Source organism: Hypanus sabinus, chromosome 4 (genome assembly GCF_030144855.1).
Source record: "Hypanus sabinus isolate sHypSab1 chromosome 4, sHypSab1.hap1, whole genome shotgun sequence".
Lineage (NCBI taxonomy): Eukaryota > Metazoa > Chordata > Chondrichthyes > Myliobatiformes > Dasyatidae > Hypanus > Hypanus sabinus.
In genome coordinates, this window is record NC_082709.1 from 63662803 (window position 1) to 63951160 (window position 288358).

At 41.7% G+C, this 288358-nt stretch overlaps 1 protein-coding gene and 1 long non-coding RNA gene across 2 annotated transcripts; one reads left to right on the top strand and one right to left on the bottom strand.

Moving 5' to 3' along the window:
• Positions 1-31410: 31410 nt before the first annotated feature.
• Positions 31411-147552, bottom strand: creb1b (cAMP responsive element binding protein 1b). Its single transcript, XM_059967320.1, has 8 exons — positions 147364-147552; positions 93569-93679; positions 85869-86012; positions 61560-61660; positions 50966-51105; positions 46522-46704; positions 37870-38026; positions 31411-32841 (listed from the first exon to the last, which is right to left on the bottom strand). The coding sequence occupies exons 2-8, from the start codon at positions 93671-93673 to the stop codon at positions 32697-32699; spliced, it is 975 nt and encodes a 324-aa protein (XP_059823303.1). The 5' UTR covers positions 93674-93679; positions 147364-147552; the 3' UTR covers positions 31411-32696.
• Positions 147553-236464: 88912 nt separating this feature from the next.
• On the top strand, positions 236465-239787 carry LOC132392842 (uncharacterized). Its single transcript, XR_009511674.1, has 3 exons — positions 236465-236537; positions 236640-236805; positions 239035-239787. It is a non-coding gene; the product is annotated as an uncharacterized LOC132392842 (long non-coding RNA).
• Positions 239788-288358: the final 48571 nt, after the last annotated feature.

Below are 288358 nucleotides of genomic sequence, written 5' to 3' on the forward strand. Positions count from 1 at the left end.
TAAGACTTTACAGACAAAGGCAGTGTCTTCCAATAGCTATCACATTTAGAGTTATAAAGTAATCGTATTTAAACTGGCCCTTTCCAGCTGTCTTACTGTCTTTCCTATTACACAACAATCCACAGTCATCCAAATGCTGCCTCATCATTTTGTACAAATACAATACAATGGCCCAAATCCTATATTCAATGCTCTGTTTTCTTTTAAAGAGCCTTGCAAAGTTTTATACCCAAGTTACTTTTCAAAGATACTCCTGACTCTGCTTTCTTCAATGCTACCAGAAATGCATTCCAGGTCATAACTGTTTTCTTCCTCCTTCCCCTCTTTTTCACTGGGGTTAAATTAGGTCTCTCCACAACTGTGTACTCCAACATTGTCTCCTGGTAAATTCATTGGCAGCACATTGTCACTTCATTCCTCTGACTAGCCAGTCATGGCCTATGAGATTGATGCCCAGGCACTGTGAATGCAGAAGAGAATGGCACTGGTGTTTAGGCCCATACTCACTTTGAAGCATTACATTTTCATCATGCTCTTGGAACTGAAAGCAAATTATTGACTTTGCCTGGAAATTGGTTAAACAAAAGTCAGAGAGCAGGGAAAATGACTAAGGACTCAAATTGGCAGGATTCAGCTAATAGGGTACCAGTGAGGACCTGCAGTAGAACGGCAGCTATTCACCATTTATAGAGTCCTAGAGAGACACATGACAGAATATGCCCTTCAACCCATCAAGTCTGCTCTGTCCATTATCCATATATGCAATTCCTACATTGGTCCCACTTATTATGCTACCTACCTTCTCATCATCTTGCCCCAGATTCTACCATTCTCCTACACACTTGGGAGCAATTCAGAGTGTCTATTTAATCTGCCAATCTGCATGTCCCTGGAAAAGTATTTAGGTTTACAAAACCATGAGGGGCATAGATAAAGGGAATAGCCAAAATTTTTTCCTCAAGGTAGGAATGTCCAAGACTAGAGATCGTAGGTTTAAGGTGAGAGGGAAAGATTCAAAAAGGATTTGAGAAGCAACATTTTCATCACCAGGGTGGTGATTATATTGAACAAATTTCCCGAGTAAATAGCAGAAACGTGTACATTTATGATATTTAAAAGGCATTTGAACAGTTTCATGGATTGGAAAGTTTTAGTGGGATATGGGCCAAGTGGGACTAGCTCAGTTAGGCAACTTGTTCAGCATGGGCAAGTAGAGCTGACTGGCCCATTTCTGTGCTACATTGCTCCATGGCTACGTGGGAGGAAATCAGAGCATGCAGATGACACCCAATCAGCCACTGGGAGAATGTGCAAACTTCACATAGAGAGTACCCATGGTCAGGATTAATCCCAGGTCTCTGGAACTAAGGCAGCAACTATACCAGGTCATGCCCAAAACATCGACTGTTTATTCCTCTCCATAGATGCTGCCTGAACTGCTGAGTTCTTCAAGCATTTTGAGAGTGTTACACATGTACAGTTTGCTAATGGCACAAAATTAGGAAGAATTTTAATGAGTTTAAACAAAAAGCGTTATACTGCAAAAACATTTCATAAGATTGAGTGAACAGGAAAAAAAACAGAGCAAATGGATTTCAATGTAGGCAAAAGAACAATTATTCACTTAGACAGAAAAGACAAAAAAGGTAGCAAAGTCCAAAAGTTAAAAACCATGGAGATCCTGAGGACCCATTCACAAACTTTGCTGCAGTATCTTAGCAGCTAGTTTTCAAATTATCCAGAGTTAATGGACCACAGGTCTTTATATTAAAATGGAATAGGTAGGCTCAATTTTAGTGCAGGTCTACAAAGCTATGGTTTAACTACAAACCAAGCACTATGAGCAGTTCTGTAGAACATACTGCAAGGAAGATCTATTAATATTAGCGCAATTGCAGCTTGATGTCCTGAAACATTCTGAAAAAAAAAACAGGTTCAATTATGAAGAGAAACTAATGAAACAAGGGTTGCATTACATGGAATTTGAAAGGCTGAAAAAAATTGTTTTATTTTCTTTTTAAGATAATGAATACAACTGATCAGGTAGACAGAAATGATCTCTACTGGATGAGGAGTGCAAGATTAGAGGAAAAAGTCTATAAATTATAGACAGGCCTTTCAAGGGTGAAGTTAAGGAACATTTCTAAACATAGAGAATGATAGAAATCTGGAATGCTGTTTCACAAGCAGCAGCTCAATTGTTAATTAAAAATCAAAGCCTTGCGAGGATTTTGTCAACAGCAGGATGAAGTGATAGGAGAAAAGTGAAAATATAGAACTAGGTTAGAAACCAACCATAATTTTGTCAATTCCTGATCCTTTATTCTTGGAGCAGATTTTAACCTATTAGTTTGAAACGGGTTTGATTTCAAGCACAGCTCTTAAGCATGCATCCCATATTTTAGTGTATGCTTATTTATAACATATTGACACAGTCTGCTAACAGAAAGACTCCAAAGATAAAACTCACATCTTCATGATATTAAAACATTTAAATGTTCTTCACAGCTGAAGTACATCTTGAAGTGCAGCCATAGGTGCAAAGAAGAAAATGCAGGAGCCGTTGATTGCTCATCACAAACAGCAATTCATTAATCAGCTAGCTGGGTAACCTGCATAAGAGATGTTGATGAGCGGTTAGGTATTGGCCAGAACACATCGGAGAGATCTCCAACTCTGCCCTGCTGCAAGACCTTTTGTGCAGGAAAACAGTACTGGACTTTGGCTTCTATTTTGAAAGAGTACAACTTTCATAGCTCAGCACTCAATACTGAAATCGGGAGTGAACCTGAAATTTCTTAAGTATGGTTAGAACTTACAGCTGCTTCTGATGTTTGAATATCAGTACTGAGTCACTGATCCTGACCTTCAGCTCTTAGCTATGTGCTATTAACTAATCTTGATTATGAAACTGTTTAGGGTTGGAATCTGGGTCTCAAATAGGGCAGAAATCAAAGAGAAAATCCAAGATTACTAACAGACTCTTATTGGATAATGGTTATTCTCTTTTTAGGGTATCAAATAAACTTGATGTTCTGGTCCTTTAAACTACGCTAACCATTCAAGACTGTTTATCGTCATTTCCAGTACACAAGTGTAAAGGAGGATGAAATAATTGTTACTCCAGATCCAGAGCAGCACAAAAAAAAACAAGATTCACTGCAATAACTTGCCAAAGTTTACTTGAAAACCCTTCAAAACTTCCCAAGCGCCACCACTGAGGAGGACGAGGGCGATATGCAGATGGAAATACCCTGAAATTCCTATTCACTGCCATCCTCTTGTAGAAGTATACGGCTGTTCCTATAATTTCCACTACGTCAAAACACAGGAACTCTCTATCAAACAGCACCCTGGAAGCACTTTCATTATGAAGCTTCGCCCATTATCACCTTCTCAAGGCAAATTTAATGCTGACCTTAACAGGTGCTGCAAGAATCATTTTAACAGCAATCAATGAAAATCAAGGCTCCCCCAGAATCCTGGCTAATAATAATTTCCACCAACAATAAAAAGGATCAGCCATGATTGAATGGTGGAGCAGACTTGATGGACCAGATGGTCTAATTCTGCTCGTATGTCTTATGGTCTACATCCAACATGCTATGTTTTTCCTCCCATTACCATTTGTGAGTGACTGCATTGCAAAAGTACTTCACTTTTTGCTAAGTCTTATGGAAAAGTTTTGCATTGTGAAGTATGTTATAAACAAATCATTTTTGATTTTTCAATTCAGTGTGGTTATTGCTGCCATGAACAAATGCAACAGCGCCATCATCTGTGACAAAATGGCACTGCACAATAAATAGTCCTCTGCTAAAAGCAAAACTGGAAAACTGGAAAACTGAAGATTTGGAACATGCCGGAAAACAGCGGGTCAGGCAGCATCTATGGAAAGAGAAACAGGGTCAATGTTTCCAATTAATGACCTATCGTCGGGTTACTCCAGTAGTACTGCTCATCATTCCTATGTGAACACTGACAGTAACAATTCTCATTTGAAAATCACTTCGAATATTAAAACAATTGGATTAAAGGGGCAGTGACAAGAGACAAAACTGTCTCAAGGCACAGAAAATAATGATTCCTTTTCATTGCATTATTTATCAGTATCTAGAGCACTGCTCTGCATAATATATTAAAATTAATATATCCCCATGGACCTGTGATACTTGAACTCGATTGTCTCAATGCATTCCTGCTTGGAAAATCTAATGGTGAAGTGCCATCTGTACTACCTGCCACAGGTATTCACTTCAGCTGTCCTGATGAGAGCTTACATTTTACCAAGTGGTTCTGAAGATTGTACTCGATGATCTTTTCTATGATCAATAGCCTTGAAAGGCTGTAACCCTGAAGTCCTCTTCATCAAAGCTGGTTTCATCAACCAGGCCAGCTTCATGAGTGTCAAACCAAAATAGTATTAGAATGAATCTTGTCCCACCAGGGATGCAAATGCCCCTGACAATTGTTACACAACCATTAAAGACATCTACAAATCCACTCCACCACCCCCCCTTTTTGAAAATCAGTCCTTCTGGCTCTTCTGCTCCTCCTTTTGTACAAACAGGAATGTAAGTGCTGGTCTGAGGAAACAGATGGATTTCTTCGCAACTGTTTTGAATGAGTAGACTGGCCCAGATTCAAGGACTCAGCGGCCAACTTTCATGAGTATGCCATCAAAGAGTATATCATCAAGTGCGTAGAAGACAGTATAGCAAAGAGATAAATCAGATTGTTCTCCAACTGGAAATCAGGGAATAACCGAGAGATTCACAAGAGAACTGAGAGGGCACCACAGTGGTATAGGAGTTAGCATAAAGCTTTTACAGCACAGAGTTTAGAGTTCAATTCCAGTGTCATCCTGGAAGGAGCTTGCACATTCTTCCCCATAAGCTCTTCCAGGTGCCTTGGTTTCCTGCCTCATTTCAAAAATTCAAGAGATTCTGCAGATGCTTGAAATCCAGAGCAACACATACAAAATGCTGGAAGAACTCAGCAGGTCAGGAAGCATCTATAGAAACGAATCAGCAGTCGATGTTTCAGGCCGGGACACTTATCAGGACTTACTGGTCATTGTATATTCTCCTGTGATTAGGTTAGGGTTAAATAGGCAGGTTGCTGGGCGACGCAGCTTGTCCCACACAAGGGTCTGTTCCACACTGTATCTCTGAATACATAAATAAATAAATAAAATCAATTCCCTCATGAAGTCCAGGTCTGTAGCTTTCAAACTGGGTGACACTGACGTATGTAGGTACTACATTCCTAAAGCTATTAGAGATCCAAGAAACAACCCCAGTCCGAGATAGAGTCCTAGTCCAATCAGCAAGGCTTAACTGCTAAGATGGGCTACAGAACGATGTAGGGTTGGCAACAATGCATCTCTGCCTGATGAACTCAGACCATTCTATGCACATTTTGAATAGTGAAATGATGCCACCAGCTCTTACTCCAATGCATCAGGGCCCAGAGCCACTGTTGCTGGTGTCAGATCAGTCTTTCTGAGAGTGAACCTGCAGCAAGCATCTGGCTGTTCTGCAGTCACGTCCACATCTGATCCTGCGTGGATCAGCTGGCAGGATTTTTAACCTCTTCCAACTCCAGTGAGGTTCCTACCTGCTCTAAGAAGACTATTATTATCCCAACGTCGAAGTAAAGTAAGGAAACCTGCCTTGATGATTTGCCAGGTGGTTCTGGCAATCACAAAGTGCTTTGAAAGGCTGGTCATAGCATTTGTCAGCTTCAGCTCCCAGCAACTTGACCCACTACAATTCACTTACTGCCAAAACAGATCCGTGGTGAAAGCTATTTTCCTGGCCCAGCCATCATCTCTAGACAACTGATTAACAATGGCACCTACATTTATTGACCCATAATTCTGCTTTCAGTACCGTGACTCCGAACAGATTCAGCTCCAGACTCCTAGATCTAGCACTCAGCACTCCCCTTTGCAACTGGTTTCCTGATTAACAGACCACAATCAGCAAGGACTGACAGCAACACCTCTGCCAAGATTATCCTCAACATTACTGTCCTGCAAAGCTGCATGTTCAGTTCACAAACAGGAGGAAATCTGCAGATGCTGGAAATCTGAACACACACAAAATGCTGGTGGAACGCAGCAGGTCAGGCAGCATCCTGGGGAAAAGGTACAGTCAACGTTTTGGGCAGAAACCCTTCGGTGGAACTGGAAAAAGAAAGCCAAGGAGCAGATTTGAAAGGTGGGGGAAGGAAAAGAGATGCGCCGGGTGATAGGTGGAACTTGGAGGGGAAGGGATGAAGCAAAGAGCTCAGAAGTTGATGGGTGAAAGAGACAGAAGGCCATGGAAGAAAGAAGAAAGGGAGGGGGGGAGGCGCACCATGGGGAGGTGAAGGCTGGGCAAGGAGATAACATCAGAGGGGGACAAAGGGGTGGGAAATGGTGAAGGGGTGGGGGGGTGGAGGCATCAGGTTTGAGAAATCGATGTTCATGCCAACAGGTTGGAATCTAACCAAATGGAATATGAGGTGTTGTTCCTCCAACCTAAGTGCGTCCTTATCCCAAAAATGGAGGAGGCCATGGATGAACATATTGGAATGGGATTGGGAAGTGATATTAAAATGGGTGGCAACTGGGAGATCCTGCTTGTTCTGGCAGATGAAGCTTAGATGCTTGGCGAAGCAGTCTCCTAATTTATGTCAGGTCTCACCAATATAGAAGAGGCCACATCAGAAGCACTGAACACTACATGACCCCAGCAGACTCACAGGTGAAGTGTTGCCTCACCTGAAAGGATTGTTTGGGGCCCTGAATGGTAGTGAGGGAGGAGGTGTAGGGGCAAATGAAGCACTTGTTCTGCTTGCAAGGATAAGTGCCAGGAGGGAGATGGGTGGGGAGGGATGAATGGACAAGGGAGTTGTGTAGGGAGTGATCCCTGCAGAAAGCAGAAAGGGGTGGGGTGGGGAGGAAAGATGTGTTTGGTGATGGGATCCAGTTGGAGACGGCAGAAGTTCTGGGGAATTATGTGCTGGATGCGGAGCCTGGTAGGGTGGTAGGTGAGGACAAGAGGAACCCTATCCCTGGTAGCATGGCAGGAGATTGGGGTAAGAACAAACGTGCGTGAAATGGAAGAGATGCGGTTGAGGGCAGCATTGATGGTTGACGAAGGGAAGCCCCTTTCTTTGAAAAAAGGAGGACATCTCCTTCGTTCTAGAGTAACAAGCCTCACCCTGAGAGCAGATGTCCCGGAGACGGAGAAATTGAGAGAAGGGGATGGCATTTTTACAAATAACAGGGTGGGATGAGAGATAGTCCAGGTAGCTGTGAGAGTCTGTTGGAACTGCATCTTCAGTTCCTTACTCTACTCCCTATACACTCATGACTGCGTGGCCAGATTCTTCTTAACTCTGTCTACATTTGCAGATGACACCATGTACTGAGCCGTATCTTAAATAACAATAAGATGGAGTACAGGAAGGAGATAGTGAGCTTAGCGGCTAATAGCAAGGCGTCAAAGATAATAATCTTTCAGTCAATGTCAGAATAAAAGAGCTGGTCACTGACCTCAGGAAGTGGGGTGGAACTCATGCCCCTGTCTGTATCAAAGGTGCTGAGATGGAGAGAGTTAAGAATTTTAAGTGTAAACATAACCAATGGCTTATCCTGCTCCAACCACGTACAGGCTATGGCAAAGAAAGAGCGTCAGTGCATCTACTTTCTAAGGCTAAGGAATGACTTTGAAAATTTACATGTTCCTATTGACCCTGAACAGATACACCATAGAAAGAGAATTGTGTACTTTGTAGAACTTTACAAAACCAGCTTCCCCTCTATGGCACAAACACGTTAAAAACATGCAGGAGTTGGAAATCCAAGCAACACACACAAAATCATGGAGGAACTCAGCAGGCCAGGCAGCAACTAGGGAAAAGAGTAAACAGTCGACGCTTTGGGCTGAGACCCTTCATCAGGACTCAGTTGACTATTTTTAGTGCAGTTGAATGTATGCAATTAAACACATCATATTTAATAAAAGTTAATTTCTTGTTTCTCCAAATTCCTATGTGATACAAGTAGTCTGAAATTATATTAGCATTCAGCTTCAAGCAGTCTATCATAAACAAAAATAAATTCTGAGGAAGGACCAGTATTGAAAAAAATTGTTGTCTAGTGAGGCATCATAAAAACTCAAGTTGAACATGGCAGATGACACCAAAGAAAATGAGAAACTATACACTTAGGTAAGAAGAATTAGAGGCAATGAAAATAAGATTGTACAGTACATTTTAAAGAGGTTTTAGGAACAGAGAGACCTGGGGTATTTGTAAACAAATAGCTGAAGGTATTAAGGCAAACTGAAAGTTTTTGAAAAAGTAAATTACATTTTTAGCTTAATATTGCAGGGAAGTTATGATAAATTTAATCACTGGTTAAGCCTCTATTTTGAGAATCATATTAATGTCAGAATACTGCTCTGAAGAATGCATGTCAAAAACTAAAAGAGAGAACTAAGGCAATTTACCACATTTTCAATGTCAATTAAATGCTAACTTTACCAGTATGGTCATACCACTTAAAACAGCAATCTCAGAAGAGATTTGGGGGTATTCTCCAAAGACCTGGAATGGCTTGAGTTATGTTAATTTTATTTGTGGATAGACTTTGTTATCATAAGGTCTTGCAGAGAAAGCAAGCTGTTCTTTACTGTTTCACTAATTTGTGCAAAGCATTACCATTTTCAAATCCCAACATCCCTCTTTACGTCTGCAGCTTGTTACCACCCAGACTGGACCCCCTACAGTTCACCTACTGACACAAATGGTCGACAGATGTCGCAATAGCCACCGCTCTACATACTGTCCCTATACATCTAGGGAAGAAGGATGCTTATTTGAGAATGCTGTTCTTGGACTGCAGTTCAGGATTCAACACCTTAGTTCCATCTAGGCTCAACAAGAAACCTTGACTCTGTCTTGTGCAGCTGGATCCTGGACTTCCTGTCAGATCACCAACAGGTTGTAAGAGTGGGCTTCATCACCTCTAACCCTCTGACTCTCAATACAGGAGCCCCTCAGGGCTGCGTACTGAGTCCTCTCCTTTCCTCCCTGTATACCCATGACTGTATCGCCACCCACAGCTCCAATCTGCTAATTAAATTTGTTGATGATACTACATTGATTGGCCTTATCACAAATAATAATGAGGTGTACTACAGGGAAGAAGTAATCTCTCTTACACAGTGGTGTCAAGAAAACAACATCTCTCTCAATGTTGCAAAAACGAAGCAGCTGGTTGTGGATTACAGGAGGAATGGAGACGGGCTAAGCCCTATTGACATCAATGATCTGGGGTTGAAACAGTGAACAGCTTTAAATTTCTCAGCATCCACATCACCGAGGATCTCATGTGGTCTGTACTTATGACTGTGTGGTGAAAAAGGCACAACAGTGCCTCTTTCACCTCAGATGGTTGATGAAGTTTGGTATGGGCCCCCAAATCCTAAGAACTTTCTACAGCGGCACAATTGAGAATATCCTGACTGGCTGTGTCACTGCCTGGTATGGGAACTGTACCTCCCTTAAATGCTGGACTCTGCAGAGAGTGGTGTGGACAGCCCAGAGCATCTGTGGTTGTGAACTTCCTATAATTCAGGACACTTCCAAGGACAGATGTGTAAAAAGGGCCCGTAGGATCACTGGGGACCCAAGTCAACCCCACCAGAATCTATTCCAGCTGCTACCATCCAGGAAGTGGTACCACAGTATAAAAGCCAGGACTAACAGGCTCCAACACAACTTCTTCCACCAGGCCATCATACTGATTAACTCATGTTGACTTGAGTGTACTCTATATTACATTGACTGTTCTATTTATTACAAATTATTATAAATTACTATGATTGCACATTTCGATGGAGATGTAATGTAACAATTTTTACTCCTCATGTATGTGAAAGATGTAAGAAATAACATCAATTCAATTCGATATCTATTAGTCTACTATAGGCCAGGCATTTGATGGTTTTGCTCCAGTCTCCTAGCGAATAATTATTTATTCTTCCGGTTTAGTTATTGTATGCAATTATTTGAAGACACTGGAGAACGTTGGGGCTGCTCTCCCTAAAGAGATTCAAAATGGAGCTGAGAAGGTAAATAAGAAGAAAATGTTTCCAGTGTCACAAGGGTTGGCAACCAGATTACACAGATTTCAGGTAATAGGCAGAAAGACACAAGGAAGTTCTTTTACTCACTATGCTTTCCTGTGATCCAAAATCCATTCCTAAAACGCTGCCATTAATGGTAATGATGAAACAGTAATTATTGCAAATACAGAGAAATGGAAGTGAATGGCAAAGATGAGCAACTCCATCCAGAGTTTTTTCTGTATTTTATTACAGAGCTCAGTGAGTCTTTTGAGCCCCATCCTTAGTCCAGGCAGCTGAGAAAATGCACTAAGATATTAGCTGAAATGATAAGAGTAAGAACCTGGACCTATTGCATTTTGCCTATTGCCACAATAGGTCAATGGATGACACAATCTCAATGACTCTCCACACGGCTTTAGACCACCTGGACAACACAAGCACCTACATTAGGATGCTGTTCATTGACTATAGCTCAGCATTTAATACCATCAATCCCACAATCCTAATTGATAAGTTACAGAACCTGAGCCTCTGTACCTTGTTATATACCCCTTGGGTTCATTTATTCTGTGGACTGTCATTTTAAAACATCAGGAGAATGAGACTGACTTTTGGACACTGTTTGGGGGGGGGGGGAGAAAGAAAAGAAGAGAGAGAGAGAAGGGAGAGAGAGTAGTAGTTATTTGATGGACAATGAATGTTCACATTTTTCCTGTGGCTTGTTTTGAAAATACAGGGACACACAGACACATATGTTCTGAGTCAAGATGGATTCAGTCAATGGAAGATACCAGTGAGTTGGTCGCTGGTTTAAACTTTCAGTAGCCCAAAAGGGGTGAGTTGAAATCGAGTATTGATAATTGACTCTCACAAGAAAAAGTTTGTAGAGAGGAGGAAGGTTTGAAACGGAAGAAACCTAGTGATGAAGAGATCACTGTTTGCACTCTCTCTCCCCAAGTAGTCCGTAAGGGGTGAGTCTGTTTCCATTCGGATATGAAAGCGTGATTGTCCACAGGAGTGGGTTCTCTGGTGAGGGGAAAACCCTTCTAAATACCAAGTGTGTGTTTACCCTTTTGTCTGGGTGTGGTAGTTCATTGAAGAAAGGCACCCCTGTGGAAAATCACTGTTGGAGTTATTTCATATGTCGTGGAACTGGATAAGTGACTATCACGTTGTGTGTGATTGGGGTAACCTTGTGGAATCTGCTGGTATGTTGACCCATGCCAGGGTGGTGGTTCCCCTGAAGATGGTCCCCCTTGTGATAAGCTACTGTTGATGATAATCCATACGTGGGTTCTGTTTGAATATCCTGTGGCCACCACTTTGGGATGTCCCATAGCTCAGTTTGGGTGTGGGACCACTTGTGTTGAAAGATAATTCATTGAAGATCACTGTTGGTGATACTTCGTGTGTGGGGTGGAACAACTTCAGAGATAAAGCCTACTGCTATTGTTATTTTGTATTGCTGCCGTGGAATCTGTGGAATATCGATGTAATTGCCTTCTCACAACATTCACTTTTGGATTACAAACATCTCGCATTAAGTAACCTGTGCATCTGAACTGAATTTTCTTATATACCATTTTAAAACTGTATCACTTACCACCTAAGCTCGAAGAAGTTTGGGGATTTGTATATTTACACCTATATATGCATAACACCGTTAACTCTTGATTTACCTGGTTTAAGTTACTGTATGACTTAGTTTCTAATAAAATAGTGTATTGTTAACAGCAAAACCAGACTCCAGGTCTGTTCTATTGTTGTTGATACTTTTACAGGGTTGTATGTACGTAACATAAATTGGGGGCTCATCCAGGATATGAACAAATTGTTTGGAGCCATTTAAAAATTGTTGGAGGCTCAATTGATTGATTAATGGTTGATCTGATTGGGGAAAATCCCTTTTAATTTGCTTGAGTAGGGAATCAGCAGCAGTGGAGGTTGAAGTTGATAGGTTTCTGGCAGAACCAACCCTTGAAGCATTGGAGGATGCTAAGAGGGTTGTGCTGTGGGAAATTGCTCAAAAGTTAAAGCTTAAGGTGAACACTAAAATGAGGAAGGCTCAAATGGAGACGTTAATAGCACAGCATTTTATAACCAAAGGAAAGTTTAATGAGGATGTGTTGGAAATGTTTGCTGAAGGTAAACCTACTGAGGTTGAGCTTCAGCTCCAGTTAGAAAAATTCAAAATGGACACTGAGGATAGGCAAAGACAACATGAGTTGCAACTAAAACAGCTTGAGGCTGATGAAGCAGAATGGCAGAGGAAGTATGAGGCTTACGAGGCAGAAAGACAGAGGCAATTGAGAGGAAGATATGGCAGCTGTGAGGTCTAGTGTTTGGTTAACAGCAACACCAGACTCCAGGTGCATTCTATTGTTGCTGATACTTTTACAGGGTTGTGTGTACGTAACAACCTCCCTCTGCAATTGGATCGTCAACTTCCTAACTGGAAGACCACAATCTGTGCAGATTGGTGATATCTCCTCATTACTGACGATCAACACTGATGCACCTCAGGGGTGTGTGCTTAGCCCACTGCTCTACTCTTTATATATCCATGACAGTGGGGCTAGGCATTGCTCAAATGCCATTTATAAATTTGCTGATGATACAACCATTGTTGGTAGAATCTCAGATGGAGATGAGACAGCATGCAGGAGGAACATATGCCAACTAGTAGAGTGGTGTTGCAGTGACAACTTTGCACTTAATGTCAGTAAGATGAAAGAGCTGATTGTAGACTTCAGGAAGGGTAAGACGAAGGAACACATACCAATCCTCGTAGAGGGACCAGAAGTGGAGAGAGTGAGTAGTTTCAAGTTCCTGGGTGTCAAGATTTCTGAGGACCTAACCTGGTCCCAACCTATCAATGCAGCTACAAAGAAGGCAAGACAGCATCTATACTTAATTAGTTTAAAGACATTTGGTATGTCAACAAAACATTCAAAATTTTCTGTTGATGTACCATGGAGAGCATTCTGACGGGCTGCATCACTGTCTGGTATGGGTTGGGGGGGGGGGGGCTACTGCACAGGACTGAACAAAAACTAGAAAGGGTCATAAATTTAGTGGCTCTATCTTCGGTACTAGCCTATAAAGAACCTAGGCCATCTTTGGGGAACAGTGGCTCAGAAAGGTAGCATCCATTATTAAAGACCTCCAACACCCAGGGCATGCCCTTTTCTCACTGTTACCATCAAGCAGGAAGTACAGAAGCCTGAAGGCACACACTCAGCAATTCAGGAACAGCTTCTTCCCCTCTGCCATCTGATTCCTAAATGGACATTGATCCTGTGAACACAACCTCACTTTTTAAATATATATTATTTCTGTTTTTGCACAATTTTTAATCTATTCATTATATGTATACTGTAATTTATTTATATTTTAATTTTTTTCTTTTTCTATATTTTGTCTTGCATTGAACTTCTGCTGTTAACAAATTTCACGACACATGCCAGTGATAATAAACCTGATTCTTATTCATTCCAATAACTTACTTGACAATGCTTGCTCCCACCCTCCTCCTGCAAGGTCTTGATGCCATTCTTTTAATTTCTTCCGCTGTTGCATTAGTTCTGATAATTGAACATTCCACAACAGCACTTTTGAAATTCCTCCCTTATTCTTACCGATGGCTTCCATTCTACTACAATGGATGGAGCTCTTAATCACATCTCTAATTTCCAAACTTCTGAGCTCACTCCCTTCTCCTCCTACCTAAAAATGGATGTGGTTCTCCTTATTCTCACTTTCCACACTACCAGACTCCATAATTACTGATACCTTCAGAAGAGCTTCACAGCCAAACACAACTTCTCCTCCCCTTTTTGAATTGCAAAGGGACCATTTCCTCTGATTTTCCATCTCCACCAATCACCCTGTTTTTGGAGCTTGTTCCCATGCAAAAACTGATGCACTGTCTTGACTTTTACCTCATACCCTCCAACTGACCAGGCATCCAGAATGTCATTGCAAGTAAAGCAGTAGTTCATTTGCACTTTTTCCAAATACAATATACTCCACTGCGTTATATGCCATCATTGTAGGTTGCACTCCATTGGGAACACATTTTGGGTAACTGCATATTAAAATGAGGAACAGTACCATGAGGACATAACCAGTGGGAAGTCATTTAAGTTAGCACAGGCCAACAGTTGAACTAATGGTTCTGCAGTACGCCACCCAAGAGCATAACTGTTAATTATCTGTATAGCTTTATCTCAGTTTAATCCTTTTCTTCATTTAATATGAGGGAATTGTGAATGGAACTTCTATTTGTTGATAAGAATGCATTTTTCTGTGACTGGTCTCACAAGCAGTTTGCCTATGCAACTGGGAATGACTCTGTACTTCTGGAAAACTAAATCTGACATGGTTGTAGAAAGTGATATCCAAGACTAACAAATGAGTATTTGTTTTGGCCTCAGCAGTCTCTTCAAAAGTGTGCAAGGTTTATGACAGTAACAAACTTTACAAGTATACTATGTTAATAAAAATAATCTGAATTATAACAGCAGCGAAAGCATTCAGAAACCACAATGGACTTACTGTTAGCCAAGCACTAGAGGCTGTCCCCTGTTAATGAGTGAGTTCTATTTCACAGATGCTTGTAAGTCAATTTTGTCCATTAGTTAAAAAATACATTAAAACCACTCAAAATGGTAACCCCCACAGTAATGCAACAAAAGAATTCAAAAGCACACAAGACTGATTAAAAAATACTACAAGTGGAGAGAGGAAACTAATTTTGCCATTTGTTGGAACATATTGTATGTAAGCATACATGTTGGACTTTCAAATTTAATTATGAGAGCTCATTCATATCTAGGGTATTCATAAACCAGGGGTGGCCTGTACCATGAAGAGTAATCAACGCTGTACCATAGCCAACTCCCTCGAACAGCAATACGAATAATAATGACCATTTCCCTGTATTGCATCTTGAATGAAAAGTCTTTCCATTCCAGCCTCACAGCTTCCTTTATGGCAGATAGAACTCTAAATGGAGAGGTAAAAGTTAATGGTTTTCTCATGGGGTTGAGGGAAAAATGAACATGCAATAAATTATAGTAATCTAAGAATGATGAGGAACATGAGATTCAAGCACTTTCAGATTCCTGAAAGTTGCAGGACTTGTCCACCCACCATAGTCATGGATCTTTCCATTCTCAAGTTCAATGCTAAGGTCATAATCTGGTCAAGATTCCAAACTATGCAGAGCTCTCCCTCCAGCAGAAGGGGTTGATCAAAAGCTCTTACGTGGTCTCAGATATTGTGGACTTCAGAAAGGGTAAGGTGAGGGAACGGACACCAGTCCTCACAGAGGGTTCAGAAATGGAGAGAGTGAACAATTTCATGTTTCTGAGTGTCAATACCTCTGAGGACCTAACCTGGACCCAACATATTGATGCAGCTATAAAGAAGACAAAATAGTAACTATATTTCATGAGGAGCTTGAGGAGATTTGATATGTCACCAAAAATACTCACAAATTTCAACAGATGTATGGTGGAAAGCATTCTAACTGGCTGCATTAGTGTCTGGTATTGGGTAGGGAGGGGTATGCTGGGTGGGGCTACTGTCCAGGATTGATGTAAGCCGCAGAGCTGTAAAATTAGCCAGCTCCATCATGGACACTAGCCTACATAGTATTCATCTTCAAAGAGCAGTGCCTCAGAAAGGCGGTGTCCATCATTAAGGACCTCCATCACAGGACCTGCCCTCTTCTCATTGCTACCATGAAGGAAGGAGGTACAGAAGCCTGAATTATATATTACTGTAATTCAGTTTTCTTTACTATTATCATGTATTGCACGGTACTGCTGCCGCAAAGTTAACAAATTTCATGACATACGCTGGTGTTACTAAACCTGATTCTGATAGTTTTAGGGCAGAGCCCATGTGATCACATGGAAACGTACAAACTTCATAGAGATAAGAATGGAGGTCAAGAGTGAATCTAGATCAAGTTCTGCAAGCTGTTGCCTCTATGCTGCCCTTTCAGTTATATATGACAAATCTCTGTTGACTGAACCATAAAAAAAATTAGAGACAATATTAGAATGATACAGCCTGCTAATTGTATTATAGTTACCACCTTGTAGGTGGTGGGGGAATTTATCTGCCACCTGCCCTTGAAAACACTGGAGCCCCTCCAACATGACACATTGCAGATCATCATGTGGAACTGCTTTCCAAAATGATGAAGTTCTGCTGTTTTCATTTTTGATGCAAAGCTCGTCGTGAAACTCCTCTTCAACTCTACAATGACTTCCTACTCTAATATTCTTATAAACAGGGTTCTTGAAATCCTAGCCTAGCCTTGTATATTTCCCTTAACCCACCATCAACAGATAGTTGCACATTTGGTTATGTAGGCCCTAAACTCCTCAGTTCCTGAGTCCCTCTTGGCAAAATCATAACTTTTCTTTGAAGGTTCTTCTTTGAAGGTCTATGAAGGTTCTCAGTCATCCAGGTCATTGTTTATCAAGCAGTAGTAAGTCAGGACAACTGGCATGTTGTCTAGATGTTTTGTCACTCATCCAAGAGGCTCTGATACACAGTGGTTAGTCTTCCAGTTTATAAACTCCGTGAGTTGTTTAAAGGTATTGTAGCGGTGTGCTACACACAGCACTAAAATAACAATACGGAGTCGGTAAACTACAGTTAAAGAAAGATTTTATTTGAACTTCACAGCCTTGCTTTAAAGCCTCCCTGATCCCGTCCTCCACGTGCGCAGATGCTGTAGGGGCAAGTACTCACAATCCCGTGCAGGCTTTTCCCTTTGTTGGTGAAGCAGACCTAGCGCCCTTTTGGGACTGGCCTTTATGCCGGCGTGCTGGCTATTTGTGAGCCGGTTCGAGTGCGCTAGGAAGTGGGTCACCACAGTATAGCAATAGAGGCTTCTTCTGGACAACACAGCAAGTCCAGTGCCTTGATTTACCGCTGTTTGATGTAACTCTTCTTTATGTACACTAAATCTTTTCATGCGAAGTTGTGAAATTGTGTTTGGTTAAGCACTTATGAAATCATCGAAGCGTTTTATTTTAAAGGTGCTTAAAGTGAGTAGGATGTTGAGAAGCTTTCAGATCTGGCACTTTAGCTAAAATTAGAAACGGAAGACAAAACATTTTTTTAAAACAGGAAACAACTTACATTGCCAGTTTCCTCTTCTGAGAGATTTCAGTACTGCTTTCACATTAAAAGTCAATTGACAGCAGCATTTACTTATAAATAAGAGTAATTTATTGAAAAAAATAGTACCAAGTGACACTTAAGTAAATCCATTCTAAAGTCAAGAATTTTTACTGTTACTGTTCACAAGTACTTTCACTGTTCTCAGATATGAGGGGCCATGGTAGTGTAACAGTTTGTGCAACACTGTTACAGCTCGACATTCGAGTTCAAAGTTCAACTTGGACACCATCTGTAAGAAGTTTATACATCCTTCCTGTGAGCATGTAGCTTTCCTTTGGGTGGTCTCTGTTCCACTCACATTCCGAAAGTGTTAATTGGTTAGTAGGTTAACTGATCATTGTAAATATTACAATGATATATACAAGATTAAACTAAGGTTGAATAGTTGGGTTTCTAGGTGGTGTGTTTCATTGGTCTGGAAGGGCCTGCTCCACACTATATCACTAAATAAAATACAGTAAGTATTTGGGAATTAATCTTGTTACAGGCTCTGCTTCCCCTCATCCTGTGGTGGACAGGCTTTGGTATTGTACAGCCAACTGTAAAAATACCATGGAAGTTTTAAAGCAGTGTAGGTACCTCAATAGTAGCAGGTGTAAAACTTAAAATAAGCAAGAATTCCCAGAAAACTAAATTCTTGCCATGTGGCGACCCACTTTCTGCGCAGGCGAACCGGCTCACAAGTAGCCCGCGTGCGTGAAGAGACTTTGGTAATGCACCTCTGATGTCATTCCGCCAGGGGAGGGCGGGAATGAAGGATTAGAAGCCAGCGCCGCTAAGTTTGAATAAACTAGTCTCAAAACGACTTACCAACTGCATGTCATTGTCTCTAGCTCTGTATGTAGTACATCGCTACAACCAAAACCAAGCTCCTTGTAGTTTATTGTTGCCAAAATAAAGTTCAGCTGTTTGGTTACTGAAAAGTTGTTTTTTGAAAGAATTCATGTCTTTAAAATGTCAATCTCTTCACAATATCCTTTGAAAACCTTTTGAGAATTCTTAGGATAATACTCATTTGCTGTTTCGAGAGTAAACTGAACTAAAACATGATTAAACTAAATTTCTGCACTTTCATATTGAGATGCTACCATAGCTGCCTCTGAGCAGCTTATTGATCTTAAGTGAAATAAATTTCATGCAGTCATGTCTCAAATTGTCACCTATTGAGCATCACCATTCATGATTTGGCCTTGAAATAACTTTTCTTTAGGAACAGTTGTATTTGCCTGCAGTGATTTTGAAATGTTACGAACCCCGTAACTGGGTCACTTACCAGCAAAGATGGAGACGTCCATTGAAGTCTGATGATACTATTTTTAACAGTATTTATTAGTAAAAATACACAAAAATAATATCAATGCAAATATACAGATAATCTACATCGTCAATACTAAATCTAAAAGTGCGGGTATAATAATAATCAATAAGAAATAAGCTCTATCGTTGTCTAGGGGATAATGTATTGTCTGATGGAAATATAAAGTTCACTCAGTTCATGCAGGCTGTAGCCATTGGGGACCGCTGGGTTGCAATGGTTGGAGAGAGAGAGAGATTTGGGAGAAAAACTTGCCGATTCCTTTTATGATTTCAATCCGTCAGGAGTCTCGTTGTCGTGGCTGTTCACTTGTGGCCTCTCCGTTAGCTACACCGTTCTTCCGTGATGAGCCTGCCACCCCGGCAAGGGAGGACGTACACTAGCTCTCACCGGCGTTCGCTTTAAAATGCTATCATGGGATTTCTAGCATTTCTCCTGGTGCGTCTAAAGGGGTTGTTCCCCAGACCCTCTTTTATCCTTAATCACGGGGTCTCAGATGTCAGTCAGGTTGGGATGATGCAATCCCTCAACCAGACCACCCTGGTTGTCCCGAGGGGTTACAATGAATAGTACAGTACTCAATACACAATTCTGTCTCCAAGAGACAATAGCCATTATCCGTGGTTCCGTTTCGCTGATGTCAGGCCACATTCCAAACCTTGTGTATTCTGGACGTCTCTCTCTCATTTCCTGGGTCTCAGACCCGAATTAATAGCGATCTTGCGATTCTCAAAAAGGAAGGGGCGACTTTGTACCCTTTGGCCCCTCAAGAGTTGCTTCACGTTCATAACAGAAAGAATATTACTGGTCACAGAAGAGGCAATTATTCAAAGCTTTCATATTGAATTCTAGTCCCACCTGGTAGGTGGAAGGTGAAGGACTCTTTCATCTTGTCTTTCTTAGTCTTCCAATTTTGGACTCTCAAACACTCCTGGATTTAATTGCAATATCATTGGCTGACTAGTAATTGGCCGCTAAGTCTCTAAGCCACAGATTCCTTCTTTGCTACATTCGTACCTTCCTTTAAAACACTCCAGATTTTAACACTTTTAATCAAGCATCTCTGACAGCTTCTCTGTGAAGTGTCTTTGGATGTTAAAGATGGTATATCAATGTAAGTTGTGGTCAATAATAAACAGTGAATTTTCAAAATGATAAATATTACTATTTAGACTGTTTTCCATTAGAGTTGTCCACCTAACATGCTTCATAACTTTTTATCTATCTTCTCTCTCTCATATCAACCATGAATCTTGGTTACAGCTCCCCAGCCTTTCTCCCTTGTGTAAGTAAGCCCAGAAAAGCTCCCTGGAAGTAATTATTTCTTCATAATTTTACCATCGAAATTTATTCCACTTTACCCTGCATGTTTCCTTGTCGATCCATTAGTTCGCCCTCCTTCAACTTAAAGTGGCTCCCTGTTTCTCCATTATTAATCCAACTGTTATCCAATGCTTATTATTTCCCATATATTATCTTAATTGACCCACTTCTTACCCAGCACTGGACCAAAGTGTCCTTTGTACAATGTTGAAAGCAACTTGATCAAAGAATCCTTCTAAATATATTTCACAAACTCCTCCTCCCTATCACTACAATCAACATTGGTGAAATTTAAATTCCAAACATTACCAATAAACTCAAAGGAACACCGGAGAACCTGAAAACTTCCAATGTAAGGGACTATAATCCCTTCTGGAGTAATAAGGGACAGTGATGATAAACAAGGCAAAGATAGCTGAGTAAAATGCAGTGTTGGAAAGCACACAAAGACTTCCTTGAAGTCAGTAACCAAGTAATCAGACTAGAGGGGAACACACACAAAATTCTGGAGAAACTTAGCAGGCCAGGTAGCATCTATGGAAAAGAGTAAACAGTCGATGTTTCAGGCAGAGACTCTTCAGCAGTCCTGATGAAACATTTTGGCCCAAACGTCAACTGTTTACTCTTTTCCGTAGATGTCCCCTGACCTGCTGAGTTCAACCAGCATTTTGAGTGTGTTGCTTGGATCTCCAGTATCTGCGGATTATCTCGTGTTCAAACTAGAGGGGAGATGAGTTTTTAAAAAATATATACTGTTACAAAACCCCGTAACTGGGTCACTTACCAGCAAAGATAGAGAGGTCCGTTGAAGTCTGATGGTACTATTTTTAAAAGTATTTATTGATAAAGGAGCACAAAATTAAGATTAATGCAAACATACAGATAATATACGTTGTCAATACTAAATCTAAAAGCACGGGTATAATAATAATCAATAAGAAATTGCTCTATCGTTGTCTAGGGGTTAATGTATTGTCCGATGGAAATATAAAAGTCACTGTTAGTTTGTTCAAGCTGCAGCTTTTGGGTTTAAGTGAGAGATGGGTTAAACTTGCCCAGGTCTTTTATGATGCCAATCCTTCGAGTCGTGGGGAGTTGGTTTCCCCGTTGTTAGCTAAAAGCCATTTTCTGTGGTACAAGCCACCAGTTCCAGGCAAACGGAACCGAACGCACGTGGCCTCCTTCCAATGGCTTCCGCTATTATGGGATCGCTAGCGTTTCTTCTGGTGCGCCTGAGGGGTTGTTCCCACAGACCCTCTTTTATCCTGACTCACAGGGTCGCAGATGTCAATCAGGTTGGGGGTGATGCAATCCCTCCCTCAACCAGCCCACTTTGCCTGAGGGCTTCCACGTAGCACAGTATTTCAATCCACAAGTTCGTCTTCAAGAGACAATGGCCGTGTCCCATAGCTTTATATCGCCGGGGGAATGAGACATTCCACAAATCTCTCTCTCATTTCCTGGGTCTGACCCAACCCAATAGTGATCTTGCGATTCTCACAAAGGAGGGGGCTGCAGGTGTAACAATACAATCTGAAATTATGAAAATCTACAGTGCAAGAGAGTTTAATAGTACTTGCAATAAAAATAATCCGTCTGGACTACAGGCAAAAAGCTGAGAAGTGAAACCAACGGGAGAGGTTTCAGTGGTGACACAGGTATGGGTGATATAGCCACCCTCTGTGCTGTGTAATAAGATGACAATCTTCCTCCAAGGAAAAGCTAATAGTTGTTCACCAAACTCATTATTGTTTATTCTGATTTTACTCATTCCCCACCGCCACTACTGATCTTCTGTCTCTCAAGTCCCTGATTAAGCAAACTACTTCTAAATACCCAATGTTGCAGTAAAGTGAGATAATATTGCTAGAGCCATTCAGTATTCCCAAACCTTTGTTTTATTTTAATTTCCTGTCCATGCAGACTTCTACTCTTGCGTAAGATTAACTGTTACCTTTCTGATAGGTAACAGTTTACTTTTTAGCTGCAGTGTTCCTTTTGTTTAATTTTAGAAACATAAAAAACCTGCAGTACAATACAGACCCTTCAGCCCACGAAGTTGTGCTGAACATGTCCCCACCTTAGAAATTACTAGGCTTACATATAGCCTTCTATTTTTCCTGAGCTCCATGTACCTATCCAAAAGTCTCTTAAAAGACCCTATCATATCCACCTCCACCACCATTGCCGGCAGCCCATTCCACACACTCACCACTCTCTGAGTAAAAACCTTACCCCTGACATCTCTTCTGTACCTACTCCCCAGCACCTTAAACCTGTGTCCTCTTGTGGCAAACACTTCAGCCTTGGGAAAAAGCCTCTGACTATCCACACGATCAATGCCTCTCATCATCTTGTACACCTCTATCAGGTCACCTCTCATTCTCTGTCACTCCAAAGAGAAAAGGCCAAGTTCACTCAACCTGTTTTCATAAGGCATGGTCCCCAATCCAGGCAACATCCTTGTAAATCTCCTCTGCACGCTTTCTATGGTTTCCACATCCTTCCTGTAGTGAGGCAACCAGAACTGAGCACAGTACCCAAGTGGGGTCTGACCAGGGTCCTATATAGCTGCAACACTACCTCTTGGCTCCTAAATTCAATTCCACGATTGAAGGCCAGTACACCATACACCTCCTTAACCATAGAGTCAACTTGCGCAGCTGCTTTGAGTATCCTATGGACTCGGACCCCAAGATCCTTTGGATCCTCCACCCTGCCAAGACTCTATTTATTTATTAAATTTTAGAAAATTACAAGAATAAAAGAATGATGAAATAGTGAGAAAAATAATATTAACCCTCCCCCTCCCCCTTAACCCTTATCTAAAGAAAGAAAGAAGAGAAAGATTGCCTGGATATCGGAGGATCCCCACATGCTCCATGGAGTTCAAAATAATTTTAATATTTATTTTTACTTTCCCCAATTACTTTATAATTTTATCTTCAAAGGACCTATGTATTTAATCTTATCTTTTGTAGGCATGGGAGCCAAATTTTCAAAAATATATCATTGTTAATTTCTTAGATTGTATGTAATTTTTTCAAGTGGAATACAACTATGTATTTCATTATTCCAACGATCCATAGTTAAATATAAATCAGATTTCCAAATAACTGTGATAACTTTTTTGGCTACTGCCAATGCAATTTTTATAAATTTTTTCTGATACTTATTCAATTTAAGTTTCAGTATTGTCCCTTCAATGTCTCCTAATAAAAATAATACTGGACTATGTGGGAGTTGTACTCCAGTAATTTGTTCCAATAAAAGTCTTAGATTTATCCAAAATGGTTGGATTTTAAAACAAGACCAAGTAGAATGTAAAAAAGTACCAATTTCTTGATTACATCGAAAACATTGGTCAGACATATTTGAATTTAATCTATTTATTTTCTGTGGTGTTATATATAATTGATGTAAAAAATTATATTGTATTAATCTAAGTCAAACATTTATTGTATTTCTCATACTATCAGAACATAATCTTGACCAGGTTTTTCCATCAATTTTAACATTCAAATCAGATTCCCATTTTTGTCTTGATTTATGAATTCCTGATTTAATTGTCTGCTTTTGAATCAAATTATACATACAAGATGTAAATTTTAAAATTTTTCCATTTTGAATTAATATTTCTATTTCACTAGGTTTTGGCATCAACATTGTTTGTCCCAGCTTTTCTCGTAAATAAGCCGTTAATTGAAAATAACATAAGAGTGTTATTTGATATTTTATATTAATTTTTTAATTGATCAAATGACATCAATATACCTCCTTCAAAACAATCACCTATATATTTAATCCCTTTTTGGAACCAATTATGTAAAAGTTTATTATCCATTGTAAAATGAATAAGTCTATTTTGAATTAAAGTTCTTTTTGCTAGTAAAGATTTCTTTATCTCATCGTCCACATTTACCTTATTCCATAAATCAATCAAGTGTCTTAATATAGGAGATTCTTTTTTTTTCCCGTATTCATTTGGATTCCCATTTATATATAAAATCTTCTGGTATGTTTTCTCCTATCTTATCTAATTCTATTCTAATCCACGCCGGTTTTTCTTCATCAAAAAAAGATGCAATAAATCTAAGTTGATTTGCTTTATAATAATTCTTAAAATTTGGAAGTTGTAACCCTCCTAAATCAAATTTACATGTCAATTTTTTCAATGATATTCTTGACATCTTTCCTCTCCAAAGAAATTTCCTTACATATTTATTCAGTTCTTGAAAAAACATCTGAGGTAATTGTATTGGTAAAGTTTGGAATAAATATTGCAATCTAGGAAATATATTCATTTTTACAGCATTAACTACCTATTAATGTTATTGGTAACATCATCCATTTATCAAGATCCTCTTTTTTTTAATAATGGCAAATAATTTTGTTTATATAAATTTTTTACATCATTATCAACTCTAATACCTAAATATTTTATCCCATTTTTTGACCATCAAAATTGAGTTACTAATCGACATTGATTATAATTTCCTTTGGTAAGGGGTAAAATTTCACTTTTATCCCAATTTAATTTTTGCCCTGATACTTTCCCATAGTCTCTCAATCTAAAAGATAATCTTTGCAAAGATTGCAATGGGTTTGTTAAATAAATCAAAACATCATCAGCAAATAAATTAATCTTATATTCTTCTTGATTAACTCTAAAGCCCCCAATGTCTGAATCTGTTCTAATTAATGGTTCTATTGCCAATACAAATAAAGCAGGTGATAATGGGCAGCCTTGTCTAGTTGACCTCGTTAAGCAAAATGGTGTTGAAATCTGACCATTTGTAACTATATTAGCTTGAGGATTAGTATTTAAGGTTTTAATCCATTGTATAAAAGATTTTCCTAACTCATATTTTTCTAATACCTTAAATAAAAAATCCCATTCCGAACTATCAAATGCTTTTTCTGCATCCAAAGCAACTGCCACACTCATTCCCTCTCTTTTTTGTGCCAAATGAATTATACTAAGTAACCGGGTTATATTATCCACGATTGTCTGTTTTTAATAAAACCTGTTTGATCCATATGTAGTAATTTTGGTAAATATTTAGATATTCTATTAGCTAAAATTTTTGCTATTATTTTATAATCTGTATTCGACAAAGAAATAGGCCTATATGATGTTGGTTTTAAAGGATCTCTATCTTTTTTTGGCAATACTGTTATGATCGCTGTTAATTAAGATTGGGGAAGTTTATGCATTCTTTCCACTTGGTATATTAATTCCATAAAAGGAGGAATTAATAAATCTTTAAATTTTTTATAAAATTCAGGAGAAAAACCATCTTCTCCTGGGGATTTATTACTCTGAAGTGATCCTAAAGCTTCTTCAACCTCTTTTAATGTACATAGCATATCTACTCCTTTCTGTTCTTCCAAATTTAATTTTGAAAGGGTTATTTGTGATAAAAATTTATCTATCTCAGCAATCTTATTTTGTGATTCTGATTGATATAGTTCAGTATAAATTTTTTTTAAAGTTTCATTAATTTCTAAAGGTTTATAAGTTACCTTATTTACACTAGTTCTAATTGCATTTATTGTTTTAGAAGCCTGTTCTGTTTTCAACTGCCAAGCAAGAATGTTATGTGATCTTTCGCCTAATTTGTAATATTTCTGTTTAGTTCTCATAATTACTTTTTCTGTACGATATGTCTGGAGTGTATTATATTGTAGTTTTTTATTAACAAGTTGTCTTCGTTTTTCTTCTGTCATATATCTTTGAGATTCTTTTTCTAACTTTATATCTTTTTCCAATTGATCTATTTCTGCCATGTATTCCTTCTTAATTTTAGATGTATAACATAATCTGACCCCTTAAATATGCTTTCATCGCTTCCCATAATACAATGTTATCCTCAACTGAATGTAAATTTGTATCCAAAAACAATGTTTTTTCATAAAATCACAAAAATCTTCACTTTTTAATAAAATTGAATTAAATCTCCATCTATAAATCGATTCCTCCTTATCCATCATTATCATTGTCATTATCAAGGGGGAATGATCTGACAGTATTCTTGCTTTATATTCCACACTTTTCACTCTATCTTGATTATTTTTTGAAAAATCAATCCTTGAGTAAGTTTTATGTCTATTTGAATAAAATGAACAATCTCTTTCTCTTGGATTAATTCTTCTCCATATATCAATCAGGTTTAAGTCTTACATTAATGATAAAGTTAGTTTTATTACTTTTGATTTTGTAGTAACTTTAGTTGACCTATCCAAAACTGGATCTAATCTCCACCTATTAATATTTTATCATGTGCATCAGCCAAGTTCAAAAAAACTTCTTGTATGAATTTTGCATCATTTTCATTTGGTGCATAAATGTTCATAAAAGTCCATAATTCTGAAAAAATTTGACAATGTATAATCACATATCTCCCCACAGAATCAATTATTACATTTTGTATTTTAATTGGTAAAGATTTATTAACCAAAATTGCAGCTCCTCTCGATCTTGAATTAAATGAAGCTGCAATGACATTTCCAACCCAATCCCTCTTTAATTTCTTATGTTCCGGTTCTGTTAAATGTGTTTCTTGTAAAAAAGCTATATCTCCTTTCATTTTCTTAATATATGTTAAAACTCTTTTTCTTTTCACAGTTCCATTAATTCCATTAACATTAAAACTTAAAAAATTAAGTAAATTAATCATTCATTATACCTTGGGAACTCTTTAAAATTCTCCATGTTGCTATGAGTTTCTCCCGAACCATCCAGGCAAAAAGGAAGAAAAATAGAAGAAAGATAACTAATATATAAGAAAAAAAAACACCCCCCCCCCCCACTAATGTCGCGAATAAAAAAAACACAACATTACCCCCGTCCATTTTACCGGTCATGGCAATCGCCATGATTGTACACGTGAAACTCGCAAAATTTGTAGTTTTATTACTTTTGTTAATATCTGTTCATGCATACTAGTTTCTTCGCGCATGCGTTGTTCTTGCCGTTTCTTTTTAGAGACCGCCGACATTGCTGCAACTTCCTGTCCCGCATCATCAGAAGTGCCATGCACTTCTCCAGGAGGAGATCCAACTTGAGTCTGAGGCTTCGCTGATACTGTTAGGCCTTTTTCCCCGCCGATTTGTGCAGTCTTCAAAGTAGTAGCTTTCTTCTGTTTCGGTTTAGGAGCCATATCAAAAGATAATCCTGAGTTACTTAAAAATAGTTTCTAGTAGATATTTGTTAACTCTTCTTCATTTAAACCCTATTTCATTACTCTTTACGAGGGAGCTGGATTCCCAACGTCTCAATCCTACGTCATCACGCGACATCCCCCCCCCCCGCCAAGACTCTTACCATTAATACTATATTCTGCCATCAAAATTCACCTACCAAAACGAACACTTCACACTTACCTGGGTTGAACTCTACCTGCCACTTCTCAGACCAGTTTTGCATCCTATCAATGTCCCGCTGTAACCTCTGACACTATACCCCACAACACCCCCAACCTTTGTGTCATCAGCAAATTTACTAACCCATCCTTCCACTTCCTCATCCAGGTCATTTTTAAAAATCACGAAGAGTAAGGGTACCAGAACAGATCCCTGAGGCACTGCACTGGTGACCAACCTTTCCGCCAGAATAGTGGTTTCTCTGGGATTCAAGTGCAACCCATCCTTTTTGTACAGGTCACACCTACCCCAAAAGCAGTCCCAATGATCCAGAAATCTGTATCCCTGCCCCCTACTCTAATCCCTCAGCCACACATTTATCCTCCACCTCATCCTATTCTCACTGTCGTGTGGCACAGGCAGTAAACCCGAGATTACTACCTTTGTGTCCTGCTTCTCAACTTCCTTCCTAACTCCCTGTAGTCTTTTTTTAGTACCTCTTCCCTTTTCCTACCTATGTCATCGGTACCAATATGGACCACGACCTCTGGCTGTTCTCCTCCCACTGCAGGATATCTTGGATGCGATTTGAAACCTCCCGGACCCTGGCACCTGGGAGGCAAACTACCGAGTTGCTTTCTTGCGTCCACAGAATCGCCTGTCTAACCTCCTAACTATAAAGTCCCTTATCAATACTGTCTTCCTCTTCCTTTCCCTACCCTTCTGAGCCACAGGGCCGGACTCTGTGCCAGAAGCATGACCACTGTTGCTTCCCCCAGTTAGGCTGTCCCCCTCCAACAGTACTCAAACAGGAGTACTTATTGTCAAGGGGTACAGCCACAGGGGTACTCTCTGGTACCTGACTCTTCCCCTTCCCAACTGTGACCCACCTGTCTGTCTCCCGTGGCCCCGGTGTGACTACCTGCTTGGAATTCCTTTTATCACCTCGCTCTCCCTGACCATACGAAGGTCATTGAGCTGCATCTCCAGTTCCGATTCAGTCCCTTTGGAGCTGCAGCTCGATACACCTGGTGCAGATTTGGCCATCTGGGAGGCTGGGAGTCTCCAGGACCTCCCACATCTGACACTGAGCACAGAAAACCGGCCTCACACACATACCTTTCCTCAATTAACACAGGTAAGCCTACCTTGCCTCATCCCGTTTCCACCTAAGCGTGTTGAGCCAATGCCCTAGCATTCTGCTACCTCTCACTCCACTGCCCGCTGGATATGGCGGTCTTCTTTTCAAACTTTTGGGCTCACTGACTACCACTTCAACAACTCTATTTTAAGATTCTGATTTTTGGTTACAGATTCTTACGGGGTAAACTCAATTCCACCTCCAACTTCTCCAGCCCGAGAAACCAAAAGTGGTCATAGCTTTTCTCCACGGATAGCCTCTTATACATCCCCAGTTTGAATGGTTCCTTTTTGATGACCTTACCAGGATCGTAAGCCCTGATATTCCATTCCTATATCATTTTCTCTCTTATAAGATTCACCTTACAATGTTTTTCTGTTTATGCTTTTGTACATCTATCTACAATCTACTAACTGATGGCATTATCCCACTTAGTCTCTGAATTCTATTCGTAAGTTAATACTGTATTGTTAAAAAATAAACCATCACATTTAAATGCAATGCTGACACCACCATTTAGTGAGATTAAATTGCCTAACTACAAAATGACTGTATTTTAAAAGTAGTTGATTCACACTTAAGTGACTTGGCCTGAGATGACAGTCTCTTATTCCATTTTAAATAAGTGGCTGATACAAGATGAAGATTAATTTTTGTGCTTGGCTTTGTTGGAGTGATGTTTACTCAGTTTACAGTAAACAGTTTACACTGTTGTAAACTTTGACTCTTGGTATGTGTATGGGAGAAAGGGAGGAAAAGGGGGCAGCGGCAGGTTGTTATGATGCAGAAAATAGGTTCAATGAAGCCACTGAGTCATGGATTTCTAAAATGCAGATCTGCAGCAATGAATTTTAAAGAATGTTCAACACTTTCCCCCAGCTAGTGTTAAAGAAGGCAAAGGTAATTGCTCACATTTGGACTGGCTTCTGAGAAGAGATTAAGGAGTTCTTTGTGTGAGGTACTGAGCTTAATATGCACTATTCCAAACCTGTTAAGATCACCCCCAACCATGTCTTCTTGACATTACTCTGTCTCTTTCTCACTTCTCCATCACTGAATTGCTCCAAAATGTATCAGCTGTATTTCAGCAACTAATATTTTCAGAATGCTGTGAATTCAGGAGATCCCAGGGAAAATGATAGAATGAAAAATAGTACATAGCAGTGCCACTTTCAAAAGATAAATTAAATCAATACATTTGTTACCCTCTTAAAGAGGTGCAAACAATCCTATACCGTTACCATTAACTAAATCAGATGTATTCCCAATATCCTGTCAATACACACCCATCAAGATTAGTGCCCAAACTTAAATGTTTTGCAGAAGTCAGTCACAGCTTCATGGTTCCATCTTTATTCTTGAATCCTAAGGTCATGTGCTCACATCCCACTACATAACACACACACTAAACTGACACTGCATTGCCATACTGTTATAATACTTTGTTGCCAGATATAATTTCTTTCAACTAATGTATTAAACAGAGGTTCAATCAGGATAGCAAACAAAAAACCCCATGGCATTATTTGAAAAGGGATTTCTCACTAAGGAACTCATCCCTTTATCTATAGTACTAATATAATTTACCTGGTCATTATCATATTTCAGTAGGTTGGCTGCAAGATTTTTCCTGTAAAACAATGATTATACTTCAGCACAGTACTTCATTGACTGCATAAAGCACTTAGGTCATTGCCCCAAGGAGATGATATTATATAATGCATGCTTAATCTTTTATTTTTTTCCTTTTGCAATTTTCTCATAGAACAGTTTAAATATTCTACACTAAAGTAGTTTGAACATTTTCAAGTCATGTAGTGGCCAACAATAAACCTAACTATACCAAGACTGACTGCTTCGTGTTAAGTTTATGGTAGACTTTGTCCTTAGTCAAAGCTACTCCTCTTTACATAGCAGAATTGCATAATTAGAACATGCTAACGTCATGTCCAGTAGCAAGACATTGATGAACTGTTATGACAAAAACGCATGCCTGCTCAGAACACTTAAGTTTGTATGGACTGTTGCACGAGTCTTTTCATTCAATACCTTGCATTACATGGTTTATCCAATTTGTACATCACCTTCAGGAGGAAACCGGAGGTCCATGAGCCAGTCCTCATCAGAGGGTCAAAAGTGGAGAGGGATAGTAACTTTAAATTCCCAGGTGTTATGATTTTAGAGGACCCGTCCTGGACCCAGCATGGAAGTGTAATTGCGAAGAAGGCATGGCAGCATCTTGACATCCTCAGGAATCTACAGAGATTTGGCATAACATCTAAAATGTTGACAAAGTTCTATAGATGTGTAGTAGAGAGTATATTGACTGGCTGCACAACAGTCTAGTATGGAAATACCAATGCCTTTGAATGGAAAATCCTCCAAAAGATCGTTGATTTGGCCCAGTACATCATGGGTAAAGCCCTCCCAACTGCTGAGCACATTCACATGAAACACTGTCATCAGAAAGCAGCAGCCATCATCAGAAATTCCACCCCCCCCCCCCAACCTCATACTCTCTTCTCACTGCTGCCATTAGGTAAAAGGTACTAGAGCCTCACGGCTCACACCACCACATTCAAGAACAGTTACAACCCCTCAACCATCAGGTTCTTGAATAGACAAGGATAACTACAATCACTTTCCCCTCCTTGAAATGTTCCTACAACCAATGATCTCACCTTACGGACTCTTTATCTTATGTTCTCTTTATTTATTGCTATTTATTTATAGTTGCGTTTGCACAGTTTGTTGTCTTCCGCACTCTGGTTGATCTTTCATTGATCCTGTTACAGTTACTATTCTATAGATTTGCTATGTCCACAGGAAAATGAATCTCAGGGTCGTATATGGTGACATATAAGTACAGTATTTTGATAATAAAATTCTACTTTGAACCTTTAAAAAGAAATATTTGAAGAAGCACATCACTCTTTTAAAACTTGCACTGGACTAATTTATTTGACGGAGTGGGGAAAAGATGCTGAATCTTAGATTAACAGAACAGCATTGCTCTCCATACAGAGTGCATCCACAGATTTGCATAAGTCCTTGGTCTTATTTTAGTTTCCTTTTCCCTTGCAGAGTTCACACTGCTTATAGAAATATATATACAGTATAAAAATGTAAAGTGTTACTAATACAGTGCAAAGGCATTCAACAAGGTGACCAGTTTTACATAATTATTCTTTCCCACCCTGCTCAAAATAAACAGCTCGTTCCACCCACATCACCATGGGTATTGCTTTACAGTATTAATTGGTTTTATGGTTCGATCCATCACATACTTCTTCACTGAATGATAAATACAAAACTAGCATTCCTTCTAGCCTCACCTTCCTTTGGCCATTAAGTTCAGTCAGTTCAATTTCATTGACAGAAAAGTCTGGCTTGATCACACCACCATTTAAAGAGAAAGAGAAAGGAAGAGAAAGATCTATAATAGATACATAATGCAAACCAACAACTCTTAAAATTCATACTAAGTTTTAAAAATAAAAGAAGACTAATTGAAACGGCCGGTAAGCAAAGCAGTTAAGGCGCTTGACATTCACTACTCTCTGGTTAAAAAGGAGTTTCAGCCTCAGCGTGGGCTTACCAAATTGCTTGGTGTGGTTTTATACTGTTGCTGGGCTGCAATCAAGTATTCTACAAGTGGCACAGTTGAGTAAGGGACAATATAGTCATCTGTTCTGCCTCAAAAGTGTGCACCTTGAATAACATTGGCCTGTAGGTGCTTCAAAGACAAGGCCATGGCTGAAGATGCAAGATAATACTTTGCCTGAAGGTATGATTGCAAAACACTGTGCTCTAATCAACGAGGAGAAGGAAAATATGAAGTGGTATGTTCGGGTAAATTATCACACTAAACTAAAATTTTGCTTGTGATTTTTCCTGGTCACACTAGACAATAATTTTTTGTACCAATAAGTTAGTCTTTATATAAAATCGTTCATGTGGAAAAAAAAACCAATTGTCCAAACCAGGCTCCAGGTTGTTTTGAGTTCCAAACAAGATAGATGAGACCAGGTTGATCCTGCGATCCAATACGCGATTCCTGGTGCATGGGCATGCAGCTGCCTGAACTGCATCCGTGCAGTTTTGCTTTTTTTTCTCCTGTGCAGGAGAGAAATTAGAAAAGGTAGCAGAGTCGCCCAGCTCATGCCGATCGTCTTTTGGGGCAAGTCTGTTTCTCAGTTACAAGAATGACAGGGGCGTGCTAGTCAGATTTATGGCAGTACAAGTCCTTGAGTGCCTTGAGTTCTTCAATAAGCGTCTTGTTCTGATTTTCCAGCACAGCAACCCGGTTTTCCAAACATTTCACATACTCTTTTTTCTTACGACGACACTCCCTTGCTGCTTCCCTGAAATGGAATGAAGATGTCATCAGTCCTCACAAGCAACTTTCTCAAACTCTTTCTTTATCCCACCTTAAGCAAAGATGCATGCTGTCGCAACTGCTGCATCCAATACTCTCTCCCAACACCTCTATCCAGAAGTTCTGTATCCTCTTTCAACTCTGGTTTCTTGCACATTTCAACCAACCATTACTGCCGGGCCTTCAGCTCTAATTTCACTCTTTAATTATCTACCTCATCATTTCCTCTCAACTCTTCCGCAAAATCTATAATTTTCACCCAAATTGCTCATAACCTTGTGTGGCTAATATGGAATATTGTTAAAATACCTTTCCTGTGAAATGTCTTGGGAAATCTTGAACCACATGGCTGCTTAATTAGAACATGTTCTCGTTGGCATCAAACTCCTCTAACGGCCAGCTATATTTTTATCCATAGATGAATGAAACACCCTTTTAATCCAAGAAATGAAGATTTACCACTTGGCAAATTGAAAGCTATACAGAGAATTGGTGGTGGGGGAGGAGGAAGCTACTTCTGCATCATTCTTTTTCTTCTCAATGTTTAAAGAAAGCAGCAAATCCTGATGAATAAACTTAACATCAATGGCAAATTGTTGGCATCATGTACATGATCAGCATTACTGAAAAAACATTCTGAGTGGCAGAATAAAATCATTTAGAAAGGCAGTTTCAGCAAGGATGACTAGCATGGCTTTGATAAGGGATAAAACGAATCATTAAGTGCAATGTATTTGATGTTACTGCACATGGATTACAAAAGGAACTTCTCAATTATCCAAAAGCTAAAATGATCAGAAAAGTAAATGTGAATGAAATCCAAGAGTAGCAAGACAGATACAATACTGACTTAATGCCAGAAAGTCATGTGGTCAACAGTAGTTGCATTGATTAAAAGAAAGTATACAATACTACGCAAACATGAGGAAATCTGCAGATGCCGGAAATTCAAGCAACACACACAAAATGCTGGTGGAACACAGCAGGCCAGGCAGCATCTATAGGAAGTACAGTCAATGAAGGGTTTCCACCAGCATTTTGTGTGTATGCAATACTAGATTTTTTATTTTACTTTCCAGATCACTGATAATCTGGACATAGAAAAATTGCATTTATATTTGAAGATGGAGTGGCACACCAAACAAGGATGATGTTTTTCTTCTTCATCTACCTGGATTCAATCATGACCTAAGGGGCTGTCTGTCTGGGATCTGCATGTTCTCCCTGTGATAGCACAGACTTTCTCCAGTTGTCCTGGTTTCCTCCCATATTTCAGGGACTTGTTAATTGGCCAGTGTTAATTGCTCTCACTGCATAGCTGAGGGAAGAATCTACAGGGAGTGGTGGGAATCTGGACAGAATAAAAGCAAGATTACTGCAGGATTTGTACAAATGGGTACGTGGCAATGGTTGCAGATTCAGTGACTGAAGGATCCATTTCTATGCTGTTCTGAATATGATATAAAATTGATGGTGTTGTGGCTTTGAAGAAGAAAATTAGTCTGCATGCAGCTATCTACTGACTGGTTAGAGACTTTAAACAAAAAACACTTAATGGAATTCAACCCAGAAGTATAATAATGTATTTGGAGAGAACAAAAGGATGAAATGGAATATAACAAAGAGGATACTGGGTGAAAAAGGAGAAAGAGATCTTGGACTGCATGTTTACAGATTTATGTGGGCAGAAAGATAGGTGAATACGGTCATTACAGAGACATGTAGTCATTTTTTTTGCTTTCTTTCTGGCTGAAGAATGGAATGTAAAAGTGGAAACGATGAAAGAACTTCAGACAACATTAAACAGACTATATCTAAAGGATTGTGTGTGTGTTTGTTTGTTTGTCTGTTTATTTATTTATTGAGATACAATGTGGATAGGCATTGCTATCAGGCAACACCTTGATTTAACCCACAGGACAATTTATGGACAATTTACAATGACCAATTAACCCACCAACCAGTACATCTTAGCAAACATAACACTGTTACAGCGTCAGCATCCTGGGTTCAATTCCCACCACTGTCAGTAAGGAGTCTGTATGTTCTCCAAGTGGGTTTCCTCTGGATGCTCCGGTTTCCTCCCACATCCCAAAGAAGTATAGATTAGTAGGTTAATGAATCCCATGGGTGTAACTGGGCACCGTGGGCTCATGGGGTTAGAAGGGCCCATTACTGTGCTGTATCTCTAAATGAATCAGAGGTGATCTACAAGAGTATTAACTGGCTGGAGCATTTGAGTTAGAAGAACTTGTCCAGGCAAGGCTGTTTTATTTACAATGGGGAAATTTAATTGGGGTATATACAATTATTTGTGGTCAAGATAGATTAAACAGCAAGGACCCTTCCATATTGAAATATTTCCTTAAAATATAATAAGATGTTCAACCAATTAAGTCAATAGCAGCTCAGAGAGCATATCCCATTACCTATAAATTGATCCCCTAATCTATATTCTCTCCACATTCCTATCAAATACACTAGCCACCTACACTTGGGGCAATTTACACTGGTCAATTATCAATCAGCACATCTTTCAAATGTAGAAAGAAATCAGACCACATGGGGGAAAGCCCAAATGGTTGCAAAGGCTTCTGGTCAAGATGGTGACCAGATGCAACATCTGTTGAGGGAGAGGCTCAAATTTCATTATTTTTTAGAGACGGTTTTCGGAACACTGCAGGGAGTGAGGGATCAGGTTCAGGTTTATTCTCATCTGATTGTACATATATACTGTACAAACAAATGAAACTACGTCCCTCTGGACCATGTTACACCCAACGAAACATGTATCTCACACTGCACATAAACAAAATTATTCCTCGACTTCTTAACCAGAAGACTACAATCTGTGCAGATTGGTGATAACATCTCCTCCTCGCTGATGATCAACACTGGTGCAGCGTAGGGGTGTGTGCTTAGCCCACTGCTCTACTCTTTATATACCCATGACTGTGTGGCTAGGCATAACTCAAATGCCATCTATGAATTTGCTGATGATACAACCATTGTTGGTAGAATCTCAGGTGGTGACAGGAGAGGGTGTACAGGAGCTAACTAGTAGAGTGGTGTTGCAGCAACAACCTGGCACTCAACTTCAGTAAAACAAAAGAGCCCATTGTGGACTTCAGGAATGGCAAGACGAAGGAACATACACCAATCCTCATAGAGGGATCAGAAGTGGAGAGAGGGAGCAGTTTCAAGTTCCTGGGTGTCAAGATCTCTGAGGATCTAACTTTGTCCCAACACATTGATCCAGTTATAAAGAAGGCAAGACAACGACTATACTTCATTAGGAGTTTGAAGAGATTTGGTATGTCAACAAATATACTCAAATAGACTCACTGTCTGGTATGGAGAAGCTACTGCACAGGACTGAAAGAAGCTCCATCTTGGGTACTAACCTACAGAGTACCCACGACATCTTCAGGGAGTGGTGCCTCAGAAATGTAGCTTCCATTATTAAGGACTGCAGCACCCAGGGCATGCCGTTTTCTCACTGTTACCATAAGGTAAGAGGTACAGAAGTCTGAAGGCACACACGCAGTGATTCAGGAACAGTTTCTTCCCCTCTGCCATCTGATTCCTAAATGGACATTGAATCTTTGGACACTACCTCACTTTTTTAAAATATGCAGTATTTCTGATTTTGCACTTTTTTATCTATTCAATATACATATAGTGTAATTGATTTACTTATTTTTCATTCTATTTTTTTTCTCTGTTAGATTATGTATTGCATTGAACTACTGCTGCTAAGTTAACAAATTTCACATCACATGCTGGTGGTAATAAACCTGATTCTGAAAAACTTCTATAGATGTACCATGAGAAGCTGCAGAGGGTTGTAAATTTAGTCAGCTCCATCTTGGGTACTAGCCTACAGAGTACCCAGTACATCTTCAAGGAGCCGTGTCTCAGAAAGGCAGCTTCCATTTTTAAGGACCTCCAGCACCTAGGGCATACATACCCTTTCCTCACTGTTACCATCAGGTAGGAGGCACAGAAGCCTGAAGGCACACACTCAGCAATTCAGGAACAGCTTCTTCCCCTCTGCCATCTGATTCCTAACCCTTGGACACTACCTCACTTTTTAAATATATACTATTTGTTTTTGCACGATTTTGCGTATACTGCAATTTTTTTTCTTTTTCTATATTGTGTATTGTATTGAACTGCTGCTGCTAAGCTAACAAATTTCACGTCACCTGCTGGTGATAATAAACCTGATTCTGATACAAAATGCATGCGAAGTATGTAGCACAGGTAAGCAGTACAGTAAACATCTCATTGTCCTAGTGATGAGGCTTTGGTGGTGGTAAGGTATTCATTTGTCTCACAGCCTGAGGGAAGAAGCTTTACCCAGTCTGGCAATCCCAGTCCTGATGCTTCTGTATCTCCTTCTTGATGGCAGTGGGTGGAAGAGATTGCAGGTTGGGTGGTAGGTATCCTCAACAATGCTTTGGGCACTTTGTCTGCAACAGTCCAGGTAAATGTCACAAAAGGGGGGGGAGGTGGGAGGAGACTTTGGTGTTCCTCTTGTTGGTTTTTACTATATTCTGGAGGGTCTAGCAGTTCAACATCCTGCAGATTGTGGACATGCTATGTTGGCGCCAGAATGTGTTGTGACACTTGTGAACTGCCCTCAGTTTCTGTTGTTGTTCATGCAACTGAGCATTTCACTGCACACGTAGTAAATACATAAATATCAATCTCCGAAAATACAAGCTCAATGGACACACCAGGAGATCAGGACTGAACTTGGGTACTGGAATGGGGATGTCAGAGGTATGTGTTTTTTCACAGTGGTGGGTGAGTGGAACATGTTGCCAGTGGTTGTGAAAGAGGCAGATATATTAGGGTAATTTAAGAGACACTTAGATAGACACATTGATAAAAAGAAAAATGGAGGACTATATGGGAGGGAAGCAATAGACTGATCTTGGAGTAGGTTAAAAGATCAGCACAACATCATGGGTCAAAGGATCTATACTGTTCTATGTTCTAAAACTACCTGTTTTTCATGAGGCGGATTTCTCGTTTGCGAGTGGTTTCCTCAGCATTCTGTGGCTGACTCTGAAGTATGGGGGATGATGCCATTACCATTCCTGGACCAGTAGTGGAGTTTGGAGTGGTACGGATTTGATAGGTCTGGACATCTCCAGTGGCACCTGAGAGAAAATATGGAAAAAAGGCAAGAAATAAAATATCAATTTTGCCATTTGAACATATTAAGGAATTATCTTCGTCTATATAAATGTTCTGCAGAAATTAACTTATAACAAAATGTACTTGCTTAATTAAATGTTTTAAATTTGTTTTAATTTCCTCAACTTTGCTTAACCAGAAAATTGTAATTCTGCAAATAATTAAGCCCGATAGCCTTTTCATGCCACTTACTAATTGTAAGCAGATTTCTTTAGATTTTAAAATTAAACACTGCAAAGCTACAAATACGTGCCAAGTGATGAAAGGCGAAATTTTCCTTGGAATACTGAGCACTTCATCTTTATTAATTTTACTTGACAATGAAGTCTGTAATGGACTTGTTCATGTGGCATAAGTCGCATGTAGTACGAAAGACAAGAACAGTAATCTTGGTCCTGAGACTAAATATTAATCCCGTTAATTAACAGCACTTTCATGTTAACGCATCATTAATTAATTTTGCAATGTAAGATAGATTTTCTTGTACTTTTAACCAGCTTTAGCATGAACAGTTGTTATACAAGCCAGCAACAAAATACTGCTATCACTAACCCATCTAGAGACAATGTTCCCATTGATATTTTACACAAAGTTAATTTCTTCCCCATGATACACCTCCTGGGGAAGCCCTCCCCACTATTACTGCCCTCTCATAAAACACCCTGAAAACACTTATCAGAGATTTCACAAATAGCAGAACTTTGTCCGTATGCTAATCCATTTATATTTTCAAATGATCTTATTTATGAATATGGAGAATTACACTTTTTAAACTTCAGCTGAATCCATTATGTAATTAGAAGCATGGACTGCATTAATCTTATCTTTCACCTGTGAAGATTCAAGATTGCTTGTCATTTTCAGTACACAAGTGTAAAGGAGAACGAAATAATTGTAACTCCAGATCTGATGCAGCACAAAAAACACAGCAAGATAAAGAACATATTAATAAAAAAATACATAATAAATATAAATACAGTTGCAAGAAAAAAATTTGTGAACCTTTTGTAATTACCTGGTTTTCTGAATTAATTACTCATAAAATGTAGTCTTGTAGCGGTGTGCTACATGCAGCGCTAAAATTACGACACGGAGTCGGTAACTGCAGTCGAAGGAAAAACTTTATTCGAAATCTTCAGCCTCACTTTTAAGCCTCCCTCAACCTGCCCCCCCCCCCCCCCCGTGGCGCAGAGGCTCCAAAGCTCTGTGCTCGCAAACCCCCGTAGGCTATCTAATTGTGAGCCAGTTTGGATGTGCCAGGAAATGGGTCGCCACATAACCCCCCCCCCCCCCCAGAACCGGCGATACACCCCCCAATGTCCACAGTCTGGGCCAGAACCTGCTTGGGAGGTCGGCCTCTGCGCCGAGGTGCCGGAAACTCGGCCGGTTGCGCCAGGTCCACATGGGCCAGTTTGAGTCGGTCCACCGTGAAAACCTCCTCTTTCCCCCCAACGTCCAGCACGAACGTGGACCCGTTGTTCCGGAGCACCATAAACGGCCCCTCGTATGGCCGCTGCAGCGGTGGCCGATGCCCGCCCCTTCGTACAAACACAAACTTACAGTTCTGCAGGTCTTTGGGTACGCAGGTTGGGTTCCACCCGTGCTGTGAAGTGGGTATAGGGGCCAGGTTACCGAGATTCTCGCGTAGTCTGCCCAGGACTGCTGCGGGATCTTCCTCTTGCCCCCGTGGGGCTGGTAGGAACTCCCCGGGGACGACCAGGGGCGCGCCAATAACAAACTCGGCCGACGAGGCGTGCAGGTCGTCCTTGGGCGCTGTGCGGATGCCGAGTGGGACCCAGGGAAGCTTGTCCGCCCAGTTGGCTCCTCGCAGGCGGGCCATGAGGGCCGACTTCAGGTGACGGTGGAAACGCTCCACTAGCCCGTTCGACTGTGGGTGGTAGGCAGTTGTGTGGTGCAGCTGAGTCCCCAATAGGCTGGCCATAGCTGACCACAGGCTGGAGGTGAACTGGGCACCTCTGTCGGAGGTAATGTGGGCCGGTACACCAAAGCGAGATATCCAGGTGGTGATCAGGGCTCGGGCGCAAGATTCGGAGGTGGTGTCGGTGAGCGGGACCGCCTCTGGCCATCTTGTGAACCGGTCCACGATAGTCAGGAGGTGCGCAGGGGGCCCACGATATCCACATGAATGTGGTCGAAACGCCGGTGGGCGGGATGGAACTGCTGCGGTGGGGCTTTGGTGTGCCGTTGCACCTTGGCCGCCTGGCAGTGCATGCACGTTTTGGCCCATTCACTGACCTGTTTGCGGAGTCCGTGCCAAACAAACCTGCTGGAAACCATCCGGACAGTTGTCCGGATGGAGGGATGCGCCAAAGTTACGAATGGAGTTGAAAACACGGCGCCGCCAGGCTGTCGGGACAACGGGACGGGACGGGGCTGGCCGGTGGCGACGTCACAGAGTAGGGTCCTCTCACCCGGGTCCACGGGGAGGTCCTGGAGCTGCAAACCGGAGACTGCGGTTCTGTAACTCGGAATCTCCTCATCTGCCTGCTGTGCCTCTGCCAGTGCCTCAAAGTCTACCCCTTGGGAAAGGGCATGAACGGTAGGGCGAGAGAGCGCATCAGCCACAACATTGTCCTTACCCGAGACGTGCCGGACATCCATCGTGTATTCAGAGATGTAGGACAGGTGGCGTTGCTGGCGGGATGACCAGGGGTCGGACGCTTTCATAAACGCAAAGGTAAGCGGTTTGTGGTCCGTGAACGCGGTGAAGGGCCGACCTTCTAGGAAGTACCTGAAATGCCGGATTGCCAGGTAGAGCGCCAACAGTTCCCGGTCGAAAGCACTGTATTTGAGCTTGGGTGGCCGCAAGTGTTTGCTGAATAACGCCAGGGGTTGCCAGCGACCTGCGATGAGTTGCTCCAGCACCCCACCGACTGCCGTGTTAGATGCGTCCACTGTGAGGGCGGTAGGGGCGTCCATTCTGGGATGTACTAGCATTGCGGCGTTCGCCAAAGCTACCTTTGTTTGAACGAAAGCGGCGGCGGACTCCTCGTCCCAGGTAATGTCCTTGCTCGGACCCGACATCAGGGCGAACAGGGGGCGCATGATCCGGGCAGCTGAAGGGAGGAAGCGGTGGTAGAAATTGACCATACCTACTAATTCCTGAAGGCCTTTGATCGTGGTGGGTCGGGGGAAGTGGCGGACCGCATCTACCTTAGCGGGCAGAGGGGTTGCTCCGTCTTTAGTAATCCTGTGGCCCAGGAAGTCAATGGTATCGAGTCCGAACTGGCATTTGGTGGGGTTGATTGTAAGACCGTACTCACTCAGTCGGGCGCAGAGTTGACGGAGGTGGGACAGATGCTCCTGATGACTGCTGCTGGCTATGAGGATGTCGTCCAAATAGATGAACGCAAAGTCCAGGTCCCGTCCCACCGCGTCCATTAACCGCTGGAACGTCTGTGCGGCATTCTTCAGGCCGAACGGCATGCGGAGGAACTCGAAAAGGCCAAACGGGGTGATGAGAGCCGTTTTGGGGACGTCGTCAGGATGCATCGGGATTTGATGGTACCCTCGGACGAGGTCTACCTTGGAGAAGATCCGTGCGCCGTGCAGGTTTGCTGCAAAGTCCTGAATGTGCGGCACAGGGTAGCGGTCCGGTGTGGTAGCCTCGTTCAGCCTGCGGTAGTCGCCGCACGGTCTCCAGCCTCCCATCGCTTTGGGCACCATGTGCAGGGGGGAGGCCCATGGGCCCATGTCGGACCACTGGATGATCCCCAATTCCTCCATCCTCTGGAACTCCTCCTTCGCCAGTCGGAGCTTGTCCGGGGGAAGCCGCCGAGCGCGGGCGTGGAGGGGTGGTCCCTGGGTCGAGATGTGGTGCTGTACGCCGTGTCGGGGCATGGCCGCTGTGAACTGTGGTGCCAGAACCGATGGGAAATCCGCCAGGACCCTGGTGAAGTCGTTGTCGGACAGCGTGATGGAGCCGAGGTGAGGAGCTGGCAACTGGGCTGCACCCAGGGAGAACGTCTGAAAGGTCTCGGCGTGTACCAGTCTCTTCCTGGGCAGATCGACCAGTAGGCTGTGAGCCCGCAAAAAATCCGCACCCAGAAGCGATTGGGCTACGGCGGCCAGTGTAAAGTCCCACGTGAACTGGCTGGAGCCGAACTGTAGCTGCACCTGACAGGTGCCATAGGTCCTTACTGTGCTGCTGTTCACGGCCCTCGGGGGGGACCCGGTGCCCTGCTGTGGGTGTCATAACTCGTTGGAGGTAAAACGCTGATCTCGGCACCAGTATCGACCAAAAACCGGCGTCCCGACCTTCTATCCCACACATACAGGAGGCTATCCCGATGGCCAGCCGCCGTAGCCATCAGCGGCGGCTGGCCCTGGCGTTTCCCGGGAACTTGCAGGGCAGGCGACAACAGCGGGCTTCTGCGCCCCACCGCTGGTGGTAGAAGCACCAGTGTTCATTGGGCCGGGGGTTGGCGGGCTCTGCGGCCGGGCCTGGACTGGTTTGCTGCTGGGAGCGTGGCTGGGAGATCCGTGCGATGGACGCCTCGCTCACCTTTTTGGCGTTCCACAGCAAGTCCGCCCAGGCTGCCACCTTCCGGGGGTCACTGAAATCCGCGTTGGACAGCAGCAGGCGTATGTCCTCGGGCAGCTGCTCCAGGAATGCCTGCTCAAACATGAGGGAGGGCTTGTATCCTCCGGCCAGAGACAACATCTCATTCATTAAAGCCGATGGAGGTCTGTCTCCCAAGCCATCCAGGTGCAGTAAACGGGCAGCCCGCTCGCGCCGTGAGAGTCCGAAAGTCCTGAGGAGCAGGGCTTTGAATTCCATGTACTTGCCGTCTACCGGGGACAACTGTACGAACTCCGCGACCAGGGCCGCTGTGTCCTGGTCGAGGGAGCTCACCACGTAGTAGTAGCGGGTGTCTTCTGAGGTGATCTGGCGAACGTGGAATTGGGCTTCAGCTTGCTGGAACCATAGGTTCGGTCGCCGTGTCCAGAAACCCGGCAGTTTCAACGAAACCGCATGAACAGAGGCGGCATCGGTCATTTCTGGTCCAAAAATCGTTTGGACCGTCGGGGTCACCAATTGTAGCGGTGTGCTACATGCAGCGCTAAAATTACGACACGGAGTCGGTAACTGCAGTCGAAGGAAAAACTTTATTCGAAATCTTCAGCCTCACTTTTAAGCCTCCCTCAACCTGCCCCCCATGGCGCAGAGGTTCCAAAGCTCTGTGCTCGCAAACCCCCGTAGGCTATCTAATTGTGAGCCGGTTCGGATGTGCCGGGAAATGGGTTGCCACAGTCTGATCTTCATCTGTCAAATACAAACACAATCTGCCTAAGCTAATAACAGACAAGCAATTGTACTTCTTTTTGTCAATAATGAGTATGCCACTTAATCATAGTCTAGGTTCAAAAAAATATGAGAACCCCTGAGGGTAATGGCTTCCACTGAAGCTATTTATCAGGTGCTCCAATCAATGAGATAAGGTTGTAGAAGTGCCCTGCCCTATTAAAAAAAAACACACAGGCACAAAGTCAGGTTGCTGACAGAGCCTGTTCTTCTCAAAAAAGAATTGTTAATGTGCACCATGCCTTAATCAAAACAACTTTCAGAGGACCTCAGAAGAAGAACTGTAGAGATTCATGAAGCTGAAAAATGCTACAAAAGCATTTGACTTTGACAAGACTTGAGTGTTCATCAGTCCACAGTAAGAGAAATTGTCTACAAATAGTGGAAATTCAGTAGTTGCTACTTTACCTAGGAGTGTGCAACCTGTAAAGATCACACCAAGAGGACAATATGCAATGCTGAAGAAGGTCAAAAAGAACCAAGGGTAACAGCAAAAGATCTCAGAAATCTCTCTACAACTTGCTCAAGTCTCTGTTCATGTGTTCACCTTAGGAAAAACACTGAACAAGAATGGTGTTCGTGGAAGGACACCACAAAGGAAACCACTGCTCTAAAAAAAACCCATTGCTGCATGACTCAGGTTTGCAAAAGACTGCCTGGATGTTCCACAACACTTCTGGGACAACGTTCTATGGACTTAAGAGACAGAAGTTGAACTTTTTGGCAGAAATGCAAACCGCTATGTTTGGAGGAGAAAGTGCACTGCACATCAACACCAAAACCTTATCCCAACTGTGAGCATGGAGGAAGGAGCATCATCGTCTGGGGCTGCTTTGCTGCCTCAGGATTTGAGCAGCTTGCAGTCATTGAGGGAACAATTAATTCAAAATTGTACTAAGACATTTTACAGGAGAATGTTAAGGTAGCAGTCCATCACCTGAAGCTTCATAGTAGTTGGATGTTGCAACAAGACAATGATCTGAAACACAAGAGTAAATCAATAACATAGTAGTTTAAAAAGAAGAAAAGTTTGTGGTTTGGAATGGCCAAGACAGAGTCCAGACCTTAACCCAATTGAGATGCTGTGGGATCCTCAAGAGTGCTACTCAGGTGAGGTATCCTAGAAATATTGATGAACTGAAAGTTTTGCATGGAGGAATAGTCTAAAATTCCTCCTCACCATTGTTCAAGTCTGATCAGCAGCTAAAAGAAATGTTTGATAGAGTTTACTGCTGCTAAACAAGTTTCTACCAGTTATTAAATACAAGGGTTCACATACTGTTTTGAACCTCGACTGTGATTGTTTAAATGATGTATTCAGTATTGACGAGAAGCAGTACAATTTTTGTGCATTATTAGTTTAGGCAGATTGGGGTTGTCTACTATTGCAACTTAGATGAAGATCAGACCACATTTTATGAGTAATCAATGCAGAAAAACAGGTAATTGCAAAGGGTTCAAACTTTTTCTTGCAACTGTACATAAGATAGCTTATACACATAGATTGATTACATGTCCAAAAAGTGACACTAGGCACAGGAGTACCTGTACATAAGGTGAATGACAGGAAATAATGATTGGGGTGTGGTGATTGAGGGTATGGAGTGGTGGGTTAGTTGGTGGAGGTGTTGATCAGCCTTACTCCTTGGGGAAAATAACTGTTTTTGAGTCTGGTGGTCCTGGTGAGGATGCTATGTAACTTCCTCCCTGATGAAAGTGGGACAAACAGTCCATGGGTGGGCGTGATCCTTCATGATACTAAACATTTTGTAGGATTGTGGATCTACCCAGGAGGATGATCCTGAGGCCCTGCTCCCAGACTGTGCTGATGGTCTTTCAGTAGCTCAGGCTTAAAGAGCCCTTTTATAAAGTTTCTCAAGGTCTCTGATCAGCTGACACATTCAAAAACAGATTTGAGTACATTTATATCATTTAAAAAACCTAAATCCACTTAAACAATCATTACTTTTAATATTCAAAAACAAAAGGGAAAAAAACTTCCCATTTCCACTAACGTTGGAAACCCCATTCTTCAGGCAAGAGCTTGATATGCAAGTATCTGGCCAAGAGTCCAGCATGCCAGTCCATTGGTTACACAGGAGATGAGATGCTCCCAGAAATTAGGTCTGTACGATGCTGTCAGCCTACAAGCTCTCCCTGGACCTGTTGGTTAAAGTGGAGCATGTTCTGGGCCAATGTCTGAAAATCTCTTAAACCTAGAAGGCAAGTTTTAAACTCATGCATGGAGTAGGGAAGGAAATGAATAAATAACTTAAGGAAAACTTGCATTTTCTGCTCCTGAGAATACCCTGTCCCTGTTCTAAATACTGAGCACTCTAAACTTGGTAGCTTAACAGCAGTCTTTCAAGATACTTGTGACAGAACATAGAAAAGCACAGTACAGACCCATCTGCCTGTGATGCTGTGTAGACATGATATTTGTCATTCTGACCAAACATTTGGTACAAGGAAGCTTTAATGATTTGTTTTGATCTAGAAGGTACTACAGCGACTAAAAGGGGGAGGGGAGAAAAGCTAAGGCAATAGAGAAAGGGGAACAAATTGAATCAATTGGACAATGCTTTTGAACAACTGGGATGAGCAATCCAATGCACTGTTTCTCTATGAACTGCTGATGTAAAATTTAACATCATCTCCCATTTTTGGCAAACTATATTCACAATTCAGCAAATCATTTTACTTCCTTACAATATAGGAGGCCAAATGATCCAGACCACACCACCAAAAACAAAACAAAATCTACTACAGGTAGAGGGAAACAGTCACAAAAGAAAATCAAAAACAGAGAAATTTCAAATAACCCTGTTGCAACAGTTTTATCGATCGGCTCTGCTAGAGGAGCACAAAACAGAAAAATATCTTTCATAATTCTTGCTCTCAGATAGTTAATGTGCACTGGCATCATTAAACATCACATAGCATTTCACACCCTCATTCCTACTGATCAGTTCTGATTAGCTCAGATGACAAGCTACATCAGCAATGGCAACAGCAAGAGTGACTTGACAATTGAGCTTCAGTGAATCGGCTTGTTTTACATTGTGTTAATGTTTAGTGAAAGCTGCCACCAAGATAGTGAACCACATTATTTTTGAGAAGTCCCAGACTCACCTTGTACAACAACCTGGCTGCTCGGCACGAAAATCTGCTGCCCATCAGGACTCTGGGTATACTGTACAATGGTTGCTCCACCCTGGCTTGTTGCTGTGTTACCCATTGTGAGCGTCTGGAGTCCTTGAACCCCATCTGTGCCGTTGTTGGGTAGCTGAATCGCACCTCCCTGTGTGATGGCAACTGCCAATAGCAAAGAATGAAAAGAAAAATGGAAACTTGCAATTCAAGAGCCACACGTTCAGAAGGTTCATCAAATTCTCTTCAGTTGTGACTGAGATAGCTATAAGCAGTTATTCTTTAGTGATAGGCTGAGACATAAGGAGACATTTCATTTCTGCTCTTTCCAAATAACAGCAGAGCAGTAATTTGGGAAAGGACTTGCCATTACAAATGTAAAAATTAAATATTTGAAAATTTGCTATGAAAAATCTAATCAATATTTGCATGTCCCAAGACACTCTAAATGAGAATTATCAAACTAACATAATATAGTTCATATTACAGTCGAACTATTACCGTACCAATCTGCTGCGCATTGTTTTGGTTGCACGAGATCTGTTCATGTGTTGGCACGCTCTTGTAAGCGCAATCAGGCAATTCCTGCTTATTGTGATACAGACAGACAGACATACTTTATTGATCCGAGGGAAATTGGGTTTTGTTACAGCCGCACCAACCAAGAATGGTTCAAAGAAACCAAGTGGCTCAAAGAAACAGATGTGCATTAAGAAAAACAATGAAAGACAGAAGTTCAGAACTAAAGTGTTGGTTAACGTGGTTTAATCTTCATGTAAGTGAAGGTGTTGAACTATCTGGAGATATGGTGAAGAAACAAGAAAAAATGTTTCATGAAGAACTAGGACTAGATTATAAGTGTGACTAAAGTGAAGGCTGGCTTCATTGGTTCAAGCAGCATTATGGCTTACAGTTTCATGCACTGTGTGGTGTGTAGTGAAAAACGTTCAGCAGACAAGGAAGCAGCAGCAAAGTTTGTTGACGAGTTCGCCAGTTAGTCTTTGATGAAATATTAAGCACCAAGCAGGTGTACAACGTTGTGCCAGTTTCAGCACCAGCTCCTGATGCTTCACTCATTTTTCAAGATGAAGATGTTGATGATCCTGACAACCCCACACTTGCAGACATGTAACTTTGTCTGAAGGTATATTAAACATCTCACTTTAAAAGCGGAAGTGCTCAACTTTTCTGTACAAGTTAAATTCCTGTACATTTACCTGTACCCTTTATTTTACCTGTGCCTGTGCAGTACATTATTTTATTGAAATTTCACTTGCTACTCATTTAATATTTCTGTTTCACTATCATCTAACGTACTGATATACATGATATTTTAAAGCTATGAGGCGGTTAGCTATTGCTTAATGTGATCCTTCTGTAATTCGGCATTTTCACTAATTGAGCACCCCTCAGGCCCCAATGGTGCCCAATTAGTGAAGGTCAACCTGTATTATAATGCAGGTGTCTAATGAAAGAGGTAGATTTTAAGGAGATATGAGAGGGACTCAAGGCTGTGGAAAATTCAGTGAAGGAATTCCACACCTAAGGCAACATGAGACACAACTGTAGTTGATGGAACTAATGAAAAATGGGGACGTAGAAGAGGCCAAAATTGGAATATAATTTTGTATTGTTCATGCAAGCTAATGCCCCCTTGATAATTATGACTGTTGGGTCACAGAAATTTGAATTCATAAATCATACCAAAAACCTCCGGTACAAATTAAAAATTAACTTACGAGATCTGTGGGGGGGGGGGGGGGGGAAGAAATAAACATTTCTTTTCCACTTGCATTTCTTGATGCATGTTATTACAGTAAGTGTGAGAGCTCATGTACATAAATTAAAAGTGCTGTTCCTGAAAACTTACTTTTGAATTCTTGCTGAAATTAAAGACCCAGTAAGTTTGGGGACTTTGGTTTCTAGAATGGAAGGTTGCATTTATTTCTTTAAAGGGTTGCATTCTGTAATAAAGATATTAAAAGAAAGCTGGCAAAAGACTTCCTCTTTTTCTCAACCTTGTCTCAATACTGGTGCTTTAACATGATAAATGTGACTGCTATGCTTCCAGAAGGCACTAATATTAATGTTCACTGCTTAATCTGAATATCCTTCACCAACGGAATGAATGTAAAAGCAGTGTGACAAAACAGAAGTAACTGGGTTTTACTTAAAGGTTGGCATTAGTATCCATCAAGCATGAGTCCAAACCTTTCAGAATAATTAAGGCCTGTGGCTTTTTGATCATTCAAGGTAGGGGAGTAGTTGAGAAGAGAAATTTAAGAAGAAATATGATAACCTTTAAAATTATTATTGGCTTTAATAATGTAAACATGAAGAAACTACTTCCACTATCAGAATTGGTATGGGAGAAATGAGAATTGTATAGTTTTAGTCTCCATGTCCAAGGAAGGATATACTTGCACTGTAGTTTCACCAGGTTGATTTCTGGTATGAAAGAGTTTGACACATGAAGAATGTGCCTATACTCATTATAATGTAGAAGAATGAGAACTAGGGAGCATAGCTTCAGAATAAGCTTCAACCATTTTAGACAAAGTTTTGGAAATTTGATTTTTTTCTACTCTGAGAATTGTGGAGGCAGAGTCAATGAATATATTCTACAGAAGACTGACATACATTTGAACTACAAAGAAGTAGCATAGAAAAGAGAGTAGAGATGTTGTGCTGAAGCTCTGATTGGTTGATCCTGACAATGCATAACAGGCTTACGAGATTGATTAGACTACCCCTGCTCCTGGTTCTAATGATACATCCTTAAAATAATGAGAAGAACCAGATGGTAAAAGAGAAAAGATTGTTTCATTCTGAATAAAAATGCTACAAAAAGATATAGACATAGAGATTCAGTGATATTTTTTGTTAGGCCAGCTTAAAATAATTGCATAGCTGTGGGAAGAAGTACGTCTTTCATTGTGAACAGATAGCTCTTTTGAACAGCTGGCACCTGAAAGATAGACCCAATGATCTCCTTTATGCTGCAGAATTGAGACAGAAGTACTCAAGAAAACCTAAAACTGAACGTGAGTGTATTATCACATGGTTATCCATCATTAATAATATAAAAATGGCCACCATTTTTTGACCAGTCATTTATCTTGTGAATATCCTTTTGCATAGGGTTAGTGGTTGCTTCAATTTTGGAGGAGAGTCTATGGCTGAAAACATCACCATACTCGTGTTTTTATGGCTGAATAATGAAAAGACAAAATACCCAAAGTACTTTCCCATTACTGTGAAGTGGATATCTGATACATAAACTGAAGTGCATTTATTTAAGGTAAGAGCTAGGAATTTATGGGAGATCAGAGGAAGAACTTATTCACCCAGGAATGGTTGGAATCAAATACACTTCTGAGAGGTACTGCAGGAAATTTTGTTTTTGGACAAGCACTTGAATTGCCATGGCACAAAAGGCTTTGAACCAAGTGATAGTAAATAAAGTAGAGCCAGGAATAGGGCACTATGATAGTGATGCTTTATAAAGCATCAGCAATCTGGATTCAATGCATAGAGTGGTCAGCATGAAGATAATAGGTCAACAGGCCCTGGGAATAAGCCTCTTGACTATCCACACAATCAACGCCTCTCATCATCTTATATACTTACTAGAACTCCCACTTACTAGAAGATATTCCGCCTGTAACTTGCTGTTACACCCACAGTATTTATGTGGTTGGTCTGGCTGAGTTTCAGATCAAAGGTAAATCCTTTGGGTAATGCCTTCGAACATCAGTTGATTACTTTCTCTTGCTGGAAACGATCAATAGCCTATACTTATGTGAATACTGCTTATTTTTGTACATCAGCCCATGCCAAATGTTTTCTGGATTTTGCTACATGCAGGTATAAATTGATTCATTTACTGAAGAGTTATAAATGAAAATGAACATTGTGCAATTATATCCAAACACTCAAAGTACTATACAAGAATTGCTTTGCTGAAGCTGCCAGAGATGGCTGACCCAAGGTACTGTCCTGAAGAACTCCTGCAGTGATGCTCTGAGGCTTGGATGATTGACAACCACAACTAATTTCCTTAGTCATGACTACCATAATTAGAGTATTTTCCCCTTAATGCCCACTGAATTAAGTTTTACTAGGGCTCCTTGATGCCACACTTAATCAGATGCTGGCTTCATGTCAAAGGCATTCACTCACACCTCTCCTCTAAAGTTATGCTCTTGAGTCTAATATGCTGGAATGAGGTCCAGATTTGTCCTGCTTTTTGTAAACAGGACATACCAGGACAACTTCAGACATTTGAAGTGTAGTCATTTTTGCAATGCACGTTGATGATGTACAATTTCCATTCATATAACTGGAGAGTTCCCAGTGCTGTAAATTGAGTTAGAGTGAAGTGATAGAATTTTTTCTATGGCCTGGATATTGTATGTGTACATACTGTATTGTCCACTGCTGGTTTGATAGATGGGTGCTGGCATCGTCATTGTAGTAACAGTCGGAGCAGACTCTTCTTCTGATTTTTCCTCTTCGATTCTTGGCACAGCAGGGGTATCAGATGAAAGTTCATTCAGGATTTTCCTTGAAAAGGAATGCAACAAGGCAATTTAGTTGGAGAGTTGTAATAAAACCTCTTAAGTTGAACAAGGAAATCAAAGTGATTGAACATTCCGTTATATTTAACTTCCTTCAGAAAACATTCCACAACACAAAGCTAAAGCATGCCATTGGTTAAAACTACCTTGCCAAATCTTCAAGATGGATTGCATAATATTTCATTTTATTCATTACCTCATATTTAGAAATCTTGTTTTTGAGGTCAGGTCTCTCCATGGACTCTGACCTCCTCCCCATCTTTTGTGATTTCCAGCTCTACAAATTTGCATGTCTCCAATTCTGGCCTAAAGGTCTCCTTAGCTTTGACACTGCTAAGCATGCCTTCAGCTATCTAGCTTGAAGTTCAGATTTAAGTCTCTGAATCTCTCTTCACCTACTTCAAGAGAATTCATTATAAAAACAAAGCTTTTGGTCATCTGTCCCAATACCTCCATACATTGCTCAATTTGCTTGTAAAAAAATAGAAGTGCTGTATAGGAACAATTTATTTACTCAAGGCATTATAAATAATTAGAAAGTAAAATTGAGAAAACAATCCAAGAGTCAGCCAGGGTTTCCCAGAGAGGTAATTGGGAAATTATAATGGTCAAATGGATTTTTGCACATCTCTTAGTATTTAGTGTAAAAGAACAGAAAAAAAATTATGAGCAGCTCCACAATCTAAATTTCTCCTGAAAGATACCGAGTACAAAATATTTAAAAAAAACATTGATTATTCAGAATACCACATTCAGAACAGTGTAACCAAATTTCTCATTAGATAGAGAAGGTTCATGAAATTAAAACCATTAACAATATTAATTATAACTTATTGCATGTAACCTGTGATTTGTATTCCCATATATCTAATATTTTTCATGTACCTAATGTTCACTACTTATTTATTTTTTTGCTGCTGTGAAATCTCCATGCGAGGAAGAACTGGCACTTTTGCCTAAATCATGATTGACTATTAATTTGGTGGAATATTTTAGGTAGCCCTGAAAATATTCAAATCTGTTACACAGAGCATCAAAAGAAAAAATACCGTAATCTATGTTAAATCTAGCATTTAAAATTATATGTATTACTGCAGCCTGGGGAAATGATCTGCGTTTTCCATCAGTAAGCAATCAGCAGGCCACTTGTCATGCTCTTCTCCAACATTTATGCCATTATGCAAGTATAAAAATTAACTAGGGACAGAACTTACTTTTCCAGTTATCTTGGTTAGTAATTTAAAGCTTAATTATCAATTCCTTTGAACCCATTCAAACAAATATTAAGTTAGAGAACATTTAGGTGACCAAAGGTATTATTTATAATTTCAGTTCTTTCAAACATCCATGTTGTGAATTGCTCTGTCCCAACCTTCCAAAATGTTGGCATTCCCATACTTCTAGCTTTCTATCCAATTTCCTTCATTCAACATTAGGAATGTGCTATTTGATTCACCTTAGCCCTGGCATTTGAATTTTTCTCCCCTAAATCTTCCTCTTCAATTTTCTCAGTGATAAATTTGCAAATCTTAGTTCTTTAACCAAGCTTTCAGGCTATCGTCCAAATATCTTATCAGTTTGCCGTCAAAATATTATGCTAATGCTTCCATAAATGCATGGAACCATTTACCATATTAAATACGGAAGTCTGAATCCAATTAAAAATTAACAGTCTGTGCAATCAATTTTCCAATGGTGATAGATAAATGCTTGTTTCAAGGATGCCCATTCCAGTGATGTCACTTCCAATCATCTGCTCTAAAACCAAAAAATAATTATGACAGAACAAGCTAAAAGCCATTCTGGAATAAGCCAACTCTGGCTAAATCTGAAAATAAATCTGGTGTCAGTCTTATGTTTGCTGCAACTCTTAATGGATCTGCATTAGTATTCATAATTATCTCTTAAATGGCAAATCAAAGAATTATGAATGGGGTGAAGCACATTTGGCTCTTGAAAATTACTCCACTATTCAATTAAGATCGCATCTTTTCTTTCAACTTAGCTCCACCTTCTCACTGCAACCATATCCCCTAAATGTCCCTATAATTGAACAAAACTGCTTTTGACTTAAACATGCTCAATTGAAACTGATCTATATTGGTGATATAGATAGCGAGGAAGGTCAGTTAAGACTGTAGAACAAGATTGATTAGCTTAAAATTTAAAAGAATAATGGCAAATGGAATTTAATCCAGAAGAATGTAAGCTTTGTCTTTCCAAAAGGCAACACAAGGATAAAGACATACACAGGAATAATAGGACTTTAGAGTCTTGTTGAATGGAAGGAACTTGGATACAAGTTCATTGATTCTCCAGTGCTTGCCTTCATTGGCTGTGGCACAGAATATGAAAGGGAAGTTTGGTTGGGACACAGTTGGAGCATTCCGTGGTTCAACACTAGGAAGGATATGATTGTGTCGGAGGGTACAGAGAAGATGTTGCCTGGATTGGAACATTATTGCTGTACTGAAGAGTCCTGCTCGGCAAGGTTTGCTTTCCCTGGAGTGGTTTGAGCTTAAAGGGGTATACATTTAATTTGAGTTAGGAAGTTTAGAAAGGATCCAAGAAGGGATTTTTCCATTCAGAGGATAGTTGGAGTCCAGACATGAGTTGACAAAAGTAGAGCTGGAAATACTCTCACAACATTTAAGTAGGATTTAAGCAATTACTTGAAACTCTAAGACACAGAAGTTCATGGCAGGTGGGCTGGAGGGCCTGTTTCAGTATCCTATGACTCTAACTCTGAATGTAAGAGAAAAATCTTCTCCACTCAATCCCACCTCAGAGGGCAAGTCTTTTCATCAACAGCAGTAGCCCTGTTAACATTACAAGACCATAAGATATAAGATATAGGATCACAATTGGGCCATTTGGCTTATCAAATCTGCTCCACCATTTCATTATTGCTAATTCTGTTTTCCTCTTAGTCCCAATCTTCTGCCTTCTCCCTGTATCCACTCATGCCCTGACCAATCAGGAATCTAACAATCTCTGCCTTAAATATACATAAAGACGTGGCCTGTGGCAAAGAATTCCGGAGTCACCACTCTCTGGCTGAAGGAATTCCTCATCTCCGTTCTAAAAGGACACCACTCTGTTCTGAGGCTGTCCTCTCTGGTCTCAGACTCTCCCACCTTAGGAAACATCCTCTCCACATCCACTGTATCAAGGCCTTTCACCATTCAACAAGTTTTAATGAGGGCACCCCTAATTTTTATGAATTCTAGTGAATACAGGCCCAGAACCTCTTCATATGACAAGCCATTCAATCCGGGAATCTTTTTCATGAACTTCCTTTGAACCCTCTCCAGTTTCAGCACATCCTTTCTAAGATAAGGGGCCCAAAACTGCTTACAATACTCCAAGTACTTTATAAAGTTTTAACATTACATCCTTGCTTTTATATTCTAGTCCTTTTGAAATGAATGCTAACATTACATTTACCTTCCTCCCTACAGACTCAAGCTGGAAACTAACCTTTAGGGAATCCTGCACAAGAACTCCTAAGTCCTTTTGCACCCAAGTTTTTTTGTATTTTCTCCTCATTAGAAAATAGCCAACTCTTTCATTTCTTCTACTAAAGTGCATGACCATACACTTCTTCCATTCCTTTGCCTAATGCAGAAGCATCATTTCTCAGGTATGGATTCAACAGTGGCCGAATGGGAGATGCCAGAGAGTAGTGGTGGATAACTGTTTGTCAGGTTGGAGGTCAGTGACCAGTGGTGTGCCTCAGGGATCTGTACTAGGTCCAATGTTGTTTGTCATATACATTAATGATCTGGATGATGGGGTGGTAAATTGGATTAGTAAGTATGCAGGTGATACTAAGGTAGGTGGCATTGTGGATAATGAAGTAGGTTTTCAAAGTTTGCAGAGAGATTTAGGCCAGTCAGAAGAGTGGGCTGAACGATGGCAGATGGAGTTTAATGCTGATAAGTGTAAGCTGCTACATTTTGGTAGAAATAATCCAAATAGGACATAAATGGTAAATGGTAAGGCAGTGAAGAATGCAGTAGAACAGAGTGATCTAGGAATAATGGTGCATAGTTCCCTGAAAGTGGAATCTCGTGTGGATAGTGTGATGCAGAAAGCTTTTGGTATGCTGGCCTTTATAAATCAGAGCATTGAGTATAGGAGTTGGGATGTAATGTTAAAATTGCACGAGGCATTGGTAAGGCCAAATTTGGAGTACTGTGTACAGTTCTGGTCACCAAATTATGGGAAAGATGTCAACAAAATAGAGTACAGAGAAGATTTACTAGTATGTTACCTGGGTTTCAGCACCTAAGTTACAGGGAAAGGTTGAACAAGTTAGGCCTTTATTCTTTGGAGCACAGAAGGTTGAGGGGGGACTTGATAGAGGTATGTAAAATTACGAGGGGGATAGATAGAGCTGATGTGGATACGCTTTTTCCATTGAGAGTAGGGGAGGTTCAAACAAGAGGACATGAGTTGAGAGTTAGGGGGCAAAAGTTTAGGGGTAACACGAGGGGGAATTTCGTTACTCAGAGAGTGGTAACTGTGTGGATTGAACTTCCAGTAGAAAGGGTAGAGGCAGGTTTGGTATTGTCATTTATAGTAAAATTGGATAGGTTTATGGACAGGAAAGGAATGGAGGGTTATGGGCTGAGTGCGGGTCAGTGGGACTAGGTGAGAGTAAGCATTCGGCATGGGCTAGAAGGGCCGAGAGGGCCTGTTTCCGTGCTGTAATTGTTATATGGTTATAGGTAAGGTTGAAAGAGTACATAGTGCATCAAATTTTGTCTCATCAAGATCATATTTAATAGTCATAAGACCTCCTTATTCTGTTACTCCAATCTTCTTTGTAATAAATGAGTTGCTTTCTGATTGCTTGTTGTATCTCCATGTTAAATTTATGATAATAACAAATATTCCCATATCTGATTATGATGGCTGGTTCTTTGTTTGCGAAGGAGAAGAGTCCTATGAGCGATGGTATGATTGTTGGTGACTGTAGAGGCCAATTCTGGATCTGCAGACTCCAAACCAGTAGGGACATGGGAATAGCTGGGATGTAGGTGCTTGGGTAGTAGGATCTTTCTTGTGTCCCCTCTTCTTTTCAGCAGTTACTCTTCTGGATGCCTCAAAATTCTTGGCTGCTCCATGAATCAGCGTTCTCCAGCAGTTTCTGTTACAAGCTGCCTGCTGCCACTCACTGACCCAATATTTTCCTGAGAGAGCTGCTGCTTGATCTTTGTACCTCTTGCGTGGGGCACCACAATCTCTCTTGCCCTCAGAGAGTTCTTGATAGAGTACTGCTTTCGGTAGCATGGAGTTGTCCATGCAAGACATGTGGACTGACCAGCGGAGCTGCCTGAGCAGCAAAGTAGCTTCAGTGCTTGAAAGTTGAGCCTCCTCCAGGACCTCGTTGTTGGAGACACAATCCTGCCAGCTGACACCCACAAAGGAGTGGAGACAGCACTAATGAAATAGTGATCAATCAGATTTGCTTGAGGTACAAGATCCAGGCTTCAGTCTGTATAGCAGTGTTGTGATGATGGCAGCCCTGTACACCTGGATTTTTGTGGACAGATACAGCTGGTGTTTCTTCCACATGTTTCTGGAGGCACCCAAAGGCAATGCTAGCTCTGGCAAGTCAACTGTCAACATCCCTTGCTACTGTAGTATCGTTGGAGAAGACGCTACCCAGGTAGGTGAACTGCTCAATCATGGTGAGATGGCAGATGTCAGTGGTGATCCGAGGTGGGTTGCAAATGCCACAAGAGGGCTTCTGATGGAAATCATAGTTTTCTCCAGACTGACCATTAACCTGAAAGCCCTCACAGCCTTGGTGAACTGAGTGACTGCAGCCTGTAGCGCTTCCTTTGTGTGCGTGAGAAGAGCACAGATGTCAACATGCAGTAGCTTGAGAATGAGCTGTTGCATGATTTTCAGAGGTTGAAGATACCTCTGTCAGTGCAGAACTGAATGTAGATGCTCTCTGAGGTGGTTTCTTTCGTTTCCCGTAGCATCATGCTGAAAAAAATGGCAAACAGCGTTGGTGCCAGGAAACAGCCTCGTTTCATGCCTGTACTGATGGGGAATGGGTCGGATAGGTTGCAGCTGTGTTTAACCTGGCTGCTTTGGCCTTCATGGAGCTGCTGCAGGCTCATGAGGAATTTTGGGAGATAGCCGAACTTGGACAGAATCTAACAGAGACCATCATGGTTGGCTGTATCAAAAGCCTTGGTCAGGTTAATGAATGCCACATATGGTCCCATGTTCTGTTCACAACACTTCTCCTGTATCTGGCGCAGGATGAAGATCATGTTGAATGTGCCCCAGTTCGCTCTGAATCTGCACTGACTCTTTGTGAAGTTGCCTTTGGCAATGGTAGGGATGATTCTGTCCAAGAGAAGTCTGGCGAGGACTGATGAATTCTGGTTTAATGAAAACAATGTTGAAATCTGGAACCTGCTCCAGGAGAAATGCTCCTCCCATCAAGTGGTGCTGTCTAGACCCAATGACCAAGCGGCCAAAGCAGAATACAGAACTGCATGCAGCACCCACCAAGCCAAACTGAAATAGTTTGGTGGACTGCCCTAGCAGAATGAACACAGTACTACACAGATGTCAGCAACACTCGAGCCTTCTACGAAGTGCTGCATATAGTGCATGGCCCGACTTATCAGTGTCAAGCCCCTCTAAGCTCATCTAACGGCTTCAGCCTGCAGACAGACAAGGAAGCTATCAGGAGGTGATGGACAGAGCACTATAAGAGCCTTTTTGGGGATAAACATCATGTACAAGAAAAATCCATTGAAATGGTCACCCAGCATGAGGTCAGGCTTAAGCTCTGATGATCTGCCAACTCTGGACGAGGTCAAAACCACTATTTCCAAGCTGAAACACCATAAAGCCCCAGGGATTGATGGGATCCTAGTAGAACTGTACAAAATGGGCGGAGACATTGAGCAAGCTCACAAATCTGTTCACAGAGAAAGGTTCAGTACCAAATGACCAACGTGACACTGTAACTGTCTCCCTGTACAAGAACAAAGGGAAGAAATCAGATTGCTCAAACTACAGAGGTGTTACCCTGCTGTCCACCACTGGGAAAATCCTTGCCAGGATTCCTGTATCTGACCCTACATGAAAAAACTTATTTTCTATTTTTCCATAGTGGTAATTTCACATTCCTCCATATTATATTTTATCTCTCACATTTTTGTCCATTTGTCCATTTGTCTAACCTATTTCTAGTCTGTTACAGTCTCTCCAAATCCTCCACATAGTTCACTTTCCCATATAATTTTCCTGTGTAAACACAGTGTTTAACACAGGTTAAACATAGAAACACTGAAAACCTACAGCACAATACAGGCCCTTCGGCCCACAAAGTTGTGCCGAAAATGACCCTACCTTAGAAATTACTAGACTTACCTATAGCCCTCTATTTTACTAAGCTCCATGTACCTATCCAAAAACCTCTTAAAAGACACTATCGTATCTGCCTCCACCACCATTGCCGACAGCCCATTCCATGCACTCACCACTCTCTTAAGTAAAAACCTTACCCCTGACATCTCCTCTGTACCTACTCCCCAGCACCTTAAACCTGTGTCCTCTTGTAGCAACGATTTCAGCCCTGGGAAAAAGCCTCTGATAATCCACATGATCAATGACTCTCATCATCTTGTACACCTCTATATTTCTACACTATTCTTGGTTGGTGCAACTGTAACGAAACCCAATTTTCCTCGGGATCAATAAAGTATGTCTGTCTGCCTGTCTATCAGATCACCCCTCATCTTCCTTCGCTCCAAGGAGAAAAGGCCAAGCTCACTCAACCTATTCTCATAAGCCTTGCTCCCCAATCCAGGCAACATCCTTGTAAATCTCCTCTGCACCCTTTCTATGGTTTCCACATCCTTCCTGTGGTGAGGCAACCAGAACTGAGCACAGTACTCCAAGTGGGGTCTGACCAGGGTCCTATATTGCTACAAAATTACCTCTCGGCTCCTAAATTCAGTTCCATGATTGATGAAGGCCAATACATCATATGGCTTCTTAACCACAGAGTCAACTCATGCAGGTGCTTTGAGCGTCCTATGGACTTGGACCTCAAGATCCCTCTGATTTCTCCATGCTGCCAAGACTCTTACCATTAATACTATATTCTGCCATCATATTTCACCTACCAAAATGAACCACTTCACACTTATCTGGGTTGAACTCCATCTGTCACTTCTCAGCCCAGTTTTGCATCCTATCAATGTCCCACTGTAACCTCTGACAGCCCTCCACACTTCTTCTTGACTAGATTTATTACAGCCTTTGTGCACCATGGTTCCTGTACCCTACCATAACTCCCTGTCTCATTGGAAAGTACCTACACAGAACTCTACACAAATATCCCCTGAACATTGGCCACATTTCTTCCGTACTTTTCCCTAAGAACATGTTTCCAATTTAAGCTTTCAATTTCCTGCCTGATAGCCTCATAATTCCCCTTACTCCAATTAAACGCTTTTCTAACTTGTCTGTTCCTTTCTCTCTCCAATGCTATTGTAAAGGAGATAGAATTATGATCACTATCTCCAAAATGCTCTCCCACTGAGAGATCTGACACCTGACCAAGTTCATTTCCTCATACCAAATCAAGTACAGCCTCTCCTCTTGTAGGCTTATCTGCATACTGTGTCAAGAAACCTTCCTGAACACACCTAACAAACTCTACACCATCTGAACCCCTCGCTCTAGGGAGATGCTAATCAATATTTGGGAAATTAACATCTCCCATCACGACAACTATTATTATCACTCCTTTCCAGGATCTGTTTCCCTATTTGCTCCTCGATATCCTTGTTACTATTAGACTGCCTATAAAAAAACACCCACTAAAGTTATCAACCCCTTCCTGTTCCTAACCTCCACCCACAGAGATTCCATAGACAATCATTCTATGGCATCCACCTTTTCTACAGTTGTGACACTATCTCTGATCAACAGTGCCACGCCCCCACCTCTTTTGCCTCCCTCCTTGTCCTTTCTGAAGCATCTAAAACCTGGCACTTGAAGTAACCAATCCTGTCCCTGAGCTATCCAGGTCTCTGTAATGGCCACCACATCATATCTCCAAGTACTGATCCAAGCTCTAAGCTCATCCCTTGTGTCCACAACACTCCTTGCATTAAAATAGACACATCTTAAGTTCTTCAACCCACTAGTCTATGCCAACCTGGTTTTTTTGCCGAGTCCCATCTACCCCCACCTGTTCCATAGACCTCCATTCCCCTCTCATCCATTTACCTATTCAAACTTCTCTTCACTGTTGCAATTGAACCTGCACCCGCCACTCCCACTGGCAGCTCATTCCACACTTGCATCACCCTCTGAGTGAAAATATCATTCATTACTCATTTTGGATAGTTCAGTCTCATCAGGCACTAATCTATGCAGATCCTATCTACAGTCTGCCATCCTAAAAATGACCCAACTGTTCCGACCATTGTTTTTATGCTTTAAATCATCTTCAGTCCATGTAACCAAAATGTATAAACTGAACATGGCCGCTTTATGAAATGCTCCTTGAAAGTTCATACATTGCTTATCAATTTATTCACCCTTGTTTATTCTGCTAGTTACAATCTCAAAGAAAATCTCTAGCAATTTGCTCAAACACAATCTCCCTTTCATAAATCATATCATCTAAGCACATTGACATTCTAAGTTCTCCATTAACAGATTATGAATAATACATTCCATGAACTACCAAATGCCATGTAAAAACCTCAAAGCAATTTTGAGGCAGAATATAAAAGGCGTGAGCAGAGTCTCCAATGATTAACTTCCACACAGACTGTTACATATAACTGGGAAAGTTCCTGACTTTTACTAATGGCCAATATGACTCACATAGATAAATAATTTATACAGTTGGCTACTATGTAACATGTTGCAATAGATTCTATGGCACTAGCAGTTATACCTATCCGTCACTCTTCCAATTTAAGTGAAACAAATAGTTTACATATTGGAAAACGTACAGCCAGTATAAAAGGTGACAAGAAAGCACAGTATCATTACCAAATGTCCACATTCAGATGTTATGAGATAGAAAATCATGATTTACAGATGGTATACATCTTCCAGACAACTCACTAGATTAATTATTCAGCAATATCCCCTGCTCTGGTTGAGATCAGGCTTGGAATGCACTTCCAACAGCATCTGCCAGGTTCAGTAATTTTAGACACTAGCATAAGCCAACAGGAAGCCTACTTTTCCTTTAGCCTGTTTAGATGCATTTTCAAAATAGGAGGAAAAAAGTGGATAGTGTTTATCTAATAGCAATTAAATCCTATGCTTAAAATAAAAAAAAAAATCACCATAGAGGGCATCATCATCATGGGGCCATGGCTCAAACTTAAATCAAATCAGCCACAAAGTACAACTGTGTAGTTCTGTTACCTATATGAAGGCCGTCTAGACAGAATTTCTCTACGTTTTTGTGAGTCCGTCATGCTATCCACAGATTCCTGGGAGTCCTCACTTTCTGGTATAGTGGAAATCTGAAATAAAAAGAATCAATTGTTTTTCCAAACCTTGTTTACTTTCAGTTTACAATTTAGCTACAAGACAAATAGTCTAGTAATAAAAGATCAACACAAACTATAAACTTCTGACCACACATACAAGTTTTTAAAACTCAGTCTGACCAATGACGTTCGTCCAACATGTCTGTGTGTATGCTGAAGGAGGTGGTTGTTCCAGCATTTTTATAAAATACAATTTACTAACTGCAGCTTTAATTGCATAAGAGTGCCAAAACTTTGAATTCTAAAATGGGAATGCCTTGCCTTAAAATCTGATTGATTAAAAACATTGAAAAACATATAGAAATGTGTTCAAATCCCTCCATGGTCCTTTCGCTACAACATCCACCTTCAATACACTTCCTATATTTTTTGCAAGTTCAGCCTCTTTCCTACTAATCTCCAATTTCCTTTCATCCTGACCCCCACCTCCTTCTGTCAAATTGGCAGCCAAGAATCTCATCATCAAGCAGAAGGCTAAATTAACACACCAAGAATAATTATTTTCTAAGGAGAACAATGTAAGAAAACAAAGGAGCTAGGTCCAGCTCTGGTTTAAGTACACCACATTCTTCACTTTAATGATTGAGACAGATTGAAACAAAAAAAAGTTATTGTTTTCAGAAGTGAAGGCCAATCTACACTAAAAGTGAATTTTTCTGGTGGCAAATGATGAAGGTCGAAATGGAGGATAATGCACAAAATTAGGGGCATCAGGGGTCCGATGAAAAGCAATCCAAATGTGTGTCTCTATTTACAAAAACTACCTAACATGTTGAGAATATCTACATCATTTAAACATTATTTCTGATTTCCTGCAGCTGCAGCATTATATACGTGATTTTGAGCTCATGGTATTGGAGTTTAGGCAATGAAAAGAAACACAATAAGTAGGTCACTTTTGGAAGGTCAGGAGAAACTGATTGGGTGCTACAAGGATTAATGCTTGCACCTCAGTACTTGCATTGTGCTAATGAATTAGGTTAGGCAATGTTTTCGATAACAGGGCAACTGGAGGAGGCAGAAGAAAAATGGTGAGATAAGAGTGTGCCAATTAGAAGGGGGCCAGTTCTAATGCAATATTTTCCGGAACCAAGATGAAAGATGTTCCAGCTGGAACAAACAGTATTCCACCAGTATACAATAGCTTTCCGTCTTCAAACTGTCCATTGCTCAACCTTGTCACATTCAACAATTTCCCACAGCATTCCTCTATTCATACCTGTAACTCCTTTCTCATGACACATTTATAAAATTCTGAAGTGTTAATGATAAAATGATTGTTTTTAAGAATCAGAATCAGGATCACAGAATCAGGTTTAATATCTCAGGCAATGTTAGAAAATTTGTTGCTTGCGGCAGCAGTACTTTGCAGTATATAATGTTTAACTTAAATAAGCAGTGCAAAAAGAGGGAAAATGGTGAGATGGTGGTTATGGATTCATTGTCCATTCAAAAATCTGACAGTGGGGGTAGGGGTGGGAGTGGGAGAAAAAAAGCTGTTCCTGAAATGTTGAGCATGTGCCTTCAGGCTCCTGTACTTCCTCCTTGATTTTAGTAAAGAGAAGAGGACATGTCCTGGGTGATAGGGATCCTTAATGATGGATGCCACCTTTTTGAAGCATTGCCTTTTGAAGGTATCCTCGACGCTGGGGAAGCCGGTGCCCATGTCGCAGCTGGCTTAGTTTACAACTTTCTGTAACTCTTTCCAATTCTGTGCAGTGGCCCCTCCATACCAGATAGTGTTGCAACCAGTTAGAATGCTCTCCACGGTACATCTATAGCAATTTGTGAGTGTCTTTGGTGACACATAAACTCTCCTCAAATTCCTAATGAAATATAGCCACTGCCGTGCCTTCTTTGTATTGCATCAATACATTGGGCCCAGGATAGATCTTCAGAGATGTTGACACCCAGCACTTGAAACTGTTCACCCTTTCCACTGATGATCCATCAATGAGAACTGGTGTGTGTTCCCTCAAATTCCTCTTCCTGAAGACCATAATCAGTTCCTTAGTCTGACGCTGAGTGCAAGGTTATTGTGATACCACACAACGAGCTGATCTATTATACTCTTGTATGCCTCTTCTTAACCATCTGAAATACTGTCAACAACAGTTGCGTCATCTGCAGATTTATAAATGGTGTTTGACCTGTGCCTAGCCACACAGTCATGTTCCAGTATTGACTGTCAGCAATGAGATGTTATTTCCAATCTGCATGGACTAGAACACCAAGGGAAGTGTAGAGCCCAGGTTTTAGAGTTTTAGATTAAAAATGATGGCACGATCAAGTTGAACACCAAGCTATATTCAATAAACAGCAGCCAGACATAGCAATTGCCATTGCCCAGGTGATCCAAGGCTGAGTGAATTGCCAGTGAGATTGCATCTGTTGTAGACAGGTTGTGTGATAGGCAAACTGCAGCAGGACAGATCCTTGTTAAGGCAGGATTTGATTCTAGCCATGACGAACTTCTCAAAGTACTTCATCACAGTAGCTACCACTGGGCAACTGTTGTTGAGGCAGCTCACTCTGCTCTTCTTGGGCACTGATATGATTGTCGCACTTTTGAAGCAGGTGGGAACCTCGGCAGCAGTGAGAGACTGAAGATGTCCTTGAACATTCCAGCCAGTTGATTGGCCCATATTTTCAGAGCCCTACCAGGTACACCATCAGGATCTAATGTTTTAAGAAAGCTCATCCTCTTGAAAGATATTCTGATATCGGCCTTAGAAACAAAGATCACATGGTAACTGGATGCTGCAGAGATTTACACAGGTATAGTTTATTCTCCATTTCAAAGCATACATAAGGGGATTGAGCTAATCTTGGAGTGAAACATAGCAACCATTCATGATGTTAGGTTTCGCCTTGTAGAACGTAATGACCTGCAAACCCTGCTGGAGTTGACATGCATCCGATTCTGTCTAATTTTAATCTGAATTGTTTCTTTGATGTTAAAACAATCTTCCAAAGGTCTTACCTGGCCTTGTTGTATAGCCTTGGAACACTGGTCTTGAATGCCATAGATCTAGTCCTCAGCAGATTATGTATCTGTTGGCTTATCCATGGTTTCTAGTTTGGGAACGGTCGGTAGATTCTCAAAAGCACACCCTCATCCACATAGGTCTGGATGAAGTTGGTGACAACTGTGGCTTATCCATTCAGACTCAAAGATGAATCCCTGAATATTGTTCAGTCCACCAATTCAAAGCAGTCCTGCAAACACTCCTCCAACACCCCCGCCCCACCTTTCTCCCACCGACCATACCTCCTTGGTTCTCACCACTGGTGCTGGGGTCTTTAGTCTCTCCAATACATTGGGAGTACAAGTATAGGTGATTAGACTTTCCAAAGTGTGGGCATAAGTGTTCTTGATAGTGGTTTAACAGTGGTCAATTTTGTTGGCTCCCCTGATTCCACAGATGATGTGCTGAGGGTAGTTGTTCAGAAGCTTCTTCAAGCTGGCCTGGTTGAAATCCCCACAATGATAGGGAAGGCATCTGGGTGCGCTGTTTTGTGCCTGCTGATTATGATGCTCAGCTCCTCCAGTGGCACTGGCCTGAGGAATGTACACCGCCACCTGGATGATGGCAGAAAAGTCATCCAGCAAATACAATGTATGACATTTGAGCACTCAGGTGAGCAGGACTGAGACAGAACTGCCACATCTGTGCACCACAATGTTCATCATAAAGCATATCCCACCTCCTCGACCTTTAAAAGATTGAACCGTCCTGTCTAAGCAGAAAATTCTGAAGACATTGGCCTACAGCACTGCATCCAAAATGGTAAGGGAGAGCCACGTTTCCATGAAGCTAATTACATAGCAGTCTCTGATATCCCTCTGGTACAGCAATCTTGCTTTGAGGTCTTCAATTTTATTTTCCAGGATAGTCAGGAGCGGGGTCTAAGGCCTTGGTATTTCAATCGTACCTCTTAGCTGGCTCAGCTTCTGCACTTTTGTTTTCTTAAAGGGGAAATGCATTCGCAACCTGAGTCTGCAATTCATTGAATTAAAAATCTATAAATTTTTAAAATGTCTTAAAGCAATGCTGCTTACTGTAACTGGATTTCAGCAGCAGTAGTCCTAAATGGAAATATCTGTTGATTCCCATCGGAGCCGCACACAAAGCATCACGACTTATCGGCGTTATGTTAGGAGAAAGCATTTATATTTCAAGTGTGAATTGCAATAGTATTTCATCATATATATTCTTCACTTGCATAACGGGAAGCCAATAGAATACTAGTGATGCACTCAAATAGAGTATGCTGGAAGGCAATTCATATGGTGTATAGGCTATGTACCACTTTAGTCAAATTGGTCGTTTCTGTACTGTTGAGTGTTATAAATATTACACCCAAAGCTGTGTTGGTTCTTCAATGCTGGCGCTGTTGTAAATAGTTTAACTAAACAGATGGTATTATTCAAACTATAAATTACTGACAAAGTGATACAGCATAGTTATTTTCAATTCTGTGAAATAGGGTTGCATATGAATACAGAACATGTTGTTAGGTATATATACAATATGCCTTGAGGTGAAGGCCAGAGATATAAATTCCCACCATGTAGCGATGTGCTACACACAGCGCTGAAATAACAACAGGCAGTCGGTAAGTCATTTCGAGACTAGTTTATCCAAACTTTGCGGCGCTGGCATTTAATCCCCAGCACCCGCCCTCTCCGGGCGGAAATGATGTCAGGAGTGCATTACCAAAGTCTCCCCCCGCGCGCTGGCTATTTGCGAGCCGGTTCGCCAGCGCAGAAAGTGGGTCGCCACATAACTCCCCCCCCACCCAAGAACCGGCGATACACCCCCCAATGTCTACAGTCTGGATCAGCCTCTGTTTGGGAGGTCTGCCTCTGCTCTGCGGTGCCTGAACCTCAGCCGGCTATGCCGTCCACATGGGCTGGTTTGAGTCGGTCCACCGTGAAAGCCTCCTCTTCCCCCCTCCAATGTCCAGAATGTACGTGGACCCGTTGCTGTTGATCACCTTGAACGGCCCCTCGTACAGTGGCTGTAGCGGTGCCCGGTGTCCGCCCCTTCGTACAAACACAAACTAACAGTTCTGCAGGTCTTTGGGTACATAGGTTGGGGTCCGTCCGTGCTGTGAAGATGGTACGGGGGCCAGGTTGCCGAGCCTTTTGCGTAGTCTGTCCAGGACTGCTGCGGGTTCCTCCTCTTGCCGCCTTGGGGCTGGTATGAACTCTCCTGGGACAGCCAGGGGTGTGCCGTACACCAACTTGGCTGACGAGGCGTGCAGATCTTCTTTGGGCACTGTGCGAATTCCATGCAGGACACAGGAAAGACGCAGGGAAGCTCGTCCACCCAGTTAGGTCCTGTCAGGCAGGCCATGAGAGCAGATTTCAAGTGACGGTAGAAGTGCTCCACTAGTCCGTTCGACTGTGGGTGTAGGCAGTAGTGTGGTGTAGCTGCATTCCCAACAGGCTGGAGGTGAACTGGGCGCCTCTTTTGGAGGTAATGTGGGCCGGTACCCCGAAGCGTGCTACCCAGGTTGCAATCAGTGCTCAGGTGCAGGAATCGGCAGATGTGTCAGCGAGCGGGACTGCCTCTGGCCACCTCGTGAACCGGTCTACCATAGTTAGGAGGTACCGCGCTCCTCGGGATACTGGTAGGGAGCCCAAGATATCCACATGAATGTGGTCAAACCTCCGGTGGGTGGGTTTGAACTGCTGAGACGGGGCTTTACTGTGCCGCTGCACCTTGGCTGTTTGGCACTGTGCGCATGTTCTGGCCCATTCACTGACCTGCTTGCGAAGTCCGTACCACGCGAATTTGCTGGAGACCAGCCAGACAGTTGTCCTGATAGATGGGTGCACCAAACCGTGTACGAAAACTCGCCGCCTCCAGGCTGCCGGGACGATGCGGCGAGGTTGGCCGGTAGACACGTCGCACAGAAGGGTCCTCTCACCTGGGCCTACGAGAAAGTCCTGCAGCTGCAAACCCGAGACTGCAGTCCTGTAGCTGGGCATCTTGTCATTTGCCTGCTGCGCCTCTGCCACGACGTTGTCCTTTCCCGAGACATGCTGGATGTCCGTCAAGCACTTGGAGATGTAGGACTGACGTTGCTGCTGGCGAGCCGACCAGGGATCGGACACCTTCGTGAATGCGAAGGTCAATGGTTTGTGGTCTGTGAACGTGGTGAACGGCCTGCCTTCTAAGAAGTACCTGAAATGCCGGATTGCCAGATACAGTGCCAACAGCTCCTGGTCGAAAGCACTGTACTTGAGTTCGGGTGGTCGTAGGTGCTTGCTGAAGAACACCAAGGGTTGCCAGCGCCCCACTATGAGCTGCTTCAGCACCCCACCAACTGCTGTGTCAGTTGTGTCCACTGTGAGTGCGGTTGGAACGTCCGTTCTGGGTGCATCAGCATCGCGGCATCTGCCAAGGCTTCCTTGGTTTTAATGAAAGCGGCCATGGCCTCCTCGTCCCAAGTAATGTCCTTGCCTTTACTTGACATCAGGGTGTACAAAGGGCACATGATACGGGCTGCTAAGGGGAGGAAATGGTGGTAGAAGTTCACCATACCAACGAACTCCTGTAGGCCTTTGACCGTGTTGAGCCGGGCAAAGTGGCGGATTGTGTCTACCTTGGCGGGCAGAGGTGTTGCCCCGTCTTTGGTAATCCTGTGGCCCAGGAAGTCGATGGTATTGAGACCTAACTGGCATTTGGCCGGGTTGATCGTGAGGCCGAAATCACTCAGGCGGGAGTAGAGCTGGTGGAGGTGGGACAGTTGCTCCTGGCAACTACTGCTGGCTATAAGGATGTCGTCCAAATAGATGAAAGCAGAGTCCAGGTCGCCATCCATTAGCCGCTGGAACGTCTGTGCAGCATTCTTTAGGCCGCACGGCATTCGGAGGAACTCAAACAGGCCGAACGGGGTGATAAGTGCTGTTTTGGGGATGTTTTCAGGGTGCAACGGGATTTGATGGTATCCCCGGATGACGTATACTTTGGAAAATATTCTTGCCCCGTGCAGGTTTGCTGCAAAGTCCTGTATGTGCAGCACGGGGTAGCGGTCTGGAGTTGTAGCCTCGTTCAGTCTGCGGTAGTCGCCGCATGGTCTCCAACCCCCAGCTGCTTTGGGCACAATGTGCAGGGGGGAGGCCCATGGGCTGTCGGACCTCCGTACGATCCCCAATTCCTCCATCCTCTTGAACTCCTCCTTCGCCAGGCGGAGCTTTTCCAGGGGGAGCCTTCGTGTGCGGGCGTGGAGGGGTGGTCCCTTGGTCAGGATGTGGTGCTGAACCCTGTGTCTGGGCATGGCTGCCATGAACTGCGGTGCCAGAATCGATGGAAAGCCTGCCAGGATTCTAGTGAATTTGTTGTCTGACAGCGTGATGGAGTCCAGGTGTGGGGCCAGTAACTTGGCTTCACCCAGGGAGAACGTCTGGAAAGTCTCGGCATGTACCAGTCTTTTCCCTTGTAAGTCGACCAGCAGGCTGTGAGCTTGCAAGAAGTCTGCCCCCAGGAGTGGTTGGGCCACGGCAGCCAGTGTGAAGTCCCACGTGAACTGGCTGGCGCCGAACTGCAGCTGCACTGTGCGGGTGCTGTAGGTCCGTATCGTGCTGCCATTTGCAGCCCTCAGGGTGGGTCCTGGCTTCCTGTTGCAGGTGTCGTACCCCGTCGGGGGTAAGACACTGATTTCCGCACCGGTGTCAACCAAGAAGCGGCATCCTGACTGTTTGTCCCAGACGTACAAGAGACTGTCTTGGTGGCCAGCCGCCATAGTCATTAGTGGCAGCTGGCCCTGGCCCTTGCAGGGCGGGTGACAACGGCGGGCTTATGTGTCCCACCACTGGTGGTAGAAACACCACTGTTCACTGGCCTCCTCACTCCTGCCTCTGTGTTGTGTTCACCCCCCTGCCGGGCCTAGTCTGGTCCGCTGTTGGGCATGTGGCCTGGTAATCTGACAAACGGACGCCACGCTCTCCCTCTTGGCTTTCCACAGCACGTCTGCCCAGGCTGCCACCTTCCGGGGGTCGCTGAAATCTGCTTCGGCCAGCAGCAGATGTATGCCTCCAGGCAGTTGCTCTAGGAACACTTGCTCAAACATGAGGCAGGGCTTGTGTCCTTCAGCCAGGGCCAGCATCTCATTCATCAATGCTGACGGCAGTCTGTCTCCCAAACTGTCCAGGTGAAACAGGCGGGCACCCCGTATTGGAGTATAAAAGTTGCATTGTTTGCTGTGTAACCAAAACTATGTAGTCAGCTTTGAACTTGCTATTTGCTATGCATGTATCCAATTTAGTAGGAGAATGAAATCTTAAGAATGTAGAAGACAATGGTGTGTTAATGAGAGGTAGCTAAGAGATGTAGATTAGAACAGGGATAAGTCAATGGGTAGAAACAATAGTGTCTGATGTACTTGTGATACGCAACTGTAGACCGATTGGATATGCTAATGCAACTAAATCAGGAGATTGCTATAAAAAATGCTATGTACAAGGATCGGTGGGCAATCAGCGACTAGTTCATTGACTGTCTCAGCTGTGATTTGCAAATTAAAGTTTAACCCTTCTTGAAGAATCTTCTGCATCTCCTGGTCATTTGTGGGGCACGAGAAACCACGACAAAATTGGCGACCGTGACAGGACTGGAAAGAGACCCGCGGAAAGGAAACGGCAGATTGGGGACTCTTCCCAGTCCTCTAGGGACCCCACAAGACTAACAGAACTAAGGGTGCACCCAAACAAAAGGTAAGCACTTTTTGCAACAATTTGGACTATGAATTCTGTTGGTTTTGGGGAGGTCTTGGAGTCTCAGAAGTGTGGAACCACTGCCGAAGGGTCTCTCCGGTCCAAAGAATCTGGCAGAATTGGGGGTTAACAGGAGGCTCAGAGGATTGATCAAGAACACTGCAGTGAGGGTAAGTACAAGTAAGCTAATAAAAAGTTAAGTGAAGAAAAATTCCATGTGGTGTTGGTAAGTCCCTGTGGATACCGCTTCATATAAAATGAAGGTCTGAACGGGCAGGGAAAGGAAAAATAGGGAAAATCCCCGTGGATACCGCTTCGTATGAAACGAAGGTCTGAACGGGCAGGGAAAGGAAAATAGGAAGAAAATCCTCGTGGATACGGCCTTAAGAGATAAGGGTCTGAATAGACGAGGTGCAAAGAGAAAGTTCTGTACGGGCAGAACAGAATAGGAAACAAGGACAGTCCAATATATAGTTTAAAGCGCTGGTAGATAGACGATAGACTAGGCTTAGAATTAGAGTAAATAATATTATCCAGTAAACGAACTGTGAATCTCTGAAATACCTTAGAAAGAGAGAACAACATGACAGGTAAAGGAACAGCAGTAGAGATTCTGAGCAAAAAATCCCGGTAAATAAATATGAGATCACAAAAACTTCAGAAAAATGGGAAAAGAGAACCAAAAACCTGGCCACAAAATGGCCAAGAGAAGGAACGTTTGATGTAAGCTTGTGCGAAGAAATTGAGGCACTAATTAAAAACTACAAACCAAAAGATAAATCTAAGAGGGCAAAAAAAGAGAATGAGAAATGGAAGTGCTAAGACTCTTCAGAACGGAGGGAGAAAGGCTGAGGAGGACAGGTAGAATATTGATTACAAGCGAGGAAGACACTAAGGTGCTGGAGAAACAGCCTGTTAGAGAGAGAGGAAAGTACAGTGAGAAGCTGGCTTCAGCTCCGTACCCGGATGTGAAAGAAACAGAAAAGCCCCCTCCCTATAATGAGGAAGGAACCCCTAAGCAGTGCCCCCTGCTGACGGGAACAGTAAACATGCAGGGAGAAGTACAAGTTTGGGATAATGAGGAGGAAAAAAGACAATACGAGAAGGAAAAAGCGATATGGAAGGAGATACAGGCAAAGAGAGAAATTAAAGAAGAGATTAAACAGATGAAATACTTGAGAGAGGAAAAGGAGTATGAGGAGTATCGGTTATACCACAGAAATAAATAGACTGGAAAAGAAAGTGGCTCATCAGGGCAGGAAGAGATGAGGTATTCAAGAGGAAGTGGAAAAAGATAGGAGATGAGAGTCTTGGAGAAACACAAGAGAGAAGGGAATCAAGCACGAGTAAGGATCATGAGGAGTCCCTGCCACAGGTGGACAGACACAGACAGGAAGAAAGAGAAGGTGACTCATTGGAGGAACAAGAGTTAAGTGGAGAGAGAGAGGATGTGAGAATTTGTGGGGAAGAGGTAGGAGGCAGAAGCCTAGAAGAGCAGAAGGAGGTGGTAGGGAAGCGACTTGCGGAAGTAGAGAGAGAGCTAGATAAGTTACTGAGAGGGGATTGCCAGAGGAGATGCGAAAAATACTCCAGGGGCAAACTAAGTATTGAATCAGGACAGAAAGGAAGGACTCCACAGAGAGAGCGAGGGAAGAAGAGGACCCTGGAGAAATTTGTGTGGGAGGCAGTAAAGACATACCCTGAGACAGATGGGGAGTCAGGCGAAGAGGAGAGCCAGGGCAGATGGGAAGAAGGAGGAAGAATGATGCCGTTGTTAGTTAAAGGATCAGGACAAGTGCAGTATATCCCTTGGGGATCCCAGGACCTAGAAGGGCTGAAAAACACTGTCCAATCTACATGAAGGAGCAGGGAAATGGATTAGAGCCTTTGAAGAAGAAAAGGTGGGACGATTATTGGCTATGGGAGATTTGAAGGCACTATTGATAAGGTTGATGGGAACCTCCAAATTTAACGAACTAATGGAAATGGCTGGCATAGTAAACTCGAACGACCCAAGAATTGATGGAGACGGGTTTGACAGAGTGAGGTGGAGGATATGGCAGGCCCTCAGGAAGCTTTATCCACCCAAAGTGGACCCCAAAGCCTTAAAGGGGGATCCACTGGGAGACACTGAAAACCCAGCAGCCTATGTAGAAAACCAGTTGAAAAGCTGGAGACTGGAGACTGAGCAAGAGGTGGAAAATAGCTTATTTAACACCACACTGTTCCGACATAGTATTTTGGATGCAATGCCTCCTCAAGTAAAATCCAAACTGGAGGAAGTGGTTGGGCTGACATCAATGACCCCACAAGAATTTAGAGACCACATAGTCCATGCGGTTGAGAAATACCAGAAAGACAAACAAAGGTTGGCTGAGCAGCAGGAAGAGGTGCAAAGAAAGTTAATACAAATGCAGCTCAAAGAACTCAAAAAGAAAGAAAAAGAGAAAAGCAAAAAGATGCTGCCAGCAACCACCGGTCCGAATACAGCCATTGAACTGGATGAAGCACCATTATATGGAGGAACCGATCATACTGTAAGACAAGGGCTGGAAAACCCCATGCCAATAATTAACATCTTTGGAGGAGCATTCCCACAAATGCCCTATCAGGAACAGACTAAATTCAAACAGCCCAGACAGGACTGGAAGTCCCAAGGAGGGGGACAGAGGAGCTAATGGCAGAGTTGACCAGTGAGGAAACAGGGGAAAAGAGAGGTAGAGAGACTGTGCTGGGGATGTAATCAGCCTGGTCACATGAGAAGAGATTGTCTGTTTACACCATGGCCTGTCACACACCAGCAGGAACCAATAAGAAGGGAACTAAAGTTTAGCCAAGGACCAGCCCCCACAGGCCCAAGCGGACCTGTGAATCCCTATGCAAGGTATTAGGGGTGCCCCGAGAACTCGAGTGGGAAGGGACATTACCCAATGATAACAAGGGTGGCAGACGAGGAACCCATTGTTCAGGTTATGTTAGAAGGGTAACTGACACCAATGATGATAGATACTGGAGCCACATACACTTGTGTACAGCCACAGTATGCCCTTCACCTTCCCATGTCGGGAAAGTTTATTAAGACGGTACGGTTCTAGGAGAAAACACAGTTGACACAGTGCACGGCTCCAGTGCAGTCCAGAATGGGAAATAAAGGAATTGTTTTGCCGGTGCTAGTATTTAAAGGAACTCCGGTTAATTTATTAGGCAGAGATGCCTTATTGAAACTGGAATTAAAATTAGAATGCACCAGAAATGGGCTGAGTGTGGAAAGAGCAGGGGCTCAATTAATAGTGCGAGAAGACAAGAAGGCTAATGTCTTTTGGATAGGAGACATCACAGATCAGGTTCAGGAAACCTGGGAAAAATGGGAAAAGGGCGTGCAGGCTATATTACCCAGGGCTGTAATGCCCAAATCTGAGCTACATTGTACAGTGATTTTTGACGAGACTCAGAACAAGGGAGTTAGAGGAGAGATGGCACCTGGAGGCATGTACCCAACAGCACCTGGAAGGGGAGGCTGTGATAATTGGAAAGCAAGGGGCAGCTTTACAAGTTAAGTGGAACACCTTTTTAGAAAAATGGTACAGGATACCGGAGGCTGCGCCCCACATTACGTTGTTGGTAAACAAGGGATATCAGTCTAAAGACTTAGGACCCTTAGTTAAGAGTGCTGAAACCATAACAGTGTGGAGGAAAATCACGCCAGAGGTGTGGATATCAGAAGACAACAATTGCATTAAAATAATGGTAAGTGTAGATATGGTAGGGACAGTGAGAGAGGTCAAAATAACTCCCCAACCACACATGCCATTGCTGGGAAAGGAAAGAAGCCAGCAGAAAGACAGAAGGTTAGATGAGTTGCCATCTATTCTGTGGTCACAGCATGACACAGATGTAGGGAAAATAAAAATAGCTAGTCCAGTGGAAATAAGGCTGAAAAGGGGAGCAATTCCACCCAGGAGACCACAATACCCTCTAAGACGAGAAGCAGAAGAGGGAATAGCATCGACAGTACAGGGGTTGCTTGAAATAGGAGTGCTTAAAAGAACAAACAGTCCATGCAATACCCCATTGCTGCCGGTCTTAAAAGCAGATAAATCTAAGTGGAGATTGGTGCATGATTTGTGAGCAGTAAATGATGTGGTAGAGGACTGGCCAGCGGTAGTCCCCAACCCACACACACTTTTGACTAATGTTCCACCAGATGCAAGTTACTTTTCATTGATTGATTTGTGTTCAGCTTTCTTCAGCATTCCTCTGGCCGACCAGTGTCAGTATCTGTTTGCATTTACTTACAGAGGTGCTCAGTATACCTATACCAGAATGCCGTAAGGGTTTAAACATTCACCACATGTTTTTAATCAGGTGTTGAAGGCAGACCTAGAGGGCATACCATTGGAAAGTACATTGTTACAGTATGTGGATGACCTGTTGATTTGCTCCCACAGTAAGGAACAGTGTGAGCAGGACACTATAACTCTGTTAGAGAAGCTGGCGCACGGAGGACATAAAGTATCCAAAAAGAAACTGCAATTTTGCACGCAGCAAGTGGAATACTTAGGCAGGGTAATATCCAAGGGAGTGAAGGCGATAGCACCAGATAAGATTGAGGCAATAACTAAGGCCCCAAAACCCCAGACTGTAGGGCAGATGATGACGTTTTTGGGAATGGCAGGGTACAGCTCAGATTGGATAGGAGAATATGCTGAGGTTGTGACATCTTTGAGAAAGATAATGAAAGAAGCAGGACATACAAATTTGAAGAACGGCTTACAGGGGAATGAAGAGGCGGAGATAGCTTTCAATACTAATAAGCAAGAATTGCAGTCAGCACCAGCATTAGCTTTGCCTGACTACGAGAAGGTTTTTCATTTGTATGTATCCAACCATCAGGAGGGTTATGTCACAGCGGTTCTAACACAAGAGACAGGCACAGGAGAAGCAAAGCAGCCGATAGCATACTACAGTACGAGACTAGATGAAGTGGCTCAGGGGTATCCACCCTGTTATCAGGGATTGGTGGCGCTGTACTATGCATATGAAAAGGCATCATCTGTAACCCTGGGCTATCCTGTGACTCTGTTCACACACCACAAAGTAGTAGAATTGCTGCAAAGAGGGAAATTTGTGCTGACGCCAGCCAGGATAGCAGCATATCAGATGCTATTGACATTTCCAGACATAACTATACAGAGATGCACTACCAGTAATATAGCCGATTTTGTCCCTTTGGGCTATGAAGGAGAACCCTATGATTGTGTCGGGAAGACGATGTTATTTGCCAAATTGAGAGCAGATTTACGGTCAGAACCACTAGAGGATGCAGATAAAAAGGTTCTGTTCGTAGATGGCTCTTGGAACAGGGATTATGATGGGATCATCATCAGGGATCATGCAGGGTTCTCAATAGTGCAGCAGGATCAGTCGAGCTATAAGATTATTAGGATGGAGTCCTGTCCCCAACCGTGTTCCGCCCAACTAGCAGAAATCAAAGCCGACAGCTGCGTGTGAAATGATGGAAGGTGAGAAAGTAGACATCTATACTGATTCAGCATATGCTCATGGAGTATGCCATTTGTTCGGGGCAGTGTGGAAGCAGAGAGGTTTTTAAAAAAAAAAGTAGTGGAGATCCCATACAACATTGTCAGCGAATTCTAGACTTAATAAAAGCCATGATGAAACCTAAAGCATTGGCTATAGTAAAATGCCAGGCACATAAAAAGGGAAATGATGTAACAACAAAGGGAAATCAAGCTGCGGACGAGGCAGCCAGAAAAGCGTCTGGATGTACATCAGCTGTCATTGCCCCCCAGGTAAGCCTAGCTCCAGAAACTGTGGCAGAGGACCTAATTGAATTACAAGGCAAGGCAACTTTGGCAGAACAGACAATGTGGAGACAAAGGGGGGCCAAGCAGAACCCGGAAGGCTTGTGGAGCATGGAAGACGGTTTGTTGGTAGCACCCACCCCTCTACTGACGATTCTGATTTCAGAAGCGCATTGTGCAAAGGGGGAGGTGATAAAGAAAATAAAGAAGGATGGTTTTTGGTCACCTTATTTACAGGCTTCAGTGGACTTTGTCTTGTCACAGTGCAAGGTATGCGCACAGAATAATGTTCAGAAGGGAATTACAACCCCAATAGGTCACATCCTGTAACTGTCAGTATTGTATTGTTGAGCTGTGCACTTGTGCTGTGCTGTTTTCTTCCTTGTCTCAAGTCTCTTGTAGTGCGTGCTGCAACCAAACAATTTCCAATGCTCATGGCAATTACTGAAGCAAGCTTAGTGGAGAAAGAAACACCGAAAATGTAGCATTACAGCCTACAACACCTGCAGGATGAACAAGAGCAAAACGACAGTATGGGAGTAGATTGTAAGGGCTCCTGAGTTTTTTTCTCTGTCTCAGGTACAAAGGGACAGGTTTTTGGCTCAGCGGCCCAGGGTAACAAGGAGAGAATACTTTGAGGTCTTGGCGCAGAAAATTATATTTAACCCGAGATTTGGGAATAAGTGCTTGAGTTTATTGGGGCTTTTGTGCGCGGACTCTTAGTCTCCTTTCTCTGTGTGAGACCCTAAAAAGGGGGGATATACTGGAGTATAAAAGTTGCATTGTTTGCTGTGTAACCAAAACTATGTAGTCAGCTTTGAATTTGCTATTTGCTATGCATGTATCCAATTTAGTAGGAGAATAAAATCTTAAGAATGTAGAAGACAATGGTGAGTTAATGAGAGGTAGCTAAGAGATGTAGATTAGAACAGGATTACGTCAATGGGTAGAAACAATAGTGGCGGATGTACTTGTGATACGCAACTGTAGACCGATTGGATATGCTAATGTAACTAAACCAGGAGATTGCTATAAAAAATGCTATGTACAAGGATCGGTGGGCAATCAGCAACTAGTTCAATGACTGTCTCAGCTTTGACTTGCAAATTAAAGTTTAACCCTCCTTGAAGAATCTTCTGCATCTCCTGGTCATTTGTGGGACACGAGAAACCACGACACCTGCTCACGCTGTGAGAGGCCAAAGGTCCCAATGAGCAGCGCTTTGAATGTTTCATATTTGCCTTCTTCCGGGGGCGACTGTATGAAATCCGCAACCTGGGCGGCCGTCTCCTGGTCAAGGGCGCTCACCATGTGATAGTAATGTGTGGAATCAGAAGATATCTGCCGAATCTGGAACTGGGCTTCTGCTTGGCTAAACCACACGCGTGGTCGCAGCGTCCAGAAAGTCGGCAGTTTTAGCCTGTTACGAATGTGCCACAACTCTGAGGGGCCGAAGGGTACAAAGTAGCCCCCTCCTTTTTGAGAATTGCAAGATCGCTATTAATTCGGGTCTGGGACCCAGGAAATGAGAGAGAATCCACAAGGTTTTGGAATGTGTCCTGGCCTCAGCGAAAACAAAATCCCTGATAACGGCTGTTGTCTCTTGGAGACGGAATTGTGTATTGAGTACTGTACTATTCATTGAAGCCCCTCAGGGGATGAACAGAGTGGGCTGGTTGAGGGATTACATCATCCCAACCTGATTGAGATTCGAGACCCCATGAGTAAGGATAAATGAGGGTCTGGGGAACAACCCCTTTAGACGCACCAGGAGAAACACTGGAAAGCCAGTGACAGTGTTTTATAGCGAACGCCGGTGAGGGCCCTCCCTTGCCAGGGTAGTGGGCTCATCACGGAAGAACGGCTTAGCTAAAGGAGAGGCCACAAGTGAACGGCCACACCAACGGGACTTCTGACGGATCGAAATCATAAAAAGGAAAGCCGGCAAGTTTCTAAAAATCTCTCTATCCAACAAAAGGTTGCAGCCTGAATGAACTGAGTGACTTTTATATTTCCATCGGACAATACATTATCCCCTAGACAACGCTAGAGCTTATTTCTTATTGATTATTATTATACCCGCACTTTTAGATTTAGTATTGATGACATATATTATCTGTATGGTTGCATTGATATTATTTTTGTGTATTTTCACCAATAAATACTGTTAAAAATAGTACCATCAGACTTCAACAGACCTCTCCATTTTTGCTGGTAAGTGACCCAGTTACAGGGTTCATAACAAGCCAAACTGCGTGAACAGATGAAGAGTCGGTCATCTTTGGTCCAAATCCCGTTTGGACCATCAGGGTCACCAATGTAGCGATGTGCTGCACACAGCGCTGAAATAACGACATGCAGTTGTTAAGTTGTTTCGAGACTAGTTCATTCAAACTTCGCGGCACTGGCATTTAATCCCTAGCGCCCGACCTCTCTGGGTGGAAATGACGTCAGGGGTGCATTACCAAAGTCTCCCCCTGCGCGCTGACTATTTGTGAGCCGGTTCACCTGTGCAGAAAGTGGGTCGCCACAACCAAGCCTTTTTATAAGTACCATGCTATTTAAAATGTGTTTCATCAACCACCCCCTTTCTGATAGCACTTTCCCTTGCAATTACAGGTGATCCCACCTCTTCCCTTCCCACTGTCCATGGACCCACTTAAAATTTCCAGGTGAGGCACTAATTCAGTTGTGCTTCTTCCAATCTTGTGTACTACATTCAGTGTTCTCAATGTGGTCTCTGCACTGGAGAAACCAAACTGAGACTGGGTGATTATTTTATGGAACATCTGCATTCAGTCAATGGGGTGGACCTGTGCTGCCTGCGACTTTAATTTCCCATTTAACTCTGACCTATTGGTCTGTAGCCTCCTGTATTGTGATAGTTGAGGGCTAACATGAGCCTGAGGAGAAACACCTCTTTCTGCCTGGGCACGTTTCGGCCTTCTGGGCTCAATATTGAATTATACAACTTCAGATAACTTGATTTGTTGTAAACAAAGAGATGGTTGCTATTCATGGCCAATGTTTCAGGTTGAGATCCTGCATCAGGATTGGTTCAGGGGTTCAACCTGAAACATGGCCATCTCTTTGTTGCAATAGATGTTGCTTGACCCGCTCAGTTCCATCAGCAGGCTTTTTTGGTTCTAGATTACAGCATCTGCAGTTTCTTGTGTCTTTTTCATTTTACCTCTTCATTGAACCCAACCAAGATGGCGGCACGAAGCAGTTTGCACAATCCTAATCTGATGAAAAGCAGATGTGGGAGCACAGAGGAACATCTGGAAATCTTCAGGAAGGCCTTCTTCGTTGCTGCTGTTGTGAGATCCAGGTCTCTGCTGAGAAGAACAGGCCCCCAGTCCTCGGGGTCCCATTGCCAGTGGCCGTTGGCGGGGTCGTCATAGTGCGCTCGGCAGAGGATGGTACTCAGAGAGGCTGTGCCAGAGGGGATGGTCTGAGGCTCGGAGGTTCGACAGACTCGGAGTCTGCTGTGGTCAGGGCGCTTTCACTGTGTGCTGCGTCTGCAAGGCTGGGTCCGGCGGCGCCTTGGAAGTCCATGGGGGGCATTCCCTTCTGCCGCATGCATAGGATAATGAGTCTTTCAGGACCCTGAGGACTTGTGGAAACTTGTGTGTGTTTTCTTTCGAACTTACAGTCTTTTAACATCTTTGGACTATTTTTACTGTGCCCATGGTGTGTTTTTTTTATCAATTATGGTATTGTCTGCACTGTTGTAACTATATGTTAACTGTAACTATATGTAACTATGTGGCTTTGTGTATGTCTTGTAGCTTTAGTTTTTGGCTTGTTGGGTGGTAGAGTTGGTCTCCTGACTTGGTGTGTCTGGGTAGTCTTGTTTTGTCTGGTGGATTTGGAGCTCCTTTCTGGGGAACGCACTAAGATGGTAGCGCGATATTAATATGCAGCAGCCTCTCCAGACTCTGGATTTGGGGATTACCAAACATTATGTGGATTTTCTGGTGTTATCTGTTTTGTCGTGTGCTTTTGTGGTATCATTCTGGAGGAACATTGTCTCATTTTTTAACTGCATTGCATTTGTGGTTTCTAAATGACAATAAACTGAAACTGAACTGAAGTTTTTCTTCCCTTGATAGAAGTTCTGCAAGTCCCTCTGTCACCGCTCCTCTTGTGTGGTTTCTACAGCTGATTTAGCTTCTTGTTAGCACATTTACAAGTCCTTCCCAGCACTAGGCTTTGTTGTCATCACCTCTCAAGACCTCCAGTATCATGCAATCAATTTACCATTTCTCTACAACAGGTTTTGTTCCATATCCTATGCTCCAACACCTCTGCCATGCTTTAGTACCTTCTGTCCCTGTCTTTATCTGAGTTCCAAACCTGGCTTTCTCAAATATGTATGGTCCACATTTTTTCTTTGATCTCCACTGGATTATGGAAGATGAGAAACTTGCTCGCCTCTGAGCAGGGGTATCCTCAGCAACCCCTGAATAAGGCTCTTGATGGAAAACACTGATTATTCCTGTACCTTCTAGGATGATACTTAACTTGCAGAGTTCTTCCAACAGTTATGTTTTGCTCCAGTTTACAGCAACTACACTTGCACGCACCTTCAACTTGATTCCTCAGTTTATCTGTAATCAAACTATAATGTTATAGATCTGCTTATTTTCCTCCTTGTTTCTTCTCTGCTGGGCTTGTCCGCCTGTTTTGCATTTTGCAACTTCTGCAACAACAATATTTCGCTCAACATCAGCAAACTAAAGAGCTAATTATTGGCCTCATAGGGAAGAAATAAGATGTACAGGTGTCCCCCGCTTTACAAATGTTCGCTTTAGACCACTTTGCTTTTACAAAAGACCTATTACATTAGTAACCTGTTTTCGCATTACAAAGAGGATTTTCGCTTTTAAGAAATTTTTCCCCATATAAATTAATGGTTCTTTGCTTTACGCCATTTCGGCTTAAGAAAAGTTTCATAGGAACCCTCTACCTTTGTAAAGGGTTGGGTGGGGGGGGGGGAGAGACACACATCTGTACCTGAGCTGGTCCTCATCATGGGATTGGAGGTAGGGAGGATCAGCAACTTTAAATCACTTCCGAGGATCTGTCATAGGACCAGCACGTAAGTGTCTTTACAAAGGAGGTAATGTAGCACCTCTACTCTCTCAGAAGTCTGTGCAGATTCAGCTAGTCATCTAAAATGTTGACAAATGTCCATGGACCTACAGTGGAGAGTATCACAAGCCTGATACAGGAAGATTAATGGAATAGAAATGTCTATAGAAAGTAGTGGATACAGCCCAGTTCATCACAGGAAAAGCGTGAGCACATCTATAAAGAGTGCTGCAACAAAAATCAGCATCCATCACTAAGTACCCTCACCATCCAGAGCATGCTGTCTTCTCACTGCTGTCATAGGGAAGGAGGTACAGGAGCCTCACACCACCAAATTTTAAAACAGTTCAACCATCAGGCTCCAGAACAAGTGTGGATAACTTCACTCATCTCAGCAATGAAAGAATTTCAAACCTATGGATTCAGTTTCCTGGTGCTACAGTTCATGTCCCCAAATTAATTATTTTTTATTTGTCTTTATTTGTTCTTGCGTAGTTCGTCTTCTTTTATACATTGGTTGTTTGTTCATCTGTTTTATTTACTTTATTTATCGATTTCATGACCTTATGAAGGACTTGGCAGACTTAACTCTTAAGCAAGCAGGTATGGCTTCAAGTGGACAAAAGCTCATCACCATGGCTGGAAGTGAAGTTGGGGGAGGAGCTACAAGCCAAGCTGAATCACAGAGGGATGAAATCCCATCTACCCAGTATTTTGTTAGCAAATGTGCAGTCAAATGGAAAACAAAATTGAGGATCTGAGGGCAAGATTGCTGTATCAGCAGGAAATAAGATTGTTGTGTTTTATGTTTTAACGAGGTGTGGCTTACTCCCAGCACGCCAGATAGAGTGAACAGACCCAAAGTCTTCTCGATTCATTGAATGGACCAAGCTGCTGATTCAGAAATAGCAAAAGGTGGAGTTGTGTGTTTCATAATAAACTTTTTGGTGGTGCTCCAATGTGCTGGCTTTGTCAAGCTCTTATTCCCCCGAATTTGAACACCTAATGGTCAAATGCCATCCATTCTATTTACCTAGCAGGGGATTCTTCTCCATAATCCTGACCGCAGTTTACATACTATCAGTGGCTGATGATAATCAAATGCTTGAAATACCACATGATGCTATATCCAAACAAGAAACAGTCCACCCTGACATATTTCAAATCATAGTTGGGGACTGCAACCAGGAATGCTTGGAAAAAACCCTGCCCAATTACCATCAGCATACAATCTGTAGTACCAGGAGCTTCAACTTAGTATTACACTAAGATAAGGAATGCCTGCAGTTCCATGCCCAGACTGTATTTTGGTAAATCTGATCACTTGGCTGTCCTTCTCCAACCTGCAGAGTCTAAAGAAGGTAACTCCAAAAACCTGGACAACACAGTGGTGTTCGTGGGAGGCAGAGGAGTGGCCATGGGATTGCTTCAAGTCGATGCACTGGGCTGTGTTCAAAGAGTCATCCATGAATCTGAATACATGCACCAAGGTTGTCACTGACTTTATGAAACCGGTTGTAGATGAATGTGTCTCCACAAAATCTTTCAGTCTTGTCCAACCAGAAGCCGTGGATGAACCATCACATCCACAATCTGCTGAGGGCCAGATCTGAGGTTTACAAGTCTGGTAACCAAAAAAGTTATAAGAGGTCCAGGTATGATCTCCAAAAAGCCATCTCACAGGCAAAGTAGCAATTCCGAACTAAAGTCAAATCAAAGAAGGATGCTCAATAGCTGCGGCAGGGCTTAAGTATTATCACTATTTATAAAATTAAATCAAGCAACATAGATGACAACAGGGCTTCACTTTCAGATCAGCTCAATGGTTTCTATGCTCCCTTTGACCATCAAAATATGGAGGAACCATCACAAACTCCCACAGCCACCAATGATCCAGTGATTTTCATCTTTGAGGCTGATGTGCAAGCAGCCTTCAGGAGGGTGAACCCATCAAAAGCAACCAGCCCAGATGGGACACTTGGTGAAGTACTAAAGACCTGTACTGATCAACTAGCTGGAGTGTTCACTGAGATCTTTAACCTTCACTTCAGTAGTCTGAGGTACCCGTGTTCTTCAACTAGGCTTTAATTATACCAGTGCCCAAGAAGAGTGTGGTGACCTGCCTGAGTGACCATCATCCAGCAGCACTAGCATCCATAGTGATGAAGTGTTTTGAGAGGTTGGTGATGGAACATATCAATTGTCCTGAGAAGTAGCTTGAATCCCCTCCAATTTGCCTATTGGAACAACAGGTCCATAGCAGATGCCATCTCATTGGCTCTTCATTCAACCACAGAACATGTAGACAGCAAACATGCATACATCAGGATGCTCTATATTGACTACAGCTCAGCATTCAATACAATCATCCCCTCAAAACTAGTCAACAAGCTTCAAGACCTTGGCCTCAATGTCTACTTGTGCAACTGGATCCTCAATTTCTTCACTTGCAGACTCCAGTCAACTTGGATTAGCAAAATCTCCACGAACTCCATCAGCACAAATGCACCACAAGGTTGTGTGATTCGTCTCCTGCTTTATTCACTTTACATCTGGTCCCACACCACCAGGTTCAGGAACATATATTATCCTACTACCATCAGGCTTCTGAACCAATTGTATGTTCTACAGACTCACTTTCAAGAACTCATTGAAACCCTTGATCTTGATTTTTTTTTGCATAATTTGTCTTCTTTTGCATATTGGCTGTTGGTCTTTGTTTATGCATAGCTTTTCGTAAAATTGTATAGGGTTTCTTTTTCCTGTAAGTGCAAGAAAATTAATCTGAAGGTAGTATACAGTAACATATATGTTCTTTGACAATAAATCTACTTCATGATATTCAGAATCTGCATTTTGATTTTGCTTTACTGATACCAGTTTGCAGTATTTAGGGATCTTCTCCTTCAAGCAAAGGAGAAAAGTTTACAAGATTATAACTTGTCTGGACAGAGTAAATAATAGGAAGCTGTCTGAATTAATGAATATCTCAAGGACCAAGGAGTAGAGATTTAAAATATGGACATATGAGGAGGGTGGCAGGTAGAGAAGCTTCTGTTAAAAAAAAGTTTTTACCCGAACATTTTTTTCCCATTTGGATGTGGTAAAAAAAAGTGCTTTCAGCAAGTAAATGAAAATCACTTGTGAAAAAATAACTTTATAGGGGTGTGGGAAAAATGAAACAGATACAAGTGTCCTTTAACAAACTGGCACAGACTCAATGGGCCAAGTGGCAACTTCCTCTCCTCCTCTCCCATAGTAATTTCATTAAAGAGAAAACTGTGACAAGACATTCCTGAAGATAAGAAAAAGTTGCCAATTGAGACACTTAATGAGAAATGGAATCCAATTACAACAAATTCAAATACATGCTCAGCAAATAAAATCATAGAAGTGAAGTTTTACGTTAACTCAAGTATCATTTAAACTGCCCTAGCCTCTTGGAACTTACCTCAAAAGTGCCTACAATAACATGACCTCCTGCTCATTTCAGTACCACCAAAAAAATCAGGAAAACAAAGGAAGTATGATAATAAATCACTGCTGATCTGTGTTGTAATTACAACAAAGATTTCTCTGAAATAAGTGGAAATCAACTGTTGAAAATGTATAAAGCACTACCGGAAACCTCACTAAAGTAAGCAAAAATAAGCTTAATAAAGAGGGACTAGGAACTTAATCAATCTGTAAGCACATACTTGCCATTATTGAAGTAAACTCGACCCTTTCTCCTCGGAGTGGTGGAGGATGAGAAGGGATCTGATAGAGGTGTATAAGATGATGAGAGGTATTGATTGTGTGGATAGTCAGAGGCTTTTTCCCAGAGCTGAAATGGCTAACATGAGAGGGCACAGTTTTAAGGTGTTTGGAAGTAGGTACAGAGCTCTCGTCAGGGGTAAGTTTTTAATGTAGAGTGGCGAGTGCTGGCAAAGGTGGTGGAGTCAGATACGATAGGGTCTTTTAAGAGACTCCTGGATAGGTACATGGGAGCTTAGTAAAACAGAGGACTGTAGGTAACCGTAGGTAATTTCTAAAGTACATGTTAGGCAGAGCATTGTGGGCTGAAGGGCCTGAATTGTGCTATAGGTTTTCTATGCTCTTTCTATGTTCTATATTAAACCAATTTCCCTGACCTGCTCCTGATCTAAAAATTATCCCAGGAAAATAATTCCTGTTATATGTATTTTATGTTATATATGCCACACGTTTTATATGTAATATATATAACAAACCCTCGAACATAAACTACTTGGTGTATACATTGGTTTACACCATACATCTATGCTTACACCATAGAGAATATTGCTACTGAAAGTTTTCACAAATGAAATGAGGCATTTTATGCATAATGAAACCCATAACATTTTATTGAACTCCAAAACCTAAACACAAAAACACGTGAAAAATCCTTGCGTAACACCAACACGTCAAATCAGCCTCTTAAAGTGAAACCCCAATTTGTTGTCAGTGGTTGTGAATTATGTACATTTCTCTCAATTACATTACCCTACATTATTTTCACAGTACTTACATGAACAGTCTGAACATGAGGTGATTGTATAACTGATGACTGAGCTGCTTGGATGACTCCTTGGACTTGAACAGTCTGGCCATTAGGCAATTGCACTAAAGTTACTGTTGGACTGGTTGTTGATTGGATCCCAGGCATAGTTACCTGAAAAGATGAGGGGAAAAACTTGATTACTGTGATCTGTTCAATCAATTTAAATATTCTGCACACCTATGTAAAGAAACAGGCTCAGTACAATGAAGTGCAAAAGCAGCTAGGGGACACCTTCTTCAAAAAAGATACACTCATCAACCTCAGAGCAATTCTGCTTTTCAACTTACAATCTCTTCAGCTCACCCCATCAATGCCTTAAATTGCTCATCTGTGCAAAAATGCCTTCATGTACTCTAGCTTTGTAAATTACACAACCACACACTTCTCTTACACATCTTAAATGCTATGCTTTTCCTCTCTTGACTTATTTATTTTGAAATCTTGGTGCCAACAAGGGTAACTTCTATTGCTCATCCCTAATTGCCCTTGAGAAGTTAGCCTTAACTACCTTTTTGAATTGCTGCTATCCCTTTTGTGAAAAAACTCCATTCAGTGCTGTTGAAGAAGAGATTGCAGACTTAGATCCAGTGACAATGAGGAAGCAGTGATATACTGTATTTCTGAGAATGGAAAGATAGTACTGTTCCCTCAAGCCTATTGCCCTTGTTCTTTTTGGGAGGTGCTATCACACCAATTTGAATGAGCAACTACAGTGCCTTTAGTAGAGGACAAACACTGCAGCTTAGTGGATAGAATTATTATTTATTAGGTTGGTTAATGAGGTGCCAAACAAGTTGGCTGTTTTCACTCTCTTCAAAGTTTTTGGCGCCACACCCATCCAAGCAAGTGGAGAATATTTCAATCACACTCCTGATATGTGTCCTGTTGGTGGTAAAATGACAGTGGAGCATCAAGAGGCAAGTCAAATAATGGTAGGATACCAAGCCTGTCATCAGTTTTTTGGGTGTTACTGTGTCTAGCGCAGTTGAGTTTCTAAATAATAGTGAACCACAGAATAACAACGGCGAGGAATTCAGCATCTGAATATTAAGAGTGGGTAGTCAGATTTTGTTTAGTTGAAGATGGTGATGAAGATTTCAGGCTTTGCATCTTGTTATATGCATGCGGATATGGGTTGTATTATTTTCCAATGAGTTGGTAATGGAATTGAACATTGCAACAATAGAAAACATTGCGACCTCCCACCTCGTGATGAAACAACTGATCATAGCTTGGAGGGCACCATCTTATGGAACTCTTGTAGTAATATCCTGGAACTGATCGATTTCAAACAACCTTTGGTTGAACTACAAACTGATCCATTAAAATGCTTTTCCCTTGACTTTAGCTTTACCAGGGTGTTTTGATGCTACATTAAGTTAAATGTTGCCTCAATCTCAAGTAAAGTTATTCTTACCTCATTCTCTGGAGTTCAATTCTTAAATCTGATTTGAAACAGCTGAAGCTATGGAGCTGGTCCTTCTGACTAAAGCTCTCACCAATGCCAACTTAGGTTACCAGTGAGAAAGCACCTTCTGACAATGACTTCTACCACTTTGCTGATATGGTGTAGACACATTGTTTAACAATTACCGTAAATTCCGGTGTATAAACCGAGAACCTGGCCCTAAATTTTCGTCCTAAAATTAGGGAGTCGGCTTAAACACAGGGTGCCAACTTTGGAAAAACGAATACATGGAAGACAAGTCGTATTTATTGGCTGTTTTTGAGTCAATTTCGTTCCACTGTTGTTGCATGAATTCTTTGAATGATTTGTTTAAACTCACATCTAGTGGCTGGAGCACGGAGATCAAACCACTCGGGATGACTGCAATGTCCGTATTTTCAGCTTTCAATGCTGCTTTTGTCTCACCTGACAAGCGCGCTTTGAAGACATCCCAGAGAAGTAGCGACTTTTCTTTCCAGAAACCTTCGGGACGTCAACACCACACCTCTTTAACCCACTTCAAGCAACCGGCTTTGTCCATCTAGTAGCATTCTTGAACGTAAACAACACCCTGCGGGAATTTTCTGAGCAATCTTTGCTTTTTTTTCTCAACACAAGATCACGTCTATTCATAAATCGGGTGTACCAACTTCGCGTAGCTTTGAAATTTTCGCTGATCTTACGGTGTTTTTCAACGCTTGAACTCGAATCATTTCTCTGTTAACAGTGTATCTGGACGATCGCTGGTGATTCATCCACTCTAAAACTTCTTCCAGTTCTGGCCACTGACATGTTTTCCTGCGGTTTGCACATATCATCTTTGGCATTTCCCTCAGCGTGTCCTCTGCCTTTCTCCACTCTCTCACTTGTTTCTCGTTTACACTAAACTTCTTAGCAGCTTCAGGATTATTCGTTCCTTTAGCAAAATCAACAACCTTCAGCTTGAAGCCAGCATCATATCGCATTTGTTTTAGTCTTTTTTACATGGTGGTCGCAAACTCAATACTGAGAAGACGTACTGATCCTGCCACCCCGTGTTATGTTTTAACGAGATTACAATGGGCTCTAAATGGTTTTGCAGGGGTTACAATTCTGAGGATTCTTTACCATTGGAGATCTAATCCAAAATTTCCCTCCCTGATTTATTTATTAAGAATTCACTTATAATGCTCTACAATGTGTAGGCCTGTTTTTTTTTTATAAACAGGTACTGGTTCACAAAATTTCCTGGTTCCGGATCCAACAAAGCTGCATGTGAGATCTTGTGATCCTTTCTGGTTAAATCAAAAACCTCTACAAAAGGGGTCAGCTTATGCAAAGACAACATGAAAATGTCACTTTTTTAACCTTGAAAATGGGGGGTCAGTTTATACTCCGCAATATGGGTAGCCAGATTAAGTTTGATTTGTCCTGCATTTTGAGTTTGCATTTTTTTTAATACTTTCACAATTAGCATATTCATGATTTCATAAGACACTGAAGAGCATCCTTCATGTGAATATAGGACTTTGTTTCCACGAGACCAATCAGTGGTTACTTCCACCAAGGCTATCATTGGGAGATGCAGCCTGCAACAGGTAGATAAGCAAGGTTAAGTAGGGATATTCCTTGTACTGATCAACTCATTACCAGCCACAAATCTGGTCTGGCATCATGTACTTCAAGACTTGGCTAGCTTGGTCTGAGGTGGTGCTGCAGAGCCACTCTTGTGATTGTCTTCTTTCAGGGCTTTTGCCAAGTATTGCTCAACATAGAGGAGCTCTGATTCGTCTGCTGAGGGAGGATAGCCATTGATCCAGGTTTCTGGATTCTTGTCTGGTATTCATTCTACATCACGTATTCTAACTTACTTTCACCCACAATTGGAGGATGTTTCTTCATCAGTTTGGATCGTAAGCTCTGGAATCTTTTTTGAAAATCAGCTTCATTTTCCTTCTTTGTCTCCTTAAAATTTTAATTTTTCTAAATTAATCTTCTGTTCACACCCCTAATTTCTGTGTCTGACAGTAAAGAGAATGGCTGTGTGTGTGAGTGCAGGGGGGAGAGTAGGAGGAGGAGTGCAGAATTAACAAGTATTATGGCCACAGATGAATCCATGGAACAGTCAACATGGATTTGTGCGTGAAAGGTCATGTTTGACAAATCTTACTGAATTTTTTTGAAGAGATTACTACGAAAGTTGATGAGGACAAAGCAGTGGATGTTGTCTATATGGACTTCAGTAAGGCCTTTGACAAGGTTCTGCATGGAAGGTTAGTTAGGAAGGTTCAATCGTTAGGTATAAATATTGAAGTAGTAAAATGGATTCAACAGTGGCTGGATGGGAGACGTCAGAGAGTAGTGGTGGATAACTGTTTGTCAGGTTGGAGGCCAGTGACTAGTGGTGTGCCTCAGGGATCTGTACTGGGTCCAATGTTGTTTGTCATATACATTAATGATCTGGATGATGGGGTGGTAAATTGGATTAGTAAGTATGCAGATGATACTAAGGTAGGTGGCATTGTGGATAATGAAGTAGGTTTTCAAAGCTTGCAGAGATTTAGGCCAGTTAGAAGAATGGGCTGAACGATGGCAGGTGGAGTTTAATGCTGATAAGTGTGAGGTGCTACATTTTGGTAGGAATAATCCAAAAAGGACATACATGGTAAATGGTAGAGCACTGAAGAATGCAGCAGAACAAAGTGATCTAGGAATAATGGGGCATAGTTTCCTGAAGGTGGAATCGCATGTGGATAGGGTGGCGAAGAAAGCTTTTGGTATGTTGGCTTTTATAAATCAGAGCATTGAGTATAGGAGTTGGGATGTAATGTTAAAATTGTACAAGGCATTGGTAAGGCCAAATCTGGAGTATTGTGAACAGTTCTGGTCACCAAATTATAGGAAAGATGTCAACAAAATAGAGAGAGTACAGAGAAGATTTACTAGAATGTTACCTGGGTTTCAGCATCTAAGTTACAGGGAAAGGTTGAACAAGTTACCGGTAGGTCTTTATTCTTTGGAGCGCAGAAGTTTGAGGGGGGACTTGATAGAGGTATTTAAAATTATGAGGAGGACAGATAGAGTTGACATGGATAGGCTTTTTCCATTGAGAGTAGGGGAGATTCAAACAAGAGGACATGAGTGGAGAGTTAGGGGGCAAAAGTTTAAGGGTAACACGAGAGGGAATTTCTTTACTCAGAGAGAGGTAGCTGTGTGGAAGGAATGAGCTTCCAGTAGAAGTGGTAGAGGCAGGTTTGCTATTGTCATTTAAACTAAAATTGGATAGGTATATGGACAGTAAAGGAATGGAGGGTTATGGGCTGAGTGTGGGTCAGTGGGACGAGGTGAGAGTAAGCGTTCGGCATGGACTAGAGGGGCCGAGATGGCCTGTTTCCGTGCTGTAATTGTTATATGGTTAAATGGTGAACAGATTGGTGTCTTTGAAGTGATACTTAGATAGAGATGCTGATACTACAAATGAGCAGGCAACCATGGAATAGGATAACCAAGCACTCCATTGAAGGAATGGCATTGGTGGAGGACAACATGGTTAAATTGATTCAAAAGTGGAAAAGGAAGGGAGTGAGTATTTTATAGTTGTTTTGATGCAAATTAAAGGGGTAACTCATCTAAACTGAGACTGCAGGAAAGATGGGCTCACACTTCAGCTAGCAGACTCAAGGTTTTGGGAACGGGAGTTTTAGGTGAGGTGTTTTTAACAGCAATTCCAGCAACTCTAAATTTTTGAAAACAGACATTCACACACAGTTGAAACTTGGTGCTTAACATGGGAGGATGTGGGATAACAATTCAGAGATCAGCAGTAGCTCTGTCAATGTAACTTGCTTTGTTTTGCAGTGCTAGCTCAACTATTTTGAAATGATTTGTGATACTGATTTGGTTAAACCCTTGGGGAAAAGTAACCTCAAAATGTTAAGTGAGTAACAACAATATCAGCACAAGCTTATTACTGCAAAATTTTATATGATAGATAAGTGTGAATTCATCATAAACTGCAAAGTCATCAGAAAATCACTACAAAAGACAGGAACGAAAGCACTATTCTTGGCAATAGAGGCAGAATATGTTATTGAGCCATTGAGGAAGACAAGGAGGGACAATGCATATCACCTTCCTAAATAAACCATCTTGAACTTTCTTGGTTTGCTAACTATCCTGTGAAAAAAAACTTCTTATGCTCCAGAACCAAATGATTTTTTCTTCTAAATACTAATAAGAAACTATGTAAGAACAAATGATGGAATTGAAATTTCTATAAGTTCAACATGCTCTGTTGCTGCTGTTATGATCCCAGCCCCCTCCTTTGTGAGAATCGCAAGAGCACCCATTTGGGGGGGGGGGGGGTCAGTAGACCCAGGAAGTGGGGGAGAGGGAGAGAGAGAGAGAGAGAAATATGCCGAAGAGCACGTTCCACCCGGGATGCAAAATAAGGCGACAGTGACTATTGTCTCATGGAGACCACGTGAAAAGCCCTCGGGCAAGGTGGGCTGGTTGAGAGAGAGATTGCATCATCCCAACCTGATTGACACCTGCGACCCCGTGAGGAAGTATAAAGGAGGGTCTCAGGGGGACAGCCCCTTCAGACGCACCAAGAAGACACGAGAGTGTTCCCGCAGCAGCGGGAAGCTATTCTGAAGGAAGCCATGTGCATTAGATTCCGGGATTGGAAATTGTGGCTGGAATCACGGAAAACCGCTTTTAACTAACATCGGGGAGAGGGAACCAACGCTCCCCCGATTTCACGGAAGCTTCATAAAGACTCGACAAGTTTTTTTCTCTTCTCCCCAATCTCTCTCTTGGTTGCCCCACGTGAAACCCAGCGATTCCCAAAAGGCTGAAGCCTGCAGACTTCTGAGTGACTTTTATATTTCCAACGGACAATCTATTAACCCCTAGACAACAGTAGAGCTCACTTCTTAATGATGATTATTACTATACCCGCGCTTTAGATTGAGTATTGACGACGTGCATTATCTGAATGTTTGTATTAACCTTACTTTTGTGCCCCTTTATAAATAAAAACATTTGAAAATAGTGACATCAGACTTCAACGGACCTCTCTATCTTTGCTGGTAATTTATCCAGTTACGGGATTCGTAACACTACCACTATTTTAAAAAATGAGACTTTGTTGTTATACAAACGATAGACATGTTTGTTTGTGTCATAAAGATTAGTGGAGTTGTAGATACCAAGGATGTCTGTCTAAGGATATGGAGAGCCATCGATTAGCTGGAAAATCGGATGCATCTATGATGACTGGAACTTAATCCAGACAAATGCAAGGCAAGCATTCTGGATTGTTTAATACTGGCCAGAAAGTAAATCGAAGGGACCTTAGGAGCATTGATGTACAGCAGGATCCTTGAGTGAAAATTCATAGTTTTCTGAAAATAGTGACACAGGTGAATAGGTTAATAAAGACATTTAGTTTGCTTGCCTTCATGGACAGGGGTATTGATGATTAGAGTTAGGACATCATGTTGCAGTTTTACAAGACATTGGTTAGGCCACTTACAATGTTATATGCAGTTCTGGTCACCATAGTATAGAAAGGATGTGGTAGCACTAGAAATTTGTCAAGAATGGAGGGCTTTAGTTACACGGAGAGACTAGATAGGCTGGGATTATTTTCACTGGAACACAGGAGGCTAAGAGGCTAACCTCAGCTGCTTATAAAATTATGTGGCATAGATACCAGAGTTGGTCAATATTTTTATGGTGAGAGGGGAAATACTTAAAGGAAATTTGAAATTTTTTCCACAATTCACAAGTTGTCTAACACTTGCTTGTTCCTCTGGAATCATGGTTTCACTGACAGCTGCACACAATAATCAATTTGTATCCAGTATGTTCCCACAATTCTCTCTTGGATGTTAATGCAATAAACAGATCTTTAGGTAATAGATTACTTCGATGGGGAAAGTTACAGCTATGCAGCCTTTGCAACAAATTAATTATACCTAACAAATTACTTTAAAATTCATGCAAGAACCATGGCATCCAATTTGCACTGGTAATGCCCCTCCCAAAAACACAATGTAAGATTAACTGTTTTAATGATGCAGGTTGGGAAAAAGTATTGTCAATACGTTTGGGTGGGGGGGGGGGGGTAAAGACTCGTTTTTCTTTTAAATAAATAGATTTTGCATTGAAGATCTGAATACTTAATCAGACACTGATCACACAATACTATTTGTAAATAACACTGAAAACATACCTGCGCTATAGTGGCAAGCTGTGCTTGTGTCTGCACTGCTAGCTGGTGAGTTTCCGCTTCTGAAATTGCAGTGTCACCATGCTGAGTTTCTGTACTGGAATCCATAGTTACCTGCAATACCAGAAAATGTGGAATTAAATCAGGTTGAAAGTTGGCAGCATACAATGCAGAGTCAAGCAGGAACTGACTGCAATTACTTATTTGACAAGTTGTTTCAAAACTTGATCACTTTCCAATGTGTACACATTGATTTTTTTTACAACACGAAAGGTTATGTGGAATCTAAGCAGTGTGTAAAAGCAGAAATTGCTTCCACTGGCAAAGATTGCAGGCAATTAAGGTCCAGAAGTGAGAATATAATTCTTTTTACAACATGAGGGGAGAAAATCCAGAATAGAATAGCCAGGATGATAGAATCTTAGCTTTCAGAAGGAATATATAAATATGTTTGGGGTTGGGAAGAAAGAATCGCAGAACTCTGAGCAAGGAATTGGGAAGTGAGAATTAATAGCAATAAATTACGACCATCATTTGATTGCAATGAATGCATGAAATCAGTAAAATTGCTAGTCTTTACATTTAATCATGCCTATTAAAAAAGGACTGAAATTTTGGAAAACAAATATCCCCAAAGGCAATATAAAACACAATATGCTGTCTAAGATATTAAAGAACAGATTTCCACATTAGATCTGTAGCTACCAGACAGAACACACTTTCCACGCCCACTTTGTCACCTCATTAACTGTGCTAATTTTATTCATGGCAAGGGGAAGTTACTGGAAGTTTGAGAAATCAATGTTCATGCCATCAGGTTGGAGGCTACCTAGATGGAATACAAGCTGTTGTTCCTCCAAATTGAGTGTGGCCTTATCACGACAGTAGAGGAGGCCATGGATAGACATATTGGAATGGGAACCACTGAGAGATTTTTCTGGTGGACAGAGTGTAGATGCTCGACAAAATGGTCTCCCAATTTACACTGGATCTCATCGATGTAAGGAGACCACACCGGAAGCACCAGGCACAGTATATGTTTTTAGCAGATGCACAGGTAAAGTGTTGCCTCACCTGGAAGGACTGTTGAACATCCTTCTGGTTGACGGAGTATAGGTGCTCAGTGAAGCAATCTCCCAATCTATGTCAGGACTCATCAATATACAGGAAGGCACACTGGGAACACCAGACAAAGTATACGATGCCAGCAGACTCACAGGTGAAGTGTTGCCTCACCCAGAGGGACTGTTTGAGGCCCAACTGTACTCTTTTCCATAAATGCTGCCTGGCCTGCTGAGTTCCTCCAGCATTTTTTGTGTGTTGCTTGGTAATTTTTCAATGAGAATTCAAGCTGAGCCGAATTATTGCCTAGCAACACACACAAAATGCTGGAGGAACTCAGCAGGCCAGGTAGCATCAATGGAAAAGTGTATAGTTGACATTTCTGGCCCAGACCCTTCATCAGGACTGGAGAAAAAAAGATGAGGAACCAGAGTAAGGTGATGGAGGTAGGGTGAAATATTACCACACAGCTTTCTGAATATTCCCATGTTGATTCCAAATCTCAAAGCAAGTAATTTATAAATCTTACATCATATTACATCAATCCAAGCAAGCGTAATGAAAATGACTTAAATATATAGTTGCAAAAAAAAGATTGTGAATCCTTTGCAAATGTCCGGTTTTCTGCATTAATTACTCATCATATGTGGTCTGATCTTCACCTAAGTCACAATAATAAACAAACACAATCTGCCTAAACTAATAACACACAAGCAATTGTACTTCTCATCAATACTGAGTACACCATTTAAACAATCACAGTCTAGGTTCAGAAAAGTATGTGAATCTCTGGGGTAATGCCTTCTACAAAAGCTATTTGAAGTCATATGTTCCAATGAATGAAATAAGATTGAAGGAGTGGGTTGTAGAGGTGTCCAGCCCAAAAAAAAACACTGACAGAACCTGCTCTTCTCAAGAAAGATCTGTTTATATGCACCGTGCCTCAATCAAAACAACTTGCAGACAACCTCAGAAGAATTGTAGAGATGTATTAAAGCTGAAAATGCTACAAAAGCACTTCTAAAGACCTAAATGTTCATCAATCCAAAGTAAGAGAAATTGTCTCCAAAGGGAGGAATTTCAGTAGTTGCTAGTCTCCCTAGAAGTGGGCATCTTGCAAAGATCACACAAAGAACACAATGTGCAAATGCTGAAGGAGGTGAAAAAGAACCCATGGGTAACAGCAGAAAATCTCAGAAATCTCTAGAATTTGCTTAATTTTCTGTTCACGTGTCCTCTATAAAAAAACACTGAACAAAATTGGTGTTCATGGAAGGACACTGCAGAGGAAATCACTGCTCTCCAAAAAAAAACACATTGCTGCATGTCTCAAGTTTGCAAAAGGCTGCCTGGATGCTCCACAACACTTCTGGGACAATGCTCAGTGGACATATGGGACAAAAGTTGAACATTATGGCAGAAATGTTATGTTTGGAAGAAAAGGAACACTGCACACCAACACCAAAACTTCATCCCAACTGTGAAGCATGGTGGAAGGAGCATCATGGTTTGGGGTTGCTTTAGTGCCTCTGGGCCTGGACAGCTTGCAATCATTGAGGAAACAATAAATTCAAAATTGCATCAAGACATTTTCAGGAGAATGTCAGGGTAACAGTCTGTCATGTGAAGCTTAATAGAGGTTGGATGATGCAACAAGACAATATCTGAAACACAAGTCAGCAACAGAATGGTTTATAAAGAAGAAAATATATTTTTAGAAATGGCCAAGTCAGAGTCCAGACCTTAACCCAATTTAGATGCTGCGGTATAACCTAAAAGGGGCTGTTCATGCAAGGTATGGAGGAATGGTCTAAAATTCCTCCTTGTAGTTGGCCAAGTCTGATCAACAGCTACAAGAAATGTTTGGTAGAGGTTATTGCTGCTGAAGGAAGTTCTACCAGTTATTAAATACAGGGGTTCAGATACTTTTACCAGCCTGTACTGTGAACGATTAAACAATGATTTCAATAAAGTCATGAAAATTATCATTTGCTTGTGTTAGTTTAGGCAGATTATGTTTGCCTATTATTGTAATTTAGATGAAGTTCAGACACAATTTATGAATAATTAATGCCAAAAAACAGCTAATCACAAAGGGTTCACAAACTTTTTCTTGCAACAGTACCTTAAATAAAACATTCAGATCTCTAACTCCCATAGGTTAGCGAGGTGACTTAAAATCATCACCTGACCCAATTCTGTACTGATCAAACACTAACAAATGATCAAAAGGGATAATTCAATTAATAATGATTGCTAATCAGTTGTGATTATTCTGAAGCCTACCAAAGATCAGCTGATACTGCACAAAACAGGATTCTAACCATGATCTTTCTACTCTGTCACAGTTAGAGGATATTTATTTGAGACTCAGGGGCTCTTCCTCAATCTGACAAACCAAATGCTTTCAAAAATCAAAAAACAAAAATCTACAGATGGCAAAATCAGTGGGATTACCAAAGTTCTAACCACATTTTGTTTTATGATACCCTGTCCTCCAGCTCGAACAACCCTTTCACATACTCCACTGTTAGCGAGCAACTTTATTTTTGTTTCATAACTAACATTATGGCAGCTACTTTAGAGTGCTGCGCATTCAGAGATTCAAAATTATATTCAGCTAATTAAATCATTAATCTACAAGAAAAATACCATTGGAAATGGTGACAATGTAAGCACCCCGTTGAGTTGAATAAGCACACTGGATCTAGTAAAATGTTTACTTTCCTCTAGCTCTAATCTTTACACAATTCCTGACCTACATGTTTTTGAGGCTGTCTCTTAGCTGCACTCTAAAATCTTCTAGTAAGTCAACAAAAGCTGACTTGCCAATAAAGACCACTTACTTACCCATTTTAGTGTCTTAAACATCTTACAACCAAAGTTATCCCAGTCCATTTATTTTTAAAAATATCATTTTTAAAACCATGCTTCACAAAGAAATTTATTTATTCTTGCAAGGTGTGAATGGAGCCAAGCAAAAGGAAAATAGGAACAAACAGACAGACATACTTTATTGATCCTGAGGAAAATTGGGTCTCGTTACAGTCGCACCAACCTAGAATAGTGTAGAAATATAGCAATATAGAACCATAAATAATTAAATAATAATAGGTACATTTTGCCAAGTGGAAATAAGTCTAGGACAAGCCTATTGGAATCTTGTAGGAGAGTTTCAAATTTATCATGTGTTTTGTGCCTGCACTGTTCAGCATAGCAAACATAAAGGTCACTTTATGACTAACAACTCCACCATTAAAAAACAAATGGGGTCTGATTGTTCTAGTTTTAAACAATAAATATTGTAAAAGTATTACCAGACACCTATGGGTAGAGTCATGCAGTTTTATTTCTACTAATATAACTGTGCCTGTAAAAAAATGTCAGCCATGCAGAATTACTATTTTCATTATTATTTTTAAATTCTGTGTCTGGCTTTTAAAATACAAGCTATTGATTAATCCTACTTGTCAGAGTACTGACCCTAGTCAGTATTATGGGAGAAGTGAAAAGGGCCAGAAATGGAAAACAGAGCAGAGATCAGGGTGAACTATCAAATAAATAAGATACTTTTTAATAAATATTCAAGGTGAAACAAATGTTACCACCAATTTGATAGAGTTCAAATACATTTTTTGAAATTAATCAAAGATGAGAGGTACTGATCGTGTGGATAGTCAGAGGCTTTTTCCCAGGGCTGAAATGGCTAACACTAGAGGGCATAGTTTTAAGGTGCTTGGAAGCAGGTACAGAGGACATGTCAGGGGTAAGTTTTTTTTAAACACAGAGAGTGGTGAGTGCATGGAATGGGCTGTTGGTGATGGAGGCAGATACGATAGGGTCTTTTAAGAGACTCCCGGATAGGAGTCAAAAAATCTACACGGAACCACAAAGTGACTTTATCACAGCTCGGGGCATACTGGAGTTCGGAATTCAACTCCAGTCCCTTTCTGTAACATGTATGCCCTCTCCATGGAATGCTTGGGTTTTCCATTTCACCATACAGTCCCAAGATAGACAGGATAGGTTAATTACTCATGGTAAATTTTCCTGTGACTAGGTTATGATTCATTGGGGTTGTGGGGCTCCTGGGGTGGCATTGTTTGAAGGGCCAGGAGGGCCTACTCTACGCTGTATCATTAAATTATAAACCACAAAAAAGTAAAAAGTAGAATGTTTCAAGCCCAGAAGACACAAAATAAGATTTTGGCAAGCACCCATTTAATGAAAAAAGATTAAATATATCCATGACAATAGTTATAAAATTCTGAAAAGATTTTGCAAACCATTGGAGAAGTGCCACATATTTTGATACAACCTCAATTACCACTGCATTATAAAGACCTCTTTGTTTCCAGGTTTAACTGGGTCATTTAATTCACATAATATGCTCAGTAAATTTATTCTTTTATAAGTCAAGGGCTGTAACATTTTTATATACCACAAAGACAAGTTTATAAATATTTCGGGCCAAAATGTCGATAGCGCTTCTCCCTATAGATGCTGCCTGGTCTGCTGTGTTCCACCAGCATTTTGAGTGTGTTGTTGTTTGAATTTCCAGCAGCTGCAGATTTCCTCGTGTTTGCGCTTTATAAGTATTACATGGATGTCATTTTGTGCTGCAAGTATAACTACATTCCTGATACTGTCCTGTGTACAGTGTTTAAATGGTCAACCCATGGTAATTAAATAGGCCAATCTCAAGAATATTTATTTCATCTTTAAACAAAATCACTTTCTCCCAGAACAGTGGCAAATCATTAAAAAAAACTTTGTTCTGAAATTCCTGGGGGCACGGATCATTTAAAATTATAAGAATGGAGCTTAACATACATAATTGCATATGCAACCCCAAGATGAACAACCACTTTCATGTTTGAAGGAAACTTGCTTTTCTTTTTTTTTGTAATTTATTTTTTTTACTGAAGTTCATCAAACAAACACTTCCATAAGATGTATTTCAGACATTGTACATATACATCATATATCACATAATCTCCACAAAGTATTAATCTGGGGTATACACTTATAGAAAACAGTGGAAAGAAAAAACAAGCAAAAGAAAAGAACTATGTACAAGTAGGGAGTGATCTCTTTTTTTTACAACAGATTCATTGATTTGTGAGAATAAAATCAGGCCTATGAGGCATTATGTAGTTAAACCGTTTTTCCCAGTATGAATCAAATTGTTCCAGCTTATGATTAACAGATGCTGTTACCTTCTCTATTTTGTAAATGTCCATTGTAATTTCCATGAAATTAAAATTGAAATTGAAATCAAAATGCAAATCATTATCATTTTTGGGACTGCCCTGTTATCAAAAACTTGGAGGGGGATACACAATGCCCTACAAGACACCTTTAAATGTGAAATACCCTTGGAGAGTAAGACCATATATTTTGGATATATACCTCAAGAATGGTTGAAAATAGATAAATATTTAATGAATATACTGTTGGTGGCTGGTAAAAAGACTCTTACTAGGAAATGGTTATCACAGGAGAGTCCAACATGGAAACTTGCTTTTCTATAGTGCAATCTCAGAGCACCCAAAGATATTTTAAAGTAATAGCAGTTTTTCCAGCATTCCTATGTTATGAATTCTGTCTTATGACATTAAATAATGACAGCACCGTAGTGCAGCTGCCCTCCACACCATGACTTGGATTCAATCCTGAGTGAAATTTGTACAATTAGGTGGGCTTCCTCCAAGTGCTCTGGTTTTCTTCCAGATTCCAAAAATGTCTGGGGTGTTAGATTAATTGGCTATTGTTAACTGACCCTGGTATGTAGGCAGGAGTAAAAATCTGGAGGAATTGATGGAAATGTTTAAAAAATAAAATGGGTTAATGTAAGATTAACATACTAGAGTGCTGGTTGGTTAGTTCAAAGTTAATCTATTATCTAAGTACATATACATCACCAAGTACAACCCTGAGATTCGCTTTCTTGTGGGCTTACTTAATAAACTCATTAACAGAAACGATAGAAGACCGCATCAACTTGGGCATTCAAGCAGTGTGCAAAAATACAACAAAATATGCAAATACAAAAATAGATGAATAAGCAACAAATATCGAGAACATGAGATGAGTCCTTGAAAGAGAGTTCATAGGTTGCGGGAACATTTCAATAATGGGGCAAGTGAAGTTACCCCCTTTGATTCAGGAGTCTAATGGTTAAGGGGTAATAACTGCTCCTGAACCTAGTGCTGTGAGTTCTGAGGCTCCTGTATCTTCTTCCTGATGGCAGCAAAGAAAAGAGCATGTCTTGAGTGCAAGGAAGGAAGGTGGGGGGGGGGGGGGGGGGGCGGCCCTAAGGATGGATGCTGTTTTCCTGCAACAATGCTTCATCTCGATGTGCTCCTTGGTGGGGCGAACTTTACACATTGTGGACTGGACTGTATCCACTACTTTTTGTAGAATTTTCCATTGAAAGGCATTGGTGATTCCATACCAGTCTGTGATGCAGCCAGTCAATACACTCTCCAATATACATCTACAGAAGTTAGTTAAAGTTTTAGATATCACACCGAATCTTCACAAACTCTTAAGGAAGTAGAGGCACTGGCATTATTTCTTTATAATTGGACTTATGTGCTAGGCCCAGGAAAGGTCTTCGGAAATAATAACACAAAGAAATTTAAAGTTGCTGACTCTGTCCACTTCTGATACTTTGATGTGGACTGGCTCATGGCACTCTGGTTTCCTCCGCCTGAAGCCAATAATCAGCTCCAAGGTCTTGCTGACATTGAGCTGTTGTTATGGCACCACTCAACCAGATTTTCAGTCTCCCTCCTGCATGCTGATTTGTCACCAGCTTTGATTCAGTCAACAACTGTGGTGTCATTAGCAAACTTAAATCTGGCATTGGAGCTGTCCTTACTGTCGTACAGTCATAAATGTAAAGTGAGTAGAGCAGAGGGCTAAGCACACAGCTCTGTGGTGCACCTGTGCTGATGGAGATTGCAGAGGAGATGTTGTTGCCAATCCAAACTGAACTGGGATCTGCAAGTGAGGAAATCAAGGATCTGATTGCATAAGGAGGTACTGAGGCCAAGGTCTTGAAGTTTACTGATTACTTCCAAGGAGATGATGGTATTGAGTGTCAAACTGTAATCAATAAAGAGCATTCTGGTGTATGTATCTTGGCTGTCCAGATGTTCCAGGGATGAGTGAAGAGCTAATGAGATGGCATTTATTGTGGATCTGTTGCTCCCGTAGGCAAATTGAAGCAGATCCAAATTACTTCTCAGGTAGGAGTTGATATGTTTTATTACCAACCTCTCAAAACACATCACAGTGGATGTAAGTGCTATGGACAATAGTCACTGAGGCAGGTTAGCAGATTTTCCTAGGGCATCAGTATAATTGAGGCCTACTTGAAACAAGTGGGTACCTCAGACTGGTGAAATGAGAGGTTAAGGATCTCAGTGAATACTCCACCAGTTAATCAGCACAGGTCTTTAGGCCAGGTTGCCTGGGCTGGATGCTTTTCATGGATTTACTCTCCTGAAGGCTGCTCACACATTGGCGTCTGAGACAAAAATTACAGGATCATCAGGGGCTGTGGAGTTCATGATGGTTCCTCCATGTTTTGACTGACTTCATACTAGCACAGACTTTGTCAGCTATAGGGCCTGATTCCGTGCCGGATTTCCTGATAACTCTATGCAGCAATCAATTAGTACAATAAAGTTTCTTAACAAAACAACAAAAATATAAAATTATAGAGTTGAAACTGACAGAGTTGAAATAAATCAACCACAAATGGATGTACTAGATGAATCCATTCGAGCATTCCTATTAACATGGAATAGCCAGACTAAGTAATTTCCTTGTACTAATTTTACTGAATCCCTGCAAGTTTGAATAATTCACAAACTCAACAGATTATATAGATTGAACACAATGTAAAGATTAAATCCTGAGCCAGGTGTTACGTACCAACAGTAATAGATATGAAAATTGAGCCGTGTTTTTATAAATAATGAAATTTATTAACCTCTACTCAAAAACATAGAAAAGTAAACAAACGACTAACTTAAATGGAAGTTAACAGCGTTATGCATCTACAGTTATAAAATAGTCGAACTTAGAGACAATTCTTAACAGATCTTACTCAAGCACAGTCTTAAAGTGGTAGTTTAAGAAGTCCATATGACTTATAAAGTAAATGAGAGGAGAGACTTCCTGAACCAGCAATGAATCGATTCTTGAAGACGAAACTGTTCATGCAGATCCAAGCCAAGAAATGCCTTTTCCAAAGGGATCATGAACAACAAGATTTCTCAAAGTAACTGACCACTCGCCGGATGTGGTCATCACACAACACCCAAGACCATGCAGGGATTAACCAAAAGTGTGTGCCATAATTCACATCAATCACATTCGAGACACACAGAACGCCACTCATTTCTACCCAATTCTTTGGGTTTGCACAAAGCTGGTAATTCTTCACTTTCTCCTACAACTCCCCAACAAAACAACTACTCAACAAATTATGGTCTCCCCTTTTATACCAGCTGGAACATGCCATCATGTGACATCACATCACCCTACGATCACAAGACAATTACATCATACCAATATCACGAGAAACTCAAGGGACAGGTAACACAGGGAAAATGGGGAACAAAGCTTGTGCAGAGTTCACTATGGGCCAAAAATGATTTAAGTGGTGTCTTCTGGCAGATTTACTGGTCACTTGTGGAACACAAAATCAATTTTACAAATGTAGTGCCTGAAATTAAGAGGAAATGTTCAGAACACTCCACTAGTAGCAACTTATGGAGACACATTTCAGGAACAAGATGATTCATCAAACCTTCATCAGATCATATTAATAACTTTTAATGCATCCACCATATATGTTTACTGATAATGGTTCGATAATGCAGCAAAAACCCTTGCATCTTAAACATCCCGAAATGCTAAGAAAGTAAAAAGATCGTAAACTGAACTATTCGAAAAATAAATCAGGACAGAAATCCAAAGGTTTGGCAAGAAGTAGATTTTAACGAAACGGGACAGGTAACTGGAAATACTGAACATTTATCAAATAACTGATAATTGCAACATGTAGGGTAAATATCGCAGAAAAAGCCTGTACTTAATGGTCAGTGAGTATATTAATTGCACAGATGCTGTGAGACAAAGTAGCATACTATGTAGGCAACCCGTGTGTAAGCCAGTTCCTCAATCTTATGTAAAAATACTTCGATGTTTTAAATAAAGTGAAATTCCCAACAATGAAACACCCCCAAAGGCAAGTAATGAGACCACTAAAACAAAAAAAATTAGCGACAGAAACAAATCTTTGATGACCAATGACCAACGGTTTGGTCAAACCTCAAAAAAGCACCTTGAACTGACAGAAATTAGCAGAGTGTAAACAGAAAATAAACTTTTCCGTGCATAACATGTTAATAGATATGCAGAAAATCCTGCTCTCAAAAGGTTATTAATTTTTTTTAAAATAGCATTGTGGCAGTCAGCAAACCCGAAGAACTCCATTGTGAGCCCTTGCTTATACAAATTGCTGCTTTTAAGTCATCATTTCATAGATTGTCACACCAGACAGTCAGCCATTCTTGTTTGGCGCGTAGTGTCAGGATTGGTCTTCTTTCAGGTTAACCAGGTCACGGTATGACCATTCCTGACTCGACCCTTGTTTTTTACCAAGCTGAGTGGCTAGCTCGACACTCAACCTGGCACAGATGGAAAGTGTGCCCGGGGGGTGGGGGGGGAAGAGCAGTCTGGGTTTGAACTTGGGAGCCTTCGCTTCTGAAGTTCAGGGCTGATGTCACTGAGCCACCAGCCGGCATGCTTTTAAGTGATAAGGATAGATACTTCATTGATCCCAGAGGAAATTCAGTGTCACAATAGAATTACAAGTACACAGATGTAGAAATGTAGAGAAGAAGAATAAAAGTTACCTTATAAATAAGATGCACAAGATTTAAGTCAAAGATGACAAGATTTCCAAATTCACATGGATAAAGCTGTAGTGCAAGAATTACCACAATATTACAGCAATAGGTGTACATTCACACCATCCTGATAAAAAGTGATGGTAGTATTGCACAGGGTGTCCACGATAGTAGGGTGTGGTAAGCAGAGCTAAACAAAGTTTAAATAGAGCTCTGCTAAGCAGAGGTTAATAACAATCTAACAAGAGGGGGGGGTCAGCGCTTCCCTAGCTATAGGTCGACTCATTATAGAGACTATTGGCCGAGGGTAAGAATGATCTCTTAATAGTGCTCTTCTGTTCAGCCAAGGGAACATTGTCCAGAATATGGAAGTACATGGCAGAGATCTTAATGAAGCAGCTTTGGGAAGTATAAAGATACAGTCGCCCTCTTTATCTGAAGGGGATTGGTTCTGGGACCACCCCCGCGGATACCAAAATTTGCGGATGCTCAAGTCCCTTATTTAACATGTATCAGGGCGGTGGTCTTTAGGACCCAGCAGAACCCTGGACTTCATTTAACGTCTCTGCGGTGGACATTAGGACCTGGTGGCGAAGCTCTGAATCCGCAGTGTTTCTGTTCACAAAAATAATCACGATCGCAATTGAAAATAAGGTGGAAGTAATAAAGCGATCGGAAAGAGGTGGAACACCATCAGTCATTGGAAAAGCGTTAGACTACAGTCAGTCAACGAACGGAACAATTTTAATGAAGCATGTGAAAGGCCCTGCCCCGATGAAAGCTACAATTATTACTAAGCAACGCAGTGGTTTAATTATTGAAATATGAATGTTTCTTAAGTGTTTTACATGCATAGAAAGGTAAAATATGTACTATACTAAGAAAAACGTTTGACCGACGCTAAATAATACCGAATGTACCTGTTCCGACCTCAAATCTGACTTAAAGACGGACTCAGGAACGGAACTCATTCATAACCCGGGGACTACCTGTACTTTTAAGTCATTTCTAGACTAGTTATAATACCTAATGCAATGTAAATGCTATGTAAATAGTTGTTATACTGTATTGTTTAGGGAATAATGACAAGAAAAAATAGTCTGTACATGCCCAAGCAACGAGTACTGGAGAGAGAACTTCCAGGTTTTCCTGATCCGCGGTTAGTTGAATCCACGCATACAGAATCTGCAGATAAGGAGGGCCGACTGTACTTCTTAATATAGTACTTGGGAACTCCCTTCAGTTATTTGTAAAAATCTTACAACTAAAAAGTATCAATTGTTCAATTATTTCTCATTTGAATAATTCAAACTTGCTTGGCCTAAAGCCTCTTCTACCAGTGACATTTAAGTGGACATCTAATTTAATTATGAATTTACAATTCCTTTAATGTACAAGTCGTCATAACTTGTAATATTGTACAAAGTCATTTTATTAATTTAAAGAATGCAGATTTTGCAGGCTGAGCTTGCGTTTAATTGGCCATCCCTAACTGTCCTTAAGAAATGATAGTGAGCTGCCTTGTTGAACCACTGCAGCGGGGCTGGGGTATACTCACAATGCTGTTAGAAAAGGAATTCCAAGACTTTGAGCATGTAATTGTGAAGGAACAGCAATACTTTTTCCAAGTCAGAATGGTGTGTCTTAGAGAACAACTCCCAGGTGTTCCCATGCTTTTAAATAGAACATAGAACAGCACAGCAAAGTTACACACACTTTCGGCCATGATAACTAAGCTGATCATGCCAAGTTAAACTAAATCCATCTGTTCACACTTGAGTTACATCACTCCATCACATCTCTTCATGTGTTTGTCTTAATGCCTCCTTACAAGTTGCTCGTGTATCTGTTTTCAGCACCTCCTCTGGCAGTGTTCCATGCACCTACCGCAATCTTTGTCGAAAAAAAACTTGCCTCACAGTTCTTTAAAACCCACCACAAAACAATACTTCCTAGAATGTGACATTTTCACCCTGGGAAAAAGATTGGCACTACCGTAATCTAGGCCTCTTAATTTTATACACCATCAGGTTGCCCCTCAATCTCCAATGCTCCAGAGTAAACAAGCCAAATTGTCTAACTGTGGCGACCCACTTCCCAGCGCACTCGAACCGGCTCACAAAGCGGCACGTGCCGGCATTGAGGCCGATCCCAAAGAGGGTGCCAAGCCTGCTTCACCAGCAAGGGGAAAAGCCCATGCGTGGGACGGGACTGTTAATACGCATTCTACAGCATTCCCGCCCGGGGAGGGCAGGATCAGGAAGGCTTTAAAGCGCGGCCACGAAGTTTGAATAAATCTCTTTATTCAACTCCGACTCCATGTTATTATTGCAGCGCTGCGTGTAGCACACCGCTACAATTGGTGACCCTGACGGCCCAAACGATATTTGGACCGGAGATGAACGACACCGCATCTGTTCATGCAGTTTCGTTAAAACTGCCAAGCTTCTGGACACTGTGACCTCACCAATGGTTCCAGCAAGCAGAAGCCCAATTCCACATTCGGCAGATAATCTTGGATGCCACACATTACTACTACGTGGTGAGCTCCCTCGACCAGGAGACAGCCGCCCAGGTTGAGGAGTTCATACAATCGCCCCCAGCAGAGGGCAAATACACAGAATTCAAAGCCTTGCTCATAAGGACTTTTGGACTCTCACAGCGCAAGCGAGCTGCCCGCTTACTGCACCTGGATGCTTTGGGGGACAGGCCACTGTTGGCTTTGATGAACGAGTTGCTGTCCCTGGCCAGAGGTCACAAGCTCTGCCTCATGTTTGAGCAGGCATTCCTGGAGCAACTGCCCGAGCACATACGCCTGCTGCTAAGCGATGCGGATTTCAGTGACCCCCGGAAGGTGGCAGCCCAGGCGGATGTGCTGTGGAAAGCCAAGAAGGAGAGTGGGGCATCCGTCGCACAGATCACCAGGCCACGCTCCCAGCAGCAAACCAGACCAGGCCCGGCCGCAGAGCCCACTAACCCCAGAGGCAGGGGTGAGAAGACCAACGAACAATGGTGCTTCTACCACCAGTGGTGGGGCGCAGGAGCCCGCCGCTGTAGCCCCCCTGCAAGTTCCCGGGAAACGCCAGGGCCAGCCGCCGCTGGTGGCTACGGCAGCTGGCCATTGGGATAGCCTTCTGTATGTCTGGGACGAGCAGTCGGGACGCCGCTTCTTGGTCAACACCAGAGCCAAGATCAGCGTCTTACCTCCGACGAGTTACGACACCCACAACAGAGAACCGAGTCCCACCCTGAGGGCCGCGAACGGCAGCACAGTAAGGACCTATGCTACCCGTACGGTGCGGCTACAGTTCGGCTCCAGCCAGTTCACGGGGGACTTTACACTGGCTGCCGTAGCCCAACTGCTCCTGGGAGCGGATTTTTCGCGAGCTCACAGCCTACTGATCGACCTGCCCAGGAAGAGACTGGTCCACGTCGAGACCTTTCAAACGTTCTCCCTGGGTGAAGTGCAGTTGCCGGCCCCACACCTAGACTTCATCACGCTGTCTGACAATGACTTCACCAGAGTCCTGGCAGATTTCCCATCAGTTCTGGCACCGCAGTTCACAGCAGCCAAGCCCAGACACGGCGTACAGCACCACATCCCGACACAAGGACCACTCCTCCACGCCCGTGCTCGAAAGCTTCCCTGGACGAGCTCCGGCTGGCGAAGGAGGAGTTCAAGAGGATGGAGGAATTGGGGATCATACGGCAGTCCAACAGCCCATGGGCCTCCCCCCTGCACATGGTGCCCAAAGCAAGAGGGGGCTGGAGACCATGCCGCAATTACCGCAGGCTGAATGAGGCTACAACACCGGACCGCTATCCTGTGCCGCACATTCAGGACTTTGCAGCAAACTTGCACGGCGCACAGATCTCCTCCAAGGTAGACCTTGTCCGGTGATACCATCAAATCACGATGCATCTGGACAACGTCCCCAAAGTGGCACTCAGCACCCCTTTCGGCCTTTTCAAGTTCCTCTGCATGCCATTCGGCCTAAAGAATGCAGCACAGACGTTTCAGCAGTTAATGGACGTGGTGGGATGCAACCTGGACTTCGCTTTCATCTATTTGGACGACATCCTCATAGCCAACAGCAGTCGTCAGGAGCATCTGTCCCATCTCCATCAACTCTACGCCCGACTGAGTGAATACGGCCTGACAATCAACCTGGCCAAATGCCAGTTCGGGCTCAACACCATCGACTTCCTGGGCCACAGGATTACTAAAGACGGGGCAACTCCTCTGCCCGCCAAGGTAGACGCGGTCCGCCATTTCCCCTGACCCAACACAATCAAAGGACTTCAGGAATTCGTGGGTATGGTGAATTTCTACCACCGCTTCCTCCCTTCAGCTGCCCAAATCATGCGCCCCCTGTTCGCCCTGATGTCGGGTAAGGGCAAGGACATTACCTGGGACGAGGAGTTCGCCGCCAAAGAAACTCCATCATTAAAACCAAAGAAGCCTTGGCAAGCACCACGCTAGTGCACCCCAGAACGGACGTCCCTACCGCCCTCACAGTGGACGCATCCAACACGGCAGTCAGTGGAGTGCTGGAACAACTCATCGAGGGTCGCTGACAACCCCTGGCGTTTTTCCAGCAAACACCTACAACCACCCGAGCTCAAATTCAGTGCTTTCGACCGGGAACCATTGGCGCTATACCTGGCGATCCGGCATTTCAGGAACTTCTTAGAAGGTAGGCCCTTCACGGCGTTCACGAACCACAAACCCCTTGTCTTTGCGTTCACGAAAGCATCCGACTCCTGGTCGTCCCACCAGCAGCAACATCTGTCCTACATCTCCGAATACACGACGGATGTCCGGCATGTCTCGGGAAAGGACAATGTTGTGGCAGACACCCTCTCCCGCCCTAACATCCAAGCCCTGTCCCAGGGGGTAGACTATGAGGCACTGGCGGAGGCGCAGCAGGCAGACGAGGAGATCCCTAGTTACAGGACTGCAACCTCCGGTTTACAGCTCCAGGACCTCCCCGTAGGCCCAGGTGAGAGGACCCTACACTGTGACGTCATCACCGGCCAACCCCGCTCCGTTGTTCCGGCAGCCTGGTGGCGGCGCATTTCCAACTCCATTCACAACTTAGCGCACTCCTTCATCAGGACAACCGTCTGGATGGTAGCCAACAGGTTCATTTGGCACGGACTCCACAAGTAGGTCAGTGAATGGGCCAGAATGTGCATGCACAGCCAAACAGCCAAGGTGCAGCGGCACACCAAAGCTCTGCCGCAGCAGTTCCACCCCACCCACCGGCGTTTCGACCACATTCATGTGGATATCATGGGCCCCCTGCCAGTGTCGCGAGGAGCGCAGCACCTCCTGACTATCGTGGACTGGTTCACAAGATGGCCAGAGGCAGTCCCGCTCACTGACACCTCCGAATCTTGCGCACGGGCACTGATTGCCACCTGGATATCTTGCTTTGGTGTACCGGCCCACATTACCTCCGACAGAGGCGCCGAGTTCACTTCCAGCCTGTGGTCAGCTATGGCCAGCCTTTTGGGGACACAGCTGCACCACACAACTGCCTACCACCCACAGTCGAACGGACTGGTGGAGCGTTTCCACCGTCACCTGAAGTCAGCTCTCATGGCCCGCCTCAAAGGGCCTAACTGGGTGGACAAGCTCCCCGGGTCCTGCTCAGAATCCACACGGTGCCCAAAGAGGATCTGCACACCTCATCGGCTGAGTTGGTGTACAGCACACCCCTGGTCGTCCCAGGAGAGTTCATACCAGCCCCAAGGGGGCAAGAGGAAGAACCCGCAGCAGTCCTGGGCAGACTACGCGAGAGGCTCGGTAACCTGATCCCCATACCCACTTCGCAGCATGGGCAGAAACCGACCTGCGTACCGAAAGACCTGCAAAACTGTAAGTTCATTTTTGTATGACAGGGTGGACATCGGGCACCGCTACAGCAGCCCTACGAGGGGCCGTTTACAGTGATCAGAAACAACGGGTCCACTTTCGTGCTGGACATTGGGGGGAAAGAGGAGGTTTTCACGGTGACTCAAACCGACCCATGTGGACTTGGCGCAGCTGGTCGAGATTCAGGCACCACGGCACAGAGGCAGACCTCCCAAACAGAGTCCGACCCAGTCTGTGGACATTGGGGGGTGTATCGTCAGTTCTGAGGGGGGGGTTATGTGGTGACCCACTTCCCAGCGCACTCGAATCAGCTCACAAAGCAGCGCGCGCCGGCATTGAGGCAGGTCCCAAAGAGGGCACCAAGCCTGCTTCACCAGCAAGGGGAAAAGCCCGCGCACGGGACGGGACTGCAAATACAGGATCTCCTCGGTGTGGTGCCTCCTCGGGCGGGATCAGGAAGGCTTTAAAGTGAGGCCGCGAAGTTCGAATAAACCGCTTTTGTAACTGCAGCTCACCGACTCCGTGTCGTTACTGCAGCGCTGCGTGTAGCACACCGCTACATAACCTTTTTACAGTAACTCTCTAATCCAGGCAACATCTGGGTGAACTTCTTCTGTAGACTTTCCAAAACCTCCACATCCTTCCTGAGGTATGATGATCAGAACTGCAGCCTAACCAAGGTTCTATACAATTGCAACACAGCTTACCAACTTTTATACTCAATGCATTGACCAATAAAAGCAAATATACTACATGCTTTCTTTACCACTCTATCCACTTGTGTTGCCACTTTCAGAGAGTGATGGAATCACACCCCAAGATTCCTCTGTACTTCAATTTTCTTAAGGGTCTTGTCATTTCCTGTATACTTCCCTTTTGCATTTGACCTCCCACAGTACAATACCCCTTACAGGTCCATTTCTCCACTTATATTTTCAACTAATCTATTTCTGTGAAACTAACTAATCAACTCACTTGCATTTTCATGCAAATCACATCACAAACAAAAGGTCCTAGCATTGATCTCTGTGGAACATCAATGGTCTATGACCTCCAGTCCTTGTCCTACTAACTAGCATAAATTGTGGGCTTGGAATGTGCTGTCCTAACAGTCTTGATCAATTACTGCAGCACATCTTGTAGATGGTACAACCCATGCTTTTGCACATCAGGTGTATGTCCTGTAAAATGTGGAGCTTCTGAAGCGATGCTTAAGCTGCACACTTTCAGGCAGGTGGAGCATATTCAATCACACTTTTGATTTGAGCTTTGCAGACAGTAGCCATTAAAGGGTGATGTGGAGTTAGAAGGCTGCAGGATTCTTAACCTCTCTGTCTGATCTACTCTTGTATATGGCTTTTCTGGTTCAGTTTCTTGTCAATGGTAATCCACTCAATACTGAGAATACAACAGATAGGAGATGGTTCAAGAACATTTTATGAAACCTCAACTGATTCCAACTGAGATAACACTGTTTCCTTTAAAATTCACTGGTCCTTTCCTGCCAAAGACAGGCAAGTATTCACATTCCAGCATTGCAAACATGCTCTCTGAACTGTTTTTATATAAATAAAGAAAATGTAGGGCTAGCTTAATTCCCCCCCTTCTCACCTCAACACAGACAATCTTCTACAGACAATTGGGCTAGTATCAGAAATTAAATATTCAACCATTTAGCTGCAGTGCAATCTGGAATGCCAATGGGATTAATTTTAAAATTCTCAAGGAAAATCATTTATAGCTCACAATGCCCCGAGATTCCAGCACTTCTTTAATTCTGTCCTCTTATGTATCCCTAAGTTTCTTGACCACCTCTGGAGGTTGTATCATGATGTTTTAGACTCAATATTTGGAATTATCTCCCCCAAACCTTTCTGCTTATTTCCTCCATGGTACTCTTTTATATTTGCTTCTTTGATAACACTTTTATGTGAGTGATGATAAACCTGATTCTGATATGGGTCTCTTTTGTAACTGAGAGTGGTAAGGAGTCAGGAATGGGGAATCATGATTGATAAAAGAGGAAGGGAGAGGGGAGGGAGCAGGAAGCGCCAGAGAGGCAAGCTGTAATGATCAATAAACCATTCATTTGGAATCAAATTTCCTTGCCTGGTGTCTCAGGGTTGGGTTTGTCTGCAGCTGCACCACCCGCCCCCACTCCTGTCTCTCCTGCCACCTGACCCACGCCCCTCCTGTGTGCTCCACCCTCGCCATTCACAACATCCTTTGCTCCCACCAGATTTACAAACTTGCTCTCCGCTCCACATTGACAAATGCAAAACTGTGCAACAGCAGAATGTGCAAGAGAGTGGCAAATGAAACTCAAATCTGGAAAATGCATGGTCATGCATTTTGATTGTAGAAAATCCAGAAATCTGAGGTGCAAAGGGAAGTGGGAATCCCTGCACAGAACACCCCAAAGGTTGACTTGCAGGTAGAGTCGGTGGTGAGGAAGGCAAATGCAATGTTAGCATTCATTTCAAAAGGTCTAGAATACAAGAGCAGGAATGTGATAAGGAGGCTTTAAGGACTGGTGAAGCTTCACGTTGAGTATTGTGAACAGATGTGGGTTCTACGTTTAAGAAAAGATGCGCTACCAATCTAGAGGGTTCAAAGGACGTTCACAAGGATGATTCCGGGAATGAAAGAGTTGTCATACGAACAATGTTTGATAGCTCTGGGTCTGTACTTGTTGGAATTTAGAGGGGGGGGTAGGAATCCCACTGAAACCTTTTGAATGTTGAAAGGCCTAGACAGAGTAAATGTGGAAAGGATCTTTCCCATGGTGGGGGAAGTAAGGACAAGAGGGTGCAGCCTCAGGATAGAGGGGCATCCTTTTAAAACAAGGAATTCCTTTAGCCAGAGTGTGGAGAATTTGTGGAATTTATTACAACAAGCAACTGTGGAGACCAGGTCATTGGGTGTACTTAAGGCAGAGCTTGAAAGGTTCTTGACTGGACACTGCATCAAAAGTTATGGGATGAAGACTGGCGAGTACGGCTGAGGAGGAGAAAAAAAAGATCAGCCATGATTGAATAGTGAAGCAGACTTGGTGGGCCAATGTCTGCTCCTATATCTTATGGGTTTTTTTTAATAGTTTTTTTAATACATTTTCTACAATATTTTATGGTTTTATAAAACTCTTACACACCCTGGCTCTATATACATGTGCCTAAGACTTTTACATAGTACTGTATATTAAGGAAACTGAGAACAAAAACTGCAGGATCAAAGACTAAATACTCAACAGCACAATTTGGAGATTAATTCCAGCATCATTCTGTAATGAGTCTCAGTATGTCCTCCCCATGGAATGCATGGGTCTTCCCCGGGTGCATGTCTTCCCCAAAGACATATTGGATAGGTTAAATGGTCATCGTAAATTACCCTGTGATTAAGGTTTATGGAGTTGCTGGGGTTGTGTGGCTCCAAGGGCCGGAAGGACCTACTCCACACTGTATTGCTAAGCAAATAAATAAATTTTAGGTGCAGTGTTGTAGCCCAAGGGCTTCGTGGTAAACTCATCATGCTGCACAGGCGTGGCAGTTCTGCCTCAGTCCAGCTCACCCGACCTGGAATATTTTATCTGGCAAGGGTGTTTTCTACCATCATCCAGATAGTAGTGCATATTCCACCCCTAGCCAATGTCAGGCAGGCAGTGGAGGAGCTGAGCACCATGATCAACAGTCACAAAACAGCACACCCTGATGCCTTCCCTATCACTGCGAGGGATTTCAACCAAGCTAGCTTGAGAAAGTCTCTGACCACCTATCACTAACGTGTAACATGCAAAACCAGATGAGCCAACACACTCCACCACTGTTCCACCACCACCAGAAATGCTTACCTTGCCTTCCAACTACCTCACATTGGAAAGTCTAATCTCCTGGCTGTGCTTCTACTTCCGTCATACAGGCAGAGACTGAGGACCGCAGTACCAGTGGTGAGGACCACGCAGGTATGGTCAGGGGTGGTGGAGGAGCACTTACAGGTCTGCATTGAATCAGCTGACTGGGCAAAATTCTGGGATTCATCTTTGAATATGAAACAATATGCTACAGTGGTCACACAAAATGCTGGTGGAACGCAGCAGGCCAGGCAGCATCTATAGGCAGAACGTTTTGGGCCAAGACCCTTTGTCAGTCCTTGGACCGCCTGACAATGGCAGTATCTACGTCAGATTACGGCTCAGTGTTCAACACCTTCTCTAAGAATTTAATCTTAACGTGGTCATGATGTTTAGCAGATATTAAAATTAAACTATGAGCTGAGGTTGCAATACTAATCAACAAGCTAAAAAACCTGAACCTTTGTACCTCCTCCTACAACAGGATCCTTCAGTTCCTCAATGAGACACCAGTTTGTGCAAATCAGAAATAACATCTTCACCTTGATGACAATCAGTCAGTATTATTTTTCCCGTCTTTTTGCACCATTATTTAAATAAATAAATATAAATATAGAAAATGAAGTATGCAGGTAGCAAGAAATATTTGACAAAATAAAAGCTATTTCTTGTGCTTCGGTTTGCTAATCCAAGTGAATTGCCAGTACAAGTTTTATTTTTGCAGTAATAAATGAATTATTACAAGTTCCACCTTCTTTTAAGATTTTAATCTTAACATAGTCATGACATTTAGCAGATATTACATTTAAACTATGAGCTGAGGTTGCAATTAAACTCAGCAACCATTAATTTTACAAGATTCTGGAGAAAGCACATTTTTAAGTTGCCCTCCATTAGTTTGCTCATTTAGCATAATGAGTTGCCAAAAAAACAGATGCTCCCTCTATCTAACTCTCATTAGACAGCTGTATCTAACCCTATTTGAAAGCGTAGGTAAAAAGTTTTGATATTTCAAGCAATAAGATTCACATGCTGGGCTCAGAGTGATTATGACATAATAACTTGGTGTGTCTGCCAGTAACTGAGCAAATTATGAAGAGAGGTGGGGTGGGTAAGGTGCAGGAAGGTGATTTGAAGAGCTTGGTTGAGGACACTGGTAGCAACTAATATTAGTTATGAAAGCAATCAGGGCAAGATAAAAGAAGGCTCTGAAGTAGTAGTGCACAACATTCTTGTAAGGAAAGTCAAATTTACAATCCAAACCAAACTCAAAAAAGCATTTCATCTTAATACAGGTGGCCCCCGCTTTTCGAACGTTCGATTTACGACAACTCACTGTTACAAAAGACTTACATTAGTACCTGTTTTCGCTAACCAAAGAGGATTTTTGCTTTTATGAAAAAAAGACACCTGCTTTATACGTGTTTACCCCGAGAAAGACTACAATGACTGTGAAGCCTTGTGTGGGTAGTTGTTTGCGCATGCGTGCACGTGCCTATGTGTGTATGTGCGTACGCACATATGTGTGTACGTGCTGATTTTTTTCTCCAAATCGATTTTGGCTCGCTGCCTTCCCGAGTTTGATAAATGAAACTACACCGTACCTACAATATTTCTACTTTATATAGGGTGTAAATTTATCATATCATTCCCTCTTTTACTATATGTTAGTGTTATTTTTGGTTTTATGTGTTATTTGCTTTGATTTGGTAGGTTATTTTTTTGGGTCTGGGAACACTCAAAAAATTTTCCCATATAAATTACATGGTAATTGCTTCTTCGATTTACGACATTTCAGATTACAAATGGTTTCATAGGAACGCTCTACCTTCGGATTGCGGGGAAACCGGTACACATCCAGATATTGATTATATTGATATTATTAAGCAAAGAAATACCATTATTCTTCTTGCAGTCCCTTCAACAAATACCTCCAGGCTACTTCATTCACTGTTCACTCACCACATATTCCCACTTTACTCTCAGATACCTTAACTTACTGTTACAGAGAGACCCATGTCCACCAACACAATGCTCGAGAAGTACAAAATAATAAACCTCTACCCATGGATATTGCACCCACTTTGGAGCGACCTGGCTACACCAGTATGGTATTGTAATGTGTTAATCTCAACAGACCTGTATACAATAACTATTTTGCTACAATAACCCATGCTCAGCAGCAAATTACAACTGGGTCTGAAGCAGGATGAGCACCTAAACACAGGCCAAGAAGAAAAGGGATAGTCTACATGTTGTACATCAAACACCTAAAGGAAGATTAACTCCTCAGACTTTAAGAAGTAAATAGTTAATTCCAGAACAGATCTCAGTTCACCAATTAAATCCTGCTTAAGCTTTCAAAGACCTCAAAGTCATGAGCTAGTGCAGCCAAGTTTTGCAGCTTTCTCATGCTTTCAGAACCAACTGCTTTGATTTGCCCAGCTGTTCACTTCTAATTTACCATGGACTAAAAGGGATCTCTGCACATATTCCACAATAATTTTTAAGTCAGAATGGAGATGATTAGATAATCTCGCTGATAATCACTCCTTTCTTTATGTGGGACCAATTTTGTACATAACTTGCATAATACAATCATCCATCACTTTACAATTTAGCAGGGAAATAATCTAGTTTCCCTGAGGACAGTTTGCCATAGACTCAGTCATGAATGGGTTTCCTGGAGCAAGAAGAGCTTAAAGACTCCCTTTCCTTTTGGTCCCAACTAACTCATATCATTGTCTTAAACAGATATGTTAATATTCATTTAAATATCCTAACCAATGATCTGAGTAATTTTATGAAAATCTACCCATTTTTTCTCCTTTATTTGGCAAGACTTTGCGCTTAGTTTTCTAATAGGCCCTACAAATTTATGCTTTCCACACCCTGCTTCTATGCAGCCTCACAATCCGTTTCAACTTTGCAATGGGCCCACTCAGCCCTAACCCTTACATCAAAGAACATCCATAGCATCATCTTCCTACTGCTCCCATAAAATTAAGATCATTTCATTACTTATCGGAAACTTACAGGCGCAAACTAGCTTCCAGATTTTCATGGAAGCAGAAAGTAAAACTGTAAAATAGAAACACAAAGAAAAAAACCAGCCCTAAAAAGATTAAAATAAAGTCATGTTTATAGGCATTAGGAGAATGCAAAAATCAACAAAAGGGAAAGATATAATCTGAGCATATATAAAGAATATCAGGAAAAGACAAGCATATTATCCAGTGATCTCATGAGAAGTACGAGAAACAGAAACAGCAAACTACATAAGAAATTAAAGACAAACTGTTTAGTTGGAGAAGAACTGGACAAACATGCAAAAGTTATTTGTCATTTCCCCATTAAAATGTTAGCTGTTTCAGGCCTTTTCAGCATGGGATTACTAAGAGTGAATTGCCAAGAGATGGTTGCCAGTTCTGATCTTCATCTGGAAAAAGGACTCCAGTCGTGGAGTAGGAGATTGCAGAAAACTCTAGGTACTTACACTGGGTATTCTGCTCAATAAACATGCCCCAGGTTGGAAGAGAAGCAGTGATCTCTGTTCTACTGTTTCAATGGAACTTATTGACCAGAAGGGATTTTGATCAACTATGAGTACCTCAAGATTTTGCATAAATCCTTTGATTTACTTGAAGACTTGGTGTTTTTTTGTTTGTGCTTTGTCTAAGATCAAGCGTAAAGTTTTGTCTTTTCAACTTGTTATACTTTTATTAGCTCTTGGCAATTTTTGCAACACATCCAGTGGAAACAGGTCTACTTTCCATGTGACAAGTTAACAGACAGCATTCAGGATAAATATGAGACAGGAATAAGTCATGAGAAAACTGGAAGTATATAAATGCACAGTAAGCTATATGTTCCCCTCCCACACCAATTTTAACAATTAACACCTTCCTTATATAAAAACTGATCTAGCTGAATCTTCAATCAGTTATTTAAATGCTATCAAAATATTATTGTTTGTCATGATTTCTCACATCTATTCAGATGGATGAAATCACAACCTTTAATATTGAATGCAAAGAATTTTGGAGGTACATATATTCTGACACTTCTTGAGAATTACTGGATTTTTGAGCATCATAAACTCATGCAAGTTGAAAAGAAAGAACCAGGATTCTGTTAAGTCACATCTTCTTTATCAACGAAGGACAAGCTTAAATGTATCAGACTAAAGTTACTGGGTGAACTTTAGTTTGATGCTTCCTGGTATCCTGTCAGCACAAAAAAAAACATCGGATGCTCTTCCAAAGGAATAAAAGCTGATTTATCTTGCTACGTCAATTATTTAGTGGACGTGGAATTTTCCTCAATCTCACAAACAAGTCTTCTTGAATTAATGAAAATGCTCCATTTATAATACAGGTGGCCCCTGTTTTTCGAACATTCGCTTTACGACAGCTCGCTGTTACGAAAGACCTACATTAGTACCTGTTTTCGCTAACCAAAGAGGATTTTCGCTTTTATGAAAAAAAGATGCCCACTTTATGTGTGTGTTTACCCTGAGAAAGACTACCATGACCGTGACGCCTTGTGCTGGCAGTTGTGTACACATGCGTGTATGTGTGTAGGCGTATACATGCACATGCATGTACTTGCTGATTTTTTTTTCTCTCCAAGTCGATTTTGGCTTGCTGTCTTCCCAATTCTGATAAGTGAAACTACACCGTACATACAATATTTCTACTTTACATAGGCTGTATATTTATCATATCATTCCTGCTTTTACTATATGTTAGTGTTATTTTAGGTTTTATGTGTTATTTGGTATGAATTGGTGGGTTATTTTTTGGGTCTAGGAACACTAAAAAATTTTCCCATATAAATTAACAGTAATTGCTTCTTCGCTTTACAACATTTCGGCTTACAAACAGTTTCATAGGAACGCTCTACTTCGGATAGCGGGGGAAACCTGTATATGCTTTGGAGTCTGGATATTGCAGTGTGTTGGAACAGCAGTCTTTTATGCCTGAATCTGAACTTAGACTGATTGAATGAAATCAATGGTCCTTTGTCTGCAAAGGACTTCCATGAACTAGGGTTGGCTCACCTTATTCTCAGTCAGGGTAGTAATTTCAGGATTGCTGCCCATGCCACATGCCAGTGAGGGTAGAAACAGGATGGTCTGGCAGATAAATGTGTGGATGAGAAGCTGGTGCAGGGGACAGGGCTTCAAGTTCTTAATAATTGGGATCTCTTCTGGGGGAGGTATGACCTATTCAAAAGTGACGGGTTGCACCTGAATGGAGGGATACCAATATTTTTGCAGGCATGTTTGTTAGAGCTGTTGGAGAGGGTTTAAACTAATTTGGCAGGGTTTGCAAACTGGAGCGAAGCAAGTCAGGAAAGGATGGAAGGTCAGATTGTCAGGAAGGGCAGGCAGGTGATGGGGCTTAGTTGCAGTCAACGGGCTAAGGATCAAATCATTTGGGATGCAGAGTCAGAAAGGACAGCGAATATGGTACTCAAGGTGTTGTCCCTAAATTTGTGTAGAATACGAAATAAGGTGGATGATCCTGCTGCAATATTACAGATTGCCAGGTATGCCGTTGTGGCCATCACTGAATCATGGGTGAAGGATGGTTGTAGTTGGGAGCTGAATGTCCAAGGTTACACGCTGTTTATCAGAGGGATAGGAAGATAGGCAGAGGGGGTGGTGTGGCTCTACTGGTAAAGAATGGATTTAAATCAGTAGAAAGATGTGACATTGGATTGGAAAATGTTGAATCCTTGTGGGTTGAGTTAAGAAACTGCAAGGGTAAAAGGACGTTGATGGCAGTTATATGCAGGCCTCCCAACAGTGGCTGGGAAGTGGACAGCAGGAAATAGAAAAGGCGAGTAAAAGGGGCAATGTTATGATAGTCATGGGAGATTTTAACATGCACTTTGATTGGGAAAATCAAGTTGGTAATAGATCTCAAGAGAGGGGGTTTGTTGAATGCCTAGAGATAGGTTTTTAGAGCAGTTTGTTGTTGAGCCTACTAGGGGATCAGCTATACTGGATTTGGTGTTGTGTAATGAACCAGAGGCAATTAGGGAACTTAAGGGAAAATAATCCTTAGGAACCAGTGATCACAATGATTGTGTTCAACTTAAAATTTGACAGGGAGAAAGTAAAGTCTGACGTAACAGTGCAGCAAGGGAAATTACAGTGGTAGGAGAGAGGAGTTGGCCAAAGTAAGTTGGAAGGAGCTGCTGGCAGGGATGTCAGCTGAGCAGCAATGACATGTGTTTCCGGGGAAAATGAGGAAGGTGCAGGACATGTGTCTTGCAAAAATGAAGAAATACTCAAATGCCAAAATAGTACAACTGTGGCTGACAAGGGATGTCAAAGCTATTGTAAAAGCAAAACAAATGGCATCCAACAAAGCAAATATTAGTGGGTAGATAGAGGATTGGATAAAGAGGATAGAGTTTTAAGAAACCTACAGAGAGCAACAAAAAAAATCATTAGAAGGGAAAAGACGAAATATGAAAGCAAGCTTGCAAGTAATATCAAAATGGATAGTAAAAGTCTTTTCAAGTATGCTAAAACAAAAATGAGAGTGGATATAGGACCGCTAGAAAATGAGGCAGGGGAAATAATAACAGGAGACAAGCAGATGGCTGCTGAACTAAATGAGTATTTTGCATCAGTCTTCACTGTTTAGGATACTAGCAGTATGCCTGATGTTGTAGTGTGTGAAGGAAGAGAAGTGAGTGCAGTTACTGTTACAAGAGAGAAGGTGCTCAAAAAGTTGAGAGACCTAAAGGTACACAAGTCACCCAGACCAGATGAACTGCACCCTAGGGTTCTGAAAGAGGTAGTGGTAGAGATTGCGGAGGCATTAAAAATAATTTTTTAGAAATCATTGAACTCTGGCATTGTGCCAGAGGAGTGGAAAATTGCAAACTTTACTCCACTCTTTAAAAAAGAAGGAAGGCAGCAGAAAGGAAATGATAAACCAATTAGCCTGACCTCAGCTGTTGAGAAGATGTTAGAGTCAATTGTTCAGGATGAGGTGATGGAGTACTTGGTGACACAGGACAAGATAGTACAACATCAGCATGGTTTCCTTCATGGAAAATCCTGCCTGACGAACTTGCTGGAATTCTTTGAAGATATTACAAGTAGGATAGATAAAGGGAATGCAGTGGATGTTGTGTATTTGGACTTTCTGAATGCCTTTGACAAGGTGCCATATGTGAGGCAATTTACCAAGTTAAGAGCCTATGGTATTACAGGAAAGTTGCTAACATGGTTACAGCATTGGTAGGAAGCAGTGAGTGGGAATAAAAGGATCCTTTTCTGGTTGGCTGCCAGTGACTAGTGACGCAGGGATCGGTGTTGGGACCACTTCTTTTTATGCTGTATATCAATGATTTAAATGATGGAATAGATGGTTTTGTTGCCAAGTTTGCAGATGATACAAAGATTGGTGGAGGGGCAGGTAGTGTTGAGGAAGCAGATAGCATCCAGAAAGACTTAGACAGATTAGGAGAATGGGCAAGGAAGTGGCAAATGAAATACAATGTTGGAAAATGCATGGTCATACACTTTGGTAGTAGAAATAAATGTGCAGACTATTTTCTAAACAGGAAGAAAATCCAGGAATCTGAGATGCATAGGGATTTGGGAGTCCTTGTGCAAAACACCCTTAAGGTTAACTTGGAGGTTGAGTCAGTGGGGAGGAAAGCAAATGCTATTTTAGCATTTATTTCAAGAGGTCTAGAATACAAGAGCAAGAATGTGATGCTGAGGCTTTATAAGGCACTGGTGAGGCCTCACCTTGCGTATTGTGAACAATTTTGGGACCCTCATCTTAAAAAAGATCTGCTGGCACTGGAGAGGGTCCAGAGGAGGTTCGCAAGGATGATTCAAGGAATGAAAGGGTTATCATATGAGGAATGTTTGATGGCTCTGGGTCTGTACTCACCAGAATTCAGAAGGATGAGGGGGAATCTCACTGAAACTTTCGAACATTGAAAGGCTTAGACAGAGTAAATGGGGAAGGATGTTTCCCATGGTGAGAGTGTCTAGGACAGGGGTGGGCAAACTTTTTGACTTGTGGGCCACAAAGGGTTCTAAAATTTGACGGGGGGGGGGGGGGGGGTGGACCAGGAACAGACGGACGGAGTGTTTTGGTAATACACCTCATAAGAGAAAATAAAATATCATGGGATATGTAGAAAACATGTGCTTTAATTTCAATTGAAAATGAACAAATGCATTACAACAAAATATCTGTCTTTGAAGTCCCATTGTATTTAGCTATTTATTGAAATGACTTTTAAAACACTGAAAATTAAATGAATAAAATACAGCTTTTTTTAATAGTAACAGTTATTATTTTAAAGCACTGAAAATTCTGTTATCCTTGAAGATATTATCATCACTCTCCTCCTGACTGTCTTTATTTCAAAAACGGTAGGAGATGCAGGTCTATTTGTCCTGCTCCTTCTTATTCAATTGTCCCCTGTGCCAAAACTCAACAACGACCAGCACAAGGACAGAACAGTGACAGCGCGCCAGTATGCGGAGCGCATTATTTGATCTGGAGCGCATTTTTTTATTTTGAGAACGTACGTGCACCTGCGCACTACTCATGTCCATCACTTAACAGAAATGACATGTAACATGTAAGGCTTATTGAAAAAAATATTTTCAAATGCATTTTTTACATAACACAACGAAGAAACTTATTTTTAATTTCAGTGGGAACAGTGTTGTTGGTCTCTCTTTTTAGCCAGCACATCAAAGTCTGGATTTAGTTTTGTTGTGGCGATCCTCAGGATATATCTGAGGTGTTGGTCAGTTAACTTGGATCTGTGGCTGGCTTTGTTGATGTTCATGACGCTGAATGCCTGTTCACACAAATAGGTCGAGCAGAACAAAGAGTAAAGCGTAAATGTGGAGTAATACGCTGCACCTCAACAAAGGTCAATGTATATAGAGTGCGGCATCTATTGGGAAAACGCCAGTATTGCGGGGAAAAAACGTTAACAAGGTTTATTAATATAATTTCATCAAGTTCTGCGGGCCGGATTAAAAAGCTTAACGGCCGCATATGGCCCCTGGGCTGTAGTTTGCCCATGCCTGGTCTAGGACAAGAGGGCACAGCCTCAGGATATAGGGGCACTTTCAAAACAGAGATGTGGAAAACTTTCTTTAGCCAAAGGGTGGTGAATTTCTGGTAACATGCAGCCGCAGAGGCCAGGTCATTGGATGTATTTAAAGCAGAGATCAATAGGTTCGTGACTGGACATGGCATCAAAGATTACAGGAGAAGGCCGGGAACTGGGGTTGAGGAGGAGACAGAAAAAAAGTATCAGCTATGATTGAATGGCGGAGCAGACTCAATGGGCCAGATGGTCTAATTCTGCTCCTATGTCTTATGGTCTTCTAAGCACGTATTCATGGTTCATAGCTAACATCAAATGACAGGATCAACTTCTCCATTTACATTATATTTGCAACTTACTGGCTCCATAGTAGTAGAAATACTGCAACTTACCCAGAGCTGAAGCCAGAATTCAGGAAAAGTTTTCCAATTCCAACTTGCATTGCCAATGCAGAAAGCTGGATCATATCCATATCGCACATATAATGTGTAGTTAGTATGGAAAATGAACATGAGCTACAATCTAGAAGCAAAAAAAGCCCATGTGCTGTACAGAACTCGGGTCAAGGCAAAATACGTGGAGGAAGAAACAATCAATGACCTCTCAGCAGTAAAGTCAATTCATGTTTATATCTCCAGATAATGTCTGGCCTGCTGAATATTCTAGCATTTTATGATTTTAGTCACCCACAAATGAAAAAGTTTTTCAATAACAAATTAGGAAACAAATTCTGTTCGCTAATAAATTTCTAAGTGATCATTATAGAATTGTATATGAAAATAAAATCAAAATATTGATATATAATCAAGCATTACTCATATACGCTGACATCCCCTAATAATCATTGTAGCAAGTATGAGTTTAGACTTAATTTGTTAACTACACCCTATCCTCGTTATATGCGTCTTCAGACTATGCTGATTCACAGTTATGCGAGGAACGAATTTCCACCAACATCTCCTTATATGCGTCCAAAACTCACAGTTATGCGAGGAGCTCTGCTTTCCTGCCAATACAAGTCATGTGTGCACACCTCACAGTCTCACTCTCGCCAGTCTCGCATTGGTTTTGGCAAGGTGTGGATGTGCGATCTTGCACTCTTAAACTTTTGTTGGTTCGACCTATGGTGCAGTGATTTTGTGCTTGAAATATTTAACTATGCCTCCCAAGCATTCGATGTCACATCCTGGGCCATCAGCCGAGCGGCAGAGAACCACTTTAACATTTGAAAAAAAGTTGGAAATTATAAACAGCGTGGCATTAGGTAAAGATAACACAGCTCTGGGACACTACTGCCGAGAACAGAATTTTGCCTTTGAAGTTCTTCTGTTGCTTGACAATGTGCCAGCCCATCCTAAATATTTGGGCAGCACTTATCATAACATAACAGTGCGTTTCCTGCCACCTAACACATCGCTGGTTCAACCACTTGACCAAGGTGTGATCCACATTCAAGGCTTTTTTTTACAGCAAACTATCTCTCAGATGCTGCAAGCAACAGGTGATTTTGAAAATCCCAGCAGGTTACCAACGGTGAGGGAATGGTGGAAGTTGGAACACTTGGCACAAATGGCGATGGACATGGACCCAATGGAGTCAGCATTTCAGTCGTTCCCTGCCATCAACCCTTCTTCTCTACAAGCAAATTTATGCTGAAAAACAAAATGCTGCCAAGCAAGCAACCCTCACCACTTTCTTCAAACCGGTGTCATCTCCTGCTGCCGTTCTGTGAGTCTTCCTTCACCCTTTGCTGTGCTTGATGTCCACCTTATCCATGTAAAGCTGTCCCACACCACAACCACCACTCATCTCCCGGAGCGAACACACCTGCCGCTGTTGGTGAGTACTGTACACCCTAGTATGTTAACTTTCTATGATTTATTACATTGAATATTACCTTAAATTGATGAAATATAATATAAATGTTGCCTTGTGGTACTGCTTTTGTGTCATGTTGGTATGAAAATGTAAATAAATTACAGATAAAACATATTTAGAAAGCCCTCTGGAATGCATCCCTATTTTCTCTATTTAAATAATTATTCACATTATGTGTTTTCACATTATGCGTCGACTGCGAGGAATGTATCCCCACCCCCATATAACGAGGATAGAGTGCATGTTTTAGTTGGCAACAATATAACAGACACCTTCCAACGCTCAGAACAACCTGGTATTGTTAGTTGATACCCATTCTGACATTTTGATCAATCCTTTCTTACCTGTTTATCTAACTATGTACAATAATTGAAGCTTCATTTGCCACGAAACCCAATTGGCTTTTGAACTCAAAACAACAGAACTAAGTTTTCATTTAAGACTTTTGCTTCTGATTCTTCCCGCATTACTTTCCTGATTTAATAACACATTTATTTCACAGATTCAAGTTCAAGCAATGAATTTTAATACAATTTGAAAGGCAAAATGGCATCAATGACAGAAGCCCAAAACAATGTTGGAAACACGGGTAGATGTTTCAAGACTGTGAGCAATTGTCAGAACTGAAAAATGACACAGATGAGAGCAAAATCTGCAGATGCTGGAAATCCAAGCAACCCACACAAAATGTTGGAGGTACTCAGCAGCCAGACAGCATCTATGGAAAAGAGTATAGTCGATGTTTTGGCCAAGACCCTTCATCAGGACTGGAGAGGTCTTGATGAAGGGTCTCGGCCCGAAAAGTCAACTATACTCTTTTTGGCAAATGATGCAGATTGGGTGCCACAGTAGCATAGCAGTTAGCTCAACACTATTAAAGACCAGGACATCTGTGTTTAGAGTTCAACCCCAGCGTCCTCTATAAGAAGTTTGTATTTCCTCCCCCATGGTATGTGTGGGCTACCTCCAGGTGATCTGGTTTCCTCCCACAGTCCAAAGATACACCAGTTAGTGGGTTAATTGATCACTGTAAATTGTCCTGTGATCAAGCTAGGGTTAAACCAGGGGTTCTTGACAGCACAGCTCAAAGGGGTACAAGGCCTGTTCCGTGCTGTATCACTAAAATAATAGATAAATGAATAAAAGTGATTTTTTTATCTGCAACATTTTCTAACTAATGATAGGTCACCTTGGGAGTGTAAGTGTTTCCTGGGCTACAAGGATAGCTGCATTTTTTTTTTGCTTTTACTGCTACAGTATAACTTGGATAATCCTGCATTCAGTTGCTCTGAAATCCTGATAATCTGGCATCTGACTGATATGGGTAAGTTTTTAGCTGGAGTGAGGGTAGAGGGTAGTTATATATTTCTCCTTTTGTTCAAACTCACTGGAAAATTTATTCTACTACTGTATGACATTTAAATACAAAAGAGTGACAAAAAATAAGAGTCCATCTAAAAAGCCTAGAAAATGTGTTGGACCAGCTAAACCTCAATGGTGCCAAATTATTGAGTTTTGCTGTACTCAAAATCTATCCAAATTTTTTTAGTTTTTACAGACAGTCTAATAATTAGAATTACACATTAGCCACAGAAGTAGCATGAGATCATATATAAAATGTTCAGAATAAATAAAAATTGTCCAAGTGCTGCTATCACCTGTGGAACTGCATCCAAGTGAATAACATCAGAAAGAGATGAAGCAATTGGGTTACAAATCACAGGAGAAAATAATGACATCAAAATCAAGAGCTTATTGATCATGGAAGCATCAGAAAAGTTAGCCCTGCTAGCACTAATATCCATAAACATGAACCTTCCAACAAGAAAAATAATGGGATTCCTTCCCCCCCACAACACCAAGTTATTTTCACCAAGATAACAACAGCGGTGGTTTGGATCACTAAAAGGAGAAATGAATGGAGTGCTGTGGATCTGTAGCAGGCAAAAATAATTTTTTTAACCAAAATGCAACTGCAAAAATTATAGAAATTTATGTCTAGGCATTCTGAGATAAGTGGTTGTAGGTTTGAACTTGTTGACATGTTGCCTGTAGTATCATAAAGAATCATTTTGGTACAATGCAATGCTCCAAGCTTCAATTAGATTAGATTAGATTAGATTCAACTTTATTGGCATTGTGCCGAGTACAGATACAAAGCCAAATGAAATGCATTTAGCATCTAACCAGAAATGCAAAGAATAGTGTTATTTACAAAATAACTGCAAATAAAAAGTAAGTGCTACAGCACACAAATAGAAAAGTACTGAGACAGCATATATTTTAAAAAATCCCCAGCCTCACCGAAAACTGGAAAGCAATATCCTGGGCAATATTTATCCCTCAAATTATGTCAATACAAGACTGACAAGCTCTCTTGTTTGTGAGAGGTAGCTGAGTAAGAACTATCCATAGCACTTGTTCCAAATTTAAACAGTCTATACTTCAAAAACTTCAATGACTGAAAATGACTTTTGGGCATACTGAGGTTGAAATACAGATTTTTCCTTCACTCTTTGTGACGTTAAACAGTACCAATGAACTAACTCAAGCAGCACATCAGGAGGGCTGATGGTTGTAATTCTATAAAATTATTGACATTTTCAATGTTCAGAATGGAGTTTCTGCATTACAAGATGGAGTAAATACAGTTAAGGCTACACAGAGGAAAGCATCTTAGTTCAAGTATTACTGAGAGTTTAACTGTAGCAAGAGAAAACACCAATCACAATGATACTGTTGAGGGGGTAAATATTTCATACAGCTTCATTTCTGTGCACTGTACATTACCCAAAGAATACCTGTGTTGCAGCCCCAGCCATCGAGTTCAATCTTGACCACCTGTACTATCAATGCAGTTTCTACATTTTCCCCATGACTGCTCAGGTTGCTCTAGTTTCAACCTACTCCTAAAGATGCACGTCAACAGGATTGATTGACTACTGAAAATCGCCCCTTGCATATGTAAAATCTGAAGGAACAGATTGGAGAGTGGGCAAAAATAGGATAGGATGAATGAGCAAGAACCACTTGCAATCTAAAGGGAAGTAATTGATTTTACTGTTGGCATAATTTTGGAATGGTTTGGGAGCTTATCTGGAGTTGTCTGACAATGTTGTTATAAATGAATGAAATCTCTAAGATGTAGGCAGCTGCTCTATGAAAACATCTCCAAGGACAGTAAGACCTAAAATGACCTGCTTTACATTAAGTCACCAGTGAAGGGACATTTATTAAACTAAAAGGAAGAATTAAGTAAACATTGAATGACTAAATCATCACTTGTTTCTTATGGATGCTAAATATGTATATCACCTAAGAATTAATTTTTCTTCCATCTAGTTTCTTTTAGTTCAAGTTCATTTTTCCTACATCAATCTGAAAAACATTTTAAAAAGTTCCCTCACTCAAGAAGCTCGACCACAGGTCAAAGCTGACTACTTGATTGGCTTTCTTTCTACATTATAAATCATGTCTGAAAGTTGTGCAAGAGGATGGACTGTAGCTGCTTGGTAACTTCAACAGAAGGTCTCAATTGTGCAACTTCCCCTGATAAATTCGAAGCTCACTCCCCAGCAAGTCTTACGCTATCCAGGTAGAGACAACAGAACTAACACCAAGGAGTGCATCTTTACCTTGAGCCACTGCTGTTCAAGAAAGCAGTTCGTGACCAGCTAAAGAACCAAGCAGGTGCAATAAAAAAAAACATTGGCAACAATGCTCATATCCTAACAAAGAATAAAAATCTCTAATCAGACAAGCAAACAATCTGTCAAGGATGGCTGACAGCTTCAAGTTCTAAAGTGTAACATCACCAGCAGGTTGTCCTGGTCCAACCACGTAGATACCTTGGCCAAGTAAGTGCACTAGCACTGCAACTTCATAAGGCAGCTAAGGAAATTATGCATAAGCCCAATGACCTCACAGAATTTTTTTTACTGATGCACCACAGAAATCCTATTGTTACAGACCACAGCAACAATGGCACATGGAGCTGCAGGAAGCTACAGGCTCAGCTTACTATGGAAGCCAGTCCCCCATGGATTCTGCTGCCTCAATGACCCCTCCCACCCGACACATTCTCTCTTCTCCACCTCCCCCCCCACCTTTAAATTAAGAAGGTACAGAAGTCTGAAATGAAAGCACATACCACCAGGCACAAAAACAGGTACTATCCTTTTATAACTATTTAAAGGTCTTCTGGTGTGATAAGATGGCTTCTTGACCTGAGTCTAGCATCTTACTATCTGTTTGTACTTTCACGGTAACTGTAACACTATATTCCGCATTCCATTATTGCTCTTCTCTTGTACTACCTCAATATATTTGTGAAATGATCTGTATGGATAGCATGTATAACAATGTTTTTAAATTATACCATGGTATTTAAGACGAATTATCAAATCTTATTACCATATGCAGCAATATCATAAATTTAGACCATGTAGGAAATTTTCCCTACTCCCACGAACACCGTTTGGCCTATGACTGCTCATTTTATCACTGCATACATCTTCCTGTGGGAATGCAATCTTTCAGTCCTTTGGATATATGTGTGTTGTCAAAGAGAACTGAAAGATTGCATCCAGAAGCTGGGCAAATTCTCTTAGATAATCTAGCAACCAGCTGACATTAAATTATTTAAGTTTCTTTGAACCCTTTAAGTAACTTCTCTTAATTTTTCTTTTGCTATGCAATTTCTTAATCTCCACATTTACAGTGGTATTAGGACAACTTCTCCAATGAAAATAGATACAAAGAATTCATTCAATAGCTTAACAATGCCTGATCACAAAATTCACACCATTATCTTCCACAATCTTATATACCATGGTAGAATTTGTAAAGACATTGTGATTTGACTTTAATACATTTTCTTTGGCACTATTATACATTTCTACAGTTCACTATACATTTGGTACATTTTGAAACGAAGATAGGGAAGTCACTTGTTACTTGGAAGATGGGAGTTGAGGTAGGTTAGAGGAAGAAAGATCATAGTGTGGCGACCCACTTTCTGCGCAGGCGAACCAGCTCACAAATAGCCAGCGCACGAGGGGAGACTTTGGTAATGCACCTCTGATGTCATTTCTGCCCGGAGAGGGCGGGTGCTAGGGATTAAATGCTAGCACCGCGAAGTTTGAATAAACTAGTCTAGAAACGACTTACCGACTGCGTGTCGTTATTTCAGCGCCGTGTGTAGCACATCGCTACAGTGGTGACCCTGATGGTTCAAACGGGATTTGGACCAAAAATGACCGATTCTTCATCTGTTCACGCAGTTTCACTAACACTGTCAACTTTCTGGACGCTGCGACCAAGCGTGTGGTTTAGCCAAGCAGAAGCCCAGTTCCAGATTCGGCAGATATCTTCTGATTCCACGCGTTACTATCACGTGGTGAGCGCCCTTGACCAGGAGATGGCTGCCCAGGTTGCAGATTTCATACAGTCACCCCCAGAAGAAGGCAAATATGAAGCATTCAAGGTGCTGCTCATTGGGACCTTTGGCCTCTCACAGCGTGAGCGGGGTGCCCGCCTGCTTCACCTGGATGGTTTGGGAAACAGACTGCCATCAGCATTGATGAACGAGATGCTGGCCCTGGCTGATGGACACAAGCCCTGCCTCACGTTCAAGCAAGCATTCCTAGAGCAACTGCCCGAGGACATACATCTGCTGCTGGCCGACACAGATTTCAGCGACCCCCGGAAGGTGGCGGCCCGGGCAGATGTGCTGTGGAAAGCCAAGAGGGAGAGCATGGCATCCGTCGGTCAGATTACCAGGCCACTCACCCAACAGCAGATCAGACCAGGCCCGGCAGGGGGGCGCACACAACACAGAAGCAGGAGTGAGGAGACCAGTGAACAGTGGTGTTTCTTCCACCGGCGGTGGGGCAAAAAAGCCCGCCGTTTTCGCCCGCCCTGCAAGGGCCAGGGCTAGCTGCCGCTAATGACTATGGCGGCTGGCCACCAGGACAGCCTCTTGTACGTCTGGGACAAACAATCGGGACGCCGTTTCTTGGTTGACACCGGAGTGGAAATCAGCGCCTTGCCCCCGATGGGATACGACACCCGCAACAGGAAGCCAGGACCCACCCTGAGGGCCACAAATGGCAGCCCGATACGAACTTATGACACCCACACAGTGCAGCTGCAGTTTGGCGCCAGCCGGTTTACATGGGACTTCACACTGGCCACCATGGCCCAACCACTCCTGGGGGTGGACTTCTTGCGAGCTCATAGCCTGCTGGTCGACTTACAAGGGAAAAGACTAGTACATGCCGAGACTTTCCAGACGTTCTCGCTGGGTGATGCCAAAATGCCGGGCCCACACCTGGACTCCATCACGCTGTCAGACAACGAATTCACCAGAATCCTGGCAGACTTTCCATCAATTCTGGCAGTTCACGCAGTTCACGGCAGCCATGCCCAGACACGGGGTTCAGCACCACATCCCGACCAAGGGAAAACCCCTCCACACCCGCGCACGAAGGTTGCCCCCAAAAAAGCTCCGCCTGGCGAAGGAGGAGTTCAAGAGGATGGAGGAATTGGGGATCGTACGGAGGTCCGACAGCCCATGGGCCTCCACCCTGCATGACGGACATCCAACTTGTCTCAGGAAAGGACACGTCGTGGCGGGCTCACTCTCCAGACCAGCTGTCCAGGCCCTGTCCCTGGGAGTGGACTATTCAACACTGGTGGAGGTACAGCAGGCAGACAACGAGATGCCCAGCTACAGGACTACGGTCTCGGGTTTGCAGCTGCAGGATTTTCTCATAGGCCCAGGTGAGAGGACCCTCCTGCGCGACGTGGCTACCGGCCAACCTCACCCCATCGTCCCGGCAGCCTGGAGGCAGCGAGTTTTCGACTCTGTACACAGTTTGGCGCATCCATCTATCAGGACAACCGTCCAGCTGGTCTCCAGCAAGTTCGTGTGGCATGGAATTCGCAAGCAGGTCAGTGAATGGGCCAGAACATGCGCGCAGTGCCAAACAGCCAAGGTGAAGCGGCACACTAAAGCCCCGCCGCAGCAGTTCAAACCCACCCATCAGAGGTTCGACCACATTCATGTGGATATCGTGGGCAACCTACCAGTATCCCGAGGAGCGCGGTACCTCCTAGTTATGGTAGACCGGTTCATGAGGTGGCCAGAGGCAGTCCTGCTCATCGACACGTCTGCCGATTCCTGCACCCGAGCACTGATTGCAACCTGGGTAGCATGCTTCGGGGTACCGGCCCACATTACCTCTGACAGAGGCGCCCAGTTCACCTCCAGCCTGTGGTCGGCTGTGGCCAGCCTGTTGGGAATGCAGCTACACCACACTACTGCCTACTACCCACAGTCGAACAGACTGGTGGAACGCTTCCACCGTCACTTGAAGTCCGCTCTCATGGCCCAACTGAGAGGACCTAACTAGGTGGACGAGCTTCCCTGGGTCCTGCTTGGAATTCGCACAGCGCCCAAAGAGGATCTGCACACCTCATCGGCTGAGTTGGTGTAAGGCGCACCCCTGGCCGTCCCGGGAGAGTTCATACCAGCCCCAAGAGGGCAAGAGGAAGAACCTGCAGCAGTCCTGGACAGACTACACGAAAGCCTCGGCAATCTGGCCCCCATACCGACTTCACAGCTTCACAGCACGGACAGACCCCGACCCATGTACCTAAAGACCTGCAGAACTGTAAGTTTGTGTTTGTATGAAGGGGCAGACACCGGGCACCGCTACAGCAGCCATACGAGGGGCCGTTCAAGGTGATCAACAACAATGGGTCCACGTACATCCTGGACATTGGGGGGAGAGAGGAGGTTTTCAGGGTGGACCAACTCAAACCAGCCCATGTGGACTTGGCGCAGCTGGTCGAGGCTCAGGCACCGCGGTGCAGAGGCAGACCTCCCAAACAGAGGCTGATCCAGACTGTGGACATTGGGGGGTGTATCGCCGGTTCTGGGGGGGGGGGGTATGTGGTGACCCACTTTCTGCGCAGGCGAACCGGCTCACAAATAGCCAGTGCGCAGGGGGAGACTTTGGTAATGCACCTCTGATGTCATTTCCGCCCAGAGAGGGCGGGCACTAGGGATTAAATGCTAGTGCCGCGAAGTTTGAATAAACTAGTCTCGAAACGACTTACTGACTGCGTGTCGTTATTTCAGCGCTGTGTGTAGCACATCGCTACAATAGCTTACAAATATATGAAACACTAACAGTTGGGTCACAGATTACAATGGCCATAAAACAAAGCATGCATTACAGTTTGTTTCTAATGGAACAGAAGTAAAAAGAAGGGAAGTTAGAATCAACCTTGAACTCACTTCAGAGTACTGCATGCAGTTCAACTAATCATATAAAAATACACAGAAAATTTGTACAGATGACCATTTTGATAGCAGGATAAACCAATTAGGAAATTAACAAAGTTGAGAAAGGATGACTGGTGATGTACCAAGTCTTTGTAATTATGAAATATTTAGATAGAATGGTATCAGATGGATTATATCCATCTACGAGGAAAAATAGAAAAGACTACTTGCTATCCATTTCAGAAAAGCCACCCAAAAAAATCCAAATAGGCAGTTCAAAACAGTGTCAAAAATGTGGAACTTCATACCACAGGGAGTGAATGTACTGATTAGTACAGATGTATATTAGGGGAAATTACACAAATACATGCAGCAGGAAGACAGATCTACCAGAAGAAAGTAGGAAGTGCAATGAAATGGACATGTACTGAATGTGCAAAATGGCATGTTTCTATTATATACCTATGCTCACTTACTATTATACTTGCCTAATTTTGATTCTAATCAACACAAACCAGTACTTAGCAACAGCAGGGTGGAGACAACCCAGACAGAATAAAAGGTGTTGTTCCTCTATTCTGAGTGTGGTCTCATCATGACAGCAGAGGAGGGCATGGATAGACACATCGGAATAGGAATGGGAATGGGAAGTGGAATTAAAATGGGTGGCCACTGGAAAATCCTGTTTTTCTGGTGGATAGAGCGTAAGTACTCGACGAAGCGGTCTCCCAATCTATGTTGGTAGTGAGGGAGGAGATGCAGGGGCAGGTGTAGCACTTGTTCCACTTGCAAGTATAAGTGCCGGGGGGAGATCAGTGGGGAGGGACAAATTTACAAGACAGTAGCACTGGAAGTGATCCCTGCAGAAAGCAGAAAGTGGGTGAAAGAGAAAGACGTGTTCCGTGGTGCAATCTCATTGGAGATGGCAGAAGTTGTGGAAAATTTTGTGCTGGACATGGAGACTGGTGGGGTAGTAGGTGAGGGAAAAAGGGACTCTATCCCTGGTAGAGTGGCAAGAGGATGGGGTGAGAGCAGACATGAGTAAAAGGGAAGAGATGCAGTTGAGGGCATTGTTGATGATGGAGAAAGGGAAGCCTCTTTCTTTGAAAAAGGAGGACACCTCCTTTGATCTGGAATGAAAGGCTTCATCCTGAGAGCAGATACAGCAGAGATGAAGGAATTGAGAGAAGGGTTTTTAAAGTAACAGGATGGTAAGAGGTATAGTCCAGGTAGCTCTGAGAGTCCGTGAGTTTATAACAGACATCAGTAGATTACCTGTCTCCAGAGATAGAGATGGGGAGATCGAGAAGGGAGGGGGGAGGTGTTGGAAATGGTCCAGGTAAATTTGAAGGCACAGTGGAAGTTGGAGGCAAAATGGATGAAATCAACGAGTTCCTCATAGGTGCAGGAAGCAGCACCAATGCAGTTGTTGACGTAGTGGACAGCCACCAAAGTAAGCTTGAGCATAGACTGTTCCAGGCATACCTGGGACCAATGCGGCTGCCTGTGGCTACAACTTTTCTTTGAAGGTGGTGTGTGGAGCCAAAGGAGAAAATTATTAAGAGTGAGGACAAGTTCTGCTAGTCTGATGACAGTGGTGGTGGAGGGGAACTGGTTGGGTCTGGTGTCCAGAAAGAAACAGACAAATTTGAGGCCTTCCTGGTGGGTATGGATGTGTATAAGGACTGGCCATCCATAGTAAAAATAAGATGATGGGGGCCAAGGAACTTGAAATCATTGAAAAGATCCCAGGCATGTGAAGTGTCACAGATGTAGAGTCGAGGTATGCAGATAAGAGTTCAGTGGAGCAGGAACAAGCAGGAGAAGGGGTCATCGCTGTGGGGTGGAGAGTCCTTGTCTAGTAGAAGTGAAATCCATTACCTACTATAGAAGAGTCATACATACTAGGAAACTGCCAGATTCACTCTGAGGTCTGTGCTGAGTACCTGAAGCCTGCTGGAAGTTAAGGGTTTAGAGAACAAGGAAAATTTTACTGGGGAAAACACACGTGGGGATTCTCTTCATCAATTCCATAAACCATTTCTGCAACACAAGATGGATATAACACATGAGCAAGTGCAGGCTCAAGCCATAATCAAAGATTTGCCAACATACTTCTAGGTTTTAACTCTAGTATTTGAAGAATTCCAGATAAAGTTATGTTGTGACAGTCTACACGTCATTCAAGAAAGAGAAGCTTACATTGATACCTTTCGCTTAATGTCTTATGAGCAAGCTTTCTTTTTGAAGTAACAATCTATGTATGCCGAAACAACAAAAAAAGTACTTTAAAACTATTAGATCTTCCTAGTTTGTCAAAATGCCACCCTGCTGAAATCCAGCTGATTTGCGGTTTATATTAAAGTCAACTCCAGAAAATTTAGAGCCAGAACAATCACAGCCACCAAATGACCAGCTGATCATTTTACGTCTACTTACGGGACATTTCATAAATTACCTAACTTACTTACTTTCAGAAGAATATTGATTCACTCTTTGGGAGCATATTGATATGAATCTAGATGTGAAATAAAATATAAAAAAATACATGTATGACATTAGCTTACCCTATGCAATACATCCTTTATTTTAATCACATTTCTTTTCATGACGAGTACCTGACTGATAAGAACAAGCCTTTTATTATATGTCACTTAGATGAGTTATTTATATAAAAAAAATTACTTTTGAGCATTGAAAGACAAAGTTAGCAGACTTGAGGAAACGGCAACTTTGAACCATTAGGTTTTCTCTGAGAATTATTAACAGAATGGGACAATTTTATTATTATTGCATTAAATAATTGTCGGTTCCTTAAGATTGTTATCGCCAGGGGTGGTAATGGGGACAAGTTCCCACTACCTATTAAATGCTCTCAATGGCATGCACCTCAATTAGTTCCTGGCCACATGTGACTTAGCTACTAAGCCCAGCAGAACTGTTTCTATTGACAGGAGAAGGGGTAAAGACGGGTTATTGGTGCCTTAAAACCAGTTGCTTCAGGCAGACAGGGCTCACTAACTGTGGATGGCAGCTCAACTAGAAGGAGGAAAACTCTGATCTTAAACCTCTGCTGCCTTGTGGCTATACCCACTCATGGGGAAGGTTTCGGGAGTAAATCCAGAGCTGGAGTCACTAAGGCAGTCCTACATTCAGTTCAATGCTGTCTGGCAACTCCAGTGAAACTGTACTTGTCTCTGCAATTCATTTGGGTTCAACAAATGTGTGAAAAGTGAGAAAAGTTATCTCTTCAACGGTCTCTTTCAGGACTCTGGGATGTAGTCCATCACCCAGTCCAGGTGACTTATCCACCTGAAGACCTTTCAGTTTGCCTAACATTTCTTCCTTTCTAATTGCAATGGCACTCATTCCTGCTCCCTGATACTCACAGACCTCTGGCACACAGCTGGAGTCTTCCACAGTAAAGACTGAAGCAAAGTACTTAATTATGTTCATCTACCATTTCTTTGTCCCCTATTGCTACCTCACCAGCAGCATTTTCCATTGATCCAATATCAACTCTCACCTCCTTTTTATTCTTTATATAACTGAAAAAACTTTTAGCATCTGATTTTATATTATCAGCTAGTTTGCCCTCATATTTCATCTTTTCCCTTTTTACAGCTTTTTTAGTTGCCTTTCATTTCATTTTAAAATCTTCCCAATCATTCAACTTCACACTCACTTTTGCTACCTCATATGCCCTTTCCTTTGCTTTTATACAGTTCTTAATTTCCCTTGTCAGCGACTGTGGCGTAGCCCTGCCATTTGAGAACAACTTCTTCTGTGGAACATATCTATCCTCTGCCTTGTGAACTATTCCCAGGACCTTCAGCCATCTCTGCTCTGCCATCATCCCCACCAGTATTCCCCTCCAATCCACATGGATAAGTTCCTCTCATGCCTCTGTAATCCCCTTTATTCCATTGCAATACTGATAAGTGTGACTTACACTTCTCCCTCTTAAATTGCAGTAAGAATTCAATCATATTATAACTGCCTCCTAAGGGTTCCTTTATGTTAAGCTAATAAAATCTGGGTTATTGCATAACACCCAATCTAAGATAGCCTTTCTCTGAGTAGGCTCGGGCACAAGTTGCTCCAAAAAGCCATCTCATAGGCATTAAACAAATACCCTCACTTGTGATCCGACACAAACCTGATTTTCTCAATCCCCTTACATACTGAACTCCCCCCATTACAATTGTGACATTACTTTTATTATATGCCCTTTCCAGCTCCCTTTGTGATTTCAACCCTGCATCTAGCTACTACTTGGAGGTCTATATATGATTCCTATAATGACTTTTTTACTCTTGCAGTTTAACTCCAGCCACAAAGATTCAACATTCTCTGACCCATGTCACCTCCTTCTAAAGGTGTAATTGCATCTCTTACCAAGAGGCACACCACCACCTATGCTTTACTGCCTGTTCTTTTGATATAAAGTAGTGGTCACCAACCTTTTTAAGCCCAAAATCCCCTACCTCGGCCTTACTGAAAGGCGAGATCGACCCCAGATCAATTAGTTACACGCATGCACACTAGGGAAGAAAAGACCGAAAGTAGAACCCCGCAACCCGGAAGTAGAAATAACACATAAACACGAGGGGTGCTCACCCTTTTTTGCACCGTGGACCGGTTTAATATTGACAATATTCTTGTGGACCGGCTGACTGGGGGGTGTTAAACACGACCGGAATACAGTGATACTCGAAGCAGGTTCCTTATGTCCAGTCTATTCCGCAATTTAGTTTTTGCAGCTCTCGGCACTTAGCTTCTGTCCCGTGCTGCTCACATTCTTTCCGCTGAAAAAAACTCAACGTGTTTGTTTTTTAAGTGGAGGGTGCTTGGACTCAGGGTGCTGAAGCAGTTTTGAGAGCTTCATTGTCTCATTAGGCAGCCTCCTGGCTCGAACTCCAACCTCTGCCTGCCTGCCACCAGCTGCCCTGGCCAGGTGCGGCTGGTCGTGGGTGGGGTGAAAGGACAATGTCAAGGCCGAAGGTCCCCGTACCAGGGCCATGGCTGTCGCAGTCCGGAGAGAGCAACCGACCGAGCAAGGAGAATGACAGGACACCCCCCCCCACCCCACCCCCCCCCGGTAGGATCTATTGGCCGACAAAAGTTTGTTTCAGAAGATCGCAGCAAGGTAGCTGCTCTGATACTTACAAAATCTTGAGCCCAAATTAGATTGTCTGCGAATATTTTAGCACCAGGTTCCCCACAAACATTCTGTGTGCTAAACAGGTTCAGAGGCGGTGCCCATGTGTCCGCGCTCCAATAGCACTTCCCGCCAGCTGCGCGAGTGTATCACTGCGTTTAGGCGACTGATGACCTCGCGTGCGTTCAAGTTGAACAGAGGGCGTGACAGGGAATGAGGAAAGGTGCAACTGACTCATATTATTTCCTTGCAGCCCAGCGGTTGGGGACCACTGAAGTACATTGTGTAGTGTGGGGGAGCTACGCGCAAGCGCACTGTGCAGGAAGAACAGAACTAAAACCCCGCAACCCTGAAACAATCTCTCAACAGTATTTGTGTATTTATTCTTTTTTTTTTCGAGATCTGCTGGGAAAGTCTCAAAGATTGACCAGTCAATCGTGATTGACGGGTTGGCAACCACTAATATAAAGTATATCCTTTGATGCTAAATGCCCAACTATGACCTTCTTTCAGTCATGACTTAGTGATGACAACAACGTCACACTGACCAATCTTGAATTGCACGAGTTTGTCCACCCTATTCCGAATGTGACGTGTTATGTCCAGGTCTTGGGGAGTGTTGTAGAACAGAGAGATTTTGGAATGAAAATATACAATTCCTTGAAAGTGGTGACACTGGCAGACAGTGGTGAAGACAACATTTAACATGATTGCTTACATTGATCAAAATAACGAGCACAGGAAGTAGGATGTTATTTTATAGTTGTAAAAGATGTTGATTAGACCATAGCTTGAGTATTCTGCATAGTTATGGTTGCATTGTTATAAGAATGTCAGTAAACACAAAAGGATGAAAAAAAAATTTGAGGACATTATCAGGACTGGAAGGCTTGAGTTAAAAGAGAGATAGAACACACCAGTGCATATACTAGAGGAGGTTTTATAAAATCATGAAGGCTATAGATGAGATGAATAGCCACAGTTTTTTTCTAAGGAAGAGGAGTCCTGAATTAGAGAACATAGATTGAAAGTGTGAGGGGAAAGGTTTAAAAGGGACTGAGGGTCATCTTTTCTTAGAGACTTGAGGAAATATGGATCATCTGATAGAGGAAATGGTAGAGGAGGGTAAAATCACAACATTCAAATCAATTTGGACAGATTTAGGATATGCGCCAAACACACGCAAATAAAACCATTAGAGTTAGATAGTTCTTTTTCAGCATGGACAACTTGGGCTGCTTCAGTGCTATATACATATGATTCTATGAGACAACCAAAAAAGTTTGATCAAAGAGAAGGGTTTCACATTTTAAAAGTGTAAACTGGGAAAGAAAGACAGAAGGGTTGAAGGAAATTAAAATAATGAATGATCAAAAAACTTGAATTCATGAAGTGTTGATATCTCAGAAGATTCTTAAATTGGAGATTACTGAGACAGGAAAGAATGTGCAGGAATGTGAAAACAAGGAAATTTAAAGTTAAACGGGAGTCAGTTTGGGCAAGTAAAATGACTGGAAAATGAATGTATCATTTTATACATGGGGAGAGATTTGAACGACCAGATTCAAGGTCGTAGTCCTGATCAAGACTTGCTGAAAAAGAATGAATGGACAGATCAGAGACAGTATGAGGTATTGGGTAGTAGATGGAAGCAAGGAAAACTGGAGTTTGTGACAATGTCAAAGACAATATCAGTGACCTTCCAAAGATTTAATCCAAAGGAATTTCTGCTCATTCAACATTGGAAATCAGTCAAGGAGTCAGCTGTGCCAGAAGGTTGTGTGTCTCAGCAATCTCCTTCCTCACTTTCCACAGTAGCCTAGGGGAAAATCCCATCCGGTCCCAGTGACTTATCCAACTTGATACTTTCCAAAAGCTCCAGCACATCCTCTTCCTTAATATCTACATTCCCAAGCTTTTCAGTTCACTGCAAGTCATCCCTATAATCACAAGTTCCTTTTCCGTAGTAAATACTGAAGCAAAGTGTTCATTAAGTACTTCCGTCTTATCCTCTTGCTCTTTACATAGTTGCAGTATGCCTTGGGGTTTCCCTTAATCCTGTCCACCAATGCCTTCACATGGCCCCTTCTGTCTCTCCTAATTTCATTCTTAAGCTGCTTCCTGCTAGCCTTATAATCTTCCACAATTCCTATCACTACCTAGTTTTTGTGAACCTTTTGTAAACTCCTCTTTTCTTCTTGACTAGATTTACAACAGCCTTTGTACACCACGGATCTTGTACCCTACCACCCTTTCCATGTCTCATTGGAATGTACCTACTCAGAACCCCACGCAAATATCCCCTGAACATTTCCCACATTTCTTCCATACGTTTCCCTGAGAACATCTGTTTCCAATTTATGCTTCCAAGTTCCTGACTGATAGCCTCATATTTCCCCTTACTCCAATTAAACATTTCCCTAACTTGTCTGTTCCTATCCCTCTCCAATGCTATTGTAAAGGAGATAAAATTGTGATCACTGTCTCCAAAATGCTCTCCCACTGAGAAACCTGACACCTGAACAGGTTCACTTCCCAATACCAGATCAAGTACAGCCTCTTCTCTTGTAGGCCTATCTACATATTGTGTCAAGAAACCTTCTTGAACACACGTAACAAACTCCACCCCATCTAAACCCCTCACTCTAGGGAGATGCCAATCAATATTTGAGAAATTAAAATCTCCCACCACAACAACACTTATTATTACTCCTTTCCAGAATTTGTCTCCTTATCTGCTCCTCGATGTCCCTGTTATTATTGGGTCGCCTATATTGAAAAAAACAGCCAGTAGAGTTATTGACCCCTTCCTATTCCACACTTCCACCCACAGACTCCATAGACAACCCCTCCTCTTTTTCCGCAGCAGTGACACTATCTCTGATCAAGTGCCACACACCCACCTCTTTTGCTTTCCTCCCAAACCTTTCTGAAGCATCTAAAGTCTGGCACTTGAAGTAGCCATAGTGCTGATCCATGCTCTAAGCTCATCCGCTTCATTCATGATACTCCTCACATTAAAATAGACACATCTCAAACCATTGGACTGAGCGCGTCCTTTCTCTATCATCTGCCTATCCTCCCATTCGCACTGTCTCCAAGCTTTCTCTATTTGTGAGCCTACCTCCCTTTCCTCCATCACTTTAGTTTGGTTCCCAACCCCCAGTCATTCTAGTTTAAACTCTTCCCAATAGCCTTAGCAAACCTCCCCACCAGGATATTGGTCCCCCTCGGATTCAAGTGCAACCTGTCCTTTTTGTACAAGTCCCACCTGCCCCAGAAGAGGTCCCAATGATCCAGAAATCTGAATCCCTGCCCCCTGCTCCAAACCCTCACGCATTTATCCTCCACCTCATTCTATTCCTATACTCATTCTTACGTGGCACAGAGAGTAACCCTGAGATTATGGTTTTGGTTTTGGAAGAACAAGTGGAGGTGATACCTTAGTCAAAGAATCTGGACAGCAGAAAATATCATAGCAGTGCTCTGTCAGGACAGACTGGAGAATTCGACTAGTGAGGCATTATGTGTGAAACTGAGAAATAAGAAAGGTATGACCATGTTGATGGGGCTATATACAGACTAGCCAATAGTTCTAGGGATTCAGAGTAACAAATTTGAAAAAAGATCATAGACTGTTGCAAGAAACAGAAGGTTGTTAAAGTAGATGGTTTTAAACTTTCCACATATTGACTGGGAATCCCACACTGTAAAACCACTAGATGGGTCAGTTTCTCACAAAAGTTCTGGGAAGTTTCCTCCATCAGTACATAGAAGTCCCAAGAAGAGTGTGCGTGATTAGGGAATTAGACAGGGCAGGCGACAGAAGTTTATGTAGGGGAACACTTTTCATCCAGTGACCATGCCATTAGTTTCAAAGTAAATATGCATAAAGATAGATCCGATCTGCAGTTTGAGATTCTAAATTGGAGAAAGGCCAATTTTGATGCTTTCAGAAATGATCTGGCAAATGTGGATTGGGACAGACTGTTTTCTGGCAAAGGTGTACTTGATAAGTGGGAGGCCTTATGTGTGCCTGTCAGAATAAATGGTAAAGGTAAGTGCAGGGAGCCTTGGTTTTCAAGAGACATTGAGGCACTAGTTAAGAGAAAAAAGGAGGGGCTTATTGCAAATGAGGGGGTTCCGGAGTTAAAAAAAAATGCAAGAGAACACAAGAAATAAATCAGAAAGGCTAAAAGAAGGCATGAAGTTGCTCTAGCAGACAAGACAAAGGAGAATCCTAAGGAATTCTACAAGTATGTTAACAGCAAAAGAATTGCAAGGGACAAAATTGGTTCTCTGGAAGACCAGAATAGCAATCCATGTGTGGAGCCAAAACAGATAGGGGAGATCTTAAATGGATTGTTTGTATCTACAGGTTTCCCCCACTATCTGAAAGTAGATCATTCCTATGAAACATTTCATAAGCCGAAATGGCATAAAGCAAAGAAGCAATTACCATTAATTTATATGGGAAAAATCTTTGAGCGTTCCCAGACCCAAAAAATAACCTAACAAATCATACCAAATAACATATAAAACATAAAATAACACTAACACAGAGGAAAAGCAGGAATGATATGATAAATACACAGCCTATATAAAGGAGAAATAATGTATTACAGCGTAGTTTCACTTCACAACACTTTCATCACCATCGTCCAGTGCTTTCTGTTTCAGCTTGACTGATTTCTCCTTAAGTATAAGATAACTTAACGGTTTTGTTTTGTACACCCATCAATCCAATCAAGCAATAGACTTTCCATTTTAACCATTACTGAATGCCAACTAAAACAGACCACTTTGCTACTAGCAGAACCAATAGCAACATACGCAACTTTAAAGATTCTTTCCCTCTACGTGTAAATAGTGCGAATGGTGGACGCAGGCAAGTTCAATGCACGCACCGTCTTTATTTTGCTCACCACAATCAAAACACTTAATTACGTCCAGTTTTACGATAAGCATAACACCCTTACAAGCTCTCTTAGGTTTTTCTGATACCTTAGGACACATCTTGCAAACAGATGCACAAAATAAATCAAGATAAAGCACAGATGCTCACAGACACAGTTCAAAGTTATGGCGGCTTGATGCTGAGTGTAGTTCCCAGGGAAGGAGCTTGGCAGTGCCACTCTCGTTGCCTCTGTAACAGCTCACTGCAAAGCAAACGCTGAACGCTATTTTCGCTTTTCGCCTTTTTTCGTAAAAGCAAAAATCCTCTTTGGATTTCTTTCAGTTAGCGAAAACAGCTACTAATGTAGGTCTTTCATAAAAGCGAAGTGGCGTAAAGCGAACTTTTGAAAAGCGGGGAATACCTGTATATTTAATCAGGAGACGAACACAATGTCTATAGAAGTGAGGCAAAGTGGCATCAACTTCATGGACCTTGTACAGATTACAGAGGAGGTGGTGTTTACTACTCTGAGGCAAATCAGGGTGGATAAATCCCCATGGCCTGACAAGGTGTTCCCTCAGACCCTATAGAGGCAAGGGCAGAAATTGCTGGGGCCCTAGCAGAGGTATTTAAATCATCCTTAGTGACAGAAAAGGTACCAGAGGATAGCAAAAATTGGTCTGCTGTTTAAAAAGGCTCTAAGCAAAAAACCAAGAAATTATAGGCTGGTGAGTCTGACATCAGTTGTTGGAAGTTATTGGAAAGTATTCTAATGGACTGGATATTTAAGTATTTACCAAGAAAGTGGATGAGACAAAGCACTGAATGTTGTTTACATGGACTTTAGTAAGGTACTTGATAAGGTCCTTCAAGGGAGGTTGGTCAAGAAGATTCAGTCACTCAGCATTCAAAATGAAGTAGTAAATTGGATTAGCCATTAGCTTTGTGGGAGAAGCCAAAGAGTGGTCGGAGAGGGTTGCCTGTAACTAGTGGTATGCCACAGGGATCGGTGCTGGGTCCTTTGTTGTTTGTCATCTGTGTCAATTGTCTGGATGATAATATGGCTGACTCGATCAGCAGATTTGCAGATGACACCAAGATTGGGGGTACAATGGACAGCGAGAAAGGCTAACATGGATTGCAGAAAGATCTGCATCACTGGGAAAATGGGCTGAAATATGGTATATGGTAGGATCAACCAAGGTAGGTCTTATACAGTGAACTTTAAGACACTGAGGTAGAACAAAGGGATCTGGGAATACAGGTCCATTATTTGTTGAAAGTGGTGTCACAGGTAGGTAATATTGTAACAAAAACTTTTGGCACAATAGCCTTCATAAATCAATGTATTGACTACAGGAGGTGGGATGCTTTGTTAAAGGCGTATAAGATGTTGGTGAGGCCTAATTCGGAGTATTGTGTGCAGTTTTGGGTCACCTGCCTACAGGAAAGATGTAAACAAGGTTGAAAGAGAACAGAAAAAAATTTCCAAGGATGTTGCTGGGTCTGGAGGTCTTGAGCTAAAGATTTAATAAGCTAGGACTGTATTCTTTAGAACGTAAAGACTGAGATGAGATTTGATAAAGGTATACAAAATTATGAAGGGTATAGATAGGGCAAATGCAAGTAGGCTTTTCCCACTGAGGTTGGGTGGGACTACAACCAAAAGTCATGGGTTAATGGTGAAAGATGAGAAGTTTAAGGGGAACATAATGAAAAACTTCTCCACTCAGAGGGTCATGAGAGTGTGGAATGAACTGCCAGCACAAGTTTTGCATGCAAGTATGATTTCAACGTTTAAGAGAAGTTTGAATAGGTACATGGATAGTAGGGACATTAAGGGCTATGATCCTGATGCAGGTCAATGGGAACAAATGGTTTTGGCATGGACTAGATGGGCCAAAGGGCCTGTTTTTGTGTTGTACTTCTCTATGACCACTCATATTGCCAGGGTTATAGGATCCAAGGTGATGGTACCAATGAAAGGCAGATGGAAATTTAATAGATGGAGTATCAAAATAACCCCTGTGTGGATACACAAATGTCAGACAGAGGGGTTCAGTAGGTTTTGCTCTGATCCAACTAGATCTGGTGACAGCTAAATCAGATGAAGAACAGATTCCAGCCACTAGGTGAGTAAGACCAGGCAAACTCCCAAGTCTATATTTAAGAAAATTACAGTTAATTGACTCATAGCAATTTACTCCAGCTCCTTTTCGTCAGATATCATGAAAGTGTGAATGGCTTCTAAACCAGTTTGCAACTGAAATGACTATAAATAGGCCTCCAATATATTCACATCCAACTAAGTAAACAGGCACAATGACATATTATAGAAACAATATTTCATTAAAACAAAATATATCAAACATTTTATGTGAATAACAGTTTCCAAAGACAAAGGGCCTTCTAGTCAGACACGTTGATTTCAACAGCCATTTTATCAGGATGGCTTAATGTGCTGGATGCTGCAAGAAAATTTGCCAGTACAAAAATGTTACTTTTTAAGATCTGGAGATATCCAACTTAATAAATAATTAACAGCAAATATGCAACATTACCCTCAACATAGAAAAGCTGGCTGTGTGCAATCATAATTCCTCATTATTAAATACATAATCAGGAACACAAGAAATCAGAGAATGAGCAGCCTATTCTGTTCCATAAGCCTACTTCCATCATTCGACAAGCTCATGGTTGTCATTTCAACACTATTTCCCTGCCATAGCCCTTGTTTTGTCTAACATCCAGAAATTTATTGATCTGTTGTAAATACCAAAAAAAAATGACTGAACCCTCACAGCACTCTGGCATGCAGAATTCCAGATTCACCACCCTTTCTGCGTGAAGAAATTGCTCCTTTAATCCTAAATGGCTTGTCCCTTATATTTGATGCCATGATCACCGGATGAAGACTTTTTGAACACGTTGAGCATTTACACTGTCAAATCCAAGGATCCTCATGTCCCACTCAGGTGAAGTCGTACTTTGTGTGTTGTTAACATTCTCTACAACTCCCATGAACAGTATGACGAATCAGAAGCAGTAATTTAGCTGCATATTTTTAAACTTATATTAAAAATTGTTCTCGATGAACGTGTTTCCTATGCGAGAAAATTTATTCTACGCAATTACCTATGTAACTTAATTTGTATTTATGTACGTTTGAAATGAGAGTACATGTACAACAAAATCCTACTTTCAATCCTTAAGAAATAAAAAATTGTACAAAGAATTTTTTGTAGTTAGGACACCAGGAGCACAGGAAATCTGCACTCGTGGTCTCGCAGTATGTTAAGTTAGGGCCTGGCACCCATATCTTTAACACTTATAAAAAGTAGTTTAAGACGGGGTAAATGTTTTTTGCTAACTGCATTTATACTTAAAAAAACTATTTCACGCTAAACTAAAAATCGCAAGTGAGAAAATGGCTGGTGGTTAGGTTAGGACTTTTGGCGGTTTTTTTTATCATCCCTGTAAAGGTTGGGGGCGGGGGGAATTCCTTTTCAATGTAAGCACTGCAAGAGACTGCCGCAGAAACTGAGAGAGCCTTTCTTCCACCCTCTCCAGACTCGTCTGGGAGCCTTGTTCACTCGCTGCCGCCATTGTTCGGTTCCAGGAGAAAACTGCTGTTACTCATCCACACCACACCTACCCTCCCTCGCAGCCGGCCAGGCTCTCTCGGCTACCTCCAACCCTGCAGGGCCCTCGTTTGTCTCACTCTGTGTCTTACCGGCTTTATTTCCCTCAGTGCCCGGCTCTCTCTGCTGCCACTGGACACTCACACCGAGACGTAAACACCGCGTCAGTCCCTTACACCTCCACCGCGTCACTCTCTCCCTCACTGACTGAACGAACCAGCCACTGGCTCGCAGCCGCTCCAGCGCACGGATCCCGGCCCTCGCGCGCGCGCGCACACGGCCGCCCGCGGAACTAACGGCCCGTCGAGAGCGGGCGGGGACCAACCCACTGCGCCTGCGGCCTCTGGCCCCGCGCCTGCGCATCCCGGCCGGCCGAAGGCACAGTCACGCGCACTGGCTCCTTTTCCCCCTGGCGGGGGGCTTCTGAGCGGCGGTTGAGATGGACTGGGTTTGGTTCTTGGGCGAGAGACAGTGGCGTGGTTTTTTTTTTACGTTTTTGGTAGGTTTCAGTTGGCGGCTGTTGCAGTTGAAGGGATCTTAAGTTGGAAAAAGATTCTTGTGTTTTTTTACTGTCTGCGGGGGTAACCTTTGCAATCGAGAACGCGCTCCCAGCCTGAGGGAAGCCGCCTAGATGCCGCACATGCGTATGCTTCTCTGTCCGCGTGCTGTTCCGCCATCATGTCGCGCATGCGCGACCCTTGCATTTTTTTTTGTTTTGAGGTGTGGTGCCTTTAATTCTCTGTGACACTCAGGTCAGTGGCAAAGGCTGGCTTTAATCTAGCTTCACCGAGATAATGCTAATTCAAAAGAACTAACGTGAGTGAAATGATTATGAGTTCTAAGCAACACACACAAAATGCTGGTGGAACGCAGCAAGCCTGGCAGCATCTATAGGGAGAAGCACAGTCAACGTTCCGGGCCGAGACCCTTCGTCAGGACTGATGGAAAAAAGAAATGATAAAAAAATTTAAGTGGGAGAGGGAAGGGGAGACCCGAAATGATGGGAGAAGACAGGAGGGGGAGGGATGAAATTAAGAGCTGGAAAGTTGATTGGCAAAAGGGATACAAGGCTGGAGAAGGGGGAACACCAGAAGAAGATAAAGAGAGGCAACGAGTTATTGTGAGAGGGAAAGAAAGAAAAAAAATGCCTGTTCTCCATCTTCCTCTGGTGCTCCCCTCCCCCTTTCTATCTTTCAAGGCCTTCCATCGTATGAATCTCCCCCTTCTCCAGCCTTGCCAATCAACTTTCCAGCTCTTAGCTTTATCCCTCCCCCTCCAGTCTTCTATCAGATTTCGGGTCTCCTCTCCCTCTCCCACTTTAAAATCTCTTACTATCTCCTTTTTCCGTTAGTCCTGATGAAGGGTCTTAACCAGAAATGTTGACTGTACTTCTTCCTATAGATGCTGCCTGGCCTGCTGCGTTCCACCAGCATTTTGTGTGTGTTGCTTGAATTTCTAGCATCTGCAGATCTTCTCATGTTTATGAGTTAGAAGAATTGACATAAGGATTGATTCATGCAGCTCCTCTGGCTGCATCTGCCATTAAGTCAGAACATAGCAATCATTATAGCATGTTCAATTTTCCATCTGAGCCCTACCATCTGATTATTGCAGTAGCTAAAAGAACTCTCATTCTGAGCCTTGTGTTTACTCACCATCCACAGTTCTGACAGGTAGAGAACTCCACTAGATACAACTCCATTCAATAAAATAAAATATTTGTCGCTTCCATCTTGGCTTCGGAATCTGAAGCTATTATTGAGTGATCAAATTGGTGTCCAGCAGTGCTTTGCCTCCATATATGTTTCCTGACCACTGAGTTCCTCCAGCAAATTGCTTTTGCTCCAGATCACAATGTCTGTAGTCTCTTGTGTCTCAGTCTATTAGCTATTTTAAATATCTCGGGCTGAGGAACAAAGTCTCTTACTATCTACTCAATCCTTTTAAGGAGTCTGGAGACCAAAGAAGACGTATGCTTGAAATTTGGACCAACAGACAAAAAGCAGAAGGAAAAGCAGGCCAGGCAGCATCAATCGAGGAAATAGACAGTTGATGGTTATAAATCCCTTCATCTGGACTGAAAGATATAGCATATTATCCATCTTTTTATATTGGCTGTCTCCTGTCTGTCTTTCAGTCCAGTCCAGAGTTGCAACATGAATCACTGACTGCCATTTCCCTCCATTGGTGTTGGTTAACCTGGTTAGGTCCTGTAGCATTTTTTGTGTTGAAGGAGTTTGTATATCATAATATCTCTCAACTCATTCTTCTGCATTTATCAGCCAGAAGAAGGCACATGCACGAGTCTCTTCCCTGACGGGTGCTTCTGAGCAGCAATTAAAATGTATTGGGTTTGTTTCCAGATGGGATAGTGGCGTGTTCAACATATTTGGTAGTTAGTGGCTCTGGCAGTTGAAGGGATCATAAGCTGGAAAAAGATTCTTGTATTTTTTGGCAAGATGAGCTTTCATTCTACTAAACTTCAGTGACTAAAGTCTAGTTTAAAAATGTTATTGGAAATAACAATATGAAGAAATAATGTCTTTTTCTACATTCGTTGTCCAATCATGTGATTACATTCTATTACAATGTGTCAGTGCTTCCTCCCTGAACAATAACCCAAACTAATCTTAACATTTTATTGGACTCATTCCCAGAATTGATTATGTGAATTGCAGTAACTCAAATAAGGCATACTCCTTAAGGTAAAGTGTCTAGATTGTACAAGGTAATCCAAATGATTTCCTATTGAAGCCCTGTATAATTTCACCTCTTACTTTTCTCAATTTTGTACTCTAACCCCCTTGCTTTAACCCCCTTGCTTTAACCCCCAACATATCAACACAGATTTAATAACTTGCCTTACATTTACTGTGCACATCTCATGACCTTATTAAGATCCCCTTGTAGATAACCATTTACCAGTTTACCACAATTTTAAAAGTATCCTCTAATTTCTATTAAAATGCATAACCACATGTTCTCATATTATACTCCGCCTTCTTGCCTATTTCACTTAATCCTTCCACAGAATTTCTGCATTGTTAAATTCTTCTTTCCTCCCTAGTTTAGTATTATAAGGAAATTTGGATCCATAACAGTCTTATTTTAATCTCTTTCAATACTACAGAATTAGTTGAGTGCCCAGTATTCATTTCTGTAGGACTTCATCTGTAATAGTTGCCTTTTTTATGAATAGGCAAGGATTGTGTATGTAGGAATGAATCGTAAGTTAACTCTTGTGGATTGCACTATTACTTGTTAAGAAAGGTATTGGATCGCTGAAAAAAATGATGGAATAACAGTGCTCAGAAGCATAATCCCCAGCATGATACATATGTAGGAAAATATTTGTTACCAATATCTATAAAAACAGTTTGGTATCTCTGCAAAGTCTAATCCAGGGTTATGCAATTTAGTTTCATTTGAAGTGTGGATATGTTTGAAAATACAGTTGGTTATAGACTGTTTGCTTTTTTAATTTATGAGGGATGTTCTGTGTTGAAAAATTTCATTTCTGAACACAATTATCGCAAATATTTCTTTGAGCCGGAAGTGACTGCAGGTTCAAGTTCAGGTTTGTTGTTGTTATAGGCCTATATAGACAGCAACACAGTACATTACCAGATGAGGACAAGAATAAGTTAAGATACTTTTAAATTAACATAAATTACACATATCCAAAATAATCATAGTTATAAGTGTGTTTTACTCACCTTGGAACAGTATGAGGTAAAAAACACAAAAATACAACTGCAGATGCTGTGGATCAAAGAATACGTACACAACGCTGGAAGAACTCAGCAGGTCAGGCAGCATCTGTGAGAAAAGAGTAGCCAACGTTTCAGGCCGAGACCCTTCATCAGGAATGGGGGGGGGGGGAAGAGAGGGCCGAAGCCCAGTAACGGAGATAGGGGAGGGGGTAGGGCCTAGAGGCACCAGGTGGAAAACCAATCAGAGGAAAGATAAAGGGGGGAGGGGGAGGGGATAAGCATGAAAGAACTGTAGAGATAAAGAAGCAGAAAGTTGAAAGGGGGGAGAGAGGGATCTAAGGGGACCTGGGATCTTTATCTCTACAGTTCTGCAAATTATGGTGCAAATTTATTCCATTTGTCCTGTGTACCCTTTCAGGCAGATGTAGATATTCATGATTCAATTCCTTGGAATAAGGGGAGTTATTTTACAGTACAAAAAAAATGTCCATATGAGTCTTCTCTGGCCAAAAAAAAGTAGTAGATACAGCCGAGTCCTTCGTGGATTAAGTCCTCCCCACCTTTGAGCACATCTACATGGAGCAATTTTGCAGGAAAGCAGCATCCGTCGTAAAAGACTCCCACCATCCAGCACATTCTGTCTTCTTGCTACGGCCATCAGGAAAGAAGTTGGAGCTTCATGGCCCACAGCACCAGGTTCAGGAACAGATATTATCCCTCAATCATCAGACTCTTAAACCAGAGGGGATAACTTCACTCACCACAACACTGAACTGTTCCCAGAACCGATGGGCTCATGTTCAATGCCTCTTCATCTCATGTTCTCAATATGCATTTATTTACTGATTGATTGAAATACAACACTGAACAGGCCCTTCAAGTTGTGCCCAGCAACCCCTGATTAACCCCAGCCTAATCGGAGGACAATTTGCAATGACATATCAGCCTGCTAACCGGTATGTCTTTGCACTGTGCGTGGAAACCAGAGCACCTGGAGAAAACCCTCACATTCCATGGCAGGACATAGAGACTCCTAATTGCTTATTTTTTATTATTATTATATATCTATTTACTGTGAATGCTTGCAAGAAAATGAATCTCAGTTATATATGGTGACATACGTACTTTGATAATAAATTTACTTTGAACTCTTAGCATACTGTTCTGTACCTTTATTTCTTAAGTATATCCAGCTTCTCCTGAAGTGAATACATGCCATTTGTCTCAAGCTATTCCATTTACTGAGTTCTTACTTCCAACCATGCTTTGAAAAATTGCCCTGAATTGTTTGCGAGACTTAGAGCTTCCAGATTTGGTCTCTGGCAATGGAAGCTTCTTTTCCACTCCCGTACTTAAAACTAAATCTGATGATTTTATTAGCCATTTCACCTGGAGATAAACAGTACCACATTACACTATGTGGCGACCCATTTCCTGGCACATCCGAACCGACTCACAATTAGATAGCCTATGGGGGTTTGCGAGCACAGAGCTTTGGAGCCTCTGCGCCATGGGGGGGCAGGTTGAGGGAGGCTTAAAAGTGAGGCTGAAGATTTCGAATAAAGTTTTTTCCTTCGACTGCAGTTACCGACTCCGCGTCGTAATTTTAGCGCTGCGTGTAGCACACCGCTACAATTGGTGACCCCGACGGTCCAAACGATTTTTGGACCAGAAATGACCGACGCCGCCTCTGTTCATGCAGTTTCGTTGAAACTGCCGGGTTTCTGGACACAGCGCCCGAACCTATGGTTCCAGCAAGCCGAAGCCCAATTCCACGTTCGCCAGATCACCTCAGAAGACACCCGCTACTACTACGTGGTGAGCTCCCTCGACCAGGACACAGCGGCCCAGGTCGCAGAGTTCGTACAGTCACCCCCGGCAGACGGCAAGTACACGGAATTCAAAGCCCTGCTCCTCAGGACTTTCCGACTCTCACGGCGCGAGCGGGCTGCCCGTTTACTGCACCTGGATGGCTTGGGTGACAGACCTCCTTCGGCTTTAATGAATGAGATGTTGTCTCTCACCGACGGACACACACCCTGCCTCATGTTTGAGCAGGCATACCTGGAGCAGCTGCCCGAGGACATAAGCCTGCTGCTGTCCGACGCGGATTTCAGTGACCCCCGGAAGGTGGCAGCCCGGGCGGACTTGCTGTGGAACGCCAAAAAGGTGAGCGGGGCGTCCATCGCACAGATCTCCCAGCCACGCTCCCGGCAGCAAACCAGTCCAGGCCCGGCCGCAGAGCCCGCCAACCCCCAGCCCAATGAACACTGGTGCTTCTACCACCATTGTTGCCCGCCCTGCAAGTTCCCGGGAAACGCCAGGGCCAGCCGCCGCTGATGGCTACGGCGGCTGGCCATCGGGATAGCCTCCTGTATGTGTGGGATAGAAGGTCGGGATGCCGGTTTTTGGTCGATACTGGGGCTGAGATCAGCGTTTTACCCCCGACAAGTTACGACACCCGCAGCAGGGCACTGGGTCCCCCCCTGAGGGCCGTGAATGGCAGCACAGTAAGGACCTATGGCACCCGTCAGGTGCAGCTACAGTTCGGCTCCAGCCAGTTCACGTGGGACTTCACACTGGCCGCCGTAGCCCAACCGCTTCTGGGTGCGGATTTTTTGCGGGCTCACAGCCTACTGGTCGACCTGCCCAGGAAGAGACTGGTACACGCCGAGACCTTTCAGACGTTCTCCCTGGGTGCAGCCCAGTTGCCAGCCCCTCACCTTGGCTCCATCACGCTGTCCGACAATGACTTCACCAGGGTCCTGGCGGATTTCCCATCGGTTCTGGCACCGCAGTTCACAGCGGCCATGCCCAGGCACGGCGTACAGCACCACATCCCGACCCAGGGACCACCCCTCCACGCCCGCGCTCGGCGGCTTCCCCCGGACAAGCTCTGACTGGCGAAGGAGGAGTTCCAGAGGATGGAGGAATTGGGGATCATCCGGCGGTCCGACAGCCCATGGGCCTCCCCCCTGCACATGGTGCCCAAAGCGACGGGGGGCTGGAGACCGTGCGGCGACTACCGCAGGCTGAACGAGGCTACCACACTGGACCGCTACCCTGTGCCGCACATTCAGGACTTTGCAGCAAACCTGCACGGCGCACGGATCTTCTCCAAGGTAGACCTCGTCCGAGGGTACCATCAAATCCCGATGCATCCTGACGACGTCCCCAAAACGGCTCTCATCACCCCGTTTGGCCTTTTCGAGTTCCTCCGCATGCCGTTCGGCCTGAAGAATGCCGCACAGACGTTCCAGCGGTTAATGGACGTGGTGGGATGCGACCTGGACTTCGCGTTCATCTATTTGGACGACATCCTCATAGCCAGCAGCAGTCGTCAGGAGCATCTGTCCCACCTCCGTCAACTCTGCGCCCGACTGAGTGAGTATGGTCTTACAATCAACCCCGCCAAATGCCAGTTCGGACTCGATACCATTGACTTTCTGGGCCACAGGATTACTAAAGACGGGGCAACCTCTCTGCCCGCTAAGGTAGATGTGGTCCGCCTCTTTCCCCGACCCACCACGATCAAAGGCCTTCAGGAATTCGTAGGTATGGTCAATTTCTACCGCCGCTTCCTCCCTTCTGCTGCCCGGATCATGCTCCCCCTGTTCGCCCTGATGTCGGGTCCGAGCAAGGACATTACCTGGGACGAGGAGTCCGCCGCCGCTTTCGTTCAAACGAAGGAAGCTTTGGCGGACGCCGCAATGCTAGTACATCCCAGAATGGACGCCCCTACCGCCCTCACAGTGGACGCATCAAACACGGCAGTCGGTGGGGTACTGGAGCAACTCATCGCAGGTCGCTGGCAACCCCTGGCATTTTTCAGCAAACACCTGCGACCACCCGAGCTCAAATACAGTGCTTTCGACCGGGAACTGTTGGCGCTCTACCTGGCAATCCGGCATTTCAGGTACTTCCTAGAAGGTCGGCCCTTCACCGCGTTCACGGACCACAAACCGCTTACCTTTGCGTTTACGAAAGCGTCCGACCCCTGGTCGTCCCGCCAGCAACGCCACCTGTCCTACATCTCTGAATACACGACGGATGTCCGGCACGTCTCGGGTAAGGACAATGTCGTAGCGGATGCGCTCTCTCGCCCTACCGTTCATGCCCTTTCCCAAGGGGTAGACTTTGAGGCACTGGCAGAGGCGCAGCAGGCGGATGAGGAGATTCCGAGTTACAGAACCGCAGTCTCCGGTTTGCAGCTCCAGGACCTCCCCGTGGGCCCGGGTGAGAGGACCCTACTCTGTGACGTCGCCACCGGCCAGCCCCGTCCCGTCGTCCTGACAGCCTGGCGGCGCTGCGTTTTCGACTCCATTCATAACTTGGCGCATCCCTCCATCCGGATAACTGTCCGGATGGTTTCCAGCAGGATCGTTTGGCACGGACTCCGCAAACAGGTCAGTGAATGGGCCAAAACGTGCATGCACTGCCAGACGGTCAAGGTGCAGCGGCACACCAAAGCCCCACCGCAGCAGTTCCATCCCGCCCATGGCGTTTCGACCACATTCATGTGGATATTGTGGGCCCCCTGCCAGTGTCGCGCGGAGCGTTTCCACCGTCACCTGAAGTCGGCCCTCATGTCCCGCCTGCGAGAAGCCAACTGGGCGGACGAGCTTCCCTGGGTCCTACTCGGCATCCGCACAGCGCCCAAGGACGACCTGCATGCCTCGTCGGCCGAGTTGGTATACGGCGCGCCCCTGGTCGTCCCAGGGGAGTTCCTACCAGCCCCAAGGGGGCAAGAGGAAGATCCCGCAGCAGTCCTGGGCAGACTACGCAAGAAGCTCGGTAAACTGGCCCCCATACCCACTTCACAGCACGGGCGGCACCCGACCTGCGTACCCAAAGACCTACAGAACTGTAAGTTTGTGTTTGTACGAAGGGGCGGGCATCGGCCACCGCTGCAGCGGCCATACGAGGGGCCGTTTATGGTGCTCCGGAACAACGGGTCCACGTTCGTGCTGGACGTTGGGGGGAAAGAGGAGGTTTTCACGGTGGACCGCCTCAAACCGGCCCATGTGGACCTGGCGCAACCGGCCGAGTTTCCGGCACCTCGGCGCAGAGGCCGACCTCCCAAGCAGGTTCTGGCCCAGACTGTGGACATTGGGGGGTGTATCACCGGTTCTGGGGGGGGTTATGTGGCGACCCATTTCCTGGCACATCCGAACCGACTCACAATTAGATAGCCTACAGGGGTTTGCGAGCACAGAGCTTTGGAGCCTCTGCGCCATGGGGGGCAGGTTGAGGGAGGCTTAAAAGTGAGGCTGAAGATTTCGAATAAAGTTTTTTCCTTCGACTGCAGTTACCGACTCCGTGTCGTAATTTTAGCGCTGCGTGTAGCACACCGCTACAGTACCACATTACACAAACTTCTTGATGGCAAAACAGGTTATGCCTGTGTTTACAGCCATTCGGGTAATGGAAATTTGTCCTTAGAGTGCTCATAAATCACTATACAATACCTTGTTATATGAAATTAAATTCACTGTTAGGTTATTTATATGAGAAAAAGCAAATAAGTAAGCACATTTTTTTTCATATCGCATTTCTTGATGCCTGCTTTATGTTATGGAAAATCGCAAAACAGATCATTTTCTCAGAACACAACCCTCATAACGTCTTAGCCTGCAATCTATTAAATTTTGTATTTGCTTTATGAAGCTTTTCTTTTCAGCAACTCCAGTGCTTACATTGTTGATCAGAACAATTCACTTGGAATCTATATCCTTTATAAGTCTGATGTAACTTACCTACTTTCTAGTACTTTTTGACTAGAACTGAATCTTAGTCATTTATAATCTAAGGCCAGTCTTGTAATTAGCCTTTACACACTTTAACATTAGCTAATGTTATTTGTATTGTTACATACCCTGTGGGTATCTTGTGACTGTCTCATGACCATGATGTAATTGAGTATCTGGTGAGCATGATGTAATGGCCTTGTGATGGTGGGGTGATGTATTTTACTGACAGTATGAGGTCACATAATGTAATTTTCCCACCAGTGTGAGGTCATGTGATGGCCTGTTTTCAACAGGTATAAAATGGAGAAAGCCTGCTGTGACGCAGGAGTTTTTTTGGAATGCTATTTAAGTTGTACGTTACTCCATTATGCTGCGTATTTGGTTTCATGACACAGTTTTGTTTTAAAGTGGAGTTTTAATTCTTACTGTAAGGTACGTTGTCATTGTGCTGGCAGTTTTGAAAATCACTGCCAGTTATGTTTGATGTATCTTCAATTTAATTTTAAAGTCTTAAGTATTGGACAGTGAAGATTTACCGAAGTACGGAAACCCGAAGGATCGAGTAAAGTTTGTGTTGTTGGTGGTAATATAGGGTCGACCTTATTGGATCTTCCTTCCAGAAATAGTAACCTGCATCTGAGATAGCCCCTGCATTGTAAGAGCAGAAAGGGTTGGGTGCAGTGTTATTCACCAAGGAAAAGGTCAGTTCCTTCAAGCCGTTTTTATTTCCTTCATTGTGAATCCTTTGGGCAAGGCATATTTCGGCTGGGGTCAGCAATAACCTCACTGTCGAGGAATTCATTACTTCAAGAAAGTCTCTCCTAATTGACTATAAATCATTTGGACTTTCGCATTTATCACTTTAAGAACTGTGTTCGCATTTATCGCTTTAAGTCATACAAACAAGCTGGACGAACTCAGCAGGTTGGGCAGCATCTGTTGAAATGAGCAGTCAACGTTTCAGGCCGAGACCCTTCATCAGGACTGAAGAAGCAGAGGCAGGGGCCCCATAAAGAAGGTGGGGGGAGGGTGGGAAGGAGAAGGATGGTAAAAAGCCAATCAGAGGAAAGATCAAAGGGTGGGGGAGGGGAAGCAGGGAGGGGATAGGCAGGAAAGGTGAAGAAGAAATGTAAGGGGAAAGCACTATGGGTAGTAGAAGAAGACAGAAGACAGAATCATGAGACAGGTGATAGGCAGCTGGAAGGGGAGGCAGAGTGAAGGTGGGATAGGGGAAGGGAGGGGGAGGGAATTACTGGAAGCTGGAGAATTTAATGTTCATACCAAGGGGCTGGAGACTACCCAGACAGTATATGAGGTGTTGCTCCTCCAACCTGAGTTTGGCCTCATCATGGCAGTAGAGGAGGCCATGTATGGACATATCCAAATGGGAATGTGAAGCAGAGTTGAAGTGGGTGGCAACTGTTTATTGTGGCGGACGGAGTGGAGGTGCTCGATGAAGCGGTCCCCCAATCTGCGTCGGGTCTTGCCGATGTAGAGGAGGCCGCACCGGGAGCACCAGATGAAATAGATTACCCCCACAGACTCACAAGTGAAGTGTTGCCTCACCTGGAAGGACTGTTTGGGGCCCTGAATGGTGGTAAGAGAGGAGGTGTAGGGATAGGTGTAGCACTTACTCTTGCAGGGATAAGGACTGTTCAAGTTGCCGTATAGCAGTTAACTTCCGGTTAAGTTAGTCGCTTGTTTACTTTTCATTTTTATTGAGCAGAGTTTAAATAAATGTTTATTTGTTTATAAAAAAAACCTGTCTCAATTCTATATTCATTGTTGCCATATCATGATTGTACAATTCTAATCCTAAATTCTTTAGGCATTCCATTCAAACTGTCAAAACAATAGTTGACCTATTTACAGTGTAACCCCCTGGATCGCCTCAGGCTCGCTCAGCTCGTTTCGTCTAGGGGGAGCAGCCTTCGGCCCCGCCAAACTGGGTAATCAGCTGATGTGGATGCTGTGTGATGCCCCCGCCTCGCCCAAAAACAGACAGTACACCATAAGCAATTAAATGAGTACAATTTATAAAGGTTACTATAACTAAGTGATTAATAACGATACAGTATACATGAAGAGAAAAAATAAAGAACAGGCGCCAAACTTATCAAAATCCAAACCACTTCGTGCACAACCGTTGGAGCTCAATTACTGAAGTCTTCTGGCCACCATTCGATCCCCTCCGAACTCCTCGACTCGCAGCTCAGGACCCTCCGAACTCCTCGACTCACAGCTCAGGACCCTCCAAGTGGTCAACCAAGCACATCTAGCTTCAGCCCCCCTCCCGGCCTCGGACCCCCGCTTGGGGTCCGATCCTCGCCCCGCTAACAGCATTGCGTCCTCTCTCGACCCCCTCGCGCCGATCTGCCCAAAAGCCCGTCAACAAAAGCTTACAGACTCAGAAGAAAGAACATTAATCCCTATTTGGTTTACAAAGGAATACCATTCTCGTTATCAGTAAATTAGCATTCCTGCTAGTTAACAAAAAGAAGAAACCCCCTTTACAACAGCAACAAAGAGAAAAAAGAAAAAAACCCCTTTACAACAGTATTCCTAGCAGAATGTATGTACATCCTCATAGTTTAGGTATTGAAATTATCGTAGGCAATACACATTTTTTCCTCAAGCTTATTGAAGTTGTTACTTTGTTGTCTTTTAGAGTCATAATTGTACAATGCTAAATAGGTTTTTTGGGCAAATGTGTCCATACATACAGTGCCCAATAAGTTAGTTCCATTCGGGCACCACAATGGCATTGCAGTTTGTGCAATGCTATTACAGCTCAGGAATTTGGGTTTTTGGAGTTAAATTCCAGCGCTGTCCTGTAAGGAGTCCCGGTAGGCACACTCTGTGGAATGCATGGGTTTCCTCCGGGTCCTTTGGTTCCCTCCCACAGTCCAAAGCTGTACTTCTTAAGTTAATTGGTTAATTTACAATTTTACATTTTAAATTGTCCATGATTAGATTAGGATTAGTCAGGTTTGTCAGGGGATGCTGGGGTGTACTGTGCTGTATCACTAAATAGATCTTTAAAAATTAAACCTTAACTATCCTCATACATGTACAAGTGCTTTGCTGTATCGTATGGCAGGTGTTTCTCTCTTCACACTTCTAATTGGTTTTTGTCAAGCCACTCTTCCAGTTCATGGTCACATCAATACATCACGTCTTGAATCTTGGTGACAGGGCATGTTTGGACCAAGTGGAGGATGTCCTGAGTTGGGGCACCAGAGGGGCAAACTGAGGTTTGTCAGGCTTCCTGTCAGTGTACTGTTTGTGCTGTTTTGGCATGTCAACTTCTTAGTCTATTTGCTGTCCAGCTTTTTCTGGTAGCTGTAGTAAAGCCCAGGAGGAGCAAGGTGGGGTCATCAATCGGATTGACACGGGGGGGGGGGGGGGAGTGTGGTTTGGTGTGCCAGTATTAGCACCATTCATTGTGCTTGTCATAGGAGTCAAGGCTTTTCAAGTTGTAGAAAGGTTTTCAGGATTTGAGTTGGGAAGTTGGGGTGCATTTTCAATGAGTTTATGAACTGGAATGTTGTTGGGCGTATTTTGGATATGCTTGTAGGATTTTGCTGAGGCTGCTGTCTTATGGATCTCAGGGAGCGCTATTGTGATCATTGTTGGGAGCCATTGGACAGTGTGGATTTTAGGGATCCTGAGATTATTCTCACAGAAGTAGGGAGCTGTGTATTGAAGATATTTGTGTGAGTGCTTCTCTCCCAGGTGGGTGTGTAATATTCAGCAACTGAGAAACTTGGTGCTAGGCTAGACGTTCACAGGACTATCTGATTAGCACCATACTTGGTTCCTGCTATCTTCCTGGTCATGGCTGTTCTGGATTTTAGTTTCTTTGCAATATTTTGAAGGTGCATCTTGTATGAGGGAGTTTGATCTAGTGTGACTCCTAAGTATCTTGGGCGTGGATCATGGATCATTGGGTAGCTATTTGCCTTAAATGCTGTAACTGTACCTGCTTCAGCAACATTGTCTGGCAGATCGTTCCACAGACCTACCACCCTCTGTGTGAAAACCTACCCTTCTGATCCCCAAACTTCTTATGTTTTATTAATTAAACTTGACAATTTCATGAAGTCTTATAAATTTGGTTACTTCTGATTCCAAGCTCAAAATATTGATGCATATAATGAGAACAAGGGTCCCATCAGTCAAATCTAAGAAATATCTATTCCTACTTTTTGGCACTGCTCTTTGATGTTGTCATTGGTATTTACCTCTCAAGCAATGCCTCAAAACTATTTTAAAATAACAGAAAAAATTAAGATGCTGTTGTAATGTTATATCTGGGAGCCTGTTGTGCACAGATTTACATATTTGCTTCATCTTACAATAGTCATGATACTTAAGAAGTTCTTTGTTAGCTGTAATGTGCTCTGGAGATGCTGATGTAATCCCATAGACTAAATAAGTGCAAGTCTTGTTTTAAAAACTTATATCCTTGAATAATGTGTCTGAACTGAAATGGAGTCAGCTGGAGTTACTGTAAATGTCAAACCCCATTAACTGCATTAAAATTTAAAATCAAACTATATCAATTTAATATCACATCAACAAAAAATTGCCTTTTTTCCTACTATCCTGTTCTTTAGCTTCATTCAAATTGGAGGCATAAACGAGAATGCTTTGTAGCATTGGTGATTCCCGAATTTCTATGCATACAGGCCTTAGGAATGACTGGTGCTTGCAGGCAAATATGATCATGTCAATGAAATGGGAGGCTATATTCTTTGACAGGAAATGTTTAAGTGGAATGCTGAAGAAAATAAATAAATGGTAAAGACGTGTTCTACTGTAGGTAACAGGACAGAACCAAAACTAATGTTGAGATTCAATAAGTTAGGTGAACTTAAATTGAAAGAGTAGGAAAAGCAGAAATGGAAGACTGAAGAAGTAAAACACTATCATTTCTCATTGGTATTGGATGGGGCTCAGATGCAGCAAAAGATACGGAACCAAAATTCTTCCTGGCTGAAGTCTTGGCTCCAGAACTAGCTATGTCTCAAACTAAACGGCTCCACTACAGTCACAATACTGGCAGCTTTTCAACAGTGTGGAAATTTCCCAGGATATAGTCTATCCACAGAAAGCAGAACAAAACTATTCCTGCCAGCTGCAACTCAGTCTCCTCTCAAACAAAAGCAAAGTGATAGCTTGTGTCCTGATGAAGGGCGTCGGCCTAAAACATCCACTGTTTATTTCTTTCCATAGATACTGCCAGACCTGCTGAGTTCCTCCAGCATTTTGTGTGTTACTCTGGATTTACAGTATCTGCAGAATATCTTATGAAAGTGATAGGTTTGGTTGATAGTGCAGTCAAACAGCACTTAATCCTCCGATAATCTAGGTTTTGCCAAAACCACTCTGCTTTAGACCGCATCAGAGGTATGGACCAAAAGGCTGAATTTCAGAAGTGAGATGATTCCTTTTGTCATTAAGGCAACATTTAACTGAATTCTGAATCTTGTTTGGATGTTTGTCAATCTTCCTACGTGTGTAGTTTTTCATTGATACTATTGTATTTCTTTGTTCTGTGAATGCCTGCAAGAAAATGAATCTCAGGACTTTGCACTTTGATAAAATTTTACTTCAAACTTTGAACTGAATGCACCATCAGAGTCCTGCTAAAATAGAAATTAATGGGCAGAAAGGGAAAAGCGCTCATGACAGTTCAAGTTTCCCAAAGGATGGTGGTTGCGATTATCGGATGTCAGTCAAGCCTGCTTCAGGACGACACTGTGGGAATTCCTCAGGACAACAAAGGCCTAAACTCTGTCTCCAGTTCTATCGTTAACCTTCAGATGGGGTGTTCAATCATGATTGCATAGCATTCATTCCGGTTACAATTTCTGAATAAATAGTGCCTGCATTCAGTGAGTCCTGGTCAATGCTCAGGAATGGGTTGATGTGGAAAGTAACCATTGAAGCTGCAAACTGTTGGGCAATAATCATCTCCAAAAAGTAATATCAAAAAAAGTAATCACCACTGTTGATATTTAATGGCATTTCTATTGCCAGAATCATGCACTATCAAAATCCAGGCGTCACCTTAAATCAAGTAAATTGAATGGAACAGGCACATAAATATTGTAGCTACACACACAGATTAGAAGCTGCATAACCTGCAATGTGTGACTTATGGCACACCCAAAGCTTGTCCATCTTTTATAGGGCACTGGTCAGAAATGTGATGAAATGTTCTTCACATTCTCCGAGTGCAACTCATAATAACACTTCAACAGCAGTCCATCAGTTCACCACTTTTAATATTCATTCCCCCCACCGTCAATGTACTGTCCCTACAATGCCCACTATCAACAAATTGCACAGCAATTACTCATCTGGACTCCTCTGACAGCATCTCCTAAAGATAAAACATATACATTTAAACATATGATCAAATATTGAGGTAACCAACTTCAATGACTCAGTTCTAGTGGACACAGCCTATTAAATAGCAGGTACAGCTCTCTCCACCATTGAGGAGGTAATGTTTCAGGAAGTGACATCCATCATTAAGGATTCACACAATTCTGGCCATGTCATCTTCTCAAAACGGGAGGTATCGCAGCCTGAAGCCAAACACCTCAATGTTCAACACCAGCTTCATCTCTGCTGCCAGCAGGCTCTGAAAACAACCTAAGAAACTCAAACATTACTTAAGACTGTATTTCCTTTCTTTCTATTCTCTCAACTTGCACTAATGCTTTATATTTAATTTGTTTATTTCGTCATGTGAGGTTTGTATAGCTTAGTTTAAGTTAATGTTAACTTGTATTTGTCACAGTTTGTAATGAACTATGCTGCTGCTGCATTAAGCAAATCTTAATGACATTTATACCTCAGGCATGTATATCTATGACAATAAACAAACTTTATATGACTTCTTGACCTAGGACAGGAGCCACAAGAACATAGGAACACCATTACCTGCACATTATATCATCAAATTACATACCACCCAAATTTATCATTGTTTCTATGTCTAATTCCTGGAATCCCACCAACCATTCAACTCCATTATTCACCAGAAGAAATGCAGAAGTTCAAGAAGGTGGCTCATGACCACTGTCATGGAGCCAAATAGATTTGGGCAATAAATGCTTGACCCATACCCTACCCCGCTTCACCCCAACACACTAAAAATTGACATAGTTAAAAGGATCAGGTAGAACACTGGTTTTAGAAATCATTCACCTTCTTCCATTAATCTTTTCCCCAAACAATACTGTCCACTGACTTCATTATGGTATAAACCTGGACAGGATGTTGTATCCAATTTGTTTACTGATGAGTGGATTACTAGCAGACTCATAATTGTCAGCCATTTTGGAATGTAGGCATTCACACCGTTTTATTTCCGTCACTTCCTTCCCTTTTCTCTATCTCTGTCTCCATCTCTGGAGAGAAGCTGTCAACTGACTATTATAAACCTACCAATTTATACAGTAATCTTGACTATACCTCTTCCCACTCTGTCTCCCGTAAAAATGCTGTTCCCTTTTCTCAGTTCCTTCATCTCCGCCATATCTGTTCCCAAGATGTGGCTTTCCTTTTCAGAACATCACAATTGTCCACCTTCTTCAAAGAATGGGGGTTCCCTTCCTCTCCCATTGCCCTCACCTGCATCTCTTCCATTTCCCGAACATCTGCACTAACCCCATCTTTCTCTTGTCCTTACCTTCCACCCCATCAGTCTCTGCACCCAACATTCTTTGCAGCTTCCTCCATCTCCAAAGGGATCCTACCACCAAGTATATCTTTACCCCCCTCTGCTTTCCACAGGTATCACTCAGCCCTCACCTCCAATGAGAGCTCCAAACAGTCCTTCTAAGTGAGTTAACACTTCACTGCATTGGTGAGACCCATCGTAAATTGGGAGACTGCTTCGTTGAGTACCTCTGCTCCATCCACCAAAAGCAGAACTTCCTGGTGGCCAAACATTTTAGTTCCAATTCCCACTCCCATTCAGAGATGTCGGTCCATGGCCTCTTCTTGTGCCATGATGAGGGCACCCTCAGGGTGGAGGAGCAACACCTTCTATTCCATTTGGGTAGACTTCAACCTAAAGGCATGAATATCAATTTCTCCTTCCAGTAAAAAATATGCCCTCCCTTCTTCTTCTGTTCCTCACTCTGGCTCCTTACCTCTTCTCACCTGCCTATCACCTCCACGTGGGTCCCCTCCTCCTTTCCTTTTCCCTATGGTCCATTTTCCTATCAGATTTCTGCCAATCTAGCCCTTTACTTTTCCTACCACCTGGCTTCACCTAATCACCTTCCAGCCATCCTCCTTCCCCTCCCCACCACTTTTTTATTCCAGCATCCTCCTCCTTTCCAGTCCCGAAGAAGTGTCTTGGTCTGAAACGTTAACTGTTTATTCATTTCCATAGATGCTGCCTGACCTGATGAGTTCCTCCAGCATTTTGTGTGTATTAGTTTCCCATTTTTACCACCAAAGTAGATGATCTGGCATTTTTATTTATTCTGAATTGTCCTTGCTAATCACTTCGCCCAGAGCACCTCTACATCTGTTCACAACCCAGCTCAACATCCTCAAAAAATGGATATATTACAATTGTCCTTACATTGAAATCATTGATGTAGATCAATTGATGAGCAGCTGAGCCACCAGCACAATATGTGGTATCCCACTATTCATAACTTTCCAACCAGAAAATGACGCATTCATTCCTATTCTTTGTTTTAATTAATCCTCTGTACATACTGGTGAATTACGTCCAATACCATACACTTCAATTTTGTTTAACAATTTTGTGTGGCATCTTATCAAAGGCCTCTGAAATTCCAAATATACTACATTAATTGGTTTGCTATTTTCTCTTTTGTAAGTTACAACTTCAAAAAAATGTCAGCAATTTTTTCAAGCATTATTTTATCTTTATAAGCCTTTAATGATTCAGTCCAATCCAAGTGCCTTATCACACCATTTATTATTATTATTATTATTATTATTATTATTATAGTATTTACAATAATCTATTATTACAGCATTTTACTTATTTCTGATATAGACAAAATCTAATTTCCTTTTTCTCTCTTCCTCCTCTCTTACGTGATGGGATGAAATTTGCAATCTTTGTGGGAATTTTTACTAGAATTTTGAAAGATGACAACCAGTATATTCAAACTTTCCATGGACACATTTTTCAAAATATTGGTTGTAGGGAATTTATCAAATTTCAGTTTAATAATGTTCATAAAATGCTAATTTTTATGTATGCTACTTTCTTTGAGCTTTTTATTTACTATAAAAGAATTGTTCCTCAGTATTTCCATCTTCTTTCCTGAAGCCAGAAACGAAATATATGTTTATTTCTGTGGGTTTTTTTTAATTCCTCAATAACATTTCTTTTGTCAAAGTCAAGGCAAACTCATATTAACCTTTGTCAATCATACGTATACTGTATATCTTTAGAAATTCTCACAGCCTTTATTCACATTTTCACTAGCCTGCTCTTGTGTTTTGTTTTTCTTTTCAATATCAATGTCTTAATCCTCTGGTGTTAATATGCTTTTCATTTTGTGATCCACAGGCTTACTACTTTTTCTTAAGGCATTGTTAAAAGCTAAGTTAGAAAGAAATGTGATGTGGTACCTAATGTCTGGCAAAGGGAATCTGGTCACTAGGTTCTTTCTTTACTCTCCTGAAATATGTATGACTGTTTTTGAAATCAGCTGAATTGCTTTCAGATTGAAATTTCATAGAAAATTGCAGTATAGAAGGAGGCCAGTTTCTCCATCATGTTTTTGGGTCCTTCAAGAAGCTATAGGATCAATTCATTTTCACTAGAGATTTTTCTTATTTTCAAGAGTGTGCCCATTTCTCTTTGTGGAAAGTAACTGTTAACTCTGTTTCCAGAAAGTGCATTCCAGTACAACTGATCTTGTACCATTTCCTAAACAATTGACTGTAGATTATATTATTTATTAAACCTAAATATAATAAAAATAGCTATTTGGATCACATCTGGATTGCATTCAAATTTATTTTACACCAGCAATAGCACAGTAGGAAGCCATTTAACCATCATGTCCATGCTACTTCCCAAGGAGCAATTTCATTACGTAGTCTCATTCCCTCTCCTATTTACTCTGCATGACTACAACCTATTCTTTCACATATGTGTATGAAGTTCCTTTCGATTCCTTTTGTCATTAGCCTACACTACGATGTAATATACGGTAGCTAATGAACCTGCCAGCATGGTTCTTGTGATGTAAGAAGAAGCTGGATGAAATTCAGGGGTTCATCGTAAAATGAGTTTTGTTTTACAACTTACTCTTTCCATCTTCTAAACCGGAGACATTTTAAATATACTTAAAAGGTTTATTATCTGTTATTAGCTGGATAGTTCTGGATAATTTAAGAAAAATATTTGTACTCTGTAGACTTTTAGAAGAATAATGCCAAACTAAGGGCAGCATTGATACCAACACATATGTGATAACTAATCTGGGAGCTCTTACTGCAATCAGGATGTTCTGCAGTAAACTTAAAAAATTGTATGTAGGATTCTTTTAAATTAGTAGCAGCTTTGAGGTTTTGCAGCATGAATCCAGAGGATGTCTAGAAGACCTCGTCAGATTTCATGTGGGTGAGATTTTAAACTTTACAAAAATACTTCACTGTGTTAAATGAGGAGTAGAGCAGCATTGTGGTTGTTTTGAAGACTAGTAATCTGGAGAGCAGTACTAATAAGCGAGGGCTGAAATTCAATTAACTAAAATTAAATCTGGAATAACAAGCTGCCGAAGTTAGTAAAAGGGAGAATATAAAAAGGGAGAAGTAGTGGTATAATGATTATAAAGTTTTCCAGCTTCAGTAACCCTCCCCCCGGTTGTTTGATCCTTTCTTCCCACACCCTTTCTGCTTTGAATACAAATCCAGCCCTTCAAATGTTGTCCATTTTCCACAAACCCTCCTGCCTGCTATCCCTCCCCTATCACACATCTTCATCCCCTATCCTTTCTGGTTCCATCCATTGACTACATATACAGTGCACCCACAGGCATTTCACCACCCCACCCTACCTCTTTTCTCTCCTATCTGGTTCTGGTTCCATCTGCCATTTACCTCCCTTCAATATCACTTCCTTTTACTTATCAGATTTCAGTACTGTTGATTTCTTAAAGCAGTGGGAATAATATCCCACTACCTATTAAGCCCGGCAGAACCGTTTCTACTGACAGGAGAAGGCACAAATGACCTGATAATGACACCTTAAAACCAGTCACTTCAGGCAGATGAAGATTGTGAGCTGTGAATTATTATGGAATATTGTTCGCTTGAGTTGGCTATTTAGAAGTTTGGTTGATTGCTGAGCTTGGAAAAATGTTTGCAGATTTTTCGGCTCCAAACAAAAGCCATCATCAGTGCAAGAAGCCATCTATTATCCCTCTGCAGTTGTCGCAAACTGCCCTTCCCTTTCCATCCGTCATCTTCCACTCTTTCTCAGTTACTAATCATCTTTGACTCCTCTTTCACCAGGTTTCCCACCCATCCCTCTTTGCTGACCATTTCCCCACCTTCAATCGTGATGCAGCATTTTTATCCAAAATATCAATAATTCCTTTACTCCCCATTCCCCCAACAGATGTTGCTTGACCTGCTGAGTTCCTCTCGAATATTGTCTGTTGTTCAGTACAATGATCCATGTGCTTCAACATTTATATAAACTATTTGGATTCTAGGATTGGAAATATAATGTGTTGCTCCAGATTTCAGCTTTTGCAGCTTTTTGTGTCTCTATAATTTCTGAAATTTCAATTGATATTAAATATTATAGTTAACACTAAGGACAAGTTTAAGATGACATCAACTTTTCTGAATTGTGGTTAAACCCCATTAGGTTCAGTGTCCGGACTAATTCTAAACAGACCTATTATGTGTCCTAGAACAATGTGGTGGATTTTTTTATAACCCTTTGAAATGCCCAAGTAAGACTTTTACTTCAAGGTCAGTAATTCTGGCCTCACCATTCCCCTTGAGGTAAGTAAATCACAAAGGTAAAAAGAAAAGTTACAATGGGCTGAACATTGTGCCCTTCAAATAGTGTTATTCACACCTTTACATCCTCCTAAAAGGGCAGGTGAGTTTTCAGTTTAACGCCCTGTTAAAGCAAGAGCACTTCAACTATAGTTATTATGAAAGGTCATCATATATAAATCTGTTTCTCTTACAACGAACATACTTTTTTTCCCAGCATTTTCTGTTTTATTTCAGCAATTCCATGTCAGTTTATATTTTATGCCGAACCTATGAAATAATGCTTGAACTCATGAGTCCTATCTTGTGAGCAGGACGATAGCTCCCACAGCTGACACTTAAAACACACGTTGAGTCACAGTGTGATAAACAAGAGAAAATCTGCAGATGTTGGAAATCTGAGCAATACACACAAAATGCTGGAGGAACTCAGCAGGTCAAGCAGCATCTATGGAAAAAAGTACAGTCAACGTTTTGGGCCGAGATCCCTCGGCAGGACTTGAGAAAAAAAGCTAAGGAGTAGATTTGAAAGATGGGGGAAAGGGAGAGAGAAATGCCAAATGAAAGGTGAAACTTGGAGGGAGAGGGATGAAGCAAAGAGCTAGGAATTTGCTTGGTGAAAGAGACAGCAGGCTATGGAAAAAAGGAAAAGGGGTGGGGAGGAGCACCAGAGGGAGGCGATGGGTGGGCAAGGAGATAACATAAAAGGGGATGAGAAGTTTGGAAATGGTGAGGGTCATGGGGGGGGGGGAGGCATTACTGGAAGTTTGAGAAATCGATGTACGTGCATCATTTTAGTGGATAACCAAACAGAATATAAGGTGTTGTTCCTCCAGCCTAAGTGTGGCCTTATCACGACAGTGGAGGAGGCCATGGATGGACGTATCGGTATGGGAATGGGAAGTGAAATGTCATCTGTGTTTTTTTCCATAGATGCTGCCTGGTCTGCAGAGTTCCTCCAGCATTTTGTGTGTGTTGAGTACAGTGTACACTTTTGGGTGGTTGTAGCTGTTTTCTGTTCAATATGTTTTATATTAATTTAAAAAATCATTTTAAAAGGGAACTTTGCAGAGGGTTAGCAGGCAGTTGTAATTAAAAAAATCAGTTTAAATCCAGGGTACGATAGGCTAATAGGCATTGTGCTGTCTTTACGACAGTTATTTAGTTTATAATATTTTTGCTTAGTAATTCATTCGATAGTATTTTCTAGTTAGAATTAGAAGTGTTTAAAGTATATTCATTGCATGTAAAATATATCGGCATGCGATGACGTCACATCCGGTTTCGCCGCGTCTTGTGGGAAAATACCGGTTTGGAATTAACGCGGGGGTGGGGGCTCACCACGAGGCAGACCCGAGCAGAAGTTGTTTTGCAGGCATGAGAAATCACAGTGAGAACAACGCTGTAAGTTAATAGATAATCGATATATTGAACTAAGATGTTAATGCCGATCCTGTTAGAAGTAACGACGGTAGATAATGTTTATGCTTTCGTTAGTTAAAGAGTCGCGGATAGTTTGCATGGAAGTGTATTTAAAGTAGTCAATGGAGCAGGTAAACTCTCCCTGTATACTGCACCTTAGTGTAATGTAGTTATAGTCACCTTTGCAAGTATTTACACTTGAAATGTGATATTAAGGAAGGAACAAATACTGTATCAATCTTGTATTGTTTTATCAACAGTTTTCACCATATGTTAATGTGAAGAGTGAACAGTAAATGGTTAATCTTACTGCAATCTGGTTCTTATTAACTGTGGTTTATCTCGACGTTTAATTCGGCGTTTCATTACACGCGAAGGAGAACGTTACAGGCATATTATTGGAAATGGAGGTGGAGTTAAGATAGCACTAAATGGCGACTCCTTTGGTAGTATCTTTGGAAACAGCTCTACTTCCATCTTTAATATCTTTATTTTTTCCTTTCAGGGTTCTTTTGATGAGATTGAACCTGACGACTGACAATAGAAGGTTTTCTCTTGTTCAACACAGCACTGGGAAAAACTCAAAAACGCCGTTCCTGTGGTTGTTAAGTCGGAGTTCAAAACCAGGTGAAGTGCAAGGACAGAAGCAGTGAAGCCCATCAACAAGTACCTTGAGGAGATACTTCAAGTTCTTCAGGACATGATAGACAATGAAAATTAGACCAGTGAAGCAAGAAGTGATGCAAGGCAGCTGTACAATGCATGTTGAGTTATGATTTACTGATTTTGCTAGAATTTTGGAACAAAGTATTAATTCGCATTGACCGTATTCAAAAGAGGCTACAGGATCCTAGCATGAACTTCCACGATGCTGCCCTGGATTTGAAAGCCCTCCGAGACAATTTTTATGATGAAAGAGAAGTGTTGGTCAGAGAGTCACTCAAAGAAGGAGTTGGTCTCTGTCAAGAATGGAATATTGAAGTTGAAAGATGCCAGAAACGAAAGAAATGAAAGTCTGATGAGAACCTGGGAGACTCTGGGTTAACAGCAGGGAGAAAATGGAAAGAGTCATGAAGGGAACACTCGACCGTCTTCACAGAGAAATGGACGGAAGGTTCGCTCATTTGCATGACACTAATGCCAAGTTTGGGTTCCTTCTCGATGTTGAGGGATTATGTTACAGTGCCAACAGTAATGACCTAAAAAAGAAGTGCGAAAATTTGGGCGAATTGTACAGTTCTGATGTTGATGGACAGCAGCTATATGAAGAAATTTTGGATTGCAGATCAAGGCAGGTCAACATGAAAATATTAAGACCTGAAGAGCTTCTTGAATTTATTGTTCAGTATGGAGATGAGAGCATCTTCCCCAATCTTCGCATTGCTATTCAGATAATGCTAACCATCGCAGTTTCCATTGCCAGCTGTGAGAGATCATTAGTAAGTTAAAACTAATACTTTTGTATCTGAGAGCCTCCATGGGTCAAGGCAGACTCTGTGATCTTGCTGTGCTGAATGTAGAAAGAGAAGAAACTGAAAAAAATGACTTTGATCACATCACAGACCAATTTGCATCAATGAAAGCAAGGAAGTTGCAGTTATAATTTTCATGTAGTGCCATAATTTGTTAATTTAAAGATTAACAAGGTTGACTTGTATTTTTGAGCTGATATTATGATAAAATTATCTAAAAGGTGGGTGTCGGATGTTTGGACAGGGACGCAATTTCAGTGCTTGCCATAGGCGCTATTTTCCGGAGATACACCCCTGCCTGTAGAACTGGGAATTTGAGGTTTACTTCCTAGCCCTACTTGGGCCATTGCTGGGAGCCTAAGACATCCATCTTCTGGAAGATAGGTGCCTTATTTAAGTTTTCTTTGCTAATGATCAGTCCAAAACTCCCAGTTCTTGCTATTCATGTTCTTAGGACCTCACTGATCATCGCGTCAAGTGTTGGCGCGTGGCCTAGTGGATAAGGCATTGGTCTAGTGATCTAAAGGTCACTGGTTTGAGCCTCAGCTGAGGCAAGCGCATTGTGTCCTTGAGCAAGGCATTTAATAACACATTGCTCTGCGACGACACTGGTGCCAAGCTGCTTGGGTCCTAGTGCCCTTCCCTAGACAACATCGGTGGCATGGAGAGGGGAAGGCTTGCAGCTTGGGCAACTGCTGGTCTCCCATACAACCCTGTCCAGGCCTGTGCCCTGGAAACCTTCCAATGCGCAAATCCATGGTCTCACGAGACTAACGGACGCCTATTATTGATCATCGCCCTAATTATCTCCACAGCAGAGTCCTCAAGCTCCACCCTGTGGTTGTCACCCATTTCAAATACCTTCCTCATACAACAATACTCATAATTGAGTATTTATTGAGGCAGCCTCCAACTGCCACAATTCTCTCCCTCATCCCACTGGTCTGTTCACTCAGTCACCTTTCCCACCAAATCCCACCAGTTAAAACTTCTATCCCCAATCTGCCTTCATACTCACTTCCTCTAGAATTGATAATGACAGGAAATCACCGTAGAAAAGATTTAGTACAAGTTTCCTTGTGCCATGCCCATTTTACTGCATGTGACTACTTGATCCTTGTGTATGACTGAATGTCATGGCCCTGTGACCTTTCATGAAACTAGTACTGAGTGCCCCTGGGCAATGGCACTTCAGTAAGGGTTTTAAGCCATGCTGTAATCAATATTCATAAAATCATGTGCTATCAATGAACTTGGCTGAAATATCTTGGATGTTGTCTTCATGGACTTTAGCAAGGCTTTTGACAAGGGAGGGTGCTCCAGAAGGTTCAGTTGCTTGGCATTCAGGATGAAGTAGTCAATTGGATTCAACATTGGTTTAGTGTGAGAAGCCAGGGAGTGGTAATAGATGGTTGCCTCTCTGAATGAAGACCTATGTCTAGAAGTGTGTCACAAGGATCAGTACTACAGTTTATATTCTACAGTATATTAATGATTTGGATGATAATATGGAAAACTGGATTAGCAAATTTACAGAACAACACCACCAGGATTGGGGGCATAGTGGACTGTGACCAGCTGGAAAAATATGCTGAAAAATGGCAGATGGAATTTAAGGCGGATAAATGTGAGGTATGCTTTGGGAGGACAAGCCAGGGTAGGACCTAGAAAGTGAATGGTAAGACACTGAGAAGTGCAGTAGAACAAAGAAAAACAGATCCATAATTCCTTGAAAGTGGCATCAGAGGTAAATTGGTGTAATGAGCTTGGTTGATCAGACCCAAACCAAATCAAGTGTCCAGGAAATGTGGTAATAAGCATAGAAGCACAACAAAATATCTTAAGGCTTAATTTATTATCATAAAACAGAAAGCACAAATAAACCACTCTAAATGCTGCGTATTAAGTTACAAAGATTTCCGAGCTCATGATTCTCAGCTGCCACTTGATTGTCACCTTTGTCATGGGGAACTCTGAATTCTGACTTGGGAAATCATTCTGGGTCTGTCTAGGCACCTATCAATAGGGATCGTTGGTCTTTCTAGGCAAAGTCTCAAGAACTGAGCAAAAGGTGCCTCAATAAATAAGGGATCAATCTACAAGCATTGAGAGACACACAGAGACAGATAAATTCTTCAGACCTTTGTTCTCATGCCATGAGTGCCTGAGGCTAAAAAGAATCCCGAGGCTATTAGCAAACATTTAACAAATCTATAGTGTAAGAATATATCCACTATTAATGAGCATTTAACAAGCCTACACTGTTGAACTTTTACAGACAACTTAGATGCTGTGAACTCACAAAGAGTTAAAGTATCACTTGGAATTGGTCAGGCTTTCAGCTAATATTTGGCACTATTCAGTATTTTGATTAATGAAGGCCAATTGCCAAAAGCTCTCTTTATGATCCCATTGTTGTGGTATTAAATTTTGAGTACAGGAATTAGGATGTTGAAGTTGTATAAGACATTGGTGAGGCCAGATTTGGTGTATTGTGTACATTTCTGGTCACCTACCTACAGGACAGATATCAATAGGATTGAAAAAGTATAAAGAACATTTGGAAGGATGTTGCTGGGACTTGAGGACCTAAGGTTGACAAGGTTAGGACTTTATTCCCTGGAACACAGGAGAATGAGGGGAGATTTAATAGAGGTGTACAAAATCATGAGGGGTATAGATTGTTTAAAAGCAAGCTGGCTTTTTCCGCAGAAGTTGGGTGAAACTAGAACTAGAGGTTTATGGTTAAGTGTGAAAGTTGAAATATTTAAGGAGAGCCCCAGGGACAACTTCTTCACTCAGGATGGTGGAAGTGTGGAATGAGCTGCTAGTAGAAGTGGTGGATGCAGCTTCATTTGCAATGTTTAAGAGAAGTTTGTATAAGTATATCAATGGGAGGGGTATGGAGAGCTATGGTCCAGGTGTGAGCCAATGGAACTAAGTAAAATAATAGTTTAGCACAGACTAGATGGGCCAAGGGTCTATTCCTGTGCTGCAGTGCTCTATGATTATAACTAAATTAAGGATGAGGTTTGTTACATTGTGGTGTAAAGTGGTCCAAGATGGAGGCGCGACGCAGTTTACAGCGGCCATTCCGGAGCTGATATCTGTTATTTGTTAAACAGGGTGCCATGCACAATCCTAATCTGATGAAAAACAGATGTGGGAGCACGGAGGAACATCTGGAAATCCCAGGAAGGCCTTCTTCGTTGCTGCTGCTGTTGTGAGATGGGGTCTCTGGTTGAAAGAACAGAACCCAGTCCTTGGGGTCACATTGCCGGTGGTTGGCGGGGGGCATTGTAGTGCACTCGGCAGAGGATGGTGCTCAGGGAGGCTGGGCCAGGAGAGGTGGTCGGAGGCTCGGAGGTTCGTGCTGCAACTGCAGGGCTGAGTCCGGCGCTGTTGAAGTCCATAGCGGGGGTATTCCCTTCTGCTGCCTGTGTGGAATGATGAGTCTATCGGGACCCTGAGGAGTTGTGGAAACTGTGTGGTGGTTTCTTTCGAACTTACAGTCTTTGAATTATTTTTACTGTGCCCATGGTCTGTTTTTTTATCAATTATGGTATTGTCTGTGCTGTTGTAACTATATGTTAACTATAACTATATGTAATAAATGTGGTTTTGTGTAGGTCTTGTAGCTTTAGTTTTTGGTTTGTTGGGTGGTAGAGTTGGTCTCTTGACTTGATGTGTCTGGGTAGTCTTGTTTTGTCTGGTGGGTTTTGAGGTCCTTTCTGGGGAGCGCACTAAGATGGTAGCGTGATATTAATACACAGCAGCCTCTCCAGACTCTGGACTTGGGGATTACCAAACATTATGTGGATTTTCTGGTGTATTCTGTTTAGTCATGTGCTTTTGTGATATCATTCTGGAGAACATTGTCTCATTTTTAACTACATTGCATTTGTGGTTTCTAAATGACAATAAATTGAAACTGAACTGAACATTGAGCATAAGGATCAGTGTTGATCACTGGGCTAAATTGATTTTTTTCCTTGATTTACAGTCTACAGTTCTATTCAGTTGTAAACAGCTTTGTACTTTGTTTTCAGACTGCTCAAGTTAACAGAGCAAGCTAATTACTGTATATTGAAACTCATAGCTGAGACTTCCTCTCAAAACTTCCATTTGATCCTTAGAAAAACTGCATTAAGAGCAGTAACATTTATTTCTCACACAAAACATTTTTGGGATATTGTCTTTTGTGGGTTAATGCTAGTTTTGTGCTGAAGACCCAATGCTAAAAGACTTGGATTCATTTGTCAGCCGGTGGCTGAGTATATTAATCTTGTATTTTAGTTTGAAGCAGATGCAAATGAAAGTTACGGGAATTTATTAATCACTATATCATCGTATCTCTATCGTCTATCCTTCTGAACTATCTTTCATGAGCAGTTAATTTATGTTTACAAGTTTTGCAAAGTGTGTGGATGCAATTTTTAGTTTCCCTCAATCCCTTGGGATTTGTGTCAGCCCTGAGCCACTAATTTTGATATGAATTCAGGCCTGAGCTGCTGAAGGAATCTTTGCAAGCGATGAGATTTAAATTATGTGCTGGTCTGTACTCTTAGCTGAAAAATAATTTCTTACAGTCTGAAGAACAATTGTTAACATAAATGGAGAAGCAATGTGGTCACATGAATTGCAGTATCACAGTTTAGCTGTAAATTGGTACAGTAGTTTAGAGACATCTGGTTGTGCATGTTCAGCAGTTTCTTATACCTTTCAAGCAGTGAAATTTTATTAAAGCCTGTGGTGTTTAGTCATTTGTAAGCAGTGTCTCTTATGCTCTGTTAGTCCATGGCTATTATCTATCCTCTCTAACATTTATGCCCTTGTTTACTACTACAGCTTTCACCACCTCCATTGTGATTAGTCCAATAATTGATATTCTGAGTTCAACGATTGATTATTTGGTGCAATAGGATGCACACCTTTTTTATCAATATAGGTCTAACATATTAAACTTTTTATCAGCATGCTCATTATGCAAGAAATGAAATGTCTGAACATACAATCTTATTGACATAGTATTTGTACTCCAATCACATAGAAACCTACGAAATTCTAGCAATACTGGGTAACATAGAAACAGGAAGGATGTTCCCATGAGCAAGAGGGCCCAGAACTAAGAGTAAGGGTAAGGGTAAGCCATTTAATATTGAAATCAGGAAAAAGGTGAATGTCTGGTGCACTACACAGAACAGTTGAAGCTAAAACATTAAATCTATTCAAAAAGAATCTAGGGCTAAAGAGATGAAGAGTCAAAACAGGGTATTAAATTTAGATGATATTGAAGGTGGAACAGCCTCAAAGGATTAGATATTATTCCCCTGCTGCTTTTTTTCTTTGTAATTGTATGTTTGGAGAAATTCTCAACTGTGCTTTAACTGCTAACTGAAGAGTGCACAGCATGGGTAATAAATCAAAGACAGAAGAAGAGACTTGAGTCACTTAAGATGAGATTCACAATCTAGATTTACAAAGCAATGCATGATTGTGTAATGATACATTCCATTTTGAGCACACCACAGGTAACAAGTGCCTGACCTGTGTACAGCTTGTACATGTCAACGAGCATTTTGGAAGCCAATGGGATAGAATTGTTGGTTGCTGTGGGGCTGCAGGAAGCTTCCGGCATGAATGAAACAAACCAGTCCTTTATTTCATGCAGTTCCAAGGTTCAAAGTAAACCTATCATCAAAGTACTCTATGTACGGTATATGTCACCATATACTATCCTGAGATTCATTTTCTCACAGGCATTCACAGTAGAACAAATAAATACAACAAAGTCAATGAAAAATTACACACAGACTGACAAGCAAGCAATGTGCAAGAAAAAAAGTTTGGATAATAGTTTTCCTGCAACAATATCTTGCAGAGAAATTGGAATGGTTGAGTTAAATGCCCTGGTTTAACCACACATCGCTGTTGGCTAGTCTATGATTTTATTTCACTATATTGCTAAGGAACTTTATTTCTAACTTATGAATTGTCCTGGTTACAGGTATTTCTTAGGAACAGAACACTGTCTGAATCAGGGGAGGATCTGTGTATGAAGGTAAAGTAACATGTGAAACATATATAGATAAAAAAGTTCTTTGCACTGAATGGCCACATGTCCATTGGATTCAGAATGCCAAACATTCAATATAGTAATATAATACTTAAATGCAGTTTTAAAAATTATGAGAGTTTTAAAGGAAGAGTAGTTAAGTATTAAGCAACAAGGGAATTGGAGTATGATGCTTGCAGAGTGAGAAAAATGACAAGGATAAAAGCTTTGTGCGGGAAATGATTTATTTGGTGTCAGGGTTGATAGTAGAAATAGATATGATAGTGACATTCAGGAGGCTTTTAGATTGGTATGCAGGGAATGGAAGGATATGGATCATGTGTAGGCAAAATAGATGAGTTCAATTCGGCATAAGCTTGTGCTGAAAGGCTGTTCCTGTGCTTACAGGAACATGTTACTGCTCTTAATGCAGTTTTTTTTAAGGATCAAATAGAAGTTTTGAAAGGAAGTCTCAACTATGAGTTCTAAACTATGAACTTATGTGTCCTATCAGAAACTCTGGGCATTCCAAGATAATATAATGATTTTTGAATTGTCACTTGTATAGTCAGAATAATAATATTAAAAATGTTGCAATTGCATCACATTAAAAAAAGCAATGTTGCTATGGACTGATGGTGAATGAGAGACAAATGTTGGCCAGAAAGTCAAGAAATATTCCCTGTACATCCTGGAATATTGCCACAGAAACTTTTATCTCCATTTGAAAGGATAGAAGGTGGCTTATTTACTGTGTCACTCAAAATTTACTGTAGCACTCTCTCAGTATGATCCTGCAGCATCAAGGAGGAATCCATGCTCAATGTGTTAAACATAGACTTCTGAATATAAGTTGCAGCTTATAAGTATTTGTTAAAAATATTTAGAAATTCATAAAGGAGAAGGTCTAGAGGTACCAGAAATACAATTGAAGGGTCAGCAAAAAATGTAAATTAAGAAAGATGGAAGTAAATTATGCTAATGATGAACATTTGTGTGATTCAAAGCTCATCAAGTTGACAGTTTATCACTTTGGTACCCTCATATCTCCCAAGTAAAAATAGCAACGGGTAAGAGTAGAACACCCCTTACAAAAATTTAAACCTGCTGTCCAAAACCTGTAAGATAGCTATGATGGTCATTTATCATAAAATGTACTGACTATCCAGCTCCTGATTGTTTAGAAATCCCAGCTGTTCAGTGTCTGGCTCACTCATCAGTACATTAAGTTCTGGCTCTCCACAGATCCCTGTACTAGCAGGACTGGTGAGTGAGCTGTGTGTGTGTCAGCTAGTGTGCAGCTGTTCAAAGTGCAAACTGAGACTTGCAAGCTGGAAACTCATCAGGTTTGATTTCCGGCTCCACTTAAACTCACTGGATCCCCAGGAGAATGTATGATGCTATTATGTAACATGTAACAAATGAAACACAAGAGATGCTGGAAATCCAGAGCAAAACATACAAAATGCTGGAAGAACTCAGCAGGTAAGGCAGTATCTGGAATACTCCTCTCCATAGATGCTGCCTGAGCTGCTGACTTCCTCCAGCATTTTGGTATGTTGAAATATGTGTTGGAGAAATAGGAATGGGGTCAAGAGGTCCAAATTATCTGGTAGTCCCACAGAAAAAAAGTCCTAAAATTCTGGACGATCAAAGACCTGTCTCAGAGGCCGATGTTAGGCCGTCTTTAAAGAGGGTGAACCCTGGTAAGGCAGAAGGTGCCAATGGAGTACCTGGTAAGGCTCTGAAAACTTACGCCAACCAACTGGTGGGAGTATTCAAGGACATTTTCAGCCTCTCACTACTATGGGCAGAAGTTCCCACTTGCTTCAAAAAGGCAACAATTACACCAGTGCCAAAGAAGAATGATGTGAGCTGCTTTAATGACTATTGCCCTGTAGCAAAAAGTTGGCTTCTAGGTACAACAGGTTATTAAGAAGGTCGGGTTCCACACTGCCCTTGTGCCTATGGCTTTGCCTCTTGGGTAACAGGACAATGATACCTAATGTGAACAATGATAAATTTACTATTTTAAAGGTGGGTCTCACCAGAGTTGCAAGAATTATATTGCAAAACTAGGAAAAAAAAAACAGATGTCCCACTGCGAAGGAACGGACTGAGGAAATGATTAATATTTCATCATATGAACACATGTTGGGAAGAATTAACAGTGAGGGAAAAGTGCAAGACGCATGGGATCAATTTTGGTTGTGTGTTAATTTAAACTTAAATTAGAACTTTTTTCTGTTTCTAAGTCTTATTTGTTTTCCTGTCATGGGATGGCTGTGTAAATATGTTGTACTGTATCTGCTCTATGATATGCTGTGCTGCTTTGAATAAATAATAATAAAAATTTGAATTAAAAAAAGGCAAACGGAATGTTGGCCTTCATTGCTAGAGGGATTGAATTCAAGAGCAAGGAGGTCATGCTGCAACTATTCAGGGTACTGGTGAGGCCACACCAGGAGTACTGTGTGCAGTTCTGGTCTCCATACTTGAGGAAGGAAAAACTGGCTTTGGAGGAAGTGCAGAGGAGGTTCACCAGGTTGATTCCAGAGATGAAGGGGTTAACATATGAGGAGAGATTGAATCACCTGGGACCATACTCTCTGGAATTCAAGGGAATGAGAGGGGGTCTTATAGAAACATACAAAATTTTGAAAGGGATAGATAAGATAGAAGTAGGAAAGTTGTTTCCATTGGTAGGTGAGACTAGAACTAGGTGACATTGCCTCAAGATTCAGGGGAGAAGATTTAGGACAGAGATGAGGAGAAACTGTTTTTCCCAGAGAGTGGTGAATCTATGGAATTCTCTACCCAGGGAAGCAGTTGAGGCTGCCTCACTAAATATATTTAAGATACAGTTAGATAGGTTATTTCATAGAAGGGAATTTAGGGTTATGGGGAAAAGGCAGGTAGATGGAGCTGAGTTTACGAACGTATCAGCCATTTTCTTATTGAATGGCAGGAAAGGCTCAATGGGCCGGGTGGCCTACTCCTGCTCCTATTTCTTATGTTCTTATGTAGCACTCACAACTACAGTGATGAAGTACTTTGAGAGGTTGGTCATGACTAGACTGAACTCCTGCCTCAGCAAGGACCCGGACCCATTGCAATTTGCCTATCACTACAATAGGTCACCAGCAGATGCAATCTCAATGGCTCATCACACAGCCTTAGACCACCTGGAAAATACAAACACCTACATCAGGATGCTATTCATCGACTATAGCTCTGTATTTAACACCATCATTCCCACAATCCTGATTGAGAAGTTACAGAACCTGGACCTCTGTACCTCCCTCTGCAATTGGATCCTTGTCTTCCTAACTGGAAGACCATAATCTGTGAGGATTGGTGATAACATCTCCTCCTCGCTGACGTTCAACACTGGTGCACCTCAGGGGTGTGTGTTTAGCCCACTGCTCTACTCTCTCTATACCTATGACTCTATGGCTAGGCATAGCTCAAATACCATCTATAAATCTGCTGATGATACAACCACTGTTGGTAGAATCTCAGATGGAGACAAGAAGGTGTACAGGAGTGAGATATGCCAACTGGTGGAGTGGTGTCGCAGTAACAAACTTGCACTCAAAGTCAGTAAGATGAAAGAGGTGATCGTGGCTTTTAGGAAGAGTAAGACGAAGGAACACAGACCAATCCTCATAGAGAGTTCAGAAGTGGAGAGAGTGAGCAGTTTCAAGTTCTTGGGTATCAAGATCTCTGAGGATCTAACCTGGTCCCAATATATAAATGTAGTTATAAAGAAGGCAAAACACTTCATTCAGAGTTTGAAGAGATTTGGTATGTCAACAAATACACTCAAAAATTTCTATAGATATACCGTGGAGAGCATTCTGACAGACTAGTCTCTGTCTGGTATGGAGGGGGTTGCTACTGCACAGGACTGAAAGAAGCTGCAGAGGGTTATAAATTTAGTTGGCTCTATCTTGGGTGCTAACCTACAATGTACCCAGGACATCTTCAAGGAGTGTTGTCTCAGAAAGGCAACATCCATTATTAAGTACCTCCAGCACCCAGGACATGCCCTTTTCTCACTGTTACCATCAGGTAGGAGGTGCAGAAGCCTGAAGGCACCCACTCAGCAATTCAGGAACAGCTTCTTCTCCTCTGCCATCTGTTTCCTAAATGGACATTGAACCAATGAACACGACCTCTTTCTAATATATAATTATTTCAGTTTTTTGCACAATTTTAATCTATTCAATATGTGTATACTGTAAATTTATCTATTTATTTATTTATTATTTTATTTAACTTTTCTTCTTCTTGCATATGAACTGCTGCCTCTAAGTTAACAAATTTCATGACACATGCCAGTGATGATAAACCTGATTCTGATTCTGACCTTCTGTACATTATAGTTACCTTATTGACAGTTTCTATCATCAAAGAAGTGTCTCGGTTGTGTCATATGCATTTTGGGACAAAATGGTCCACACTACAAATAATGTAGTCACGGCTACAACAGCAAAATATTCTAAGTGGTCTCTTACTCACATTTCTAGTTTTGTCTAGAAAACAATAAGACAGCCTTTTGGTGCCAGCGAACAAGGTGACCAAAGCTGATGTCCTTCAGACAGATCACAAAACTATTATTTTACTTCCTTTACTTCTTTCAAATATGATTCTGCTATTATTGGAACCTGTGATCTACATTTTGTTGGCTTTCTTTTCAGGCCAATTGACCATTCTAGCACTTTGCTTTCTCCAAGGGTGTTGGGTGAGGTATTGAGTGAATTGTGCAGCTAGGAGGCCAAGAAGCCTGAGGTCGGGGTACACGCCCATGATCAACTCCATTTCTAATCCATCTTGCTGATTAAAGTGTTGAGAGAGATTTAACTCAATGAAGGCGAGAACAGAAGGCAGGCAGGTGTTCAGCACCATCTGCCTGTAAGTGGCCAGTCTCTCTCTCAGACTGCTCCTCGAGGAAGGTGTCTGCGTTTGATCGGTCTCTCCCTCCCTCTTGCTCATTGCTGCGAGAGGATGGTGCCAGAGACTTGGGTCGCGGGCAAGGTTTAATCGAAGCAGTTTGTGGATTGGACTCTGTAGTTCATATGATGATGTGTTTCTGGTTGCTCCTTTTTTGTTTGCTATTTTGTGTGATTTTGATTGGAGTGGACTGGCTCTGCGGCCTGCAGTCAATGAACGACACAGCGCTGGATTGAACTGTGCTTGTTTTGATGTTTTGTATTCTGTGTTTTCGGTCTTTTTTTTGCTGTTTGCACAATTTGTTCTTTTTTTGCGCATGGGGGTGGGCTTTGATGTTTTTTGTTGAATGGGTTCTATGGGTTTCTTTGTTTCGTGGCTGCAGAAGATGAATCTCAGGGTTGTATACTGCATACATACTTTGATAATAAATGTGCATTGAATCTTTTAAAAGGTAGGTACACTATGTTGCAGTGGACAGTGCAGCTGCCTCATTGCTTCAGCATCCGAAGTCTGTGCTGCTATCTGTTTGGAGTGTGCACGTTCTTTCTGTAACTGCATGGTTTCCTCCAAATACTCTAGAGTTCTTTCACCTCTCAAAGATGAGCTGGTCAGTAGATAAATTAACTTTTGTAAATTACCTGTGCTGTAGATGTTTGGTTGAAGAATTGGTGTGCCATAGATGGGAATGTGAGAGAAAATAGATGAGGTAATCTAGAGAATGAGGAAATGTGAGAGAAAAAATTGCAGGTATCTAATTGATTGAATTGTTCTGAACTGTAGCATAGACTCAATGAACTGAGTGGTCTCCAATGCTTTAAGAAGATATTAAATGCACTAAGTTTCTGAATGTCGTATCAGAAAGTTAGTACTGAGTACTATTAATTCAACTCCTTTGGGTGCTTGTGAGAGTAAGCAGCACAGAACTCTTAGCACATTCAATACACTATTGGAAGCAGCAAAACTTTCTCAGCCCCTTTAGTCACTTTTAAATATTACAGTTGTCCCTTATCTGAATCGATCATAACAGGATTCCCCTCTCTCTTTATGTAACACAGCTTTCTGTCTGTCAATATTATCAATCACACTTCTCCCTAGAACTCCTAATTATTTTCATGAATGTGGAACTCCACACTTTGTAAGACAGAAAATGAAGCTGCGCTTGAAACAATGAAGATTATCATCAAAAACACACCATCCCTACCGTGAAGTATGCTAGTGGCTGCATCATGCTGTGGGGATGCTTCACTGTAACAGGCCCTGGAATTCTTGTGAAGGTAAAGGGTAAAATGAATGCAGCAAAATACAGGGAAATCCTGGAGGAAAACCTGATGCAGTGTGCAAGGGAACTGCAGCTTGGGCGAAGATTTGTTTTCCAGAAAGACAATGTCCCTGATCATAATGCTAAAGCTACATAAGAATGGCTTAAAAACAACAAAGTTAATGTCCTGGAGTGGCCAAGTCAGAGTCCAGACCTCAACCCAATTAAGAATTTGTGGCTGGACTTGAAAAAGGCTGTTCACTCACGATCCCCATGCAATCTGATGGAGCTTGAGCAGATTTGTAAAGAAGAATGGGGAAAAATTGCAGTATTCAGGCGTGCAAAGCTGTTAGAGACCTACCCACACAGACTCAAGGCTGTAATTGCTGACAAAGGTGTACTTATTAAATACCGACTTGAAGAGGGTGAATACTTATGCAATCAATTAGTTTGTATTTTATATTTGTAATTAATTTAGATCACTTTGTAGAGATCTGTTTCTACTTTGACATAAAAGATTCTTTTTCTGTTGATCAGTGTAAAGAAAAAAGCCAAATTAACTCCACTGTGATTCAATATTGTAAAACAATTAAGCATGAAAACTAATGGGGGGTGGGGATGAATACTTTTTATAGGCGTTGTACCTTCCTCCATCCTTGATTGAATCTACCTTGTACCTATAATGTTTCATGGTCACTTTTAACCCTTCTGATTCCTTGTTTGACTTCATTTATTTTATATTTCTCAAGGGCTTTGTTTGATTTCAACTTCTGAACCCTTTTTCCGTTTTGACTCAATTTACAATATTTCTTTTTATCCAGGACAAGAGCAAATGAATTGATGAGGTGTATTTAGATGTTTAGAAGATCTTTAATAATAAGTCACGCAGGATTATTAAACAATAGAATCAGAATCAGGTTTATTAACACCAGCACATGACTTGAAATTTGTTAACTTAGCAGCAGCAGTTCAATGCAATACATAATCTAGCAGAGAGAAAAAAACAATAAGTAAAATAAAACATAATAATAAATTAATATATTGAATAGATTTTTTTAAAAGTGCAAAAACAGAAATACTGTATATTTTTAAAAAAGTGAGGTAGTGTCCAAAGCTTCAACGTCCATTTAGGAATCAGATCTCAGAGGGGAAGAAGCTGTTCCTGTATTGCTGAGTGTGTGCCTTCAGGCTTCTGTACCTCCTACCTGATGGTAACAGTGAGAAAAGGACATGCCCTGGGTGCTGGAGGTGCTTAATAATGGACGCTGCCTTTCTGAGACAACGCTCCCTAAAGATGTCCCGGGTACTTTGTAGGCTAGTGCCCAAGATAGAACTGACTAGATTTACAACCTTCTGTAGCTTCTTTCGGTCCTGTGTAGTAGCCCCTCCATACCAGACAGTGGTGCAGCCTGTCAGAATGCTCTCCATGGTACAACTATAGAAGTTTTTGAGTGTATTTGTTGACCTGCCAAATCTCTTCAAACTCTTAATGAAGTATAGTTGCTGTCTTGCTTTCTTTATAACTATATCGATATGTTGGGACCAGGTTAGATCCTCAGAGATCTTGATACCCAGGAACTTGAAGTTGCTTACTCTCTCTACTTCTGATCTCGCTATGAAGATTGGTATACATGTGTTCCTTCGTCTTACCCTTCCTGAAGTCCACAATCAGCTCTTTTGTCTTACTGATGTTGAGTGCCAGGTTGTTGCTGCGGCATTATTCCACTAGTTGACATATCTCACTCCTGTACGCCTTGGATTGGCCTGGATTGAGAATTAGTCAATGAACAATAAACAGAAGGGATAATTTTTAAGCTGGGAACCTTTGACCTGTGGGGTGCCACAAATGATTGAGGATCAAATATTCAAGTTTGCTAAAGTTACAAATCTGAGTGGCAATTTTGGCTGTAAGAATAAAAGAGGAAGACTTCAGTATTAATAAATTGTAAATTGGTTTATTAGGGTTGTCACGTGTACCAAGCTACAGTGAAAACTTTGTCATAAATCACTGCAGTTTTGGGTAAATATCTGATTATTGTTACATGTATGGAGATACAGTGAAAAGCTTTGCTTTGCATCCCATCCACACAGAACATTTCATCATATTAGTACATTGAGGTAGAAAATCAATAACCAAATGCAGTATGAAGTGTTACAGATACAGAGAAGTGCAATACAGGCAAATGGTAAGGTGCAAGACAAGGTAATCGTGAGGTCAAGGGTCTATTTTATTGTACTAGAGGACATTCATTGATATTATAACTGTGGAATCAAAGTTATCCCTGAGCCTGGTGTAACATATTTTCATGGTTTTGTATCTTCTGCCTGATGGGACAGGTGAGAAAATAGAATGTCTGGGGTGGGAGGTGTCTTTGATTGTGTTGGCTGTTTTGTCAAGGCAACAAAAAGTGTAGACAGAATCCATGGAGGGTAGGAGACTGATTTTCATGATATGTTGAGCTCAGTCTACAACTCTCTGCACTTCCTTGTGGTCTGGGGCAGAGCAGATGCATAACAAGCTGTGAGGCCTCCAGATAGAAACTTTCTGTGGTTCATTAGGGTGATGCACCATCAATAACTCACTCTGAGACATAAAGGCGAGATATCGGCTTTTATTGACTGGAAGAAGGAACCAGCAGTGAGTGACCACCATACTACATCCTGGAGACTGAGAGGCCGGGCTCAGGCCTCGATCGCCTTTATACAGGGGTCTGTGGGAGGAGCCACAGGAGCAGTCAGCAGGGGGCGTGTCCAGACAGGTATATGTAGTTCACCACATAGGGTCAACAGAAACATGCAGAATTTCTTTATCTTCCTGAGAAAGCAGAAGTACTGGTGTGCTTTCTTGGTTGTGGCACCTACAACATAAAATAGACTGTGCTGGATGCAGTATAATGTAAAAAAAAATGTGGCATCGCCCACTTTAGTAGAAGAATTGGAAAGGCAGAGTACTTTTTAAATAGTGGGAGATTGAAAGGTGTTCAAAGGGACTTGGTATCCTTGTACACAAATCAGTAAAAGTTAACAAGGTTCAGCAAGCAATTTGAAAAATAAAGAGAATACTGCATTTATTTCAGGAGAATTTGAGTAAAAGAGTATGCAACCCTCTCGCCACGGCTCATACACAAACTTGGCTAATTAGCTGACTCTGCCAACAACCACATAACTCTACGGTGAGAGGGCCAGCTTTTCATAAGCAATACACATCTAGGGTCCGTATGATTTGGGGTTCAGCCAAACAGGAATGCTGGGATGTTCCAATTAAAGGAACCTCGGTTTGAGCGAAAGCTGTGTGAATACCGTCCATACATAGTTATCAGTAGTCCAGAAATGACAGATCGTACACTAGCATAAAATTATAAAGGAATTATGTTTACCAATTTTCAACTTTATCAGAAAGTTAACAGAATGAGAAAAATAAAGATAAAAGAACCCATTACAGTTAGACCAGTCTAAATGTGCACATAAACATTGGAGCCCATTTCTGTAGTAGCAGGGAGTAGTTTTACTCATGGCATGGAATTTTCCTCACCAACCACAGGTAGAACTTCCGTTCTTGGAATCCTCTACTTCGCGAAGTCCTCCTTGCAATCAGGTCTCCCCTTCGGATGGCATCCTCCAGGTGTCTTCCCTGGTGCTCTTCTCTCCACACCTCCCACCAAAAAGACCCTAAACTAGACTACTGTCCCTCAGAAAACTTTTCCTGCCAAGTTCTCTAGAGTGTTTTATGCCATCCCACTCCTGATTGGCTGACACACCATGGCTCCTTATCTTTAGCCGAAGCCAAAACACACTTACCAGTAGGACACGCTGCTTTTCAAAAAGCTGCTAAAATAAAATACCATACAGCATAGCAGCAGAAATCTTAATTAGGGCATTACAAGTAGAGATATATTATGGAGTGAGACCACATCTGTACTATTGTACTATCAGGCCTGATCTCCCTTATCTGAAGAAGAATGCATGTGAATGAGGGAGTGCAGAGAAGGTTCAGTCATCTGATTCCTTAGGTGGTGGATTTGTCACTTATGAATTTATCAGAAACATAAGCAATGTCATTGAAATGAATAAAGTTTGTATGTGTCTTGATTGTATAAATGAAGAGTTGACATTTCTCTTAGATGAAGTGTCCAGAATCAAGTTTATATCTAAGATAATGTATGTATCTAAGTTTGCTGATGATACTAAATTGAGTAGAAAAGTAAATTCTGCAGAAGATATAGAGAGTCTGCTGAAAGGTAGAGATAGGTTAAGTGAGTGGGCAAGAGTCTGGGAGATGGAGTACAATGTTGGTAAATGCGAGGCCATCCACTTTGGAAGGAAAAATGGTAGAGCAGATTATTATTTAAATGGTAAAAAAATTGCAGCATGCTGCTGTGCAGAGGGACTTGGGAGTGCTTATGCATGAATCACAAACGGTTGGTTTGCAGGTGCAGCAAGCTATTAAGAAGGCAAATGAGATGTTGGCCTTAATTGCTAGAGGGATTGAATTTAAGAGCAGGGAGGTTATGCTGCAAATGGATAGGGTACTGGTGAGGCCGTACCTGGAGCACTACGTGCAGTTCTGGTCTCCTTACTTGAGGAAGAATATACTGGCTTTGGAGGCAGTGCAGAGAAAGTTCACCAGGTTGATTCCAGAGATGAGGGGATTAGACTATTAGGAGAGATTGAGTTGCCTGGGACTGTACTCACTGGAATTCAGAAGAATGAGAGGCCTTATAGAAACATAAAATTATGAGAGAGATAGGTAAGATAGAGGCAGGAAGGTTGTTTCCACTGGTGGGGGAGACAAGAATGAGGGGACATAGCCTCAAGATCCGGAGGGGTAGATTTAGGATGGAGATGAGGAGGAACTGCTTTTCCCAGAGAGTGGTGAATCTGTGGAATTCTCCGCCCAATGAAACAGTGGAGGCTACTTCAGTAAATATATTTAAGACAAGGGTGGATAGATTTTTGCATAGAAGGGGAATCAAAGTTATGGAAAAAAGACATGTAGGTGGAGACAAGTCCATGGCCAGATCAACCATGACCTTATTGAATGATGGAGCAAGCTCGACAGGCCAGATGGCCTACTCCTGCTCTTATTTCTTAGGTTTTTATGAATCAGTTGTTACCGTCTCAAAATAAGAGGTCAGTCATTTAAGATAGAAATGAGAAGAAATTTCTTCACCTCGGGGTGTGAATCTTTTGAATTCTCTACACAAGAAGAGTGTGGAGGTTCTGTTGATAGTTTTTTAGATATTAAGGAAATCAAGTGGTATGGGGTTAGTACTGAAAAGAGGCGCTGAGGCAGAAGATCAGCTATGATCACAATGAGTGGTTACAGTATGTTCTGAACTTTCTTGAAAATAGTTATTACAAAGGCAACTCTGAGGTCCCCTGGCATGCCCTCCTCTGGTGGGCTTCAAGGATGTCAATTTGAAGCCGATGACGCTTTTGACAAAGTTGTAGAATATAATGGACACCTCAATGACTTTTTATTTATCAGGTAATTCAAGGTAAAAGAGGTATATTTTAAGGGCTATCTTAAAAGTACTAGAAAAGACATAAGAAAGATTGGTATCTTGACAGCGAGATGTCCACAGTAGAGTGATTAAATTGATTTATGTGCAGGATTCAGAAATGGAATGCAGACAAATGTGAACAAGGCGGATGAGCTTAGAGCGTGGATCAGTACTTGGAGATATGATGTGGTGGCCATTACAGAGATTTGGGTGGCTCAGGGACAGGATTGGTTACTTCAAGTGCTGGGTTTTAGATGTTTCTGAAAGGACAGGGAGGGAGGCAAAAGAGGTGGGGGCGTGGCACTGTTGATCACAGATAGTGTCACAGCTGCAGGAAAGGTGAATGCCATGGAGGGATTGGCTATGGAATCTCTGTGGGTGGAGGTTAGGAACAAGAAGGGATCAATAACTTTAGTGGGTTTTTTTATAGGCTGCCCAATAGTAACAGGGATATTGAGGAGCAGATCCTGGAAAGGTGTAATAATAACAGTGTTGTCGTGATGGGAGATTTTAATTTTCCAAATATCGATTGGCATCTCCCTAGAGTGAGGGGTTTAGATGGGGTGGAGTTTGTTAGGTGTGTTCAGGAAGGTTTCTTGACACAGTATGTAGATAAGCCTACAAGAGGAGAGGTTGTACTTAACTTGGTACTGGGAAATTAACCTGGTCAGGTGTCAGATCTCTCAGTGGGAGAGCATTTTGGAAATAGTGACCATAATTCTATCTCCTTTACAATAGCATTGGAGAGAGATAGGAACAGACAAGTTAGAAAAGCGTTTAATTGGAGTAAAGGAATTATGAGGCTATCAGGCAGGAAATCGGAGGCTTAAATTGGAAACAGATGTTCTCAGGGAAAAGTACAGAAGAAATGTGGCAAATTTTCAGGGGATATTTGTGTAGAGTTCTGTATAGATACGTTCCATTGAGACAGGGAAGTTATGAAAGGGTACAGGAACTGTGGTGTACAAAGACTGTAATAAATCTGGTCAAGAAGAAAAGAAAATCTTACAAAAGGTTCAGAGAGCTGGGTAATGTTAGAGATCTAGAAGATTATAAGGCTACTAGGAAGGAGCTTAAGAAGGAAATTAGGAGAACCAGAAGGGGCCATGTGAAAGCCTTGTTGACAGAATTGAGGAAAACCCCAAGGCATTCTACAAGTATGTGAAGAGCAAGAGGATAAGACGTGAAAGAATAGGACCTATCAAGTGTGACAGTGGGAAAGTGTGTATGGAACCAGAGGAAATAACAGAGGTACTTAATGAATACTTTACTTCAGTATTCACCTATGGAAAAGGATCTTATTGATTGTAGTGATGACTTGCAGCAGCCTGAAAAGCTTGAGCATGTAGATATTAAGAAAGAGGATGTGTTGGAGCTTTTGGAAAGCATCAAGTTAGATAAGTCGCCAGGACCGGATGAAATGTACCCCAGGCTATTGTGGGAGGCGAGGGAGGAGATTGCTGAGCCTCTGGCAATGATCTTTGCATCATCAATGAGGACGGGAGAGGTTCCGGAGGATTGGAGGATTGCGGATGTTGTTCCTTTATTCCAGAAAGGGAGTAGAGATAGCCCAGGAAATTATAGACCAGTGAGTCTTACCTCAGTGATTGGTAAGTTGAGGGAGGAGATCCCGAGAGGCAGGATTTATGAACACTTGGAGAGGTATAATATGATCAGGAGTAGTCAGCATGGCTTTGTAAAGGGCAGATCGTGCCTAATGAGCCTGATTGAATTTTTTGAGGATGTGACTAAACATATTGATGAAGGAAGAGCAGCAGATTTCAGCAAGGTATTTGATAAGTTACCCCATGCAAGGCTTACTGAGAAAGTAAGGAGGGATGGGATCCAAGGGGACATTGCTTTGTGGATCCAGAACTGGCTTGCCCACAGAGGGCAAAGAGTGGTTGTAGACGGGTCATATTCTGCATGGAGGTCAGTCACCAGTGGAGTGCCTCAGGGATCTGTTCTGGAACTCTTACTCTTAATGATTTTTATAAATGACCTGGATGAGGAAGTGGAAGGATGGGTTAGTAAATTTGCTGATGACACAAAGGTTGGGGGTGTTGTGGATAGTGTGGAGGGCTGTCAGAGGTTACAGCGTGACATTGATAGGATGCAAAACTGGGCTGAGAAGTGGCAGATGGAGTTCAACCCAGATAAGTGTGAAGTGGTTCATTTTGGGTAGGTCAAATATGATGGCAGAATATAGCATTAATGGTAAGACTCCTAGCAGTTTGGAAGATCCGAGTCCATAGGACACTCAAAGCTGCTGCGCAGGTTGACTCTGAGGTTAAGAAGGCATATGGTGCATTGCCCTTCATCAATCGTGGGATTGAGTTTAGGAGCTGAGAGGTAATATTTCAGCTATATAGGACCCTGGTCAGACCTCATTTGGAGTACCGTGCTCAGTTCCGGTCGCCTCACTGCAGGAAGGATGTGGAAACCGTAGAAAGGGTGCAGAGGAGATTTACAAGGATTTGCCTGGATTGGGGAACATGCCTTATGAGAATACGTTGAGTGAACTCGGCCTTTTCTCCGTGGAGCGACGGAGGATGAGAGGTGACCTGATAGAGGTGTACAAGATGATGAGAGGCATTGATCATGTGGATAATCAGAGGCTTTTTCACAGGGCTGAAATGGTTGCCACAAGAGGACACAGGTTTAAGGTGCTGGGGAGTAAGTACAGTGGAGATGTCAGGGGTAAGTTTTTACTCAGAGAGTGGTGAGTGCGTGGAATGGGCTGCCAGTGATGGTGGTGGAGGCAGATACAATAGTGTCTTTTAAGAGGCATTTGGATAGGTACATGGAGGCTAGTAAAATAGAGGGCTATAGGTAAGCCTAATAATTTCTAAGGTAGGGACATGTTTGGCACAACTTTGTGGGCCGAAGGGCCTGTATTGTGCTGTAGGTTTTCTATGTTTCTATAACTTGCAGAGTTCTAGGGCGAAATGTGCAGTTTGAAGGCCAAAATTTTGGAATAATCCAAATTGTAAGTTATAGCAATCAGTGTAAAGGTTAAGCATAAAGATTCTTTCAATAACTTGGACATTGCAGATAGGGCCATGAAGGCAGGCATATCATGGTTTAACAATAGATAAATAAATCAAACAACTGTAGATGCTGGAGGTTAGAAATAACATCTTTAAAAATGCTGGAAATACTCAGAAAGTCAGCAGCATCTGTGGAAAGAGAAACAGGGTCTGTGTTGCACATTTGGGACCTTCTATCAGAATATTATGTTTCTCTTTTTCACAGATGCTGCCTGATCTGCCGAGTGTTCCCAATCTTAGTTTAACACTTCATCTGAAAGCTGCTCACACTTCATTTACTTCTATTTAATAATTTGTTCATAGGTTTCAACAGTCACCATTGAGTGTCATATTGTTTCATGTGTACAAATTTCTACATAGCAGAAAAAGTAATCCTAGCAGTGACATTATTTGCAAGTAAAGGCTGAAAAGATGATACAATAATAAAATCAACAGAGACATAGCCTGTTAACAGATTTGCTATTGAGAACACGTAAGAAAATAATATGCTAAAGCAACTCATATTATAACCAATATTTTGAAGTGAGAAACATGAATGTGCAATATATTTAACATATGTCAATTTTATTTGATTACAAGACTAAATTATATTGAATGTTTTGTGTGCATGCTAGCATGCACATGTGTCTGTGTGTATGCAATCAGGACAGAGAGGGAAAATAATTCTAAAGAAAAATATGTGACTTGTTACAATGAAAGTTCACAGTCTGGAAATTTATTGAAGTGTGACTGTGCAATATTTGCATCTTGGAGCCCTTAAGCACATCAGGATTTTTGTTTAACAATTATGATGAAAACATAGAACAAAATTAAGATATGCCTTTTGTGCTGGGAGATGACCTGTGTTTGTGCAAGCACAGCAGCAACGAGACATAGACAAATGGAAGTGTCAGAAATTCAATTACTCTGCTTGGAAAATGTTTCGAGTTGCTGGTTGTGCAGGAGAGATCATTAACAACTTCTTGTCATCAAGCCAAGACATAATTCCGCTTTCTGAAATTATGTAGGGATCCTGAGCCTCTGTTCATTTTGTTTTCTTTGTTCACCCAAAGTGCAGGGTAATCACTTACACAGAGAATCACATCCACTAGTTAGTCTTAATGAAAAGTCAGTTCCCTGATAACTTATTATAAATTTCATGTAATATCCTGAAAGAAGGATGTTAAGGCTTCGGGGAAATTGCTGAAATTTGCCAGTGTGCAGTGTGGTACTACTGGGATGAGGGTCTTCAGTGATGTAGAGAGGCAAGAAAGCTTGGATACAGCAGACAGTCAGGTATGTTTGCCCTTATTGCTAAAGATTTTAAGTATAAGAGTAGAGCTGTCTTACTATACTTACAGTAAATAGGGCTTGGTGCCATTTGGTGAAAATTGTTCAAAATTTTGATTCCTTATCAAAAGAAGGAGAGAATGCAGCAAAAAGTCACCAAACTGGTTAAACAGCAGCTTCAAGCAGAAATAGGGAAAGCTAGGGCTGTAACTTCTAGTGGTGAGAAAGAGAGGAGAGGTGACCTCACTGAGATTTAATAGTTAGAGAGATTGATAGACTAGATGCTGGAAGTCTGGAACAAACAGAGATAGCCATAAAATAAAAAAAAAGATAGGCCATTTGGGACTGAAATGAGGATAAATTTCTTCAACTCAAAGAGTTCAGAATCTCAGTGATTTTCCACCAGAGGGCTCAGTCATTGATTTCATTTAAAATAGAGATGAATGGGTTTCTAGGTATTAGAGGTATTCTAGAGATTTGGGGATTGTGCAGTGAACTGGTGTTGAAGTAGCAGATCAACCATGATCTTGTTGAATGGCAAAGTAGGCTTTAGAAATCAATCAGCCCATTCCTGCTTGAGTGTTTTATGTTCTTACAATTTTACTCCTTAGAATAGCTGAGAACTGATTCAATTGTGGACCCACTATGCAAACATCAGTTGTGATTGGAAACTTGATACCTGGGACTGAGTCCAGATCTTTGGGGAAGAGCAGCCTGGAATGTATTTAATTTTTCAGTAATACTTAACTAATATTCTAAATATTTGATTAAGCATTCTTTGTTTATTTACATAATTCATTACAGGTTATATGTAAGAAGTACATAAATGGCATATGTCATTATGCCACAAAGTTATAAGTGAGCTAATAAAAAGACAAATGAAATAGACCATTATCCCAGCTCCTGAGTGTTTGGAATTACAAAACTTAACAGTGGTGATGAGGAAGTTTTAAAATGAACCTGAGACAACTGCCTACCTGTTGCAGCACAACATGCTTTTCTTCAGAAGGGCAGAGAGATGTTTGGGTTAAAAAAAAAGGCAGAAAATGGATGAAATTAAAAAGCAACAAGTACGCCATTGAGTTCCAGGTGATAATAATAATAAAATAAAAAAGTAAAAATTACTGGTTACATTGGAAAGATAGACACTTCTGATTGGACAACAGATAACTGGATATGGTTTATTAACAAATTGTGCAACATTTTGAAGCAAATGAAATAGCTGATGAAAAATGAGTGCCAGTGTTAGAGAGTTCCATGCATGAAAAAGCATACAGTTTTCTTAGAAGTTTAACTGCTCCAACCAAGCCAGCTGAAATGAGCTTTACTGATATCGTGAATGCAATGCAGGAACATTTAGAACCAAAATTATTGTTAATCATTGAACACTTTAGGTTTCATAAGTGAATCAAGAGGAATGGGACATCTATTTCAGCTATGTTGGTGAATAGAAGAAATTATCTGAGCGTTGTCAGTTAATTGATGGGCTTAGTGATGCACTGAGATATATTTAGTTTGTGGAATCTTACAAGGAAGCATTCAAAATTGTCTCTTAACTGAAGCACAACTCAGTGAAAATCATTGTTGAAGTCGCTGAATCAACAGAAACGGTAATCAGGAATGAAAGTGAGCATGAACAATATTTCAACATCTGACTAGAAACCTGCCCTGCTGAATAAATTGTGTTACCATTGTGACAGGAGTTCACATTCACCAGACCAATGCACATTTAAAGGTGAAACTTGCAGAAAATAGAACAAAGTAGGACACATAGAAAGAGCATGTCAGGCAAACAAAAATAAATGGATTGCACAGGGAAGAAAAAAAGATAAAAAGTCAAGTTGCATTTTCAAAAAGAGCACTAATCTGCACGCTGTTGATCAATTGTCTGATAATGATAAGAGTGATATAGGACTGTGTAGCCTTAAGAGTTACATTGTGAAAACTAACAAGAGACAAGCAACATGGCTTACAACAGAAGTGAACGGCAAATTAATTAATTAGACAATTGCTTAATTGTTTCAGTCTTTCAAAAGTTATTTTGAATGGCATTTCAAATACACTGAACTGAAGCCTGCAGATATCCAACTAAGAACTTATACTGGAGAAACGATAACTCCTGTGGGAATGGCAGCTATAATAGTGAAATATACAACCAACAAGCCACATTGAATGTGGTGAAAACAGGAGGGCCAGCATTGTGGGGCCATGATTGGCTGAGACAACTACATCTTGATTGGAGATCCATGGACCACTTGGATGCCACATCTCCTGCAATAGAGTCAACTGAAAGCAAATTAAGACAGGTAATGGATAATCCCACAGCAGTATACAAGGATGGAATTGGAAAACATAACGATATCAAAGGTAAAGTAGTATTACATGAAATGGCATACCTGGTTTTACAAAGCCCATCCAGTACCATTCATGATAAAGTAGCTAGTGAGCTAGATTGCATGCAGGTTGAGTGGAGCCCATGGTCAATGCCATTGGTTTCATTAGCAAATAAGGATGGGTCTGTCAGGATTTGTGATGATTTTAAGATCACTATGAAGCCAGTACTGAAAGTACATCAGTACTCTCTGCCCAGGATAGAAGATATCATTGCAAACCTTTCTGGACGAGAACACATCAGCAAAGTGGACTGAGTTAATGCCTACCTACAGATAGAGATGGAAGACGAGTTCAAAGTGTTTCTTTCCATAAACACTCACAAAAGGCTTTATCATTATGATAGGCTTATTGTTGGAGTAGCACCTGCACCTGCACACAGGCAGAAAGCTATGGATTATGTGTTACAAGGCTGCCCAGGTGCTCAGTGTTACCTGGATGACATCATTGTTACCAGTGAGAATGACAAGGAACATTACCAAAATCTTAAGATAGTGTTAAAAAGCTTAGAAGATTATGGGCTCAAAGCATGAGTTGATAGTTGTGAATTCTTTAAACCAATCATCACTTACTCTGGTCAGACTATTAACATTGAAGAATTACACATGTGTGCTAAGAAAATTCAAGCCATGGTGGATGCCCCAAGGCCAAAGGATGTATCACAGTTATGGTCCATCTTAGGATCAGTAAATTGCTAAAACAGGTTCCTGCCAAATCTGGCTACTACGCTCCACCCCTTGAACTCATTACTATAGATTGGCAATGAACAAAGCAGTGTGAAGTGGCTTTCCAAGAGGCAAAGGAAATGGTGATGTCAGACACCGTACTCACACATTATGGTCCATATCATCCAGTGAAGCTTGCCTATGACTCCTTGCCTTATGCTACAGCTGCAGTCATATTATGAATAATGGAAATGAATGTCCTATTGTGATGAGAGACCTTGATGAGAATGATTTAGACCCAAGTGCTAGAGTGTCCAAGACTGGAATCAAGACACGGTATAAAGCTAGACTGGAAATTGATCATAATCAAGACGCTGGATGATATCTCTCATTTGGCTTATGATTGAGCCCCGAACTTCATTTCAGGTGCTCTTTAAATTCTCGGTTCTTGGCATCCAAGACATGATTGCCAATTAGCAGGACCATCCTGAACCCTTAAAGGGGCCACACCAGCTACTTGTACTCTGGAGAGTTAGAGCATCTTAATCCCGTAAGCTGGTGCGGTTGGGAATGTCTTGTACACCCATAGCCTTTGTATCAAGTTCCCTTACTGAATAAAATGCGGAATAAAATTATGCATAAATTGACAGAGAGGCCTTGAGTCTGGTTGAGATGTAAAACGTTTCAATCAGTACCTGTATAGGAGAGAGTTTAAACTCATTACTGATCATCAGCCTCCAGTGTCCATTTTCAATCCGTGGAAGGGTGTTCCACTAACAGCAGCAGTGTGAATGCAGAGATGGACTTTGTCTTTTGGAGGACACAATTAAAAGATCAAAATCAAGTGGACAAATAATCATGCTGATGTTGTCCCATTTACCTTTGGAAAAGGAAATATCTGAAATATTTACAAAAGGGGGCACTCCCCTTGACATATTCTTCCTAATGCAAATTGAAAATCTCCCTGTTACAGCAGAGCTGATCCATTGGGAAACCAGAAAAGACCTCACCCTGGCTCAGGTGTACATGGCAACCCAAAATGGCTGGAATGTGCAGTAGAAATTCCAGTGCCCCCATTTTTACCAGCACCGGGATGAACTTGCCCTTGACAGTTGGAGAGGGGGGTGTTGCCTTATGTGGGGATTGAGAGTTGTACCGTCCAAGTGTTGGAGGAGCTACACACTGGTCACCGAGGCGTGGTTAAAGTGAAAGTGTTGTGTTGAGACTTCATCTGGAGGCCTGGAGTAGATCAGCAGATGAAACAAGATACTATGCACTGTCTGGGATGCCAACATGTACAGAAGATGCCAAGAGCAGTGCCTCTCCATCCTTATGAATGGCCTGGATTGCCCTGGCAGAGGATTCATGTGGATTTTGCCAGACCATTCATGAGCACAGATTTCTTGGTAGCAATAGATGCAGCTACAAAGTGGCTAGAAATGTTCCCAATAGCTTCCACTACAGTCTTGCACACTGCTGATGTGTGGAGAAGCCTCTTCTCAAGGACTGGTGTTCCAGAACACTTGGTCAGTGACAATGAACCACAGTTTGTTGTGGAACAGTTTCTGTCTTGGAAAAGAATGGAATAAGGCATATTACATCTGCACCATACAACCCATCTACAAGCAGCTTGGTGGAAAGTTTGTCCGGAGTCTAAAGAAAGCACTGCCAGCAGAAGACTCTACACTAAATCAGTTCACTAATTTCTTCTTTGCATATTACAATGTGGCACACTCCACAATACACAAATCTCAAGCTAAACTGTTCCTGAGTTGTCCCTTGCGCTCATGTTTGAACCTCTTCAGCAGGAGTATGCAGGACAAGTAGCTGAGTCAAATCGAGGGATCCTCAAACCAGGATGTTTGAGGTCTCACTCCTGGACGGCAGTGATCAAAAGATCACTGATTCAAAGATTGCAAAGATTCACTCTCCTGAACAGTGGAAATTCTGTCTGTGGACATCCGGAGTTGACACATTGATCAGTTGAGGAGAGCAGAGTCAATTGTTGGAGAAGAAAGGTGTCCAGAGCTGACAGAACCACTTCCTGCACTCTCAGCGTCAACTCCTACAACCACCGTGGAGGAGGACCCAGAACCAAAGAAAGGTGTTGACTCAAAACATCAACTCTTTATTCATTTCGATAGATGCTGCCTGACCTGCTGAGTTCCCCCAGAATTTTGTGGGTGTTGCCCAAATTGTTTTATCCCCACAAATCACACCTACCAAGCAGAGTGAATCCCTTGTCAGAAATTATGTTAACCAACAGGAGTAGGAAATCCTGCACAGCGATTAAATCTTTAGGCCTGAAGGGGCAATTTAAAATTTATTATGATGTGGATGTCTGTGTAGTAATTGTATTATATAGTATTGTGTGTGTGTGTGTGTGTGTGTGTGTGTGTGTGTGTATGTATGTATATATATATATATATACAGTCCGATTCTAGTTGACAGTGAGGGCGCGTAAACTATCTGGCAGTTGTTGGAGCAACTGATGTGGGAAACAGTAAAAAATTAAATCAAATCCATCAAACCCATATTTGGTGTGACTGTCCTTTGCCTTTAAACTGCATCAAATCTCAGCTACATCATTATGCAGTTTTATAAAAAGTCAGCTGGTTGGTTGTTACAACCATCTCAGAGCAATACATTACATATTTGATTTGATTTGAGATGAATTCCATTTTGGATTGACATTTATAGCTAAGCAGGGAGGAGTGCAGTGTATTTAATATGTCAGTAATGTTTGAGTAATATTGTAATTATATTGTTTGATTAAGCATTCTTTGTTTGTTTACATAATTAATTATGGGTTATATATAAGAAGTACGTGAATGGCATAATTCATTATGCCACCACGTCGTATATGAGCGCCTCACTAAAAAACAGAAAAGCTAAGTAGACAAATATGCTGGCTCCTGAGTTTTTCTTTTGATTAGTTTCTGGAGTTACAAAACATAAAAGGTCTAGTTGTCAGAGGCTTGATCAGGGGCTGGAGAGGGTGTATGTCAGTGTCACCCAAATGTCTGATGTTATGGGAGACAGGGTTGGGTCCTTGTGAGGGGTGGCAGGGGTCATTAGGTCAGCCTAGTTTATTGGAGTTAGATAATGCGTCAGCTTTTGGGAAGCTATCTGCTGCATCCAAGGTTAGGGTGCATGGACCCTTAGGTGATAAAGACCTAGGGGAAATGGAAGATGAAAAATTACAGAATTAGGTGGGAGAACATAGGTGAGGGTTCAGGGACTACACTGATCTCTGGGGTTAGGTGGGATTAGATATGCAAGAAAAATTACTTTATACAGTTCAGGCATCTTCTTTGACACCTGCAAACAATTTAAATCATGCCATTTGGAAACCAGGAACAAAATTGCACACTAGCATAAGTATTTTTAGAATAGCTGTCATTTAGTGGCTGTTCTCTTGAAGCTATATTTATTTGACCATAAAGCCTACTTCCTATTGTTATGTTTCTTCTTGTTTCTTTCACTGAAACAGTGACTTAATTTAGATCTGTAGACACTTGCTGAATTATCTTCCACCCAGTCAACATACTTAAAGCGACAGGCACATTTGGTTTCAATGTCATGAAGTTTAAAAAAATACAGACCAATCCTGCATTAGGTTGGAAATTGAGTTTTCTTTTAGCCTACTTGAGGCTAATCCCAATGATTTTAGAAAGGATGGGCATAACATTGCTGGAGATTGCGGAGTGATAATGCCATACATGGCAGCTTGGAATGGTGGAATCCTAACTAGACCGACTGATGGAAAGGTGCAAGGAACCTAATTACTGGTTTGGGAACCAACAAATTTTTCAAACCATTTCCACTTTTGCTGATGGATCTTTGATCTGAAACTGTTAACTGTTTTTCCTTCCACAAATGCTGCCCTATCTGCTGAATGGTTCCACCATTTTCTGTTTTCCTTTTAGATTTCCAACATCTAGATTCTTAGTTTTCAACATGTTCAAAGAGTTTGGCTAGTGGTGGGGGGAGGCTGCTGGGACGATTCAAGACAAGCTTTTTTGAAGAGGAGATGATGAAGGCACATTTGATAACAAAGAGGGTTACTGTCCAATGGGAGGGAAATTTTATAACATTAGTTGCATAGTGATCAGGAAGAGATGATAAGTGCTTGGCAGTTTAGTGAGAGTCATATAAGGATAGTTAGAAGTTGATCTTATGGGCAGGATAAAAATAATTGAATGCAGGCGGGTGAAATATGAAACAAAGATGTGAGTTCCTGGCTCAGCAGATGTGCACAAGGGTGGGGGTGACTTGGGGAAAGTTTGGCTTGCTGGGCAAAGGATCAGGAGGAATATGGAGGAGCTACCTGAATAGAACTAAGTGTAAATTTTGTGCTTGTTACATGCAAAGAACAGGAAGTTGTTGGTAAGGGATTTTGTGGTTTCCCAAAAGGTATAGGAACACTCTATCAGTTTGTTGACTTACAATATATGAGAGATCTTTGGGAAAGGCACTTCTCGAGCAGCTGTCTGTTGAATGAAGCTTCAGCTACAGCTCTCCTCTCATTTGGGTGTAATGGGTCACACTGCCTTTATGAAAGGAGAAAGGCAGTTTTGTTCCCAGAGCGCTGGTCAATATTTATCATATCATTACGATCAGAAAGGTTTTCATTTCATTTCAATGTATTGTCACAATTTTTTGATCTTTCTGTGCATGACATAAATGCTGAGTTTGGGCTTTAAGATATCTAGGCATGATAAAAGGCACCATAAACAAATGCAAATTATTGATTTCTCTTTGTAGTGTATTTAATATTTCATAAATATTTGAGTAATATTGTAAATATATTGTTTCATTACACATCCTTTGTTTATTACATTATTCATTATGGGTTATCTGTAAGATAATGTGAATTGCATACATCATTATGCCACCATGTCATATGTGTCTCACTGAAAGAAAACTAAGTACATGAGTATTCCCAGTGCCTATGTTTTTCTTTTGATTAGTTTCTGGAGTTACAGAACATAACACTGTTCTCTGCTTAACCTTTGATGAACACAAATTTAAATGAACAATTAAGTTTTATACAATAGTTAAACATTTATTGTGATAAAAGTTTCCGACATTCTTTAAAAACACAGCTTAAAATAACTAAGGAGCCAATTCTGATGACAGCATAATTTGTAAATTTGATCTAAAATAAGTCATACATAGCTGACACTGTGTTCTAACTACAAATGCAGATCATGTTGTTAGACTCCCTTTTCTTCTCCTTCGGCATTCCCTTGAAATTGAGGATGACTTATTTGCGATCCAGCGTAGCAAACAGAGTAATGCTGGGGATGATATTCTGGAAAGGATGCTGAACTTGCCTTGTTTATCCTTATGGTGGATTTGGAGGGTTTTGTGGAGATCACCTTGTAGCATTTCTATAGTACTTTGCAATGCCTTCTGTAGAAAATTGAGATCTACAAAGAGAGTGATGCTTCCCTGCCACTTCTCACATTATTGTACTAAGAAAGTGGGAACTGTGAAAGAACAAAGTGCCGCAGAACAGCCATGTGCATTTTTTTCCTATGAGGTTCTTCTTATCCTACCTTCTTAAATATATAACATCACTGTAATTTCCAGATCATTTCAAAATGTAAAGGGTTGTTTCAAATCCTCACGCAACGTGGGCTCCACCCTTCCATCTGACTGATTGTATACTAGAGAATCTTCAGGCCACACGTCTACAGAAAGCTTCTGTGATAGAAAGCTTTATGATATTGCTGAAGTGGATACAAGTGAAGATATTAAAAAGCTCTCAAGGCAAGGCAATAAACCTGTTAGTTAATCTCAATGTGAAAGAATCCAGTGCTCTTTTCAAGTCATGAAGAGATACATCATGAAAACAGGCCCTTCAGCCTATCAAGTCCAAAACAACCATCAAACATTCATTCTTATATTAATCCTACCCTATCCCATTTTTTTCTTCCCATATTCCCATCAACTTTCTCTGCCTACCCAGATCCCTCACATGTGCACTGCAGGAAATTTACACATATGCTAGAGTCCTATACTAATCCCATTTTTTATTCTTTCCACATTCTCATTAGTTCCCCACAGATCTTACAACTTACCTTCTCACTAGAGGAAAATTACAGTTGCTAATTAGCTGACCAACTTGCATATTTTTGAGATGTGTGATGAAAATGTAACACCCAAAGGAAATCCACAGTCACAGAAGAATGTGCATAAAAGCGTAGGAGTTCAGAATTGAACCCAGGTCATTGGAGCAATGAGACAGCAGCTCTGCTATCTCTGCTATTTTTTGGGTCTCGGCCCAAAACGCTGACTGCTCGTTTCCACGGATGCTGCCCGACCTGCTGAGTTCCTCCAGCATTTTGTACGTGTAGCTCTGCTATCCGTGTCTATTTCTCTTTGAAATTAATTTTTTCTTTCTATCCTGAAGTGTTTACTTTCTGAGCCCTGATTCCTAAATTGTTCTACTCTTCACCAATTCTAATTTCTTACCATTTAGAAAATAAATGTTCTGCAGAAACTGTGGAAGAGTACTTGAACCTGGCACCAGACCAATTTATTAGAAAATACCCTTTCATGACTTGCCAATGAATAAAGTACAAAGGCGAAATTGCATTTGCCAAAGCTGGTCATCTCACCTCAAGACATACTGCAGCTAATGATTTAGTGTCTGTCACCCCCACAAATATTAGTTGGCATTGCCAAACCTTCAATGTTGTATGGCTGTTCGGAATGACACTTATAGTCTATAAAAGTGACAGAGCTTCCAATCAATCTATAGAACATAGAATGTTACAGCACAGTACAGCCCTTTGGTCCACAATGTTGTGCCAACCTCTTAACCTACTCTAAGGTTAATTTAACCCTACATACACATAGAAAAAGTAGTTGCAGTGCAAAAGTCCTGTGATTCTATGTGGCTTCACATAAGTGGCCTTCCTTCCAGAGCAAATCTGATAACGTCTCAGCAGCCTTTTTTTAAAAAAAAACTGCATACATCACAAGCAAACTTGATATCCTAAGTATTGGATCTCTGTGCATGCATCCCTTTTGTCACCAGGAGTCAGTGGACAGTAATTTAGAATTTGGATTTTTTTCCCCCTCGTAGTCCATGGTCTTCAGTAATGTCATTGAACAAATGTCAAATAGTAGGCTGTATTTTTAAAATATTTTAAAATGTAACAAAATGGTGACAAAATAAAATGATTAACAACTATGTTACTCTTTTCTTAGGATTGACCGCTACTAAAGTTTTCCAAATGATACCTCAAGTATTGTTAAATGTTCATGGGTTTCATACATATCAAGAAATCCACAACCCTTCAATTTCTCTACAATCTTCCAGTTGTAGTGTTTTAGATTTCCCACTTTTCCTTTGCTCCACCATTGGCACTTATGCCTTCAGCTACATGGGACTTTCCTCAAACGGTCCTTCCCTCATCTTACATTTAAACTTTCAAGAAAATTATGAGTACCATTTAGACTGTCATTCAACCACCTCTTGAAACCACCCAAGAATGAGATGGGATTGTATCTTTTGAAGAACATTTAGATGGATAAATCTTTGGGGATTAAGTGGATCTATTCCAGGTTATTGAAAAAGGCTAGACAGGAGATTGCAGGGGCTTTGATGAAAATATTTGTATCCTCTAAAATCACAGGTGAAGTCACAGAGGACTGAAAAGTAACCAAAGAAGGTATATAGGGATATCCAAGAAATTATAGGCAAGTGAAGCTCATATCAGTGGAGATAATTCTTCTGGATGGGATTAACTCAGGTTTGAAAGAACATAGGTTAATTGGGGATGGTCAACATGGCTTTGTATGGGGCAGGTCATATTTTACAAACTTTGTTGCCTTTTTTGATGAGACTAGGGCAGTGAGAGTTGGACTCCAATAAGGCATTTGACAATGTCTCTCATGGTAAGTTGACCGTGAAGATTAAGATAAATGGTGAATTTGTAGCTTGGATTCAGATTGTCTTTCCCATAGGAGGTTGAGGGTGGTGATGGAAAAGTGTTATTCAGGCTGAAGGTCTGTGACCAGAGATGTTCCACAGAGAATGGTGCTTGGACCTCTATTCTTTGTAATATATAATAATGACTTGGACAAATATGCAGATGAATTGGTTAGTAAGTTTGCAGACAACACTAAAAATTGGTGAAGAAGGTAATCAAAAAATGCAGCAGGATATAGATCAGTTACATTTACAGGCAAAGCAGTAGTAGATGGAGTTGAATCCAGACACATGTGGGGTGTTGCAGTTCGGGAGGTCAAAGTAAGGGAAAAGTATTCAGTTAATACCTTCTTTGATGTACATAGGGATCTTGATGTCCAAGTCTATAACCTTCCTGAAAATGGCAGCACAAGCGGACAGAGCAGTAAAGAAGCCATGCTTCCTTGCTACAGGCATAGAGTACGGGTCAGAAAGTCAGGTTACAGTTGTATAAAACTGTGTCAACTGCACTTGGAGAATTGCATGGAGTCCTACTTATCCCATTGTAAGGAAAGATGAGGAAGCTTTGGAGATGGTTCCAGCGAGCTTTACTAGGATACTGCTTGGATCAGAGGTTGGACAAAATTGGATTGTTTCCTCTGGAATGTCAGAAGTTATTAAATCCTACTTTAGCTGAGATTTTTAAAAATCTGGTTAACTTCTATGAATAACCATGGGACATAAAACAGCAGGTATCATTGCTAGTGAGCTTCACTTTACAGGAGCAAGAATGAGAGGCTTTAGGATTATGGGAGTGCCTCTAGATTCATCAATAGACCAAGTTAAAAATAATTTGGTTGGGGAAAGAGCTGCAGACACTGAATGTTTAAAAGAGTTTTGTGATGGAGTAAGAACAGGGAGCTTATTGGTGTTGATTGAATTTGATGGAAAAAAGTTGCCTGATGGGGTTAACTTAGGCTATATGAGTTAAACAGTTTGATTCTATGTGTTGCCCCTCTGAGATATTTTCAGTGCCAGAAGATTGGTCACGTAGCAGCTGTGTATAAGGGTAAAAAGTGGTATAGTAGGTGTGGTGGAGAACATGATTATGGTAACTGTGGAGAAGGTATTAGGACAAAATTTAGCAATTGTTGCGGAGAACATGGCTCTGCTTAAGCAGGGTGTCCTATATATGTATAAAGAAGTGCAGGGTGTTTGGGCAGAAATTGACATTTCATATGCAGAGGCTCTTCAGAAAGTACAGAAGGCAGTTTCAATGGGACCTATTAATATCCAAAATACAGATAGATTAATGTCAATGTGTAATGTGCATATTTTATAACAAAGGATTCATTGGTTATTAATAAACTAAAATTTGTTACTTTCATGATGGATGTGGTAAACTGTACATAACAAACTAAAAGTAGGACAGAATAAAATGAAATTATATTAAAATCTACAGGAAAAAGTCTAGAGATAAAAGACTTAATCTCTGGAAGTTATTAATGATGCTCTCCCTCGAGGGATAAATAATATTTAGACTTCAAAGAAAGGTTGTTATTGTTTTTCACTTTTTTTCTTTATCTTTTTCTTTAACTTTTTCTTTTCTTTTTTTGAATTGGGCTTAATATCACTGGCATATGTCATGAGATTTGTTGTTATGTAGCAGCATAGATTGCAATACATAATAATAAAAACTGATGGTAGCAATGAGAAGAGAGCATGTCCTGGGTGACTGGGTTCCTTAATGATGTATGCCACCTTTCTGAGGCATCGCTCCTTGAAGATGTCTTGGATGCCCATGATGGAGCTGACTGAGTTTATAACTTTCTGCTGCTTATTTTGAACCTTTGCTATGGTGACCTCAACACAGGTGGTAATGCAGCCAGTTAGAATATTCTCCACAGTACATCTGTATGAATTTGCAAGTGTCCTTGGTGACATACTGTTGTGTCTGTGCACAACTACATATATATTAAATAAAAGCATGCACACAAGGGAGATGGATTCAACTGGTGTATTCACATTACAGCAAGAAAGAGAGAGAGAAAACAATGTGCATGCATAGACAACAGATCAATATGTAGTGCTAGAGGGTCATTGCTCTAAAGGATATAGATCCATACATTACACTCCCCCTTTAGATTAATGCAACATAAAGCTGTATATGTACAAAACATTCAATTTCCCGTTCATGAACCCATGTTCCAAATAAATATGTTTTCACAATAACAGTCTTCAAAGTTCCAAAGATTTAGTCTTTTGGGCAGCACTGTGTTTCTTTCAGGATAGCGCCTCTGGACCTATTGAGTGGCATCAGATTTGATGGATGTCTTGTCAATGATAATGTTCTTGTCACGCTTCTGGACCTGTGGAGTGGCATCAGTTTTGGTAAATGTCTTGTCTAAGACAACGTTCTCATTTTCCAGTGTCACATTGCTGTCAGTGACATCATCACTAAGTCCAGTGACTGTAATATGTCTGTCTTGTTGAATGTAGTTGACCTAGGTGTGTTCTTCAGTTGAGCATCCAGTATCTGGTCCACATGACGTCTCCATTTCTAATCTCCAATTAGTACATCATTAATGTACATCACTGTGTACATCAGTGGTCCCATTCCTGTAGCTATCCTACCGGGTGTCCACTTGTCTTCTTGGTAATCATGCACTAGGATTTCCTGTCCAATCTTGAAGTTCCTTGCTGTTTCACTTGGCAACTGGCTGAACTGTTTATTCTGCACTTCTCTCCACATGTCTGGTTTCGGGAGGTCTTTGTGAGATCTCAGATCCCTGCATTGCAGGTATTTGATTTCTCATCGCATGAATGGAGTTCAGATACACGAAAAGGAAGATGTCCACCTTGTGCTGTAGAGAAATGTCCCTCTTGTCCACCTCTTTAGTTGATTTCCTGAATGCCTTTCAGCTAACCATTCATTGCTGGGTGGTGAGGAGCTGACTTGAAATGTCTGATGCCATTTTCCTTCATGAATGGTCGGAATTCTTTTGACGTGTACTGTGGTATGTTGGCACTTACAATTTGTTCTGGTAAGCCATTTCCGGCAAAGATAGTCCTTAGAGCAGAGGTAGGCTTTGTTGAGGTGGTTGACTTCATTGGTATAAACTCTGGTCACTTCGAATGAGTATCCACAGCATTCAGAAAAATGGAGTCCAAGAATGGCCCACCAAAGTCAATATATATATATATATATTTTTTTTTTTGAACTTTATTGAACAAATACATATCTACAAACAAGCATCGGCTATCAGTCCACTGTTCACTGCACAACGGTAAATACCTATATTAACAATACCAGGGGTAGAATAAAGTAGGAGCAAGAGAAAGAAGAAACAAAGAGCACAGACATACTATTACATGCACATGATCTACATACTTTACATCACCCCTCAATGTAGATATACATCTAATTGAAATAAAATCACAGTCCTCAGTAAATCAACTCCAGTCCTACATTTTACCAGGCCCCCGTATGGGCCTTTCACTGTTCCAGGTACACTATAACAGAGCTCCATCTTTCCAAGTAAGAGTCCATTTCCAGTTGTAAACTTGCAGTGATATTTTCCATACAGTTCACTTCTTTTAATCTCTGTATCCATTGTTCCAAAGTGGGTGGGTGAGATTAAAGTCAGATGACAGTTATCATTTTATGAGCAATCAGAATCAAGACTCTTAACATGCATAGTTTATTCTTCTCTAATGCAGATTGCAGGACGTTGCCTAAAATAAAATGACTAGGTTCAAAGGGTATACTTATATCTAAAATCCTTCTTATTTCTTCAGTGACCTTCTACCAAAATCCCCTTAATTTGGGACAGTCCCAGAATATATGTGTAAAATTTCCCACTTGGTCACAGCTTCTCCGGCAAAGTCTGCTTTTTTTTTCAGCGTATAATGATATTATTAATGGGGGTTTAAAGTACATCATCCTTATTTTGCAAGCAAATTCCCTCCAATTGGGACTATTCGAGCATTTATGCCATGACTCCCAAGACCTCTCCAACTCTTACTCTTCTACTATGGTATTTACTTTCAATTCCCACTTATGTTTAACATCTAATGTGTTATCCATTGTATCCAGGTGTATTTTTTTATGTATACAAGATACAATTTTCTGGGATTGCGTCCTACCCATGATGATCTCTATCCAAACTTTTTCCAAGTTGTTTGACTGTAGTTTAAGATGTTCCATTCTTTATGTGATGTAAGGTAATGTCTAATTTGGAGGAATCTATAAAAGTCATTTGATACAAGGTCAAATTCAGTTTGGAGTTGGGAGAAAGATTTGAGAGCCTCACCGTCAAACATTTGGTCCACAAGAACCAGGCCTCTTTGCGCCCACCTGTTAAAACCAGAATCCAGTCTTGCTGGAATAAAATCTGAAATGGATGCAATTCTGGTTGCCTTTGATATAGTCCTTGGAAGATTTAATTGTTTTCCTAATTCTATCCCATACTTTCAATGTATAGTTAACCCATTCATTCTGAGTCTCAACATTCTTCCACATGTTTGGATTTAAAAAGGGAAAAGCTGCTAAAGGTAACTCACCAATTGAATTTTGCTCTATGTGAACCCATCTTGAATCCACGTCTTCTCTGATCCATGACACAATTGCTGTTAATTGGGCAGCCCAATAATAGGTCTTTAAATGAGGTAAAGCTAAACCTCCCTGTTTTTTATTTGAGTACAACACTTTTAGTCTCACCCTGGGCCTCTTTTTCTGCCATATAAACCTACTGATGCATTTATCCAACATTTTAAATGTAGGTATAGGAACTATTATGGGTAGAGCACTGAAAAGAAAAAGAAACCTGGGCAAAATATTCATCCTGATCACTTCTACTCTGTCTATCAGTGATAAAGAAAGCATCTCCCAATGTTCAAGAGCTCTCCTCACTTGATTAATAAGTTCAACATAATTAGCTGCAAAGACCTGGGAGGAACTATGAGGTAAACTAACCCCAAAATATCTAAAGCCCTGTTTTGGCCAAGAAAAAGTCACTTCATCATCCAGCTGGCTTGGCCAGGTCCCTGTAATCAACATAGCTTCAGATTTTGCTTCATTTACTTTGTATCCAGAGACCTTTCCATAGCTTCTCAAACATTGCATAAGTGGGGGAACTGATGAAAGAGGATTCTTTATAAAGAGAAGAATGTCATCTGCAAATAAAGCTATCTTATGGGTTATACCTCCTTTATCTGTTATGCCCTCAATTTGTTCATTTTGTCTTATTAACTCAGCCAGTGGTTCGATGCTTAAGGCAAATAATATCAGGGATAGGGGATTCCCTTGTCTGGTTCCCCTTTCGAGCCTGAAGAAATTGGATCGGTATCCATTTACTTTAACCCTGGAAATTGGATCTTTATTCAGTGTCTTCATCCAACTTCGAAATGTTGCATTAAAACCCATTTTTTCTAAGGTACAGTCTAAGTATATCCAATCCACCCTATCAAATGTCTTCCCGGCATCTAAGCTAAGAAACATTGAAGGGTGGATGGATCTCCGTGCTAAAGGCTGGATATTTAAAGCTCATCTAACATTATTTGCTCCTTGGCCGCCTGGAATAAATCCAGTTTGATCTAGGTTAATCAATTTTTCTATATATTTCTGCAGTCCCTTTGCTAAAATAGAACAAAGAATCTTCACATCAGTACCAAGCAGGCTGATTGGTCTGTATGATCTACACGCTATAGGGTCCTTTCCATCCTTGTGGACAGCTGATATGATTGCCTCTGACCAGCTCTCTGGGGGGGGACGGGGACGGGACATGTTCATTCAGAGCATAATTAAAAACTTTACATAAAACTGGAGTAAGTTCTGTTGTAAATATCTTATAGAACTCACCCGGAAATCCGTCCGTACCTGGAGATTTATTATTTTTTAATGTTTTAATAACATCTTTTATTTCTAGTTCTGAGATTGGTTGTGTCAGTGAAACAATCTCACTTCCTGAAAGTTTGTTTATACAGATGTCTCTGAAAATTTTGTCCAGCTTGCCTTTATTTTGTGGTGGATCCGAAGAATCATACAGATCTTTATAGAAGGTCCTAAATGCCTCTGCTACATCGTTTGGGATCGATACCTCGGAGGAAGTTAAAGGATGTCTAAGTTCTGATACAACTCTATTAGATTGTGTCTTTCTCAACTGAAATGTTAACTGACGGCTGGCCTGGTTCCCCATCTCATAACATTTTTGATTTGTATATCTCAAGTGCTCCTTCCACTCTACGTGTTAACAACTCATTCAAGGCATCCCTACACTTTTGTAGGTTTTTCTAATCATCCTTGTTCAGTGTTAATTTGTGCCTTTGTTCTAATCTTTTTATTTCACTTTGTAACTGATTATATTTTTCGTTTTGGTACTTTTTTCATTTGAAAAGCCAAATCAATACATTTTCCCCAATCACAGCTTTTGCACCTTCCCACAGTATGCAGCAGGAAACCTCCCCATTGTCATTTGTCACAAAATATTCGTCAATGCATTGTTCTAGTTGATTATAGAAGGAGAGGTCCATCAACGAGGAAACATTGAGCCTCCAATATTTGAAGTACCGCTCAGTCTCCTTTCAGTACAAGTCTAACAGGAGCACAATCTGACAATGGAATGGGTTCAATAACACATTCCTTCACCTGATGTAAATTCTTCTTTGGGATGCAAATAAGGTCAATTCATGAATATGAGCCATGGCTTCTTGATATATGACTAAAATCCCTGGCATCTGGATTCAATGCTCTCCAGCCATCAACTAGTCCAAGCTCATCCAACATAAATTTTTTACTGCTTTAGACTTCTTGCTCAGGGGTTCCCCATTCCCAGGTGATTTACCCAAACTCCTATTAAGAATATAATTAAATTCTCTTCCAACTACAACAGTACCTCTAGCTTCCCTGGCAAGTAATAAAACTACTTATTTGAAAAAGGTGGGGTTATCTTCATTCGGTGCATCGATGCTCATGTTACTAAACTCTTCACCTCCCATCGAGCCCAAAGCTGACACATATCTACCCTGCTTGTCTTTAACCACTTTTCCCACCACAGAATAAACTGATCTGTCAATTAATATTGCAACTCCTCTCTTTCTACTATTAGGACAATATGAATAATAGACTTGATCTACCCATTCTCTTTTTAATTTTTTGTGTTCCACGTCTCCTAAATGTGTCTCTTGTAATAGAGCTATAGAGCAATTAAGTTTTTTCAACTGAGCCAATACTTTTTTCCTTTTAATGGGGTGATTGATTCCATTAATATTATAACTAATTATGCTCAAAGTGGCCATGATACAATATCTCTCACTACATCACCACCCCCCTCCCACCTTCAACCAAACCCGGCAATTTATAGTATAATAACTGAAAAACTTGTGATGACCTGCCAATGCCTAGAGAGCTATTTACAAAAGAATATAACCCACAAAGCACAACAAAACCAAACAAGACTTCCAGAAACACAGTTGGTCTTTTAAAATTCCTGATAAAACAAATTATTATAACTGCTTTTTCTCTTATCAAGTCCAGCCCCTGATAATAATTAGGCAGAGAGTAATGACACCTGCTTCTCTCTGGGGAGCATGCACACAGTGCTGTCATAGCTACAAACCAAAGAGAAAACATACCCCCTGGTTGAGTTGTTGCCCTCCCTTGGCGATTCCTTTTCCTTTTCTGTCTGCTTAACAAAATTTAACTTGCCCTCCCCCCCCCCCCCCCACGAAACTGCATTGTATATCAAAGTACGTCAGTTACACTGGTAAATAGCTGTACATGTTGGCAAAGACAGTTAAATATTACTCACACCCAGAAATTGTTAATCAGTCCAAAGAAGACACCATTCATAATACCTCCTTCTTTGAAAGAAAAATTGTAACCGTCCTCTTCTTATGTCAGGAAAGCTCTCATGTCTGCCTCCGACAGTGCAGTACTCCCTCCTCCTCTCCCCCTCTGTTCCACCTGCCATACCTCGCTGATGAGTCGCAGCTCCAGCTTCTCCCTCCCACTCACCGGCACGGAGATGCTCGGATTGTTCAGTGTAGGTAAAGCTTCAATCAAGGAAGGAAAGGCCTTCACTCCAGCATCCAAGTTTATTCTCAGCTGCGCCGGGAAGCGACAACTTGCTTGCTCACCTTTTTCCTTTAGCTGTTTGATCACGGCATGGATTTTTGCTCTTCTTTTCTGGACCTCAGGAGAGTAGTCCTGCTCAAAATAGATGACTCTGCCTTGTAACTTGTTTTTGAGCCCATGCTTGATGCAGTATTGCCTCTTTTACTGTATAATCCAAGAAGCGCACCATGACTGAGCACGGTGGTGCAGAGGACACCAGCTCTGTGATCAGGGATCGGTGGGCTCTCTCAATGTACCTTGTGTATATTTAAGTCCTCTGGCAGCTGAGGGGTCATTTTAATTAACTGTTTGACAAACCCCACCATGTCTCCTTTCTCACTACCCTCTGGTATCTGATAGATTCTCAAGTTGTTTCTTCATAAGCAGTTCTGGAGATCATCGCAAGCCGTGGTAAGAGTGGCTTCTCGCTTCAACAGGTATTTAAATGCTCTCTTATGCCAGAAACATGCGTCCTTGTTAGCACAAATTCTGGACTCCGACTCAGTAAATTTCTGCTCAAGTAGGTTCAGTCATTCCTTCAGATCTGTCACCGAGGTCTCCAGTCTAGATAGGGATGCCTTGGTGTCTGAAAATGACTCTTGATTTTCTTTTCTCAGCTCTTTCAACTCACCTAGTATCATGGCCATATCTTTCTCCTCCTTGTCTTTGCTAGCTTCGGACTTTTCTGGCACTAGCTGTATCTTTTTTTCTTTGCTTTCTCTTTGTATTTCTTGTTTTCCTGTCACAAGTGTAAACTTTTGTCCGTAGATGTAGTTGTGGAACTTCCTTATTCCCCATAGTAGACTAAGGGCCTCTCGGTTGATCTGTTTGGAGTTGCATTCTGTGCTCATCAGTGATCTTGAAGCAAATGCAATCAGATTTTCAGATCCATCTTTCATAGTGTGTGACAAAATGGCTCCGATGTCTTAAGGGGATGCATGGCACTCCAGCCTGATGGGCAGGGGTCGTTCGAAATTGGTGAGCATTTCATCAGATATTATTAGTCTCTTTGAATCAGTGAATCTGTGGAATTCTCTGCCACAGGAAACAGTTGAGGCGGGTTCATTGGCTATATTTAAGAGGAAGTTAGATATGGCCCTTGTGGCTAAAGGGATCAGGGGGGTATGGAGAGAAAGCAGATACAGGTGAGTTGGATGATCAGCCAAGATCATACTGAATGGCGGTGCAGGCTCAAAGATCCGAATAGTCTACTCCTGCACCTATTTTCTATGTTTTTATGTTTCCTTCTTTTCACATCTTTCTGACCATTCCCATTTTCCTCCTGTCTGTAACAGTACATTCAATGGATGCAGCACTGTAGCAATGTTTGGGAAAAACTGGTGGTAGTACTTTATTAGGCCAAAGTATGACCTGAGCTGTGACAAATTTTTGAGTTTAGGTGTCTGTAATCCTGTTAGTTTTCTCTTGTGAGTTTTGTAAGCAATGCTTGTCCATTTGATTCTTGAAGAACTCATATTTCTCACTTTGCATGGCAGACCATAGTCACTCAGCCTGGTAAGCACTTTTCCAAGGTTCTGGAGGTGCTCTTCATCATTTTTGTCAGTCATGATGATGTCATCAAGGTAACGTTGTGTTCCTGCGATATCTTGGAGCTCTTGGTCCATTGCACTGTGCCAAATTGCTGACGTTAACGATGAGACAATTATATTGGAACAATCTCTTGTGAGTGTTGATTGTGAGGAACTTCCTACTTGACTCCTCAATCCCCATTTACAGATAGGCTTGTGACAAGTCAATCTTTGAAAACCTCTATTTGTGACAGGAGATATTGCACAGTACACAGCACTGGGTTGATGCTCACCTTGAAATCCACACATATCCACACATTGGCTTTGGCCTTCCCTTTCTTGATCACTGGGATCATGGGCGTGTCCCAATCGCTCCACTTAGTCTTGGAGAGAATTCCAGGCACCTCCAAGCTCTGCAGTTCAGCATCCACTTTACGACATAGTGTGTAACTGCTTTATGGACTCTTGATGTTGCTGTTAAATCCAGTTAAATTCTGACCTTCACGCCTTTGAGTTTACCAATCTCCTTTTCAAACACCTTCTCACTAGGATTAAGCAGTTATGCCAGTCTCAGGTTAGTGCTATCATTTGGGCTGCTGTTGCCTGTTGATGTCACACTGAGAGCTTTGATTGAGTGTGAGTCTAGTTGGATTTTTCTCAACCCTCACATCTGAAAAGTGCTGGTCCTTCACTTTTCAAGCTCTATCTGTTGTGCTTGGCCTCCATTCATTGCATTTACTTTCAGTTTGCCTTTGAAAGACACTTTTCACCTGTGTAAGTGTTTAGCATTACTGAGGTCTTCTCTAATGGTATCTTAGAAAGCAGTCTGCTGTAGTCAACCTCTGGAATTATGGACAAAGTTGACCCTGCATCCAGCTCCATTTTCAGTTTTACACTGCACACATCTGTTGTGATCCAGATGATTTTGTGATCTGTTTCAGCTATACTATGTATTTCTAGGCATGACAGTTCACCTTTGTCAGACTCTACCTTTTCTGATTATGTTTTACATTCAGTAATATTATGCATTTGCTTAGTTTTGTGCTTGAGACTTATTACTCGGCTGTGCTTTTTGTCTGTGTTGCATGCTCTCTCTATGTGACCTTGTCTGTTACACTCTCTGCAGGCTTTTTCCTTGAGCCAACAGTCATTTGCATCATTGAATCAGAGCTATTAAGATGATTATTTTACCTAAATTTTTATATTTATTTCAAGCGCTACCAATTTTTATTTCTAAATCCTTTTTTGATATCATTGACTCTAAAATTTCTTCATATATATGACAGAATAAAAATCCTAGGTTAAGTAAAAATATTTACAGAAGTCTAAAAAGGATGGTGGTTTGGCATTGCTGAATTTAAGATTTTATTACCGGGCAATTAATATCCGATATTTAATATATTGGACGCAGGATTTGGATGTAATTCAAAGTCCACAATGGGTAAACCTTGAGTGTAAATCCATACAAGGGTTTTCATTGGTTTCTATTTTAGGGACCTCACTTCCCTTTGTTCTTTTAAAATTTAATAAACAAATGGTTAATCCAATAATTAAATATACACTACGAATATGGGTTCCATTTCATAAATTTTTTGGCTTGAACAAATTTATTCTATCAAGCCCTATCATATCTAATTTCTTTTTTCAACCCTCTGTTATGGATCACGCCTTTCTGGTATGGAAAACAAAAGGTATAACATGTTTTCGTGACTTATTCTTGGATAACTTTTTCATGTCATTTGAACAGTTGTCTAAAAAATATAATCTGCCCAGGTCCCGATTTTTTAGATACTTACAAATTAGAAACTTTTTGAATAATATGTTGCATACTTTTCCGAATTCATATCCAACTGATATCACAGAAAAGATTTTAGGTTTAAACCCTTATCAGAAGGGTTTAATAGCAACTATTTATGATATGATTATGAAAATACAGCCAGGTATATTAGATAAAATTAAGGATGAATGGGAAAGGGAACTTCAACTTTCTTCAGCTATAGAGAAATGGGAGAAAATTCTCCAATTAGTTAACTTCTCCTCTATATGTGCTAAATATGTGTTGGTGCATAGGGCCCACATGTCTAAAGACAAGCTAGTTCGTTTTTACTCCCATATAAATCCTGTCTGTGATAGATGTCATTCTGAGGTAGCTTCTTTGACTCATATGTTCTGGTCTTGCCCTCTTTTGGAGAAATATTGGAAAGTCATTTTGGATATTATTTCAACAGTTTTGTGTATTGACTACATCCTCATCCTTACTGCAATTTTTGGCTTACCAATAGTGGAACATAGTTACTTATCCTCTTCAGCTTGTCAGATGATTGCATTTGTTATATTAGTGGCTAGAAGATCCATTTTATTGAATTGGAAAGAGACCAATCCTCCTACTACATTCCAATAGCTTTCCCAAACTATATCTTGTTTAAATCTAGAAAAAATCAGAAATGTCACTTTTGACCCTTTGGTTAAATTCGAAGAAACTTGGAGACCATTTATTCAACACTTTCATATGATGTAACTTGACCTTTTCTGAATCCTTTTTATTAAGCTTAAATATATGGATAGAGGAGTGGAGTTATTGACATTATTGATTGTATCTGATATAATATAATAGACCAGCTTTGTTTAGTTTAATTTAGTTTTTTTTTTGTTTTCTAATTTGGGTTTTTTTTGACATGTTTTAAACAGATATAACAGATATATCTCCTAAACAGATATACTGTTTTGGATACTGTTGGGGGAGATGTCTCATCTGGGGAAGGCAGCAGCAGCCAAGTTCATGGCACCATGGGTGGTTCTGTGGCACAGGAAGGAAGGAAAAGGAGTGGGAGAGCGAGAATGATAGGGGATTTGATTGTAAAAGGAATATACAGGCGGTTCTGCAGCTGCAAACGAGACTCCAGGATGGTATGTTGCCTCCCTGGTGCAAGGGTCAAGGATGTCTCTGAGCGGCTGCAGGACATTCTGGAATGGGAGGGTGAACAGCCAGTAGTCGTGGTGCACATAGGTACCAACGATATAGGTAAAAAATGGGATGAGGTCCTACAAGGTGAATTTAGGGAGTTAGGAGATAAACTAAAAAGTAGGACCACAAAGGTAATCATCTCTGGATTACTACCAGTGCCATGTGCTAGTCAGAGTAGAAATAGGAGGATATTTCAGATGAACACGTGGCTTGAAAAATGGTGCAAGGGGGAGGATTCAAATTTCTGGAGCATTGGAACCAGTTCTGGGGGAGGTGGGAACGGTACAAACAGGTTGGTCTGCACCTGGGCTGGACTGGAACCAATGTCCTAGGGGGAGCGTTTGCTACTGCTGTTCAGGAGGATTTAAACTAATGTGGCAGGGGGATGGGAACAAGTGCAGAGAGACAGAGGGGTGTAAAATGAAGGTAGAAGTAAAAAATAGTAAGGTGAAAAGTAAAAGTTGCAGGCAGGCAAATCCAGGGCAAAAATCAAAAAGGGCCATTTTTCAACATAATTGTATAAGGGCTAAGAGTGTTGTAAAAACAAGCCTGAAGGCTTTGTGTGTCAATGCGAGGAGCATTCATAACAAAGTGGATGAAATTGAATGTGCAGATAGTTATTAATGAATATGATATAGTTGGGATCACAGAGACGTGGCTCCAAGGTGACCAAGGATGGGAGCTCAACATCCAGGGATATTCAATATTCAGGAGGGATAGACAGGAAAGAAAAGGAGGTGGGGTAGCATTGCTGGTTAGAGAGGAAATTAACGCAATGGAAAGGAAGGACGTTAGCCTGGAGGATGTGGAATCGATATGGGTAGAGTTGCATAACACTAAGGGGCAGAAAATGCTGGTGGCAGTTGTGTACAGGCCACCTAACAGTAGTAGTGAGGTTGGGGATGGCATTAAACAGGAAATTAGAAATGTGTGCAATAAAGGAACGGTAGTTATAAAGGGTGACTTCAATCTACATATAGATTGGGTGAACCAAATTGGTAAGGGTGCTGAGGAAGAGGATTTCTTGGAATGTATGCGGGATGGTTTTCTAAACCAACATGTTGAGGAACCAACTAGAGAGCAGGCCATTCTAGATTGGGTATTGAGAAACGAGGAAGGGTTAGTTAGCAATCTTGTCGTGCAAGGCCTCTTGTGTAAGAGTGACCATAATATGGTGGAATTCTTCATTAAGATGGAGAGTGACATAGTTAATTCAGAAACAAAGATTCTGAACTTAAAGAAGGTATGAGATGTGAATTAGCTAAGATAGACTGGCAAATGATACTTAAAGGGTTGACGGTGGATATGAAATGGCAAGCATTTAAAGATTGCATGGATGAACTACAACAATTGTTCAACCCAGTTTGGCAAAAGAATAAACCAGGGAAGGTAGTGCACCCATGGCTGACAAGGGAAATCAGGGATAGTATCAATTCCAAAGAAGAAACATACAAATTAGCCAGAAAAAGCAGCACACCTGAGGACTGGGAGAAATTCAGAGTCCAGCAAAGGAGGACAAAGGGCTTAATCAAGAAAGGGAAAAAAGATTATGAGAGAAAGCTGGCAGGGAACATAAAAACTGACTGTAAAAGCTTTTATAGATATGTGAAAAGAAAAAGATTGGTTAAGACAAATGTAGGTCCCTTACAGTCAGAAACAGGTGAATTGATCATGGGGAACAAGGACATGGCAGACCAATTTAATAACTACTTTGGTTCTATCTTCACTAAGGAGGACATAAATAATCTTACGGAAATAGTAGGGGACCAAGGGTCTAGTGAAATGGCAGAACTGAGGGAAATACATGTTAGTAGGGAAGTGGGTTAGGTAAATTGAAGGGATCAAAGGCAGTTAAATCCCCAGAGCCAGATGGTCAGCATCCCACAGTGCTTAAGGAAGTAGTCCAAGAAATAGTGGATGCATTAGTGATAATTTTTCAAAACTCCTTAGATTCTGGATTAGTTCCTGAGGATTGGAGGGTGGCTAATGAAACCCCACTTTTTAAAAAAGGAGCGAGAGAAAAACAGGGAAATTATAGACTGGTTAGCCTGATATCGGTGGTGGGGAAAATGCTAGAGTCGGTTATCAAAGATGTGATAACAACACATTTGGAAAACGGTGAAATCATTGGACAAAGTCAGCCTGGATTTGTGAAAGGAAAATCATGTCTGACCAATCTTATAGAATTTTTGAAGATGTAACTAGTAGAGTGATAGGGGAGAGCCAGTGGATGTGGTATATTTGGATTTTCAAAAGGCTTTTGACAAGGTCCCACACAGGAGATTAGTGTGCAAGCTTAAAGCACATGGTATTGGGGGTATGGTATTGATGTGGATAGAGAATTGGTTGGCAGACAGGAAGCAAAGAGTGGGAATAAACAGGACCTTTCCAGATTGGCAGGCGGTGACTAGTGGGGTACTGCAAGGCTCAGTGCTGGGACCCCAGTTGTTTATAATATGTGTTAATGATTTAGATGAGGGAATTAAATGCAGCATCTCCAAGTTTGGGGATGACACGAAGCTGGGCGGCGGGGTTAGCTGTGAGGAGGATGCTAAGAGGATGCAGGGTGACTTGGATAGGTCAGGTGAGTGGGCAAATCCATGGCAGATGCAATTTAATGTGGATAGATGTGAGGTTATCCACTTTGGTTGCAAGAACAGGAAAACAGGTTATTATCTGAACGATGGCCAATTAGGAAAAGGGGAGATGCAACGAGACCTGGGTGTCATTATACACCAGTCATTGAAGGTGGGCATGCGGGTACAGCAGGCGGTGAAAAAGGCAAATGGTATGTTGGCATTCATAGCAAAAGGATGCGAGTATAGGAGCAGGGAGGTTCTACTGCAGTTGTACAAGGCCTTTGTGAGACCACACCTGGAGTATTGTGTGCAGTTTTGGTCCCCTGATCTGAGGAAAGACATTCTTGCCATAGAGGGAGTACAAAGAAGGTTCACCAGATTGATTCCTGGGATGGCAGGACTTTCATATGAAGAAAGACTGGATCGACTAGGCTTATACTCGCTGGAATATAGAAGACTGAGGGGGGATCTTATTGAAACATATAAAATTCTAAAGGGATTGGACAGGCTAGATGCAGGAAGATTGTTTCTGATGTTGGGGAAGTCCACAACGAGGTATCACAGTTTTAAGGATAAAGGGGAAGTCTTTTAGGAAACGTGTAGGAGGAAATGAGATGCTACCAAGTGGACCGATCACAGTTGTTGTGGTCTGTGTCGCCGCAATGTGTGAGTTTTTTATTTTTGGAGAGGTGCGTGTCACCCTACGATGTAGGGTTCGCGGTACCTATGGCGTTGATGCGACACACAAGTATAAATCAGCCTTTAGTATTGTTCCAGAGATCCAAGGCTGCGTGGAGAGCCAGTGAGATTGTATCCACTGTAGACCTATTGTGGCAGAAGGCAAATTACTGTGGGTCCAGGTTCTTGCTTAGGCAGGAGTTGATTCTATCCATAACCAATCTCTCAAAACACTTCATCACCATAGGTGTAAATGCTCCAGGACACTGGTCATTAAGGCAGCTCACCCTGCTCTTTTTGGGCAATGGTATGATTGTTGTCCATTTAAAGCAGGTGGAAATTTCCAACTGATGGTTGACACAGCTTTTCAAAGCCCAGGTACACTGTCAGGGCTTGTCGCCTTGCGAGGGTTCACCCTCTTGAAGACTTTCTGATGTCGGCCTCTGAGACAGAGATCACAGGTCACCAGATGCTGCAGGGTTCCTCGTAGCTGTAGTTTTATTCTCCCTTTCAAAGTGTGTATGAAAGGCATTGAGCTCCTCTGGGAGTGAAGCACTACTGCCATTCACGATGTTCCGTTTTCTGTCGGAAGTAATGGCCCGCAAACCCTGCCAGAGTTGGCATGCGACGATTCCGCCTCTCACCTCAGACTTGCGTGCCACAGATCTATCCCTCAGGAGGGAACTATTCTCCCGGTTCATCCACGGCTTTTGTGTTGGGTATGTAGCGTATGTTCTCATAGGCAGACACTCTTCCACACAAGTTCTAATGAGTCAAAGTTCAAAGTACATTTATTATCAAAATGTGTTTACATTATACAACTCTGAGATTCATTGCAGCCGCAAAACAAAGAAACCTCAAAAGAACCCATAAAAAAAGACTATCAAACACCCAATGCAAACAGAGATAAAAAAATGCAGATTGTACAAACAATAAAAGTAAGCAAATAGCATTCAGAACTGGAGTTTTATGAAAAACACAAAGTCAGATATCACTGCAGCTGCCACTGCGTTTCATCGTAGAGGTGAGTTATCATCGTGGAGCAGTGGCCAGACCAGTCCTCACTTTGTCTCCAGTCCTGACACCCTGACCTTTTCAATCTAGCCCGGTGCTTAAATCATCCAAACATTGGGTCGTTCCTCCCTCTGGGGCCTGGACTGTGACGCCACGATTCAGTCTGTACCTGACTTCTCCGAATCAGCCTGGTGCTTAAATCAATCAGACATTGGGACTTTCCTCACTCTCTGGATGCCACAACTTTGCTTTGACTCTGCTCCAATGGCTTCAGCTAAAAATAAGAAGCCATGTTGCCCAATTTAGGAATGTTATGTCAACCAGTCAGGATTGTCTGGGATTGTGTTGTAGCTTTCCACAGTGGGATGTGAGAGAAGATTCCAGAGAGATGGATGGGATGAGATTTCTGAAGGACAGTAGTCTGGTTTGGGGTCTCTTTGGCGGGAGCTGCAGAGCAGGACACAAGGGAAGATGCCTACGGAATGCTGTTCAAAGGAGAGCCACATTGTAAGTAGTGGTTTGTGCGGATAAATGGTTCAAAGGAGGAAGTGCCAATACTCCTGAGTTAGCCAGTTCATTCGAGATGGTCTTCAAGGGAAGTTCGAACTGTGGCAGGTGTCCTTCATGCAAAACATGGTTTCAGCGCATGAGTGCAGCGATATGCCTGACTACTTCAGAAGCAAGCTCCAAGGCTGATGTGCACATTGGACTGATTTAACTATAACAGGCCCTTTTCTCTTTCTTTTCTTTTCCTATCAACTGTTTGATAAAGTTGAAAATTGGTAAATGTACTTTCTTTATAATTTTATGCTGATGTATGATCTGTTATTTCTTGGTGACAGATAATTGTGTGTGAGCAGTGTATTGTTACATGCCCACAGTAAGGCCTTGTGAGTGGGATGATGTAATGGTCTTGTGAGTAGGATGATGTAATGGTCATGTGATGGCATGGTATAAAAGAAAAGCCAGCCACTGTGATGGAGTTCTCATTTTTATTTTTGTGCAACCTTGTTGTTGCCAGTCCGATGTTTGGAGACACCAATGGTTTCATTTGCTGCACGTTTATTTTTCCCTTACAGTCCAGTAGCGGATAGTGAAGCCATTACCAGCCTTATCCAAGCAAAAAGGATTGGGTAATGTTAATGTTGTTCAGGGTCTTGAGAATGATCAACCTTTTTTGAATCTTCGTTCGGAAATTGTGGCAGGCACATTTGACTGAAACCCCTGCAAGGTCAGGAAGGTTTGTGCGGTGACCACCCTCCAGCCCAAAAGTCAGTTCCTTTAGGACACTTTATTTCTTTGTGATTTCTTCGGAAAGGTATCTCTTGGTTGTGATCGGCAGATTCGTCATTACTTCGAAGGAATTGTTTCAGGGAAGTCTCTCCTTAATGACTGTATAAATCACATTGACTTTTGAATTTACCACTTTACGTCTGTGCTTGTATAAAAACTCATTAAGAACAGTTTCTAAGTTTGGCTGTTTGTTAGATATAGCCGGTTAACTGTTAACTTCCGGTTAAATTAGTCGTTTGTCTACTTTTCGATGTTTTTGAGCAGAGGTTAATAAATCTCGTAGTTTGTTTATAAACCCTGTCTCAGTTTCATATCTATTGCTGCTGGTCCGTAACAGTATACACAGCATTCTCTACAGTTAGTGTTCATTAATTAAAACATCCCAACTCTCCTGTATTGCTTATGAAAGGTGGCCTTCTCACCGTTGAGTCATGTGGCTGATAGTGGGGTTAGCTAATGGGCCAAATTTGTATACAAGCCCGGTGAGAGGTTTGCAGTACTACAATAACGGTGTTGGCTCCTCTGGTTCCACAACTGATCTGTTGGTGATAATTATTTAGAGACTTTTCCAATCTGGTCTAGTTAAAGGCCACCAAAATGATGGGGAAGGCATCAGGATGTGCTCTATAATGCCCATTGATTGTGTCACACAGTTTGTCTAGGGCCTGTTTGACACAGGCCTGAGGTGGGATGTACACTGCAGCCAATAATGGTGGAAAGCTCCTGCAGCAGATAAAATGGACAACATTTGATCATTAGATGTTCCAGGTTGGGTGAGCAGGATTGGGACAGAACCGCCATGTTTGTGCACAACAAGGAGTTAATCATAAAGCATACTCCACCTGCTCTATCTTTGAAAGACTCAGAAGTCCTATCTTGGTTGTGAATCATGAAGCCAGCAAGCTTGTTCACTGCATCCAGAATGGTGGGGGATAGCCAAGTCTCTGTGAAACAAAAAACGCAGCAATCCCTAATATCCCTTTAGTACAGCAATTTTATTTTCCAACAATTGCACCTTTTCTAGCAGAATAGATAGTAATGGAAGTCGGAACCTTCTTCTCCTTAAATGAACTTTTAATCCAGCGCAGCACCTTCTTTTCTGTTATCTTAAAGGGGAACAGCACTTGCGACCGGAGACTGCTGGCCGAGATTCATCGACTTTGAGTAGCTATAGATTTTTTAAATGCCTTGAAATGATGTTGCTTACTGTATTTTCCATGGCTGTAGCCATTCAGCTGTAGTGGTCCAGAATGGGAATATTTGCTGATTTCCACCGGAGCTGCTCACATGAGTCGTCTTCTTAATGTTGCCACCAGAAATAGAATTTTTTACAATGGAACACTAGAAATTTTTTTAGCTAATGATCAGAGAAGGGTTGTTAATGTTTTTTCTCTTTTCTTTTTTTTTTCCCTTTCTTTTTTAATCCAACAATAAAATGCAGGAAGGACGCAGCTTAGGATGATGGCACCTAACGGCGACTCCTTTGCTTGCATCTTTGGAAGCAGCTCTTTAACATCCTGTTTTTTCCTTTTCAGCTTTCCTTTGGAGTTACTTGCTGACTTCGACTCTTTGTGGAAATGGGACCCGCTCTCAGGGCCTCACGACCGGCCACTTTTTGATATGCCTGGAAGGTGCTGGATTTTCGTGGCTCTGGAGGTGGGCTGATCTGAGGCCGGTGCCGCTGCCTGGTGTGTACAGGGAAGGGTGAAGGCAGAGACCCGAGTTCTTTGGGCACAGAGCTTGGAAAAAGCAATGTAACAGCCTTTTACACCATAAGTCAGCAGGTTGTTTTGTTATGTCTCCCCTCTCGCTGTGAAATGAGGACACCTCTTTTTCCCTCATTAGAGAGAGAGGGAGCTGTGGTGTGTCGAATTACCGGGTGAATGAGTAGTCTTTGGGCTACTGCAAGTCTGTGTCTTTACTGATGCATGCTGCACGCTCGAGTGCTCGGTGGAGGGTGCAGATGGCTTTTTTGCTGGTGGGAGGGGAGGGATCCTTGCTTTGCTGCTTCTTGTGCGTGGGAGGGGGGAGTTGGGGGGGCTTTGAGTTCTAACGTTGAATTGTCATTCATTTTTTTGGGGCAATCCTGTTTCGTGGATGTTAGTGAAGAAAAAGAATGACAGGATGTATATTTTATACATTTCTCTGACATTAAATGTACCTATTGAACTTACTGAAGAAGTTTTTTTTTTAGCTAATGATCAGGGAATTTTATTGATTATAGTACTATGTGAGATTGTAGTGACACAAATGTGAAAGAGATGGTGGAGGAAACCTTTCTAGAGGAAATGCATTTGGTGCACTTGAATGATGCTCAGTAGATGGTGGTAATGCACCTAATATTGGTCTGCCAACTGCCATTAAACATTAATGAAGAAGAAAAAGAACAATGGAGCAGCCACTATAGGAGTGGTCCTGTGTCAGAGTGGGACTTTGAGGTTTTGTCATGAGAGACTTCAGAGCTAAGACACTTAAACTTTCTTCCTTAAAGTGGGCTAATTGCTCAGCCAGCTTGTAGTTGACACTTAGATGAGGTTCTGACAGCATTGCACTTAAATAAAAAGACAACAAATTACAACTTATTAAATAAAGTAGGTATACAGGATCTGGTGATGTGTTATAACTGCATGACGCGTGAGTTGGTGGAGCCGATTGTAGTTCATAGTCACCACATCTTTAGCAAGTGTTGATTGCTCAAGGGACTCAGGCTCAAAGTTGATGACCTGGAATCTAAGCTTCAAACACTGTAACGCATCAGGAGTTATCGGGATGCTGTATTTCAGGAGGTAGTCACACCCTTTAGATTACTTCAAATTAGGTTTGTGGCCAGAGAAAAGAGGGTGTGACTGAAAATGTGGCAAGTCCGGGAAATCTAATAAGTTAGGCACCATGATAGTGCAGTGGTCAGCATGATGCTACTATAGCTCTGGGCATAGGAATTTAGAGTTCAATCCTGGTGTCCTCTGTAAGGAGTCTCTGTACATCCTCCCCATGGAATGTGTGGGTTTTCTCTGGGTACTCTAGTTTCCTCCCACAGTCCAAAGATATTCCAGGTGAGGAAATCAGGTTGCCATTGAATCCCAAGAGAAGGAATTTGTAAAATGCCTATGAGATGGCTTTTTAGAGCAGCTTCTGTTTGAGCCCACTAGAGAAAAGGCAATTCTGGGTTTGTTGTTGTGCAATGAATCAAATTAAATTAGAGAGCTTAAGGTAAAGGAACCCTTAGGAGGTAGTGAAAATTTACCCTGCAGTTTGAGAGGGAGAAGCTAAAATCAGATGCATTGTAATTGTAATTAACTGTAATGCCAGTTAAGTAAAGGTCACTTCAGAGGTATGGGAGAGAAGCTTGCCACAGCTGCTTGGAAGGAATCCTGGAGTTTCTGGGAGTAATTCGGAAGATGTAGGATCATTTCACCACAAAGGAAAAGCATCCTAAAGGTAAGATGCGGCATCCGTGACTGACAAGGGATGTCAAGGATAGCATAAAAGCAAAAGAGAAAGTTTGCAATATTGGAAAAGCTTGGAGGCAGGTATAGCATTGGGATTTTTAAAAAAGCTGATTAAAAGCAACTAAAAAACAATGAGAAAAGATACATTATGAAGGTAAGCTAGCCAATAATATAAAAGAGGATACCAACATCTTCTTCAGATATATGAAGAGTAAAAGAGAGGAAAGAGTGGACATTGAACCACTGGAAAATAACAATGGAGAGTAGTATGGGGACAAGGAAATGACAGACTTACTTTGTGTCAGTCTTCATTGTGCAAGACACTAGCAGTGTGCCGGAAATTGGGGAGTGTCAAGGGGCAGAAGTGAGTGTAGTTGCTATTACTAAGCAGAAGGTACCTAGGAAGCTGAAAGGTCTGAAGGTAGATAAATCACCTGGACCAGATGATGACACACCACGGTTTTGAAAAAGGTAGCATTCATTCGGAAAAGACAAAAACATAAAAGCAAGGATGTAATGCTGAGGTTTGGAGAGGCGTTGGTGAGACCACATTAGGAGTACAGCTTTGGGCCCCTTACCTAAGGAAATATGTACTGGCATTGCAGCGGGTCTAGAGGAGGCTTACGAGAATGATCCTGGGGATTACGGATGATAGGGTTAACCTATAAGGAGCGTTTGATAGCTCTGGGTCTGTTCTCACTGGAGCTTAGAAGAATGAGAAGGGACCTCATTGAAGCCTAGTAAGTATTGAAATGCCTGGATAAAGTGGATGTGGACAGAATGTTGCCAGTAGTGCGAGAGCCTAGTACAGAGGACATAAGTCCAGAAGATATAACAGAGATGAGGAGGAATTTCATTAATCAGAGGTTCAAAGGCTCATTTTATTATCAAAGTATGTACACAAAGTACAACTCTGAGATTCATCTTCTCCAGATAACCATGAAGATGCAGAAAAACCATGTGAGTTATTGAAAAAAAAAGGTAGCAATCCCTCTCCTGCACAAAAAGGAAAAAGAAACAAAACTCACAAACCCCAAACCACCCCCTGCCCCTGAACCCATCCCTCACACAAAAACTAACAGATCGCCCATCTGGATGTGGCAGCTAAAACATCCAACCCAGAACCCAAAGACCCTCCCACACAAAAAGACAGCGACAATAACATCAAACCCCCAACCTCTCTCACACACAAAAATCACCAGATCACTCACACGGAAAAACGCTAACAAGAACATCAGACTCTAGATCCCCGACCCACCCTTGTTCAAAACAAGTAACATATAGCTCACTTGCCAATCGGCAACAAGAAACAAAACACAGGAAAACTAAAGGATGCCAATATAAACTACAGTCCACACCAACAATCACATGTCTCAGAATTTTGAAAACATTCTTCTTCAACATTGAGGAGAGTTACAGCTCGAACTCAGTCCTTCCATGGGGAGCAACCGCTGTCCCGCAACCTCTTGGCCTCTGCCCTGACCTCTGAAGACTGACCACTGACCTGACACGGCTTCTCGACCTCCTGCCTGATGCAGCCTCCTGATCTCCGGCCTGACACGATCTCCCAAACTCCAGCCTGACACAGCCTCTTGCTCCAGTGCAACATGTGAAGAGTGACTGTCGACCCGGCCTCTTATGCATTCACCTCAAAATTTCAATCCTCCTCAATGCTTTGGTGAAAAGTGAAGTCGATCATAGCCCCATCTCTGGTCTCATGCTTGCGGTCCTCTCCTGGAATTTTCCTAGGGGCAGCAGAACACTAGATCGCTTGATTGAACTCCAATCTGTAAGTCACCATCTCCAATAGTTTCAGAAACACAATTAAGATAAAAAGAATAAGTAAAAGGCATAGAAAAATTAATCTGGAATATGTCACCTGAGGGATCATTGTTCACTGGCGCAATCTTGATGGGATGGTGGTGAATCTGTGGAATCCATTGCTATAGATGGCTATGGAGTCAAGTCATTGAGTATACTTAAAGCGGAGGTTGTTAGGTTCTTCATTAGTAAGGGTGTCAGAAGTTGTGGATAAAAGGCAGGAGAATGGGTGTTGAGGGGGAAAATAAACCAGCCTTAGTGAAATGGTGGAACAGACCCGATGGGCCAAATGGCAATCTTGTGCTCCTATGTCTATTGCAGTAAGTGTTCATCTTACCAGTTAATTGAAAGCCGCTCCCCTGTGCTAGCTAGGGATTGGCTCATTTAAGGAGCATTGCAGTCCCTCCCACTACCTACCATTTAGCTGATGACATCATGGTGCCAGTAAAGTTTAAATCTAGTCCATGAAAACTAAGCAGTCTCTTTTCACTCCATGGGTCGCCGCTGGCTGGGGATGGAGGCCAGTAAACAGTGGATGTGTGCTGCAGTAAAGGGGGCCCAGGAGCACATTTTGGATAAGGATTTGCCACGTGTGTGTGTTTAGTTTCTGACTTGTCCTGCCATTTTGAGCACTCAATTTAGATAAATATTTGTAACTGGATGTAGCTTGAAGGGTTTATTGAATGTTTAAAGTCTGTCTCATCCTGTAACTAAATAGTTACTATAGGTAGTGAGTCCCCACCGACCGAACCCATAAACCTGATTTCACAGAACAACGTCTTACAGCCTTATGGTCTGTACGACATTGATGGTCATGTGATTGCATGTTACTCACTGGTGCTGTTGAGGATCATTCAGATCCCTAGTAATGAAACTGATTATTATCAGTTTCAGATGATAATATGAAACTCCATTATCCTGATTCACCATAAGTGTAACATTGTCACAAGAACAAGTCAGAGGCAGTGCTCTCTGCAATTAGTAATTCACCCCAGATCACTTGTTGGTTTTCCATTCACTGTGAGGCTCAGGTTGGGAGTGCATTGCTTGCCTGTAGCATACATCACCATCAATGCCCAAGCAGTCTAGAAACCAGGTGGCCTTAGCACTAATGTCAACCCTACTCCCTTTTTTAATGGAGTATGCATTACATCCACCGCCAGACTCATGGATTCTTCCATTGCATGAGTCAATTCTGAGCACAGTAATGGCAAAATTGACAGCTTTAGAGAGTCTACAGGCTGTGGCGTGGACACTCCACCTGTGCCTTTCATAATCCCTCTGTGTGCATGCTATCTGCAGGATACTCTGGGAAAAATTCCAACCTTACTTCAGTGCACCTATAAAACCCTATCCCAGCAAGAATATGACATCAATGATAGAGGATAGCCATACTTTCATTGAGCCAGCTCAAAGGACTGAATGGTCTTCCCTACCCCTGTTCCTGCTCCTGTTTTACTACCCTGGTTTCTGCCCTTCACAACTGCAGGATATTACAAATCACTTAACAGCAGTGTTTTAATTGAATGCTAATTATTATTGTTAATGTGCTGGTTAAGGCCGGTTGATACAAGCAGGAACCTGATTACTCAACCACAATTACTTGATCTAAACTCTTTTAAAACACGTAATGATTATGACCTAATAATAATAACAACAGAAAATGCTAGAAACACAGTTCACAGAGATTCTATGGGGAGAGAAAGAGAACTGATGTTTCAGGCCAGTCACCTGACGTTAGACCCTTGATTTTATTAGTGATGTTGGTGAAAAGTTAAATATTGACCAAGATAAAGTCCTTTGAAATTGTGCAACAGATTTTTCAATTCAGGGCTTACGCAAAACAAGATCGCATTTCAGGCGCTGCAGCGCTCATGGAGTCATACAATAGGGAAATGGACCCTTCGGCCCAACTCGTCTATGCTGACCCAGGTGCTTTCTTGAGCAAGTCCCATTTGCCTGCATTTAGACAATATCCTTACAAAGCTCCCCGATCCCTACACTTATCCCATGTCCTTTAAATATTGTAATTGTACCACCTCTACCTCTTCCTCTGGCAGCTTATTCCACACAGCATTGAGCAGACTCGATTGGATGCATGGCTTAATTCTGCTCGTATGTCTTTTACCCCTCCCCCAATCTATGTGAAATCATGCACCTCAAGCCCCCTTTTAAATCCCCTCCTCAACTTTAACCTATGCCTTCAAGTTTCTACTCCCCTATCCTGGAGGACAAAGAAACTGTGACCCTATCTATGCCCTCAGATTTTATAAATCTCTCTAAGTTCACACCTCAGCCTCCTTTGGCCCAATGAGAATAAACCCAGTGTGTGCCGTCTCTCCTTATATCTACGGCCCTTCATTCCATGCAATTTCTGGCCACCATCCTCACCTCTGTAGAAAATCCTCTTTGCGCCTCAAGAATGCTGGTTCTCCAGCAGACTTCCTCCTTGTTTTTTGTCAGTCCCTCAGCACTGAGGATGACCTGTTTTCATTTCTTTCTGAGGTGGCTAATAAGGCCAATGTAATGTCCACAGACACTGCCACATGCGAGTTGGAGGTCCTTGAGGACAGGGAAGGGATGAGAAAGAATGTACTGTAGTTTGGGAAGTGCTAATCTCATCCTACACTTATCATAGGTATCTGCGTGTTCTTGATGCATGGACTTGAATGAAGTTCTTAGTGCCATCCTGAATGCTTGTTCTTCATTTTGAGTGATCGTGGACCTTCCCTGAGGTGGTAGCGATATTTCATGAAATCTTTGGGAAAATTCATTGAATTTGCTTCTCGTAGCAGAGCTCAGTATGGAGTGCCCATTTCAGGAGTCTAATGTTGGGTGTGTGGGTAATATATTATGCCCTTTGGAGTAGAATGAGTGTAATTAGGGCCTTGGTGCTAAGAATATTTGCCAAGGAGAGGTTGCTAATGTTTGCTTTGTTTATCCTTCCAGTCAATTTGTGGGATTTTATGCAGTTGATGGCATTTCTCCAGTGCTCTGAGGTGGCTGCCCAAATCCGCCTCTCAGAAATGGCTCACTACAACTACATAACCTTTTACTTTTAGTAATGGGTCTCAGACTTGTTTTCGTGTTAGAGTCTCTGAAATAGGATTTGAGCCCATAACTTCAAATTAAAAGATTAGTGCACTGAGCAATACCTGATGCCCAACAATCATTTGAAAACTAAATTGATTCTTTGAAAATGCTGACTGTTTCAACATAAACTGTTACTCACTCTTTTTTGTTTGTTAACTTTGGAAGAGACTAATCTCAGAGCCATTAGAGAGCTCATCTACTTTTGACTCTCAAATGTAACAAAAACTATTTTAAAATGCCTGATTGTGGTCTATAGCTAAAATAATCGGTATCTTTCAAAGGATCAATAATTTGACTATCTTGAGTTCAGAAGTTGCTAAGGCTATGGTCCAGATGTTAAGTAATCTTCTCACAAAGCATTAAAAAAAACACTTTGAAAGATACAGCTAATCTGAGAGTAATGTTTAGTTCACAATTACTCCATTTAAATTCATCTTAAAATGGATTTCTTGGATTTAACAGTGTATCATTTTCAGGAAATTATTGGTTAATCAATTCACCCTTAGTTAGTCTACAGTGTAATGTTGCCATCTCTCTTGCCAAAGCAATGAACAATGGATCAGAGGCTTGATTTTGCCAACAAGAATTCAGCAGTGGTTTTCCTATGATGACGTAAGTGAACCACCCGGAGTAATCAGAGCAAGTTTCCTTGCAAAAATGAATCCACAGCATATAGTTCATGGTGAAATTAGAGAAAGAATGTCAGTGCTTTTGGCATTGCAAATTCTCCCTCCCAGTGCCCTGGGAAATATTTATTACACAATCATCATTTAAAAAATTTTGTTAAAAGGATTGTTCAAATTCCAATATTACAAAAATGACTATTCTTCAGAAGTATTCCATGGGCTGTAAAGCAGATTCTCAGGTTATAGCACCTGCAATACAAGTAAAAGTCTTCTTTAGCTTTAACAATCCAATATTGTACTTGTAATGAAATTTCATCTTTTTTGAGGAATAACCTGCATCTTGCTGAGGTTTCAATGCTGTTATGTGCATTGTTCCTGAATGATTTGTTGCATTAGATGACCATATTTTTCTCCTCTGAAACTCAAGTGCAATGTAAAACTCAGAAAGATAATCCAAAAGAGAGCAATAATCAGCTAATTGAATAAATGTTGAATTTGATGATGTAGCTATTCCATGGTTTCACCACATGATGGCACCAAAGCCTTGCATTTAATAATTGGCGCTCTTCGTCTCTCTTAATCATTTCATTCCAGTGTTTTCAATCAGATATCAGTTTAGGAGAAAGGAATTTGAAATCTCCTTATGACCCTGTTTTCTTTGGTTGGAACTGGATGACAATTGGATTTAAATCAAAATGGCGACAGCTTGCATAAGCGAGCTTGTGATTCAGTGCCTTGTGTAAATAGAACAGAGCAGGGATTTGATGGATTAGTGGACTAGGAATGAACTGTTGCATTATACTGGGCCATGTAAATCACTGGGTGACACTGGCAGTAGTTTATGTTTCAGAACCCTTCTGTTTATCTGTTGTAGTGATGAGTTGTAATGCTGTGTTATTCACTGGAAGACTTGCGGAATGCTCTTCTGGCAGACCTCCCACCCACCACTTTTGCAAACATAAGCTAATCCGAAACCCCACTCCGTAAATCTCACTTAGTTCTAAGTCCTGCTAGCTGACCTGCTTTGGCATGCAGTTTAGCCATGCACTGTTCTGTAGAATTATTCCCCCCCCCCCCCCCCCAAACACATCCCTGTAACCATCCACAACCCCCTGGGATCCTGCACTTGTTCAGTTCGGAACACTTGCACATCCTCAGTTTTCATTACTGCACCAGTTGCCATAGAAACCCAAGTCTAAAGCTCTGAGATTCCACTTGCAGAAGTGATGCCTTCTGCTGCAGTACTGACACCGACCACACTGACATTTCCAGCTACAGATAAACGGATGGATGTTGCGGCAGCGGGAGGGCATTGTGAGAATGCTCACAAAGAGCTCACAGGCTGCTTGAGAACAGTGACTGCCAGAAAACTAGTAGGGGCATGAATACCTACATCTTGGTAAACTCTGGCAGATACCTTAGCCTGCTCCACCGGCTAAAGGAAAGGTAGACAAAATCTTCTCGCCTTCAGCATGGAGCTTGGGTGAGGTCTCTAGTGCAGCAATGAGGGACAGATTGTCGGATGTGTGTGCCCAGGTGTGGGTGACGTAGTAGCATAGAGGTCAGCGCAATTACTTTACAACGTTAGTGATAAGTGATGTTGGTTCAATTCCTGCCACTGAACGGAGATTATACATTCCCTTTGTGACTGTGTGGCTTTGCTCTGGGTGCTCCGGTTTCCTTCCACAATCCAAAGATGTAAGGTTAGGGTCAGTGAGTTGTAGGCATGCTATGTTGGCGCCGGGAGAGCGGCAACACTTGCGGACTTCCTCCAGCACAATCTTTGCTGATTTGATTTGGCACCAGTGACACATTTCACTCTATGTTTTGATGTACATGTGACAAATAACCCTAACCTTTAAAATCTACCTTTAGATCAGCAGTGGCACCCAGAATGATTCTGAAGCTGGGATACGAGAGCAGACCCAAACCTGACCTCAATGAGAAGAGGAATCAATGTGATTTGAAGATTGCAAGAGTCTTTGGGGAAATAAAGAGAACGGTTTAACTATTTGCCCTCTATGTAGCATAGTTTCAGGGGCAACTGGGTTAGCAAAACCTGGCTGTTCAGCTGGTAATTAAAAACCATCACTTGTTAAAGCTGTGAGGATGGCAATCTTACCAGCAATTAATTTTATTGATTGTACTTCTGTGGATATCATTTGAATGGGTTTTACACCAGAAATGACGAGCAAGAGAAAACTATAATCCTGCTGAATAATGGAGAAAGATTCTTAATGGAAGTAAAGATACCCAAACATGTGCATAAAAATTGTTCTATTATGGGTTAATCTCATTTCCAACAGCATAGACCTTCCCATTTCAGAACTTTTCCCATCCACCCCCTGCCTCCCCCCCCCCCATCCAAACGTCCCACCTGGTTAAAGGCAGCACATAAATACAAAGTTCCTTTGTTCAATGTGATGACTGGTATGATGCAAACAATCGTGGGGTCCCATAAAAGCAGAAAGCAAATTCTTTTCAGTCACCAGTTAATTACAAGATCAGTAGTATCTCTCCTTATCATTGGCAAGGCTTCAGATTTCTTGTGTAATGGGACTAAAGGGGATGATAGGAGAAGGACATGTCCCATGCAGTAACAGTGAGGCTTGATTTCATGGTCATGTGAATCAGCATAAGTGACTGAAGAAACAATATTACATTTGCAACTTGAATAATACATTTATGCAGTTGTGTCAGGTTGGATTAAGGGGTCTAGAAACATAGAAAACCTACAACACAATACAGGCCCTTCGGCCCACAGAGCTATGCTGAACATGCCCTTACCTTAGAAATTACCTAGGGTTACCCATAGCCCTCTATTTTTCTGAGCTCCATGTAGCTGTCCAGGAGTCTTTTAAAAAACCTGATTCACTGTTGCCAGCAGCCCATTCCAAGCACTCATCACTCTCTGCATTAAAAAAAACTTATCCCTGACATCTCCTCTTTGTAACTACTTCTAAGCACCTTAAAACGGTGCCCTCTCATGCTAACCATTTCAGCCAGGAAAAAGCCTCTGACTATCCACACGATCAATACCTCTCAGCATCTTATACACCTCTATCAGGTCACATCTCATCCTCTGTTACTCCAAGGAAAAAAGGCCGAGTTCACTCAACCTATTCTCGTAAGCCATGCTCCCCAATACAGGCAACATCCTTGTAAATCTCCTCTGCACCCTTTCTATGGTTTCCACATCCTTCCTGTAGTGAGGCGACCAGAATTGAGCACAGTACTCCAAGTGGGGTCTGACCAGGGTCCTATGTAACTGCAACATTACCTCTTGGCTCCTAAACTCAATCCCATGATTGATGAAGGCCAATGCACCGTATACCTTCTTAACCACAGAGTCAACCTGCACAGCAGCTTTGTGTGTCCTATGGACTTGGACCCCAAGATCCCTCTGATCCTCCACACTGCCAAGAGTCTTACCATTAATACTATATTCTGCCATCATACTTGACCTACCAAAATAAAGCACCTCACACTTAACTGGGTTGAACTCCATCAACCACTTCTCAGCCCAGTTTTGCATCCTATCAATGTCCCGTTGTAATCACTGACAGCCCTCCACACTATCCACAACAGCCCCAACCTTTGTGTCATCAGCAAATTTACGAACCCATCCCTCCACTTCCTCATCCAGGTCATTTATAAAAATCACAATGAAGCCAGTTCTGGACCCACAAAGCAATGTCCCCTTGGATCCCATGCCTCCTTACTTTCTCAATAAGCCTTACAAGGGGTACTTTGTCAAATGCCTTGCTAAAATCCATATACACTACATCTACTACTCTACCTTCATCAATGTGTTTAGTCACATCCTCAAAAAATTCAATCAGGCTCGTAAGGCATGACCTACGTTTCACAAAGCCATACTAACAATTCCTAATCATATTATCATATTATGCCTCTCTAAATGTTCATAAATCCTGCCTCTCAGGATCTTCTCCATCAACTTACCAACCACTGAAGTAAGAGTCACTTGGTCTATAATTTTCTGGGCTATATCTATTCCCTTTCTTGAATAATGGAGCAAATTCTGCAACCCTCCAATCCTCGGGAACCTCTCCCATCCCCATTGATGATGCAAAGATCATCGCCAGAGGATCTTTGTATGGTCCTAATCCTGTAATCATTTGACATAGAGTGAGGCAGTTAGCAATGTCATCATGTTGATGTTCCCGGCATCTAATTGTGAATGGAAAACTACTACAAGAGTGATACCCTTTAAAAGGATGTGGTTGAAATTCAAACTGTATATATACTTACTGGAGGTTGGACTTACCAACATGTGAGAGGGAACGGAGCATTGCACTGAAATGAGAAAGAATAGGATGGAAGTTCAAGTAGGGGATCAATGGACTGGTGGCACAAACTGTCCAAGTTATTCTTGATATTTCTCTGTGATCATTTGTTGGCTCCAATGCTTCCTGCATTACAGCAGTAATTACACATCAAAAAAAAGTAATTGATTGACTGTAAGCATTTTGCAATGTGCCAAGGTCATCCAAAGGACTGCACAAATGCAAACGTTTCTTTGATGAAAAAAATCCCTTTGGACCGGAACACTCTGCTTCCCATTCATTCCCATAGGATCCTACTCAGCCCAGTAAACAATGTGACTGCACATAGCAAGTAAAGGCTCTCACAGTGATGAAATATATTACTTTCAGCATTCTAGTACTACTTATTGAGTGCCTTGTCTTTATTTAATACCTTGCTTTATGTGCCCCACAGGTCAGTGGCATCTTTCACTGATTTCTGCAAGATAAATCAGCAAACCTGGCCACCGTCCAATCAGGCTGCCTGCCAGACAGCGGTATTTACATCTCGTAACTCGTATTGACTCTTGTGGAAGCAATGGAAAGGGCAAGGAGAGAGGTGGCTGCGGAGTGAGCCGGAGGTGAGAACTGTAATTCATTATCAACTGGGGGAGTTGAGTTGTGCTGTTGCAGTTACTATTCTCATGACCATTTGATCACTTCGTTGGAATCCAAAGCCTAGCAAATTACTGATTTAGGAGCCGGTGGCAGTTAAAAGTTTTCACAAGACCAGGAGAGTGTAAGCCTGAGAGCCACCCTGATCTGAACATCTATTAGCCAGCTCCTATCCAAGACTCATTCATAATATAAAGTCTTTACACCTGCCTCAAGTCATTTGCTGCTAAACGTCTCATTGAACCCTTTTATTGATTCTGGTTTTGACTTTTCCAATGGTCACGTGGAAAGCTTCCCCACCTTCATACTTTACCAACTCTAGTTGATTCATAACTCTCCTTCCAACCTCTTGTACCAAGTTCTGTTGACTCATCACTCCTGGGCTTAGAGACCTACAGTGGCTCTGAGTTCAACAGTTCCAATCCTTGTGTTCAAATCTCTATCTCTGCAACAATCACCTGAATCAGAACACTCTGTGTCTGATCTCCATGTCCCTCCAACCTTAGACTCGTCCATCCCTGATTTCTATTACTCCGTTATTGGTGACCATGTCTTAAGAGATCATCATCCTAAATCCTAAATCTGGAATCCTAAATCTGGAATTCCATCCTAAACTTAGTTTTTATTTTTTCTCTTTTAATGTGCCTTAAAACCCACCTCTGATGTAAGTCTTCTTTGGCCTGAACTTCATCTTGTGTCAAAAAGCACTACAGTTCTATTTTTAACTATGGTATAATGTCATGCAGAATATAGTTCGAAAACTACTTTCAGATGATGCATCTACCATCTTGTATTAGAATAGGTAACCATTGGAGCCATCACATTAAGGGAGCTATAGTAAACTATTTCTTTAAATAAATAGCAAATTTTAGGCTTTGATTGAAGTATCCAAACTGTTGCAAAGGCTATATATGTGTGGGAATCACTGCTACTAACCTTTTTCTGGTAATACTTGAAGGAATGAAGAGAATATTTCAAAGTTCAAAGTAAATTTACTATCAGAGTACATATATGTCACCATATACAATCTTGATATTCTTTTTTTTTGTGGGCATACTTAATAAATTCATAAAAACAGAACAGAACATAACAATAACAAAATCGATGAAAGACCACACTAACTTGAGCATTCAATCAGTGTGCAAAAGACAACAAACTACAAATACAAAGTGAAAGAAATAAGCAATAAATAGCAAAAACAAGAGATGAAGAATCCTTGAAAGTGAGTCCACAGGTTGAGGGAACATTTCAATGATGGGGCAAGTGAAGTTTAGTGAAGCTTTCCCCTTTGGTTCAAACGGCTGATGGTTGACAGGTAATAACTGTTCCTGAAGCTGGCAGTGTGAGGCCTAAGGCCCCTGGACTTTCTTCCTGATGGCAGGAGCGAGAAGAGATAATGTCCTGGAACGTGGGGTTCCCTGACAGTGGGTGATGCTTTCTTGTAAAAATGTTCTGTGTAGATGTGCTCAGTGGTGGGGAGGGTGTTTTTACAATGATGGATTGGGATAAATCCACTACTTTTTGTTGGATTTTCAGTTCAAGGGCATTGGTGTTCCCTTACCAGTCCATGATGCAGCCAGACAAATACTCTCCACCACACATCTATAGAAGTTTGTCAAAGTTTTAGATATCACGCCAAATCTTCACAAGTTCCTAAGGCAGTAGAGGCGCTGCTGTGCTTTCTTCGTAACTGTACTTATGTGCTGGGCCCAGTACAGGTCCTCTGAAATAATAACACTGAGGAATTTAAAGTTGCTGACCCTCTCCACCTCTGATCCTCCAGTCTGGACTGGCTCATGGACCCCTGGTTTCCTGAAGTCAATAACCAGCTCCTTGGTCTTGCTGACATTGAGTGAGAGGTTGATGTTATGGCATCACTCAGTCAGGTTTTCAATCTCCCTGCTTTACGCTGATTCATCACCACCTTTGATTCGGCCTACACAGTGGTGTCATCAACAAACTTGAATATGGCTTTGGAGCTATGCTTAGCCACGCAATCATAAGTGTAAAGTTTGTGGAGGAGATGTTGTTCCCAATCAAAACTGACAGTGAAGAAATTGAGGACCCAATTGCACAATGAGGTATTGAGGCCAAGGTCTTGAAGCTTATTGATTAGTTTTGAGGGGATGATGGTATTGAATGCTGAGAAGTATTTGATAAAGAGCATCCTGATGTTTGCATTGTTGCTGTTCTAGGATTGAATAAAGAGCCAATGAGATGGCATCTGCTGTGGATCTGTTGCAAACTGGAGTGGATTCAAGTTACTTCTTGGGCAGAAGTTGATAAGTTTCATCACCAACCTCTCAAAACACTTTTTCACTGTGGACGCTACTGAACGCCAGTCATTGAGATAGGTTACCATGTTCTTCTTAGGCACTGGAATACCTGAAGCCTGCTTGAAGCAAGTGGGTACCTCAGACTTCTGAAGCGAAAAGTTAACGAACTCAGTGAACATTCCAGCCAATTGATCAGCACAGGTTTTTAGTACTTGGCCAGGTACCCTGTTTGGCCCTCCTGAAGGATGCTCACACATCCGTCTCACAGACTAAAATCATAGGATTTATGGGGGCTGTGGGAGTTCGTAATAGTTTCTCCATGTTTGATGGTCAAAGTGAGCATGGCATTGAGCTCATCGGGAAGTGAAAACCTGTTGTTGCCTACGTTGCTTGATTTATATTTATAAGAGGTGATAGTATTTGCCATGTCACAACTCTCAAGCATTCTTCATCGATTTAAGTTTAGTCCAGAATTGTCATTTAGCCTGTGAGATACTGTATGCTTTCCGGAGATTGTATCGAGATCCCTTGTAACTTTCTTATTCAAGAGTCTTGAATGCCTCTGATCTGACTCTCAGCAGATAGCAGATCTCATGGTTCATCCAAGGTTCTGGTTGGAGAAGACTCTGAATGATTTTGTGGGGACATGCTTGTCTACAACTGTTTTAATAAAGTCTGTGAAAACAATGGTGTATTCATTCAGATCCTCTGATGAGCCCTTGAAGACAGTCCAGATCCACTGACTCACAGCAATCCCGTAGCTGCTCCTCTGTCTCCTATGACCACCTCTTCATTGTCCTAGTCTCTGGAGTCTTTGCCTCTATGCAAGTAAGAGAAAGGAAAGCCAAGTGATCTGATTTACTGAAATGCGGCCTGAGCATGGAACAGTAGGCATTCCTTATCTTAATATAACATTGGTCTCGTGTTGGGACCTCTGGTGCTACAGGTTATATGCTGATGGTAATTGGACAGGATTTTCTTCAAACAAGCCTAGTTGAAGTTCCGGACTATGATTTGAAATGCTTCGGGATAGACTGTTTCTTGTTTGGAGAAGACATCATGCAGTATGCGGGTGCTTGATTATAGTTGGCCACTAGTGGTATAGTGGCATCAGCACCAGACTTCAAGATGAATGGTCCTGAGTTTGAATCTGACTGGCTCCTTTGAGTCGTCGGAGCCATGAAAACATTGATCATGTCCCTGCTTGTTTTGTCTTTGCAATAACATATGCTGGTAGAGGGCCACATTGAGGGTTTGTCCCACCAACTGCCAACTGAGCATTACTCTGGCCAAAATATCTTCCCTTTAAAAATATAATTTCTGCACAATGCGTGGAGCCAACAGCCCTGCCGATATCCAGTTGTCCTTGAAACATTAGTGGTGAGCCATTGTAAGTGAACAGCCTTGTGTTACTGCACGATGACATGAATCTCCAGGGTTATGACCCTACAATGATACAGGAATTGTCATTAAATGTATAAGTCAAGGTAATATCTGACTTGAAAGGATTGTAGGGGTGATGGTTCATATAGACCAGTTGCCCTGGAATTTCTGGGAAGTCAATGTTTTGGGTTTTGATCCAGCAGAAAACAGGAACTCAGAATTCAATGACTCGGGACACCACATGAGACTCAACCTTGCCTGCCTTTTTGTTGGCGACGTAAAACAATCCATGTTCCAAGTCTTCCCTGGTAAAGCTCCCCAACTCTTCCTGTGCTACATTGTGGACTGCATCAGGGCTACTTCATGACCAAGTTTGCAATTCAGAAGTGTTTGATTCTCATACAGAAGTAAATGACTGCACCTCCCCATCGAATGAGAGAATACTCAATGACTCCCCAATGAAGCTGGTTAGGATTTTATATTAATATTTAATTAAGTTTTACAACCCGCTATTGACTAAACAGTGATCCTTATGTTTGGTCGATACCAGTAGTACAGTGTTTTTAGAAGGAAGGCCAGATTGACAGTTTGAAACACTTTCAAGAGCTGTTTATATGAAATATGCTTTATTTTACATTTTTCTCTGTTCAGTATTTTCCTGTTCAAGCTCTTGAATTTCAATGCTTGCTATTAATACCACATTTTTTTCTCTGACATAACTTCCTCTCCCAATCTCCATTTACTCTCACAGCCTCAGCGTCTCATGTGTCACTTTCTCCTCTCCACCGTTCCTCCGTCACAGACCCTGCTGCAACTTGGGGTTGCTAGAGTAGCGCTAAGAGTAACACTATTACAGTGCCAGCAATCCGGGTTCAATTCCGCTGCTGCCTATAAGGAGTGTGAACTGTACATTTGCCAATGACAGTGTGGGCTTCCTTCCACATTCCAAAGACATATGGATTAAAAGGTTAATTGGATACACGGGTGTAACTGGGCTGTGCAGGCTCATTGGACTTAAAGAGCCTGTTATCATACGGCATCTCTAAATAAAAATATATTTCACTGACCATGATGCTCCCTTGTTTCACTGTCACTCCTCTAGGTTTCCAGCTCACCTGTTCACCTTTCCAAAAAACCCAATGTCTCCAGTATTCTTCTTAAGGCACCTAAACCGTCAGATGGCTCAGGAAAAAGAGTGCTTATTTGAATGGTACATTTAAAAGGAGACTTAAGTGCTATAAAGCAAGTGTGCATAAGACTATGGCCTGCTTTGATGGTCTCACAAGGCCGTAATGCCTGTTGCTTGCTTTGTCTGTATCATTCAGATATAACCCTTTATTCTGACCAATTACTGAGGAGTAGTAGGACCACACAGAACCACTGCTACATAGCAGTCAAGGATGCCTACCATTCCGTCCCACGACCTCGCTTCGGAAAATCGGACCATCAGGCTGTACTCCTCCTCCCGGCTTACAAACAGAAATTGAAGTGGGAGGTCACGGTGTCAAAAGTGGTGTCGCATTGGACAGAGGAAACGGATGAGATCCTCCGTGACTGCTTTGAATCGGTGGACTGGTTAGTATTCAAGGACTCGGCAGCTAACCTCGATGAGTATGCCTCAGCTGTCACTGACTTTATCTGGAAATGTACAGAGGACTGTGTGTCCCGCAAGATGATCCTGGTATTCCCTAACTGGAAACCTTGGATGAATTATGAGGTCCAGTCCCTTTTAAAGGCTGGAGCTGCGTATTTTAGGTCCAGGGATACCAGTTGCTACACGGAATCCAGGCTTGAACTCCGGAAAGCCATTAAGGGCACCAAGAGGCAATATCGAGCCAAGTTGGAAGCCCAGGCTAACCAGAGGGATGCCAGTAGACTATGGCAGGGTCTAAATGAGATCACTGGGGGCAAAGAAAAGGCTGGGAATATCAATAACTGTAGCGCTTCTTTTCCTGATGAACTTAACATATTCTACGCAAGATTCGAACAGAAGAGGAGCGTCCCGCCCGCTCTGGATGACCCGGACTTGGTGGCATCAAGATTCATCGTCACTGATGAAGATGTTAGAAGAGCCTTCCTGAAGATAAATCCAAGGAAGGCGACAGTCCCAGATGACGTCCCGGGACGGGTTCTCTGGGCCTGTGCAAGTGAGCTAGCTGGAGTGTTTGCTGATATCTTCAACTGCTCCCTGCTTCAATCTAAGATCCCCTCATGTTTTAAGAAGGCAATGATAATCCCAGTGCCGAAGGAAAGCAAGGTGGCGTGCCTGAATGACTACCGACCTGTGGCTGTGACATCAGTTGCTATGAAGTGCTTCGAGCGATTGGTTATGGCACACATCAACCATAACCTACCCGGTCAACCTTGACGCTTTGCAATTCGCCTACCGGAGCAACAGCAGATGCCATCTCTCTGGCACTACATTCCTCCTTAGAACACCTGGAGAATAAAGACACATATGTAAGGCTCCTTTTCATTGACTACAGCTCTGCCTTTAATACCATCATTCCAAATCAACTGATTCCTAAGCTCCGGAACCTGGGTCTTAGCACTCAGATCTGCAGCTGGATCTTCAACTTCCACACAGACAGGACCTAGGCTGTAAAAATAGAGGACAAGCTCTCCTCTACAATCACTCTGAGCACCGGTGCCCCACAAGGCTGTGTACTCAGCCCCCTGCTGTACTCACTGTACACCCATGATTGTGTGGCCAAGTTTCCATTGAACTCAATATATAAGTTTGCTGATGACACCACAACTGTTGGCCGTATCTTGGGTAATGATGAGTCTGAGTACAGGGAGGAAATTAAGAACCTGGTGGCATGGTGCGAAGACAATAACCTATCCTTCAACATCAGCAAGACAAAGGAATTGGTTGTTGACTTCAGAAGGAGTAGCGGACCGCACGACCCCATCTACATCGGTGGTGTGCAGGTGAAACAGATCAAAAGCTTTAAGTTCCTCGGGGTGAATATCACAAATGACCTGACTTGGTCCAACCAAGCAGAGTCCACTGCCAAGAAGGCCCACCAGTGCCTTTACTTCCTGAGAAAGCTGAAGAAATTTGACCTGTCCCCTAAAACCCTCACTAATTTTTATAGATGCACCGTAGAAAGCATTCTTCTAGGGTGCATCACAACCTGGTATGGAAGTTGTCCTGTCCAAGACCGGAAGAAGCTGCAGAAGATCGTGAACATAGCCCAGTACATCACACAAACCAATCTTCCATCCTTGGACTCACTTTACACCGCACGCTACCGAAGCAGTGCTGCCAGGATAATCAAGGACATGACCCACCCAGCCAACACACTTTTTGTCCCTCTTCTCTCTGGGAGAAGGTTCAGGAGCTTGAAGATTCGTATGGCCAGATTTGGGAACAGCTTCTTTCCAACTGTGATAAGACTGCTGAACGGATCCTGACCCGGATCTGGGCCGTACCTTCCAAATATCCGGACCTGAGTTGCACCACCTTACTTTCCCTTTTCTATTTTCTAGTTAAGATTTATAATTTAAATTTTTATTATATTTACTTTGATTTGTACTTCTGGGAGCGCAAAGCGCAGAATCAAATATCGCTGTGATGATTGTACGCTCTAGTACCAATTGTTTGGTGACAATAAAGTAAAGTAACCACTGAAGGTGAGCCAGAGAGAACTCTTGCACAGCTGAATATGGTTTTAGGTTTAAGTTCTTCCCCTATTGGTCTGCAACGCTTGCTGAGTGTGGTTAATTTAGCAGTTACCTCCTGAACCTGGTTTTTGATATATGTTCCCCAAGGGGGATTATCATTGAGAACCTTAAAGAAATCCATGACGTTAAAAGGTTCATCTTTCCAAGAGGCAACAGATTGTGCAATACAACTTGCATTTTTACGAAAGCTTCTAGATAGAGAAAAAGAAGTCCTGAATGGTGAAGTCTAACACCAAGCCACATGTTAAGAAAAGTGACTAAAAGCCTGCTTTAAAAGTGGATTTTAAGGAGTATTTTGAAAGAGACAGAAGAAAGAAAAATATTCTGGAACAGGCTTATTCAACTAAATGTTTTGGCAGTTGAAGGTCCATAGCCAATCAAGCACTAATTAAAATTGTGCAAGAGTTAGACTGCAGAAGCATAGATATCACAGTGGATTGCAGAGTGGATTGAGAGGTAGGGAAGGAAAAGCCAAAAAGACCATATAAACTCAAGATCAACTCTTTAAAACTGAAATGTTGTTTATATGGAACCGTTCTACAGCAGTGAGCAGATGGTCAATGGGACTTGCTGGAACACAATATGATGCAATCAAGGTAAAATCAGTATTATGAAGAATGAGAGTTGATATTCTTGAACACCAGGATTTATGTGCAGAAACAACCAAAGATATTATGTTTTGTAACTCTGAAGCATATAACTAATAGCAAGAGAAAGGTGTGAGCCTAGGAGAACAGGTCTTAGCTTTCATTTTACTTTAGGTGAGGTGTCCACATTTGATGCGGCGGTATAATGTATGTCATTTATGTAATTTTACATATAATCCACAATGCATTATGTAAACAACAAAGATATGTTTGAGTTTTCCAGTGCCATCCTTGAACACCGCTGTGGCCTCATCCAGTACCTGTTTTAATTCGCTCTCAGTTGATTTTATTGCAGGGGATGTGGCATGTAAATGGTGCATGGACCTCCCGTCAAGTTGTAGTTGTCTCCAGCCAATCACATCTCACAATATTGGTCTCCCTGTTTTTACCACATACAAGCCCAATATGTTACACGTGCCATTCCCACAGGAGTTTTCTTTTCTTCAGTATAGGGCTTTAATTGATATCTGTAAGCTTTTGTTCATTATCTTTGAAATGCTGTTCAAGTTCATTTTGTGGAATGACTGAAACAGCTGAGCCAGTATCCAATTCCATTTTAATTAATTTGCAGTTCCACTGGTGTTCCAACGAGGACAGTTTGCCCACCAGCCTCTGAGGTATGATCATGTTAAGTGCCGAGCTGACGATGACGATCAGCACCTGACGTACGTATGAGGCATCATTTTCTAGGCGGGACAGGATAGAGTGGAGGGCCATGAATCTCAGTTTAGTCTCTCACTTGAAGTGCTGTCCCAGTGGCAGCAGAGTATGATTTCAGTATAGCACCAGAAATGTTGAGTGCCAGAGTGAGACTTGAAACATATTTAGGAGCAGCAGCAACTAAACCACAGTTGTCACCTTTGACAACTAAAATATGTTAAAGTTAAGTAAAAAAATATCAAGATTTAAAAGAAAAACTGATGAGAATTAGAAGGTAATAAATGCATATATTTAACAATTTAAAAGTTCTTTTCTTTCAGCATTAGTTTTTCTATCATTCATTTCCTACATTATTTTAAGTCCTCTCAGCACTGGCACTTGGAGTTAAAGCTCCTGTTCCCCCAATTTTCCAACCCCCCCCCCCCCCACCCACTCTTTCCTCGAGGCTACTAGATTTTTACATCTTTAAAACATAATCTTAAAAAAAATGCAACTGACTACTGATAAATGATGAACTACTTTGCCAGCACTTTTCTCACACTTGGAACAGAATTTGTAAAACTTCATACAAAACAGCCAATTTACAGATCTTTGCACCAGAGCAGCCTGCGTAATCACTTAATCAGGAGTCCAATCAAAATTAAAACCAGAACAAAATACCAAACAAAAAAAAATCTTAACGCTTCACACAGAAATGATTATCCTCTTGAATTATGCTGCAAACTCTCGATGAGTCTTGGCAGAGCACGAATGTTTTTAATGAGCCTTGTCTGCTCAATTCTGCAATCAACCTAAATGACAAGAGGTCTGTGAATTGAAATACTTCTTTTCCTTAGTTTTTACTGTTGCTGCACCTCTTCCTCCACCCCCACTCTCTCAGTTGTTCCTAGATGTTAATTTTCAGCTCAGCACATTCTCCACCACAGTCCATTAAGACCCTGGAGGACTGGTGAAATTAGTAATGGGTACAATTAGCCCCAAACACCTGCTTTCTCCTCCTAGGTCTGCAAGTGTTTTCTTTTCAACAAATTCCCATTTGAAGTTTGGTATTTTCTTCAGAGCAGCTAACACTTTAAAAATAATCCGTTGCTCTGGGAAGGACTCGGTGAAGTTACAAACACCTCATGTTCTGAATATATATTTGAAATAGTGGTCAGAAGAGTTTCTTTGGATGTTAACCATATGGACTTTCAGAAGGCATTTGATAGAGTCCCTCTGAGACTGCCAGCTGAAGTTGTAGCTCTTGGAAATGAAGTCAAATTATTACTCTGGCCAGAAAACTGGCTGAGCAGCAGCAGGAGGCACAAAGTGGGCTTTGTTGATAAATTGGCAGCATGTGATTAATAATTTCTCACAGACTTGTTGTTGGTCCTACAACCGTTCACCACAGCTCAGGTGATTACTAGAATGCAAGGTATCCAGATCTGTAAATGCCATTAAGGTATGTGGCGTTGGAAGCCACACAGACTGAACAGTAATGGAGTTACAATTACAATGCAATTTGAATGAACAGCAAAGCTGCAGGAAATGGCTTTCAATGAAGGCAATGTGAAACCATTTTCTTTGGACTTAAAAAAAAAGGAATAGAACTCCCGAATGGTCGAAGGTTGGAAACAGTGGGTTTCAAAGTGACTTGGAGTTTTAGATAAAAGTAAAACTGTCTTGGACAATTGTAGAATAGAGGCCAAACTGAGTGACACACAAAGTGCTTGGGGAGCTTAGGGGGTCAAGCAGCGTCCATGGAAGGAAATGGACAGGCGATGCTCCAGGTTGAGACCTTTCTTCAGCACTAGAAAGAAAGAGGGGAGATAACCAATATAACAAGATGAGCAGAGGATGTGGAGCAAGAGCTGGCAGATAATAGATGAATCCAGGTGAGGGGGGAAGAATGGTAGTGGGGAAGTGGGGAGTTGGACTGAAGCAAGAAGCTAGGAGGTGATGGGTAGAAGTGAAAGGGCGCTGAAGAAGATGGAATCTGATAGAAGACAGTGAACTTTGGGATAAAGGGAATTAGGTGAGGAAGAGAACCAGAGGAAAGATTGTGTTGGTGATCACAAATTGCTGGGATTTAGCAGGTCAAGCAGCATCTACAGTGGGAAATGAACTGTTGATATTTCAGTTTGAGACCCTTCTTCTGGAGAACTGGATTTTGTATTTAGGGTACTAAGGTATAGCAAGTCAAAGTTTTACTGCAGGCATACAACGCTCTAGTTAGATCACACATGGATTATTCAAAGCAGTTTTAGACACAATTGCTGAGGAAGGATATATTAACTCTTTCACTAGAACTATGTGAAAAAAATTTGGATAAGAAAGCAGAAAAACAAAGGTGATAGTCCTTGGAAGTTAGAAGGTTCAAATAAGATTTGATTGGCTATGCTAGAAGGATGTTGATGGATCAACATGAGAAATTATTTGATTGAATGTTCAGGGACATGGACTGAAATATGAAACAGAGGTAGCATTTTTCTGAGCAAATTTTCTGCAAAGGATGTCAAAAGTTTGAAACCCAGTTCTGCAGAATAGTTGATACCAGATCACTTAAAATCTCAAATAGATTCTTAGTACACTAAGGTATTATAGGATTATAGGAAAAACAGATATTTACAGATCAGCAGAGTGAATGGCAGAATATCCTTGAGAGGTTAAATGGCCTTCTCTTGTTCCTGAGATCCTATCTTCCACTACTATTTCATACAGTACATACCAGATAATAACACTTTGCTGCATAAAAGTTGTTCTTCTGATAGTTTGTTTCCTTTTTTAAAAATCAATTATCTTTAATCCATATCTTCTGATAACAAGTTCTTCTGCCAATAGAAATAATTCAATCTTATCTAAGCTCTCAAAACTCTTATTCATTCTAAGTAACACACCCTAATAAATCTGCCCTTATCCTTCACTGCTCTAAAGAGATAAGCCTAAAGTCTCTAAATCTTTTAGAATTTATTTTTTTAATAAAGATTCTGAAATTCTGAAATGCAGACAATGCGTCCAACTGTGTCATCTAAGTAAATGTTTAACTTCCAGAAAGCCCAAAGGCTCACTGTTTATTCAGGGTTGTGGGTTTTGCAGTTTAGTTGACCTCTATCACTACGTTAGGGAGAGCTGTCTGTTCTGGTGCCTGAATGTTTGATGTCTTCAGAGATCACGCTTTCCTCACTGCTCCCTCTCAATGTCCCTTCAATAGTTTTCCTCTGGATGTTAGGCCAAAGGTCAAATTGCAGCTTTCTCCTCATCCTGGCTCTTCACTTAACAGCTGAAGAGATCAAGGCCTTCAAGTATGGTTGCATGTCTAGTGAATCAGCACAAAAAATGGGGCTCAGATCATTGTCTGCAACACAGAGGAAGTCTAGTTGTAGGTCTGAGGTGGGCGAGGAAGGATATGTGACGATAAAATCAATCTGCAAGTCACTAAGGTCAAAGTTTACAAAACAGAAGTTGTATTCTTTCAGATTTTTTCTTGTAAGAGCTGTCCACTGATACTCAAGCCTTCTGAGATGGTTCTTCATGTTCAAAGATGATTTGTAGCCATTTCTGCTCAGTTGCTTTTGAGGTGGCCCGTGAAACTAATATGGCTCTCACAAACTTTGCCACAGTTAGGCAGTAGGTACTTGACAATGGAAAATAGTACGTAGCTACTGCAGTATCTAATATGTGAGATGGTGTACTGTTTATGCTGGGCTTCTCCATGCTGCTGACATATTAATTTGAGGTTCTTAACACCATCCTAAAAGCTCTTCCTCCATTTTAAATGCTTATGGGCCAGAAGTTCCCATGAATCAATGGGAATATTAATCAAGGGGCTTTGAAAATGCCCTTGAATCTTTCCTCTGTTTGCTTGGTAACTTCTTGATGTTGCAGAGTTCAGAATGGAGTGTCTTTTCAGGGAGTTTAGTGTTGAGCTTGCAAGTAGAACTTCAAGTTATTAAAGATTTTCTTGAAAATTGAAATGCCTAATAACACCAGAAACAATTTAAAGTGACTAAAAACATTTAAATAAAAAATTCAAGCATGTGGGTTAATATGTAATATCTTCTCTCTAGCCATTCATTTCCATTAAAATTAATAATTTTGTTGAACTTCATTAGACCTAACTTGACTGATTTAGTAACCAAATTTTCTAATGTAACTACAGGGTAACTGAGGATGTTCATGGTGCATTGCTAGATTCCTCGAAGAGTCCAGCTGTGAAGCAACATCTGGAGTACTGAGATCCCAGCAAGGCCTTTCACAGGAGTCCTATATCTCCTGATATTTACAGTGATAATTGCACACAAAAGAGCTGGCCCTCAGTACATCCATGGTATTGACTCTATAGTGTGTCTAGTCGGGACTTCGGGAGATAAAATATTTCCATTATCAGAGATAAATATCGAGGAGTACATTGGGTAGATGACAGTGCACCTTTATATGGTAGGCCTTGAGTTTGCTATCTTAACCAAATGTGGAATTACTGCATTTGATTCAGAGGAATTTAAATATTTAATCAAATCACTCTCTGTTCAAGGGGTAAGAGAGATTAGAGTCATAGAATACTACAGCATTAAAACAGGCCCTTCGGCCCATCTAGTTTGTGCCAAACCCTTAATTTGCCTAGTCCCATCGATCTGCACCCAGAACATAGCCCTCCATAATCCTCCCATCCATGTACCTATCCAAATTTCTCTTAAATGTTGAAATCAAGTCCACATCTATTGGCAGCTGATTCCACACTCTTATGACCCTCTGAGTGAAGAAGTTCCTCTTAAACATTTACCTTTCACTTTTAACCCATGACCTCTAGTTCTAGTCCAGTTCTAGTTCTAGTTCTAGTTGCTATTAGAACATCACTATGTTCTATTGCCCCCTTGTCAACATTAAGTAATTTAACCAAGAAAGCCAAACATAGATTAAATGATCAACAGGATCTTGACAACATAGTTGTCTTATTCATTTATTTCACTACCTTAACATAAAAGTAATATATTTGGATTTTCAAATGTCCTAAAAGTTGGGAAAAGTCTTACATTATTGCAGGATCTTTTTATCCCTCCTTACACTACCACAAATGTACTACTGCCAAAACTGGTATGATGAGCAGATAACCTCAATAGATGTAAAACAAGCTTATGGTTGAAATTCTAATTCAGAAATATAAGGGGAAAGTCCAGTTTGACACCTCCAGGACTTTTAGAGATGCCATCTTTCAGTTGGGAAGATAACACAAGGGACAAACTGGCCTAGCTAATATTTATCACTCAGCCAACATCAGATTATCTTAGCCATTTTCAGCTTGTTACTTGTGATACTGTATAGATTGGTGTGAATACTTCTAGCTTTGTAGTATTTATTCATGCCAGCTAATACATTACTCTCATGTTTCTGGGTTATGCAGCAGAAGTGTCATCCAGGGTTTTCATTCTGAATTTCAAAAAATAAGATCCCTGTTTCCATGTTTTATTGGGTTCTCAAACCTTCAAAATAGTCTTGGAATGTCTGGACATGAAAAGGTTAATATTTGAAGCCTACTGCAAGCAACCTGGGGATTGTATTGCAATGTCATGGAAAACTAAAGTGCAAATTTTCATCCTTTGAAGAATTTTTGTTTATTAGTGACTGAAAAATTGGAGATGAGAAAATGCATTATTTGACAAGGCAGGGTGTTTAAAGAAGGAAGGTCATGTGACAAAATTTGCAGAGTTGGCAAACTCAGTGTTGTACTATAAATTACCATTAATTGTTTCCATCCAGCAGATGTTGATATAAATTAGAGGAGGCACAGAAACCTTTTTGTCACCTTGTAATTTGATAATGTTAGACTATTAGAGTCAAATCTTAGTGAATGTGTAACTAGTTTGCCAAGTAAAGTTATGCATGAATCAGGGTCACTGCTTTGATCAGAATGATTTTGAAATGCCAATTAATTTCTCTAAATCCTCAGGCAATAGCTCACTTTAGCCATTTGCTTTAATACAAGCAAAAAAAAAACACGTTATGGCAAAGCGATTAGACTTGCAATGTGTTGTTTGCTTTTCAAAAATATTTAACTGTGGACAGATTACACTGAATGCATTGAACAATGCAATATGTCTTCTTACCCTGCGTGTTTCGGTCAATATTAATTTGACTTAGGAATTTCCTGCTCAGTCAATGTCTTCTGAGCACTGGAGATCCATCTGGTTTTGATGGCCAACTGATGTTCTCACCAGTGAATCAGAGATGGTGAACTCAGGCCTGGGTCACCTTCTGACTCAATAGCATGAGTGGCATCCTTGACCAACCACATTATTATCACTGAATACAGTAATGTTGACTTCCTTCTCAGGAAGCACGCACTGTTGCAGATGATGTCATTATCGTAAGACTGGAGATAGACATAGGCACTTTTGGATACTGCATAGGAAAAATCTCCCCAACAAGCTGGTACCTACGAGGGATGATTGTTATCTAAGGTAGAAGGAGTCAATTTTAGAAAACCTAGCACATTTATTTTTCAACATAGCCCCCTCCTACATTTACATACTTAGTCCAGTGGTCATGGAGCATACAGATCTTGGACCTCCAGAAAGTGTCCACAGCAGGGGTGATTGATAAGTTTGTGGCCTAAGCTAGAAAGAGATGAGTTATACAGCTCTCTTTACAGGGACATGCAGATCAACTCTTTGAGTGATTATGCAGAACGTTAGACGTTAATAATTCATCAGGGGTGATTGGTAGGTCCATGGTCTAAGGTAGAAGGGGATGAGTTATTAACTTCAAACTTTCTGGATAATCAAAGAGTTGATCTGCATGTGTCCGTAATGACAGCTGTATAACTCATCTCCTTTTACCTTTGAACACAAACTTATCAATCACCCATCTGTGGACACTTTCTGGAGGTTCAAGGCTCCACCGCTGGACTAAGTGTGTAAATGTAGGAGGGGACTATGTTGAAAAATAAATGTGCTAGGTTTTCAAAAATTGACTCCTACCTTAGGCCACGAACATATCAATCATCCCTCATATTTCTTTATGAAACTAGGAATACATATCAGTGGATACTATCACTTGGCCATGTTAAAGAAGATTTGATTGCACTAAATACTGAGGGACTGCTGTGTTTCCTTTTCCGACCATTTTCTCCAAGACTTCTAATGACCAGATCACAGTGTGAGTTCCATTCATTTCAAGGCACAATGGTTGCCATGGCACATTAACACCAAAAGAAGTGTAGGATCAGGAACAATCACAAAGTATGGCCTTTTATAACTTTGCAAGAGCCTTTGACCTTTAGTTGAAAGTGACTATGGGAGAATCCTTCTTAACTTTGGCTGCCTACAGGAATTTTCCTCCATTAAACTTACATGGTAGCTTGTAGTCCATGATTTGAATAGACACCATAGACTCAATTCCAATGAAGACATGTGTCAAGTAAAGCTTTATATTTCATCCAACATTTCCTTGAATGGTAATGAGAAGATGGATATACTCTGTTCCCATTGCTACACAGGGGAGGAGGTACAGGAGCCTGAAGACTCGCACTCAATATTTTAGGAGCAGCTTGTTCACTTGGACCATCAGATTTCTGAACGGTCCATGAACCCATGAACATGACCTCACTGTTCCTCTTTTGCACTATTCATTGTAACTTATTTTTGCCTTGTATTGTTGCCACAAAACAATAAATTTCATGATGTACATCAGTGATAACATACCTGATTCTGATTCTGATGTTTCCCCCCATAATGCTACACCAACGAATTCCCTGCTGACTGGAGTTTATTTACAAGCTCTATCAATATTACCACCACTCAGGGACCAAGGTCACTCCAAAACTACTACTCACATTTGTAGTAAGCAGACAAAATTTGCTGATGTGCACATTTAGAGTTCTGAGGAAGATCCTGTGACTTGAAACGTTAACTTAGCTTACTCCCCACCGATGAGTTTACTGTTTTTATTTTGGATTGCCAGTAGTTTTTTGTTTGCTTTCAGAAGTTTTTAATTGGTTGTCAATGCTTGTGATTACTGAAGTTGAAGTGCCATATCTTTTAATATAAATGAAGGAGTATTTAGGGTACATGTACTGTTAGTCATTAATGGCCTCTCCCTGTGTTCTCTGAATATGTGCCTCTGCTTGTGTTATGCAAACATTCATCTCAGAGAAAGGAACTCTCCGGGCCTGCTGCTTCTGATATTTCAGTTGGCAGTATTTCCAGATTTCCATTTTCATCAGTCACAGCTTAGTGCAAATGAAAAATAAATGAACAAAAGCAATTAAAAATGTCTGATTTTTCTCTGGCCCTGTTTCATTTTCTAAGCCAAAATAAAGTTATTTATGGGTTCATCCAAATCATGAGATGAAAAGAACTTTTGCACTGCGTGCTGAAAGATTAACATTCCATAAGACAAGGTGAGATTGTTGAAAACTCTATGCTTAGAATAAGATTCCTGTAGCCAATTTCAGTCATGGAAGTGTGAAACTACCTTAATAAAAGAATGGAAGCAGTAAGCAGATGTAACAAAGCCTCAAGCAACAAGCAAACTCCTCCCTTGGTCACCCCAAACACACTGCTAATGTCTCAACTTTAGCCATTCATATGCCTACGTGTCAATAAGAAACTATAGTAGTTCATCATTAATTGGGAAATAAGTTTTTATAAGACCTACCTTTACTGTGTCAATTGTCTGTGCTTCAACACAATATTACTCTGTTGATTTCTATACAGATGCAAGAATTCAGACTGACACTCGGGCATCATATTGAGGGGATGCTGCACAATTTGAATTGTTGCTTTTAGACTCAGTGCACTACCTGAAAGGATGGAAAAAAACAAATTCAGTAGTGACTTTCAAAAGGTTAGATGAGATTTTTTTTCAGGACCAGGAAGAACATGCAGTAGAGGAGCTAACACAGGGGTGCTGGGCAGAATGATCTCTTGTGCAATGTGATTCTCTGATTTTAGATCAAGGCATTTTATGAGAATGCTTTATAATCAAAATAGTGAGAAGCTCCCATTACCTCTATCATCAAGAAGATCAAGAGCAAGTCAGCATATGGAGACACCATAATAGCAGGTTCTCTGATTTGCTGCATAATCTTGATTTGGAAATATGTTATCTCAGGATCAAAATACTAGGGTTATCTGCTTAGCTATATTTACCATAAGAACTGCTGTGGTTTAACAAGACAGTTCACTATATCTTTGGGTGGCAGGGTAGAGATACATCTCTACCAAAGGAGGTGTGAGGTGCTCCTTCTTTCCACTAGCCTGTAAGTCACCCTTGGACTAGGTGTAGCACCTGCTTAGCTTCTCCACCCCCTCCCCGGTCAGGGTCATGTGAAGCCATAGGAGCAGGCGGCAGATGTTTGCATGAGTTGCTGGTTCATATCACAAGTTCTTGTTATGCGACCACTGAAGCCAGGCAGACAATCTCAGAAGAGTATTCATAAAAACTGGGGTCACCCATCTTGTAAGAAGAAGGCAATGGCAAATCACTTGTGTTGACAAATTTGCCAAGAACAGTTGTGGTCATGGAAAGACCATGATTGCCTATGTTGTACAACACAGCGCATAATGAATGGACACCAAATCTTCTCAAGGGATTGTCAAAGTGAGTAATAAATACTGCCCTTGCATCTAGTATAACTGAACCTAAGCAATGAAAGATGTTTCCTGGGACATTTTTGCTCATATGGACATGAAACAATTTTTGAAAGAACACTACTTTGACAGAAATTAAAGGAGTCAAGAAACAACAGAATTGTTTCTGGGGTAAAAAAGGAGATTGAAGATATCATCAAGCTGGGAACCGGTTAGCAATTGGATTAAGTTTTTAGTGTCACAATCCTAGTGTGAATTAAAAAATCTTTCCATAGCAGTACTGTTGGCTTGATTTGGCCTTTTAACAAGATTCTTTGTTGTATCAAGCCATAACCAAAAAATACAATAGTCTAGATGAATTAGCTGGAGTAATGTACTTTGTAAAGTAATGGTTACCACATTTGACATGACTCCATTCTCATTAATTGCTGTACAACTTGGACAGATTATTGGACAGGAAGTTATCCCTTCTACAGAAACCTCGATATATTCAATCATCTGAAAGCTGGTGAATATAGGATATTTGGAACCTATTTATTGAGAAGATCCAAGACAATTTCAGATCTTTATATTGGTGCATAACATTTTTCTTTCCACAGTTCTTCAGTTCTGAAGATCCTCTCCTGGGTTTATCCATCATTGAGACCATTGTTTCCAATGATGCCTTGTTTATAAACCTGTGTCAAGACTTGTGACAAACCACTGCAGTCACTTTAAGGCCCACTATTCCTCATCCTGTCAAGCTATCCTTTACTTGACCTCTTGCCCACTCCCCGTGAGTTGGACTTGTGGGGAAGCATACAGCACTACTGAAAGAAAGCATTCGGAAGGGCTGAAGGATTAAGGTTATGAGAAGAAGTCTAGATATGAATAGTTTTCTTTGGAACAAAGCCGTCTTGGGGGATATATAACTGACATGAATGAATTCAAGTGGCCTAGACAGATTAAACAGTAAATGATTATTGTTTTTAATAGGAATTCCCAGTGGAAGGGCAGATTCCAAAGGAGCAGAGAGACATTGAGGCAGGCAAGCCATGATTAAGCATTAAGTGTCATTGAAAGTGTACAGAAATTCTTAACAATAGACAGTGCCATATCATAAAGAGAAAGGAATTGTTTTTTTAAAGATAAAAACATCACTTTTGTCTTTAGTTTAAGTATGTTTTTGTTGAAATTTCTACAATAGCTCCTCAAAGATTTAATTGTATCACCTAAACAGGACTTGGTAATGAACGACTAATGAGAGTGAAGCCATTCTTGGAGGAAAACAAAGAGCAGCGCAACAAAACCTCTACAGTTTTAACTGTTGTAGAAAGTGTTTTGCATTTCTCTTGTGCCTTTCACAGCCCTGGGTTATATTAAAGAGTGTTGCTGGCAGTGAAATGCTAGTTACTACTGTAAGAAATATATGCACTAATTCCTTCAAGCAGCAATCTGAAAATGATCGTGAAATTTTTTTTGACTTATGTTGCCTTACTGAGGCAGAATGGACAGCATCCAGATGGATACTCATTTATTTTCTCTTCAAATATCGGTGGGCTAAAATCAGCACAAGCGGTTGTTCAAGGTGATGCAGCACAAGGTTTAAAAAGAGCCCCAGTGCTTTTGGTTCTTTTCGGCAGGCTGAAATCAGGTGAGGCTAATAAAAAGAAGGGGGTGTAAGTGGAGCATACAGTGTTAGAGTGCGCCAGTGTTAGAGTGGTCAGGCTTTGGCTCAACAGGCTTAGGTGAGATTCTACATATGTGAGTACAGTGTTGTACTTACACTGTATTGTGTACAGTTCTGATCACCGAATTATGGGAAAGATGTCAACAAAATAGAAACAGTACAGAAGAGATTTACTAGAATATTACCTGGGTTTCAGCACCTATGTTACAGAGAAAGGTTGAACAAGTTAGGTCTTTATTCTTTGGAGCATAGAAGGTTGAGTGGGACTTGATAGAGGTATTTAAAATTATGAGGGGGATAGATAGAGTTGACGTGGATAGGCGTTTTCCATTGAGAGTAGGGGAGATTCAAACAAGAGGACATGAGTTGAGAATTAGGGGGCAAAAGTTTAGGGGTAACACGAGGAGGAACTTCTTTACTCAGAGAGTGGTAGCTGTGTGGAATGAGCTTCCAGTAAAAATGGTAGAGGCAGGTTCGATTTTGTCATTTAAAAAAGAATTGAATAAGTATATGGACAGGAAAGGAATGGAGGGTTATGGGCTGAGTGCAGGTCGGTGGGACTAGGTGAGAGTAAGCGTTCGGCACGGACTAGAAGGGCCGAGGTGGCCTGTTTCTGTGCTGTAATTGTTATATGTTATATGGTTATAAGTAATAACGTTCTAGGAAGTTTTCTTTTTCTGTTAGTACAGAGTTGGTGTGCTGATAAAAGGTCTGGAGGTAGTGGTATGTTTTCTGTATGAAAAGTGGGAGTATGGGAGACTTTCAGTCTCCCTGATAACTGCATCTGCATGAAGTGCACCGAGCTTCAACTCCTTAGAGTCTATTCAAAGGAACTGGAGCTGCAGCTGGACAACCTTCAGCTCATATGGGAAAGTGAACAGCTAATAGATAGGAGCTACAGTGAGGTAGTCAGCCCCATGTTACAGGAGACAGGTACCTGGATGACTGTCAAGAGAAGGAATATGAAGAGTCAGCCAGTGCAGAATACCTCCCTGGCCGTTCCCAAGAATAACTCTGGATACAGTTGAGGGGTGATCTACTGGGGGAAACTGCAGTAAGCAGGTTTCTGGCATGGGTTCTGTGCCTCAGAAGGGAAGAGGGGAGAAGAGAGGTGCAGTAGTGATAGCAGATTCTTTAATTAGAGCAGCAGAGAACAGATTCTGTGGAAAGAGACACCTGGATGGTATGTTGCCTCCAAGGTACCAGGGTTAGGGATGTCTTGGATTGGGTCCACAGCATTCTAAAGGGGGGAGAGTGAACAGCCAGAAGTTGTAGTACATATTGGTACCAATATCACAGGTAGGAGAAGGGTGGAGTTCCCAAAGACAGAATATGGGGAGTTAGGTAGAAATCTGAAAAGCAGGGCTTCTAGGGTAGTAATCCCTGGATTGCTACCTGTGCCATATGCCAGTAAGTGTAACAATTGGATGATTTGGCAGACGAATGTGTGGCTGAAGAAATGGTGCAGGGGACAGGGTTTCAGATTTCTGAATCATTGGAATTTCTTTTGGGAAATATATGTCCTGTACAAAAAGGATGGGTTACACCTGAGCATGATGAGGACCAATATCCTTGCAGGCAGGTTTGCTAGAACAGTGGGAGGGCTTAAACTAATCTAACAGGGGGATAGGAACTGGAGTGATAAGGCAGAGGATGGGCCAGTTGGTATACAACTTGATGCAGTGTGTAGTGAAATTGTGATGAAAAACAGGCAGATGATGGGGCAAAATTGCAGTCAGTGGGATAAGTTAAAATGTAACGGGGGCCAAAGTCAGAAAAGGATGATGAATACAGGACTGCAGGTGTTATGTTTGGATGCATGCAGTATATGGAAAAAGGTAGATGATTTTGTAGCACAGTTAGAGAATGGTAGGTACAACATTGTGGTCATCACTGAGTCATGGCTGAAAGATTATAGTTGGGAGCTTTTACACCCATGGACAGACAGGTAGGCAGAGGGGGTAGCGTGGCACTGTTGGTCAAAAATGAAATTAAATCCTTAGAGGGGACATAGGATCACAGGATGTAGAATCTTTGTGGGTAACATTAAGAAACTTCAAGGGTAAAATTACCCTGATGGAGTTATATACAGACTTCCGAACAGTGGCTCGGTTGTGGGCTATAAATTACAATGTGAGTTAGAAAAGGCATGTAAAAAGGACAATGTTGTAATAATCATGGGGGATTTCAATATGCAGGTGGATTGGAAAAATCAGGTTCATATTGGATCCTAGGGAGGGAATATAAAGAATGCCTACAAGATGGTGTTTTAGCTTGTATTTGAACCCACTAGGGGAATGGCAATTCTGGACTGGGTGTTATGTAATGACCCAGATTTGATTAAGGAGTTTACAGTAAAGGAACCCTTTGGAAGCAGTGATCATATTGCAATATAATATAATTCATCCTGCAGTTTGAGATGGAGAAGCTAAAATTGGATGTATAGTGAAGTAAGAGGCATGACAAAGCTGGCCAGAGTTCCAAAGTTGATTGGAAGGATATATAAGCAGGGATGATGGCAGACAGCAGTAGTTGGTGTTTCTGGGGGAAATTTGGAAGGTGCAGAATAGATACATCCCAAGAATGAAGAAGTATTCTGAAGGGAGGATGAGACAACTGTGGCTAACAAGGGAAGACAAAGATAGCATTAGAGCTAAAGGGAGGGCATATACTGACGATGTTGATAATAGCGTCTGTCTGTTTCGAAGGACAGTTGGTATCGGCGGCACTGGAGTGACTTCTCCAGGGCACAAGCCTGGGCAGAAGCTGTGGAGATCCTGGAATGCCCAGTTGTCAAGATCTTCCTCTCATTCTCACCAGTGTAGGCCAAAGGAAAGTGAAGCTATACATTTGGTAGTGAAGGTGAAGCTTGGCCACAGGAGCTGCTTGAAGGATGTTTAGTGACACCCAGCCACCTTAGGCCTTGACTTTGGATTTTCTGTCTGGGTTTTCTCCCATAGCCTTCAACTCTCCCAAGGCTGTCCACAAGGCAGCAGGCATATGATACAGCAAAATCTAAAGGGAAGGTCGAGGACTGAGAAGGTTTTAAAAACCAACAGAAGGCAAAAAAGCCATAAAGGGAGAAAAGATGAAATATGGAGGTAAGCTAGCCAACAGCATTAAAGAGAATAGAAAAACATTTTTCAAATATATAAAGAGTAAAAGAAAGAAGAGAATGGATATCAGACTGCCAGAAAATGACACTGGAGAGTTAGTAGTGGAGGACAAAGAAACTGTAGATGAATTTAATATTTTGTATCAGGCTTTACTGTGGAAGACACTAGCAGAATTCCAGAAATACAACAGTGCAGGGACAGAAGTGATTGTCGTTGCTGTTACTAAGAAGAAGGTGCTTGGGAAAAATCAGGAGATAAATAAATCACCTGGACAAGATGGATTACACTTTAGGGTTCTAAAGAGGTAGTTGAAGAGATTGTGGAGGCACTTGTAATGAGCTTTCAATAGTTACTAGATTTTGGAATGATTTGAGAGGACTGGAAAATTGCAAATGTTACTCCATTCTTTAAGAAGGGAGAGAGCCAGAAGAAAGGAAATGATGGGCCAGTTGGCCTGACTTAAGTGGTTGGAAAGATGTTGGAGTCTATTATTAAGGATGAGGTTTTGAGGTGCTTGGAGGCACATAATAAAATAGGCCAAAGTCAGCATTGTATTCCAAAGGGGAAATCTTGCCTGACAAAACTATTGGAATAACAGGCAGGATAGACAAAGGAGAGCCTGTAGATGTTGTTTATATGGATTTTCATAAGGTCTTTGACAAAGTGCTGCACACGAGGCTGCTTAACAAGATAAGAGCCAATGGTATTACAGGAAAGGTACCTGCATGTATAGAAGATTGGATGACTGGCAGGAGGCAAAGAGTGGAAATAATGGGGGCCTTTTCTGGTAGATTGCTGGTAACTAGTGGTGTGCTGCAGGAGTCGGTGTTGGGACCGGTTCTTTTCATGTTACATGTCAATGATATAGATAAAGACATGATGGCCTTGTGACCAAGTTTGTGGATGATACATGGATAGGTGGAAGGATAGCTAGTTTTGAGGAAGAAGAGTGTCTGCAGAAGGACTTGGGTAGATTGAGGGAATGGACAAAGAAGTGGCAGATGGAATATAGTGTGGGGAAGTGCATGGTTATGCACTTTGGCAGAACGAATAAAGGTGTGGACTATTTTCTAAATGGGAAGTAAATTCTAAAATCAGAGGTGCAAAGGAACTTGGTAGTTCTCGTGCAGAATTTCCTAAAGGTTAACTTGGAAGTTGAGTCACTGGTAAGAAAGGTGAAGGCAATATTAGCATTCATTTCAAGAGGACTAGAGTACAAAGTAAGGATGCAAAGCTGAAACCTTATAAGACATTGGTCAGATTGCACTTGGAATATTGTGAGCTGTTTTGGGCCCCTTATCTAAAAAAAGATGTGCGGGCATTGGAGAGGGTCCAGAGGAGAATCGCAAGAATGATCCCAGGAATGAAATGGTTAGCAAATGAAGAGCATTTAATGGCTCTGGGCCTGTACTTACTGGAGTTTGCAGAATGAGGCAGGATCTCATTGAAACATCAAATATTGAAAGGCCTAGATAGAGTGGATATAGTGGGGGAATCTAGAACCAGACCGCACAGCCTCAGAGTTGAGAGATGTTCATTTAGAACAGAGATGAGGAAGTATTTCTTCAGCCAGTGGGTGATGAATCTGTGGAATTCATTGCCACTGACAGCTATGCAGGCCAAGTCATTGGATTTACAGTACAGTATTTAATGTGGAGGTTGATAGGTTCTTGATCAAAGGTTATAGGTAGAATGTAGGAGAATGGAGTTGAGAGGGAAATGGATCAGCCATGATGAAATAATGGAACAAATGGCCTAATTCTGCTCCTTTGTCTTATAGTCTTATGGTCAAGTTGTATTGCTGTCACCCTGCACGTCAGTTCAGCATCTCATCCAAACAATAGTAGCTCCAGCAGTACTCAGTGGTACGCTGGATAGTTAGCCATGATATTTGTGCTTTTGAGTGTGATATGTGTCAGTGTCCTTTGAGTTGTAGGCCATAGTTCGACCACTGAGGAAAAGCTGAGACCTTGGCTTTGAAAAAGGGTCAGGAGTCCCTTTTGAACATTGATTTTGGAAGGTACAGATATCTTGAATAGCCAAATAATGAATGAAACATAATACTTGTTACTGAGGTATTATACTTGGGATGTGATTTGTCTAAAGCAAATGGGATCAATATCCTTATTCCTTAACTATCCCTCTGCCCCCAGAGATGCTGCCTAACCCACAGAGGTCCTTGAACAGTTTGCTTCTTGCTCCTCTGTCTGAAGTCTTTTCTGTTCCCAAGGACAGATATCCCACTCCATTCATGGCTGGTGATTTCTTTGTGCAGCAGGCACAGTGTTGCGGCAGTTAGTGCTGGTGCCACATTTCTCCAATCAGTGTAATCCATGTGGAGATTACATATTCTCCCTGTGATTACGTGCTTTCTTACCATTTCCCAAATATGTCTTGACAGGTCAATTGGCTGCTTTAAGTCGTCAGTGTACGTTGATGGCAAAAGTTATGGAGGTATTGATTGACATGTGAGAGAGATAGTCAGTTGGAGGGGAACAGGAAAATAAAGAAATGGGGAATGGGATAAGCAGGATTGCGCTGCCAGGAGGCAACATAGGCCTGATGATTTGAATGAGTAATGTAATCATTAAGTACACAGATGTACACAGATGCAAGTAGCATCTGTACATTGAGTACCAAAGAGCCTTGCAAAACCTGTTCAGAACAGAGCATCAATTTACTGGAACAATGCTCCTGCTGTATGGGTCTATCAGAAAGCACTTTGTTCTGCCAGCAGCAGGAATACACAGAATAAGCAGTCCATAGGATACTGCTAAGCCATAAGACCATAAGACATAGGAGCAGAATTAGGCCATTCAGCCCATCGAATTGGCTCCACCATTACATCACAGCTGATCCCAGATCCCACTCAACCCCATACTCCTGCCTTCTCACTTTGATACCCTGACCAATCAGGAAATGATCAACTTCTGCCTTAAATATACCCACAGACTTGGCCTCCACTGCATTCTGTGGCAGAGCATTCCACAGATTTACTACTCTCTGGCTAAAAAAATTCCTCCTGTCCTAAAAGGTCTCCCCTCAATTTTGAGGCTGTGCCCTCTAGTTCTGGATATCCTCACCATAGGAAACATCCTTTTCACATCCACCTTATCTAGTCCTTTCAACATTCGGTATGTTTCAATAAGATTTCACCCCCCCCCCCACTCCCCAAATTCTTCTAAATTCCAGTGAGTACAGGTCCGACACTGCCAAATGATCCTCATATGTTAACCCTTTCATTCCCAGAATCATCCTCTTGGACCTCCTCTGGACTCTCTCCAATGACAACACATCCTTTCTGAGATATGGGGCCCAAAACTGTTGACAATACTCCAAGTGTGCCTGACTAGTGTCTTATAAAACCTTATCATTACCTCCTTGCTTTTATATTCTGTTCACCTTGAAATAAATGCCAACATTGCATTTGCCTTCTTTACCACAGACTCAGCCTGTAAATTCACCATCTGGGATCTTGCACGAGGACTCCTAATTTCCTCTGCTCCTCTGATGTTTGAACCTTCTCCCCATTTAGATAATAGTCCATGTTTAGATAATAGAAATTTGTTCCTTTTACCAAAATGCATTATCATTCATTTCTCAACACTGTTCCATCTGCCACTTTTTTGCCCATTCTTCTCATTTCTCTAAGTCCCGCTGCAAACACATTGCTTCCTCAACACTCCCTACCCCTCCACCCATCTTTGTATCATCCACAAACTTTGTCTCAAAGCCATCAATTCCATTATCCAAATCATTGATAAACAATGTGAGAAGTAACGGTCCCAGTACTGACCCCTGAGGAACACCACTGGTCACTGGCAGCCAACCAGAAAAAGATCCCTTTATTCTCATTCACTGCCTCTTGCCTGTCAGCCATTCCTCTATCCATGCCAATATCTTTTCCGTAACACCATAGGATTTTATCTTATTAAACATGTGTGGCACCTTATCTGGCATTCATAAACCCTCGCCTTCAGATGTTGAGTGGTATGACTCCATGGAGAGGAAGGGAAAACAAGGAAGGAAGCAACTGTCCATGAAAAACATTTCCCAATTCCCATCCACAAACAGTTATAGATCTCACCCAGCTTCTGTCACTGAAATCACGTATCCACTTTTTTTCAAAAACAAAGGAAATCCAAACAATCTAATCCAAATTTATGTGAAATCTTGCCATGTTTCATACAAAACAAATCATCCTTTTGCAATACTTATCTTGTGTATGCAATTTTTTGTGTTTGACACCACTATGCTATGTCTCTTTAATAGCTGTTGTGCGGCTGATGGAAGGCTGCTGACCATTGCCGAGGAGCCCGGTATTAATTTTGGTGGGGGAGAGGCTTTGATCAGCTCTAGGTCTAGGAAGGCCATTCGTGGTCTGTGGTATTTCAACATTGGCGACAGCCGTCCGGGCTGGCTGACTGACTAGTAGAAGCTAACGCATCAGCAGAGTAATTGCATTACGTCATCCTCAGAAATGTTTTTGCACATTTATAATTGTACAAATCAGAATAAACTGATACTGTTTCAGAGATTTAGTAATACTTAGTTCTGGAATCATACAGCACAGAATTTGAAAATGGCAAGCCAAGTCTGTCCCAGATCTTTGTAACGTTCTGCTGATGAAAAATCATTGTGTCTTTTCTTTCCTTTTTCAGCTAGTTCCATTTTGACAATTGCATTTGAATCCAGACCCTTCAGCATTTAGGATAAAGTAATCCAAGGCACAGTGACTCACTATGCAAACAAGAATCCTGTTCCTTCAGGTTTGTTTACAACAGAATCTCTGGTTTTAATGATTATTAATTATTCTAATTAGGGACACAGTACAGTTACAGATTCTTCTGGCCCAACAAGCCCGTGCGGTACAATTACACCCATGTGACCGATTAACTTACTAATTGGTAAATCTTAGGAATGTGGGAGGAAACCCACACAGTCACGGGAAGTTTGTTCAAGCTCCTTCTGCTCAGCAATAAAATGGAATACACTAGTACCCGTAAATTCTGTTCACTACAATTGGTGAAGTTGTAGTGAATTAGTAATTAATAAAGGGTGGGAAATCAGGGCTAACTTCCTATCATTGCCGCAGAGAGGCACCAGCATAACTAGTTGTAAACGAGACATGCAGAGAAACTACCGCTGAGGATTCAGAAAACATCAGATCAAGGTGAAGTTGAAGACCACAGAAACAGATCCATATCTCCTCCCGAAACGGGAGGCTATTTAGCCCCTCAGTATTTTGCCGCTTTGTAGAGAAACCCTCTTCCTCCACTTACTTCATTGTAATTTATTCTCTCTCATGTGCCTATTTACTGCCTGCAGCCTCATTTTATCCTCCTACACTCGTGGAAACTTATTGGGATGTGAGAGGAAAGCAGAACAGCTGGGGAAAGCTCATGCAGTCACAGAGAATTGATCTGAGTGCACAAATTAAAAGAAATTAATCACCTTCAGCTCTACAGGGAATAGCCAAGAAAATCCAGAGCATCAAGTAAAGTTAATGAGTAGCCATTATAATCTGTTGAATAACTGGCCATCAGACTCAGAGCTTTATTGTACCCCAAAGCTTCTATTTATATGAGAGTTGTCTGTGATTTTGCTTGTTTACAAAGGAATGTGTGGTTGCGTTGAATAAACATTAGTCAGTATTGGTTTACATTTGAGTTTGTTTATGCAACCCAAGTGGGATAATCTGGTGGTTTATATTTCAACACTGATGTGTTAGATAGGAGTTTAGTTATCTGGAAAGATTTTTTTCCCACAGAATTTCTTGTCATGATATACTGAACAGGGCCAAATGTCCACCTTTTGCATTAAGTATAGTGTATTGTACAACATGCTCACAGAGCCAATGTAGGCATAATAGGCCTAATAATCTCTGTCTCTGTTGGAATGTCCATTAATATCTTGAATAACTTCACACACATCATTACACTGGCAAGTTAAGCAGCTATTTCTCCTGAGCAGAATAAGAAAAGTAGAATATATTGAAGAATTCCTTTGGATTTGGCTGTCTAACCAGAGGAAGAGGAAAGAAGGCATCACAACGGTTTCAAATGGTAATTTGTTTTATTTGTATTCCTTCCAAATTAGTTGTCAAAGCTACAGTCCTAACTTGTCAGGGCAAGATTTCAGTGTTTATATATCCCAACAAGTTCATACTCAGTACTTCAAGGGAGAAAGATAAACTGAGTGTTTGTGGTATATACATACTTATGTACATACATGTAAATTAGGAACCAAAGCAAGCCACTTATCCCATCAATCCTGATCCGGTAAGAGACTGATCCATGTAAATGTAAGGAGGCTGATTAGTAAGTTTGCAAACAACACAAAAATGGAAGAATTTTGTTTAGTGAGGAAGGCTGTCAAAGGATACAGCAGAATAGACAGAAGTTGGAATTATGGGGAGAAAAATGTTTATTCAAGTGTGAGGTTTTGGAGTTCACAAGGTTAAAATAAAAGAGTAAAGTGCATAGTAAATGGTAGTATCCTTGGGAGTACTAATGTACAGAAGAATGTTGTCTGTAACTTTGAAATATTGTGGAATATTGATAGCGTGGGTTGGCTATATGGAAGTTTTGTTGATCGCCAAGCTTGGCAAAATGTTTGCATACACTTTGGCTCAAATGGAGAGGCCATCATCAGTGCTCAGTTGAGGGTGTTGCCTCTACTGTCTTATATACCCCTCTGGGGTCCAAATGGATATTGATTAGATGTTGTGATCTGGTTGGCTGGTTCAAAACACTGAATGTAGATAGTCAGAATCTTTTGTGATGGATAATCACTTTCCAGGATCTGAGAGGCTTATTGCTAACCTCAGCTTTGTAGCACAGCAGCATGACCTCTGCGGAGGGTCAGAGTTGTTTGTGAAAAAGTTAAACTTTTAACAAATATTCCTTGCTCAGCTTCTTGTTCTAAACAAGAGCCATTCTTCAGTTCTTAATGTAAATTGCAAGCAACAATCAGTTTGAAGTTAAAAGCACACAGTTTTGCACACAGCGTTGTTAACAGAGCACAGGCTATGGGCACACGAAGGAGTTGGTTGCTCCAGATATATGGTTTGCAAAGTCAAGTGCCCATTAGACTTCTTGACTGCGTTAGCAAATGAAAGACAATGGGGTTATGTCACTTAACACATCAAACACAGGCATCGCTAATCTATCAATGGTTGGTGTATTTGTGTAATTAGAAAGTCAGCCCTTATGCATTAATTTTGAATGTCTGGGATCTCTGTCCTGAGAAGATTTTAGATCATCTCTGTGAATTACTTTGTCACAACAAAGGTATCTGAGAAACATCTCATGCAAATAATGTCATTTAGTAGCAAAACAGTAGAAAGGTTAGAAAGCATTGAGGATTGTTAGGAATAACAAGGAGAGTGACAGAAAGAACTAAAATTCATTACTCAAGCTTTGGTTTCTGCAACAGATGACTCATCCATTGCAACTCATTGGCATGTTACTTTAGTTCATAAAAACTATACCTGTGTTTGGAAATCCTTTGTCGTTTGTAAATCTTCTGGAATTCGGAATTCTTTAATAGATCAGAAATCCTCTGTGAGTTTTAAATATGTATTAAGAGCTATTTGGCTAAGTTTAAATGTGTATCATTAAAAATAAAATAAACCGTATTTACACTAATTTGACAGCTTGAAGTATCCCCTCCTTGATAGGGAGCGAGGACCCAACACTCAAGCAGTGGTTATTGGCAGCTAGACCTTGCCGCAGAGGATAAACAGGGAAGTAAGTTAGCCTTTGAGGAGTAGGTGGATACAGTATAACCTCCCTATTGAGAAGGTACCTGTGGATACTTAGACCATAAAACATAGGAGCAGAATTAGGCCATCTGGCCCATCAAGTCTGCCCTGTCATTCAATCACGGCTAATCCTTTTTCCTATCTCCTCCTCAATCCCAGTTCCTGGCCTTCTCCCCGTAACCTTTGATGCAGTGTCCCGTCAAGAACCTATCAAGCTCTGCCTTAAATACACCCAATGACCTGGCCTCCACAGCTGCATGTGACAACAAATTCTGCAAATTCACCACCCTCTGGCTAAAGAAATTTCTCCACATCTCTATTTTGGAAAGGCGCCCCTCTGTCCTGAGGCTGTGCCCTCTTGTCCTAGACTCTCCCACCATGGGAAACATCCTTTCCACATCTACACTGTCTAGGCCTTTCAATATTCGAAAGGTTTCAAAGAGATCCCCCTTCATCCTTCTGAATTCCAGCAAGTGTAGACCCAGAGCCATCAAGCGTTCCTCGTATGATAACCTTTTCATTCCTGGAATAATCCTTGTGAACCTCCTCTGGACCCTCTCCAATGCCAGAACATCTTTTCTAAGATGAGGGGCCCAAAACTGTCCACAATACTCAAGGTGAGGCCACACCAATGCAGTATAAAACCTCAGCATCACATCCTTGCTCTTGTGTTCTAGACCTCTTCAAATGAATGCTAACATGGCATTTGCCTTTGCCACCACGGACTCAACCTGTAAAGTGTTCTGCACAAGAACTCCCAAGTCCCTCTGTATCTGAGATTCTTGGATTTTCTCCCCATTTAGAAAATAGTCCACACTTTTATTTCTACTACCATGCATTTTCCAGCATTGTATTTCATTTGCCACTTTCTTGCACATTCTCCTAATCTGTCTAAGTCCTTCTGCATCCCTTCTGTTTCCTCAACACTACCTGCCCCTCCACCAATTTTCATATCATCTGCAAACTTGGCAACAAAGCCATCTATTCCATCATCTAAATTGTTTATATACAGCATGAAAAGAAGTGTTCCCAACACCGACCCCTGCCGAACACCACTAGTCACTGGCAGCCAACCAGAAAAGGATTATTTTATTCCCATTCACTGCCTCCTACCAATCAGCCAATGCTCTATCCACATTAGTAACTTTCCTGTAATACCATGGGCTCTTAACTTGCTAAGCAGCCTCATGTGTGACACCTTGTCAAAGGCCTTCTGAAAGTCCAAATGCACAACATCCACTGCATCCCCTTTATCTATCCCACTTGCAATCTCTTGAAAGAATTCCACAAGGTTCGCCAGGCAGGATTTTCCCTGAAGGAAACCATGCTGACTTTGTACTGTCTTGTCCTGTGTCACCAAGTACTCCATCACCTCATCCTTAACAATTGACTCTAACATCTTCCCAACTACTGAGGTCAGACTAACTGGTCTATAATTTCCATTCTGCTACCTTCCTCCTTTTTTAAAGAGTGAAGTGACATTTGCAATATTTCTAATGCCACCACAATCTCAAATGCTACCTCTTTCAGAATCCTAGGGTGCAGTTCATCTGGTCCGGTGACTTATGTACTTTTAGTTGTTTCAACTTTTTGAGCACCTTCTCTCTTGTAACAGTAACTGCACTCACTTCTCTTCCTTCACACACTACAACATCAGGCACACTGCTAGTGTCTTCCACAGTGAATATTGGTGCAAAATATTCATTTAGTTCCATCAGCCATCTCCTTGTTCCCCGTTATTATTTCTCCTGCCGCATTTTCTAGCAGTCCTAAATCCACTCTCATTTCTCTATTATTTTTAACATACTTGGAAAAACTTTTACTATCCACTTTGATATTACTTGCTAGCTTACTTTCATATTTCATTCTTTCCCATCTAATTATTTTTTTAGTTGCTTTCTGTAGGTTTTTAAAAACTTCCCAATTCTCTATCTTCCCACTAATTTTTGCTTTGTTGTATGCTCTTTCTTTTACTTTTACAATAGCTTTGACTTTGCTTGTCAGCCACAGTTGTACTATTTTACCATTTGAGTATTCCTTCATTTTTGGAATACACCTGTCCCGCAACTTCCTCATTCTTCACAGAAGTGCACACCATTGCTGCTCCACTGACATCGCTGCCAGCAGCTCCTTCCAGTTTATTTTGCCCAGCTCCTCTCTCATACCACTGTAATTTGCCCTCCTCCACTGAAATACTGCCACATCAGACTTTACTTTCTCCTTGTCAGATTTCAAATTGAACACAATCATATTGTGATCACTAGTTGCTAAAGGTTCTTTTACCCGAAGCTCCCTGATTGCCTCCAGTTCATTACATAACACCCAATCCAGTATAACTGATCCCCTAGCAGGCTCAACAACAAACTGCTCTCTGAGGCATTCAACAAACTCAGTCCCTTGAGATCCATTACCAACCTGATCTTCCCAATCGACCTGACTATCATAATATTACCCTTTTGACTAGCCTTTTCTATTTCCTGCTGTAACCTGTGGTCCACCTCCCAGCCACTGTTGGGAGGCCTGCATATAACTTTTACCTCAACCACAAGGATTCAGCATCATCTGATCTATGTCACATCTTTCTGCAGATTTGAATCCATTCTTTACCAGTAGAACCATACCACCCCCTCCGCCAATCTTCCATCCCTCCAATACAATGTGTAACCTTGGATATTCAGCTCCCAACTACAACCATCCTTCAGCCACGATTCAGTGATGGCCATAACATCATACCTGGCAATCTGTATTATTGCAACAAGATCATCCACCTTGTTGCTTATACTACATGCATTTTGATACAAAACTTGGAGTACTGTATTTGCTGTACTTTCTGACTCTGCATCCCTAATGATTTGTTCCTTAGCCTGTTGACTGCAACTAAGTCCCATCACCTGCCTGCCCTTCCTGACAGTCTGACTGCACGCTATCTTTGTTTTTTTTACCATCCGTCCTTTCCTGAGTCCCTTCACTCCAGTTCCCACCCCCCTGCCAAGTTAGTTTAAACCCTCCCCAACAGCTCCAACAAACCTGCCTATGAGAACATTGGTCCCCCTTGGGTTCAGGTGCAACTTATCACTTTTGAACAGGTCATACCTCCCCCAGAAGAGATCCCAATTATCCAAGAACCTGAAGCCCTGCCCCTTGGACCAGCTTCTCAATCACCCATATATTTGCCAAATCATCCTGTTTCTACCCTCACTGGCGTGTGGCACGGGCAGCAATCCTGAAATTACTACCCAGGAGGTCCTACTTATATCAGATAGAGCTAAGAATCTTCTATCGGGTTTAGGGCTTTGCGAGCAGTGAACCCAATACCACCACACTTTTTCACAGGTTGGAAATGTCAAATACGAGAGGACATAAATTTAACAAAAAGGGGGAAAGTTTAAAGAAATTTGCGAGGTGAATTTTTTACACAGAGTGTTGATGCCTGGAACATGCTGCCAGAGAAGACAGTGTAAGCAGACTGATTGCAACATTTAAGAGACATTTAGACAAGCAGGGGTTGGAGGGATATAGACAATGTGCCAGCAGGAGGGATTAGTTTAATTTGGTCAGCACAGTCACTGTGGGCCAAAAAGCCTGTTTCTGTACTGTACTGTTCTTTGATTGAAACTTTAGTTATGCATTCCTGACCACACCTTTCACGCACAGAAAGCATCCTAACTCGATGCCTCACAGCTTGGTATGGCAGCTCCTCTGCCCAGAACCACAAGCAATTGCAGAGTTCCTTACAGCCCATTGCATCTTGCAAACAAGCCTCTCCCTGAGGACATAACCTCTCTTCTGAAATACTCTGTCTACAGTTCTCACTGTCTTGGGAAAGCAGCCAAGATGACCAAGGACCCCTCCCACTCCAGTCAATCTTTCTTCTCCATTTTCCTGTCAGACAGAAGGCCATGAAGACCTCGGGCCGAAGGCTTGAAACCATGTACCACAGACTCAAGGTCAGCTTCTATCCTGTTGTTATCAGATTCTTGGATGAATGTCTTTTACACTTAAGATGAACTCTTGATCTCCCAGTCTATGTTGATGTGGCCTTTGCATTTTATTGAATAATTGTAATGCACTTTCTCTGTAGATGCAACACTATATTCTGCATTCTGGGTTTTTTTGGTATCTCAGTATACTGATGTATGGGGTGATCTGTTTGGAATACACTTGAACAAAAGCCTTTCACTGTATCTTGGTACATGTGACAATAATAAATCAATTCCAAATTGCTCTGCTTATCAACAACTGTTTATCTCTGTTATAACAACACTGAAAGACTTTGCTTCCATCATTCTTTGAGAAAGAGGGTTCCAAAGGCTCATAACCCCTGACTCCTTAATTGTAAACAATCATCCCTAGTTCTAGATTTTCACACAAGAGAAAACAATCCTTAATTCATTCAGCTGGTCAAAATCCTTCAGGATTTAATATGTTTCAATAATTCGTCTTCTCATTCTTCTAAACTCAGGCAGATACAAGGCTACCCTGAGAACCTTTCCTTATAAGACATCCAGATATTAGTCCAATAAACTCACTCTGAACTATTGCCAAAGCATAAACAACTTTTCTTAAATTAGGCCAATTTTGTACCTGGCATTCCAAATGTGATATCACTGATGCCTTACATCACTGAATCATGTCCTTCCCATTTCTGATGAAAGGGTTTTGACCTGAGAAGTTAATTCGGTTTCTCTTTACACAGATGCACCCTGATCTACTGATCATTTGAGAATTTTCTCTTTATTCATAACCCCCCCTTACTTTAGTGTTCAGTTTCCCTAGCAATAAACAGCATTCTTCTAGCTTTCCTAATTATTTGCTACATGTACATGTTACCTTTTTGTGACCCATAAACTAAGACACCAAGACCTCTTTGCATCTTGGAACTCAACAATCTCACAATTATTTGGATAATATGTGTTGTTTCATTTTTAGCACAATTTGTGCACTTATGATTATTTTTCATAATTCCAATGACAGTCTTTATGCTGCAATATGTTAAACATGAATGAAATATGTGAGTTCATCCTTGGTGCAGTCCCTGGATTGGACTTTTTTTGTTCTGCTTCTATCAGCAGAAGTAAAACTCCATTTCATCTGGTTTTAGACCAGATGCTGGAAATTTTTTGGCAGGTTATCTAGAGGTTTGTTCAATGAGATGGATTTGTTCCATATGCAATTATTTGTACACGCCAATTTATTTTTTTTCCAGAGCTATCAAAGTTATTAAGGGATTCGATGCAATCTCAGCAAAACTAATCTTGAAACTCACTCTAACCACAACCTTTGCCCTACCACAACTTGAACTTTAGCACCTCAAAGTAGAAATAATTTATGGTTACTTTATTAGGGGTCAAGTGGTTCTTTTCCTTCTGTTAAGCCTTTTAGCTAACCTGATTCTTAGCAATGTTTAATAAGATGGATTAGTTAAGTGTTGTCTGATAGATTAACCACGTGACTGGAGATACTGATGTGTTTAATTGTATTTTTGACAAGTAATAAATGCTGAGTAACAGAGAGAATGTTTGGGAGTGTAAATCCAGTATACATATTCATCTGGAGTAAGCATGTGTACTTTAACCTTCTTGTACATTTATGGTAAAATGGTAATAGAGGAAGCGGAGTATGCAAGGCCCCTTTAATCACTATGTCTGGTTCATTCCTTTGGTTGCTCCTTAAGTGAAATTGTGCAGAACACAAGAGAAAGCATGAGATTTCAGCACTGTTAATGTGGAGGGGCCTGAGAAGCTAAAATTGTTTTCTTTGCAGTGGAGAATTTTTTAGGTGAACAGAAAATAATAGAGGTTTTTAATAGAGTAGATAGGGAGTAACTGTTTCTGCTCGTAGTAGGGTAAGTAACCGGAGGCTATAGTGTAGGTAAAGAGAAGGAAGCTGGGGGAATTAGAGGAACCTTTATTTGAACAATAGATTGTGAGCTAGAACGTACTGCCTGAAAGGATGGTGGAATCAGATTCTGTTGTTTTCAGATGGGACAAGGATAAATGCTTGAAGTGTAAAATATTTCTCTGACTGTAGGGATAAAGCTTGGAACTGGGATTAATTGAGTGTCATAAGGTTATTAGATCCAGCGGCCTCCAAAAGTGTAGTAATATTCCATCTCTGCAGAGCAACCAAGCAGCATTGATATTGTACAGTATCTGGCATTCAACTTGGCAGCCAGTGTTTATTCTTTATGATCAATTCCCATTTGCACACCTCCTCTTGATCATTTTTATTGTCTGTGAAAGGCGAAAGGACCTGTCATGTATTTACTTGTCAAATGGAATTGATCGAATAAAAACTATTCCCATAATTCGTTAGTTCAGTTTAAGGACAGGCCAATTGTTTGTAGCAAAGGGCTCAGAGTTTGGAAGTAATTTATAGCATTTTTTTATCTGTTGTTATTACGACAGATGACAGCACTGAGCTGACAGAGAAGAGCCACGATTTAACGCTGCGTCCTCAGTGAGTCATTGACCCGGCGATAAATCAGGCTCAGCAAAAACTCTTCATTTTATGGGTGAGATACTCAACTGAAAAGTATTACATATCCTCAAACACCAGCCAACTGCATCAATAGTACACCAAAAAAGATCTGAGCTCGTGGTATTTTGGATTCTTAATAAAAAGAAGGATTTATGCATGTTATGTTTTGATAGAGAGGATGGCAAATGAAATTCTAAACCCTTATCTCTCCTCAACAGTTTAGCAACTTAATCCAGTAATTTACTTCACAATTCAAAGCGGAATTATCCTCGCATCTCCAATCTCTGCAGAGTTAAATGATTCCATCAGAAAGATGTGCATTTATATAACAACTGCTCTATAGCCTTTAATGTTGCAAAATGAGCTAATGCACTTTACACAAGCATTATCAAACACAATTTGATATCATGAAACCATAAGACATAGGAGCAGAATTAGGCCATTCAACTCATTCAGTCTGTTCTGCATATTAGGACAGGAACTGAAAAGTTAATTGAAGAGTTGGCATTTTAAGGAGAGGTCTATTAAAATATAAGTTGGGAGCACAGTTTTGTTTACATTTCTGAAAATTAGAGACCTGGTGGAAGAATGGAAATTGGGGGAGTGCATGGGGTCAGAACTGGAGAAAAGTAGAACATTCCAAGGTCTTGAAAGCCAGAAGAGGTTATAAATCTAGTGTAAGAGAAAAATGTAGGAGAATTTGAAATAAGGTGAGAATTTATAATTTGAGGAATTAGTATCTTAAGAGCCAATATCATCCAGAAAACATCGATTAACTTGATTTGTTTGGATAAGATTAGAATGAAACTCCAGATAACACATCTATGGAGGATACAAGATGGCAGGCCAAGCCATGGAAGTATTGAAATAATTTAGAGGTATTTTTAAAAAGTTCAAATTGCTGATTTCTTGAGAGGTAGAGCACAGCTATGGTATGAAATTACAGAAACAAAAGTAGTTACTTTTGGACGAGGCATATGAAGTCAGAAGTGCAACTCAGTATCAGATCGGATGACACCACTTTCAAACAGTCTTGTTCAGCTTCATGGAAATAAATGGAAACAATATCAGTATTGTTGCAGAGAATAATTTGGGATCTTCTTTTACAGTCTGAATTTAGTAGCAGCTGAAGTGGTAGATACTGTAGAACTGGGCATCATGAGCATATATACAGTAGGTATTTGTGGATTCCCTGTGGGAGACTAGGAGGAAACTCATAAATAGTTGGAATAGAAATAGATCCTTTGGAGTCTCCACTAAGAGTAATATAATATATCAAAATTCAGAAATTATCATTCATTTCTCCAACATGAGCTGGGAAGATGCAAATAGCCTTTATCTGAAATTGTTTCTTGAAATATTCTAATATTTCTCAGCTTGATGTTCTTAAGATTCTGAAATGTTTGGCAAAATGATCAAAATGAAAAGCAAGGTTGGAATGTCACCATTATGGACAGGATGCCTCACCAATGTGGGACGAAAGTCATCACAAAAATTATAGGATTTCTTCCATTCCAGAGGATTTATTCATAAATATTTGGATGCATTTTTGGAAGTTCATTAAGGTGAGCTATTGAACTTGCCTTCACAAACCGACTTAAAAGATTCCATTGGACAATTTGAAAGTAAATCAGGAGCCCAATCCCCAGTATCTTTCCAACAGGACAATTAAACATAAATAATCGGATTGCTGTCATATCGCTGTTTGCAGGACCTTGCAGTACCCAAGTCCCACCCGCTGTGCTTTTACATTATAACTGTGACTAAGTTTTAGAATTCCCTGATGTTTAAGTGCTTTGGGGAATCCTGAGATGGCAAAAGGTATTATAAATGCAAGTCGTTCTTTCAATATTTATGATAATCTTAAGTGAAACATTTGGAAAAGCAGATCTAGAAAATTGCATCAAATGATAGCAATTTGCATTTATACGGCATTTTTAATAGTGTAAAATCACACAATACTTTAAAGAATATTACCATACACAAATTGAAAATAAACAACTGGAAGAGTTACAAGATGAAGAACATCTTGGTTATAAAAGGACACACATATGACTGCAGATCTGGAATCTGCGAGAATAAAATTAACTGCTGGAGGAAGTCAGTGGGTCAGGCACCATCAATATAGAGGGAAATGGACAGTCAACATTTCCCTTGAGGGATGCTGCCTTTCATCTAAACTGAAAGAGTAGAGGAGAGCTAATCAGTATAAAGAGATGATGACAAGAGCTGATGTGTGTAGATGAATCCAGCAGAGGAGGGGTGATTAGCAGATTATTCTTTTGAACCGTGGAGAGTTTCTCTCACCATTTTGATTTGTATCCTGTCGATAATGAACTCTTTATAATGTGTGGAGATGAGTCCATCATTACACAATGTCCGTTCTGATATTGCAACCATTGCAATTGGATGCCTATGCCAGCTCAGTTTCTCACCATTGCAGATTCCCAGGATGTTAACAGTGACACTCCTCCTTCATTAGCAGTCTCTCAAGACTGAGGATGTCACTTTTGCTTCTGTTCTGAGGTGGCTTAAGAATCCAGTTTGGAACCCACAAACGCTGCCGCTGGTGGAGCAGTGGGCTATTGTGTTGTCTTTTCCAGCGACTGTGCATGATTTCTCTGTACTTCCCCTGTCCAGATTTGAGATGTTCTTTGCTTTTCCTGGTGGTCCTTTATTTTTAATTCCCCGTGGACTCCTAGCATATTGGATTTTTTGAAGGATACTTTGACAATGTTCCTAAAGAGGCTCCTGTGCTCTACTTGTCTACATCATGAAACATTGAGAAGGGCAGGGATCACAACTGCTCATCAGACCATGAGCTTGCTGCTGGGCTTTATTTGTCAGTCACAGGCTGTACTGGTATATTGCATGTGTCTGTGATGTTTGCCGTTGTGTCTGCTTTCACTGTGGTACAGTAGATCCTGAGGAATGAAAAGTGGTCTGCATTTCTCAGACACTCACTGCTGGGCAGTAATGTGAGATGGGGGAAGCTCAGTAGAAAGTTTTTGTTGTTCTTCTGTGGCCCAGACTGTTAAGAACCCTCCATGCTGATAGGTAAGTATGGAGAAGAGCTTATCAAAGAAAAACACAAAACAGCTGCTGGCTATCACCGGATGTACATTTCCAAAATCATCTCAACACAAACTTTTAAAGAGCCTGCCCTTTACTATGTTGCACTTTGCTCTCACCACAACAGCCTTGGAAAAACCCCTGCCCAATAAAAGGTTGAAAACTATGCACAGTGACAAATCAGAGATCAAGATTCATTAGCAAATTAAAATAGGGCAGGGGCAAGCAGATCAGCCTTTGTCGGAGCAGAGTGTTAGAGTGGGGATTTGAGCCTTTAGCTCTTCAAGGCTTCAGCGAAGACAGGCTTGAGTGAGAGAAGGCAAAAAACTGGAGGTAGATTTTTTCCAGTTTATCTATTATTTCCTTCTTTATAATTGCAGTTCGAGCAGTAGTGATGTCAAACAGGATAGGTGAATGTTCCTCTTGCAGAATGTGGGAAGGCAGGGAGACCTCCACTGTCCCTGACAATTTTACCTTTATGAAGTGCATCCAGCTGCAGCTTCTAACACTCTGTATTAAGGAGTTTCAGCTGGAACTGGATGAACTCCGGATCATTCAGGAAGCTGAGGGGGTGATAGACAGAACATAAAGGGAGGTAGTGCAGGACACAGGAAGCTGGGTGACAGTCAGGAGGGTGAAGAGGGTTAAACAACCAGCGCAGAGTATCCCTGTGGCCATCTCCCTCAATAACAAGTATACCATTTTGGATACCGTTGGGAGGGATGGCCTAGCAGAGCAACGTAGCAGCCCTCAGGTCTCCGACACTGAGTCTGGCTCTATGCTCAGAAGGGAAGAGAGGGGAAGAGGCAAGCTGTGGGGATGGGAGATTTGTTAGCGGAACAGAAAGGAGGCTCTGTGGATGAGAACGAGATTCCCAAATGGTAGGTTGCCTTATGGGTACCAGGGTCGGGGACATCTCGGATCGAGTCTTCAGGCGTTCTTAAGTAGGAGGGTGTGCAGCTAGAGGTCATTGCTGTGACATAGGTAGGAAGGGGGTTTGTTTCTGCAAAGTGAGTTCAGAGACTTGGGTGCTAAGTTAAAGGACAAGACCTCCAGGGTTGTGATCTCAGTATGGTGAACCATGCCACTAGTGAGGCGATCTGTTAGTGTAAGAAGATCACTCAGTTTAACATGGGGCTAAGGAGCTGGTGTAGGGGGAGATTTTTAGATCATTGGTCTCCCTTCCAGGGAAGGTGGGTCCTATATAGAGGAGATAGTTTGCACCTAAATTGGAGTGGGGGGGGGGGGCTAATAGCCTAGCAGGAAGGATTACTAGTATTGTATGGGGAGATTTAAACTAGAGTTGCAGGGTGATGAGAACCAAAGTGTCAGAACAGATATTAGAGTGGTTGCGGAGGCACATATCGTTAAGGCCTCAGACAAAGTAAGGAAACAAAAGGTTGAGCATGGTGGGGCTAATGTTCTGAGCTGCATATATTTCAACACTAGAAGTACTGTAGCAAAGCAGATGAGCGCAGGGTATGGATCAACACATGGAATTATAATATTGTAGCCATTTGTGAGACAGTTGCAGGAGGGCAGGACTGACAGCTCAGTATTCTGGGGTTCTGTTGCTTTCGACATGATAGAGCAATAGAGATTAAAGGGGGAGGGGTGGTAGGGAAAATATAACACAGTACTCATCTAGTTGAGGATTTATGGGTGGAATTGAGGAATAAGAAAAGGATGACCACATAAATAGGACTACTATATATTATAGACCACCCAACAGTCCATGGGATTTAGAGGAACAAACTTGTAAAGAGATTGCAGCCTGTTGCAAGAAACATAAAGTTATGATAGTAGATGACTTTAACTTTTCATATACTGACTGGGTCTCCCATCCTGTAAAAGGACTAGAAGTGAAAGAGTTTGTCAAATGTATTCAGGAAAGTTTCCTTAATCAGTAATAGAAGTCCGAATGAGAGAGTATGCAATACTTGATCTATTAGGGAATGAGGCAGAGCAGGTGACAGAAGCGTGTGTAGGGGAAGACTTCGTATCTAGTGATCCATTAGTTTCAAAGTAAATATGGAAAAAGGATAGGTCTGGTCAGCAGGTTGAGATTCTAAATTGGAGAAAGGCCATTTTAGATGGGATCAGAAAGGATCTGGCAAGTGTGAATTGGGACAGGCTGTTTTCAGTAAAGGTTTACTTGGTAAGTGGAAGGCCTTCAAAAGTTAACAATTTGGCAGTACAAAGCTTGTATGTGCTTGTCAGAATAAAAATCAATGACAATAGGTTTAGGGAACCTTGGTTTTCAAGAGATATTGAGGCCTGGTTAAGAAAAAAATGGAAGTGCATAGCAGATATAGGCAGGTAGGAACAAATGACATACATGAGGAGTATAAGAAATGTAAGAGAACACTGAAAATGAAATCAGGAGGGCTAAAAGAAGGCATGAGGTTGCTCTAGCAGACAAGGTGAAGAAGAATCCTAAGGGCTTCTATAGATATGTCAAGAGTAAAGGGATGCAAGGGGCAAAATTCATCCTCTGGAAGATCAGAATGGTAATCTATGTGTGGAGCCAAAAGAGGTAGGGGAGATCTTAAATGGATTTTTGCATTTATATTTACTCAGATGATGGACGCAGCAATGAGAGCATTTACACTATACAGAGTGCAAAGGAGGAGATGCTTGTTGTCTTGAGGCAAATCAGGGTGGACAAATCCCCAGGGCCTGACAAGGTGTTCCCTCAAACCCTGTGGAAGGCATGTGTAGAAATTGCAGGTGTCATAGCAGAGATATTTAAATCATCCTTCATGACAGGTGAGGTATCAGAGGATCAGAGATAGCTAATGTTCCACTGTTTAAGAACAGCTCTAAGAATAAACCAGGAAATTATAGGCTGGTGAGCCTGACATCAGTAGTGGGAATGTTATTGGAAGATATTCAAAGGAACTAGATATATGAGTATTTGGATAGACAGGGATTGATTAGGGATAGTCAGCATGGCTTTATGCATGGTAGGTTGTGTCTAAATAAACTTAGAGTTTTTCGAGGAAATTACCAGGGAAGTTGATGAAGGCAAGGCAGTTGATGGCATGGGAAGTTGGTCAAGAAGGTTCAGTCGCTTGGCATTCAAGATGACGTAGTATATTGGATTAGACATTGGCTTTGTGGGAGAAGCCAGAGAGTGATAGTGGATGGGTGCCTCTCTGACTGGAGGCCCGTACTAATGGAGACCCGCAGGGATCCATGCTGGGTCCATTGTTGTTTGTCATCTATATCAACAATCCGGATGATAATGTGGTTAACCGGATCAGCAAATTTGCAGATGACACCAAGGTTGGGGGTGCAGTGGACAGGGAGGAAAACTATCAAAGCTTGCAGCGGGATCTGCCTGCACTAGATGGAAAAATGACAGATGGAATTTAATGCAGACAAATGTGAGATGCTGCACTTTGGGAGGACCAGCCAGTGTAGGTTGAACACTGAGCGGTAGAACAAAGGGATCTGGGAATACACATCCATAATTCACTATAAGTGGTGTCACAAGTATATAGGGTCGTAAAGAAAGCTTTAGGCACCTTGATCTTCATAAATCAATGTGTTGAGTACAGAAGGTGGGATGTTCTGTTGTTTCAGACGTTGGCGAGGCTTAAGACCATAAGATATAGGAGCAGACACAAAGTACACTGCAGATGCTGTGGTCAGATCAAGGCGTACAGAAAGGCTGGATAAACTCAGCAGGTCGGGCAGCATCTGCTGAAAGGAGCAGTCAACGTTTGGGGCTGAGACCCTTCGTCAGGACTAAAGAAGGAGGGGGCAGGGGCCCTATAAAGAAGGTGGGGGGAGGGTGGAATGTGCCAGATGAAAAACCAATCAGAGGAAAGATCAAGGGGTTGGGGAGGGGAAGCAGGGAGGGGATAGGCAGGAGAGGTGAAGAAAGAATCTAAGGGGAAAGCACTATAGGTAGCACCAGTGCGACCTCCTCTAATTGCATCTGGTGCTCCTGGTGCGGCCTCCTCTACATTGGCGAGACCCAACGCAGATTGGGGGACCGCTTCATCGAGCACCTACACTCCTTCCGTCACAACAGACAGGATCTCCCAGTTGCCACTGACTTCAACTCTCCTTCACATTCCCATTCAGATATGTCCAAACATGGCCTCCTCTACTGCCATGATGAGGCCAAACTTCAGTTGGAGGAGCAACACCTCATCTACTGTCTGGGTAGTCTCCAGTCCCTTGGTACGAACATCGAATTCTCCAACTTCCGGTAATTCCCTTCCTCTCCCTTCCCCCATCCCACCTTCACTCTGTCTCCTCTTCTAGCTGCCTATCACCTCGCTCATGACTCTGCCTTCTCCTACTACCCATAGTCCTTTCCCCTTAGATTCCTTCTTCACCTCTCCTGCCTATCCCCTCCTGCTTCCCCTCCCCCACCCCTTGATCTTTCCTCTGATTGGTTTTTCACCCTCCCCTCACCTTCTTTACAGCGCCCCTGCCCCCTCCTTCTTTAGTCCTGACGAAGGGTCTCGGCCCAAAACATTGACTGCTCCTTTCAACGGATGCTGCCCGACCTGCTGAGTTCATCCAGCCTTTTTGTATGTCTTGATATAGGAGCAGAATTAGGCAATTTGGTCCCATCAAATCTCCTTTGCAATTTGGAGAATTGTGTGCAGTTTTGGTCATCTATGTATAGGAAAGATGTAAATAAGGTTGAAAGAGTACAGAGAAACTTTGCAAGCGTGTTGCTGGGACTGGGGGACCTGAGTTACAAGGAAAGTTTGAATAGGTTAGAATCTTATTTCTTGGAACATGAAAGATTGAGAGGAGATTTGTTAGAGGTATACAAAACTATGAGGAGTATAGATAGGGTAAAAGAAAGTAGGCTTTTTTCCACTGAGGTTGGGTGACACTACGAAGGGGGATCATGGGTTAAGAATGAAAAGTGAAATGTTTAAGAAGAACATGAGGGGAAGCTTCTTCATCCAGTGGGTGGTGAGAATGTGGAACGAGCTGCGGATACAAGTGGCGTATGCAATTTTGATTTCAACATTTAAGAGAAACTTTGATAGATGCATGGATGAGATAGGTATGGAAGGCTATGGTCCAGGTGCAGATCGGTGGGACAAGGCAGTTTAAATGATTTGGTATGGACAAGATGGGCCAAAGGGCCTGTTTCTGTGCTGTAGTTTTCTATGACTTTATGAATTTGGAGCAGATAAAATACATTGCTGATCACTCCACCTTCATCTAGGAAGAGGAGAACATGCCATTGACCAGAGACACAACAAACATGAACAGCTCAAGAAAGGAAACAGTTGATTAAGGAAATAACTGAGGGGATTTTATGCTCTTTGCCCAGGGTAAACCATCTCAAATGGTTATAAGATCATTAGGGCCTCGTTTAGTGTTATGTCTTATAAGACCATAAGACATGGGAGCAGAATTAGGCCACTCAGCCCATCTGGTTTGCTCTGCCATTCCATCATAGCTGATTTATTATCTCTCTCAACCCCATTCTCCTGCCTTCTCCACATAAACTTGATGCCCTGATTAACCAAGAACCTATCAACCTCTTCTTTAAATATGCTCAGTAACTTGGCCTCCACAGTCATCTGTGGTAATGAATTCCACAGATTCACCACCCTCAGGCTAAAGAATTTCCTTCTCATCTCTGCTCTAAATGGACACCCCTCTATTCTGAAGCTGTGCCCTCTGGCCCTAGACTCACCAACTATAGGAAACATCCTCTCCACATCCATTCAGCCTAGGCCTTTCAATATTTGATAGGTTTCAATGAAATCCCCCCTCATTCTTCCGAACTCCGGCGAGTACAGTCCCAGAGCCATCAAATGCTCCACATATATTAACTGTTTCATTCCCGGAATCATTCTTGTGAGTCTCCTCTGGACCCTCTCCAACGCTAATTCTTACAATTTGTGTTGTAAGGTGTGATACTCACCTTAACCACACGGAAAATAGATACACCCAGTCAGTAAGTTCAAAACCGGCATTCGCTGGTCACCACCTGCAGTCTTTCAAACAGCAGCAAACTGACGTAAGTGAAGATCTGTTGGTCATTCAAGACCACTAAAACATATGGGCATGACCTTTCACTTTTTGCATTAGTTGTTGGCCTGAAGAAATCAAAAATCCATGGAACAAGTCAAGGATAGTGGACAAGTAGACTAAACAAATGTCTTATTTCTCACCAAGTGGTGGAAGAAGTGGAGGCTGTTGTTTTCTAAATTAACTCTTTCTGGACTGAAGTACTCAGAACTGGACATAACAAAGGCCCTACCAATATAATCAGCTGATCAGAAATAATTTTCAAAATTCATGAAGTAGAATAATTAATATGGGTTTATGAGAAGAGTAGTCAGTGTCCATGAACTTGAGTTACCTGAGCCAGTGTCTGACTTGAATGGGCTACAATTGGTGTGAAATGGCCTGATTCAGCAAAAAGCAAAGGAATGAGATCAAAGGCACGTTCTTGTTTGGGGGAAGAGTGGTGAGATGTTGTTACCTGTAGCCTTGAGCCAATGAAGGGTGGACAGAGGATAGCCTGTTGAATCAGAGCCGATAGAATTGATCTCATCTGTCCAGTCTGCTGGAAATGGCTGCACATGCTGGGGTAAGCATATCCTTATCTCACTGGGGTTGGAGGTTCCCGGCTACCCTCACCTGGTTTAGCTCGCCTGTTGAAGTGGTGTACCTGGGTGTGGTCACTGTTGCATGCAAACAGTTACTTGGAGCCACAGGTGAGAGCTGGGTGGCAGGTGGGGACCAAAGGTGGACGAGCTGCCCCTGGGCAGAGCATGACAAACCCACAGCCAGAGGCACTACCCCTCCCTGGACACCCTTAACGTCACAGAGTACACTTAAATATTGTTCTGCACAACAGAATTTCAAAGCAAATATGTGTTAGTTGCATTGATAATGGGAAAAGCAAAGTCCAGAATTTAGACCATAAGACCATAAAACACAGGAGCAAAATTAGGTCATTTGGCTCATCAAATCTGCTCCACCATTCAATCATGGTTGATCCTTTTCTCTTCCCCCCCCCCCCCACATCCTCAGCTCCACTGCCTGGCCTTCTCCCCGTGACTTTTGATGCCGTGTCCAATCAAGAATCAATCAAGCTCTGCTTAAGTGCACCCAACAACCCGGCCTCCATAGTTGCCTATGGTAGCAAATTTTCACCACCCTATGGCGAAGGAAATTTCTCCGCAACTCGGTTTTAAATGGACTCCTCTCTATCCTGAGGCTGTGCCCCCTTGTCATAGACTCCCCCACCATGGGAAACATCCTTTCCACATCTATTCTGTCTAGGCTTTTCAATATTTGAAAGGTTTCAATGAGATCCCCCCTCATTCCTCTAAATTCCAGTGAGTACAGACCAAGAGCCATCAAACGTTCCTTGTATTTAAACCCTTTCATTCCCAGAATCATCCTGGTGAACCTCTGAACCCTCTCCAATGCCAGCACGTCTTTTCTTAAACGAGGTGCCCAAAACTGTTCACAGAACTCAAGGCGAGGCCTCAACAGTGCCTTATAAAGCCTCAGCATTATGATCCCTGCTCTTATATTATAGACCTCTTGAAATGAATGCTAACATTGCATTTGCCTTCCTCATCAGCAACTGTACCTGCAAGCTAATCTTTAGGGTGTTCTGTACAAGGTCTCCTAAGTCCCTTTGCATCTCAGGATTTCAATTTTCTCCCCATTTAGAAAATAGTCTGCACATTTATTTCTTCTACCAAAATGCATGACCATGCATTTTCCAAGATGTTTTTTCATTTGCCACTCTCTTGCTCATTATCCTAAACTGTCTAAATCCTTCTGCAGCCTACCTGTTTCCTCAACACTACCTCTCCCTCCACTATTCTTCGTATCATCTGCAAACTTGGCAACAAAGTCATCTATCCCATCATCTAAATCATTGACATACAGCATAAAAAGAAGCGGATCAAACACCGACCTCTGCAAAAACATCACTACACACCGGCAGCCAACCAAAAAAGGATCCTTTTATTCCCACTTCAGGGAAATTCAGGGAAGCTTCCGTATACTTCAAGTGTCCTAATTATTCAATAATCTGTTATTCGCAGATCACCATCCTTGTGAAGTTAGACATCTATTCCTGGGAGTGTTGGTAAATAGTGCGTTCCTCCAGAACTTCACTTTATGGTGTCTGACACGAGAAGAAGTACATTTGATGTCTTGCACTGCAAGTTGTGGAATTGCAGTAGCTGTTACTGTGCCAGAACCAAGCCTTGGGTCAGAGTTGAGAAGAACAAGGGTCAGGAATATGGGCAGTTTTGTTTTGACAAGCGGAAACATACAAGCTGATCATTACACAGCAATTGTTATGTCCACAGAGAGTTTGACCTCTAGGTGTTATTGCAGCCTTTGTGCCATTTCCAGTGGCCTTGGTAGTTTCTATGCCTTTTGTTATCCCTGGGAAGTCTGTACCCGTTTGCCTTGAAATAGCGAGGACTTGTCTGCGATGGGATCATTGACATCCATCAGAGAGGGCAGGTAGGGTGTTTATTTAACATTGTATTCAAAAGATGCATCATCCAGCATGATGGCGTTCCTCCGGTTAGATGGTTCGATTCAGAGGTAAGAGTAATGCCCACTGGACCAAGACTGACACTACTTGGAAAGAAAAATAAATTAGCCATTTGCTTCTTGCATCGTGTTGAAATAGCTGAGAAAAAAAATGTAATAGCCCCAATAAATTTGTCGCTACTAGAATGCTGTACTGGGACATACATCTTTTAGTGGGTTGTTAAATAAAGGCTTTGCCTGCCCTCTCTGATAGACGTCAATGATCCTATGGTAGATACTGGGCTATCACTATTTGCAAGGGATAACAAAAAATATGGATACAACTGGAAAGGGCAAAAAGGCAACAATGGCACAAAGTACTCAATCCTTCCCACTAATGACCATAGAGAGGCAATCACAGTATGTGGAAAGTTGAATTCGAACTACTATGCTATCGCTTTGCTAAATATGAGTCTGCACACAAGATAGAAGAGATGAATGTCCCTCTGCTTATGACTTGTTGGAATTTTTCAATATGGTGCTGTTCGTTTGCTCAAGTACCTGATTTATGAAGATGTCAGATCACTTTCCACTCCTAACTAGAAAAGAGAAACTGGATTTAGTATTAGATTATACATGCAGCATCTTTTCCAACCTGAAGAAACACTTAACTGACTCACAACTATGTGAAATTTTTAAGTGCAATCACTAATACAAAGAAGGAAATAGCAGGCATTTTACATACTGTACATCATGAACCCCAAAACAGCAATGAACTAATAATTTTAAACCTGTTAAAGAAGATAGGAAACATATAACAATGAGTGTTCATGGGGTGGAGAGGGTAGGCTTGAGTTAGCAGAGAAATTGCCTGTCTTGACCTTGATTTGTGGGATTAAATCAGAGCATTTATTAAGTTGTTTCAGCATCTCCAGAAGAACTGGAGAGTATGATGACTGCCAGCTCATTAGCACTCGATCAGAAAGCTCTTGAATTTAACGCCTGGCTAAATTTTCTTGACTGCATTTGTTAAAAGTTAATGGAAAAACAAAATCAATAAAATGTTTTTAAAGGCAGAAAATAAACAATGGTTGGAAACTACTCCCTTGAGTGCAAAAAGGCTTTGTAATTTACAGAAGGAGGGTACTGATTGGATGACCATTTTACAGTGGATTTTAGTTCTATCAAAAAGAATGAGAAACAACTTTCAAACAAAATTGACCTACATCTCCTTGAGGCATTGGACATATTTTGTATAAGGTTTTTGGATCTTTTCAATTATATTATTTTGAGTAAAGGACGGTATTTCATTTTTGTGCATAGCAAAGCGAGACATTATAGTACTGGGAGATGATCACTTTCATTCCCCTTGCAAAGCACTCTCACCTCTGAGTTAGAAGGTCATTGTCTAGATCCCACTCCAGAGGACTGAACACAAGAATCCAGGCTAACTAATCCATGGAATACTAAGTGCTGCAATGTTCAAAGTGGGATGTAAAGAATGAGATGTTACACCTGAGAATAGAGTGCTTTCTCGGGTGGATGAGAAAACTCTTCCTGCACTAATCTGCAGAAGAGGAGAGTTTCTTCCCTGAGGTTTGGTTAGTATTGCTTAAAAAATTCACATTCTTTTGTGGGAGCTTGCTTTGCACAAGCTGTCTGGCGTGTTTTCTATGGCAGTGATAATGTTACAAACGTCCTGAAGCATAATTTCAACTTTGATAATTCCTCCCCAACCCCGACTGATGCTGCCTGACCTGCTGAGTTTCTTTAAAACATTGTTTGTTGCTCTCTACTCCAGTCTCTTGTGCCTCCATTACAAAAGCACTTCATTGGCTGTAAGGTATTTTGAGAAACCATGTGGTGTTGAGCGACACAGTCTAATCGCAAAATTTTTTTGGAAGTATATAATTCCCAGATTGCAGAACGTTCCACAAACCAAAATTAGACAACTGAGATCATTGCCAATTTTGCTATGTCCCTATGGATCTCTTTGAGTGGCACTCCCAACAGGCATTTTCCTTGGCCAGAGTAATAGGTTGTTTTGTGCCATGGACACATACTCATTGGGATCAGGGCTGAACATGGCTGGTACAATTCCGTTATAGAGATGGAGGAGATCTTCATGCAAGCACTGACTCTCCAGTTTCTCAGGCTCTGCAAATTTACACTTTTGTTTCAGTGAGAGGTCTGGCCAGAGTTATATCAGAGAATTAGATAGTTCATTGAAAAAAGAGAATGTTTTGTGGTCATGCAGATTTAGTATGTGGATGGGATCACACAAGGAAACTCACGAGATGGAAAACACAAGTAAAGATATTATGAGTTGATTCACTTTTTAGTGTACTATAACACTGTGCACAAAATACTATATATGGTGTATGTTGACATCCACTATGAAGAACTCTGTTCAGATGTTACATCCTGCTCAGCATTGTGCTCCATTGTTTGTTAGGTTAAAAGTGATGCTTTGAATTCTGTCTGTGCTGCATCCTTGCTGCATTTTGCATTTTGATAGTTCTTTTCATGATAGCAGGGGACATGCAGTGTTTTGCAGCCAATGAAGTATTTTTGAACTGTGTAATTGTATTGTGGAAAACATGGAAGCCAACTTGACCATAGAAAAATCAGCTATTACTAGCAGGTCATCTGCACTAGTGATGTTGGTAGGGAGACAGATGGTGGCCAGC

Bases quoted from the DNA above. Each gene is read 5' to 3' on its own strand.
- creb1b (XM_059967320.1), bottom strand. From the start codon at position 93,673: ATGGATTCCAGTACAGAAACTCAGCATGGTGACACTGCAATTTCAGAA. The intron at 61,661-85,868 runs GTAAGTACTGTG...TTTTTATTTCAG, and splicing joins CTCATGTTCAGACTGTTCAT to ATTTCCACTATACCAGAAAG. The intron at 32,842-37,869 runs GTAGTTTTAGAA...ATTCCATTTCAG, and splicing joins ATCCGCCTCATGAAAAACAG to GGAAGCAGCAAGGGAGTGTC.